Here is a 240,918-nt window from a genome sequence, read left to right as displayed (position 1 = left end):
TTTGAAATATTTCACAATTTTCAGACGCGTAGCCAAGGGGGGGGGGGCGAAGGGGGCAGCCGCCCCCCCCCCCCCTTGAGCATTTTTTTTAATTTTATTTTTTTAATGTTTTTATGATATCGCTAGTAATTTCAAAAGAGAAAATGCTAAGATGCAACTTACAAGGCCTGGGAAGTGCCATTTCCAGCGATCTGGGAGGCATTTTCGGCCAAAATTTTCTTGTACGCTTCGCGCCGAAATATGGTGGCGCTACGCTTAGATAGTTTGCAATGCCGTATTTACGGCTCTGATAGTTTTCCTACATTTTCGCCCCTCCCTTGTCAAATTCCTGGCCACGCGCCTGACAATTTTTACCTATAGGTGTTCAACCTACAGATAAAGGCCTAATGAGTTTCCTTATTATCGTACACCGTCTTGCGGTTGCTTTGCAATGTACATACACAAGTCCCCACCTTGCACATATAAGGACCTAGTTCTAATTAATTATTTATATAGCCTCAGTAAGAACATTTATACATTCATTCCATAGAAAATTGTGGAATGGAAATCAGAACTGAAATACCGTGTCTTATGAACGCCCCACCCCACCCCACCCCACCCCACCCCACCCCACCCCTCACCTCCCCTCCCCTTCTCATATATGCAGTGTATATTGGCCTTGGTGACATGTCATAGCCGTAAGGAATGCGTAAATGGAACATTAGGCCTACACTCGTATAGCTGATATTTGAAGTGGAATAGGAAGCTGCTAGTGACGTAAGTTGATGATGACGTCGGCATAGTGAATGTTTAATAATTTCATCTTAATAACTCTTTTTTTATAACAATTCTAGGAAAATGTTATAATAGTAAATATACAAAAGGTCAAAAGAGAAGAATACAATGGTAATAATAGCTGATTTAATAGTCATACACAGCATCGTGAATGTGTTATTTGAAATAAAAAAAGAAAAACAGCTAATCCAAACATTTGACACTGACGATTGGGTCATCAGTATATAACACGGTGGGTCTGAAGGGCATAACAGATATAGCGTTATATTGGATGTGTTAGCAGATTTAATTCGATATTTGATGATATCAACAATTAATTATTGATATCAGCAAATGAATTGCTAATATCAACAATTACAACAAATCACTAATTAATTGGTGATATGGGGTACCGAATTGTTGATATCAGCAAATGATTTTGATAATATCAGCAATTAGGTTGATGATATCAACAATTGAATTAGCGACATGTTGGAATTGCTGATATCAACAATTCATATGTTGATACCAATCATTCAAGCGTAACGACCAAACGTTTCTTGTTACTAATAAAGACGAGCGCCACTATAACAACACGCCGAGGGTATGTGCTGTACATAGGGCTACTGTTTGGCCTGCTGTACAAGGCATGTCTGTATGCATTATATATGTAAAGACCTATCTTACGCATTTGTCGCCGGAAGGTTTTATTGGCTGAGGGCTTATCGGTCTCAAGAGTGAAATGATACGCATTTCATCGATGGTGGAGCGATCGCTTGGAGAGATTCATGGGGAGGAGACGTCAGGGCCGTCTTAAGAGATCACCAGGCCCTGGGCCCGGCAATGGAGCGGGGCCCCTCAATCAAATGAGTTCGGGGTCAAATAAAATGTAAACAAAGTTTCGAGAAAAATAATTAACAATTTCTCCCCCCCCCCCCCCTAAAAACTATTTTAAATTGAAAGCCATGACTGTTCTCTTTCAAATAAGCCATGTTTCCCTTCAGGGTTGGGTTATGGAATTAAAAAAAAAATGATTTTTTTTTTTCTCCAATGTATGTCACACTCATATATTGGGACGTAAAGGGTTGTCTAGACATCGCGCATAGCATAGGAGCAGTTCACTTCTACTACTAGGACATCATGGACATGCCTATAAAGAGCTCACAAAGTAATTACAGTAGATAAGATTTAGGATCAATTCCACCTGATCATTGATGTACCGAAAGGCTCATTTATTTATGACCATATACAGTATGACGGTAATCGATGTTAAGTGATGGAAAATGAATATCAACTTACCGGATATATTCTCCTGGGTGAGAATTGCACTGAAAAAATGACTGGTGCTCGGACCGCGGACCCGAGTTGTCTGGTGTTGTAAGCCTTCGGGGCATTGTATATTCCAGGGTTGCCAACTCAGATTCGAATATTTAATGTCAAACTCTCAAGTGTTTCACCAACTCTCGTCACAAGTTGTCAAGTATCGAATTCAATCCGGCATAATGGCCTATTCAATAAGTTTTCCTCCCAGATTAAGACATGGGCTTAATACGATTGCGGGGCCCCTGATATCGCGGGGCCCTGGGCCAGGGCCCAGTGGGCCCATGCGTTAAGACGGCCCTGGGAGACGTCAGCACTTATAGTACCCAGCGACGGCTTGGCATTCTGGTATATATCCATCAAAATTATAGGGCCCCTGGTAGGATTCATGGACATATCCCTGATAAATGTCCACGGAAGTTCTGAGGGGATATACGAAATTTGGGACACTACATTGCAACTGCTAGCTGTTGAGTCTCCGCCCATTGACGCCGAAAGGACTTGTTGGAAGACCCGCTTTGCCGAAAACTTCTATCAACGTCTAGTCTTAATGCCGAAGACCTACTTTTGCAGGGGTGGGTCGAAAAGTATACATGATAACCAGAGTGCTGTGCGCTACCACTCGCGGCTCTCGTGAAAGATAGAGTGTCTATCTAACTTTAAAGGGCAAATGCAGCCACCTCGAGTTCGAAAATTGGCATACCCCCCCCCCATCCCAATGCTTATTCATGTATGGTTCTTTTTAATCATGTGACAATGTTTTGGTTCATGAATTGTTAAATTAGGGATGCACCGGATCCAAATTTTTGGATCCGGCCGGAACCGGATTTTGCCGGATAGTGCATGAAATTCGGCCGGATAAAATCCGGCCGGAACCGGATTTTTTCATTACACAAAAGAAAATCATTAATAAGAAGTACGAGTATGAAACAAGGAGCAAATCTTAGGTAAGGTATACGCAAACCATCAGACCATTGAGAAAATTAAATTAAACATGTTAAACCTAATTTTTCCTTACTTTGAATATTTTTTATTTTTATTAATTTTGGAAATAGTTTACATTGATTTAAGTTAATACCAACACCTTTTTAAGGAATAATTTAGGCCAGATTTTGAAAAAGATCCGGCCAGATTTTGAAAAAGATCCGGCCGGATTTTGAAAATAGCGGGCCGGAACCGGATAATTGATCACTATCCGGCCGGATAGTCCGGCCGGACCGGATATCCGGTGCATCCCTAAAATGTATGCAAGATAACTCCTAGGATTACTTATAATAACTGTGTAGTAAAGCATCATTTAACCAGAGGATTTAATAGATTGTCAATGAAGTGATATTCAAAGGTATTGTTGTAGTCACTGATAAAGCCCTTTACCCCCCCCCCACCCCCCCCCCCCCCCCTCCGCACCCCAATGCACCGGCACCTCGAGTCAGACCATGAGCATTCGTCGGTAATAGCTTTCAATGCCTGAATTCGAAGCCGAAGCACAAATCCTACTTTAACTGGAAGTTCCAGGGCATTTTCTTTAATTTACTATATGGGGCGGAGGCAGCCCTACAAGTTGCTTACAGTGATGACATTTGCTCCAAGGAAAATATCCCTAAAAAGTGATGATGTATGTTGTGAAAATTATATAAAGAATATTTAAATAAGATTGTTTTCTGGCACCCAATACCACTTGAAGACATTTGAAAGGACATTTTAATGTCAATAACTTTGTAAATATCATCTGGAATTATTATTCTCAAAGTTATCTTTAAAAGCCCCGGAATCCCGCAATAACTGAACTTCACTGTCCTAATCGCCGAGTCGTCGATACGATTTATTCATTAAAAACATGGCAAAAATTGCAACTTTGTTCCCCACTGAGCGCACACCTAGTGCTATGCGGACATTTAGAAGCTGCGTTTTAATGTCCAGAACGTGTCACTTGCAGCTATACTGCAGAGCTTACGGGGCTTCGCCATCTGGACCCAGATCAGGTCGTGGCCCCTACAGAGCCTTCACCCGACTAAGGCGGTCCCATGAACCTTGAATGCTTGGGCGCTGCTAAGTTCCACCTCCCGCGTGCGTACCCCCTGTTACATGTTGCGCCCCTTTCGATCGATCCTTTTGCATTCCCCTCCCGACCCCAACCCCACACCCTCCCCACTGATTTTTTTAACAAGGGCTATGGTGTTACATGCCCAGAGGTGTTAGGTGGGCCTGGGGTAATGAGGGGCCAGGCGGCTCATCCGGCTACAAAGGAGGGGAAGAGAAACAAGAAAGCTGATCATTATGATTGATCGGACAGCAACGAGTTGTAACGGAAACTGTCCTTGCGCCCTCTATACGACAATAAAATTTTGTGGGGGGGGGGGGGGTCTACTAAATAGTTCACCCATTACAATGGCCTATGCGGGTTACCAAGTGTATGGGCCGTACCTCGTCACTATTGCCGGCTTTGATTTAAATAATGAAAGTTATGATAACTGGTTCGATAATTTGTTTGTGCACCTCCTGGCAAGCCCCAAAGAAATATCAGACGAAATATTTTAAATGTGCAATACAAAACAGTCTGCTCACAAGCACTTAACAGAAAAATATGAAGAAAAAGCAAACAAAAAGCTGAATCGAATACTATGTAAGAATTGGAGGAAAAAATACATATTTAGTGCAGATTTTTTGGCAACAAGGAAAAAAAAGAAGAAAAAAAGTGTATATATAAACATTTTTACATTGTTTTACAAACTTGGTGTCTCCATAAAATTTCAACGTATATAATACCACCGATCTCTTTTCCGTTCCGTTACTTTTCCACCAACCCACGGATAGGGTAGGAGCCTTAACTAGACTTTTGAAATGTGTTCGTGCGTGTGTGTGTGGGGGGGGGGGGGTTGGGGGGTCTTCTTCCACATCTTCTTCTGACATATATTACAAAGTCACTAGAGTACATCGAAAGTTGCTCAATTTGAACATGAGAATGAACTTCATAAAGTGTCCTCAAACTGCAGTGAGTCATGCATGAGTGAGGGAGAAGGTAAATAGTCGCAATTTGACCTTCTGTAAAACTAATCAACCCCGTATTGTTGTTACGATTTAAACAAGGAAGAGACACAAGTAAGGCCCCTTGAGGAAATATTGGCTACTGATTTGGTCATTTTAGAGGTATAATTTCGTCAAAAAGGATATCACAAAAGCAATTTCTGTGCACGCTCTTGATTTCACTGTCGCACGGCAATTTAAGTAGAGCTTCATGCTTGGCTCTATATATTGAATGTCTTATTTATAATGATATAGCCTAACAAATAATATTAAGCCTTCAAACAATTGGCTGTTACATGGGACAGGGGTAAATACACCCTTCCCTTGAACTGCAATTCCATAATCCCGTAAAAATGTCTACTAGAAGTGACTCCTCCCACACTCAAACATGTGTCGGTGGCTCTTGAAAACGGAGTAGTAAGTTTCCTAACAGATCAGTTCTATTACTGCTGATGGCCGCGTTGATCCGTTGTCTATTTCCTCTAGCTTCAAGAAGATGTTTTGCCTCAGAGATGTTGCTATTTTCATTCTCCCCAAACCCGTGAAATCTGGTCAAGAAAGGTATGTGCTTCTTTCCTTACCGTCATTGGATTTACCAAATGAGGTAAGCTTATGTAAATTGCACTGAACTACGAGATTACCTTGTAAAACCAAGGAGGTTCTACAAGTTGTGGAGTGTGGAGTGTTATCCAGTGTTTAACGCCGGTTCCTTTCAATCATAAGGTCCCAAGATCGAGTCACTCCAAGATTAATGTATGTCGTCCAGTTACAGAGTTGTTGACAATTGACAGTTCATAATCATGGACGTTAAATATGAATCTAAGAGACTGACTTCGGTCAGCTTGCGGCTTTGATAAGCCAATGATGGCTTCTTCGCGAGTTCCTGCCTGCAGGAGGATTTAAAATACATACAATACATACAAGAAACCTCTTTAGTGAAACGGTTTAAAGGCCTATACTTGTAATTCGCGGTGTTGTTGTTATCGTGGTGGCGCTGGTCTTCAATAGTAACAAGAAACGTTCGGTCGTTACGGTTGAAGTACTGATATCATTAAATGAATTAGTTTAGTTTAGTAGAAAAAAAGGATCAGGAGGGACACTCAAGTTCCCATCAAACACTATAGGAGAGGAGAAAAAACTGAAGACACAAACACTCATACCCGATTACAATGCTTAAAGTGCTTGTCCAAAGCATTGTTAAACCCATTCACACTACTTGCAAGTACAACTTTCTCAGGCAAACCGTTCCACTCATTCATAACCCTATTAGAAAAAGGTTATGCCGAATATTAATCCTACTTTGTGACATTTGGAGTTTAAGACAATGACCTCTGGTACAACTACTATTAGCAAACATGAAAAAGTCAGTGACGGATAAATTGTCAAAACCATTCACAATCTTGAAAACCTGAATCAAGTCACCACGTAACCTCCTAAGCTCCAGTGTGGTGAGATTCGACAGTTGTAACCGCCTATAATAAGTAACACTCTTTAAGGAACTAATCATCCTATAGTAGCCCTCCTCTGGACCATTTCGAGTACTTCCTTATCCTTAGCAAAATATGGGTTCCAAGCCTGCACAGCATACTCCAGATGAGACCTATTGTTGATATCAGCAATAACATGTATTAGTGATATGTGTAGTTCATTTGTTGATATCATTAAATCAATTACTGATATCATCAATAGATTTGTTGATATCTGCAAAGGAATTAGTGATATGGCAAACTTGTTAATATCAGCATATAATTAATGATATAAACAATTACTTGCTGATTTCAGAAAATACGTGTTCATATCATTAAAACGATTTGCTGATATCAGCAAAGATTATTAGTTGATATCAGCATATGATATAGCAGCAATTGGATTGGTGATATATATCAGCAAATTAATTGCTGATATCAAGAAGTATTTGTTGGTATCATCAAATATCAAATAAATAAATGGAAAAGTGTATTTGATCACTAGGCCATAACTAATTCCTGCCAGGATTTAAACAAATAACATTATTGACACCATAGTTTAAATTCTTGACTACTGGTAAGGTTGGCAAACGGGGCTTTTTCAACTTTTTTGGCAAGATTCAAATCCTTCAACTGACGGTTGATTAAAAAGTTTAAAAAGTTGAGTAAAAGTTCTGCATTCTTCAGCATGGGTGATACACTAATTATATCACCATAGGCGTACGGGACCATTTCAGTTTGGGGGGGCAGAACTTTTTGTGCCCGAAAGTTCCCGTGACACTATCTAAGCGGAGCGCCACCATCGGTTGGCGCGTAGCGTACAAGAAAATTTTTGGCACACAATGCCTCTCAGATTGCCGGAAACGGCACTTCTGAGGCCTTGCAAGTTGTATCTAAACATTCTTTATTTTATAATCTCACGTTTAGAAATTTACACTTGCCAAAAAATTTGGTAAATTAGAAGAAGAAAAAATGGTAATATCACTTTGAAGGGGGAAAATGGGACAGTATATTTTTTAAGCTCCTATTTAGTTACCTTATTTATTATTTTAACACAGTACTCAGCTACCTCCAGAAAAAACATACATTGTTCAACGACACGTAGGCGGGATGATGTCGCTGTGTCGGGTGAGACTGCAATTTGTCTCACAAAAAAGTATAAAATATAACAAAGAATATGATAAACCTGTACTCTTAGGCTTGTAGGCACCCCCCCCCCCACCATCCATGAAAAAGAAAATGTTTCTTATATACACTCATGTTGGGGATGTGCAGGTCAAGGGCGGCGGAAGCACTTTTAATCTGGGGGGGGGGCACCGACATCAAAGGGCACTTTGCAGAAATTCGATTGGACTGATGCAGCCTTACATTTAGTACCCTTTATAACTCTTATTGTATTATCTTATTTGTGTATACACATCACTCCATCAACGCCCCCCCCCCCCAAGGAAAATATGCATACTAGCACTGCAATATCCAATGCGCAAATTGGGAAACAAGGAACAAGTTTTCTTTGAGACAAAATGAGGTGAAATCATGCTAGTTGCTAATGTAGGAATCTTCCGAATTAGAGTTTTTTTCTTGTTAATATCTTAACAATTTTTTTTCCATTCGAAATAGCTTTGAGTTTGACCCACAGAAATTCATTAAAAGTCAGGGGCTTAGACAGGATTTGCAAAGTTGTATATGCACGACTATCTGAGCGGAGCGCCACTATCGGTTGGCGCGGAGCGTACTAGAAAATTTTTGGTTTTACAAACCCCTCAGATGGCCGGAAACGGCCCTTCCCGAGTGTTCATTCTGGTTCCCTGGCCTCTTGCTAACTTGAGGCACCTCAATTTTTATGTAGAAAAAAGGCACATTTTTAACCTGAGGAAAAGTGGGGGGCACGTGCCCCCTGTGCCCCCCGGTTCCGCCGCCCTTGGTCCAGGTATACAATTAACTAGTTAGAAGAAAAAAATTGATCGTGCAAAAAGCGTGGTAGCCCAGATGAACTGCGCTTACGGTGGTGTTACACGGAAATATTCGGGCATCATGATGCTAAATAAAGAAAATCATGGAATTGTCGGGCAAAAATTTGAAAAAGATTCGGGCAAGCTACTGCATATTTAAATATATATATATATATATATATATATATATATATATATATATATATATATATATATATATATATATATATTTATATTGCCAGAGGACAAGAAATTCGGGCAGAAGTCCTGAAAAATTCGGGCAGCCTATAGGAGGAGAAAAAAAAAATATATATATATATATATTTTTTTTTTTTTCTCTCTTAGGCTGCCCGAATTTTTCAGGACTTTTGCCCGAATTTCTTGTCCTCTGGAAATTTGGGGGGGGGCAGTGTGCCCCCCTGCCCCCCCGCCTCGTACGCCTATGTATATCACACCATTGCATGGCCATCAACTAAAGTTTATGAACCAAAGTTTTGAGACTTCGACAAAAAGAAGGGTGGATGAAAGAACAATACATTTCAGAGATAAATAAGTGATAATAAATACTTTAAACAAAGTCTGTCTCAGAGGATCATATTATACCGTTATTGCATTGAAAATTTTCACTTCCACATATAACTAGTATTCTGTGAAAGATCACTTTTCAGAACATAAGTTACGTTCAAGAGCTGTTAACCTTTATTGCTGCTTATGAAGAGAGATAATTGAATGATGTTAAAAGACAAAATAAAAAGCAAACTCTAGAACTCTAGAAAACCTGTCAAGTCAAGTCAATGTAAATTAAAGTTGATTTGATTTGAAATTGGCTAACTGTACCAAAGATCAATAAAAGATCTCTCAGCAACTTCTTACATTCACATGGTAGCATTATATACCTTTAAACAGACATAATTATCCACTTCTAAATTGTAACTTAAGTGCTGAACCAACATTCTGTTAAATGGCATTACACTGTCAGTAAAATTTACTGTCAGCAAACATTAAGCCATGGTCACATCTGCGCGATTCAACACGCGATTCAACTCGCAATACAATTGAAGGTTGAATCGCGTAGTTAGACACGGGTATCAACTTGTTGCGCAATAAAAGTTGCGCCGTCGATTTGGGTTGATTTGCAATAGAGCAATGTCCTAATCAGCGCAACTTCTCAGAAGCAACTTTTCTGATTCGCGTGATTTTAGTTGCGAGTTGAATCGCGCAGATGTGACCCGGCCTTTAGGCTCATAAGATTGGTCAGGATATTGGATTTACTACGTAGTTAGTAATAGCATGGTCTCTATTGTATCCAGTTATGTTAGTGCTTCTGTTGTTTTCTTGACATATAAAACCAACTGATTTCATCAGAATATGGGCACTAGGTTGAGACTTTTTTTATTCCATGCTTTATGTTCCTATGTCTTACGGATACACTGGGTATCCATATCAGATATAGAATGAGGTTACGCTAACATTATTTTTCATTTGAAAACACGACAAGAATTTGATACACGTCTGAATATAAATATGAGTAAAAAATGAATAATGGAAATTTGAAGGCCAAATTTATACCTGGTATAGCCTATAGGACAACAAGGATGTATCAGTACATCCACTGTACTCACTTCTGGGTCAACGAGAGGCACGTTCGTGAATTTCAAGAGCGCTCTCTATATCAATAAATGTTCGCTATGCCAAAAACACTTCGCATCACAAATGAATGGAATCGGTGCCGTCACACTGTTCAGATCTTTTCCGTAAATGTTCGACATTTTCTACGTTTGGAAAGAAACTAAACTATACTGAAGGTATTGGCATACACTGTTATGTGACTTCAAAATAGCAAAACATGAAGAATGAAGAATACTCACAAAATCAACTCCAATAGCTGCTTTATAGGCAACTTAAATGTTTAATACTTTATCATATGTGACATCTTTTGGCGTTCCATACTGATGTACCGTATACCCATTTGTCAGAGGGACGTAGACTTGTTTAAGGAGGCGTGTTCAAGGAAGGGTGGCTGGTACTTATGAACAGATAATTTAAAGCCAAATCAAGAACTGCAAACTGAACTTATGGATCATTCAATATGTACCACAGGTGTACAAAATGTAACTCACGGGCAGCATGCGGCCGTCCGCAAAATTTTCTACAGTCCGCCAGACTTTTAACCCAATTAAGCAGCAATATAACATCGGCAATTTTGCTATGTTTTGGGGCGTTTTGGCATATTGTCTTGGACCTTAGGATATATTTCAACATAAACGATTGAAAATTTCACGAAAGTAAAGTTAAATCATGAAATGCTGTGGCCCCGCGGATTGTGAACAAAATTCACGGTTTGGTCCGCAAGAATCATATCGATCCCAAGCCTGTTCTATCTACATCAGTACGTAACCAGCTTTACAGTGAGGTAATCAGCTATACTCCCGGTTCTGGATATGCTAATTACGTTTCATTGTATTAACACTTGCCACACAGAGGTGTACTGCATGGGTATTTTCTACTTGGGGGAGGGGGGGGGCGGGGTCAAATCGATGCCAAAACGGTCTCAAACTTGGAGTAGAATTAAGGGTGGTCTTACACCCGTGGGAACGTTAGAGTAACGAAATTATAACGAAGAAAAATAGAAACAAATAATTGTTACCTGTTTCTCCCTTACGTCTACATTTCCTGGACTCGGATAGTATTATGCCAAAAAGTGCTACACCGGGGCTTGTGTACATTCTACTGAAATTGAACTTTCTCTCAATGATATATTTCTGAGCTTAGAAATCGCGTCAAGATGCTTAGAAGTAATATCTGAAAGCGCTGCAGCTGATGTCCTCAGAATACTCAACAGGGCTGAGAAACACATTCATGAGAAATTGAATTCTTCTTTATCTATTAATTTTTGTGCTTAAAACTTGCTTCCATAGAGTTTTAGAGTAAATCCCTTTTTTTGACATGTGCTCCCCCCCCCCCCCTTCCGCACCCGCCAAATACTGAAATTTCCGGGGACTTCGCCCCACCCCCTCACCCAGCCAATAACAGTGTTTGTAGCTTTAATTATCAAACAAATTGCCAATCACTGAAATCGATCTAGAAAAGGCTATAGTCAGTCTCCAAGTCTCGGAATCGTTCTACATACACCACCTTGGAAAATGGTGAATATAATCCCCACCCCTAGCCCTACCCCCACCTTGCCCCTACCCCTCCGCTGTTGACACCATGTAGTTTTCAGTGGACTCTCTAACTAACGCCAACTATAACGATGTCTAGGAAACTTTGCTGGGAAACGAACAAATATGCATGATACCATGGAGGTAAAACTGTTTTATCTCCATGATGATACGCACTTATATGCTGGACTAGCATTATAAGTAACGTCATGGAGATTGTACTCAACTATACACTGGAAGTGAGAATGCAGATTGTTCATGGACTGATTGGGAACTTATCATATGATTTCTTTTTTCTTTCCTTTTTCTTTCTTTTTTCTTTCCAGTTTTTAGTTACCCGACAAAAGGGTATTGTTTATCATTTCAGATAATTGATGAAAGATATATATTCGGAAAAAAATGTCTTTTTTATTGGAAGGTTTTGAATGAATGGAATTCTTTGGTTGCGGTGTTGAAATTGAAACGTGTTAACCGTGTTCGGGAAGGCTTTAGACAAATATATAGGCCTAAACATTGTAATAGGATTTGTGGTTTCTGTGCTAAGCTTTTTCCGCAGGGTCCTTAATAAGGACTTTTTGATCCACCCCCTTTTGGCCTTAACTAAATTGATCGTGAACTTCGAATATTCCTCGATATTGGTTATAGTTTTGACGGTCACAGAAAGGATTGAAAATTACGCGAAACTTACAGAATGAATTGATACGGGGTACTTTTGATTGCGATGGAGTGAAATGCGGCATAGAAATATCTTCTGGTTGAAACGGGGGGGGGGGGGGGTAACTCCTAAGAGTAAACAGAAGTACATCCCGGTGCCTTTTTAACACAGGACTTGCGTCCATCAGAAGACATTACTTTAGTTATACCTGCGCGCGAAAGGTTGCCTGCTTTCCACGGGTGACCTACAGCGAGGTTCATTGCCTCCATTTCTCACAGTTTTCTGAATTGCCTAAAGTAGCGGTCGGTGGCTGACAACATTATACTACCTCACTAGAGGAGGGGGTCAGTGGCTGACAACATTATCCTTCCTCACTAGAGGAGGGGGTCGGTGGCTGACAACATTATCCTTCCTCACTAGAGGAGGGGGTCGGTGGCTGACAACATTATCCTTCCTCACTAGAGGAGGGGGTCGGTGGCTGACAACATTATCCTTCCTCACTAGAGGAGGGGGTCGGTGGCTGACAACGTTATCTTTCCTCACTAGAGGAGGGGGTCGGTGGCTGACAACATTATCCTTCCTCACTAGAGGAGGGGGTTTGTGGACAACATTATCCTACCTCACTAGAGGAGGGGGTCAGTTCCTCAGACGCAGTAGAAAGATCAATGGAAAAACTTAAAACTTAACTGGCATCAAGTCAATTGGTGGGGGGGAAAGGGGGCAGGAAGGGCCACCCCAACCCCTCACACCTCTGATCGTCAGTCTAGTGGGGGAGGGGGAGGGGTAGGGGGAGAGGGAGAGGGAGGGGGAGGGAATGGTGCAGTCTTGGGATTTTTGCATTCAGTCGGGTAAGAACTGGATAATTACTACTTGCAGGGAGCTGCTACTCTCACGGGTATATACAGGTGGGTGTATAGATCTTAACTTAATCATTCGGGTGAATTTTGAATTTCTTATTATTTACGAACTATCCTTCCGTTTAGAACTATACTTCCGTTTAGAACTATACTTATAAACACCTAAATTATAATCTATAAATATATGCCTCAGAATACACAATTTGACGTCTATTTTTCTTTTCTCTTTTTCTGAGGGGAGGACTGGCGTAGTAGAGTTTGTGAAATCTATACTATATACATTTATAAGGATAAAACTGCTTTTTGATGGACACCAAAGACCATGGACAACAATATTTAATTATGCACTAGGAACCTTGGGGGGGGGGGGGGTAATTTGCACGCACCAGTAGAATCACTTTTGTCGAGTTGTACGGACTTCGGTGTGTGACACAGGGTCCGGGGTTCGATCCTACCGTCGCCCGATGAGTCCCCAAAGGCCAAAAGCGGTCGTGTAGTGGAATTTGCTTTTGGTGTGTTGATCTTTATTGATTTATTGCAATATATATATATATATATATGAAATAACAGTGAAATTGTAATGAACACCTTCCCCGTTGCTTTCCTGCGCGTATAGAGAAACTTTGCAATTAAATCCATGTGAGATTTTCAGGATTTCACTAAACCATAACTTGTACAATGTGTATGATTTTAATTCTGTTATCTTAAGTTGAACCAATAAAATAAGAGACATACATATTTCATGTGAAAGCAAACCGATGTGTGTAACTTCCGTCCTGTGGCCTTGTTTTAGTATGTGCCGTGGTTACTGTTGACCAATTTCTAGTAAGTGGGTCTCCATGCTCTTGTATAGTTCACCAATTCATTGCTAAACTCCGCCCTCGTTGCTATGGTCCATCGGCGTGCCATGACGACCGTCAAAATAGGGGCTCACAAATAAGGACCCTTCGTGGAAACTGATTGAACGTTACTACGGGTAACGATATCACCAGCTTTATAGAATGTAAGCCTACCATTAAATACGTATTGATCGACGTTAAGAAATCTCCTTCGAAAAGTTTGCAAGTTCAAAAGAGCGGCTCAATTGGTTCAGTTCCAATCAATGAACAATAGAAAATGTCAATGCTCAACCATGGTGAAATGTAAATTTAACTTGTACTTTTATAGATTGAAAAACTGGGACGAAGTTAGTAACAGTGACTTTAGAATGAAAGAGTTTCTCATATAGTCCTATGGCCTTTATAATGTTATTTAAATGCAGTGCATAACAATCCACAGATTTTCCTTAGCCTAGTGCAGAGATATATAAGAGCACCAAAACAAATTATGAATTTTCTTAACAGTCAAGATTCTAAACGTTTGTATTTCGAGAGTAATTCGGAGCGATATTTCTTAAGATCAATTGAGTTTAACGTTAAACTTTGCGTTGGATTCTAACTTGAGCATCATATCAACAAAAATTACCATTATATTTCAGGGTCGGAAACACGACTAAAAAGAAAAGAAAAAAGGTGTGGCCGTGAGATGTTAGAATACGACTCTAATGAAGGGAGGGGGAGGGGGGGTCTGGGGAATCCTTGCCCAGAAAAACCAATACAATTAAAGACGTGAACGGTTCGTTCTGAGGAAATATATGCTTGATCTATTATTGGGTACATAGGCGTAGGAGGCGGGGGGGGGGCTGGGGGGGCTGCAGCCCCCCAACCAAAATTTTTGGTGAAAATTCGGGCAATATGCTGAGAATTTTTCGGGCACCTACTGAAAGAAGAATAATTTGCAATGTGTTTTTTCAATGATTAAACTGATATTATGATTGTAACGACTTCCCCAATAATTATAACCAATATGGAAGGGTAATAACACGGAAAATATGACCAAAATTTTTCGCGCGCTTCGCGCGCGCGTTCAACATCTTAATGTGCATATAGGCATTTATCGGTTATTTGCATATGATTTCCGTAATAATCGATGAATGTCTATATGATATGCACATTACAATGTTGAGCGCGTGCGTAGCGCGCGAAAAAATTTGGTTATATTTTTCGGGCAAGTCGTTACAGCCCCCCAAATCAAATTAGGCTCCTACGCCTATGATTGGGTATACCTGCGAGCTTGTGCTATAATAACAGCCAGCTATATTAAAAACTAGTACTTATAGTTATTATAAAGTACAACCTATATAGATCCACTAATCAATTTTGTATTTTTGTTAATATTCACAACTATTTACAGAGGAGTATAGTGGGTACGTCAATTTTATTAAGAGATATGCTAAGTGATATGCGCATAAGTGTGCAGGGAATATTTGGAGATATTTCTTGTTCTCTTGTAACGATTATCAAGCACAACAGTACTATATGTCAGAGAGAGAAAGTACTATGTCAGAGAGAGAAAGCGCTATGTCAGAGAGAGAAAACACTATGTCAGAGAGAGAAAGTACTTTGTCAGAGAGAGAAAGTACTATGTCAGTGATAGAAAATAAAATGAAATTTCCTCGGAATGTGATTATTTTGTTCTTCTTTCTCACCTTATACATTTTTAACAAACAATGGGTATTGTTTCTATTTTAGGAGAGTGCGAGATATGGAAAAGGAGTAAATACACCTCCCAGCTCCTTTATGCCCCTGATATCAATAGGAAAATCCCATCACAATACAATTCATTAGCTAGAATATATTTGCTAATACTGAATTAAAAAAAATATATATATTCTGGGCACGAAAAACGCAAAAACGAACCGACTGATCCAACCCTCTCAACCCCATTCACTGTACCCGCACCCCCCCCCCCCTCCCCCACCCGGTCCCCACATCGAGACCGTGACTGTTTGATATCGTCAGGTGTGTATAACGATCCCCCTAGAAGGGGAATGCAACACATGACCTTAGCCAAAAGAGATGTCAATATGAGGAGGCGTTACTGGTGAGACAGTTGGAGTACTCCTAGTTAGGAGAAAGATCATGGAAAGGGGGTTGATGCAAGACCACATCCTAAATATTAAATCTCAAACATTGATCCGCGGTGACAAAGTATGTACTCTATATACCTCCAATAAGATGCACGAGCTAAATTTTTACCTGCCTCCACCCCCACCCCCCCCCCCATTTGAAGCATAATACTCCATTCATACATGGTCATGGCCCAGGATAGTACAGCTTCTCATAAATGTGTAGGGAATTGTTGTCAAATATAGATGAAATATATATTTCAATATAGGCCTATATGGAAAATTCCAACCATTTTTTCTCGATATATTTTATTTCGAAACAAAAAATCCTACTTTTGTCTTTTTATACATTTCCTCTTTCAAAATGTCGACTTTTCGTCGAAATTTCAACTGATTTGCTAAGGATGGTGATGGACGGTAAACCAGGATCGAGTTATGCAACAATATGCGAATCATACCAAACTCTACTTGTTACCCCACCCACATCCCAAACCCTTCACTATAGCATGGACTGGGCAGTAATTTTGTGCTCATGAATATTTTGTATACTTGTTTATAATATGCTGATAGATAGCCAGATACATGCCTTAGCAAGTTGTTGTATCAATCAGCCCTATCAATGAAGTTGCATTACCCCACAATGTAGCATACTAAAATAGAAAATATACTTTCCAGTCGGTATATAATATCACTCCGTATCATTTTCAAAAACTATGCCTGCTGAAGAAGAGCATTCGCCGTGAACATTAGTAATGTTTGTAGCATGTTTTGCTTCCTTTTATTCCCGTTAGCAATACAAGTTAACATTTACATGCACTATTTCCTTTCCGCCTAATGTTCGGCATCTAGTTACACTGTTATACTTTGCTTAAATTGTATGACTATGTACACAAACAATTAATGCAGCCAAGCCTATTCACTTTCTCCCCTTTCTCTCTCTCTCACTTTCTACACCAGGTTCCCTAATTGCTTGCTCAGAGGAACCATGGCGACCATGATACACCCCATACAAGCAAACAGTGATCACTAAACATGGTGGATTTGTCTTAGCGGATCTGGACAATGGGTTACCAAGAGAAACAATAGTTACAAAGTTATTCCGTATTGACCCACGGTAGCAAATCCCCATACGACTTTCTAAAGAAATACGCTTGCCGCCTCTGTTCGTGTTGCGTAATAGAGTTATTGGCTTCCCCCCTAGAAAATGGCATACCAATATCCCGGTTGTTATAGTGAACAAACATGAATGGCATACGTCACACATCGGCTATTGTACTCGGGTACGGTTGCTGAGGAACCGCTTGATAGCAACCAACCTCAGGTATCTATAGGAGGGATAGCTCCCAGCTCTCTAGCAGCATAACGCCGAACACGATCGAAAGAATCACCACGCATCTGAAAAACTCTCCGCTCATTTTATTGTAAAGTACCTGCAGAGCTTTGGCAAGAAGTCAACCTCCAGAAATAAATCAGCATCATCTCAATTATCATCTTAATAACAAGGTAAGAAAAAGTTTTTCATATTTGCTCTGTTCTTTTTAAAATACTTTCAATTTAATCGGGTATTAAATCTTAGAAATGTTAATAGCAATGTTGCATATGCCCCACATGGCTATCTACTATATGGCATGCTTTATTTTAAAACGAAATTGTTTTCATTTTAGGTCATCCGAATGTTTCCTCGCATTCAAATATCATTTAATATGAATCTTAAATGTTTTGCTTGCCTGCTTTGAGTTTGTTCTCCCCATTATCACAAAATTTTGCCTTTTAAGGTGTCAAAAATCAAAAACCCATGCAATATGTGGATCTCTCTATGAGAGAATATTGCATGACACTGAAGGAATAGTTGGTATTCAAAGAAGTGATATTTATACTAGCTCATTTCCCTTGAATTTCATTACTCTTTTCTATATCGATATATATGAACATGTAAACTCGTGAAGAATTATGGACTTCACTGATATGACATCTAGGCCCGCCAGTTCTCTAAACGAGTAAAGCGACACCGCCCAACTAAATTTATTCGATCGCTTCTGTAAGAAGTGATTAAATATATATATATTTTCGATATCCAGTGTAAGGATTTAACTAGAACTTGCACATGTAACTAAGGAACATAAAGAAATGAACAGTATACACACTTACGTTCAAGCATGACTATATATGGGACGCCATTCCTTACAGATTAATGTCTATATTCATGGTTTTATTATATACTTATAGATACATTACAAAATTACAGATATATGCCACCCTGATAAAGAATTTGTTTTTCATTGAAGAAAACTTTTCATTTGGGTTTAAGTATTTGAATGCATATCTGGAAAGGAAAGTTGTCATTGCGCATGCGTTAAGTCCTTAGTAACACCCATTGATGTCAAAACATGGTGGTCACTCTGAGCGATGAATGGCTTTTGTATCTTCAATTACTTCTTTATTTGTTGTCTAATCGATTGGTTTGCTAGTATTTTGTATTTTCTCTTTGCCGCCAAGTAACAAGATCTCTTCTTGTCAATGGGGTTCATTTGATCAAACGCTGCTCTTTGTTGTAAAATAAAACCTTTCCATGAATTTGTGATTTCTACAATTAATTTCGTTCTTATTCTGAACAAATAATTGGCTGATGCCGTGGGAAGTGTGTATCTACCCCTCCCCGTTTTATTAACATTATTATTATTTTTTATTAATTTTGATTAAATCAAAGGAATTTCATCTCGCTTAGTTTGATATTTATCACCTTACATATTACGGATTACAAATTACAGATATTTACTTATTGTTACTACATTCTTTTATTGAAATTTTCTTTTATAATTATTACTATTATTCAGACTTTCTTCATTATTTGCAATTGAAGTTTAATCTTCATTTGTACTTAAATATGGAAAAGCTTCATGTCTAGACGACGACAAAACACACATGTCCTCAATTAAAATCTTGTTTGTTGGTAATTTAATTCATACCAGCCGAGTAATATTTCTGTGCGTGTGTGTAAGCCTTTATGCAATGTTTAATCATTTCAAATCTGTTTTACAGACCAACTACCAACTTAAAATGACTACCACCATCATCACCACTCAACCATCAGCTGTTGTATCACCCTCACAGAAGGTAGGTTTTCCAATATTTGTTAAAGCTTTCATACTAAAAGCAACCATTGGGGTATCCATGAAGGACAATGAACCATGGTGGTAGGGGGGGGGGGGGGGGGATTTTGATTCCTTCACTCTTTTGCGTTTGCAACCGAAATCGTATAATTCTGAACTGTGTGGTTCGTTCTATGAACTTAACCGGGTTCCCCTTTGTCTTTTTCACACCTATCACCCCCCCCCCCCCCCTATGTTATTTGTTTAAACTGACCGCGTGTAACCGTTTTGAGCAATAATCCTTTTTAAGTCTTTTACTTGTCTTTGGATTCTGGAAGTTGTTTCTCATATATCAGCCGTTTTATGGCGTTGAGCTTTTACCTATAATTTCTAGTGTGCAGCGACATTTGTTATCGTGTTCGTGTATATGTTTATGAGGTTTTCATTTTAAGTTGAGAACATTTTTTAAACTACATTTAAATTAAAACAATGGTTTTAATTATTTCATGCTACAGGCCCCAGCTCGTGAATGGACCACTGGTCTTTGCAGTTGCTTCGACGATTTACCTTCATGTAAGTATACTACATTGTGAATTCTTTTCTTATTGTTTTATTGTTTTAAAATATTGGATGCTGTTTTCTTAAAATCTGCAATAAGCAGATAAGCGGTTTCAGTTCTACCATGGTATACTGAAAGTGTCAAAAGTCGATGATAATTAGTCGAAGATGCATTTTTGTCCATTCTTGTTCAAATGAAAAGAAAATGGGACAAAATAACTGTTAACGAACAAGTAAATATACATCAAAGTCAAACGATAATCACTATCATCTGTAGCAGGAGCTCATTCAGTCTTGTAAAAGTGTTAGCAGCGAAATCTACACCGAACAAAGTTTTATAACTTGGAAATCTCTCTAGGAAAGGATCCTGTTATAAGATCTGGAGTAAATTGCGGTCAGCTAAATGGTTACGTGGAATGACTCGGCCCTGGGTATGGGCTTGGATGAAGATCCTAGTTAACTTTATTCACAACTTTATAATTTTTAAATGTTCTTTCTTACACAATAGGTCTGCTCGCTTTCTTCTGTCCTAACTTCATGGAATGTTGGATCGCGCACACTGCCGATGAATGCGCACTTCTACCCATGTTCTACCCAGGCTCCACGGTCGCCATCCGTACCAAGGTCCGAACCGAGCATAATATTCGGGTAAGCATTTCACAATTGTTTGAAAATTTCAAATTAATATCCAATAATATCCAATCATCAATTCAGGCGGATATAGAAGTGTACAGAAATTGTTAACATTAAAATTAATAGGACGGTACAGTTTTCGGAGGTTAAATTTATTTGTGCCCCCCCCCTCCATTAGTCATATCATATATATCTATATTATTATATTATAAATATATATATAGGGTGTTCCGAAATTTCGTTTCGCTCTAGAGCCCATCTTCCCTTCAGCATCTCAGTCATACTACAATAGCCCCCTCAATTTCAAACCGTCCGTGATACTCGGTACGAATTGCCTACGGAACACACACTGTAACGAACCCAAAACGGACCCAAAACGCACACGTGGTGATTTGAATAGTTACACAAACCTCAACGCATAACAATATGGCACCTAAGGGAAACAACAGTGGCTTGGAAAAGGAGAGGGAACTTGCCAGGGAATAGCGGAACTTTCGAAACATTGATAAAAAATTCTTACGTAGGTGTTGTATAGGAGATTGATTGTTGTTGACGCCCTAAACAAATCTATGGTCGGTCTTCATAAAAATGTGTATGTGATAAAGTCAACTTTGGTCTTCTTCAAACATATTAAAAGCTCTGTGACGTATGTAGCCACGTGACACGGTGAACTTACCTGCAGGGTGCACTTATTGAGTTGTCCTTTAAAAAGTCAGTATAGATTACAATGTAGTTATTGTCTTTTCTTTTGTTCTTAACAGGGTACCATCTGTAACGATTGTCTGCTTTACGCTTGTTGTCCATGCTGCGTCATGGCCCAGACCAAGAGGGAAATGGATTACATCCGACAGGGACGTGCTTAAACGGAAATCCATTGACACCTCTGCCGAGGCACACCACCTAACGGCAAATAACACTTTTTTTACACATCAAATCAATGTGAAATAGTATTTATACTTCCTACACATTCCCACTTCAGGAATACGGCAAGTGTTATACCGCAAAGTAAGCATAATGTACATATGAAATTTAAGAAGTTTTGCTCTGAGATCTGTCACCGACGAGATCCATCTGTTCCTTTCACTAAACTAAATTCATTATATAGTCCCCAAATCATGAGCTAGACTGATTAATTAGTCACCCATGTTCTGACTCTGTGTTTGTAACAAGCCAATCACGTCAAGAGGTATTTATACTGTGTATAGGCCTACTACTATTCGCAGCCATTGGCGAAGTAGTAAGAAAAAAATACGGTTATCCTATAGCTATTGATAATCTTCCAATATGCCTCGAATATATCGAAGGTATTGATTCATTGAAAGGCTGAACAACAAATGAGGCTGATCAGTGTATATTAAGTGGAGGGTAGGGGAGGAGGAGGGAGGGGATGGGAAGGTTGTACAGGGAAAGGTTTTTTTTATTTTTTATTTTGCACTTATTTGACAATGGAAACATTGAAAAGCAAACGTTCGTATAGTTGTAGTGTTATTTTTGTAATCTATATACATAAATGTATCGTATTCTTCCATATGTTAGAACTATATCTACAACAGTTTCGCGATGTTGAAATATTGCAGTAGGTTTAGTACTACGAGTTTCTACAGCAAAGGAATCACGTGGACGATTTGGTCAATGGGACGGTCAACTTAGGCGTCATTACAAAAGTTTGGAATAATTGAAAAAATTCAAAATTGTTACGCTTAGATGGTGGTTTTCATTTTCATTAGCCTTAAAAGCTATGATTGGTTTAAAAAGCCAGCAATAAAATGATCATATCTCTCTAGCGTATAAAACTATAATACTCACTTTCATGCACCATGTAAATACCTTCTCTATTGATACGAAGTTATTTTTTCTTGATTAAGTCAAATACATTTTGGAAAAACTTGTATATTTCAGAATCATCGTCAATTAAATAACTATTGGCAATTTAATTTACTTCTCTCTTTAATTATTACGCCTTTCTTTGCTGTTTTCGATCCCCCCCCCCCCCCTCACGCCTATACTGAGGCTTGAAGCGCATAGTTTTGAGAATCTAACCACTATCACCCTATCGGCGACGGTCCGCAAACTTTGACCTGTAACGCCCCCCCCCCCGCAACACTGGGCGCAAGCATTTGTTTTCGGGGGTCACAGGATTTTTCAAGACACTTGCAAATGTATCTATTTCACTCGGGGTTTTATTGGACCTCCTATAGTGTAATTAGCTTTTAAAATGCAATGCCGGAAGAAGTGACTAAAAAAAAATCGTCCACGAAAACATTTCCTCCTGGATACCGTTGTAAGGGTAGATCCAGGAGGGGGAAGGACTTGGATTTAGGTTGACCCCAGTGCATCCCCCAGCCTTTTAGACGCAAATGACGGTGCATATAATTCGGTTTTTAACGCGAGATGGCGCTATAATAAAATCTTCATGGATGTTTTTGTGAGGTTGAGAAGGGGTGTCTATACACTTTCTCTTGCATCCGTGCTCGATATTTTACCAAGTGCACGAATATGAAGCAAAATCTTGCAACAGCTACGATATGGGACTATAACAGCTCTTCATTTGACTATATGCACCTTCCTCATCCTTTGCCTTCCCCCCCCCCCCACAAATTTCAGGGGACAAATTTCGGACAAAACTTTTTGAAAACTTCTTGGAGCCTCGGAGCAAGAAAATGAAATTCAAATTCAATTAAAAATATATATCTTAAAAAGCTTTCAATGCACGGTCGAATTTTATTCGATTCTTGCCCTAACTATTCCCGATTGATTCTTGAACAAATCGTTCCAAATTTACCCTCAGTGCCAAAGTGTCCTCATCCAGTTACTGCAAAATTTCTCTTTTTTACTTTAACTTGTTTTAGTGAGTTTTTTCATTTCACGGAAATCATTAAAACGATTCATTTTAATGGAAGCATTAAAAAGTTTTTTAACATTTAGCGTTCTAATAAAGGTTTCCTTCAATATTTGATTCACTACCAATTTCGGCGAATCTATCATATTGTGTGCTTTCGGACACAGTTGAGAACAATATGTTTCGAGTTTGCAGCACATAAATTAATACAATTTCTGTGGTTTGTAGCAGCAAATTATACTTTTAATCTCACCATTGTCCATCATCAAATTGGCTATTGCCTGTGCGAACTCATCGATTCTTGTTTGACTTTCTGTTACTTATTTTCTCTCTTTTCTCTCAGAAATTTCCCCAAACTTCCGAAAAAGTACTTTTTACTGAAGCGCACCCTCTATTTATACGCATGCGCAAATATTGACGTGATCCCGCAGACTACTTTCCCGCGAGGAACTTTTCCGCTATACAAGCCCACACCCAATTGCTGTGTGTATCTGTATGTAAATGCTACGCTTTCATTCATAACACACGGTGTGTATCACGAAAATATATTTGTGTGGTGTCTATGTGTAGTACATATATCATATATAAAGCTAAGCGGGACTACTCTATTAGAAAAGCCTCACCTCTCAACCGTCAGCAACCAACGGACATATTTTATCCTTCATTTTTTGAAACACAGAGAGGTAAGCATTCTGTAATTTGTTAGCTAAAATAACGTCGTAGCAAGAGTAGAACAAGACAAGTGAAGTGGAGAAGTTTTGAAAATGAAATTTTCCGTGGACATATGTTAATTTATGAGGGTGCCACTCCCTGATGGTACCGTTGATCAACAGCCTTCTGTACTATTCAGTTCTGTACTTACACAGTAGCACTAATATAAATACGTACAGGACTACTGTAGGGTTAACTTAAAAACACCATAGTATTACTATTAGTCAGTCTTAAGCTATATTCACGGAGCTATATCGAATAGCGTATAATACTTCTATTAGTCACCTGCCTCAATCCAAAGTGGTCTGTTGAAACTGTCATAGGCCTAGGTCTAATTTTAAAAACCCTTTTTTCATACTGGTCAGATATTTGTTTGACAGTATCAATTTTCTGGATGACATATGGCCTGGCCAGTAATATTTGGCAGGTACCTAGGACAGTGAATTAAATTATGTTTGATGGTAGATTGTATCCTGATATAATAAGTGCATGGTTCAATATTAACATAGTAAGCCTGTCATATTAAAATCATATATGGAAATGTGTTGCTAGAGTAGAGGGATTGTTTCATGTGGAATGCATGTTAATGAAGACAAAGATCTTGACCTCAATGGTGGTCTGTAACTGTATAAGATAAGGCCTTGAAAACTTAGCATTTGAAAAGACAGTGATTGTTCATTTGAAGTTCTAGGCCTAGCTGATTATCCTTATCAATGCTTAACTTACAAATGAAAAAAATATAATGAAGGATTTAAATTCAATCTTAAGGCAGCAATACATTGCAATGCTCTTGGTTAAGTTCTTTTCAGGCCCAGTACTTTGTCATTACCAAAGTTCCTCAAGGATCCTCAATGATCCTCAAGGATAATTAGGTTGATTAGCATTTATTCATTAGTTTCATTTCATCTAATGCAGAAAGAGGCCCAAAATTTGATCTCTGCATAATGTCTACTCAGGCACAGATACCCGGGGATCGCGTGTGAGATGTGGGAGTGGACCCTTTTCAACTCCACACAAATAATTTAAAGTTACTTAATAGCAGAACCTTGCATGCAGACCTTAATTATTATAGGCCTATTTTATAGTCTAAATATGCCTCAGAATACACCTTTTGACGTCCTTACATGGGAGACAGCTTCCACAACCACAGGAGCCACTCACTCCTCATCTTTTCAATCTACTTTTGAAACTCATGTAATCATTTAACAGGTTAACAGGCACATTGTGTAGAAACTATAATAAAAGTGTTTCTATTGTCTACGCCATTGAGTTTGGTTGACACTTGTATATATTCTGTTCGTATCAAAGCCGCCAAAATAATAGTACCAGTGAAAAAGTCCAATGCAACATAAAGTGTATTATGGAGCCAGCGCTTACCAGACACGAATGCATTCATTTTTGCCTTCACTTTGCATTCAGCATTGCATTCAGTTTGCATTCAAGACTACAAATCTGAATGCAATCATTGTGCATTTGCCTTGCATTCATTTTGCCCTCAATAGCGCCGAAATATTTAATTGAGCTTAGCCTTTGAATGCAAAAACAAATGTAAATATATTTAAATGAACTTTAGCCCTCCTCACATGAAAAAATTGTCCTCACTTTGAATGCAAATATTGCATTCACCAAGAATGCAAAGAATGCATTCAAAGCATTATGAATGCAATGTTTGAATTCACAATGAATGCAAATATGATATTCACTATGAATGGAAAAAAAATGTCAAATTGTTCAACCACTTTGGTGCTCAAGTTTTCAGCTTGAAACAGCTATCTAGACCAATAAATTTACATTATACCTACAAATACATGGCAACCAAATGAAAGGTTTCTACATTATAATTTAAGAGATGAAGTAGTAACATGCATACACACAGTGAGTTGCATCGGTCCCACCAGGAACTGGTTCAAGGTCATTCTAGGAGTCGATCAAGAATTAAAATGGTTCTGTGGCATGTTTGGTTAATATTGAAGATTGAATCTCCTGTTAAAGCCTTTGTCAAGTACACTCCCTTTTCATAATGCAAACAACAACTTGCTCCCAATTGTGAAGTTTATGCCTTGGTAATATATATTCACTTCTTCTTTCCTCCTAAAACATAACCAGGTTTTATTTGCAGGTAGCTGCAGTATGAATATCCAAGTATTTTACAACTTAATAAATTGAAAAAAAAGGCTTCTGGAAATCTAAGATTTAATTTCAACTCTTAAAGCTCTGATTTTGATTACTGCAACAGTAATGCAAAGCACAGAAATGGAACAGTAAACATCGAGGTACAAACTGCATGTGCATACAAGTTGACATAACAAACCTGATACCAGTAAACTTTGACAGTAGAAGTATGTTTTAGTCACCAATGGCTGACACACTAGCCCATTCATGTTCTAAAAGGTGACGCCTATGCGATTGCTAAACTGTAAAGAATTCACCGTAAACTCTTTTGACTGACACCTAAGTTTCTAAAGAATAGCTCTTTATTACTTGTGTACATACTGTAGTATGGACACCTAAAACGAACTGTCATTTCAGCAACAGTGCATGGTTTTGGTGTTTCACCTTGTGATTAATTGCACACTCAGAGAGGAATTGTTCAGTGTCTTCATAAACTAGCAATGGAAATCTCACATTTCAATAAATAGTTTGTTATGAATTGTCTGATTATGCATTCGTTTATAATGGTTTTAAACTAATTCATCTCTTCTGTGCTGGTCGGTACAGTAGCAAACAATCACACCTTCCCATCCGTGAACTTCTTCCAACAAAGTTTGGCTGTTTTGCACTGTATGTGTGTGTGTGTGGGGGGGGGGGGACTTACGAAAATTTGCAGCAGTCCTGATATACTCTGTAAGAGAGGTTAAAAAAATAGTGCACAAGAAGGTTAGAATACTGTACTCGAACTCCTTTGAATAATTTTTTTTCTATCCAGACGTCCATTAGGATGTTTTGATGTATCTTGGTTGTTTAGATCCATAAAGTCATAATTGCACCTGAAAGACTAATTTCAAACCACTGTGCCAAAGTTACTTTAATAGAGAATTAGAAGCAACCATCTCAGGTAAAGATGAGCCAGTCTGAATGCAATAAAGCCTTCAATAATGTTATGTTGCAAGTCTTCTTAATGTAATTATGCCTTCAAGATGCATTCAAGATTTGCCTTCAGATTTCTGAGTGCATAAAAAATACCTTTTGAATACAAAGTTTTGAATTCAGAAGGCAAAGTGAATGCATTCTGAATGCAAAAATTGCATTCGTGTCTGGTAAGGAAGGTTTTTTTTTATGTCCACCCACTGTATATATAGGCAAAGTAGTTTTGAAATATTTATTGCCAACCTGGTATTAACACCAGCATTCTAGCTTTGAAATATTTCAGTAATTCTATTGTGTATCGTAGTGTTAACCTTGGAACTTATTACATTTTTAGAGAGTTGAGACAACTTTCACACCAACGGTAGGTAGCCTGGAGGCTCAAAACAAATTCTGTTTCATATCAGTGTATATTGCACAGTAGTCTAGTCTTGTGTTACATGTACTAGTAACTTGGAAAATAACCTTGAATTAAAGCATGTCAGTGGGCACCTGCTTAGGTACTTGAACCATTTGTAAAAATTTGTACAGACCGTTTGGAGGCTGCACGGAAGATAGGTAATAAATTTTAAAGACCAATATTCTTCTCGTTTCATCTAATTTTAAGTTGAAGCTTAAGTAATGATATTAACCATTTTATTAGGTAGTTATGTGTCACCTTGCTATAAATTATTCTGTTTTTAATGTTTAAAGCTGTTTTAGATGTTCATTAATGTCTTTTGAGTATATATTTCATTTTCATTCACTCCGCTATGCTCTAATTTCTTTCTATCTTGTGTAACATTTTTTTTTTTCAAAGTCGACCACCAATTTCCGGTTTTAGAGATATGATAAAAGGTACTGCTTGATAGGTAACATAAACATACTCATGTGTTATGTGAACAACGTTGGCATTTGATTAGTTTTTGTTTGGGATTTTGCATTCTGAATCAAATTTACCATTTTACAGTCACCGTTGATCTAGCTGTAAGCATTATTATATATGATGTATTCTTGATGACTTCAAAATACATACATTCAATCCTAGTTAAAATCTTTATAATTCCCCCCCCCCACCCCTCCCCTCAGATTGGTGAATATCCCTTAGTGCTCATGAATGATTGTCATTGAATTGACTACACGCAGACAGTGAAGCGATTCAGTTTCGATAGGAGAGTGCCCTGCTGGCATTGAGAAGCTTTCATTTCATTTCGTCTTTTATCTCCATTCTCCCTGGGCAAGCTCTGCAAGGGGTGAATCTCAAGCTTGAAGCTTTGCTTATTAAAGTTTTATGGTGAGGGATCATCTCTTTATTTTATTTTATTTTTTTTATTTGCCATGGAAATTGGCTGTATCCTGTGATTGAGCCAAAGAGTGCACCAAAGTTGAGTTTTTGTAACTTAGCGACAAAGTTAATGCCGCATACAGTATTCATTGTTACTGGACATAATGGTGTGAAAAAAAAGACAAAAAATACAAGTCATTGCAAAAAAAAGAACCACAACTATTTCATTCACTTGTAGTTTCCATGAAAACAAGTGTTAATTCAAAAGAAAATGAGTTTCCATTGCCATAGATTCCATTGAATTGTCAAAACTCGTTGCAGCTTTTGTGGTTTTCTTTTATGACCACACCTCTCCAAATATGAGAGTACCAATCTGGTGACTATTAAATAATGATTGGTGTCACACCTACAGCACTGCAGGCAAATATGGTTTCTAACTCTAACTATTAAACTATAGCAGGAATATTTGCTTTAGTTTACATCCACCCTAGAAAGAATGAAGCATTTATGGCTGTGAGTAAATAGCAAAAGGTGAAATTCCTTTTATTCCTTGAAGGCAATATTTAAACAGCTCAAGATATTATCGTGTTTAAGTGTTTAAGTGGCGGAGTGTCTAGCCTAGTGGTTAACGCCGCGTCTCCCAGTCATGAGATCCCCGGTTCGATTCCCCGCCGACAGCAATGTGTGTCGTCTGGCAAGGGTGTTGTTCAATAACAACTTCCTGACATGGACGTTAAATGGATGTGTGCCGAGAGATTGGCTTCGGTCAGCTTGCGAGTCTACAAGCCTCCATGGCTTCTTTCGCGAGTTCCTGCTTGCGGGAAGATCACATATACATACATACATACATACATACATACATACATACAAGTTTGTTTAAAAATTCTTGTTCATTAGTTCTGAAATTGATCACAACTTTATAAATTCCACATCTTTTTCTTCTGTTAGTTATATTTGAAACAGGAACGGAATTCATTCCACTGTTTTAATAAGTGGCTATAAAAAAAAGAAGAAAATAACCGAAAATAGAAACTAACCTGACATATATATAACAGGTGGAGATAATAAGTTTCGGGAGGGGGGGGGGGTATGAGGGGATGAGAGAGGCCCACTGTTGGAATCTCCTGCAAGTACATCTGCCATGGTCCACCCACATAGACTTACTGTAACCTGTTCTTGTGGTTGATAAACAATTCTCGAACTGTGTGAATCGGATTTATATGCATCCTACCGTAGGTATAAATGTGTATTGCAGTGCATGTGATAAATATACAGATATATAGGCCTAGAATTACAAAATTCTAGCAGCTTGCTAGAAAATGCATGCACTTATAAAAAAAATATATATACCTGTATCTACTTGCTAACATTACGTCAAGTTCCCAATTCCAAATATCCATGGATACTGTATTGATTTAAATTATGTTAATTTTTTAATGTCTGAGGATACAGACAAAAAACAAAGTACTGTTAAATGACGAGTTCTACTTGCATCGATTTGACCAGTAAATACAGTAGCTGTGAATTTGGAGGCCTGATATATAAGCAGTGACATTTACTGTATGATGTGACATGGGAAATCAGACTGAACATTTATATAGTCAAAAGGTAGTGGATTTTACTGTCTGGGAATATGGTCAGAGAGGAATTGGGGAGGGGGGGGGTAGGTGTTGTCACATAACAAAAAGGCCTATGTAAGGAATGTTTGAAGTAATAATTGGATGTGCCACATTGTATTTTCTCTTAACAAAGACTTATATAATCAATTTCTTTCACTATTTGAAATTGCTAACATAAATGGCCTGTAGTACAGTAACTACGTTTGGGATCAGTTTTTTAGCAGGCCCAGTGCTTTTCTAGGGGATGGGGCAGACATGACCTACTTCTCAAAAAGAAAATATTTTCAATTTTTTTTTTTGTGAGGGGGGGGGGCAAGGGGGATGAAAAATATTTGGAGGACATTGGCCCTGGGTACCCCTTTGGCTACGCCACTGCTTGTGGTACATATGCACATATAGTACAGTTTCACCCATTTCATATCATTGGCCCTATGAGGGCAGGTATGGTAATATACTGTATTTAGTCATGTTAAACTTTCCCTTGTGTGAAATATATACAGTCTGCAACTTGGTGTGCATGAAATACAAAATAGTGCAACATCCCAATACATTACAGTTCATCCCTTTGACTACTGCATCTAGGTAATCCTCTACAGGTTTAAAATGCAGAGCTGGTGGTTTTTTGACATTCTCTAATCCGTTCAAATTTACGTTACATTGAATCTTTACACTTGTACCTTTCCATTGATGTTTGGCACATTGTATTATTTTCTTCTGGGACTCAGTAAAACTTGATCAAAACCTAGCACTTTTGGACAAGGAATTTGCTCTTTTTCCTAAAAATTTGCTCATGTGTCTGCAGGTCACCCTGTGAGGCTAAGGTAATTGTGCGGAGCCGGTTGAGGGAAACATCCGATCAAGCTATTTATTCAACACCAACACTAGGCTGATACGACACTCTGTCATACTGCTATTATCAAAATGCCAAGGAATCGTGTAGTAGGAGGTTACCAAAACACTACTGAAAAACGAAATTTAAGTTTCTTTTCGTTTACCAGTCATCAAACCAACAAAAAACGTAGCAGGCTTTGGATTAATTTTGTAAGGAGCACTTGCAAAGACTTTCTCGCTCCATGGGTTCCCATTGTGTGCAGTTGAAGATAGGTTCAGTGCACTTTGACACAAACACGTATTATAGACAGTATTGTCTACTCTAGAGGCCCTCTATAGGTAAAGTCTCCCTAATTTTAATATATATGCCTAAACTCATTAGCCACAATTGCCAGTTATTCTAATGCGCATACTCAATTGTTCATCTTCAGCCGTGATTTACCCCGTTGAATGAAATGAAGTATTTCATACACTATTATTTATTGATCTTGGATGAGGATGAAGTATTCAATTCAGATTTAGTGGAGTAGCTTTCAATTCATTTAGGGCAATTATTATTATCATTACTATGTATTTGATAGAGCGCTCTACAAAAGATCACAGCGCTTTACAGAAACAAATATAAACTACACAATAATAACAAACACCAATCCTAAACACAAGCAAAAATACAAACATTACTGCACAGTAAATAAATATGTTTTCATGAGACCTTTGAAGACCGAGACGGAAACAGCCACACGAATACCCACAGGCAGCTGGTTCCAGAGACGGGGGGACCAATAACTTGAAAAGATTTATCACCAGTTTAACGCTTTGAGCGTGGAATCATGAGTCTGGTGGTATTAGATGAGGAGCGGAGTCTACGTCTCAAACCATCAACATTACTTAGAGGAGCATTATACAAAGAAAGAAAATCAATCAGATAGCTGGGAGCCTCACCATGCAGAGATTTAAATACATACAAAAGGATTTTGTACCTAATCCTGTTCTTAACCGGCAGCCAGTGTGGAGTACACAGAAGCTGGAAAGAGCGCCGATCACGTCCGCAAGAAACCACCAAACGCGCAGCTTTATTTTGAAGGCTCTGAAATCGCCTAAGATCACTTTCCTTAGCACCATATAATAACGAATTGGCATAATCCATGCGCGACAGGACCAAGGCCCTCACTGCATGGTGACAAGCACCCTACGAAACGAACCTACAAAATTCTCTTTAAATTCCGAATAAGAAAATTAACATTTTTACAAACGATATTAATATGCTCAGACATGCTCATGGTGGAATTCAAAATGACACCCAGGTTCCTTACAGATGATGATCTATGAATAGAAGCATCACCAAGCATTAACTGAATAGTGGGCAGGGATCATATGTGTGGCGAGGCAATGACCATAAATTCAGTTGTCTTGATTTAATTGCAGCATATTAATATTAATTGCAACATAATAAATTTGGTTAGATACTTAGCCTTTTTGGAGTCTTAAATTGAGTCTTGTTTGTGAAGGCACACTAAAAGTGTGTTACTTCTCAAATGGAATGAGCCTTTCTTAGCTGTCCGGGGAAATTCTTCATCACTAACATCGCTGTCTTGTTGACCAATGATGATGGCTAGATTTGCTTTAATTAAAAGACACAAATATCCAAACAATTTTTATTAGGTCATATGATAGAGATATAACTGTCATGAAAAAAGTCTAAAATTAAATTATGACATCATTGAGCCACATATGCTTCCATTGCTTATATGTTTCTCTCTATTTATTACAATGCTTTATTTTCCCTTAGGACATTGGGCACTTGCAAATATTGAATCTGATATATTGAATCTATCAACTTAATAACAGCATTTGGTTTTATTGTCATCACTAATTAACATTCTACCTTGAATATATTAAAAGCAAACAAAGAGAAAGTCAAGTGGCGCTATTGTCACGGATAACCCCTGATTTGTCCGGATAACCCCTGGGACAATTTTGGGTCTGCTGAATTTTCGGAATACTAGGGTGTGTACGCCCAGACGATGCAAGATGCAACAATTTAACAAAAGACAAATATTAGTTATGACAATGGTGAATTTAATGACCAATAATAATAACATCGGGCTTAGACAATTATAACAGCATCATTATTTACATTACTTAATGATAAAATACTTGCGGGTTTAGGTTCAGTTAATAAGGTCATTTAATAGTCGTGACAAAGTAAATGCCCGCTTGGACAAGTTGCTATAGCGTAGTGTTGAAGACCCTAAAATCTGCCCAACCTCCAGAGACCATGAAAGACAAACCAGTCGGCTTATCAGACCAATCTCTTTAATTATACGGTATCCAGAAAACTTCTGGAGTGACCAGGATCCACACATGCTCAAGAGAGTGGCCTACGTGCTCGGTTCAGTGGGGATAACTGGACCTGACGTGGTGTGGATTTTGTCGTCGCATCGAAAACTCGCCCCAAACCGCCTGCCGCGCTCTGAAAAAGTTAACTTTCCAATGCTTGCAAATGACATTTTCTTCTTGTCGCTACAAAATGCAGACAGTATGAAACGTACTACCTTTTTATCTTTAGCTGGACCTGAGATGTCCATCGCTGTATCGTTTGTACACTGTGCTGTGGGTATTGACCGCAGCTGTATGTACTGACTGTACACTAGTATCTAATTACAGACGGTAGCAAGCTGTGTGTGCATTTTCTGCGATCGATGGTGGTGTCTAACACTTCTGTTACACCTCATTCAAAACTAGGTCAGATTACCGGCATTAGACGTTTCTTTTTGCGCAAGTCGTCACACCCTCTAAGTGTCCTACCAGGGACTGGATATAGGTTAGGAGCCTAATTGGTATGTGGGGTCAACTATCTAGGAGCCCTCACTGCTCTTGGGTCTCAATGGGCTAGGAACCCAGGCTGCTTGCCATTTCGAATATCCTCAGGAAACAGACAGTAGGACTTGCATAGAGGATGTACTGACAGCACTGCAGGTGTAAATTAACCTCCTTCTAGAACTTGTAACTTTTCCCATATTCAAAGACGCCACTTGCTCAATGACATAGCTTTGGAAGCATTAAGATAATAAGGTAGATAATAAACAACACACAGTCATGAAGTCTGCATGACAACTGTTGGCAACTAGATGTGGTTTGAGTCTTTTTAAATTTAACACCAAAAGTTATTCACTAAAATTGACACCTTGCCTCCCACATGTGTTTCTAAACAACTTATTCAACTTTGAAATTCAGATACAAGCAAGTTATTTCACCTACAAGCATGTCCCTATTGAAGTTATGTAATAGCTATGTGGCCCTATTTTGGTTACATAACATGTTGTAATACATTACCTTTTAACAATCTATAACTATGGAGAGCTTTACAAGCCATCAACTTTTAATAGTCAACCTATGGGAGATTTAAATTTCCATCCAACTTGTGACAACTATGACATCACAGATTTATAAAATGACAGCTCCCAGACCTTTTTGATCTTTTTTGACATTTGAGCTAAACATCTCCCAGACAGAACAAGACTTTTTCTTTAGCTGTTTGGGAGAGTTGTTCTTCACAAAGTTGTCAAAGATGATGGTTGGATTTGTGCCCTCCTCTTTCAACATCTTCCCTTCCTTTAGTAAGCTGTCTATAGTCAACATCTACTTGGTACTGGACAGGACAATGCTTAATATCTCTCTGGTCCACAAGTCAGTGGATCCTGTACAACTGTTAGAATCCATTGGACCAACTCAAGCACACATTAAATAGCGTAGTAAAGCACACAGTAAGGTTAATGGTGTTTGAGGCAAGTATTGCAAAATGGGAGATGTTATATATAGTAGGCAGGCCACAGAAACAGGTCAAGCATATATATGGCATCAAGGGCACAGTGAAACCAGGGAGTTTCCATAACAACTCCCTGGTGAAACTGGTGGTTATACTCTTTGCTAACTGTAGTAGTATTTCCTTGAAGGGACATCATTTGTGTATTGTCTGTGCTGCGCAGTATACATTACTTTTCAGTATGTGATACCTTTATGCTACCAGCTTTGTCTTACAGGCTTTCAAAAGAAATAATCTTAGAATGTAGTATCATGGAGGTAAAAACAGTTTTTACCTCCATGGTAGTATATATAGAGATCTGTGGACAGTGTGTATTCCAGCAAAGAAAAAAAAAAATTCAAACAAGTGCAGGGTAGAAGCTGAGACATTAATTTAAATGTGATAGAAATGTTGATGTGTTTTGTATGTTTTTGTTTTTTAGCCATGGTTACGATGGTTGTGTGTTACAAAGAAGCACAGAAGGAAAAAAAATTGTATTAATGACGGGGTATGCATACATGTAAAAGCCTGTAGGCGTGTGTGTACGCGTGTGTGGGTGTGTGTGTGTGACACCTTGCTTGTAAACACCATATCTCAAGAAGGGAAGCTTGAACGAAGCTCATATTTGGTGTGTAGGAGTACCACATTGAGTAGAAGAAGCCTAATGTTATCTGGGGATGTCAAATGTCATTTGGGGTCACCGGGGGTCAAATTGTGAAAACATTGTAACTAAGTTATCTCAATAAGTGAAGCTTGGAGCAATCTCATATTTAGTATGCAGTTGTGACACGTTATGTTCAAGAAGCCTGTTGTTTTTTGTGGAGGTCAAAGGTCATTTGGAGTCACTAGTGGTCAAATTGTGTGCAAAAAAGTGTACTCTCTTTACATACAGGGTTGCCATTGGATCGAACGATATCACTGAATCATAGGTATGATATATGCTTCCGTTGTTGAAATTTTCCGTGTTTTTCATAATTGTCGAGATTCAGTGCCAAATAAAAATTTCAGTTTGGATGTATGTTGGGGAAATGGATAGGCGCCTAGTTAGATTTTTATCAATGACCGATCTCAATGGGAATTAACTGTGTAAAATGGTTCGCTCTCTGCACATGCATTATGTATGGGAAGTTTTCATTTGCAGAGATTGTTTACAACCTCCATGGAGCATGTACAAACATACAGCGAAAGCATCATTTAAAATCCAAAATAACTATTTATTTGAGGGAACGGTTTGAGCTTACGAAGTACGTAATTTATAAAGGCATTTATAAATATGTTGCGTTCATATATTAATTTCTCAACCAATATAAAAATTATTAAATGTCGATATCACTACGGCTTGGTTCTGCGCAGGCAACCCCTGCACAGTAGAGTACAGTATATACAGGTAGACTACTAACAATAAGCATTGTTAAAAATGTTTCATGTCAGAATACCAATACACTTAAGGTGGCCAAACATCTCCTAAATGATTTCTTAAGGCATTTCCTACATGCCATCAGTCATAATTTGCAACATACAACAATTTTGAATTTTGAAACAAGTTTGTTGTTATTGCTGCTAGCATATTTTGCAAAGATTTTCACTCAACACTTGTTGCGGGTTGAAGATAGACACTCTATCAACCTTAGATTTTCATTGCGTAAAAGATCCCTTTGATTTAGGCAGTGTATAATGGAGTAATAGCGATATTTTTCAATCACCAATCCGCAGCTAAAAGACAATGTAAATAATTGGGAAACTGTACAAGGTTGGGCTAATCGACTGAGTAGCCGTTCAAATATTTGTCTAGGCTTGAGAAGAAGCCTGGTGTCTTTGATAGAGATTAATCTGTATTATGAATACAAGAAAAGTGTCCATCTTGGTTATCAGCTACCACTTTGAATATCTCAATGCTTTTTACTGGACTACTTTGAAGTATGTTGTTCATCCTGGCTACAGCTTAGTGTGTCACATTCATATTGGATCATTCATGTAGCATCATCGAAACCACATTGCAGTTTTGCTGTCTGTTTTTTTGTGTTTGTAATGATGCGATGTGGGTCAACCTTGTGTCACCCTCTTATGCCTGAAATGTGATGTGAAGATATTATGCACAAATTTAATTTTAATTTTCTTTTCCTCATACTTGTAGAAAAAACAGTGAACAAAATGACGACTACCACAGTAATCACAAACCAACCAATGACAGCTGGAGGCGTTGTCGTCAGACAGGCAAGTAGACAGGAGACCACACCCCCACCCCCGACCCCTCACTTCTCCAGGCTTCCTTATTGCTCCCTTCCCCCTTTTCCCAACTGAACATGTTTGCAGTACTATATATTATGTCCTGTGATGTAATTATGACAGTGGTAATTACATTTAAAGGTATTCTCTCAGCTGATCTTGGCTCAACGTATTCCCTGATTTAAATAATATAATCAATGCCGCACTCTGCTTGTAGCGGCAACAGATTCATTCCTTTAATGTGGCATTCTCATTCTTAGCTATAAACAGGATATGGATCTGGGTACTGTTACCGCAAAGTTCTCAAGGGTCCTAGATTCCAATCCGTATTTCAGTTATAGGCCTACTGTGTAATTGTACTGTGTGCTATGTGCGAGCAACGTTCCGCTTGTTCGTGATGGTGCTAGCTGTCTGCAATTTTTTGATTGGCTACGGAACAGTGCATTTGTAATGTTTATGTTGTCCTTGATTTTCTGCTTAAACAACCATGATAGCAAACTATCATGTGATAAATGCCTCAATACATGTAAACAGTATTCTTCACTAATTCAACATAGGAGCCTGTAGTGTAGAGCTATTGTAGCTTCTTTCTGAGGAGGCTGTTGAGTTTTGACTTCCATGCATTTGGAAAACTTACTTAATAACACGTTACACTACAGCTGGGGTGGGCAACCTAAGGCCCGCAGGCCACATGAGGCCGGCCAGTGATTATTTTGCGGCTGTGTGATGTCTCAAGAAAAAGGGAAAAAAAGCAAACTATTTTACATCATCACAAAAAATGAGCTAGCTGCTTAGAATTTATCGGCACTAATGATGCTGTCAGGTAGGCCTATTATCTCCATTAGTTATCAACTGTACTGTATTGACATTATGTATTTGTGAATACAGATTAAGTACACACATCAACTGCTTGAAAGTCCTCAGAATCAAAGGTTTGAAATTAACAGTAGGTCGTTGGTAAGGTGCGACCCAGTCAATTTTTCACTCCTTATATCTGACCCATTCATTCAAGAAGGTTGCCCACCACTGCAGGCTACAGTAACCAGGAACAATAAGGTAGCTGTCACCTTTTACTAATAAGTCACTACCAAATTGGGCGCCAATTGGAGGTATCAGGCAAAACTCTATTTGGAATAGAAAGAGTTTAATGCATACAATTAATTGGTACTTTAATTTTTCTTTTCAAGTGAAGAATTATATACAGCTAAAGTGGACATGCGCATTGACAAGCAGAGTAAAAAAACCCTAGCCTAGGCATGTTAGATTTTAAAAAGGAACCAAAATGTTTACTCAAGCACTGCCTCCTACAGTGAACAATCAATTGGCCTTAGATTGGTTTGAACACTGCGAAACGGTCGCTAATTGCTGTGGGAGAAATCTGATCTCACATGACACGCAATTTTGTAATAATAGATAATAATTATAATATGAATAAAGATTTTGTGGTTCGCATAAGTTCACGCCCCTCTTTGGAGAAATGTCCAAGACGTTTGAATCGGACAGATCATCGGGCAAGTAAAATACAGTGGGCAAGCACATTCGTGGTAGGCAGAAACGGACTCTGAGGCATGTGCAGTTTGCACGTGAGAAAAAGAGCATTCCAAACGACTTGGCCAAGACTAGCTCTGTGCTTTAAGCTGCCATGTCAGGTATTTATATACAGTAATCATACACAGCAATAATTAAAACAGAAGACTTGGTTGAAATAAAGTAAAACAACGATTGATCACCAGACGAGCCTGAATGCAACAGGCAAGGATAAATATTTTAGGCTTGTTTGACAAAGCTCTCGGTCAGTTAATTTATTGTACGTCACCGCTTTCCATTAGACCGCATTCTTTTGTTACAGGTGTCGATAAATACACATCATGTACCAGTTCTGCTCGCCTGACTGTTTACAGACTTGAATTTACAACTGTAGGGCGTTGATTACGTTATGAACAATTCAGTGGGTTTACCATGCCTTTATTGAAAATGTTCCGTGTAGCGTGCAATGTCACGCAGCTGCATTCATAAAAGGTGTCAAAAATAGTGGATGATTAAAGAACAATACAAAAAAAATTGTGTGCTCTTGATGTTATCAGACACCTGTAGGGTAAGAATTTATTTGGTATCGCATAGCAAAATTCTACAAAAATTTACGAATGACAAATTTATGCGTTTTTTGTTTTGTTTTTTGTTTGGAAAAAAGAAACAATTGCGTTTTACAAAAGAGACATTTCACATGTTACATTTTCACATTTTACAAGTTCAGAGCACTTCAAAACTGATATAGGAAAATTTGAACACTCAATTATTCACCGTCTCTGCATGAAACACCTTTAACTGCTCCTTCTATATAGCTTTAAAACAGTCACATTGTGGGTGACAAACAGTAATATAACAAGCTAATAAATAAATGCTATCATGTTTAGAACTTTGCACGCTATTAACATGATGGTACAAAACATACATGTAAGTACTGTAGCATTGATGAATGTGAAACTGTATTGTCGTACAATAAAAAGAATGTTAAATAAAATAGATGCTGGTATATAGACAGATTGCACTAACACTTAAACTTGTACCCACAAATCCACTGTTTGGTTACGATGCCAAAGGCTCAGTATTCCTTTGCAATTGTGCTGGGGTGTGCATATATATGTGATGGCTATAGCTTGTAGACACGATATCTCAACAACCACAAGTTAAATCAATGTGATTCTTTGGTAGATAGATGCCCCAGGATGAGTAGATGAAGTGCCTTCTAAATCTTGGTCCTCATCTGATGTATGTTAATGAGTGGACATTTTGGTTTGCACAAGTTAATGGATATTAACTTACATGGCTTAGCGCACTATGAATATATATGTTTAGGCATCAAAACCACTAAACGTTTTCGTTTTCTGGTTAAAATTAAGGTTTAATTTCGTACCATCAGGTCAGCATGACTGATTTTATATAAAACTATTGCTTGCTTTGTGTACTTCAAATTTATCACATTCCAAGCTCCCTTTGAGCAGAAGTTTTCAATTGACATGTTATCCCATTATCGCTGGTGGACACGGATACCATGGCACTGGTCAATTTTTGTCAATTTATTATGACCGATGAGATTTGAACTAAGATCAAGACCTGTAGAAGTCGTTTAGCATTTTACTCCCCAACTTGAGTATCAGTTCTTGTTGCATTTCATAAAGTAAAAAGCTATACATATCTTAAATCACTTTCAAATCTTCCAATTTTTTGCACTATCAGTAGTGTATTTTGATACTCGTCCAAGAGATTAAATGCTCGTAGAAAAATAAATATTTCTGGAACATACAAAGAAGGCACCTACTGTAAGTGGGCACTTTTCCTACGCACCAATGGTTTTTTGGGCAGTTTTGGTACATTTCTCAAATGGTGAGCTATATATGGTTCCTACACATTGCAGTTCTGGTCATTTGATAGTATGCAAATTTAAGCATTCAATGTGTTGCAACAGTTATCTTACAAGTACATGCTTTGTCAACATGGATCAATCATTTTAAAACAATAAGCTTATCTGTATATGAAGTTTGTGGAGTTTAGAATGCAGTTGTCTAGTTATGACATCCTGAAACACTGTATGCATACAGAGTTGTTTCAATATGATGACCTTTTTCTGTGAGCTAATACAGTATATAAAACATTGAACTGTGCAGACATTTTCTCTTACGAAAAATTGAAACCAACCCACCACAGTTTTCACGTTTGCCATCCATGGATCAAATACTGACAAATAGTAAAGAGCACTTCAATTTTTTTAGATGTACATACATGGAAAATAGTGGTCTGTTTATTCGCAGAACATTTTGGATGGATCTTGTATCCTTTTTTTTTCATTTTTTTTTTTTTCATGTTGACATGTGTTTAATAACTTACAGTAAAGTTTTTTTTTTTTGTCTTCTTTTAGTCTCGATATCTCACAGTCAAACAAACAAGAAACCTTGATTGTATGGTACAAGGTACTCAATCACTCAATGACTAGGGTATTAAAATTGATCATAATGTCATCTCCTCAGTTCAGGCGTTTTGTGATGTTTGATTGTAGGATCAATTTTTTGTCAATGATATGCCATGTGCAAAGCATTCTTTGAGGTTCATATATAAATAAGAAGGCATCCAGGTAGATAATTAACATCACCATTTTACCCAAGTATCACAAATTTGTGATGTTCTTGTGAACATCCAGCTACGTAGTAAACCAGTGAAAATGCCTGGTATTGAACTGGCTGATCTGGTGCAGAATTAGTGTCAGATATTTTAACCGCAAGCTGCCAACGGTCAGTCTAGCTGACCGGTCATCATCACGCAGCACTGGTATTAAGCGGTACGTGTGACTGTATGTCTATGCATGTAAAGTATGTACTATACACACGTACATGGACAGTTGTCGCAGTAAGAATTTAAAGCTATTACAGTAAGGATGCTAATATCGTGAGATGTTAACAGGATTTGCAGCTGCAAATTGTATGGCGGGACTAAAATGATCAACCAAACTGTGTTTGGTATCAACAGAAAAGATTTGCAAAGTTTGTTACAACCTCGCTGAGTTTACAAATTGACTCCCACTGCTTCTGACAAACACCTGGTCCCACCTTATATCCATTCAAATCCTCTCACACTTAAGTATAATTTCCCTCCAAAAACCACTATCCAAATCTATAAATCCAAAGTAAAACCAATTCTCAGTTGCGGGAGCATCTCCTTGCTTACCATTTCTAATCCCGATAAACAAATTTTAAACAGAATCCACACCACAGCTTATCGACTTGCACTAAAAATCCCTTCCTATATAACTACTGTACTTTTCACGTTCTCCGTGCAGGAAACACCAAATCTTTTTTCACCCTACTTGAAGAGTTTAACACCAAATTATATAAAAACAACCTCGAGAACGACCCATTGATTGAAGCACTGCTACTGAAATTTACAGTCGCAATAACTCACTTCCCAAATAACAAAAACCTTTCCGTATTTAAAACTGTTACTTAAAGTCTCATTCCAATAGAAAATCCTTTTCCTGAATGGTTCTAGCCTCGGCTCCAGGTATAAAGAACAAAACAAAACAATTCTGACAAAGTAGCAACCACTTCCTACCCAGACAATAGAAATGCCTCAATACTTAGAAATTCCTCCCCCTCAAAAATCCCTCCCTAATTGACTCTTTTACTCAGACCTCTGGTATATTTTATGGCTTCTATACAATGTGATTACATAAGACTTCACTTACCAGCAACTCCTTGACTGAACAATAGACAACTTTCCCAAGAAAAAAGAAAAGAAAAAAGTGTCTATTCTATTAAAACAATCTTTTTATCCCCCCCCCCCTTTCCCCGTAGGACCTCTCGCGTGGTCGCCCAGGGATTAAACTCCTTTTGATTTGATTGTGACAAACCAGAGTAAAATATACAAGAATGCAACTTTGCCACTCAGGTTTATTTACTGAGATGGTCAAGCAAAATTGTATTTGTGTTGTTTTCATGGGTGGCGCCAAAAATGCTAAAATTTTCAATAATTCAGAATAATTCCAAATAAAGTAAACCTGGATTTAGCAATAGGGGTTTAGATGGGCATTGCAACTTCTAGTATGGAATATTATTTCCTCCTCTTTACAATAATTTGGTTTCTACATGATCTGTCACTGGAGTACCATCCCTTTAATGAGATATTTGTTATAAGCTGTTACTCATTTTGAAATGCATAACCAGGAATGATAATTGTTGGTAAATTTAAAAGTCCACCACATTATGCGAAAGTTTTTTTGTATCCAAGTTGAAATCTTTTCTTTCGTTTGTTTAATCTTATGTTTTGCTTATATTGTTTGAATCTTAATTTTTTTTTTTTTTTACTTTTCAGGAGAGAGAATGGTCTACTGGCCTCTGCGGTTGCTTTGAGGACATAACCTCGTGTGAGTGCAGTACAGTTTACTATATTTTGGCTATTATAGATAAAGTGATAGGTCTGTAATGTGTAAGGGTAAAAATCAAAGAATGAAAGCTGTAACTAGCATCCAACAATGAAAGTACTATCGAATTCTGAAACGGGAAATTTTTCCGTAGACTAGTTACCACATATGCTGGCCTAGGCATCATGCAGTGCACACTTCTGTACGGGATATACAACTCCCTTGCATAGCATGTATGGAATTGTTATTGGCTATCAATACGCTTGGAATGTCAGAAACCAATGTAAAGTGAAACGAGTGTTTAGAGAGAAAATGCAAGAATAAATATACTGCACTTTTAACTGATTTAGAGGAGCTTTGAGGAAGTACAAAGTATCTAGTTTACACTCACAAATCTTTTTTAACTTAAGCAGGAGCTCAAAGGGAATTTTTGCAAGTTTGCCTTGAAGAAATTAGTGACCACCAGTGCATGACAGTGAAGCCTGCCTACAGAAATACAGTCCCCCTCAAATTCACTCGATTGTGATTTACCTGTTTTCAAACAATTCCAATCTTCTGTACAAAGGATTGGAAAAATTCTTGGTTTTCTTTTGAGAAGTAGTTTCGGTTTCTTTGAAAAAGAAAGAAAGGCAGATATTCATTCCAAAAAGTGTTTGTGTTGTTTTGCATAGGCCTAGCTGTGAGTGTGTGTACGTGGGGTTTGTTTAACCCCCCTGCCGGACGCAACCATATTGAATGTTTTGTGTCCCTGGCTATAGCATCCCAGACAAATCAGGTACACAAAAATAGAGACCAATATGTTATATGGAGGTTCAGATACAAACAAATAAAGACCAATATGTTATATGGAGGTTCAGATACATATAAATAGAGACCAATATGTTACATGGAGGTTCAGATACATACAAATAGAGACCAGTATGTTATATGGAGGTTCAGATACAAACAAATAAAGACCAGTATGTTATATGGAGTTTCAGATACATATAAATAGAGACCAATATGTTACATGGAGGTTCAGATACATACAAATAGAGACCAATATGTTATATGGAGGTTCAGATACAAATAAATAGAGACCAATGTGTTATATGGAGGTTCAGATACAAACAAATAGAATAAGTATTATACTGTTGCTGAGATGTGGTTAACTTAATAAAGGTTAATTTAACATATTTATCTGGCCACCTAACCACCCCTCCCCTACCACAAATACTTTAGTTATGTCCTTTCTCAATTATGACAATATTTGGTTCATGTCAACCTTGTTTCTCCTCATAGTTGAAGTATTGTATTTTTGATTGCTGCCTTCCCGTAGGTCTTTGCGCATTCTGCCTATTGCCGTGTATGGAATGCTGGCTGGCAAGCCATGCCGATGAGTTTGTCTGCCTGCCGCTCTGCGTCCCTGCCGCATCCATTGCTGTCAGGACCAAGATCCGTACCCTGTACGGCATCCGGGTGAGTAGCTTACTGTTATGTTATCATACAAACCCCAATCACCATCATTTATCTATGTGATGGAGTCAACTGTCATGAACAACTCCTATCTCCTCCTCGCCCCACCATCCTCTCCCCACCCTCCTTGCCCCACCCTACATAGCCAGGAGACTCCATCCTACCACCATCATACAGTAGGTCTATGGGATGGAGATAACTGTGTTGAACGACTACTGTCTCGTCCTGGCCCCGCCCTCCTCGCCCCACCCTCCTTGCCCCACCCTCCTAGCCCCACCCTCCTAGCCCCACCCTCCTAGCCCCACCCTACATAGCCAGGAGACTCAAAATCCTACCATCATCATACAGTAGGTCTATGTGATGGAGATAATGGTCTTGAACAACTCCTGTCTCCTCCTTGCCCCACCATCCTCGCCCCACCCTCCTAGCCCCACCCTACATAGCCAGGAGACTCCATCCTACCACCATCATACAGTAGGTCTATGGGATGGAGATAATTGTCTTGAACAACTTCTGTCTCCTCCTGGCCCCGCCCTCCTGGCCCCACCCTTCTTGCCCCACCCTACATAGCCAGGAGACTCAGAATCCTACCATCATCATACAGTAAGTCTATGTGATGGAGATAACTGTCTTGAACAACTTCTGTCTCCTCCTGGCCCCGCCCTCCTGGCCCCACCCTTCTTGCCCCACCCTACATAGCCAGGAGACTCAGAATCCTACCATCATCATACAGTAGGTCTATGTGATGGAGATAACTGTCTTGAACAACTTCTGTCTCCTCCTGGCCCCGCCCTCCTGGCCCCACCCTTCTTGCCCCACCCTACATAGCCAGGAGACTCAGAATCCTACCATCATCACACAGTAGGTCTATGTGATGGAGATAACTGTGTTGAGCGACTACTGTCTCGTCCTGGCCCCGCCCTCCTCACCCCACCTTCCTTGCCCCACCCTACATAGCCAGGAGACTCAGAATCCTACCATCATCACACAGTAGGTCTATGTGATGGAGATAACTGTGTTGAACGACTACTGTCTCCTCCTGGCCCCGCCCTCCTCTCCCCACCCTCCTAGCCCCACCCTACATAGCCAGGAGACTCAGAATCCTACCATCATCATACAGTAAGTCTATGTGATGGAGATAACTGTCTTGAACGACTACTGTCTCGTCCTGGCCCCGCCCTCCTCACCCCACCTTCCTTGCCCCACCCTACATAGCCAGGAGACTCAGAATCCTACCATCATCACACAGTAGGTCTATGTGATGGAGATAACTGTCTTGAACAACTTCCCCAAACAGCTAAGTATCTTTATACCAATTGGGAGATGTCACAGATTTACTGTTCCTTCACACACAAGGGCTAAGGACTTGATCAAGTCTAAATATGACATCATATATATAGTGCTTCAGTTTCTAATGTTCTTCTCTTGTTATTATTACAACCTTCAATTTTCTGTAATTAGAGTTGTGTATTGCTAATGCCGAATCTGAACTGGCAATCAGTCTGTTAATCACAAGGATGAAACCCGTCTTATCGTTTTCCAACTGAAGTGTCTGGTAGTGTCTCAGATATATGCTTATTCAGGTTCATTAGATGCACTTTTCGTAAGTTAGGTTAAGACGAGAGATAGTAGGGAAAATAAATGATTTCCTGCGATAGATCTGTGTCATGAAACAGTGAAATTAGTTGAATAAATTGTTGTGAGGTAGCGCAGTAAGAGTTAGAAAATAAAATTTTACTTTGAGCACGATAACTAGAATTTAAAATCAGTCTAATGGCTTTCTTCTGGAGAGTAAACAGGCGATTAAGGTAAGATGGATAGGTGTTTCCCCAAATTATGTTGCAGTAAGACAGCTGTGAATTAATGAGGGAATCGTACAGTGTTTTAAGTGTATGCGATGGTACAAAAATAGGGAATTTTATGAAGTATTCCAATAATCTTTGAGATATGGGAGCATAGACTGCTATTATGATACTTCCATTGGGTGAGATTTGAGTCAAGATGAATACCTAAAAATTTAACTTTTTCAACAAGAGTGATATCACCATTATCGATAAATACGTTAACTGTATCAACCCTTTTGCTGAACAGGACGAAATATAACGAAATTTGTTTTGCTTAAATTTAAAGACAACTTATTTGCTTTAAACCAGTTAGATACAGAAGATAGTTCAGAGTTAACGACACGAGCAGCACAGTGAATATTACTGTGCTTAGAAAGAATACTTGTGTCGTCTGCAAAGAGTGTAAAGTTAATGATATGAGAACAGTTACACTAGTCAACTCTGTGTTAACAGCAGATCATTGTTGGACTTTTACTTTTGACTGTGAAGTACAGTACCCTCATGTACTATCAGGAGTGCATATCATGTATCAGGAGTGACATGGAACATCTCATACCAGCAAACATGTTTGTTGGAAATCCAGCAAGTTCTTCTTGCCATGTTGTGACGATTCTTCAGAATATGTTTAATGATGCATGCATGCTAAAATCCTGCAGTATTCTAGTCTCTTTTATCACTAGGAACCAAGGTTACCAGCATTAGCATATGATATTTACACTAGATCTGGCATTTTGTTTCACTTTTCTAGGGTTCTAGCGTAGGTTTTTTTTTAACTTTTTTCAAATTTGAGGGAATCTAGTAACATTTTTCGTTCAAAATTGGTAATTCACATGATAAATAATATACTTGTTTTCTCACATTTCACATCTAACTGGCAAAGGTCGTGCCCACTGAATCACTATATATACTTTCTTTTTTGCTTTACAGGGAAGTATTTGTGAAGACTGCCTCTACGTGAGCCTGTGCGCTCCCTGCGCCCTTGCTCAGACAAAGAGAGAAATTGACAATGTTAAGATGGGTCGTGCCTAATCGGCGAATCACCAGGAGAGGATGGAATGTGATTCTTAGGTTTGCGATGCTAATTGTAACCAACATATGCTATTCCTGTAATCCTTCATTGTTTGTACTTTTCTTCTCATTTCATTCAATATTGAAAAACAAGGTTTTTTTTAATTCTCATTCAAGCAGTTTTCTGACGTTATCGACATAGCCTCACGTTACGGTCATCCAAATTAACTGCATACTTTCTCAGCGATTTAAGTGTGTGGAAACACATATTGTGGATCCACCAGTTTGGGTTAGCTGTCAAAGCAGACGTTTTGGTTACGTTTTGGCGAAGTTTGAAATACCATTTTTGAATATGTACATTGCAGTTCAGGTAACAGTGAGCAGTGATTATTTTCACCCGAGCTGCTTGAAACTTGATGGTGATTGTTTAGACCCCGGGTGGCCGAGTTTAATACTCTTATGTCCCCTAAAGTCAAACAAAGCAACCCTGCATTAACATACCTTATATGCTCCGATAACGTCAGAACATTGTAAAACACACGTAACTGCCGTGAATCTTTGCAGGTTTTCTTCAGCGTGTTCACAGCTGACATGTTTTCATCTTTCTATTACTTACGGTTATTCTTATTCACATTGTTATGATTGTTTTATTTCACGGTTCTGAATTCTGCTGTGCATGTATGATAAAAATGTTTTTATATTTTTCGGTGAATTAAGCTGTTCTTACAATGACATCTCTTTATTTTCGAAACGTTTCAAAAATGTTCAGAAGACGTAGAAAAGGAAGTAGAGGCTGGTTGAACAACAGGCTTTGAAAGAGGTTGAAATCTGACATAAATTCAATAAATATCCATAGAGACTGTCTTTTTTTTGCCTGTGCAAGGTGTTTTATAACCATGGAGTTTTTCTATATAGATGGAGGTTGTCGGTGACGGGATAGTGGCGTTGAGTTGTTGCCACAATACTTTTAATTTTTTTACCTAGTCCGTTGTGTCATTTACTACGAAGCTGCATATTTTATTTCTAACAAATGCGATGACTAGTCCTGTAGTGGTTCTTCTGCTGGTTCTTGTAGTGGGCCGAGGTAGTTATCAACAACTGTATGAAGTCTTCCAGAAATATTCCACGTGAGAACCAAATGAAAAAATAAAAAATTGTCCCTATGTAGACTGGTATCGTTCAGACCAAATGGATAATTTAACAATTTATATGTATTTTTATTTTACTTTTAAAACTGCCAAGGTTGGATATAGTAGTTCCTAAACTTGTCAACATGAGGTGTTAACAACAACAACAACAGCAAGACAGAAAAGTGTCTCATTTGCAAAAAATGGACAGTCAGAAAATGCAAAATTGATATGAAGTAGCTTAAGCTTACAATGCAAGTAGTGTGAGTATTAAATTTGGTAGCCTGATATGTTGTGCATTGACAGAACACTCTAGAGCTATCATGGCTTGAAAAGCCAAAACGAGAATAACTTCTAGAATGTTCACACAAAAGTGAAAAACTTTTGGTTCTGTTTAATCAGTATCTCCCAAACGTCCCCCTCCCCCACCCCCCCACCCCTCCCCCACCCCCCACCTCCGGAAACACATCAGATTGACTGGCATACTAAAAAGAATTCTGCTGTGAGATGCCATGACATTTTCTTTCTCTAAAAAGAATTGATCTTACCCAGAAGGGAATACACAATTTTTTAATCTAAGTTTTAAAGTGCGGTAAAAGTGCTCTTAATCGACGGTATCACTTTTTCTGGGTGAATTTCCACCTGTTGGGTGCCGACATGTTGAGTACCCCATCCAGGTTTCTAAGGTTAAGATGTGAGTACTGAAATTGTATTACTGTCTTGAGTACTAAAGTGTCATATTAAGTGACAATTGAGAAGGTACACGCCATTTTAAATTGATCCATAATTAAGTTTGAGCAACTCAAAGGAACCTACTTTTACTGGTTTCAGCAGGTTTTCAGCAGTACATTGAGAACATACATGTCTATTACTCAAGACTAGTTAACATGTTTAATATGTATCTCGTAGTATGAACACAGTAGCTTGTTATGTGTGTAGCCAAATATAGCATGAACAATATTGACTTAACTGTCCCCTACACTAATCGCCAAATACTTATCTGAATTCCGTGCCCGAGAATGACTTTGTTGAAGGTCATTTCTGGCGTACAGGATTCGTTTGACTTTAAGAGGGCCCAACCTTTTTTTCTTGCTCTCTTTTCTTATTTTTGTCTCTGTTAGCAATTCTGTCAAAAGAAAAGCTTTACAGTATTACATGTAGACAGTAAAATGATATTGAGCAGTAATCTATTTACTTTTTCAATTTTGATGTTAGCTTAACTGAAAGTCATTATTTTAATCCCAGTCACATTTATCAAATATCTGTTTCTGTTTGAAAAATATGCTCCTTCTTTCCTAAAGAAACTTGCAAAGTTTCAACTTGCTTCAGTACATAAGTGTTTTTTTATTTTTTTAAACTTTTGAATAATATAGGGGTGATTACCTGTAATGGGGTATGTAGAAAGTGCCTGACTTGTGGATTTGTGGATTGGGAGCAAAATTATGTGACCATTACAGAAAAGTTGGAGAAAACAATTTCTCCATGGTATTCAGTAGAAGTCCCGACAGAAACGTATTTTTAATTTTAAATCAGTACTACAGTATTGTATGATCGAACAATTTTTAAAACAACTCTTGCAGACTCTTTTAATTGGTTTTACTGTCAAACTTGCAACATTTTTGGCCTGCTTTATGAAATATATACTATATGCCATATTCATTTATTCTTCAATATATCAATGATCCTTTATAAAAGAGTTTATTTATTGTTTTCTTGTATTTATTTTTGTCTCATTTCATAATTTGGTATATAATCAAGTCATGTATAACTCACAGTGGGGTGAGGGATACTAGAGGTACAATCATTAAAAGCTGCCCCCACCCCCGGGACCCCCTCCCCATAGTCCACACTGTCTATAGGATCACTGATGAAAGTTGAGTGCACTATGCAAATGATTCTACCCTCCTCCCATCCCTTCCCCCTTAAGTTCAGTGTTCTTCATTTGTCACTTTTTTCAACTAAAATTTTCAAGATATAATAAAAAAAACCTGCAGAGGTGAGGGGGGGGGTTGGGTTGGGTTGGGTGAGAGGTGACCGAGTGGCAGGTGATGGTGGGACACCTTAATGCACCGAGAACATACATATGTCACATGTATCATGGACTGACACTGCTGTGTTGGTACCTTTTCTGTTCAACATCTTCGGAGGCAAAGGGGGAACCGATAAAAATAAGAAATGCCCAAAGACAGTAGTTAATCGAATTCCGCTTATATGTGCCAACCCTCATTTCGACAAGTGCTCAGTGGCAGACGAGGCATTGACATCATTTCTACTCCTGGGATCTCCACTTAACGTCCCCCCCCCCCATCTGACAGACGAGACTCAGCATAAGACCACACAAGACTGGTGAAGGCAACCCATTCATCTTCACTAAAGTGCAACCTGTGGCGAGTGAAGTTGTTTCGAAACTCGACAGCGCTGAAAGAAAACCAAGTTTGCAACACAGAAATACCAAATCTATGGAAGACTCCACTCATCAGTAGTGCACAGCAACACTTTTGGAATTGGTCCAGATAATTAAGAACAGAGAACCTTATGGTTGTGGTGCAGGTGCCCTTATCAACTACATCCCGCCTTCATCTATGCATTTATCTATGAATAGTCAAGACAGACATGAATGACGTTATATAGCTAACTCTATTATTATACGTCAGTGAAGATTCGATTAAAAATCCATTACAATTACAAAGGGTTCAACACAGGAAGGGATAGGCATGAGCACAACCGGAGCAGATGTACATAAATGTTGGGAATTGGGTGACTTTGAGTTTTATTAAAGATGTGCATCCCTGCTAAGTTTCTAATGAAAGGAAAAGGGAAACTCGGCTATTTTTTCACCAGTGAGGCAATTGTGACTTACTCCAAAGGCTCCCACGCAAGAAGCAACTCCCTGTGGATACCGGTAAAATAAAGTTAAACACACTCCTATGGCTCGCTGTTTTTATGTAGCCGTCCTAGAAACTTATGTTGCCGTCACAAGAAGTTAGGTTGTCGTCGCGGAAACTTAGGTTGCCATCGGGGAAGATCGTAAGTCTTTATCAAACTGCGTGGAGAAACCAGCACAGTACGTTGGTGTTTGATAATTAATTAGATTCAGTGTAGCATTCATTTATCGTCCCGGCACATGCAAAACATGAGAGCCAATAAAATTATCACGTTTACAAATATTTCAAGTTTTGACCCCTCATGACCTTAAATGAACTCTGACCTACACCAAATTGTGTAAAATCATTACACTACATACTGCGATCATACCACAAACATGAGCTACTTTGCTGATTATGTCCTGCAGATATAGCATTTATGCGATTTTTACATTTGCCCTCTGTTGACCCCCAATGACCTTTGACCTCCACCCAAAACAATAGCTCACATAAACACACGCCAGCTTGACTGCACAGGTTACTTGCCTGCCTATGGCAAGTTACCAATAAGAACAAACACCATTATTTTTATTTGTAACCACAATGCTACTATTTATTATACCTTGCAAAGATGATTATTAGCAAACAATTGTTGGAAAATTTCTACTCTTGGGTATATTCCATATTACAATAACATCAACAAATACTTGAAAAAATTACCAAGAAATCATAATAATAATAATATTAATAATAATTCACCATTGCATCATCAGAGGTCTGCAAGCAATTAACTTTTGAAAGTTGAAACAGATATAATCGGGAGGTTTTAAGTACACGTTATCAACCTTGTAGCAAAAAATTTCAGATTCCATAGAAGTCAAGAACACAACATTTGACAATGTTTTGCAACATTTTAACACACTCCAAGTTTGGACTACAACATATCAAATGTTTTTGTTTTTTTCTTGATTTAGTGTGAAAGCATATTTTTATTAAAGTATTACAAAAGTCATGCAAAACAGTAAGCACATTTAATGTCTTAAATTTTTTCTAATATAAAAAAAAGATCCAATTCCATTTTAATTTTTTTTTTTACAATTGACATTCCATTTCCATTCATATAATAAGAATACATAAGAATTCATAGACACCTCTCAAATCAACATTTCGAGATTTAACAAATTATTCATGTTCATGCAGGTGACTATTAATCACTTATATAAATATCATACATGTGCATAATTTAATGAATACACATTCAACAACTATTTCTTGTCTAATCCCAGCAGTCTCATTTTTATTCTTGACAGCGCTATGACTGCTCGATTGAATGAACCATTTAACAATTAAGCTATCAGAAAATCCACTTTCCCCACATAATTTTTTTTTTTTTTCTTGGGGGGGGGGGGGGAAGACATGTAACCAGGGCTTAGTCTTTCTTAAACTACCTGTCAAATTTTGCAACATTTCAAATAACATTTCACAAAGTCCTATAGGACAAGTTTCCATCGGGAATGATGGGTTGGGGGAGGGAGTGGGGGTGGAGGAACATACCAAACATAACACTTTTGGATAAAAATTGACATAATTGCAGGTGTTTTCAAGGTAATCTTGACAAATTTATTGCACTGGGGCAAGTTAAATGCTTAAATTGTTATATCTGACATACGACCGTGCAATTTAATGGCACAGAATTGGTAATGAGATGGCATGGTTGGCAAAAAGACAAGATTACGTTGAAAGCAGTTTTTATTGTCTAAGTGAGTGGAGGTAATGGTAGACTTGTTGAAGTGAAACATAAAACAGCTTGCCAAAGTTGATATTGTTGGCAAACATAATATTAGAAGAAAGGATGGAAATTTGTCCAGTAAAATACTCATAAAATATATTGGCATGTTTGTTTTTTAAGGGGTAGCACTGTCTTATTCCATACAGACAGTGCATTTTACCACACTATACCAGGCATAGCGATAGGCTATGCTATAACATGCATAGCATTCAACCACATTATAATACCAGGCACAGTAATAGGCAATGCTATAGCACGCAGAGCATTTTACAACACTATACTAGGCATAGCAATCTGCTATGCTATACCATGCATAGCATTCAACCATGTTACTGTATAATACCAGGCACAGCAATAGGCTATGCTATAGCACGCAGAGCATTTTACTACACTATACCAGGCATAGCAGTCTGCAATGCTATACTATGCATAGCATTCAACTACACTATAATACCAGGCATAGCAATAGGCAATCCTATAGCACGCAGAGCATTTTACAACACTACACCAGGCATAGCAATCTGCTATGCTATACCATGCATAGCATCATGTTGTGCCATACCTGATACACTATTATTTCTGATATCCCATTTCTTGTCAGCACAGTACAATTCTTTTATGACTGTGTGTGTTCAAAACGGTTAACTATTTTTTTAAGATCACTTAATACCAACTTTTGTTTAGTTTCCATCTTAGCTGATTTTTTCTGGTTTTCTAATTAGCACACTTCAAATTCTATTTCTTTATTAAGACATTTATCTCACTGCAATAGTATTAAGTAGAAAGATCCAACAAGCTTGGCAACGAACAATTGGCCATGAATAAGAAAGAGAGGAAGAAAAAAAAAACAGAAGATATCCTGGTGTCACTAATATAAAATCTTAGAGACAAATTAAGAAGTATAAATCCAGGTAGTAGTATTAACCTTGTAAAAAATACAAATAAACATTGCACTAGCTAAAGTACTAATAACATATTAATAAGCGAGACACAAAATTACAACAAAATTACACACAAGATCGTTAACGTGCAAAACTGCACTAAATTCCATTCCTAACCCTCAGTCAATTTAGTTCAAATTGTCAGGCAAATAAAATTTGAGTTGGAAACCTGAATGTTTATATTCTATCGGAAAGATGCTGAAACAAGACGTTTTCACTATCGATGAATGCTGCTTCGTCTCAATCAATTTTTGAGTTTAATAATGCCTGTCTGCATCACTTAAATTCATCACCTTTTTCTATGGTTTGAGAAGAGTGTCGAGAAGTTCGGACCACTTCATCCAATTAGGGTCGTGAAGGTCTTATCGTTAAAAGACATTTTGCTGCTCTTGATTACGTTTCTGATTCATTAAAAAAAAAAAATTCCTCATAATAAGCTATGACGTCTTTTAAAGTCAATTTTGAAAATAGGTGACTTTATGTATTTGGCTAAAAAGCATAAACAGAGCAACTCATCAAGTTTATTAACCACTGATGGAACCAAACAAAAACAAAAAGAACCTGTACAGAATAGTGAAATATTTCCACCCTGTTCTATAAACAGAGAGAACAAAACCCAAAAAAGAGCAGGTTTTGTATTCTTCATGCAATTTTGCTTTTAAATGTGTCATTTGAAAATGCTCTCAATATAATACTCGTTTCCTATGAATACACTGTGGCAAGTTTCAAGTCTTCAGTTGCACATAACAGGCCTTTAGGGGTTGACCTGGTATTTTTGACCTTTTTGGAACGGACTTGGACAAAGGGGTTACCAATGAGTTTGAAAATACTATGCTACAAAAGGACAAAACTTATTTTTACAAGGTATATTTTAAAAATAGTAAAACGAACAAAAGTTGAAGTGATTGCTTTAGCACGAATGACTCTGAAACTTATACAAAAGGCAACAATAACTTCTGCATCATAAGAGCATCAACATCTAGTCAAGAAAAGAAATGGAAATTAACATCTTTGTTTTCTTGTTTGTTTGACTTGGCTAATTAATTAGAGAAATATTTAAGGTTATTTATCTGGTGTACATAGCCACAACTTGTCATACCCGATCTTTCCTATTTCCCAATAGCTCCATACGGTTGTCAAAAACCTGGACCGTGAGTAAAATCGTCTTCTTCTGCATAGGTTAACTTTCCAGCTTCTAATTTGTTGGTTTTTGTTTTGGGAGTTTTTTTTGTTTCCACCTACCAGGGAAGGAACTGTTCACATAGTGGATATTAAAACACATCATGGATCATATCATCTGTCCACAGGAACTCTGACCTAGGACACTTGTGGTGGGAAAAAAACCCGATATCACAGCTACTTATACAGCAAAGATAAAAAAAGTGGCTACACATTTGAAAGCTCTTTACACAAGTACAGTTTTCAAACCCCTTTCTGTGTGACAAGCAACAAATATTGCCAAGCACTTCAAAGCTACTGGTATTTCTCTGTTACTATGTTTAGCGACAGGCAAGCACATTGCTATTTGTTTGTTTACTGCAACAAGCTATTTCGAGTACCTCTATCAAACAAACGGATGAACAACACTCCACTCCTTCATTTCCTCTTCTTGACCGTAATTGAATCCCGGTTTAACCCATTTAAACAACTGCTTACACATTTCTTAACAAATGGCTCCAAAGGTTGCACAAAATCTTTTTTTTTGCCCAAATTTGTACACTCAATATTAACTTTTTCTTTTCTTCACATGTTTGGTTGCTTATAACCTAGTTTTTGAGTAATCAATAAAAGCTTGTTTCATACACATACTTTGGTCTACACATTGCCAATGACACAAATATTTCACCAGTGCTTTGCATATCTTTGTACGTATGTTTAACTGACGATTACAAATAGTGTATCGAAAACACAAATGTGATAACATCGATTGATAATGAATGTGATGTAAACAATGAATGCATTTAAGAGTAACAATGAATTATTTCTGTGTCATTCCTATTCAACAGTTGATGCTTTTGTAACGATCTTACTCGCCAAAAAAAAATGAGCCATGGTGGAAAGTATCTTAAATCTGGTCATGAGCTCCTTGTTCAACAGGTGACAACGATAATCGACTACATGTTGTATGCTGATGTAACTATCACATAGTGCAAAGCTAGCCACACTCTTCAAAGATTTAACAAAACAGTTTAACTCTAAAGGAACTGCTTGCAGGTTCGACTCTTCACAAGGTTAATGTCAGGAAGAATCTCATAACACGGTGTTCGTCACTCTCAAATTGTCTAATGTTGTTTTTAAGCTCTGATAAAGGTTAAACACAGGAGTAATTTAGGAGAATTTGAGTGCTGGTTCAAAATTTCAAAGACATTAAAATCAATCAAATTTTCCTAAGAATTGCAAACCGGTGCTAAGTCCCAAAGAGATGGATACCAGTCTCTCTCTCTCTCTCAAAATGTTCGTCAAGAGTCTTAGACTCAAAAGTTAACACCGGTCCAATTCTCAAAGAGTTGATTAACTTGGATTAACTCTTAATGACAGTAATGAGTCAAACGCCAGTCTAACTCTGAAACAGTATAAATGATGGGCTCACTCTTGAAAGAAATTAAAATGCTGTTTCCACTGCCACGATGTTCAATGCCCTTCTTACTTTAAATGATGTCCTTACCCTCAAAAGAGTGAAACCACAGTCAAACTCCAAAAGATTGGTAATTAGGGTAGTAAAATGTTTTCTGTGAGTTGAAATCTTACTTAACTCTCTCACAGGTATACCACATTCCACTTTTGCATGCTGGATGGACTCTAACATAAATGCTGTCCTGATTCTCAAACTGTTCATCTCAAATTTAGGCAAGACACCCCCCAACTATTTGTAATAGAACAAAATTTAGACATTTTCACTTTCGATGAACAGGAATAGCAATTTTTAACTCTGATTGACCACAACCAAGAAAACACACCTAACCAACCGCAGTTTAATATTTCTGCTTACGTTCTTTTTTTCCCTTTCGGCCCAATACCAACCAATTTCCCATGAAAACCTTTCCACAGAATGACCACACCCTGCTCGATACTATTTCAGTTCTCTTTGTGTCCTCTCTATCTCACCTTTTTTTCCTTTGAAGAGAAATTTCTCCCATCACGTATTTCAAACTTTACTGCACGTTTGATTAAAAGAGAGGTTTACAAGTTCCTTCTAACACTTTGACTGTGGTTAATGCCACAGTCACCACTTCACCCAATTCATCTTATATCTTGTTGCCATGGTTACATCTAGAATCATACATGCTCACTGAAATTCTAATTTGTTTCTTGGCAATACTCATCTACTACTCCTGAACAACATCTGCCTGACTAGGTGTGCCTACTCCCGTTTTCATTTGAAATATACTCTTTCTCCTATATTAACACAAAATACACATAAACATCCCTTTCTCGGTACAATTCATTGCTGATATTTGCACAACAGCCATTCACATTGTATTAAAGCAAGATTTATCATTCAATTTTACATCGATTTTATGGTCAAATTTTCCATGCAGTCAAAAGATTATTTAGTTTGATATACAAACTTTTAAGATCTACTCCACTCAATGCACAAGATGACAATTACTTTTGCTCATGTAAATTTATAGGCTGATATCCAATTTTACAACATAAAAGAGTCTTTTTCAGGTACTAAATACAGGCCATATAGCTGATGGAAGAGGGAGATGTTAAACTGTGTTAAACTCTTAAGGTTAAAGCACCAAAAAGAGAAACAACTACACAACTAAACAATAGCAAGAAATTTTCTTTTTTTTTCTTGAATGCTTGTGAAAAGCTGGTCCAAGTAAGGAGTGGAAAAAAAAAAAAAAAAAAAAAATCTGTTTGAATAAGGCTGCAAGAAGCCCTGCTTGAGCCTTATTGTGATTACGGCTGACATTAGTGGAAGTAATTAAATTAATTTCTCTGCAACAAACATAAACACTTTGTTTCCTTTTCTTTCTCTTTAGTAGCAATTTTAGATTTCACAAGTACTTTTTTCTACCATGCTTTAATTTCAAATCACAAAAACTTCTCTACAAAGCTTTGAACAAGCCTTTCTGGTGTCAAACTGACTCTTTGAAGGGTCAAAGCTCATAGAAAAACAAAACTGAAAGATAAACCGATGCGAAGATCCTCCTAAGTTTGTGGGGTCTGTAATACAAACTTCTGCCTTGACTTTGGAGAATGTTACGAAGTGCCTTGGTTAGCTGACCGATTGAGAGCGGCATCCCACGGGCCAAAATTAGAGGGCGCTTTACGGTTTTAAGGAAACAGTTACGGTACAACAGAGATAGTTGCAGATGTAGGCGCAGGAAAACCATGAATATAATTCCTCAATTTATTCCTCCTTCTTCTTCAGCCAAGGCAGTTTCTCCTTGATTCTGGAAGTAAGAAGATAAATAGAAGTGAGACGATTTGATTCTGGAAGTAAGAAGATAGCGTTGAAGATTTCTTCGTTATTATTCGTTTCCAGGAGTGGCACGTTTATGTCAAATAAGCGTCACTTCTAAATCAGGATGCGAGATATCGTCGGGAGATATCATTAAAGATAGAAGAAACACAAAGGCAACAGAAATGGCAGAAATGACTTGGTCACGCAGGATGAGGCTTGACATTGCCATGTACGAGCATCTTGGGTAAACACATAGGCAAATGGATAAACACAAAGGATAAATGTGATTACACAGGCTACAAGGAGAAGAATATTGATTAAAGTATGATAACATCTGGTTTGCTGTTTATCATGCATAGCCCACTAAATAGTTTGACCCACCATTTACATCTATATGTCATCCTTATCGGCCCCCCCCCCACACCCCCAAAGATTTTAAACATATTTTTAACCAGGGCCATGCAGTTTAGCCAGTCGGCAAGCCTCAGAACTTTTACGACAGTTAGGAAATTATCGCCAATTCTCATATATTAATAAGGCTATGCCTAATATGGTACAACTGATGTAGAAGTGAGGCCATTCTCACTTTAATGTGTGTTTTGATGAGCAACAGAGTATTCAAGATTTTGAGCTTCTGTTTATATAAACTTAATGTAACAAGCAAATTTGTTTTCTCTTAAAACAAATGTGATGACCAGAGATGTTGTTTAAAAACTAACCAGTGGCTTGGATGAAAGAGGTAGGCCACCCCTGGCTGCTTGTGCATAATAAAGCTAACCATTGGCTTAAACATGGCGTCATGGGATGAAAGAGGTTGGTCACCCCGACTGCTTGTGTTTTATTAAGCTAACCAGTGGCTTAAACATGGCATCATGGGATGAAAGAGGTTGGTCACCCCTGACAGCTTGTGTTTTAATAAAGCTAACCAGTGGCTTAAACATGGCATCATGGGATGAAAAAGGTTGGTCACCCCTGACAGCTTGTGTTTAAATAAAGCTAACCAGTGGCTTAACCATGGCATCATGGGACGAAAAAGTTTGGTCACCCTTGACTGCTTGTGTATAATAAAGCTAACCAGTGGCTTAAACATGGCGTCATGGGATGAAAGAGGTTGGTCACCCCGACTGCTTGTGTTTTATTAAGCTAACCAGTGGCTTAAACATGGCATCATGGGATGAAAGAGGTTGGTCACCCCTGACAGCTTGTGTTTTAATAAAGCTAACCAGTGGCTTAAACATGGCATCATGGGACGAAAAAGTTTGGTCACCCTTGACTGCTTGTGTATAATAAAGCTAACCAGTGGCTTAAACATGGCGTCATGGGATGAAAGAGGTTGGTCACCCCGACTGCTTGTGTTTTATTAAGCTAACCAGTGGCTTAAACATGGCATCATGGGATGAAAGAGGTTGGTCACCCCTGACAGCTTGTGTTTTAATAAAGCTAACCAGTGGCTTAAACATGGCATCATGGGATGAAAGAGGTTGGTCACCCCGACTGCTTGTGTTTTATTAAGCTAACCAGTGGCTTAAACATGGCATCATGGGACGAAAAAGTTTGGTCACCCTTGACTGCTTGTGTATAATAAAGCTAACCAGTGGCTTAAACATGGCATCATGGGATGAAAGAGGTTGGTCACCCCTGACAGCTTGTGTTTTAATAAAGCTAACCAGTGGCTTAAACATGGCATCATGGGACGAAAAAGTTTGGTCACCCTTGACTGCTTGTGTATAATAAAGCTAACCAGTGGCTTAAACATGGCATCATGGGATGAAAGAGGTTGGTCACCCCTGACAGCTTGTGTTTTAATAAAGCTAACCAGTGGCTTGAACATGGCATCATGGGATGAAAGAGTTTGGTCACCCTTGACTGCTTGTGTATAATAAAGCTAACCAGTGGCTTGAACATGGCATCATGGGATGAAAGAGTTTGGTCACCCTTGACTGCTTGTGTATAATAAAGCTAACCAGTGGCTTAAACATGGCATCATGGGATGAAAGAGGTTGGTCACCCCTGACAGCTTGTGTTTTAATAAAGCTAACCAGTGGCTTAAACATGGCATCATGGGATGAAAGAGTTTGGTCACCCTTGACTGCTTGTGTATAATAAAGCTAACCAAGTGGCTTGAACATGGCATCATGGGATGAAAGAGTTTGGTCACCCTTGACTGCTTGTGTATAATAAAGCTAACCAGTGGCTTAAACATGGCATCATGGGATGAAAGAGGTTGGTCACCCCTGACAGCTTGTGTTTTAATAAAGCTAACCAGTGGCTTAAACATGGCGTCATGGGATGAAAGAGGTCGGTCACCCTTGACTCCTTGTGTATAATAAAGCTAACCAGTGGCTTAAACATGGCGTCATGGAATGAAAGAGGTTGGCCACCCCTGACTGCTTGTGTATAATAAAGCTAACCAGTGGCTTAAACATGGCATCATGGGATGAAAGAGTTTGGTCACCCTTGACTGCTTGTGTATAATAAAGCTAACCAGTGGCTTAAACATGGCATCATGGGATGAAAGAGGTTGGTCACCCCTGACAGCTTGTGTTTTAATAAAGCTAACCAGTGGCTTAAACATGGCATCATGGGATGAAAGAGTTTGGTCACCCTTGACTGCTTGTGTATAATAAAGCTAACCAGTGGCTTGAACATGGCATCATGGGATGAAAGAGTTTGGTCACCCTTGACTGCTTGTGTATAATAAAGCTAACCAGTGGCTTAAACATGGCATCATGGGATGAAAGAGGTTGGTCACCCCTGACAGCTTGTGTTTTAATAAAGCTAACCAGTGGCTTAAACATGGCGTCATGGGATGAAAGAGGTCGGTCACCCTTGACTCCTTGTGTATAATAAAGCTAACCAGTGGCTTAAACATGGCGTCATGGAATGAAAGAGGTTGGCCACCCCTGACTGCTTGTGTATAATAAAGCTAACCAGTGGACTAAACATGGCGTCATGACTGCTTGGTACTTACACTGCCAGCTGAGCTTCCACTTGCTTGTTGACTTTGTTGATGTTTTCATCAATCTGCATCTAATGTAATACAAAACAGAGTGGAAATTGTTCAACATGGGAGAAAATAGAAAAACAAATTCAACAGTTAGTCCATGCCTACCACACTGTAGTCTTTAGTAGTGCCCTTCGGGGGGGGGGGTGTGGGGAGGGATTGATATCAAGGGTACCCTTCCACTAGAGCATGACAGTGTGTTAATATCTAGTTCATTTCTGTGCTAGATTTTACCACCTTCAGCTTTGTTTACACTCAATTTCATCAGGTGCCATTTTAAATAATGAGCAAAAATAAGGATTAAATTTTGATATTCTAGGTTTGTGAAGCCGATTTTTCAGAATTTTGAATGTGATAAATATTTGTATTCTAGGTATTCTAGCATAGTTGCCTGTACTCTGCCTGATGGATTTGTGCTCCTGCTCTCAATCTGGGTATTTGGAATCTAGTACAGAGACTAGTTAAAATTAAAAAAATTGCAATCATGCTTAGAGTATATTCTGTTGCACTCACTACTACTCATACCAAGGGGAATTTTTTTTTAGTCATACTCATTCTGTTGTACTCATACTAGTACTAATACCAAGGGTAATTATTCTTGTAATCATACCCATTCTGTTGTACTCAAACCAAGGGTAATTCTTCTTGTAATCATACTCATTCTGTTGTACTCATACCAAGGGTAATTCTTCTTGTAATCATACCAAGGGTAATTCTTCTTGTAATCATACTCATTCTGTTGTACTCATACTGAGGGTAATTCTTTTTGTAATCATACTCATTCTGTTGTACTCATACCAAGGGTAATTCTTCTTGTAATCATACTCATTCTGCTGTACTCATACCAAGGGTAATTCTTCTTGTAATCATACTCATTCTGCTGTACTCATACCAAGGATAATTCTTCTTGTAATCATACTCATTCTATTGTACTCATACCAAGCGTAATTCTTCTTGCACTCATACTCATTCTGTTGTACTCATACCAAGGGTAATTATTCTTGTAATCATACTCATTCTGTTGAACTCATACCAAGGGTAATTCTTCTTGTAATCATACTCATTCTATTGTACTCATACCAAGCGTAATTCTTCTTGCACTCATACTCATTCTGTTGTACTCATACCAAGGGAAATTCTTCTTGTAGTCATACTCATTCTGTTGTACTCATACAAAGGGTCTTCTTGTACTCATACTCATTCTGTTGTACTCATACCAAGGGTAATTCTTCTTGTACTCATACTCATTCTGTTGTACTCATACCAAGGGTAATTATTCTTGTAATCATACTCATTCTGTTGTACTCATACCAAGGGGGAATTCTTCTTGTACTCATACTCATTCTGTTGTACTCATACCAAGGGTAATTATTCTTGTAATCATACTCATTCTGTTGTACTCATACCAAGGGTAATTATTCTTGTAATCATACTCATTCTGTTGTACTCAAACCAAGGGTAATTTCTTCTTGTAATCATACTCATTCTGTTGTACTCATACCAAGGGTAATTCTTCTTGTAATCATACCAAGGGTAATTCTTCTTGTAATCATACTCATTCTGTTGTACTCATACTGAGGGTAATTCTTTTTGTAATCATACTCATACTGTTGTACTCATACCAAGGGTAATTCTTCTTGTAATCATACTCATTCTGCTGTACTCATACCAAGGATAATTCTTCTTGTAATCATACTCATTCTATTGTACTCATACCAAGCGTAATTCTTCTTGCACTCATACTCATTCTGTTGTACTCATACCAAGGGTAATTATTCTTGTAATCATACTCATTCTGTTGAACTCATACCAAGGGTAATTCTTCTTGTAATCATACTCATTCTATTGTACTCATACCAAGCGTAATTCTTCTTGCACTCATACTCATTCTGTTGTACTCATACCAAGGGAAATTCTTCTTGTAGTCATACTCATTCTGTTGTACTCATACAAAGGGTCTTCTTGTACTCATACTCATTCTGTTGTACTCATACCAAGGGTAATTCTTCTTGTACTCATACTCATTCTGTTGTACTCATACCAAGGGTAATTATTCTTGTAATCATACTCATTCTGTTGTACTCATACCAAGGGGGAATTCTTCTTGTACTCATACTCATTCTGTTGTACTCATACCAAGGGTAATTATTCTTGTAATCATACTCATTCTGTTGTACTCATACCAAGGGTAATTATTCTTGTAATCATACTCATTCTGTTGTACTCAAACCAAGGGTAATTTCTTCTTGTAATCATACTCATTCTGTTGTACTCATACCAAGGGTAATTCTTCTTGTAATCATACCAAGGGTAATTCTTCTTGTAATCATACTCATTCTGTTGTACTCATACTGAGGGTAATTCTTTTTGTAATCATACTCATACTGTTGTACTCATACCAAGGGTAATTCTTCTTGTAATCATACTCATTCTGCTGTACTCATACCAAGGATAATTCTTCTTGTAATCATACTCATTCTATTGTACTCATACCAAGCGTAATTCTTCTTGCACTCATACTCATTCTGTTGTACTCATACCAAGGGTAATTATTCTTGTAATCATACTCATTCTGTTGAACTCATACCAAGGGTAATTCTTCTTGTAATCATACTCATTCTATTGTACTCATACCAAGCGTAATTCTTCTTGCACTCATACTCATTCTGTTGTACTCATACCAAGGGAAATTCTTCTTGTAGTCATACTCATTCTGTTGTACTCATACAAAGGGTAATTCTTCTTGTACTCATACTCATTCTGTTGTACTCATACCAAGGGTAATTCTTCTTGTACTCATACTCATTCTGTTGTACTCATACCAAGGGTAATTATTCTTGTAATCATACTCATTCTGTTGTACTCATACCAAGGGGGAATTCTTCTTGTAATCATACTCATTCTGTTGTACTCATATTCAAGCTGTGGTACTTGTACTGCAAGTCTTGAGTCACCCACAATTTCACTTGAGCATCAGACGTCTGAATGATGGCAACTGATTTCTAAATATTATCTATCATATTATGGGCAACACCAAATATGATGAAAATTTTGAAAAATTGGCAAAAAGAACCTGAATCAAAGGGAAAAATAAGTTACACGACGGTGAATAACTCTTTACCTGGTACTTCTCATATACAACTGGCGCTGCAAAAATCAGGATGTAGGCTGCGGGGAAAAGAGAGATGGAAATGTATTAGAACAACAACTTATAGACAGTAACTTAATTCAGCAAACAGCAGTGAGACACTGTCGAAAGTAAAAAAAAATCATGGGCTTTAAAGGTAGTCAGTTATAGGCCCCAAATTATAGCATGCTATAATTTGCTAGAAGTTTTCAAAAAGTACTTTCCTGGAGGTCTTGACTCTCCAATTGTTCTCAGACATTTATAAGGAACACACAAGATGACTGAATGCCCCAGTGAGGAAAATTTTCTTGAAGGTTGTAATAAAACAGTTTACAAATTTTGACCAAAGGTAACCATATTTGAATATCTAGCATATTTGGGGCCAAAACAGCATACCTTTAACAAAACTTGGCAATCACCTATTTGATATCTACACCAAAATAGATAAATGATGTAAAAATACTAATTACCTTTGATGATAATAAAAGGGGGGGGGGTCCAATGGTGCCCCTTTACCTTATTATTATTTTGAATCACCAACAAAGGTTTGGTTAATTATATCAATTCATTTTATCATAATATCATTTTATTAGAAAGCAAGACAGATAAAATGTGCTTTGTGGGAAGTAGATCCCTCAAAGTAAAGAAGCTATAACCGTTCTAAAAATGTTGAGTTTTTCAAATGTACATGGTGAATTCCGATTGGTTCTCCGAGTAGCAGGCACACTATTAATGTCAAAAACATTTTACCTATTTCTTTTTATTTTTATGGAATGACTCTTTTTAAGCAGACAATGAAACATAGCCAATTGATATTATTCCTGAAATTAAGCTAATAAACTGCAGGTCCAAAGAGGTGATTTTGTGTTTTTGGAAGTTTTTCAAATATACATCGTGAATTCTGATTGGTTCTCTGAGTATCAGGCACACTATTAATGTCAATGTGTTATCATGCAGACCTATACTGTAACCTACAGTGTGTCATCATGTAGACCTGTACTGTAGTGTTCAAGTTGACATGTTATGAACAGCCATACATGTGACTGGCTCAAAATACCTATTAGCACTCATCACCGGCTTGCAATTTGAAGAAGTGTCACCCACATCACGTCACAAACAACATAAATACTTCAAAGTAAATTTCAAAATAGTCCATCCTAACGACACGACACGGATGAAACCGACATTACCGACCATGAACATTCCAGCAGAAATTATTCCAGCTCTTGGATATGTTTATCCTGGTGAGTTATTTTTAGGCCAAGGACACATGCTACAACATTTAGTTATTGATGTAGTGTGATCGTAACCGAGTCTCTCTGAGCTAACAAACCAGCAAAGACCAATCTAAGAGGTACCAAAATGAACAACACACTGACAGTCACTTTATCAAAATCTTCTATAGCTGCAAAAGGATCTCGCATCTTCCTGAATCTTGAATGAAAATAAATTAGAATTCAGGACAGGAAATTTAAACAAAACCCCAAATGATTGGTATAGAGAGTTCAGTTTTATGAAAAAAGGTTCACATCACTTGACTACCGTACAATGTACACTACACTGAGTTACAGTTAGTATTTTTAACTTTATCCTATACTTACACTTTATTACTTAAGTACACTTAGTATTAGAACATGTTATTCTATACTAACTTACACTGTATTACTTAAGTACACTTGGTATTAGAAAATGCTATACTATACTAACTCACACTTCATTACTTAAGTACACTTAGTATTAGAACACTTTCTATTATACTAACTCACACTTTATTAATTAAGTACACTTAGTATTAGAACACTTTATACTATACTAACTCACACTCTATTACTTAAGTACACTTGGTATAAGAACAGGTTATTCTGTGCTAACTCACACTTTATTACTTAAGTGCACTTGGTATTAAAACATGTTATTCTATACTTACTCACACTTTATTACTTAAGTACACTTTATTCGATACTACTCACACTTTAATACGTAAGTTTTATGCTGTACTGATTTACACTTGACTACTTTAGTATTAAAAATATAAATTTTCAATTTAATAATTTACACAATACCAGTTTTAGGGGTATACCAATACACTTTGACACTTTAAAGAACTAGCTGAACTTTATAGCTAGGGTCACGTTAGGAAGATTTTAAATATCAAGTTCCTACTAGGGAAGGAAGGAGGGAACATTCTATTTGATATATTTAATTTGGATTACACACCTAATACTCAAAACTGCTTGTTCGTCTGTCTGTCATATCTCGGTTTCATTTGTTTTTGTCTTTCTCATTTCCTCTTGACAAATAAATTGTCACCCCTCAGAATTTAGATATGGGCCAATAAAGCGGAAGTGATACCATCAGTACAAAGAGCTACTGTAACTAAACAATTTTCATCTTTCTCAATGATTCTTTTATAACAGGGAACCTGACAACTGAACATAGAAGACATACAAATTCCAGAGTGTTATCAGAACATCTACTGTGATAAAGACAATTAGCATCATGACTTGAATCGGCATCCCTCAGAGGCTCTCCACCTGCCAGTAGTCATAACACTAGTAACATTACATGGTGTCAGCCACTCGGGCTGAGGAATTTACTGTGTTCACAAGATACCAGCATAGGGGCACATGTAGGTAGTAAGGGTGCACTACTGGTAGTGGAGATGAGGAACAAGGGATTGCTGTATATGTTAAAGTACTAAGATCTGTACATGGGGTCAGTCACATGGTTGAGGAATTGACTGTTTTCACAGGATATACCAGATTTAGGGGAACACATAGGGTTAGTAGTAAGGGTACAATAACATTAACGGAGGTGGGCAACTAGGACTGCTGTCCGTTAAAGTACTAAGAGCTGCTCATGGGGTCAGCCAATTGGGAGGAATTGACTGTTTTCACAGGATATACCAGATTTAGGGGCACATAGGGTTAGTAGTAAGGGTACAATAATGTTAACGGAGGTGGGCAACTAGGACTGCTGTCCGTCAAAGTACTAAGAGCTGTTCATGGTGTCAGCCACTTGGCTGAGGAATTGACTGTTTTCACAGGAAATACCAGATTTAGGGGGAACACATAGGGTTAGTAGTAAGGGTACAATAACGTTAACGGAGGTGGGCAACTAGGACTGCTGTCCGTTAAAGTACTAAGAGCTGCTCATGGGGTTAGCCACTTGGCTGAGGAATTGACTGTTTCACAGGATATACCAGATTAAAGGGCACACATAGGGTTAGTAGTAAGGGTACAATAACATTAACGGAGGTGGGCAACTAGGACTGCTGTCCGTTAAAGTACTAAGAGCTGCTCATGGGGTCAGCCAATTGGGAGGAATTGACTGTTTTCACAGGATATACCAGATTTAGGGGGAACACATAGGGTTAGTAGTAAGGGTACAATAACGTTAACGGAGGTGGGCAACTAGGACTGCTGTCCGTCAAAGTACTAAGAGCTGTTCATGGTGTCAGCCACTTGGCTGAGGAATTGACTGTTTTCACAGGAAATACCAGATTTAGGGGGAACACATAGGGTTAGTAGTAAGGGTACAATAACGTTAACGGAGGTGGGCAACTAGGACTGCTGTCCGTTAAAGTACTAAGAGCTGCTCATGGGGTTAGCCACTTGGCTGAGGAATTGACTGTTTCACAGGATATACCAGATTAAAGGGCACACATAGGGTTAGTAGTAAGGGTACATTAATGTTAACAAAGGTGGGAAACTAGGACTGCTGTCCCTTATTGTACTGAGATCTGTTCATGGTGTCAGCCACTTGGCTGAGGAATTGACTGTTTTCACAGGAAATACCAGATTTAGGGGAACACATAGGGTTAGTAGTAAGGGTACAATAACGTTAACGGAGGTGGGCAACTAGGACTGCTGTCCGTCAAAGTACTAAGAGCTGCTCATGGGGTAAGCCACTTGGCTGAGGAATTGACTGTTTTCACAGGATATACCAGATTGAAGGGCATACATAGGGTTAGTAGTAAGGGTACATTAATGTTAACAAAGGTGGGAAACTAGGACTGCTGTCCCTTATTGTACTGAGATCTGTTCATGCGGTCAACCACTTGGCAAAGAATTAACTGTTTCCACAGGATTTACTAGAATAGGTACTACAACTACCAAGATACTTACCAAGCATAACAAGGGTAGGTCCATTGAACCAACTACCAAGATATATATATATACTTACCAAGCATAACAAGAGGAGTAAGTCCATTGAACCAACTACCAAGATACTTACCAAGCATAACAAGAGTAAGTCCATTGAACCAACTACCAAGATACGTCAGCAGGTACAGGAACACTGCAAACTGTGGCAAGAATAACAAAACCAAACATTTACTCCGGATTCGCAAGGCTCCCCTCAGTTATATAGAACCGAGTTCTCCTTCCTACCTTACAACCGGCAGAATCCCGGCAATCAAACCAAATGGAACAAATCTTCTATAAGCAGCATACAGTTGCCATAAAACAATTTGATGACAGGTCCAGAACCATCGTAAACATGTTGCTTATAGTAAGTTCCAGCATTCGGTTTGCTTCTTTCTGGCAACTCTTTTGTATTTTTAAGGAAACAGAAGAATTATTAAGAAGCAATTAACAATGACATTTAATTCTGTAACATTTTGTGAAACCCAGAGAGTTCTGCAGAAATTATTATTATTAATATAGCGCTAACTTATACAGAACAACGTAGTATCCAGTGGCGCGGTACAACCTAACACTACTGCAAATTACACATGAAAAACGGCAGAGAACAGGTGTGTCTTTATCTTCTTTAAAACACATTCAAACTATTGGGGTTTTTAACCTTAGTTGGTAGTAGTTATTGATTATTATTAATCAAGAGTTTCAAATGTATAAGTGTGCTTACGTGTATATTTATATGTACATATTTTCCAGTGCTTGCCAGTGAACCATTCTGTACATATCTGTTTATTTAATTTGTCATTCCTTACATCAATACTACAGTATGTATTACTTAACATAGTCTTGTTTATATTGTTATATGTTACAATGGTTGAAATAACATTGAATTGAAATAATAAAATGTATCAAAGTTTTATAATTTATAATTTTTTAACCGGGAGCCTATTTTTTTTGGTGGCGCCTAATGTTTGTGGGGTGGAGCCTAATCTTGGTAGGTGGAGCCTAATGTTTGTGGGTAGAGCCTGTTTGTTGGGTGGAGCATCATGGTTGTGGGGTGGACACTATCAGCTACAACATACCTTCCTCCATCACGGTAACATCAAACATACCTTGTCAAACTTCTTACCTTGATAGAATCCACAAGATCCTCAACCAGGAGATAATGACGCAGCTTCATAATGTGGTTGTTGAAATGCTCCACTCCCATCTTGCTGTAGTCGGCAACCTGATCCTGTGACAGAGTCAAATCTGCTTCCATGAAGGGTCTTTAAAACAAAACAAAAAGATAAATAAAGGATGATTTCAGGCAATAGAAATTAAATTTTGATACGCTCTAGACCTTAAAGAATACACTGCTAACAGTCCAGGCTGTATTTTCATTACCACTTTTAAGAGAGGAGGAATGATCCTTTAATCACATGAGGTTAATCAATTGAAGTGGCTGGAATACTTAGTCTAACACACAACCATATAATTTAGTTCCTTAGCAACATCATAAACTCAAAAGGAAGACAGGACATTTATGGAATCCAGTAACATGTTTACAGTGAAACTTGTCCATATGCAAAATGGGATTGAATGTCATCCAAGGGTACTCTGAAAATTAAAGAAAACATGTTTTGATTGAGTTAACAAAAGTTGTAAAAGAATGGATTAACATTAATATTTGGTCCCGCACCAAGAAGCCGTCATCATCATAAAGTAAGCCTTAAAGGAGCATTCCAAAAATGTAATATATTTTAAAGCTGAACGTCTTGAAAACTGGAATAGCTTAAACAAACATTATAAGATTATTATTGTTTTTTGTTGGACTATTACATATCATGACCAATTTAGTGGCTAAAGTCATCCTTGAAGTTTGATTGTTATGTCTTCTTTTAGCATGGCCTCTTTTATATATATCACACACTTTTTTTGATCCACCAACGTCCTTTAATCGGTGTAAACTTACAAGTTTTTTTTCTTTCATTTTATTTGTGCCTACTAATCTCAGATTGAAATTGTAGAATGGATGATCATAATATATTGTATTAAGGGAAACAATTATTGGCTAGAATAGAATTCAAAGCAGGGATCTCAGAAAACTCTTATTTTTCAATATAAATTCAATACCCATTTAATAGCCAACAATTTTTGAGAGCTATCAAATTTGCTTACATTTTCTTTATCCCAATAATGTTTTGCTTGTTGATTTTCATGTCAAGTGTAAAATTGCCATATTATCTATGATATCTTTCACTTTCCCTGTATGAACCTGCAAACACATTGGATTCATTGTGTTCCCAACAGCAAAATATCCTCAACCCTCAAGCCTGATGTGTTTTTCAACCTGAATGAAGTACACAGTATTACTTGCAATACAGTGTTGCAGTGTCTTTAAGGGGTGCCCTCTCTACAAAGCTATCTTTACAACTTTCAAGTAAACTGTTCCTTCTTACTAATGTAAAGAAGTACTTGATATGTGGGTTATCCAATAAATTAAGAGGTCCAATCTGTGACAACTTTGGTGTTACCATTACACTGTTTGTCACAGATAAGAAATATATGCATAAAACTGGCCCCCTGTCTTACTAAGCAACTAAATGCCTAATGTGCAGCATTGTAGGTTATATGTCGGATATTTTGGTCACATAGTCCGTGTCTATTACACCTCTTCAATATTTAGCATGCATACATGCATTAAGTTTGTGATTGTAGATTGGGTTACAAGTAACAGCCACCAATACAAAGCTTGCTCAATCTACAACAAAATTATCTCAAATTAGACAAATTTTTAAATAGCTGTTAAAATGTCAGAAATATTTTCGGAAACAGAGATTTAGATAATTAATTTTCAAACTGGAAATATTAAGTTTAGCATATTTACATAAATTTTGTTTTAGTTCCCAACAACCTTTTCCAGATTTTTTTTCTTTCTTGCACTCATAGAGTATAGCTCAAACTAAAAAAAAAAACTAAAAAATACGGAAAAACAGTTCCCTTATTCTGGCTACGATTTTTCATACTGCCTGAATGGTACCTAATTCTGGACATTGTCTCGACGCTGCCTTTTATCAGCTAACTGTTTTGAAAACATTATTCTTGTTCCTGAAAGATTCACTAAGTGTTCTGTAATGACTTTTTGGAGGATTTTCCTTTCATACCAAAAAGTGTACTTAAGCTGTCCATTAGCTTAAAAGTAATTAATTCCAATTCTCATGCCAAGTAGGCTAGGCTACATACACATGCTATGATAGTGTGGTAGGTTTACACTTATCATGTATACTGAAGACTGCTTGGAAAAAAATAACACCTGTGAAACAAAGCTATCAATTTAAATGTTTCTATCAAAGCAAAGTGATGGCAAGAGACGTTTAAATACACCGCAAACACAAGGAAAGGTTTTCAGATGTGGCAACGGTTCAAAATATTTACTTGAATGGATTGCTCTCGTCGCTCTTCTGAACTGCTGCCATGACAGTTTTGTAGACTCGGAAACCGATGGTTACCGTCAGGAGCGCCAAGAGAAAGTATGCAACCACGCTGATAATGGAAAAGATGCTGAGGGCCAGGAGAATCAGCAGACCAATCCCGAACACCACCCCGCTCTTCTTGACATCTCGCCAGTAGACCAACTCCACAACTGTTGAAGAGGAAAGCAGGAGAGGATTTTCAGTGGAGAAATTCATGTCATTGACACGTTGTGATAAAAATGAAGTTACACCTGTAGGTAGACCTAAAGTCCACCGCACACTGTACGACAGATCCCAAAATGACTCGACCATTACTACGTTGAAAAATCTTTCATCGTTAAAACTAATAGTCCTACTGTACAATGGACTGCCCTCAATGACCAACTGATCAGTGCTGACAAAGATGTTTTTGTTATTAACCACCAGAGTTCGTTTAGGTTCCATGCAATTTTATTCGCCCATGGTATATTCGTTAAATCTGTACAGTTTCAGTCGTAAAGCCCCGAACACTGCAGAACTGCCAGTCGGTAAGTTTTCCCAACTGAAGCTGACGTGATGTAAAGCTGGCAAATGGCCATCAGTCTTATTCTTAAACCCACGCTTACTTCCTGACAATCCACATTTATCTATGTTACGATAGTTGAGTTGTTGTCTCTGGTTGTGACCAGTTGTGTAGTTTTCTGAGAGCTTAAGTCACAGGTAGACCTAATGAATTCTCATCCAGGTCCACAGATCTGCCAACTCCCTCGTTTCACATGCAGTCTCTGACTATTGATAGGTAATCTCACAGTCTCTCAATTTAATCTCCTGGCAAGATTCATTCAAAGTTTATTCTACAAGTTTTGTAAAAGACAGGTTTGCACCAGTCTAGGTTTGCATTACATTGCATTGATTACTGAGACGGAGCAATAATCCAATAATTAGCATAATGACTTGTTGAAAATAACAACAATTGCTCCAAGTCTCCACGGAGCTTGAACAAATTGCATTATAGATTCTTAAGTCTGAGCTCATTGCCAAGCCCCTGGGATCCAAGTCCAGTACTGCAAAGTAATGGCACACTTAGAGATGGGAGGCACAGCTGGAGGACAGTAATAGATGACAATAACACACATAGGCTGATACTCAGATCTCTCTTACTGTAATAACTGATGTACTTTGTATCATACGTCCATGCATTTTACTGTGTTAGGATAAACATAGTGTTGTAACTATGACCATACAGTCCTCAACTATGTAAAGTTCTACAAATATGTCAAATTATCATCTCTGACAATATAACCACCAAAATGATGACGTTCTGAAATAAGCATATATGAATAAATTAACAATTTCACATATATACATGAATATTGAACAACACAAAGGCATCTACTACTTTAACCAGCACTGTTACTGTGTGTTTTAAATACAAACAACATAATAGGTCGCCTATGATAGACGATTTTAATCAGAACTAAAAATCTACCAAAAAGACCAAGTATTGACACTTTTTTTTTCATCAGTCTTTTATCACAAACCTTACCATTAAGCAGAGGCTAAATAAAAATCAAAACGGTTGTAAAAATTCATAATATTACTACAAATTTCATGCATCCAAAGTTCAGCATGAGAGAAGATGAAAGCAGTTAAGTCGTGAATCACCATCAACTGTAGCTGTCTCATCAAAATGTTCAGCAAAACTTCTTGAGGCCCAGAAAAAGGCTTCTAACACATTCATCTTTATTAGTAACTACAAACACCTATAGCGAAGAAATAGCTTCTCATGAATTTAGTTTTTGACACAATGACAAGCCTAACGGTGAGCTATTGAATACTGACAGTATGATATCTGCATTCGTAGAATCCAGGAATTACAACACTGGATTTTGAAAACATATTACATATGTTGCAAATAACTCTTTATACTCCAGGAATGCCATTTCAAAGAGGTCATGCAGTCGTAATGAGCTGCATCTTAGCAGATTAAAGTATCTTTCTAGCAATTTTGGTAAATTCCCTAACTTTATTGGGGCTTGAGATCGGGGAAGATGTGGGAAGGGACAATTTTTCAACCATTTTTTTTTTAAATGTGTACAATTTCAGGCAATTATGTCCAAGTTGAGGGGTATGGGAAATGAAGGTGACAACTTTTCACAACTCTCTCAATTCTGTTTTTTGTAAAACAAATTGTACACAACAAATCAAAAGACATTACTGCCTGATTTGGTATGTGGGGGGGGGCGGGAGAAACTTGGAAGCAACAACTTTTCACCACTCTTCCATTCAAATGTTTTTGACAAAAGGTTTACAAATTCAGGCAATGACATCCACATTGGAGGATGTGCAGGTACACATTGTTACAATTTTTCGTTGGGATGGGGGGGGGGGGGGTGGCAGTGTTATACTTGTTACAATAAGTAACTTAACTATCATAAAAGGCTACCAAACATTATTCATGTACTTAAATGCATTCATGTGCTTAAGCTTTGAAGAATTTTAAATATAATTAACTTTCAAGCCTTTTAATTTTATGTATCCACAGGCCACAGGGGGATAAGTCCCAATTTTCCACAAACTAAAATTTTAAAGGTAATGTCCACAAAGCTCTGGCATAGAATGACCAATATAACAGATCATGTTTTTGCTTTTCCGGTTTTTGTTCTTGATAAGGTGAACACTAACAGTAAGCATGCAACCCTCCCCCTCCCCCTCTTCTCATCCTCAACACCTTCCCCTCCCCTCCCCCTCCCATCCCATCCCCATCTTCACCCCATCATTTCAGCATGATCAAGAATGATAATACTTCTTTCTACCTCTCTACATTGTGCCTTTATGAAGAGATGAAATAATTAAGTTTGACACATCAATATTTCAAATGTCATTGTGAGCTCATAAACAATGCAGATCAGATTTCCTGCGTTAAAGATGCACACATGTTCGGTTGTGCCTTAGGAAATCCAGAAATGCATCCTGTCAATAGGTCGGTCGTCCAGCACAGTTCCCACAGGCAAATCAAACTCACAGCGTTTGGATATGACTATATAAAGTCACACATGATTAAAGACACATCAATCAAAACATGAAACTTCAAAAACCCGAAACGAACAAACTCACTGGAAATTGTCTGTTCCAATAAATCTTACTACTTTATCCAACATATTTTTGTATTATTTTTTTATTTATATACCAACAGTGAAGAGTTATCTAAAATACTGCACTACTTTACTCACTCAGTTCAGTTTCTTATTATTCATTCACATATATCATATCATAAATAAACACAGTAAAGTAGGAATTAGTGAAGTGTACCAGTGACAGAACGTGAACTTAAAAAAAAATATTAAAGAAAATAATTTAAAAAAGTAATAAAAAAGTTAAAAACCTTGTGGGCTTGACAAGTATATAACTCTTGAGTAAGAAAGAGACAATAAACAGTAAGTTGAGCAGTAATAATAATAATAAACATAACAAGTACTATAATAAACATTGTGGTTTAATACAATAAAGTTCAGGTAGAGGGTACCTTGCAGATCAAAGAAACTGAGTACAGTCTAGTAACAGCTTCAGGGAGTAAGATAGATCTACAGACTTAATAAAGATTTGATAAAACATATCCATATCTTCAACGATAACGTAATGTCTCTACAGAGCAAGTCGGCAAAACACTTGCATCAATTCTTGCTTTCTGCTTCCCTTACCCATCCCCCTGAAGTTCAATTCTAGCTTACAATAATGGAATGTTGTTCTGGGGATAAAGTCACTCCATTGAGCTTGCCTATACAGTATAACAAATACAACATTTCACACACACACACATCTGTTCTCCAATGTCTGTAAGCTTGCATTAGCATGAAGTAATAACATTATCTTCTTGACACACACAGACAACTGCAAGGACTAGACTACGCTAGACGATTCTGTTCCATCTCTCATTCCAACACACTGACTACTTTCATCACATATTTTCCACTGCCTCATGTATCCACTTATGCGCTGCTCCATGAGTCATGTTTCCATGGTAACTGTCTCTTCTCCTTGCATAATGAAGAAGCAGAGAGTGTTGTTCAATTCCTATGCTATTCTAAGAACAAGATTAGATACCTTGGAATGGGGGGCACCATAGTTTCTTCAGACAGAGAATAAAAAATAATACTCTGCAAAAGATGTCAATTCTCACATAGTGTTTTGTAGCTAATCATATAATCTTGCCATTCCAAAGCACACCGTGCGTTTTCTAATCAATGGTGTGTATGTACCTTTGTTACTAATATGATTCGCAGGTTTGAATTCAAAAGGTTTTATTCAGTGGTCTCATTTTACACGTAGGGACCTCAGGACTGCTTCTCCGATCAGAAATTGAGAAGACAAAAAAGGGGTTTCCTCTATATTGCAAACAAAAGACACATTTAATTTTTCTACCACCCAAAGTACATCTACTGTGCACAGAGAGTTAGATGCCATTATTGAATATCATGTTCATTTGAATTTAAATTTTAGGAGAAATTGTAAGTGTTTTTGCCAAATAAATTAATTTGAATCTCCAAATGATAATGACATTTACAGATCTATGCATAAAGACGTTAAAATACTAATCCGCTCTTGCGTAGACCAAGCCCTTTGATTTTAGCATCTTAAGGTTTTCTTTACTATAAATGATTCATATTATCCGACGTGATTTTAATAATTGATTTTCTTCTACCAAACGTTCAAATTTGAACACAATAAAGCCTAAGAACGCAGTGTCATTTCTTGTTGTTGTAGTTCTTGCACCTTTGCCTAACATGCAGTATAGAGTGAAGGCTGATAGATGTGCACATTAGTAACCTGAGGTACTGTACTTCACAATAGTTTCCCACATTAATATTTCCATTCCACAGACTATTAGTCTCCAGAGGGAAGAGAGAATAGCTAGTATGAAGTTCTTAAGGTCCTTAGAAGGGTAAGTTTAATTTTGATATTAACGATAACATAACATCATAGCTGTTGGCCTTTGACAGATCAAATAGAGTCAAAGAGCAGCAGCCATGACTGTAAGGTACAAGTAAGTTACCACAATATAAGCATGCACAGACTATGAAAGAAGAAGAAGAACAATGAAAGGAGGTACTCAAGAAGAAAAACAAGAATACAAACATTGTTTGATATCCAATCTGCTAAAATTTCCAGGCAGTTTGAAAACCTGATCTATTCAGAACTAATTCTCTTTGTGACAGATTACAGATGAATGTTTTTTAACTCCCAATCCCCTCCCTTCTCATTTGAAACTCCCACCATTCTCCACCCCTCCCCCATCCTGCTTACCCTCCCTTCTCACTTGCATCATAATTTATGGTAATGGGTGATGTTGCCATAAACAATATAGTTTCCATGATATTTGCAGACAAATGCATTGGCTGACTGACAATATTGACTTGCGACAGAAAATATCCCCATTTGCAATTTTGTCACTAAAACGTTTGAATGCAGTATGGGGGCCTTCACTCATTCTGAAATTGACCACTTCTGTCAATAACAGAATCTGAGACCGACATTTGTGCACTCTATCATGAATTATATCTTCAGCATTTTCAGTTTACCTAGAAACAGGCTCTTCTCCTAACAGGAAGTCTTTGGCCTCCATTAGCAGGAGTTGGGTTTAACTGGCGAACAGGTTTACGGTTCATGCAGAGTTCATATACAGTATATGCTGTGTAACACAATTATCATAAGCTATACTCCCAGGTGTGGTGCTTTCTTTTTGAAAACTTCCGTACATTATGTTAAAAGATTATCCTGAGTGCATTTCAACTCACCATTCACCATGCCTGACAAATAAGCAATGAAGTACACATGATAATAAACAGGTCGGGAGAGGGTTGGTGCAAATTCTATATTCTCCCAACTGGTTAATGTAGAAGCATGGACCTCTATGGAAATGCCAGAGGTAGTAGATCCAGGATTTTATAAAAGGAGGGGAGAGGTTGAAAAGGGAAGACAGTTCACCTAATTCCCCAGGCCGTGATCTGTTCCTCAGGGGCAGCATCCCTTAGGCCCAGATAAAGTGGTCTAATTCTTTCCCAACTGAATTTTGAAAAATTCCTAGACCGAAATTATTTCCCCAGAGTGACAATGTAAGATTGGGAACCCTACCAGTATACTGCCCAGTTTCCATAGCATAATTTGCTATGTGAAACCAGACAGTTCCCAGCTTTACGGATCCCAGCCCTCCCACCACCACCTAAACTATGTAAATATCTACAGCTAGGCATGTTACTCTTTGCTGTTGAAGTTCTACCAGTATCTTACCTCTCCCCTCCCCCTCACCCACCTAAAACTCTCCAGTCACAAACACATATTTTCTGGTAATGATGACAAGGAACAGACCAGACCCCTAAAGGGTAAATGCACTCTTTGTCTACACTGATACCTCCTCTCACTTATTAAGTTACTCTTATTAATTAAATGATATTTTACTGAGTTACAGACTGTTGTTAACTTCCAGCACACTTTACAAAATGAACTATGATGTGTTGACATCTTCCAACAATACAGGAAGACATTTGATCTGACTTCATCCAAGAATTAGGTGACCTAGTAGAAATATTCACAAAGAGTTTGTTTCATCACAGAATTCTGCAAAAACAGGTCAAAAAAGACTTAGTGTGGCAACTTATTCATAGGTTCTGATATATGGCAAAGTCCAATACTTTACCTCAAATTAAAATTCCTATGGGTCTTACTTTCAGAAAGTGGATGTAGAGAGATGTGAAGAAAAGGGGGGACAGAACATGGTCTTGGGGATTTAGGGAGGGGATGTGGGCATGATATGTGAGGTGGAAAAATGGGTTATAACCTTATGGAAAACAAAACAAAGAAATGACAATTTGAAATGGGGAAATGCAAATTCTATCTTTCTTCCACAAGTTCCACTAAGAAGTATGTATGTCCAAAAAATGCTACATTTAAATCCTATAGATAAGTTTAAACTTGCTTCAAGTCCTCTCCCTCAACTACCCCCCCCCATCCCTGCCCCATCTCTCCCTATCCACAATTCCAACAATATCATATAAAATAAAGACAAAATACATTCATCTCTTCAAGAAGAAATACATTTTAATCCTCCAGTGATTTTCCTACTTATTTTTCTTTCTTTTTCCAGTATTTTTTTGAACATCCCATATGATCAAGTACATCTCTCAACCAATAAATCAATAGGGTCTGGCAGTATCTAACATTCTCCAATAAGCACAACTGACTGTAATGTTTATGTAGATGTTTAATAGTGTACTTGAGTAAAAGGTCACAACATCATCTCGTCTGACTAACAAATTGGATATCTTCAGTTGATGAGTTTCACAGCTCAATGTTAGTATCATCTACCGCAGGCACATGATGTCTACTACTGTACTGTAGGTGTATAACATGACTTGGTGGCCTTCAACACAGTGTAGAATTTCAATACAGTGTATAAACCAGTTCAGGTAGAGGACATACACATGCACACTCACAGAATGGTTGATTAGGTTAATAGCTAAACGCATACATGTAACTATTGCAACTGGCAATCACCACAGAGAGCATATGAATTCAAATTTGTATGGTGTCTTCTCTCCTGCGACGTTTTATCTTTAACGATATGTGAAAACGAGTACATCTAAACTATACGGAAGAACAAAATAAATAAATACAATGTTTAGAAAGAAAAAAATGGCAATCAAGCCCAGCGAATGTGAAAGTTAGCAATCATTATCAGAAGAGGGAATGATAGTTTCCTTCTGGTTCTTAGTACGTCATAATCAGGTCATTGTCAGGTCATTGGTTTAAAGGTTTTCCGTGACAGTTCTGGTTTAAATATTAACAGTTCTAGAGGCTCCTACCTCTGTCTTCATTCTGTGCCATTGTAGACCTAATCACTTCAGAAGCAGTTTTCATATGAATGCATAATAGTCAGGTAATAACAGGGTTGGTAAATGTTGTCAGGCATGGCCCATTAATTTAATTTTTCAACTTGTTTTGGCATTGATACCTGTGGCAGGTTTATGTTTTATCTTCATCTAGTTTCACCCTGGCACGATATCCTTAAAGGTCATCAGTACTGACCCCAATCTCACCATATCCTTAAAGGTCATCAGTATTGACCCCAATCTCATCATATGCTTAAAGGTCATTAGTATTGACCCCGATCCTACCATAACATTAAGGTCATCATCAGTATTGACCCTGATCTCACCATACCCTTAAAGGTCATTAGTATCCCAATCTCACCAAATGCTTAAGGTCATTAGTGTTGACCCCAATCTCACCATATGCTGAAAGGTCATTAGTATTGACCCCAATCTCACCATATCCTTAAAGGTCATCAGTATTGACCCCAATCTCACCATATGCTTCAAGAACATCAGCATTGACCCCAATCTCACCATATCCTTAAAGGTCATTAGTATTGACCCCAATCTCACCCTATTCTTAAATTTCATCAGTATTGACCCCAATCTCACCCTATTCTTAAATTTCATCAGTATTGACCCCAATCTCACCATATCCTTAAAGGTCATCAGTATTGACCCCAATCTCACCATATCCTTAAAGGTCATCAGTATTGACCCCAATCTCACCATATCCTTAAAGGTCATCAGTATTGACCCCAATCTCACCATATCCTTAAAGGTCATCAGTATTGACCCCAATCTCACCATATCCTTAAAGGTCATCAGTATTGACCCCAATCTCACCATATCCTTAAAGGTCATCAGTATTGACCCCAATCTCACCATATTCTTAAAGGTCATCAGTATTGACCCCAATCTCACCATATCCTTAAAGGTCATCAGTATTGACCCCAATCTCACCATATCCTTAAAGGTCATCAGTATTGACCCCAATCTGTATCTGGAAATCATTTGGAGATCTATTAGGAACCACCAGGAAAGTACTTTCAAAGCTCTCAGCAAATTTTAGCATGCTAAAGTCTGTGACCAATACTGATGACCTTTAAATGGTCTTTGCCCTCAAAAGTTTAATAATCCAATCAATAATTCCACGGGAACACAAACCCTTTTCACTATATGGGGACATAATAATGTAGTTGTTTTCACAACAAGCTTTATCTTTCCTTTCTTTTCGACACCCACAATCACCATGACGGTGAACACTGCTCTGTGCACATACCTGGATAATGAATACCACTGAAATTGTCTATGGTTCTACGGTCTATACAACCTTAACTGTCCTCATAGCTCCACGGCAGGATGAGTCTAAGTACATAATGACTCTACAAACTACCTGCTTTTAATCATGTTCAGTGAGATACTGAGGCTTGCACAATGCTTTCCTTATACTCGTTAAATAAATAAGCATCTGATACTTAATGAACCGCTCGCTCACTAATGACACTGCATTACTCAATGTACATGCCACAATAGACAATGACTCACAGAGTAAATACATGCACCTTGTGCATTCTATTATAAACATGAACAATGGGTTAACACTATGACTATCTCAACCATTTTTTATTTTGCACTAATATGTAGTATACAATCCCAGGATCTATTCAATATTTCTGTGATTGGGACACATAGCATATATTCTAGTTTATACTGACATTGCTGTGTATATGCTCTTTAAGACTTTAACATGATTATTGAAGCTGACCTACTTCAAACAATGATTCCAACATTAACATAGCAAACTCTATAAACAATAGGCACCCTTTGGAACGTTGTATCAAATACCAAAGCTAAATGAATAAAAAAAATGACTTAATGTATCACATAGTCTTTGAACACGCACAATACTTGTAGAAAAACATGAAAAATAGGTACAGCTCTACATCTGAAGTTCAAAATACTAGAAAAGAAAGACATTTTCCATGCAGTGGATTTAAATACTTCAGTTGAGATAATCAAGAGGAGAATGGGATAATCAAACAAATTTCAATATCTTTCGGGGCTGAATATCATATTTTGTAAAGTTATGAACAAAATAAGTTAAGTCACTGGATCAGGATATTCCAGGTTGATACAAATAATGCAACCCTCCAAACTGACCAATGAGAGAGCATTTACAATGGCAGTTAAAGTCACATTCGCTTACAAATTTGTTGACTTCTGTCACAAGATATTAAGTACTATTAACATGGAGTTAACCTTTCTATTTATCATTAACTTAAGCTCAAAAGGTTGCTTTTATAGTGAAGTCAGATAGGAGTGTTAGCTCAGTGGTTAACGCCGGTGCCTTCCAATCATAAGGTCCTGGTTCGAGTCACTGCAAGATTAATGTATGTCGTCCAGTTACAGAGTTGTTGACAATTCATAAATCATGGACGTTAAATATGAATGTCAGAGACCGACTTCGGTCAGCTTGCGGCTTTGATAAGCCAATGAGGATGCTTCGCAAGTTCCTGCTTACAGTAGGTTCTAAAATACATACAAGATTTCAGTGGGCATTGCTTGAACTGCTTGTCAATCATTCCCAGACAGATCTCCACTTGACATACTACTAATGGCCAGCCACTAATAGACCAGGGTTGCTGTCATTTAAAGAGCTACTGTATACACAGAATTGAACAAAGTTAAGTTTGTTTATAATGATCTTGATGTGAGTTAATATTAATGAAAATTAACAGTGTCATCTAGATGAAGGTCATACAACATATTATAATTAATTAGTGAGTGAAGTTATCAGGAAATGAGAGCAGAAAGGGAGTTGGGTGTAAAAACTGTCATCCAAACATCATCACTTTACTCAAATAATAGCATAATCTGGTAATCTCTCTTTCTAACCCTGCTTCCTCCCAAATCACATAAAATACAAACACAATGATGGAAATTCCTGCATCAAAATGTGTTCCTTTTGGCAAGATATATGTATCTTTCAAGTTTCCTAATTTATCAGGGCTCTGGGAGTATGTCAATTTGTCTTTGTGTGATATGACAATGCCACCAGGGGTTGAATACTTTAGTCTTGCTGTTATCTTAATATTGACATTCAAACATGAGATTTTGCAGATAACATTTACTGGAATCAATGTCAGACTTCCTTCTAAGGTGATGTTTTCAAAATATTATATCAGTACGTGGATCATACTCGATATTTTAACAGCGACTAGAGGAACAGGCAATTCTATCAAACAGAGAGACCAACAGGAGTGGAAACCATAAGTCTGAATTTCACATTGAATTGTAACTTTCATTCTTTAACACCAAGACATACATATAGTAATCAGGCATAATTGGACCCTCCATCAGTCTAAGAGATCTATACATAAAAGGCACTTGATTACAGTTATTTAGCAAGGTATTGACTGCTCATCCAACACAAAGAATTTTTGTTTTTTTGGGGGCCTTTTTTGCCTTTTCTGTCTTTGAAGCAGTTTGCTAAATGTCATCATTGCTGGTGAAATTTCAGTGAACAAGTAACGACTATTGGTTCAACATACCAGACATACTGCATGAACAATATTAAAATTGAAGTGTGTCAATGGGGTGCTATGCTGTTAAAAGAAAAAAAAAACAGGTTTGCACTAATTCATAGGCTACTGTAGGTAGATGACAGAGTGCAACGATAGAGTCAAGACAAGTAAGAGAGGAGTGTAATTAATACAAAGATGTCAAAAATAGATTCTAATTTTTAGGTCTCTGGTATGAAATCATACCAGATCAAAAGTTTACAGTATACAGAGGATAAAATTTTGGGTTGAATTTTGTCATCATTGGTGATGCTAAAAATTTGACAGAAACAATTCGGTCCCTGAACAAATTCTCTGTATAATTTTAGTTCACTTAAATCACACCAGGAACGATAAAATTAGATCCAAACTTCCACCCTTTCCACACAAGAAGAAAAAATTACTTTGAAGCTTGTGGGACACTTCCACATGAGAGAATTAAATTTCAACATATGAGATCATTTAGCTAGAATGAGTGATATCCAAATTTAAGTTAATAATTACGTGGCTTAGTAAAAGTAAACTCATCACACAAATCGAAATACAACTTTAAGTACCATCACTACAGAGGAATACGCCCGTTCTCTCAATGAACAAATATAAACAGCTGAAGTTGATCTAGGTAAATAATTTAGAACGGAAAATACTCAGACATCAAACTCAGCATTGTAACACCGATAAGAGAATCAGAACTGAGCAATCGCAATAATAAAACAAGATATTATTAATACAATAAATAATATATATAATATATAATTAATATAGTATATAATATATTGAGATGTAGTCATAAACAAGAAGAGAGCACAAGGGAGAAAAAGCTGCAAAATTGTGAGTAAAGTAAGTCACACATGGTTACTAAAGTTTTCAGTAAAACTACACTATTCAATATAAATCTTACAAGCGACCATCTTTGTTCACCGATAGGGTGCTGCTGCGTTGATCCTTTCACTGTAAGGTAATTTCAATGGCTTGTACACAGTAGTGTCCAGGAGAGATTGACCGACAAAACTCAGGAAAGAGAATCACTCACTGAGCCAAAACATTTCACTGCTGTGTGTTTAATTTGGTAAGGGCTTTGACTACGATTGGTTAAAGAATTAACAATGAGTTCTAATGTGCCAAGTTGAAGATCCTACACCCTCTAGGTACTGTATGCAACAAGACTAACTTTAAAGCATATACGGTAGAAGAATGCATAGATACTTCCAGCCAATCATAATACAGTACATATTGGTCACAAGATAAGGCAGACCAATCAGTCTGCAGCAACAACATTTATACTCTTCTTAGCAAACAAGGCAAGTTAAAAATTCCGATCTGCATGATACATAATCATCATGGTCAAATCTGAGCAATGATTCCATCAAAACCATTTAACAGATGAAATTCTGAATAAAAAAACACTTGCAACTTGCAAGAACTTTGGGCGGTAGAAAGAGAAGGAGGATCATTGACCACCAGTGACCGGTCACTGAAGACATGCAGTGCTAAATACTGTAGGGTAACCAGTTCACTCTAGGCAGGGTAGAACAAGATTGCTTGGATTATGAGGAGACAGGTAAGAGAGGAAAGAAAGATAATCCAGTGTTTCAGTTTTTGCTGGCATCTGACTTTTCATCAAATTATTTCACAATCGTTTTGATCACATTCGGTGTTTCAATTTCTCATCAATCTTAAGGAACACTTTCTGTTAAAAGTTGTCGATTACAAATGTGCCTCATTCTTGGAATGAAGACCGCAGCACTAGGCTGGTCTGGGTATTGATGAGTGAGAAGACTGTACTCGTCTACATTCAATACGTATAATGGAATAGGTACGACAAGAGCGAAGTTAATCAATGGAATAACAAAGTTCCATTATGTGGTTTACCATTTGGGAATTAGAGAGATCACCTTCCCTGCCTCTGACTGTGCAAACACTACCAGTACCTCAAGTAGCTATGAACAACCCATAGAGGAACCCGAACAGGTGTGCTGGGTTTCTATAGCTACTGCACACAGTATCAGTCTACAGTTGGCAACAATTCCATTCTAAAAGTCTCAAGTTTATAATTTGTAAATGAATGTCACTAAACCACGAAAACATGGATCATGAAACAGACTGTTGTAGAAGGTCACCATCAGTGGGCGTATCCAATTTTAGAATGCAAAAAAATTGCTAGAATCATTTCAAAAGTACCTTCCTACAGATTCTGAAACACGACAACTTATTCCGAGCTATGATCTTTTACCATTGTCAGATTATTAGATGGAAGATATGGCCAACCACCCACAGTTAAATCTTTGCTACCAAAATTCCTTCTAATAGACTAACCAGTTGTCCAGGGTGAAGTTCAAGAGTGGTTGTGAATGTTCAAGAAGGCCAAGACAACTTATCTGACAGTAAAACCTGACCGTTTGAGATGTCAGAAAAGACAATGAACTATTGTTTAGAGTGATACCAATATGTCAGACCTTCCAATACGGACATCCACCTTGTTGGAAGTCCAATCCGGACTCCCAAAGGTAAACCCATGTTGTCCTAGCAACAGGCTTTAAACTTTCTTGATAGAAAGCACAGTGTAGACACTGTTGGTGGTTGCATAGGCGTAGGAGGCGGCCCCCAACCAATATTTTGAAAATTCATATGCTGAAAATATTTTGGGCACCTACTGAAAGAAAAATAAATTGCAATGTGTTTTTCAATGGTTAAACTTATATTATTATCATCATTTTTATTGTTACGACTCCCCAAAAGTTATAACCAATATGGAACGGTAATAACACAGCATATGATTGTATGTATTTGGCATGTGACCCCCCAAATTGGGCTCCTACGCCTATGGGTGGTTGGCACGTATGCAGCAGGAAGCCGGGATTCAGAGTCTGTTGGAGGTTTTTTTGTTTCTTTTTTTGTTAGCAGTTTCTAACTTAAATGACTTTTAAAATAGCCTAACGATACAAAAACACAGATAGAATTTACCACACTGGAGTTTAACCGACAGCAAACTGCCATGTACATCAGGCACATTGAACCATACACAAAGTGAACATGAATGAACACAAATAACATCAATCAATTGTTGGCTGTCACTATAGGGATATTTTGTAGAAGAATTGTTAAAGTTTTCTACATCATTAGATCAAAATTACACTTTGCAGGCTAGTTTATACAGCAGTTTGTATCATGGAGATTAAACTTTTAAAGTTCGGTGAAAGTTGATGATTGCATCTGGCAACAGTAGAATTAGTGAAGCTATCATCGCAATTGAGCTGAAAATATATTGTTTCTTTACAATCGTTATCAGCCGAGGAAACGATTTTCTAATTAAAAAATTGCAGCGATGAAATTCTAATTGAAGAGAACACCGACAACTGAGCAAAATATTCCAAATGTATAACATTTCAAGGATAAATTAACAGCAATATTCTGATAGGAATGTAAAAGTTATTGACATCATACAGACACTCTAATGTGATCCTCTTCCTGTATTAAGGAAGGGTTAATATCTGGCAAAAATAATATCCAATCAAACAGCCATATTTTCCACTTCCATTTATTAAAGTGTCACATTCTCCTTCAGGAGAATTTCGCATTAATGATGCTGCCCGGATCAGACATGTGATGAATCTGATGTATCAGAGAACAGCAGACTAATGTTTGACAACCTGATGGTCTGATAAACAAATAGTACACATTTTCAGGATTGGGTAGATTTATTCAAATATTTTGTTTGAAGATTAGAGCTGTTTTAATACGGCACGATGCGGTGGTCCTTTCCACTCTTTGTTCGGACACAAGACATATACTGTACGGACTACAATGTGAATTACAATTGACTCAAAGTACTCTGGTAAGAAATACTTCACCCACAGGTTAACGATAAAACAAATACGCCCTTATGAAAGTTATCATCTACATCGCAATAACAGGGGATTTGTAGAAAAATTGCAACCTGTGGGAACTGGAAGATATGCATTAAATTACAGAACAGATCAAACTATGTTTCAAACATTTTTGATACATTACCTTTGTATTTTTTTAATTATAGGGAGGTTAAATGGGGAGGGAAAGTCACATGATAGATAAATTCAGATAATTTTATGACAAAAGTCACTGTTTACAATAGACACATATAAACTTTGTGTTTGAAATTTCAAAGCCTACATTTATGCCACATTGTAACTCCATATATAACACACGCACACACACATGAAATATAAAACATGTACAAAAACATATATATATATATATATATATATATATAGAAAGGGCCTGGAAAAATTGGTACAATGTAACATTTTGAACAGTTGGGTAATAAAGAGAGGGTTGAGGGGGCAGGGGGAAAATATGATGTAAGGACACTTTACTACCTTAAGGAAAGTAAATGGGTTTACAATATAAATAAAGAAAAGACAGGGAGAGGGGGTGGGGGGAGGGGGGAGAAGTGAACACTTGAAAAGTTTCAACTCAAATGAGGAAAGGGATATATAACAAATAGGATTTCTTAAACTAAAGTGACAATAAATATAAACACAATGTGGTAAAATTAGAAGTGGAATGTAAGATGTATACATATTCATGAATCTGTCTTCTATGATGAAATTTTCCAAGGACGACTCACATTTCCACACAGTATCTGTAGAAATGTGTTTTCCTCTTAATACAACAGTTGGTCGAGATTCGGAAGATGCACTAAATCTTACGAGTGCAAGACTCCATGAAAAAGCCTTTGAAGTTTTTCATCTCAGTCAGAGATATGCAATTAGCAGAATGTTAAAACCTTGGCAGAGTAAAATGATGATGATAATTGCTATCTGAAGTCATTTATAATAATATTCACCATCTGCTATTAAAGAAATTGTTGTACGCCTGCAGTTACATGTTTGCTTTGCAAAAGTGAACTGTTCTTCTCAAGGTTTTGAAATACCTGTGATGACTTTGACCAGTCAAACAAAATTAACCTAAAACCTAAAATGTCTTATTGAAATTTGAAAAATATATGATACAATAAATGTCAAAAATGTGGAATTGTATGATTTCAATACATTCCATTTTCTGTCAACTTCATATCCCAAACAGGAGGCAGACTCATATTTTCAAACTCCTGATGGTTCGTTAAAGAAGGCAGTGTGACACATATGAATGTTTTATTAAGTGAATGAACTTTATAATGTAGTGGGTTTTTTGTTACATGTGAAGTGGTATGAAAAGAGGATATACCAGTGGTGAGTGATCTTTCAACTTGAAGGTGAGATGAACCAAAAGCCCTGACTACATGTGGATCTCAAACTAAGAACATGGATACGGCGAGCCCTAATACCTTGAACAAGGCTAAACCAGCTAATGTTAAATGTTAATGTTAAATGTGACCTTGAACAAGGCTAAACCAGCTAATGTTAAAACTCCTCATAAGGCTCTAGTCAATGAACCTTGTTGACAAAAGAGGTGTGAATAGAAAGTTGCATTTCAAAATACCATTCTAACTTCTCCCTTTCCCATTAATACATCCCTACAGTCTTGCCACCACACTATTCCTATAGAAACAAACACTGACTCATACTTTGTATTAGTGTGCAGTATTGCTTTGCACTTCACTATAATGTAATGCACTATAAATGTTCTGTAATATGTGTTGTATTGCATTGCATTGTAGTGAATTGCATGTATAGCTTTGTATTGCATTGCAGCTAGTGCATTGTATTGTACTGTCTTGTTATGCAGTGTGCTGTACTGCATTGCATCACATTGCATCCTTTGAATTGCAGTATACTTCACTGTATCACATTGTCCATCCATATAGTCCTGCCACCACACTATTCCAACAGATACATACACTGACTCATACTGTATATTAGTGTGCAGTATTGCTTTACGCTACACTATTGTACTGCACTATAAATGTTCTGTAATGTGTTGTATTGCATTGCATTGTACTGTAGTGAATTGAATAGTAAAGAATTGCATTGCATTGCAGCTAGTGCATTGTATTATATAGCATTGTATCACATTGCATTGTAGTGAATTGTATAGCTTAACATTGTATTGTATTGCATTGCAGGCTGTAGCTAGTGCATTGTATTGTATAGCACTGTACTACATTGCATCTAGTGCATTGTATTGTATAGCATTGTACTACATTGCATCTAGTTCATTGCATTGTATAGATTTTGTACTGTATTGCATAGCATTGTATTGTATATATATATTGTACTGTATTGCATACATTGTAGCATTGTATTGCAATGCACCTAGTACATTATATTTAGTACATTGTATTGTACTGTACTGAGCTGAACTGTTCTGTATTATATAACACTGTACTGTATTGTTATGTACTGTGCTGTACTGCATTGCATCACATTGCATCCTTTGTATTGCAGTATACTTCACTGTATCACATTGTCCATCCCTACAGATACATACACTGACTAATACTGTGTATTAGTTGCACTGACTACACTATATACTGCACTATATGTTTTGTAATGTTTTATTACATTGCATTGAAGTGAATTGTATAGTAATGTATAGCATTGCATTGCAGCTAGTGCATTGTATTGTATAGCATTGCATTGCGACTAGTGCATTGTATTGTATAGGATTTTATTGTATTGTATCTAGTGCAATGCATAGCAATGTATTGTATAGCATTGTATTGTATTGCAGTACATTGTATTGTATAGCATTTTAATGCATTCCATCTAGTGCATTGCATTGTATAGCATTGTATTGTATCTTGTGCATTGCATAGCAATGTATTGTATTGCATCTAGTGCATTGTATTGTAGTACAATATTGTACTGTACTGAGCTGTTCTGTATTGTACTGTAATATATAGCACTGTACTGTATTGTTATGTACTGTACTGTACTGCATTGCATTACATCACACTGCATCCTTTGTATTGCATTATACTTCACTGTAATTGTCTTGAATTGAACTGCATGGTTACTGTACTACACTATTGACCAATGCAAATTGTACATGCTCTTCTGTTGTTCGATTTTCTATTGCATTGTACTACTTTGCATTTGCACTGTGTTGCATGGTACCCTAAAATTTGTCTTGTATTGTACCATTTACTGTATGCTCCTTTTTTACAACCTCTTTATCTATAATGAATTTAGGTCTACCGGCAAAAATAGTAAAAGCTAAAAATATCTGACAAATAACCTATTTTTCCTTTGACTGTATTTCAGTTAAATTTTGAGTCTTTTTGAAGTTGGGAAAATGCAAAATAATTCCTTTTTGTATGACCATTACTACCACATTATTTTTTTAATTCCCTTTGAGTCCTTCAACTGAAATAAACTGCAAGCTCAGGCTGCTCAACAAACAAAGAGTAATATGAATGTTGGAAAAAACAACAACAAATCAACATTGTGAGTGAAATGTTACAATGATTCAAAAAGTTGAGAAAGCAAAATGAAAGAAAAAGAACTGAATTAACATTTAACACTGTCAACAAAACACACTGGACTTGAACAATCACGAAACACATAAATGGTCAGAGATGTAATGTAATAAAATATATAACACATACAGATATGCAGAATAACATTCAGAACAAAGCCAAATGTTGTATGAAAACCACCAAATCATACCTCGTGGATCAAGATTTTTCAGGTTTAGCAATTCTTCTGGAGGAGAAATAAAAGTAAACATGCTCTCAGGATGGATGAAGATGACTGCAACAAGCATAGTCCATAAATTATGAAATACCATTAAAAAAGACAAAAATTTCCGACCCCTACATGCAGACATATATATATGGCTTATATGCCCTTTACAACTTGCATGATACGTGATGACATTCTAGCAAAAAAACTCCAAAGCTTATTAGTTGCGGTATTTATAAACAGTTCTTTCCGGATAAATTTTTGATGATGTATGGAATTATAAGAAAATAAACATCACATCTATGAGACAGGATTATTCCAAGATATTATAACAGTCATGTATTGTTGTAAGTGAACAATACCTGGGGACCAATTAAGGAAGTTCAAGCTGGTGAGGGATTCCAAAACTTACTGGATTGGATATTTACGAGTGACAAGCTTACCTGTATCCCCACAACCTTAGCACTCTTGTTTTACTGTGCCTAGAATGAACTGGTAACCTTTTAACACTGTGCGCCCTCTATGACTAGCCCCTACGGTCAATGCCCTTCCTACAGTACTTATGAGAAGTACCCAAAGTGCCTATATCCTTTGTGTTTTGTTTGGATTATTTTTTGACTTAATTCCAAGATATTATAAGTCATGTACTGAGGTGTCGCGCAACCGGTACCTGAACAAACAAACATACAACAGAGAAGTGGACAACACACACAGAGGGAGAGAAAATGCAATCTGAAATTGTATGAAAATAAAAGGATACTTATGAGTGCTTCTTGGAACAGCGAAGAAAGAAGGTTTCAGCAGTCGAATTATCCAAAGATGAATTCCAAAAACGCAAAATACAGTTGTATAAACTACAAGCCAAAAATTTGCGGAATAAATGTGTAGTAACTTCCGGGGTGGTAGATACAGAAGGAGGAGTTAGTGGGCATTGGCCAGGGAGCGAAGGCGCAGGGCTAAAACGTTTCCAATTATGTAGTTAGGTAGATAGGAAAGTGCAATTGTGGAGTGGGAGACAAGTAAGAGCGGAACGAAGTAAATCCCGATGTCACTTACCTCCCCTAAGATGCACTTTTGTACAGCAGTGTAACTAGCCTAGCCTTACAGAGGGTCATTGGGGATACAGTACACAATTGTGGATAGGGTAAGAAAGGAGTGACGTAAATATAGCATATGTTTATTGTAGAGTATTTAGTTCTATTTTAATCAATTATCCCTCATGTAATTTTCTATAATAAAGCTAACACCACAGATAATCTTCCAGGGGAGGCAGAAAGAGGGTTTATAACTCCAACTTATGACTATCTAAGATTTATCATCTTCTCCATGCTTTCAAACTATCCGATCCGTTAGGTTGAACTACAGCAGGTCACTAAACAAAGTATGTACAAAAGGCTGGATCTCTACAATACATTTAATGGTATCCTTAAGAATTGATTTTAGCAAGTCAGGACATCAACACTTGTACGTTTAGCAAATGCCTAAATCTGGTTATTTTAAAGTTTCATCTTGCCACCTGGAGATAATGGCTTTAGACTCTGCAAAACACAAGTCTAATGGTTCCTATATCAATTCCCAGAATGAACCTAACCACACAAACCTACAATTTTAGACTTGAACACCATGCTTGAACGATTCAACTCTTTTCAAATTTATCAAGGCCAACACACCCTGATGCTATCAGTATGATCTGATATAACAGTATTAATAGTAGTGTGGGTACCATTAATACTCAGTACACATTTTATACATGTCACATAATTAGTATTGGTCTGCTGCTACTACTGCACTCCCCTCAATACAGTTTAAGTTCAACTACGATGGTGGTCATATTACCCGAGCTGCAAAATGACTCATCAAGTAAAGTCTTGTATTTAACCTGGAGCAATTTCATCATGCCTAGGATGAGACAGTGTGGACTGCATGGGCTAGTGGCACGGCTCTATATATGAACTGTCTGTGCACTTAACTCTTCCTTGACGACCATTAAGAGATGATAATAGATACCTTGGTATGTCTCTAGGGATATATATCCCTCACCAGATCCAACTACAGTAACCGCATCGCAATTTATCATTTGTGCGAGAGGTACTGTACGGACTCTATCCATGTGACAGATCTGATGACATTTGAAATGACTGCCAGAGACTGGTCAAGATGTATTAAAAATTTCTAGACCAAGACCAGATGTTGGTTACATTACACTGTGTAACGATGATATGTTCGCATATGTACAAGTCTTAGCCAGCAACAGAGTGAACATGTCTAGACAATTCAGATGACGATATGCAAATACTACAGGTATATTAGAATTACATCAAAGGGAAAGTGTTGATCAATGTTTCCTTGACAGGCAATAATTTAATGTTTATATTTTGAGCAGCCTTGGGATGCATGCATTTCCCAGCTGATTGAACAAACTCGTCTACATGAAAATATATTATCTTAGCTTTAATGCTTTTTGACTGGCCGTATTAGTCACTTTTCTAGCATTTTGCTGTGCAACTCCATACACAATTATTCCCTGTAATGAATGGTGTCATCTTAACTCTACAAAATGATTCTTATACCTGTACATTATACGAGTAATATTGTCAAAGAAAAAGTGATTTACTATTTTTCCTGCCCTCTCATTTTGCTTTTTCTTAGCTTCACAATCTATCTATCACTGTACACTAGTTACAGATGATGGTTGAGTTGGACAGTTTGTAGCTCCTTCATGATCAAATCAAATATGAAATCTTTCAACTAACTCTGATTACCATCTCATCGGAATGAACTGACCGTATTGTAGACAAGTGCATTATGGGAATTATGTCTTATATTACATATACAGTATAAGTAGTTGTTGGTTTAACAGGAAATGATTTCATGTTTTTAACTTCCAATTTGAGAAGCAGTCTTAACAGCTCTAATTTTTTCTCTTATAAAATACAACATGGTTCCTGTGAGCAAAAACTGCTATGTACACGTTTGCATTTGTTTAGCAATTTGACCATTTTTGCAAAGCATTTTGCTGTGCAATATACCAGATAAATTATTCCATGCTGCAAAGGAAATATGCTTCATAAATTTGAGTGCATCATTTCTTGAAGGAAGGGCTAACTATGAGTTTCTGTAAATGATGATGCAGTCACTGCATGGTTGTATGCAGTTGAACCAGACGGGAAGCTATCATAAAACCAGCTCCTTGAAGCATTTAAAATGATGGAGTCACGGCATGGTTGTATGCAGTTGACCCAGACGGGAAGCTATCATAAAACCAGCTCCTTGAAGCATTTAAATGATGATGCAGTCACTGCATGGTTGTATGACAGTTGAACCAGACGGGAAGCTATCATAAAACCAGCTCCTTGAAGCATTTAAATGATGATGCAGTCACTACATGGTTGTATGCAGTTGAACCAGACGGGAAGCTATCATAAAACCAGCTCCTTGAAGCATTTAAATGATGATGCAGTCACTCACTACATGGTTGTATGCAGTTGAACCAAGTAGGAAGCTATCATAGATGCAGCTCCTTTAAGCGTTCAGCAATAAATTGGTCCTCACCTGGTAGAGGAAGCTGATGATCTGAATAGAATCACTGCTACAGTAAGTACCCGAGGCAGAGTACTATTGATACCAAATCTCTGACCTACCAATTAGACCTTCATGAGAGATCTGAGGATATGATGGGTTAATACAGAGTAATGTTGTCAAATACATATTAGGAAGCACTGTACATAGCTGATTGCTAATTGAACAAGTGTACCCAACACTGGCATAATGCTTGTAGAACTAATTTAATCATGAAAATTATGTAATGTAAGTCCCAATAATTTGATAGGTTTGGCTGTTTACATAATGATAATACTGTGCTAATGTATGTGACATTTTAGCATTGGGGACCCATAGTTCACCTTTTCTGAACAAAAACCAATTCCAAATAATGATCACTTTCTTTGATTCCAAATCTAAGACCATTCTCAAGGTCCTGGAGAACTGTGAATTTGTATCCATTCAAATCTGCTTAATAACTTTGTATTGAAGTAGCATTTTGTGTTTGCTTTCTGGTTTACAGTAATTTTCACAAAATAGAGTTCATTTTTACAACGTGAGTGGAATATTGATTAACCAGAATGCAAAATGCATTGAGGTTTCGATGACTTTAATGCACTAGACTTCTGCTTGTTAGTATAACCAGAACTAGCTGTTACAATAACACTATGACATGCTAACACAGGTCAGTCTACTGTACGTGGTTATACACACCTCCATCAAAAGCAATAGGGTTCTTGTACTCAATGTTATGAATCCACACACCAAGTATTACAAAACCAAACCAAATCTCTTAATAACTTCGCACATTAGGGTTGCAGAGGAGTCCACTTATGGACAAGTTAGATTGGAATATGCCCACGAAACTTCAAAGAATCAACTTGAAAGAAGCTGATACAGGTCACTGGAGGTCAACCTGAGGTCAAAGTCACCCAAATGCAGTTCGACCATTGTATTACAATAGCGTAACTCTCAACCCTGTCAGTGGTAGTTTCACAAGTTATCGGGAAAAAACACATTTTGACCCATAAATGACCTTTGGTGACCTTGGATCACATCACGGTTATTTTGGAAAATGTGTCCCTACTTCATTCACAACTTGTCCTAATATACCAGCCATGTCAGACTTTGTGACTAGAAGTTGTTGCAAAAATTAGCAAAGTTGGGAGTTTTTGACACATAATCAACCTTGAATGACCTTGGATGACCTAATGGTTTTTATCAAAAATGTTCCTCTTGATGATGTGCACTCTGTCCTAAAATCCCAACCTTGATGGACATTTAGTTCTCACGTTATTGCAAAAATACTAGTTTTTGACCCCTAATTGACCTTTGTTGACCTTGGACCATATTACCGTTATGTTTTGAAATGATCCCTTACCCCATTCACAACTAGTCCCAAAATATCAACCATGTCGGACCCGTCAATGGTAGTTTCACAAGTTATTGAGAAAAAAACACATTTTGACCCATAAATGACCTTTGGTGACCTTGGATCACATCACGGTTATTTTTGAAAATGTGTCCCTACTCCATTCACAACTTGTCCTAATATACCAGCCATGTCAGACTTCGTGACTAGAAGTTGTTGCAAAAATTAGCATAAGTTGGGAGTTTTTTGCACATACTCAACCTTGAATGACCTTGAATGACCTAATGTTTTTATCAAAAATTTTCCCCTTGATGATGTGCACTCTGTCCTAAAATCCCAACCTTGAGGGACATTTGGTTCTCACGTTATTGCAAAAATACTAGTTTTAACCCCTAATTGACCTTTGCTGACCTTGGATCATATTACCGTTATGTTTTGAAATGATCCCTTACCCCATTCACAACTAGTCCCAAAATATCAACCATGTCGGACCCTGTCAGTGGTAGTTTCACAAGTTATTGAGGGAAAAAAACACATTTTGACCCATAAATGACCTTTGGTGACCTTGGATCACATCACGGTTATTTTGGAAAATGTGTCTCTACTCCATTCACAACTTGTCCTAATTTACCAGCCATGTCAGACTTCGTGACTAGAAGTTGTTGCAAAAATTAGCATAAGTTGGGAGTTTTTGGCACATAATCAACCTTGAATGACCTTGGATGACCTGATGGTTTTTATCAAAAATGTTTCTCTTGATAAGGTGCACTATGTCCTAAAATTTGTTTGGCCTACAATGTACACACATAATGTTATTGCTAGAAATGTATCAAAACCAACCTTTGGCCCCTCATAACTTGAGAACTGGGTGTCCGATTGAAGCGGGAGTTGGTTTCCTATATTCAGCACAAAAAGCTCTATCATATGTCAGCAATTTTTTAAACTTATCTTTGTTCCATTTTGTTTTGCCCCGTATCTCCTAAAATGAGCATATTTTTTTAAGATTTGACCTTTGACCTTTTGACCTCGCAGTCAGATGTAGTTTGACACGCTGATTCCAAAAAGCAACATGACAAGTCTGTGCGACCATCCTAACTGTACTTATTAAAAAACAAAAACATTGACCTCTGATAACTTCGCACACGAAGGTCGCACAGGGGTCAACTATGGACCATTTTGATCGGAAGGTACCTTTGAGATCCGATTATGGCCACGAAAATTCAAATAACCCAAAAAACTGATAAAGGTCACCGGAGGTCAACCTGAGGTCAAAGGTCACCTAGATGCGGGTCGACTCCCTGATTACAATAGCGCAACTCCCAACCTTCACGGACATTTGGTTCTCAAGTTATTGCAAAAATACTAGTTTTTGACCCCTGATTGACCTTTGTTGACCTTGGATTACATGACCGTTATGTTTTGAAATGATCCCTTACCCCATTCACAACTGGTCCCAAAATATCAACCATGTCGGATTCTGTCAATGGGAGTTATTGCTTGTTTTAATATTTTGGTTTTTGGCCTCTAACTGACCTTTGGTGACCTTCACAGGCAACACAAAAAATAGGGCACATCTACTCAATGTGGTACTCATATACACCAAATATTAGATTGGTCCAAGCTTCCCTTCTTGAGATACCGTGTTTACAAGCCAGGCGTCACACACACACACACACACATACATACATACATACATACACACATACACACACTCTCCGCCTGCATGAATGCATAGGTTACGATTTCATCGAAACCAAAAATTACTGTTAGACACTGAACCATACACATCCTAGCTTTTTATTCATTCGAGGATCTCTAGTTCATTGATTATTCACTGATTTCCATTAAATTCTGATAAATCTGTCATCCCAACTCTTTTCATGTACAAATAGGTACAAATATTTAGTTTTAATCACATACATACACACACACACCACTCCAATGAATACACTGATTCCATTTACCAATGTATTGACTACAGTATTTGGAATAAATTTAATCAGTTTAAATGCTTAAGCACAGCTCTTTAATACGGGATTTGTATTTTTAAACGATCCATTCTTTGACGTGATGAATCGAAGTCACGACACTGTGCATACAGTATTACATCATGTATTACTGTACGGCATTAACGTCAGCAATTTTAATTACCTCATCAAACTGAATGATGAATAAATTTACATACATGATAGTGCAGCAACGGGTACAAGTAAGACCGCAAATCTGCTCTAAACGTAACGTTTAAATTAACTACGGTATGTGTACTGCAGCAAAGTAGTACATACAGTAGCTGAGGTATTTAATGTAGTAACTGCTCAGTAACAAGTCCAGAGGAACTTTCTATGAATGGATCAATCATTTACATAGAAAGCCAATAATTCTCTTTCCTGCTACATCCTCTTATAGTTAATCCCCCATGTTTAACTCCTTCAATATTTTTCTCTTTAAATAATAGATTTCTTGATATAAGACTCTCTGCCAACCAACTACTGTACATCATCATGTACACAAACTACTGCTGTGTCTCGAGAAAGACGATACACATATATATGCATTTGTCTTTCAGATTCCTTATTATGAGCCTGACTCTTTTTTTCTTACTAACAAGCATTCTAAATCAAATTTGTCCGACCTTTGGGTTTGTTTCCAGAACGCAAACCAACATACCCCGAGGTGTACTGTACATATTAAGCTGAAACATTGTTAGCCAAACTACACAGCTTCGTCATCGAACGTACGCGAGATGCACGCCTTGCACCAGTGTGACCTCTTCCTAACAGAACTGGCGAATAGACCTGGGATTACAGATGCAGTTCCAGAGGAGAGATTGTAGATAGATAATTAATCAACAACATCCCGATAGAAGCCGAGGTGATGGAGTGGACAATGCCAGATGAGCATGCATTAGTGTATGTACAATAATATTGTACAAGTCACCTTTGAGACTTGAATGGAACGTCATTTATAGCGGTTTCTTGTGTGCGTGGTGATGTGTCCCAGTGATATTTTTGACAGTTTGATTTAGTGCATGCTGTAATTAATGGTGTGTCCTACTAGCTAGTAAATTACACAGCAAGCCAGCATTTGCGTTTTGTGACTTTTAGGCCGGCTTTTTTGAGAGGAAAAGAAAAAAACTAGTTCTGGAAATTGATGTACTGTCTATATAGAAGGATTCCGTTTGAAGATTAAATGCTTGTAAAACAAGAATTGTCGAATTTGACCACAAATACAAAATCTTATGGTGGTCTTTTCTTTCCTAAAGGCAAACAACTCAAGCATATATTAATATTTTCTGTGTCACATTTTTAATGCTAATAGCTTTTCTGAGACAATCAGGATTATATATGGGAATGCAAAAATAATCAGCCTACCATTAAGTATTCCATATTTATTACCGAAATTCACAATCAATCATTCAGCTTTGGCATCACTTGAAACACATTTAACTCTCACTTCACGAAAGATCATTCACTCATCCTGTCAGCCAGTCACATGACACAAGCTAGCACTCTGAATAAGACATGGAAAAAAACTGCGCTAATGATAACGGGCAAATAAATAATTCATGATTAATGATCAAATTTGCAAACAGATCAGAGACTAGAATTACTCAACCACAAGAGGCAGATCAAGATTGTTGCTCTTACCCTGGTTAAAATTCCCTATCCCTCCTTCCCATATCCCCTCCCTCCCCACCCCCTACTGTATATGGGGAGGAATAGATCTTACTTGTCACAATTTCAACCAGGTAGAGAGGGGATCACTCCACCAGGCGCGTAGCCAGGAATTTGCCAAGGGAGGGGCGAAACTGTAGATTCGGCATTGCAAACTTTCTAAGCGTAGCGCCACCATGGTTGGCGCAAAGCGTACAAGAACATTTTGGCTGAAAATGCCTCCCAGATCGCTGGAAATGGCACTTCCCAGGCCTTGTAAGTTGCATCTTAGCATTTTCTCTTTTGAAAATACTAGCGATATCATAAAAACATTAAAGAAATTTTAAAAAAATATGCTCAAGGGGGGGGGCGGCTGCCCCCTTGGCCCCCCCCCTTTGGCTACGTGCCTGCACTCCACCTACTGTTGTAGATTATGTACAGGCATTTAAAAGTCTGGCTTTTGAATTTTCCTTTTTCCCATTACAAACAAAAAGAAGGCACTGGCAATTTTCTGCCAATAGACATTAACAACCTAAGCTTATAATGGTAACTCGGTTAACAATCGTCAGTTGGATACCTGACACAAGCCTTGTGTAAAGTTCTGCATATTTATAATCAGCAACTATTATTAGCCAGCTATCAATAATAGCATACAATAACTGATGTATGTGATGTAATTCAGGAAAAAGGAGTCCTGGCATTCTTTAGCAAATGGCTAACACTTATACTCCAGGGTCTGATGTACATCTGCATCAGATGAACATACTTTTAAAGTCTTGTTGGGAATAGGCCAATATATATAGCAACACTTGTTATGTTTAATGTAATACACTAATGACTTGAACCTTACAACAATACCTGCTTCTTACACCTAAATATGGAAGGCAAGGATGTATCCTTGACAATTCTTACAAAAGGAAACTTTTCATCAATTTAATTTATATATATATTAATGAAGTGACAATCTGGATGCCTTAATTCCTTAGAGAACTGCCTTGAAACAGATTTTACCAACTGTGAGTGCTAAAGATGAAGAAGCTGTGGAAGGAGACCACTGTACAATACAAGCTTTGTTATGCAAATGAGGCAAGGATTGGTGGTCTTGTGTGCCAATATTTGCTTAAATTTAGCTCCTAATGTTATGTAACTTTGTGCGATATTTTTCTTCTGCCTGCAAAGTTCTGAATAAACTTGACACACAAAAAAGGGGGAATTACATATCAGCTTTTGCATCATCGCAAAATTGCTATGCAAAATTGGAAAGATGCATAGCAGGTTTTTTATTATTTTTTACACAGGTACCATAATATTTTATAAGAGACAAATTTCAGAGCCTTCAAAATTCAAAACACTAAAGTATCCTGTTAAATGTCCCTGATTTATTGTAGGCATTACCTTACATTGTTTCTTAATGCCATGTGGCAATGATTCAATGATAAACCACTGACATAATTTACAAACATCATTGAAACAAAACCTTGTCAACATTGTGGGTCTTCCTCACCTCCACCCTTGCCCACTCCATCCCCCTCCTCTTATCACTGACTTTTTCTTTGCGACATCCAATATGATAATTTCTGACCTTTCCTATACAACATACGATGTATTTGCCTCAAAATTCATCTGATTTTACAAAGCTAGGTTTTTATCATGCTTTTGAGGGCTAGCATCAATAAATTACTAGAATCTGAAATACTGACAAATCAGACAATGCACCAAATTTCAACCGAAAACACTTTCCATGTTTCAAACTTTTAAGAAATCAATAGTTCCAAAACATAACCTATATTTCATGGCCTAGTTAGCTGATATCTGCGTCCTTCTTGAGTGTTGGACTTTATTTTCGAGATCGAAAACTTCTCAGAACAGTGTAAATACAGCCAAGAGGCAGAGGATGCCAGGGCTCTCTGTTGAAGGCTACAGTAAATGTATTCAAATAGGAAACAAGGTTTATAGAGTTCTCTGTGTATCTACTGTAAATAATGGGCACAGTACAGTATGCATTTAGCTGTTCAGTTTGTAGGACCGACTACAGTGTATATAGCAAGACGTTTTTTTTTTTACTTACATTTTGCTACATCTTTGTTTGCCAGAGACTATAGCACTTGACAGATAACTGGCATCTTACTATACAAGGTGACCTCATTATATCTGTTTTGGAATATTGTTCAACTTCATATTTCATATAAATGGATTAACATTTTAGCATTATACGAGGGATATATCAGCCTACAGGACAACACTGAATTAGCACAATTTTAATAACTGTTCTTCCAAAAATGAATAATGCTCTAAAACTAGAAAATCACACAAAGAAAAGTGGGAAAATTTGTTAAAGGTCATTTGGTCGTCTGACAAGACCAAATTTCCGTTGGGAGTGGGACGACCAAAATTGGCATATGACTACTTGTTTACATTAAAATTCAGAATATGGTAAGAAAATGATAAATTGGTATCCTCCCAAATTTGGTATTCTATTTCCAAACCTACACATCTCTCCCAATGTACATATTGTTCACTTGTTAATTTTGAGCTATGTACATCTTTTGCAGACAACCAAGTTCACTGTTCCGACAGCCAAAAAAGTCCAAACAGCGAAAAAGTACGGCCTTCAAAATTTGCCCTGCAAAGGATAACAAGTCCAGGTGTACAAATCTTAGTTTGACCTCAGATGTGTCTGTTTTGTCCATTAATGTCCATTCAGTGATCCGGCTAAATCCACACCACTATATAACTGAAGAATGACCAATAAACCATCTGGTAGTCAATGTGCCAATTCTTGATACAGTAGGACAGAGATACTGTAAGTACAGCGAATAACTTCCGAGGCATTGTATCAAAAAATTCTATGCAAAATGTAGGGAAATTTGCTATATGAGTACAAAGATGTAGTATTGTAGTGCTCAGATTTATGTACACACAGCATGCAGGAACCATACAGTAGTATTTTGTGAGAGAAAATTCACATACTTCAAAACTGCAACACCAATTTTGAACCCTAATTTACTTGAAATACCCAAATATCTGTCGGAGCAACTACTGTACTCAGACTGAGACACTGTCTGTGGGAATTTCTGGGTATAATTTTAGTGTTCACATATGCACAACTGTTCACACATGACTTGTGAAATGGGATAGGTCAAAAGGTATTTTGGAGGGGTTAAACTTACTGGTTTGGGTAATGAGAGAAGATACTTAGGTATGTATGTTAGATGTGGAAAGTGCATCAGTAAACTGAAGACAGGTAAGCGAGGAGCAAAATCAATTACAACTTTCAATGATACTTTTGTCAGCATATTAATGTTGAATTACTTTCTCTCCAACTTTTGCTGTCTCTTCATGACGACATGTAGGACAACTCTCATTTCTTTTAAGGTATCCAGCAACCATTCACAGACTCACAGCCAGCTGTCACATTTCCATAATTTAAAACCTGCTGCACTGTCCCAAGTCAATAACAGTAACACCAACAGTGTTATCATTTTCACGTTTACCATACTAGGATACTGGTTGTTACGACATGGTGTGTGTCTGCGGTAATGCCATTCATAGTTCATATGTATGCAAGAGAGTGCACATTCAGTACATGCACTGTAAGCATTCAAGCAAGATTTAGAAACTTGATGATTACTGGTGAAAATAACATGTGACGAGTTGTAACAGGTGGAAATATTAACAGACTCATTATAACTTAAGAAATATGAAAGCAAATATATGGAACTGTGAAAGATTCATGCTATAGACTATTCAATGAAGTAATTGGGGGAATTGCTGTTTATCACACTGTTACAGCTACTGTACTTACCATCCCTACTACCACACCCCACCCTATTTCATCCCCACCCCATCTCCCATTCCACCTACTTCCTCCCGAAATATTAAAAAAAGGAAAAAATGGTAAATCTTCTGAGCGCTGCATCTCAAAGTCTGTTATATCACTAGAGATTCATACTGTAACTAGTACAGTTAGTACACTGTACTCACTGTACACAGTGAATTTGACAGCTACACTGACCCTGTTCAACCAATCTCGTTTCTACCAGGCTGCTAAACAAGAACTTATCCCAATCAAACCCAACCAGTAAAAGGCTTAAGCAACAATGTATGCAATGAAGGCCCTCACTCAATTGTCTTCCTTGGGTACCTATCTCCCACCCCCCCATCCCCCACACCCATCCCCACCACAGAAACATGATCAAGTTCTCTTCAAAGGCAGCAGTATGTTCCCCCACACTACTTAGTACAACTGCATGCAAAGTGAGAGTGGACTCAAATCTAAAGTGTGTAATATACATGCTGCACAATGAACCTAGAAACAGAACACTGTTGTCCACACTCGATCCACAGTGAATCTTGCCTTACTGTTGTACATATTCCTGTTCAATTATACATAATTGCCACCCTACTGAAGACGAGGCTTCAAAATTAATCCAATCAGCTCAATGTCTTTGTGCTGCAACGTAATTGGAGGTGACAACCATGAGGGAGAACTAGACTAGAGGCAACACTGGCAAATACGACATTGAGAAGCCCCAGACTTGGCATTATCACAATATGGCTAACCTACAGTATGGTACTGTAATGTATAAAGAGAATCTTGGCAGGCCAAAATTAATCCACTGAATGAGAGAGACAAATATCAACAATTTATAGATCTGAATGCATATTACTGCAAACACACTACACAGCCAAGGGGTACATCAACATTTGCAAGATTCGGGGTTTGCGCAATGGTAGATGACAGTGTAGAGTTTTGTTTCATTAGGAAACAGCTTACACAGGTACGCTGAAATGTAAAAATTTCTCCAACAATCAAGTACTGGCACTAACTAGAAGAAGCATTGTCAAAGATGTTTTTCCATTTTACTTGGATAACAAGTGAAACTTTCAATTGAAACTGCGATGCCTGTGAGCTAAGAAAGCTAATTCGCTAAATTGTTTCCTGACACAATCCAGCAATCAGCACGCTTTCCATATTTCATAGCCGTAGGTGCATTAACGTACTGCGACTAAGGACAGTAAACAAAGTACTGTAGTTTTAATTGTTTAATTAAAAGAAAATTTGATCTTAATATTCTGATTGCAGTTAAGCAGATTGGGTAAAGTTAGCAAACTTGAAACTGCTCATATTTCATAAAGAGTGTAAGAATACTTTTGGTTACTACAACCAATGTGCATCACCTTGCATTTATCAATATTGAAGAAGCATTTGCCATCCCTGAGAACAGGAGAAAACCACATCCAAATCCATTTGAAATTTATCAAAATCACTTTTGGAAGAGACCTCAGAGTACAGTTTGGTGTCATCAGCAAATTTCTTGGCTGTACACAAAATAACTCCATCAATGCCAATTTTATAGGCAACAAACAACAAGGGACCCAACACAGACCCCTGTGGGACCCCACTAGTATTGTCCAGCCAAGAAGAAGTGCTCACAGCCTTTAACTACCACCATCTGTTTCGTACTACCGGGCCAATTCTCGATCCAAGACAGTAACTTCCCATTGACACCCATACTCTTCAGCCGTACAGTAAAATATGCTAGTGGGGAACTTTATCAAAGGCCCTCTGGAAATCCAGGAAAAGAACCAATAACTACAGACTTCTGCCTATTCAGTGAGCTTGTTACATCTTCCATAGACTCAGGAATATTAGCGAGACAAGACCTTTTTTGACGAAAGCCATGTTGAGACTCTCTGATCAAAGTCTGACTACTGAATAACTAACCATAGACATTTTAACAATAGACTCCATGACCTTACAAACAACACTAGTGACACTAACGAGCCTGTAATTACAGGGCTTAGACTTATCACCCTTCTTGACAATTGGGGTAATATTAGCACATCTCCAGTCTGATCGAGTCCTGAAAATAACCTTCATTCATAAATTTACTAAAACCCAATGACAGTGGAAAGCAGAACTGGGGTGCAAAAGTCTTCAACAAATACGGACAGATTGCATCAGGCCCAGGAGCTTAGAAACATTTCAACAAAGCAGCTCCTTTAAGACAACCTCATCTGAAAATAAGACTGTTTCCAGTTTAGAACCATCACTTCCCCCCTAAAAATCTGGAATACTACTCATACCTTCCCTTGTAAATACTGACACAAAATACTTGTGGTGACCTTAGAGGAACAACTGCATCTCTAACTTTCTGCTCTGACCTGACATAAGAAAAGAAGGCCTTTGGGTTATCTTTAATAAAACTTTGACAATGATATTTTCTAATTTCAATTTTGCTTCAGAGACTTAAATGTTCTACCTTCAGTTGACGAATTTAAACTTGGCTGAAAGAGATTCAGAATTTGTCCTCCTAAACAACTTCCACATTCTACATTTTTGCTTAATTGCACATCTAACTTTCTTATTCATCCAGGAAGGCATGTACTGCTTTAACGACGATGATTCTTCAAGGGAACATGATTTTCTATGATAACCTTATACTTATCAGCTAAACAGATCCAAGTCTGAGAAGAACTCATGTCTCTTAACAAATTAATCCAATCTGTTTCCTTTAGTAAAGTTTCAATTTCCACTGTATCTGATCTCGAGAAAACGGGACCTTTGCCTTGCAAAAAAAATTATGACCTTGCATACAACATCAAAAGCTAGTATATCATGATCACTAGTTCCTAGTTTTCCTAGATCCGTCAATCAACAACATCACTTGGATCAGAAATCAAGACAAGATCCAGGATGTTATCCCCCGTTCATGTCATTCAGATTGTGAATTACAAGAGAAATCAAGTTATGCATTGAATTTATTGAAATTCTGGAAATCATTTTATCTTTCATCAGTCTTCAAACTGGAACTTTGAAGTTGCTGGTAAACTTTACTGTACAGGCAATTGGTTTTTATATTTCATTCATCCACAGTTCTATAGTTAGTCAAGAAATTAGACATGCTGCATTGTAATGTGATTGTATTTGTAAAACTAGTTATACACAAACTTAGGCCTAGGCTCCACACAAAGATTAATGGTAAGTACTACTACTAGCTACATTTAGGCAAAATTACCTAATGACTTCCCAGGAGTTGGTGAAGCAGCTTTTTCTGTATCAACAGTGGATGTTGGTTCTGCTGGCTGTTCTTGCAGCAGAGAGCCCTCTGAAGGGCTCGTATCTTCCTCTTTCTCCGTCTGTAGTAAGTCGCCAGCAGATGACTCAGGCTCTGTACTTGCCGCAGGAGCAAATCCGCCAAGAAGATCCTCATCAATGTTATGTCCATGGGCGGGGTCATCAGGCGGCGATGTTTCATCTTCTGGTTCACCTTGCTCATCTCCTCCCCCTCCAAACGAAAGAAGATCTGCAGTGGGGATTGTAGAAGATGGTTCTTCTGTCGGAAACTGTGAGGATTCTGGCTGATCATCAGGGTCGTAACTATCTTCCTCTGGATACTCATTGCCAAATGGCCTATTTTCGTCTGCGTCTACCCTTTCGAAATCGTGGTCGTAATCTGCGTTACCAGTCGTATCTGGCTCTGGTTGATCTAAATCAGCCATTTCTGACACTATTTCTGATTGAAAATGCGAACAAAATTATGCTGATTTGCTGTGAATGCGATGTGTAGTTGCTTCCAACTCGGCTTAGGCAAGAGATGTTGCACGTAATTTCAGTCAGAGACTAACATATATACACACATGTCGTGAGAAAGACTCGTAATTCCGTCGTGCGGTACAGTTTTCGTAGTTTTGTCCTTCGAAAGTTTCGTATGTGCAATGCAGGTACTATACATGCATAGTATTGTACGACTAAACACTATTACAGTTGTGGATATTGACCACTTTTGTACACACAAAATAGCTACTTGGCGGGCATTGCAATACTCACACCCCGAAAATGGCGAAATAACCGATGACGCAATCTAGGTGATAGGTCAAAAGGGATTCCCCAACGTGTGGCGTACTAGCAAAGAACAAGTTTTCAGAATAAATTGCCGACCGACATCGAACGAAACTTCGCGAAGTCTGGTCGCAGGCTTGCAGTGATAACAAGTTGATTTTTTTATAAGCATGAACATGTCGCTGGATGTATAACAAATTGACTTGATAAACTGAACTTGAATGGCAACTTGAATGTAACACAAAGGCCTATACTTTCAGATGCTTGGAGTAATATCAGAGAAGGTATGCTCTCGCCTATGGTAGTGACAGACATGTGAACAAGAAAGCCAGGAGAACGTCTACATGACACGGCAGCATCCGATTCTCTGAATACACAAGAGAAAGCTTAATATATGATGGTGTTTATCCAAGGGAGCCAATTTATGATTTCCATACCGAAGTCATAATAAAATTGCTATATGATGTTAACGAAGTCCCGAGGGTAGTCAAAATTCGTCTGAGTTACAGATTTATCATACTGCACTTTGAGCAGGGTGTCCGAATCTCACCTCACCACTGCCGTAAACTAAAAACACTTTTAAATACATTGTTGTGTAAATTAACTAATTGACTCGAATTCAGGTCGACTCGCATTTTCTGGTGACTTGATTTGACTATAGACACTTTTTCGAAAATGAGCTAATTGGGGCCGTACTGCTGAAATGATTTGTATGGCGGGGAGGGGGAGGGGCCAAAATATGCACCCTGCATTGAAGATAGAAAGTTAGGTCATGCCTGCACGTCAATTAAGGATTCGGGTGAAAAGGATGATCTTCTTATTAAAGCCTCGTATAAACATTGTAATTATGTTTGCATTCCAAACAAGTTACTACACTGAGGATCGTACTCAGGATGCAAATCTAGCATATTTGCTAACCCTAAGCGACTGACGGCAATAGCTTGAATAATGAGTTATACAATGAGTTGTGCCGATATCTCCAATTTCGGTTCTGGCCAGTATCCGATGTTACAACCCGATCAGTCCGATAATGATACCGATATTTTTAAACAGCCAGAGTGAAGGTCAAATCGCACATTAAGTCATGAAATAATACATTAATACATAATCGGCTATCGTAAAGTTATTCGTTTGCACCAGTGGCGTAGGAAGGTACCTTGGAGTGGGGGGGGGGGGCTGAAGACTGATGGCCGGCCTGGGGGAGGGGTCTAAGGGGAGGGGGTGTCCCCCTCCCATTTGGAATTTTTGTTGCATTTCCAGATGGCCTCAGATGCAATTTGGTGCAATATAGCACACTTCAACACCCACTCCATTTTGTAAATATTTTTGCATTTTCACCTGGCCTTAGATGCAATTTGGTGCTCCAAATTTTCTCATTTGGAAATGAAAAAGGGGTTTTCTGACTTGCGGAGCGGGGGGCTGAATGAAAGTTCCGCCCCCCGTATTTTTCACTGGGGGGCTGGCGCCCCAGCCCCCGGTTCCTACGCCCTTGGTTTGCACAACTCACAAACAGTAACCACTTGTACAATTCTTACTGCGGAGGTCCGTTGGTAAATGTGCGCATATACTATAACACAACTCTCTTAACCTCTAACCTCTTTCTAAATGAACGATCATATTCCCCAAAAAATTGATATGCATGAAACTGTGTGCTAGCATAAGGTGACCATATTTGCCTGACTGGAATCAGGGACATTTATTGCGTGACTGATATGGGGGAGGGGTCAGGCGCGGCGGAACGGGAAAATTATTGGGGGGCTAATGTGTGGAGACTATCTAAGCGGAGCGCCACCATCGGTTGGCGCGGAGCGTACAAGAAAATTTTGGGTTTTTTCAAACCCCCAGAAGGCCGGAAATGGCACTTCCCGAGTGTTTTATGCTGCGAGTACCTCGCCCTAGAATATGGGTCTCAAGCCTGCAATTTCTCAGATTGAACGTAAAAGTCTGTAAAAACATTGTAATTTGTATATTCGATGGTGTTTCAAGAGAGTAGCTATTACTCGTAGTGTACTCGCAAAGACGTTTTTAAGTGTAGTAAAGGCAGTGGCGGAGCTAGGGGTATTGGTCGGGGGGGGGCAAGAATAGTCTGTAGGGGCGCTTTCGACACTATCTAAGCGGAGCGCCACCACAGGTTGGCGCGGAGCGGTCAGAAAATTTTTGAGTAAAGACACTCCCTAGATTGCAGGAAATCACCCTTTCCGGGCCTTACTAATTTTCAGATAAACGGAGAATAAATAGGTGTCGTCGCCATTTTGTCGGAAAATTACACCAACAGAATATGACAAATGTCAATAGGTATATGAGAGCGCAATAAAATAGTCAATAATCGCGAATAAGTGAAAAGCTGAAAAGGGCGCCAGCAGTCCATTTGAGTCCGTCAAGGGGGGGGGGGGGGCATCCGCCCCTGACTGTATATGGACGCTCCGCCACTAAGTAAGGGGATGTCGGAGAACTGGCTGAAATGAGGCAAGTCATTGGCCTAAGACGAAGTTGTGTTACGCTTACCGGTACTCACACTAACTTCTTCCACTTTTCACGGGGCGTGAAGACGCGGTTGGGGTGACAATGTGGTCTATAGCCAGGGGACGGGCCGAGGGTCCCCCAGCAATTACTAAAATTATTACACCTATATAGTATACGTGTGCATCGGACAGATCGACAAGTATGCATTGAAAAATGGGCAGATGCACGTTTCGGAGCCTTGGTAAATATTGGGGGGGGGGGGCTTATCATGCATTTGCCCCCTCAACTTTTTCATTGGGGGGCTGAGCCCCCCCAAGCCCCCCCGGTTCCGCCGCCACTGGGAGGGGTCTAAGGGGTCAAGTGCCTAATTAGCTTAGATGTAAAATGGTGATACTTAGAAGCACTTTTAAATCAATTTTATTTTAAAATATGTAGCTTTTTCTTAGATGAAATGGACTTACTTTACGAAAGAGTGCTAGGCTAGATCGATCTAGCATATTCCACTTTACACTGGCCCACCTGAAATATTGGTTAGTTCCGTTCTGCGACTGCACACTTGACTAAATTTTGTTTTAACAATTATTTCAATAATAATGTGGGATATTTTCGAAATTCCTGAACATTTTGACGAATCGGGGACATTTTCGGGGACACTTGTTCATCGGGGACAGCACACTGTAATCGGGGACTGTCCCCGAATTGATCGGGGACGTCTGGTCACCTTATGCTAGCATTTTTGTTGTTGAAAACTACAAGCCTATCCATGCCGTTACTTCTGTTGTATGATTCGTTTCTCTGTTTGACCAACTTACGTTCAACACTAAGGGTTAGGCTGCAAGTCTTATACAAGCGGTCGTCAAATGGAGCCACGGATTTCTTAGCACAAATGTTAAAAGATGACATCATTTTACGATGAATAAAACTGTTATACGTGTAGAAAAGACATAGTGTATCCTGGCTAAGAATTTTTACCACCCTTTGTGCTGTTACCAGATAAACACGGTCACATTTTCTTCAATTTACTTTTCCGTAAAAAAGTGATTTCCAACAATTAGCCGGCTATATATACTGACAACTAAACCTAGCAAAATGACCAAGTGTTTCGTGTTGAAATATTCCGTAAACCAATCGGTAACGAATTGTGATACGTAAACTTGATCCTCAAAATACAATCTTTTCATCAGTCATTGAGGATTTACTGAACAAACTGCATCCATGATACACTTTGCAGTTTTGGTGGGGGGGGGGGGTGATTTAGTATTGGTTTTCCACGTGTTATAAAACGGAGCCTCAGAAACACTGTGGAATATGTGATCGGTTAATAGTTATATACTTAGTTTATCAAATGATTTTCACGGTCACATAAGTTATTTCTTACGTTGTGCTTGACAGCGGTGCATCATTTGTAGGTCTGAATATGCCATGTTTACAAACTTTGTGCAAAACTTTAATTGGATTCTTAATAATATTAATAATAATATTGAGGATTTATAAGGCGTAGACATATCCACCGATAACGGTGCTCAATGCGCATCACAATATTACCCTGGTCAATGATAACTTGTCAAACATAGAGACAATCCCTCCACTCATTCTTGCAAAGAATAATTGCAAGAGCAAACCAGGTTTAGTTTAGTAGAAAAAATGATCAGGAGGGACACTCAAGGTGTCCGAGCTAGTGGTATGTTCAGGTTTAATTATGTTGTGTTCACCTGTATAATGCAGCGGCCAGATTGGTGAATCTGCTATGTACGTTACGTTAAGTGGCCTGACTGGTCTGTTACAGATCGCAATCGGTAAATATTTTTCAGAACTTGCGTCATGTTTCTTTGACCAGCAAATGGGCATATTGACCTCTGGCTATTAATCGAAATCGAAACTGAGGCTAAAGAAATTTGTTGTTTAGGATAGATTAATAAATCATCACAATTAACAAGAATTGGCATTGTATGTGAAAAAAAGTTCAATATCGGTTTCTCGTTATCGGCAATGAGGCTAGAGTTTACCGATATGTCGCCGTCGATATTGCAAATATCAGCCGATAACGATATCGCAAACCATTATCGGCGCAACACTAGCTATATGCAGCAAAATAACGATTGGAGAGGTTTGTCCCAAGCGGCGATGTATCTTGGACAATATAAGTGTTGATTAATTAGAAAATCTCCTAAAATCTCATATGGCGTGGCTTACAATGTCATATCATGATATTTTAGCGTTTTATCTCATTATGAGAATATGAGACAATTTGGAGTTGCTATTGCCACGGATGACCAGAGCCTAATATACGGCTCTGGGATGACTTGTTACCGCACGTTAGATGTTGCCAAGTTAATGTTCTATTTCGCGTTCCATAGTTATGGCACGACTGCCAAATTAAAGTGTATTAATATACGACTCTGGGTTCTCATGACATTTTACATGTGAACAACGTAGGCCTAGCCTACTGTGAAACAACAAACTACGTTAGACGACCAATTATTCACTCAAAATGTCGTCCAAAAGCCGCAAACCAGTGTCTTTTAAGATAAAGACAACTGATGGAAAAGAAAAAGAAAAACCAAAGTCCGTTGCTTCACAGTTTTTTGAAGAAGCGGATACCGCAGGGGAAATGGATGGGCAAAATTTAGCTGAAACGGTATTACGTTAGGCTATATAATGCAATCCAAAAATGTACTGTGCACATACGATAGTGTTTTGCGCCTAAGCTTTTGAGGAGCACTGTAGACTATCATTATCAATCATAACATAACCAATGAAGATGAATGAAGTAACCTAAGCAACAACTTATTTTCACACAAATTGAACTAAAGTGCAATTTTCGAAAGATTTACTAGCCTAAATTATAGGTTAAGTGGTTTGTGGCATAGGCTATTCGACCATATTCAGACAAGCTGGAGTCGGTTCAGAAACTGAGTGTAGGCTATAGGCTAAATAATATAAGATTATACAAATTGTGGACAGCTTTGATTCATAAAGTGCATTTATATGAGTTGTGCAGCAAGGCAGACAAGCGTCTCAAATATGAGGTGAAGAAAGTAACTGCTTCCAGGCAATCATAATACTAGATTTGTTTACCAGTAGAAAAGGACCAATCGCTATAAAGCAAGGTAACTTCACCAAGATATCAAATAAGTCAAAGTTAAGATAACTTATATAAATAATTCATAATCATAACATTGAAGATCAACTCGTATGCAGTTTTGGTAGAAATAGTAGGTTATGTAAGGTTTTTAATCAACAGATTTTCTACTGTGTTAATGATCTTTCACATTTTCTTTCTTCAGGTGGTGGATCTCATCAACCAGGCTCAACTCTACACAAAGGATAATCTGAAAATAGAAAATTTGAAGAAGGTTCAAGAATTAGTCATCTACAAAGAACCAGCCCTTCTGGATAACTTTTTGGATGTGAGTTTATACCCAGGCTTTGTCTTTTTTATTGTTTTAACATTTTATAATGTTATAAAAAACAATGTTATAAATAGATAAGATAAAACAAAGAATTTTGCTAACATGACAATAAAAACATGTGTTGCTTGTAGTTGAGAATATTAAGTAATTTAATCTTCTTATCTTAAAATAAATTATTATGTTTGTTCTTTTCATTCTCTCTCTCTTTCACTTTTATCCATTTTTTAACAGGAAGTTATTCAGTTTCAGCAAGACAGATCCACAGATGTCAGGAAGTTTGTTCTAGGTTTCATTGATGAAGCTTGGTAGGTGTTTGTATCCCTCCCTCCTATCCCTCATTCCCCCCTCCCTACCCCACCATCCTTTGCCCTCACCTCTCCTGTACTTTTTCCTATACAGTCTTCATTCCAATGTTACAACATTTATGGGATGAATTACCTAATTAAGTAAGTGCTTTATTCAACAGTCTATTGACTGCAAAGACCATAATAATGAATTTTTGTAACTAGAGATTAATAAATAGAAGCAAAGTTTTCTGGCGTGTATGTATTATTTTTCAGATCATGTGTTCAGGTTGCAGATTAAACTAACTGCCTGCATAGTCTTTTTGGTTACACATAAGTTTTCATATGAACTGTAATGACATTGTGACATATTATGAGGAAACCATTAGTGTATCTTTTCTGCTTTGCAGTATTCATGATCCGCAATTGATTCCCAGTGTGGTCCCTCACGTCAGCATGGTGGTTGGAAATCCATCTGAGCATGTAGCTGTCATCAAGAAAGCTATCCTCTGTACCTCTCAGCTGACAAGAACCGCCCTCAAGGTAATAGAAGGTTTGACCAAGTACCCTATGAACAACACATGTTGATACAGAAACCCTATTGCAATGGCTAAAGAATGTCCTAACCCATTGACACATTGCAATCACACAAACATCTCAGGCTAACCATTCCTTTCATTTAGCGCTGTTTGAAAAGAAAAGTTCTTCTTGATGTGATTTAATTTGAGCTATCTTCAGCCATTAGAAAAGTTGAAGATAGAATCACCGTGTGACAAGTTATGAATGCCATGGACAAGGAACCAGGACTATTTCCTCTTCTCTTCCAACATCATCTTCTCAGTTCTCATAATGCATTCAATAATGCACTGTTGTAATAATCTCATAGATTGTTACTTGGAGAAAAACAATTACCTGAGTGTGCGATGTCTAGTTTACTTGTTGACTTTTAAAATGTCACGTTGTGTCCATAATCAAATAGAGTTCAGAGTTCACTGTTATAGACTTCAGTCATTACACTTAACCTTTTACAAACTTGATAAATGATACATTGTTGTTTTTTCGCACTTTGTGAATTCTGTAAGCTCTATTCTTGCATTTTACAGTTAATAAGTAACAAGATGGTTTGTCCATGGGGAGGACACATTTGTGTTGTTTTTAAAGGCTTAATCAAGTTGTTATTAGACAGAAATTACCCTTATATTGCACACTTCATCCTCATCATGCATTTTGATAAAACTTTGTAAATTTCGACAGTGGTTGGCTCCAATAAAGACAATTACCGATGAGATGGAGGGCTGTTGGATGACTTTAGTGGACATGAGAGAGAGGATAAAAATAATGCTGGATTCAGAAAATGATGGGTGAGTATCTGCATCTGATGGTTTTATTATGAAAGCTGCTGCGAGGTATTGTTAGTTTATATCTAAATGCTCGACGGTGAAGGCGTAGTGTAACGGTGTAACAGTGTCAGTCATGCAACCGTTAGGTTCCCTATGCAAAAGAAGATTGTCTTGACCTATTCAAAATTGTTGCTATGCAGTGGTTTTGAGTTGAGTCTTATGTGGATTTGGTATTTCTGGTTTTTGAATTGGGAATTGGTGATTAGTTCTGTTCTTTCAGTGCTTTGGAAGCAATTTTGTTCACCATAGCTGCACTGATGATGCTGGGGTACACAGTGATGATGCTGGGGTACACAGTGATGATACTGTGGTACACAGTGATGATGCTGGGGTACACAGTGATGATACTGTGGTACACAGTGATGATGCTGGGGTACACAGTGATGATGCTAGTGTACACAGTGATGATGCTGGGGTACACAGTGATGATGCTGGGGTACACAGTGATGATACTGTGGTACACAGTGATGATGCTGGGGTACACAGTGATGATACTGTGGTACACAGTGATGATGCTGGGGTACACAGTGATGATGCTAGTGTACACAGTGATGATGCTGAGGTACACAGTGATGATGCTGGGGTACACAGTGATGATACTGTGGTACACAGTGATGATGCTGGGGTACACAGTGATGATGCTAGTGTACACAGTGATGATGCTGGGGTACACAGTGATGATGCTAGTGTACACAGTGATGATGCTGAGGTACACAGTGATGATGCTGGGGTACACAGTGATGATACTGTGGTACACAGTGATGATGCTGGGGTACACAGTGATGATACTGTGGTACACAGGGATGATGCTGGGGTACATCTTGGATGGGGATGTTGTGTGGCAGTTCCAGGAGCAGATGGTTGTGACAATGTCACACCTCTTAATTATCTGAACACTCAATGAACAGAAAAGTCTTTGAATAAGCCAGTTTTCTTATATTCCTTACCTGTGGGAAGTACTAAACTAAAAGGAATAGTACCCTAGCAGCAGCATTCAATACTTAAAGTGAGTTTAATATAGCAACAGAATGCACTGAAGATTTATGGTCATTAAAAATATCCAGGTAATTCTCCTTATTTGGTCTGAATGAATAACAACAGCTCAAAAAGACTATGTATTGTGATGTGAATTGTTTTAATGGACGGCCACTTCTCATGGATTATGTACCTTCCTCTCTTTTCTCTTTGCGACAGAATTCGTACTCACGCTATCAAATTTGCAGAATCACTGGTCATAGCCTTTTCAGAGAAGACGTCGGACTCTGAAGTCAGCAAAAGAAATGAGAATGACTTTTCGTTAGATCAGGTAAACTATTATATATAACATAATATTGAGGATTTATAAAGTGCAGACATATCCACCCATAACGATGCCCAAGGTGCATAACAATATTACCCTGGTAAATGATAACCTGTCAGACATAGAGACAATCCCTCCACAAGGCACCTAAACAGCGCCCAACTGACAGTTTATCTCACAGGTCCCCATTTACACACCTGGCTGAAGAGAGGCAATGAAGATAAAGTGCCTTGCCCAAGGACACAACGCAATGATATAGACAGGACTTGAACCTGCAATCATTAGATCACAAGTCCACTGTCTTAACAACTTGACCATAACGCTCTCTCAATAATATATATATATATATATATGAATTTTTTATATATTTTTTATTCATTTGTGGATTAACATATCAAACAATATTTCATAAAAGCAGGAGAAAGAGGAAACTGTTTTCGAATAATATGTCACAAACTGTAATTTAAAAAAAAAATTTTTGTAAAAATAATTCTTACAGCCATCATTTAATGTGACCATTTCATATTGGGAAACTGGAAAAGATGTGCCATATGATGCTGAAAGTTGTTAATAGGTTTATGTTTTCTTTTATTTCATTTTTCTTGAACCCATCATTTATGAGGAGAGATCATATTTTGAAAAAGAGAAAGTTTATGTCTTGATTCAGTAACCTCAACAAAGTCCTCAGATCCACAAAGTTATACAGCATCATGCTAACATCCTGCAGTCATGATAAACAGCCAATTTCCTTGTCAATATTCCAGTTATCCCTTGATATTAAAATAAAAGTTGTCTATTACATAACATAATTTTTAAGCTAATGATAACCAAAGACTTGTTGTAATAATTGTGTATTTTGTACTTTTTTAAGGTGAGCGACGACCACCCATTGATCAAGAAAGGTGAAGTGCAATCCGAGAGCAAAGTGCTGTGTGAAGCTCTGAGAAGCCTCCTTATTACACCTAGTATAACAAGGTGAGAAAAACTACAATAATATTAATATTAATATTAATAATGGATAAGATAAATTATTTTTATGAGCCATGAGCTTGAATGCACAAAGAAATCCCCTAGCTCCATGGACGAGAAATAAAATGAAGTTAGTTATAGTTGGCCCTCTAACTTTTATATGTTGCCTACACAGGCTTGTTACAGTAGATATACAGTTTATTATTTCTCTCAATATATAATGAACACATGAGGGTGGCATTCAACTGCAAGAATTACAAAAAACACAACAACATATGCAACAATCATAGTATGAAGTGTGAGAACATATTCTTTGTCCCTTTAACAGACATTTGGTGACGTACTTAAAAATAAATCAAAGCAAATGTAGTTGAGAGGTTTCATTAGTTTGCTGCTTTTATAAATTCATAGCATGGGCAAATTAAATCTCAAACAAGGTTTAGTTCCTCCCATTTTACACATAAAATAAGACCTTTGATGTATAAATGATCCTCATTATGCTTGTTTATTAAATTACATCTTTGAAAAATGCAAGCAACTGTCTCGTCTCTGGGAATTTGTAATTGGACCCTTTAGTCCTCTGTGATGTTCATCAGCTGAAAACATTTCCCACCAGATTTAACACTTGCTTTATGTTAAGTCTCAGTAATCTATCTTGAGTGATACCATTGTGTGTATGTGTGTGTGTGTGTGTTGAACATCTGTCGGTCAGTCTGCTCTGCTGTTAATGTTCAATGCCTTCCTTTTCCATTTCCCGTTTGGCAGTGTTAACCTGATGGCCTGTCTTGGATCGTTGTCCAACATAGCTCGACAGAGACCAGGCTATATGCCAAAGGTGATACAATCATTTGAGACCCTCCATGGTGAGTATCGAACCTGAATTCAAGTAGCAAGCAAACCAAGAATTTGTGTTTCATTTGTCATTTATTTATAGAAAAGATGTTCCAACCTCCTCCCTTCTCCCCACCTCCAAAAAAGAAAAGAAAGTGTGGTAAAACAAAGGTCAAACTGTTCTTATCTTTTCTCATTTCAATTCCAGTCAATCTACCTCCTACTCTTGCCAAATCTCAAGTCAGCAGTGTCAGGAAGCATATGAAGGTGAGTCAAGAAATTTGATTGGATATGAAATAAGTTCTCAAACAGTATGTTACCAAGCTAAATACATTTTATGCGTAACAATCTTATGTGCGGAGAGTTGTGGCTGTTCACAAAGGCAAAAGCAAATGTCCACTACCTGCTGTGTAAACTTGTCTTTTAACTACTGACTTTTAATTACAAAATACAATTAGCGACTTGAGCGAGTTTGTGTGTCAGACTATCATAGCATCACATAACAGTATGTTTGCATTCTCTTGCCCAACAGATGCAGTTACTGATCCTCTTGAAACATCCCGGGGCCTTGGAAGTTGTATCCAATGTCTCCACTCTCTTAGCTGACCTTGGAACTCCCGACGCTGAGGTTTGTGTTGTTATAAATGATAAAAATTTTCTCTGGAAGGAAAATAATTATCAATATCAATACCAGTCAATTACCAATCAATACCAGTCAATACTTCAGGAACCAGATCCCATTTGAATGAAATTGTTCCTTTAGATCATAAAATCTAGAAGAAATCTTAGTTACATGTGGTAAACCTCTGATGGGTTCTTTCTTAAAACTTGAGGGTTGCGACGAACGCCGACAGAGATTGAACCGTAAAGCACACTTTGAATAGAGCATAAACTAATTAAAGAAAATAAGTGGCCATTTGTGCAGTACTCCCATCTTGAGGTCTCAGGCAATGGACCAAGTTTGCAGGGTTTGATTAAAGGGTAAATCCCATTTGTATGTATGTATCTATATATTTTAGATCCTCCTGCAAGCAGGAACTCGCAAAGAAGCCTCATTGGCTTATCAAAGCCACAAGCTGACCGATGTCAGTCTCTTACATTCATATTTAACATCCATGATTATGAATTGTTAATTATCAACAACTCTGTAACTGGACGACATACATTAATCTTGGAGTGACTCGAACTCGGGACCTTATGATTGGAAGGCACAGGCGTTAACCACTGAGCTATCACTCCACAGTTTGAGTTTAGAAGTGGTCAAAACCTGGAAAGAGAACTTGTAAACCTATATATCTGGAGTGGAGGAATGGTGACAAATGTCACGTTCGATGTACAACTTTCCCATAGTGATTACAAGACCCATAATATTTTTATGGTGTCAAAGGTCAGCAGAAGTCAAAATATGGATATCTCGATAAGCTTTCAATCTCAGAACACCTATGTTTGTATTACCATAGAGCATTGATTTGATGCAACTAGTCACAATAGTTAGCTTATTAAGCTGATAAAACTGCAGAGTTAGACTCTGACAAAGATCCTGCTAGCATCACATGGTTAGGCCTCTAACTTTAACACTTTAACATTTACCCACACAGGCATTTTGGAGTAGATAAGCAATTTTGCTAACAGTTTTTTCTCTCTTTGAAACTGCATTGTTATGAAATATTAATAGCCAAGAAAGAGACAAAATTCGAAGGCTTCCAAACTGCTACACAAATTTTGAACTTTATATTATTCCCCGTAATGTCATCTGAAAATCCTGATTAGGATGGTCGATTGTCAAGTCTTACGCGACAGTGTCAGGAACACTTCCTTAAATTAAAAGTCTTTGTTACCTCTACGAACAGATTAAGAAGCATCTACCGAAGGCAGCAGAGAACTTGAAAAGATCTCGACCAGATGAAGAGGATAAGAACGACAGAGGAAAGAAGAAACAGAAGAAGGTCAGTCTTGTTTTGTTGATGAAAGTTGAAATGTTGAGATCATGAATCATAGAACCCTGCTGATATGAAGTTAGCTATATTCTGGAGATTTTGTTTAAAATTTGGCATCTCATTGTATACTCAAGTGATTCTGTTTTGAAGTTTAAATGGACAAAAAAGGCTAACAATTTTGGTACAGTTCACTGTTATAATAATGCTGACAGAAGGTGTTCATTGCAGATTTGCAAGGAAGAAGTTGTGATAAAAAAAAAGTTAGTCACAGTATTGTTCTATTCAGTGCAGTGAAAATATTGCAAAATAATGACAAAAGCCAACAATATCTCAAAGTTCTTTAAAAGTTTATGTTGCTATGAGGAAGTTCAATGGAATTATAGTTAGAAGAAAAGTAATACTGATATTAAGAGATAAATTTGACAATGTGACCACGGTGAATTATTCAAGCAGGAGAAGCAACTATTGCCGGAGGAGGATGACGAAGGCGCAGATAACAAAGCGGATAAGTCGACCAGCGTCAAGAGAACTGTGAAAACGACGGCAGTTGATTTACTGGCAGAGGAACTGAGGCCGCTGCTGGAGAATGGAGAAAATGTAGCCAACCTGGTACTCATTAGTATGGTATGTAGAACATTGTTTTGACTGCACCATTGGAATGAGCAGGCATGAGCTTTTTCCGCGAATTCGCGGAATATCCGTGATTTCTTTTCTACCTTGGGGACAAAAACTATTATCCTAATACACTGTGGCATACGCAAACTGGAGCCTATACCGCATTTTTTGCAAAGTTCTGTGATATTTTTTTTACCCCAGGCTCATCCCTGAATTGGGGGTGATGAGAATCGGTAGGAAGGGGAAGGATTGGGATAATTCAAAAAGAGGCTATTAATGCTTGCTCTTTTTTATTTTTTATTATTTAGTTTCTCAGTTCTATATCAGACATTCAGTTTTACTGTATTCATTATGTGCCTCTGGTACGCCTCGCCATTTTCGTTCACTATACTTCAACCCTAATGTGAGATATCAGACATTCCATGTGTCTCTATTTAAATATCTGTCACTAGTTCTCCTCCAGTAACACTCTCTCTCTCTCCTTCTCAACCCTACATTGATACATCAACATTCATGTCACTGTTTCTGCTACCTGCCTGCCTCTTCTATCACTCCATGTTTTACATTTCACCCATCTCAACCGCTCTTTGAAATCATCGGTGTTTTGTTCTTCATCCAGGTTTCTCTACCGGATATGATGCCCCCTCAGTTCCAGTCAGCTTACACACCGATAGCAGCCGCGGGGACAGACAGCCAAGTCAAGCATCTAGCTCGGATGATGGCGAATCAGTTTTCAGCTGTGGGAATCAAACCAAAGAACGAAGAGGTATGGTGACTTTTGTCGAGATTGTTACAGGAAGAAAAGCATGTTAAAGGATTGATACATCCTGTCATTGACAGTATTTCTAAGAAATTCTTTGATATAAAGTTTGAGAATGTGATCCTAGCATGATCATCCTCTTCGGTGGACGGATGGTTGGACAGAAGGGCAGAAGTTAAGAACAAATACAAAATGAAGAAAAGGTCACATAGTTTCTTAAATGAACATAAGGAATAAAAATTTAGGGTTGCCCCTGTCATCTGCATGCATTGTTGTTTCCTTTCCTTTTCTTACCATACCTTAGGGTGGGTACTTAGATAGGTTGAGGCAGGGAAAGAAAGGAAAGAAAAGGTACTGAGGTAGGAAAAGGAAAGGGAAAATAACAAGGTAGGGTAAGGAAACGGAAGGTACAAAGGTAGGGTAAGGAAAGGTACTAAGGTAGGGTAAGGAAAGGGAAGGTACTACCCTACCTCAGTATCTTCCCTTTCCATACCTCTGCCTCTTTTCACTTTGCTGTTACCTTCCTAAACATAGACAAAGCAAGACAATGTGTTTGTTCTGTCATTGGCTTACCAAGCACTAAACGTGATAAATTTGAGAAGACTATACCTTCTGAAGTATTATATTGTGCAGTGTTCATCGTTATGTCTAAAAATGGATTTGCAATCATCCTCAAATAGTTTCACTCCCTCCCTCCCCCCACCCCACCCCCACTTCCCCAACAAAGTTGCAAACAAAGTTTCTTTTTAATTCTTAGGCCCTGAAGGTGCTAGAGCAGGAGGAAGAAGAAGACAAAGCAGTCCCTGCTGCTTCTGTGGAACCTGAGAGCAGCACCGTCAAAGGAGGAATACCAGTGGTAGGAGGTGAGTACAATCCATCTCTTTTTTTGATTCCTTGCCGAAGGCTCAAGGAATCTATGCGATGGTGATTGCGTGTATATGTGTGTGTGTCTGTGATGCCCTTGGCTCCTAAACACGATAACTCAACAATGGCAAGTTGGATTGAAGTCATACTTGGTACATAGATGCGCCACACCGAGTAGAAGAACAATATTGATTTTGGGTTTTTAGGTCCACAGTCAGTGAAAGAACCTTGCTGATCAATTTAATCAACAATGAAGAAAGCTTGGGATTATAATCTCAATTGGCAAGGAATCACAATAAGCCCACTGGCTTTCTGGTTTGCTAAATTACATCATATCTAAGTTGAAGTAATACAAAACAGTTTGTCCTCAGCATGCAACTATTACATCACACCTGTTTGCTTCAAGTTGACTGATGGTACACACTGTTACAATTTCAAGTATCAATATCTCAAGATCTTTATGTAGGAATTGCTTTTAAAGCTCCATTTATAACAAATACAGTATCTTTAGGTATTGAAGTCACCTTCTGGACAGCTTTTTCCAATACTGTGTTTCACATTACAAAAGTGGTAAGGCCTAGGGAATGTTATAATTCCGTTTCTGTTCACATCTGGACGTGCAGAAAATAATCCAGGTCTTACAATTGCAGTAATTTTGTTTAGTTAGTTATCTGTGTATCTTTGTCAGTTAAATTTGGAAAATGTCGTCTGTGTTGCTATTTTTGCCAAAAAGGCTGTCCTTGTTTGTAAGTATAATAACTTTTGACCAGAAATTGTGAAAGTGGTTTATTTAAGTTAACAATCACATGCAGTAAAAATAAAAAAGAGTTACATTTATGAGTGAATATTAAAATTCTTCCTATCACCAGCAGGCCATGCTATATTAATCATGTGACTGGTGTCAGCGAATCAGATTCGATAAACCAAGAATAAGTTGACATCCAGTTCGCAATAGGGAATTTTTAATAGTAGTTAGAACCAGGGACAATGTTGTTGGAGCACTCCATCTCAGCAAGGTATTGGGTATTTAAAAAAAAAAAAAATCCAACTCTTGTCCAATAAAATAGAAATCATTTCTGTTTATTTATCAATCTTTGCAGGGCAACAAGCATCAGAAGTATCGACGACCAGAAAGCCCTTGCGTCAGACGCCAGTTATCATACCTACCGGACCGAGAAGAATCACAAAATTCAAGCTCACGGACGTAACTCTACCTTTAGAAACTTCAGTCAGTGATGCGGCATTCCTGTCTTGTATCAACAGGATCATCAAGTCTAAAAGTAAGTCAAACCTGAGATTTTATCGTGTCACCAAGTTGACCCTTTGAACAGAATCCTTTTTCTTTTTAGGATCGCCAGACTGACAAAAAACACAAGACTTATTTATGTAACCATAGGTAGCTATTAAAGGACAACCTCAATATTAAGTATTTACATTTCTCTAGACTGACAAACCATTCATAATTTGTAGAGGAGAGGAAACGTTAAAATGCAGTATTCAAAATTTTTTGTTATTCGGTTTTCAGAATATGCTCAGAGTGGAGGAGCCGCTGCCAAGAGAATCAAAATATTGTCCGGTCTGGCCGCACAGTTTGGGGGAAACAGCGTCCAAGGTATGTGAGAAATGGAGATAAATTTGGAGGAAAGAGAATCTGGTGTCAGGGGAGGAGGGGGGTGGGTGGGAGTTGATCAAGGAGAAGTGAATCCAAGAATCCAGCGTTGATGATGTTTGGTTGGGTGTGATAGAGGGAAGATAGAGGTAATGGGGGTACAAGGAGATGGATCAAAAGTTACTCAACTGGTGTATAGTTTGCCTCTATTTTTCTGCAAGGTGCTAGATACCTTTACTATATTTCCCTGAAATTTTGTCTTACTGAATAGTTTGGTTCATTTTCAGAAAAAAATGAAGATAATTTGTGCCAATTTACCGTATATATCTTTAGTCGCCTTTACATTGAGATGTAACCAGTGTAAGGTTCTTTGCCTTTGTAATTAGTGTAAGGTAGTATTAAATGTATTTTTCATGTTTCTGTGTATGCTTGTGTGTGAATGTTTGTGTGTATGTATTTTGTATGAAGCCTTTTGTACTACCTTATATCATTCAGTGGGACGATTGATTGGTGACCATATCACTGTATGGGAACTCATTGGCTTCCTTTAAAGTTAGTTGAACATACATATTTAATGCATGATGATATTTCAACAGTTTAACTGATATAGGATCACCATGCCAACCAAGGATCAGCATGTCTGTTTGTATGGATCTGTTATGAATATTTCAAATACAAGAGGTCATATTTATTGCTTTTTCCACTCCTTTTGGCCATCAAGTGTGGTGCCCATATGTGTAAACGGTCAAAACTTCAAAAGTACAAAACCTAGGCTTATTGAAAGTGGGAAATGTGTCACTACTGTGGGTGAGAAGGTCATCCCACCCACCCACTCTTTTTACACTGTGACACATTTCTGTGTGTTTTCTGCCCCTGCAGCTTTGATGCAGTATCTAATGGAGGATCTCCGTGGCAACATAGATTTAGCTGTATCGTGGCTTTACCAGGAGTACAGTAAGAGTCAAGGTTACATGCTACAGATTCAAGATATGGAGGAAAACTGTTACAACGATCTACTGTGTTCATTTCTCGGTAGTCTGCAGAAGAGAGCGGATCAAAGAGATGGGTAAGTGCTGTCAAAGGCCTATTTATGGGTTGGGTTGTTGGTGTAGTAGTGGACCATCTGGATATAATTATGGCAACTCCTGTCAACTTTTTTCCCGGATAATTTTTTTTGGTGGTGGTGGTGGGGAGAGGGTGGGAGAGGTGGGAGAAGGAGGAGAAACAATAAATATCAGACTGTTCATTAACAGATAGCTCTATGTAAATGCAGCATACTTAAAAAAATATTTGGATAATTTTTTTCATAAATGGTCCTCCGTCCAACCCCCTGAGAGCCAATTTGAAAGGATTCAATATATTTGGAATCCTTCTATAGCCATGGACCCTCATACAGTATCAAATTAATAGATAACATCTGTGATGTTTGCCTTTCAAGCCGGGCCGAACCGCATCCAATTAATCCTCATCTTTTCTGATTTTTTGTTCATAGCCTCTTCTACCGGCTGGTTATGGAGTCGCCTGTTCATACTCCAGAATCCATCAAAGTCATTCGATCATTTTGTGAGGATGAAGTGAGTATGAATCAGAAGATCATGTGTGTTCTGCATCGACTTCATAAATTGATATGTTATGTAGGTCAAGTGAAAGTTACAAGATGAGTTTGAAAAGCAGGGCCAGTGGAGTTACCTGCTGTGGTCCTTCATCCATCCTCTTATTGAAAGTTATCGGTGTCCTTGCCAAAATGCTAGAAATTCCAAAATTGGTCGCCAACAGTGACACTTCTATACTTCCTCTTCTGTTGTTCTCAGAGCAGGCTTACTCATTATGAATCATAATTTTCTTAGTTTTTACCCATCCTCAACTTTTGGAAATAGGTGGAGGATATTGAACCTGCAGTACAGCATTTTCAGAAGTTTCTAGCTATATTGTAGCTATAGCCACAAGCTCAAGTTTGAAGCAAGTGCAAATGATTTCTTTAGGGGGTAATTTGTTATACTTCAGTTAAAAAAGTTAAAAATAATGCTTAAGAGTTAATTTTTGCTTTGGCTTGCGGGGAGAGATTTACAATAAATCAGAGACGTATTGCAATTGAAAGTTGTTAATATCAACTGTTGACAAATGCATTTTTGAAAATTGTCAAACTATTTGTAATAGTCCTAGCCTTCCCTTACTAGACCCATCTACTAATTGTATTCAAGGTACTGATGAAAACATGACAAGGATTGACCCGTTTCTGATAGCCTGGCACAACCTTACGTTTGATTACGAGCGGCTTCTGTCTGACTAAAATGCAATATCACTCCTTTCAAAATTCAAGAAGAATTATCATTTTGTATTTTGCTTATTTCATGTTTGACCTTTGCATTTTCTCACCATCCCACCATCCCAGGTTCATTTCTATGCTGGAATGCATGCATTGAGAGAGTTGATACTGAAGCGGCCATCCATGATCATACGATACCTCCAGGAACTGTTGGAGCTCACGTATCACGAGAGAACCGAGGTCCGTTCCCAGGCTATTCAGTACGTCAAGAGACTTTACGAGAGAGAAGACCTCAAGGAAGTCATACAGGTGAGGAAAGTTTGATTGTTTTAAAGGAATTGAAGCTACTTCTGGATTACCTGTTTTGATTGGTCAAATTTTGGAAGATGCGCATCTTTCTAAACCAATAGCATGCTTTGTTCTGCTGGTGATTTTGTATAAGCAAATCATCAACAGAAAGACACAAATAGATTAGATGATTTGACAGAACTTTGTGATGAGTTTCTGCCTGAGGTATTAAATCTTCATTTTAATCTCTGTGAAGAATGAAGTGTCAAGCCTTGGGAAGAAACAAAATTGTTAGAAGGCTAAAAAGAAAAGATATTGAAGGTTGACTTAAAGTGCTTTCCAGTAATGAATCATGGAGTGAAATAATCTGAAAGTTACTTGAGCATATATTCTTGACGATGATATGATTCAAATCTTGTTCTTCCATTTGATTGGTTGACAGTGCTCTATGGAGACTGAAAGATTTCACCTTATGAGAGCATCAGTTGCTGTTTGGATGTACATTTTGAAATGACCTTTGACATCATACGTTATTACATATATTCAGGGAGTTCACGGAATGACTTACTTAAAGAAAATACAATCTTCCCTTCGCAATGTTATCATTTGTCTTTAATCTTCGCTGTTTATTTATTATTTTTTTTTTCATCAGGATTTTGCTAAGCAGAGTCTTGGTTACCTGTTGAATGAGAAGCCACCGTTGGCCGTTATTCAGCAGCTGAGTTTGGACCTCAAGGCCAAAGCCGCTCAGGAAGGATGGTTTGAAGACTTAATCAAACTCTGTCTCTATCTCTTCCTGGCACTCCTCCCCGTCAATCATAAACTTATTCATGAGTGAGTCACCACAATGTGGAATACATTTTCATGAGTTCTCATTAACATAAAAGTTTATTTTCATATCGCCATGTTCTTTTATGCTACCGTGACATAGTTAGACAAATGCACAACCAGTGGGATGGGAACGGTTCTTCAAAATATTTGATTTATAAATTCTCAATCTGCTTTAAATTGTATTTGCCATGAATGCTTCTTCTCAGCGGATAGATCTTGTATTTCATTTTTGAGTCCTGTAACTTAATATGTGTACGCTGCATATCGTTGTATATATGGTTATACCGATTTCAAGTTTTGTATTTTCTGTCTGTATGCTTGTGCATTGCAGTACCTGTATATTTTGTGTGTGTAATAAGTTTGTTTTCTTTGACCATCAGGCTTGGAGTTGTCTATGTCGGTGCTCCTGCTACATCAAAGAGAACCGTACTCAGGGTCTTGGAAACCCCAGTAAGTACTTTTGATCACCTTCCTAACTCAATTTCTTTCTTTTTTTTAACAGAAATATTTTTTACGATACTTGTTCATATTCACATGATGTATTTACTTCATTCAGTAGTATCACAATTAATTGAGAAACAAGGATATCAAATGATGAAGTATCATCCTTAATAATTGAACTAGAATTTTGTAGGTCATTGTTTTCGTACAGACCAGTCAAGCAGGTAAGAGTTTAACAAGGCCAATTTTTTTTTTACAATCCGTAGTCATGTGGAAGTTAAGTCATGTGACCATCCTATTTTGACCATTTTTCTGCAGGTTAGGGGGATGGGAATGGACTCCCCTGAACTTCTTCTTCTGGTGGAGAACTGTCCGAAAGGAGCGGAGACCTTGGTCACCAGAATGTTGCACATACTCACAGATAAAGGTAACAATGGGTTTCCCATTCTTTATTCTACCCTGAGATTTTCAAATTTAAGTTGTAAGTTTTCAACGCATTTTTATTGATGTTGTATTAATAGTTTAAGTAACATTTTACCCATTCAAGGAGTGTTTTGTTAATTGTCCTCCACAGCACCTCCAACACCAGAATTAGTCAAGAGAGTACGAGATCTCTACCAAAAGAGGGTTTCAGATGTTCGCTTCCTGATACCGGTACTCATTGGTCTAGACAAGGTGTGTTAATATGTCTTCTTTTAGTTCGTGTAATGGAGTGTTTACTCCAGTCATTGACAAATATACCTGGTCACACATAGCTAACTTGGTTGGTTTGTGAGCAGAAGGAAAACAATGGGACAGTGTCCACATTGGATGTAGAATGCTTATGGTTGGACGCAGGGGTGGATCTAGGATAATTGTAGAACATACCCCCCCCAACCCCCTTGTATCTGCACCTGAGATTGTGGAAGATAATTCTACCCTCAATTACTGGTTCTGTTCAGGAATATAAAGTGTTCTTGTTGATCAGTAGAGGATGAACTGAAAAGGTTGTCAAGGATAAATAGGTTGTTGTAGCAGTTGAGTTACTTTAATTAATTATTTATTAATTACATTAAACAATTTCCTTGAAAGATAAAAATGCATTGTTAAATGATTGGGAACATCTTATAAGGAAGAATGAATATTTCCAACAAGTGTAGACTGAAGTTGTGGATTTGTTTAAGTCTGGATGCTCTTGCTGTCCATCAAACAGATCAGTATTCTGTACCTTGAAGAGTTGTATACTTTCTTGTATTGCCCAGGCGTCTCTTTCCGAAGCCCTATTTTCTCTTTGCCGCTGTTATTTAATACAACCCCCATTCTCCTCATCAACAGACATCCTAATTCATATAAATATATTTTTGTTCTTACAAAAATTACAGAAAGAAGTCGTAGCTGCCTTACCTAAGTTAATCAAACTGAATCCAATTGTAGTCAAGGAAGTCTTCCATAGGTTGTTGTTGAGTCATCAAGGAGACAACAGCGTCGGCCAGAGCCCTCTCAGCCCTGCAGAACTCCTGATAGCTTTACATAACATCGACCACACTAAATGTGACATGAAGTCTATCATCAAAGGTACGTGAAACCATAACTACTGGATTCTGCTCTTAGTCTTTGTCAGAGCTGTTAATGGATTAGGATTAGGATGTTAATGGATTAATGGATTAGGTCCTGATAGCTTTACATAACATCGACCACACTAAATGTGACATGAAGTCTATCATCAAAGGTACGTGAAACCATAACTACTGGATTCTGCTCTTAGTCTTTGTCAGAGCTGTTAATGGATTAGGATTAGGATGTTAATGGATTAGGTCCTGATAGCTTTACATAACATCGACCACTCTAAATGTGACATGAAGTCCATTATCAAAGGTACGTGAAAGCAGAATGACTGGATTTTGCTCGTAGTCTTTGTCAGAGCTGTTAATGGATTAGGATTAGGATGTTAATGGATTAATGGATTAGGTTCTGATAGCTTTACATAACATCGACCACTCTAAATGTGACATGAAGTCCATTATCAAAGGTACGTGAAAGCAGAATGACTGGATTTTGCTCGTAGTCTTTGTCAGAGATGTTAATGGATTAGGATTAGGATGTTAATGGATTAATGGATTAGGTCTCCAGTACTGACCTCAAATATGCTAGACAATCAATCAATGGTCACCCTTGTTCAAACTTCAACAACAAATCACATTTTACAGTCACCTTGAAAGCATTTGACTTAACTGAGATAGTCACTTGATGTCTAATTTGATCCTCTTTTAAATGGTCTGGGAATAGTTTGGGGATTCTTTTTTCCTCCAGTAAATTACTTTGAAACTTTTAGTATGTTCTAGTATTTTGAATTTGTAGTCAACACTGATGAGTTTTTTTCCCAACCATTCTGCTTTTTCTAGCATCTTGTAAGAAAGATTGCCCACTGCATATTACTTTATATGAAAATGTTTTCCCTACGATGACAATAGAGCCATGCACGTACATTCTCATAACTCAGAATGTGTCATTCACAATGAACCTTCCTTTATCATCCTCAACTTCTAATGTTTCATGAGACATATTTCAGTTTTCCATGATTGATTTCTGGATAAATCTTTATCATTTGTAACATATTTTTGTAATGCATTAGACCTTCCAGAATGAAATCGGTTCACACCTTTTATTCATATTTTTTTTCTTCATATATTCACACCTTTCTTCTCATCTTTCTCTGTGTATATCTAGTCATATCGATAGTGTATTCAAATGTTCTTACAGCTCTGTTGTATAGTTCCATTTGTGTGCCTGCTAATTTGTTTACCTTTGCCGGTCGATCTTGGCTAAAACTGCTTCATAAAAAGGCAGAGAAGTGGTTACCTCTGTTCTGTTATCGCTTTCTATTGATCTCATTTTGCCTCAGGGAAGAGAACTGATTTTATCTGTTTTTATCTCTTTCAGCTACCTCACTCTGCTTCAATGAAAAGAATATTTATACTCAGGAGGTCTTGGCCGTCGTGATTCAGAAACTAATGGAACAGACACCCCTCCCGACCCTCCTCATGAGGACCGTGATCCAGTCTCTGGCCATGTACCCTCGCCTCAGCGGCTTTGTCATGAATATCCTACAGAGACTGATCGTGAAACAGGTCTGGAAGCAACCCAAAGTCTGGGAAGGCTTCGTCAAGTGCTGCGAGGTGAGGGCGAGACTTTCAAATTTATGATAACAGAAAAGGGAAACACAATATAAACTGACATCGAAGGATGTTATCATTAAGTAAAACAAATGCATCATTCCATTTGAAGGGATTCAAGAGCTGGGATGTATTAAGAGCTTTCTGCTTTCATGCCTAGTATTTTCATTCTGGTATATATCGAAACAACCCCATTGTACTAGCTATTTTATGTCTGTTAGGGGGTGGGGGGGGGTGGTTTGTAAACAATTCTCAGGTAGTTTTGCCATGGCATTTGAGGCAATTATAAAGTGGATATGATTAAAGTAGCCATTGATATTGTGGCAGTGACACAGGCTAGTCCAATAGAAACAATACTTTTTATCATTGTTTATGGTAATATCTTGTTATCTAGGTGGTGGGAGCTGGAATACACAATAGCACTTTGCAAACCCTGGATTTTGGAAGGTATAATGTATTTGTTTTCCAGCTCTTATTTATTCTATGCTTGACTCCACTACGTTGGTAAAAATACTGATGTTTGGGGACAAACCGTCAGGTCTTCTGACTGCGAATGTTGATTCTTACAATTGTGACAAGATTTATGTGTGGCTATGTTCTTAATAAAAATGTCCAATGGTATCGGCGGTGTTAAGGGAATCCTGTGACTTTTGTTAACAGAAACAATGTTGTGGAAGTGTGCAAACATTCATTGTGCTACAAGTACAGTGTGTCATATATTGAAGATGTATTGGTATGCTGATATTGGGTATGCTGGTATAAGTATGCTGGGGTAGGGCGTTGGGCCCCGTGGTCCCCCTTCTCTTCACCTCTGACACCTCAAAGCCTACATCTGGCTATATTTCCTTCTAATCATTATATCCATCTCATCCACAGAGAACCAAACCGCAGTCATTCAATGTATTGATTCAGCTACCTCCAGTTCACCTCAATGCAGTCTTTGACATGAGTCAGGGGATGAGGGAAGAACTCCTAGAACATGTCAAGTCATTCACCCCTCACCAGGTCAGCTGTTTACTATGTATTTGGCTTCGCAGTCTAATTTCTCAGAGCGTGCACCTCTAGTTGTGGTTTTCTCAGAGTCTGCACATCTAGTTGTGGTTTTCTCAGAGCCTGCACCTCTAGTAGTGGTTTTCTCAGAGCTTGCACCTCTAGTTGTGGTTTTCTCAGAGCCTGCACCTCTAGTTGTGGTTTTCTCAGAGCCTGCAACTCTAGTTGTGGTTTTCTCAGAGCCTGCACCTCTAGTTGTGGTTTTCTTAGAGCCTACACCTCTAGTTGTGGTTTTCTCAGAGCCTGCACCTTTAGTTGTGGTTTTCTCAGAGCTTGCACCTCTAGTTGTAGTTTTAGAGATTGATAAATCCTCTACTGTGATGTGGTACCCTTAGGGAACCTTGTTGAAAGTGACTTCAGGGAGTATTAGGTTACCAATTCCTTGCCAAATGTAGAATGATGTTGATGGGGTGTGTGTATATATATATGACCCCTTGGCTAGTAAACATGATAACTATTGCCTATTGTTTTTCAAAGAGGTCATCAGAGGTCAAAGAGTGAAATTTCGTAAACAGGATAACAGCCTAACTAATGCTTGTATGAACTTCATGCTTAGTATGTAGGTCCACTTTAGTGACCAAAACCAGTTTTTTAGTTTCCATGGTGGTCAAAGGGCATTTGAGGTCAACGGATTAGTAAATCTGAAAACCCCGAAAGCTTGAATGAAATGTTTGTTGATCCACTTTAGTAAATGCAAGAACACTGCATTTGTTTATTGAGGTAAAAATTGGTTTTGTCAACAGTGGTCAGTCTTCAAAAAATGATAACATTAAAAGTAAAGCATAGATGAATTTCATAATTGTCTGGCAGATCCTTCTCAACATTAACCACATTGTCTTCTGTAGAGTTGAATGTTCATTTTGAAGTCACAATAGGTCTAAAATACCAAAACCTTGTTAACATGACAACTCCAGAGGTAATACATGGATACACTCAAGGTGTAGCATGATGGACGACAAGAAATGTGCTGATTGCTGGAAGTCAACAATGGTCAAAAATTGGAAATATTTTTATGCTCAATATTCCCATATGAAATGTGGCAAGGAATCCAACATTTTTTCTTTCTGCTGTTTCATTGTTGGGGCCTTCATCAATGTAAAATAAGCTTATTGTGGGTTGTACCATGAAACCCCCAATTACATTGAATTTACATTTTGTAATTTTGCCAACAGCAAGCACACATTCCGAGAGCCACCATGAAACTGCTGGAGACCGATCCAGTCGTGGAGGCAGCCGAGAGGCAGAGGCTGGAGAGGATACGGGCGGAGGAAGCGACCCGGAAGGCTCTGGAGGAAAAATGGCTGGGAGAAGAGCAAGAAGCGAAGAAGAAATTAAGGGAAGCAGAGAGTCTCAAGAGGAAAGAGGAGGAGGAGAAACGAAAACTTGAAGAGGAGAAGTTAATCGCCAAACGGGATATAGAAAAAGAACTGCAAATAATAGAGAAAATGAAAGAAGAGACCAAGCCCATAATTTCTGTAGATTCTGCAAGTGTTTCACAGATAGGGGTGGTTGGGGGCGGAGGTGCCCCCACCTCCAGCAGTCCTCCACCAGTGGAGGCCACCGAATCAGAAACAACCACAAACATTACACCAGAAAAGACAGAATCGACAGAGCAAGGTGGAAGGGTGACTAGATCAAGCTCTCGGTTACAAGCTAAGAACAAATGAAACTTGGAAGTGATGAAACTGTCATAGGTTGAAGAGGCTTCATTCTGTCCGAAGGGGGGTTGACCCCTGATATGCTCACCATCTTCCAAAGTGGACGCAAGTTTGCTAGAAATGTTCAAATATGGGAAGGCAACATTCATCGCTATAAAACCACACGATGACTCTTCTATGTGCCCATGTGTAAATTGTGTTTGAAAGAATTCCACATTGAGCTTTCTTCTTTTCACTGATATGTTAGGAAGCATTGGTAAAGGTTAATGAGAACACTGGACTGCAATTTACAATGCTAAACATATGGGAAGAGTGTCCCCAATTAAAGTATCATTTTTTTATTTGGTTGGCAATTTTTTCCACACATAACAGACTATGACTCAAAGAAGGACTGCCATAGATCACATATCTTAGATGTGTTCATTTTTCCAGCAAGTGAATGTTCATAAATGAGCAAATAGTGAACTTCAATCCTCAGCAGTTTGCATAGAAATCCAGTTTAAAACTACATCAAAGTTTCAAATTTTTGGACTTTAACTCCTCTATTAAAAAAAATCTTGGTTAGTCATGCATATTTAAGTAGTCATGCCAACAAGATCTATTGATATGAGACTTAATTTTAAAATAGCAGCAAAAGATTTATCGAAATCTACTTGAAAATCTGCTTTTCAAATGACCAATTTGCACTCTTATATATGTATATATATATAAAAACATATATATATATATTTATAAAAACAGGAGATGGAAGTTATAATTACATGATCATAACAACAGATGACTATGGCATGGAGGGTAATGCCTATTATGATACTTGAGAAGGAAAATTTGAAATTTCACTGCCTCAAAATTATAACGAATATCATATCAGGTTTACTGTAATAAGATGCACAGTTCCTACACTCCTGGAAATGATCAAATCCACTTGTCACTGAGCAGTAAAGAATGTGTGTATGTATTTTATATCCTCCTGCAAGCAGGAACTCACAAAGAAGCCTCATTGGCTTATCAAAGCCGCAAGCTGACCGAAGTCAGTCTCTTACATTCATATTTAAAGTCCATGATTATGAATTGTCAACAACTCTGTGACTGGACAACATACATTAATCTTGGAGTGACTCAAACCGAGGACCTTATGATTGAAAGGCATGCAAAGGCTTTATTCATGTTTCTCCACTTAATTGATATCAGAGGAAAATGGGAGAATTGGTGAATAGTTTCAGAAAAAACTTGAGCTTTAAAGTGGAGAGCACTGAAATTAGGAATTATATAATTTTTCTATTAGCTTCTGGAAATATGTTGATACTGAGGTCTGTTGTACTGTTTTAATTTCTGGTCGTATGAGAGATTGCTATAGGTTTTTATGGCATTATGAAGGTCTATTGAGATGGCCTTTAACCTGTACTAACTGAAAATTTGATGCAAGAATAAGGAGCCCTCGCCTTAATTTGGCTTTGAGTGCTCTGGTCCATATGTGCATTGAGTCAACACCTGTTCTGTTTGTTACTGATATTGTACACTGAGGGTTGCTGTTAGCAGTGCTAAAGAACAGTATTTGTATTTTATTTGTGTGTGCTATGCAGTGATTTCAAGGCACATACACTGTAGATAAGATAGTAACTCATGCAAGAAAAAAATTCAAGTTGTATCTGATCACTTTTGTACAAAAAGGTAAAATATCTGAAGGAAAAGAGAGCTAAAGAATTCTTTGTCATTATTTTGAACCTTTAAAGATAATGTCTGGTTGAATAACAGCGATGTTGCAAGCTGGTTATACCGGCGCTGTGGCCGAGTGGATAAAGGCCGTGGCATTTGAAGCAATGAGGCTTAGCAATCGGGAGGCTCCGGGTTAAAAACCTGGCAGGGTCAAAGCTAGGTGTGTTTTTTTTCATCCAAGAGCAATCTACGGTTTTCCCATCTGAACTGGCTTTCTAAATTGAAAAGATTCCTTATCAAAAGATGGTCAATGGTTTTACAGTTAGGGGTATCCCCCTCTTAGGGAAGGGGTATCCCCCTCACCAAGGATGAGGGGTCCCACTTATCAAAAGTTGGTAGATTTCATATAGGTCAAAGTCTAGAAACCTTATACACAGTAACTACAACAGTAAACCTTGACCGATCTTCCTACTTGGGTGTAGTTCCACCTAAGTAGCGATTACAAGAACCCTTTTGATTGCTTTTGTCAATAAAAAAGTTTAATATTTGCTGTACAAGCAACATGACTACCTCGAGTACAACAAACTACCAATATAAATTTGGCAGTGTTTTAACGAGTCGAGAATCAGGTCACAAATTAAAAATGAAGGGAAGCCTAGAGTTACCAAGCCCCCTCCCCCTTCAAAATAGAGGGGGTACCCACCCAACACTGCCAAATTTATATTGGTAGTTTGTTGTACTCGAGGTAGTCATGTTGCTTGTACAGCAAATATTAAACTTTTTTATTGACAAAAGCGATCAAAAGGGTTCTTGTAATCGCCCCCACCCTTTCAGGTCTAAGGGAAGGGGTATTCCTCCCTCCTTCACACCAAGGATGAGGGGTCTCACTTTTTCAACCAAAGAAGTATGGTAACCTTTATTGTGAATCTGCAAGTTTGTAATGTTTTCTCCAAAAACAAGTATACAGTTACGTGGGTCAAATATGACTTGAGAAAATCACTAGCAATGACTCAACCTAAACATGAAGCTACTCATACAACTCTGATGTCATGATGTCCCATATCTGCATGGACAGAGTCCTTAGATTTCAAACACAAACATTTTAATATAAAACAGAAAACAACACAGGAAAATAAGAAAAGGAATCAATTAAAAAAGATGATGTTGATGACGTAAATGTAATTCTTTCTCCCTGGAACATCACCTTAAAATACGAATGTACTTCAAAAAGTTACTTTGTACATTTGTGTATTTACAGTGTATTGCAAGAGAACCAGATTATCTTTAATACAGTTATATAGCTATTCCACAGTGAAATGCAAAACATCAGCCTTCGTTGGAATGTGTCCCATTGAACTAAAAGTAAGAAATGAAAATGGGGTAATTTAAATATTTACTCGGACACGGATATTAACTCTCAACGGTTTGTGTAAATCTTCAGCAGTTATCATGTATTGTGTGTCTTTCAAATGATGAGAAGTCGTCATAGAAAAAAAAAGATTCCTTAGATGAAACTGGCTGGACAGTTGACTTGTTGAAGAAAGAAGCGAGAAATGTGACTGGCATATTTCACCAACAGTTATATTCCAGACAGCCTAGTTAAAACTTTGATGACCCCTGGCAGTCTTATTCCTACTAATTCTGTAGAGAACATGGAAGTATTAGGCACGGTAAACCAATAACTTCAGCAGAATATTAATTCCTCTCAGGATAGGTATTCAATCGACGGTCTGACTATATACAGGTTACCATAGTAACTCTTCAGGGTTATGCAAGTTCATTTACATCTACTCTGATGAAAGAACAAGCTAGAAGCCACATCCTGCAATTACCACAGTTTATTGTAGGACAACCAACAATATGATAATCATATCACTTCAACTTGCTCCAAAACTGGCCAAGAAGAACATTCAAATCTTGAGAGTTTCATAAAATGCAAGTATGCTTTTATAATTTATTTATTTATTAATTCATGGACTCCTGATATTATTGTTTGTCAAAGACTAAAACCATTATGGATTCATTTTAATGGCTGTCTACCACCTTGTAAGTTGAAAAAAGTTGACAAAAAATTTGGAGAAAGAATAAACAGAACTAAAAACAGATTTCATTTACACTGAATTAAGTAAATTGTGCTAATGCTATTCTTAGCACCATATTTACTCAGCAAAACAGTAATATCCCAAGTATTGTCGTAATTGTTGGTGATAAAGTGAGCGCTTGAATGAAATTAACTTTCTGCTATTAATTAGCTAAGAGAAATGTCCTAACCATTAAAAATTGTAGAAATAAGATGGAACTCTCCACTATGTAAGACAAGAATTGTCATGGTGTGATAGACATGTCCAAAACAGACAGTAATGCACAGAGACCACCCATTCAAAATTGTTGTAAAGTTGAAATGCTTCTGAAAGAATACCTTGTTCTAAGATCTATTGGGAACTGGTCCGAGTCGGAAGATATCTTAATGTATAAAGTACCTTCTAACATCCTTATTAACATAACATCAGTCCAGTAATTATGCTATTTCTACGTCTCAGAAACATTTCTCTGGCTTTCCTTTAAACCCTTGTTACCCATGACAAGATACTGTAGAAGATATGTACCAGCAGATAACACTGCATAGATTTCATTTACAGAGTTGGAGGGTTGGCATTCCTACACATTTTCAGTACACAGCAGTTCCAGAAATCCACACAGAGATGGTGTAATTGTACACAGGGATGAAAAATGGGAAAGCACAAAATAACTGTATGTCGATGTTTATCCTCAGTTAACTCTTGCTTTCAAATTGGTCTTTGTTCTTTAGCAGATAGGCGGCCAAGTATTCGATTGGATTTGGAGGTCTGGAAGAGAAAACGATAATGAACTATTTAATGATTTGTGTATTTTATAAAAATGCAGCTGGAGAGGTATTAATTAACCAAACTTAAGAAGTCAGTTGGGTTGCTTACAGCTAAAAACCATGAAAACAATGTACAGCACAAACAGAAACCATGGAAACAATATACAAAACACAGATAGAAAGGGTTCAAACCTGACACTTGAGTACAGACTCCAAAACTTGGGTAATTGTATACAGTTTTCCAAAATACTGGACTTCTCCTATACAATTTACATAGCATGTTGGAAAATTTATAAATATGTGGGATTTGAAATATGCATTAAACTATGGTTGTCTACAAAAACTGTTTTTGTACATATATATTCACTTTTGTGTTGCAACTTTACAGGTATCATTCCCTTTAATGTTAAAATGCTGGACTTGAATTGTGGGATATGTTCAAGTAATCACACTTACAAAATTCTGATTCAATGTTGATAAGAAATACAAATACTAGATGATTCTAACTCCACCTTGCCATGGGAGCATTTTTACAAGTAGAGCCAGCTTGGCTTTGATTCACCCATCGACTCGCTGAAATTCTCCAAACAACCATTTACTGCTTCACAGACAAACCTTAAAAATGACACATATCAACATGTCCAACAAGGCCAAATTAAAATTTTGGTATGACTTTGACTGTAATCTGCTAAATATGTTTAGAAAAGCTCTTTTCTTTTGCAAGATATAAACATTTGAAGTTTTGATAAATCTGGGGACACTCATTCTTATTTTAGCCCTTAATAAGTTAACCCATAAAAAACAAGCTGACATATATCTTTTGAATAAAGTCCTCCATTCATAGAAGACAATAAAATATTTCAAACCAGAATCCATAAGTGCATTGTGGTTTGGATGACATAAAATGAGCAGTTTTCTTCATGAATCTGACGTAATGTATAGAGGGTGTACAAAATACTTGATCTTAGTATTGCAGTGTGATGTGACAAATCATAAATTCAAAATGACACAGTCTGTCCTGACATGACCATTAACCTCAACAACAGGCTTCTTGTACTAAATTTAACATACTAAATATGAAATCTCTCTTTTTGACCACGCTTGGATACAATTTGACTTAAGGTTGCAGAGTTATTGCAATGTAAAGATTTTCATGTTTGCCCCATAACCTGATTAATATTAATAAGGCCCGCGCCAAAAACGAAAAGGACACTTTCTCACTTCATTGTTGAGTTATCATGGACCCAAGCAAATGTCACAGACGCACACACACACCAGTCTGACTGCATAGGTTCCTTTGCTTCCAGCAAGGAACCAAAAAATGGTTTCAAAAAGAGTTCATTACCTTTCTTTAGCCAGAGCGGACATTGCTTGGAGGAGAATAGGAACTACTGTGTTATCAAGATACTGTCGAGTGGGCAGTGACTGTAACTCCACTTTTGGCTTTGGATCACTGTCGACTTGGGCTTTCTCTGTGCTGACTATTTTCTGTATGTTGTCTGTGAGGCCATGTTCTGCGTGTGGATTTTGAGGTGTCTCTGCTTCTTGAACAACAGCTTGAGGCTAAAATAAAAATGGAAATAATCAGTAGAACAAATAAGATATCATTTCCTCCATGTAGCTCTGCAGTTGAGAAATAAATTTAGTTACCTAGAACATAGGATTGGAGAAAATCAGGCTTTTCATTTGAATTTTACAATATGAACTGATCATAAAAATTATTCCATAAAGGTATCATTATACACAATATTTTTTTTCCTTCCTTTTATTGGCCTCAAAATATGACAAACTTATATTCAATAGGTGTTGATTGCACAAACTAACTAATGGCATAGCTGTAAATAATTTTAGAGCTGTTGATACAGAACTAGTCTTTGTACTTTCTTTTGAAATTGAAACTTTTTAAAACACAATACAAAATTGAGTGTCATAAACTGAGATATACATATTGATGCTTTAAAGGTGGTACTTACTTGTGGCTCAGAAGCTGGAGCTGCTGGTGCTGCTGGGGCTGCTGGAGGCTCAGTTGGTTGGGCAGGTTGTTCTGCAGAAGAAGAAGAAAACATTCATGTTTCTGTTTATCATGGACGAAATTGTATATATATATAAATTACATAAGGGTTGAGGAAGAGAGAAACACAACTTCACCCAGTGCCTGGCTTGTGGGTCTCTGACTTTGTTCTTTTCATAGCATACATTATACATAGTGCATCATACAATACAACAGAAATGTACAGTTGCACCCATGCATCTGTATACATTCTACACATATCAACAGTGACAAAAGGAAAGGATAAAGGAATAGGCCTACAGAAACAAGACAGAGGCAAGATTTGTTGAAAATGTTATTCAGTTTGTAAAAAGTTGATGAGCAGGGCAAAAGGCATCATTTGCCATGATCAGTGTGAAGTATTTTGAAGTATTTTCTTGTGACACCTTTGAGAGGCAGGCAGTATCAAATTGTAACTTCTTAAAAATTAGATCATGATAGCACAATGTTAATTGTTGTCAAGTCACCACCATCATATGTCCACAATCTCTCTTTAGATCCTTATATGAAGTTATATTTCTTCTCAGATACATGTCTGGCAAGGAAATTTAGCCCACAACAACAAAGCATAAGCTGAGCTATATATTGGCAGTGTTAAGTCATGAGGTAGAGATTTCCAATTATTTGTTTACACTAAGGAATTTGAAAAAAAAATCCACTCAGCCAACTATTCCAAGCTTTTTCAAATATGAGTTCACTACTTTAGTTGGATAACACTGGGATTTCACGCTTTTTTAAATAGTTGGATAATAGGGCCTAGCTTACTAAGATTTTCCTTAGTCATTTCAGGCTACAGTAATTTTAAATCTATTCTAAGTAAGCTAAGGCCAGCGAAGTTACTTTGATGGGATGATTTTGACGGACATTTGCAATTTTACATCATCGTTTGGCTTCACTTTTGTGAAAAACATATTGGGACTGGGAGACATCCTATCACATTTTCAAGTTTGGATTAATTCCTTAGTTAGGTCATGAAATTCTCACGTTTCAATGAGTTTTTGATCTAAAACTTATAGCAATTTCACTGAACTTGTACTCTGGCGCACCCATGCACGCACTGCAGCCTACGTTGTATTTCCTAAATGTTGCGTTACTGCTACAATGCTAGGCTAGTTTGATCATGTTACTAACTTAACAGAAGGTCAAGCCTAGGCTAAGGTTAGGCTACCAGTAGTACCAATCTGATGTTTAGACATTTGCCTAGCCTAGTTTAGGTTCGCTCTGTCTTATGATTTGATGAACAACATGAAGAAGAAACTCGAGATTACCTTCTGACATCGTTGAAAGAATGATTTGTGCTAAGCTTGCGCTGAAACGATTGACTTTGAAACGTCTAAATTGGTCCTCGCAGTAATATACGTATGTTGTATGGGTTGTCAAGCTCGCCTAACCAGAACAGTAATGTAATGAGCGGTATACAGAGCGCTAGGCTATGCTGCAATGTGCACATAAATACTACGATACGTACCGGTTATAATATTCTCATTCTTAGTTTAAACTTTTGTGATCAGTCGTTTGTATTATGTTCAGTACAATATGTTTGTCGTCTGCTATACAATAGCCAGACAGGTGTCGGGAGCCTTGCTATTATAAGAAGCAGAGAGTGGAAAAACGTAGGGTTGTTGAGAGAGAGAAAAAAGGGGGAGGATAGGGAGGAATTTTCCAAACAATGAATGGGGACCTTTTCAGCCTTAAGGTTTCTGTCGGTAAATTTGATTACAACTGGTCGATTGTCAAATACTTTACATACCTTCATATCTTCCTCCCATCAAAATTACAACTAGGGTGATACTCAGGGGCGTATCCAGGATTTTCTAACCCGGGGGGCGCGAATTACCATCTAAGCGGAGCGCCACCATCGGTTGGCGCGCAGCGTACAAGAAAATTTCTGGTTTTGATATCCCCCAGATCACCGGAAATGGCACTTCTCGGGCTTGAAAATGACCAACTAGATGTACACTTTTGCCTGAGAACCAAGTATTTCCCAATAGTTTTTTCCCCATCCATAACCTTTTTGAAGATTGTCACCAGTCACACATCATGTTCGACCTCAACGCATGTCCTGTGGATCATTGCTTTTGTAGGTGATTCTAAGTCGCGGCCCACAATACCCGACAGCCCCACTTTTCAAGGTTTTAAGCCCATTTTTTGTTCAGAATTTGAAAATACACATTTCTCGTGATTAAACTCACTCAAAACATACCCATAATGTTGCAAAAAATTTCATCTATGGACAACCAATATAGAAACACCTCCTTGAACCCCTAACAGACCGGTCAAAAGTGCACGAGTAGAGGGAAGTATGATGAAGAATGTTGGTCAGGGAATTTTCGAAAATTCAGACACAGTAATTTATTGGTGTACAAATATTGAAACGCTTATAACGGCTATTATAAAACTTCGTTGAAGGAAATGAAAAAAATACCAGATAGTTCCGAAACCGAACACTACACATATAGGCGTAGGAGGTGGGGGTTGCAGCCCCCCCCCCCCAAACCAAATATGTTTTTCTGAAAATTCGGGCAATATGCCGAGAATTTTTCGGGCTATGATGTAGCTAAAGGAAATGAATAGTTTAAAATTATCTCCTTGGTAAGACTAATTCGCCATTACTAATGTAAAAGAGAGTTTTGACATAATTGGACCTCCATGCTTTTGCTCCATCTACATAAGACATTTCGTTGTTTACATTAGCATCCCGCGGTATACTGCGCAACTTTCACGGACCGTACGGTACACGATGACATGCGATGTAATAACCGATTCTTGCTTATATGATATTGACATTAACATGTCGAACTCGCGCGGATCGCGCCAAAAATGTTGGTTACATTTTTCGGGCAAGTCGTTACAGCTCCCCAAATCAAATTGGGCTCCTTCGCCTTTGACTACACACATAGACAGTTTTGAGGCTGTTCATCCTGGAACGCCATTTTCATGCTCACTGATATGATGTGATATCTGCTGTTTGCTTTAGAAATTCGAACAGGCGCGTAGCGAGGAATTTGCCAAGGGAGGGGCGAAGCCTGTAGGCAAACTATCTAAGCGGAGCGCCACCATGAGTTGGCGCGAAGCGTAGAAGAAATTTTGGCCGAAAATGCCTCTCATATCGCTGGAAATGACACTTCCCATGCCTTGTTAGTTGCATCTTAGCATTTTCTATTTTGAAATTACTAGCGATATCATATACAAAAAAAATATGCTCGGGGGGGGGGGGGGGCGGTCGCTCCTTCCTGAAATGCGTCATGTTACCCGACGACTCGGTCGAGTTCGAGACCAGCCACAGTTGGTTTCATAGCACAATTGTACAATTGTTTAAGGCGTCCATACACACACACGCTTTATGATAGACCATACATAGTATATGTATAGATACATTAGTGAGAGAGGAAAAATGGAAACGTCGAAATTGGAGTTGTCGGTGTAAGTGGTAGGGTGAGGCGCACGCCCCTTCCGAAATCCTCGATCCGTCACTAGCTACCGCTTGTGTCTATAATAGGGATCAGCGCTACAATGATGCCACTGTTCCTCTTTCTCTTCCCGGTGTCTTGGCGTTTCTCTTTTACTCCCTCCTTTTCTCCTTTTTCTCTCTTTCTTTTTTTCTTTTCCCTTCCTTCCTCTCCTCCTCCCCTTTTTTTCTCCTCTTTTTTCCCCTTTTTCTTCTCTTTTTTTTCTCCTCTTTTTCTTACCCGGGGGCGCGCGCCCCCAACGCCCCCCCTGGATACGCGCCTGATACTGATTCTTTAAAAAAAAAAAAAAGACTAAGTCTGTGGGTCTGAGAAAAGCCGAATATCATTGCCTAGGCAAGAGGATAGGAATATCAATTCGTACTTCTGTAGACAAACGTCTGTTTTCACCCCGGCGCGTGTGATCCTTTGTCAGTGCCGTATTAATGTAGCATACGCTTATTCAAAGCCCCATAGACTTGAACACTAAATCACAAGAGTTATGTGGTCTCCAAGTCTAGTAAGAAGTTCTCACTAGCTAAACGCTACCCATCAATGCATATCTAACAAGTTGGCCATTCATGGCAATATCAATTTTCCGTATCATGACCATGCAGATTTTTTTGCTACGAGAGCCTGAAGTTTTCGTCACTTGTAAACAAACCTCTTTACTCATTAGTAAACAATTTTCCTACACTGCTCCTGGGAGGGCAAAAGTGGTCTAAACTTGCCTCAATTGACACAATTTTGCCACACATATGCTTCCATTCATGCCCTCAACATCCGAGCCACAAAAAACAGACCCTAATTTATAACATCTCATAAAATTTGTTCTCCTGCTGCTTTTTGGCACTTGGAGCGGATTGATATAGACGCTAACAGGAGTATGCCACCTTATTGCACCTTACTACCGAAGCAGAGTTTCACTTTCAGTATGAATTGAAAAAAAATTATAATTAGAAAAAATGTGACTACGAAGTAAGAGATTGAAATATTCATACATTGTGTTCACGTCGTCCTGTTTGCCTGATCCTTTTTCTCTCTAATAATACTAAATAAATAGACTCATAAACTATGTTCAACCTCACATACGTACACGATGGCTACGCGCCGTTGATACAATTTCGGACCTGTTCGCGTTCCATAGCTATATTGTATTTACACATCATTTCACTAGCACTGCCTTGCTTTTTTGAAGCAACGTAAACAAGTTTATGCTATGTCGAAAGTCAGGGTTTCTTCGGTACCCATACGGTAATTGCACATGTATGCTGACAAGTGCCAGTGACAGATCACAACCCACAAGCTACCAGGTAATATCAAATAATGTTAGCAATACAGCCCGTTTAGGGTGATCATTGACTCTTATCACAAACGGTGCCTTAGGATATTAACACTTCTGGTTCAAACCTCAAGGTTAGTAAGAAAACTAAGAACTGAAGCCGAAAATACCAAAGTTAAGAAATGTTCGTTACCCTCATTTAACTAGTTTTATCACCAAGTTAATAGTACGTAGCATAACTACACAGGGAGCGCCTCCGTTTCGAGAACGGGCGAGAATACTACCACCGCCTTCTGTAGTTTTACATGACAATGTACAGTAGATAGATTTTGGCTACCAACATGCCTAAGAGTCTAAAGAACTATGAATTGTTCTTAAAATACGGTGTCGACCAAATTCTGCAGCACCTTACAAAGGCTAATTGTAAACCTAGCCTACACTAACATAGTTTGTAACTCTATTTTCTATTGTAACGCGATAGTATTTGTAACTCTATTTTCTATTTCAGATTGGCCCTCACCTAGGCTTGGCCAAACTTAGGTTTTTTAATAATAACTCAAGGAAACTAACATAAACAAGGACATAGGTTAGAACAAAAAGACACAAGGTCAGTCATTAAAATACATGAATAAGAAAAGATAAAAATAGTTGGTACTTTAAACAATCAAAACTGGGCAATAGTAACAGACAAGTGTTTTTGTGGCAGGGCATTGCGTAGACCTGGTGCCAGTGTTTGTTCCTGCGATATCAGCAATGTTATCAGGGAGTCTGGGTTTATCCCAAGTGGGGGTCCAAGGGAATTCCCCAGGTCGGGATGTAAGGGAAGGCCCCCTTAGAAAGTTTCAGCATTTTGGCGCTCATTTTAGTGATATGAAAGCTACTTAACGTACATAACTCTATAATGCCAAGGAAGAAAAAAGTGCCACTCACCCGACTAAAGCTTCCAATTAGTTCTAGCTGACTCAATGAGAGGAAGCGGTAAGGCATGTGCAAGATAAAGGCTACAGTGTAAGGCCTATATTGATATCACTACTGATCCCTATTTCATTCAATTAGGCCGATATCCATATCGCAAATTTTCCTATGAGCATTGAAAAATGTTTCCGCCTCCACTTTTGTAAAGTACAGCAAATGTCATTTATCATCAACAACCTATAAACAGACTGAATAAGTCAGCTTCAACGATCATTAGAGGTTAGGTTAGTGTTTATAGAATATATGCACATATGCATGTGGTTCATTGCGGACCACTACAACACCATGTCAAACGTTCACTCAAGTAGGTTAGCGCCTTGCCCTGCAGGATGTTAAAAACAAAGCATAAGAATGATGATAAAAATCCCAGTTGATTACTTCTCTCCTTTTGTCAATTTTGTAGGATTCTCGATTAAAAATGATAATGTCAATTGATTGTAATATACATTGAATCACACATAGAAATTAAATTGCGCTGGCAAGTAATATATAATTATAATCAAAACCCTTCTGAATTGAATGGTTATCAAATCTTAGAAAGTTGCCTTTAAACAGCAGAAACAAGACTACTTTGATAGGATATGGTACATAAACTGCTGATTGATTGAAAATATGCAAACCCCTAAACATATTTACTTGCACCTTGCTCCAAAGATCCTAACATACAGTAGGTAAAGCCAAGAAATATCCAAGTCATCTCTGCCCCATTGTTCTGGAAGGATTAAATGTAGGTCACATGACAGAATCAATTACTACACTTTTTTCTTGATATATTGGAGCGTGGTTTACCCAGAATAAAACTTTCCAGGATACATTAAAATCAAGAGGGGCTTAAAGGAGCTTACAGAATAAGTACAGAATAAGTACAGAATAAGTACATAAGTACTTAAGATATATTCTATACCATTACATATAAGTCACAGCCAATCTTTTCCGGAGACCAACCACTTAACGTCCTTATCATGGACGAGAGTTTACTTCAGCATCTGACAATTTTCTCAAATACTCTAGGAATGTGAAGGCACCCCATTAATCATGGTGATGGTTATTGCTTTGAAGATATTGCAAAGCAGAGTCAAATGCCATTATTCAATTTGCAATAACCAGATTACCAATGTCCATTGGAGACAAGGCTCAACAACACTTCAAAGCAAACAAATTTTTTAATACTGTGGGTCAAGAGAATTTGGTTACTGGTGAGGATCTGTGAATTGTGAGGCAGGCTCTCTCATCCATATAAAGGGAAGGTCTAATGTTTGATATTTCTGTGTTATTCAGTTTGCTAGGAATTCCTATCTAGGATTCTACTGTACTGTAGATATATAACCAGTCCTATTTTGCTAATTAAAGTAAACATTTTTGTGCTTCTTTAAAATGCTAAGTAGGTGTCATAAAAATCAAAATCAATGATAGTGCATACTTTTACTGTAGAAATATAATGCAAGATCTATTAAGGATATTCCTACAGTGAAAATAAGTGCAATAGTACAGTGTCGCTCTGTGTATACATATAGAGCATGTGAGCTCCTTTTGAAGTTAAATGTCCAAATGTTAAATAGTGCAATGTTCAGGAATTTTCAAGAAGGAAACTGCTTTGAGGGAAGACAGATAGGGATGAGTGGCTATATGGGAGTGGGTAGCTATGAAATTCTAGTTAAAATGCGTAGACATGACTGACACTTAGCCTTTCCAGCATATTTGAGGACAATACTAACAACCTTAGAGATGGGACAAACACAACAAGTAGGAAATTTAGGTCCTCTCATTAAATGTTAATATCTGCTCTTGGAAACACCTTGAAATTATCTCAAGTTCATCAACATCACAGAGATAACTGGGAGAATGGGTGAAGGTGATGGGGGAGAAATGAAACTTCACTGGGTTATAAGTAGTTTTGTGGTTACTGCACGGTTGCTATTAATATTCCTAAATGTACTGTAAATATTAGTGACTTAGTTTGGATTTTGGATAGAAATTGCACAACTGTTTCATGTGATTTCCCCATCTATGATCAATTTTAAGAGAGGAAATTGCTATTGATTTTTTACTTAGATAGTTTTATAATTGCAGAATTGTATTGTTTATACCAGGGAATAATTTAGTGTTCAAATTTTGCATAAGCATTTTAAAAAAGCTCTCAAGTTTGTCTCTTCTAAATCTACTATGGTTCCTATGTGGAAAAACTGCTACAGTATGTACATCCTTGGACTTGTATAGCAATTTGACCACCGTTCTGCGATGGGATACCTTATAAATGATTCCCTGCATGCAGTATGTATCATTATTGGTTGCAAATTATACCTTTCTCTTCATATCAGTTGATTTTCAAGAACTAATCACTTCCATGTCTCTACCATTACTGTACATGTACAGTGAATATCATATTACTACAGTCACTGTGATGATGCAAGTGAGACATAATTTATGCTAATTGTTGCTAACAACTGTACTTGCTGGGAACCATCATTGTTATTCTGCCCACTTGTGTATCATTCCAAACTATAGTCACATAGACCCTCAGTAGTACCCTCCTTCTGTTTGTCCGTTGGATTCTACCTATTGTCCCTCAGTTGTACTAATGGACTTCTGATCGGTTCTTGCCTCTGTGTAATTTGCCTTGATTGGTTGACATGTACATATAGTAAACCTGTGTCAAACCTTAAAGGGAGCATACTTAGGAATGTCAGAAATAATTTATGCAAAGACAAATATTATACTGCACGGATGACGTGACATGTGAATATATAGCTCAGATTACAATACTTTGCTGACTGTTGTCAATCTTGGTCTTAGGTACAGTATATATACTGAAGATGTAATAGACAGAGTTCTCCCTCTTATTATTTCAGCACCAAATAGTATTCATTAGAGTACTGGCCATCAGCATGAAATTGTACAGCACACTACTGTACCCTCACAATCATATATGTATCTGTCTATATTTGGGAGAATGCTTTGCATACAGTATATGGCTTTATGAGTGTGATATGCATCTTACGCACAGCCGTTTGAGTATCAGTCTGTGCAGTGATAGGTCTAACTTATGTCTCCTTTTTATGATCGTTTTTGCAGGTACTCTCGATGCACGAGACTGTCAGCAAACAACATGGTTTAAAATATAGCGTCAGATCCGGAGCGGGATGACAATAAAGTCGAAAGTCGATATCTGACGACTCCAGAACTGCAGAGACGACCGGTTCGTCAGAAAGATTCGCCACAAAGCATACATGTTGAAAATGGTTCAAATTTCACGCCCCAAGCAGCGGATGTGTTTCTTCACGATCCTACTGGGTATTTCCTGCGTCCTATACATGAACTATCAGGTGGGACCGTCGGAGAAGAAAGCTTGGAGGGACAGGTCTAGGCCCGGTCTCAGCAGGGTGCAAGATGTTAAGGAGATACTCTTATTTGAAAATTTGGAATCATCCTTCTCATCCAGTCAAGTTTCTACCGAGGATCCTGAAAAGGGCTTTGTAATACCTAACGACGGAGGAGATCCCGATTTCTATGGTGTGATGTTCGATGCCGGTAGCACAGGCTCCAGGGTCCACGTCTTTCACTTTGTGGCCGCTGATGGTAAGAAGGATTGTTGTGAATTTTGTGGACCTTGTTTAATTGTACACTGCTTACTGTATTCCTCACTTACACAAGTACCTTCCTCTGCATGTAATTCTGCGTACTTTAAAAGCTAGTTCAGTCTGCTATGATTTGACAATTAATATCCTATCCTCCTTGCTTCCATCCCCCATTCCCATTTTTTGGGGCGAGGGATGGGGGGGGTATCATTTTGAAGAAAGTTTGCTAACTTTTCCTTGAAAACATTAGCTTTGAGTTTCTTTTACAGTAAGTTGATAAGACCACTACTTTCAGAAATGAAATTTAAGTAAACATATTACATGCGGAAGGAGAAGCAGTTGGAATTATGTAGGTGCCACAAGAAATGACTCTGTATATGGAATTATAAACACATATAATGCCCCATCTTGGTAACTTGGTTCTGGTGATGTGAAATGTTGAATTTGCTTTAATACCTATCATTGTACATGATTTGTGATACCATAGATGGTCAACACATTAAATTGTCTTTGTTTTACATTTTTCTCTCTCATGCAATAAAGATTTCTTCACCAGTAAATTAAATCACAGTTTCATTTAGACGCAGACACTTCACAGACCTGGAGTCACATCTGAATACAAAATTGTCGTTTAAGTTGCAGGTTCCTCACATAACCAAGACAAGGGTTCATTTTACTGCCATACATCCATCACTATCGTACACTATGCATATATATATACTTCCAAACCTACTGTTGTACCATGACTAAACCATCATGGTGTTTAATTTGTTGCTTATACCACACAATCTATCCTGCCTCCTTACAGTAAGTAGACCTTTTCACCCACCTCCTAAAGTGCTTGTGATAGCCATGTTTTAGTGGCAGACTGGCAGAAAGGAAATGATTAGGGATGTACTTGAGATACTGTAAGTTCTTTTAAAGATCAGGCTGATAAGGCTTGTCTAATCTAGTAAACTTCAGTTTAGTTGATAACAGTAACGTGTAACCTTTGACCTATCCTGCATTAGATTATAGCCATGGAAGAGATATGCAGACTTTATTATTAATTTTCTAGTTCAACCAGGGCTATCTTTCACACACAAGTAAGAATCACCAAATCCTGTCTATCACCACCAAATCCTGTCACACCAAATCCTGTCTAACATAAGTTCCCAGTAGTTATTAACACAATGTTGATTCTTGTTTAGTGTTGCATAATGCATATCAAGCTAATTTGTAGTACTAGCATGTCTGCATACCAAAATACAGAGAGCTGAACTGGACAAATGACAAAACTCTTTGCTGGCCCCTGTGTTTGCCAAGTTTAAACTTGTCAATGAAATCTTGCTTTATTTTACAGCGCCAAACAGTGACGATTAAACTGTGGAAGCTAGCCGCATAGCAAGCATCTTAAGTGCTTCATGTCTGGTGGCTATCCAATGTATATTTCAGTTTTTTGCTCAGTTTTTGGGTTGTTTAAAATTTGGAAGACCTTTCAGTTGGGAAAGCAGTTAATATTTGATGTAAAACCCACCTTACTTTGGCCGCCCACCAGGGAGTTGCAGCCTCAACCTCCCAGATGCTAGGTTTCATTGCTCCTAATGCTGCTAACTGTTATCCACTCCAACAGTCATAGATATTTTGAGGCCAAACTGAATTATGTACAGGGAATAAATTATTATTCAGATTTGGTGTAGTAGTTTTGACGTGGCTGAATTTTGTCTCTTTCTAAAATATTATGGTCTCATGGTTGAAAAACCGTGATACATTTTCGCAATCGTGTAGCAACTTGATCATTTTGCATAGCAATTTGCGATGCGAGAGTTGATCAATTATACCCGGATGTACGTAGGTCAATAGATCTATGGCGCTATTATTTGCTGCTTTTTTGTCCAGTTACTATGTTGTATCTCTGTCTCAGTAGAGCCAGCCATAGGCTAGGCCACAAATTTGTCACCGTGGCTGTGAAAGTGGTGACTCCCTATCTGTTATTTCTGGCTAAAGATCTGTTTATTAATTGTGAAGAATTAGAAGACTTGTCTCTTCTGCATTAAGGCTTGCTTGTTCCCACCCTGTTCAAAGGTAACACTGTTGTGGCCTTTTAACATGTCATGCAGTGCAGTACATTCAATAAGCAGCTTCCTCATGGCACAAATTAATCACTGAGGTAATTAAATTAGCAGCATCTGCTGATTTCTCTCTTTCTCTGTACCAGCAACATTTGACAAACATTTAGCAGGCATCCTTAGTAATTGTGTTCCATAGGTGCAAAGAATTTGGCAAGGCTCATAATTTGATTTTTAAAGCCTTCCAGCAATTCTGTACACATATCATAAGGTAATGTACTTTTACCAGTACAGTAAAACTATATGATATGATTATTCTGTCAGCAATGTGCTGTATTGTAATGTATTATGCACATTAATCAGCTAATATTACTCTGCAAATAATAATTAAAAATCAGACAAAATGAAAGCAAATTAACCAGTAGAGCCATTTGATCAACTTTAACTTGAAGGAAGTGTGCACTGTTGTGTACAGTAGTACAGACCTATAATGCTTGTAGCAAGAGATCCAACCCCATTGTCAGTGTGCATTGTGCAGCATGGCAAGAAATTATATAAATATGTGGCAAGGTCATTCTAGCCTTACAATTATCTAGTTGACTAAGTCTGTGGTTTTAATAAGTACTGTTAGTGCGGTATGATGTCAACTTTTCAAACAAGGTTATAAAGCCCAGTGTCAGACTTGTAGTTAGTGGCTGGGGAAGTGGTGGAGGGAGGGGGGGGGGGGGTTGGAGCATGGCCCTCACCTTTATGGTCATTGGGGCATATATATGTTCAGTTGTGGGATTTTCTCAAAATCAATTTAAGTACTTGACATACCAAAGGGAATAAATATTCATACTCGCCTTCATGAATTTCTGTGAATACTTACAGTCCTGACATTTTTAAAACCTAACTTCTTTAATGTAGTACTTACATGGTAGATAATAAGTTTAGATTATTAGTACTGATGCTCATACCAAGGCAAATTCTATAAATACTCATGATGTTTCACTTGTCTGGTATTACAAACTGTGTTGCTCAGTGTTATGAAGAGACAAATTGTTAATCGTACATGACTTGTTAGGCTACAGACCACCCGACCACTGAACAGTACAGTACCTTTGACATGCTTGACAATCTGCCTTGTATGTATCTGGCTGTTAATCAGTAACAACTGTTTCCTTACAGTAAATTAATTCCTTTGTGAATACCACATCAACTGATCAATATATTATAACCCTGATTGTTGCCATTTTTGTCTAGTTACTCCAGGCTGCTTTTATGAACCTTTGGCTTTATCAAGGCTCTTTGTTATGGAATTTGTATGAATCACTTATTTTTTTTTTTTTTTAAAGTTGCTTTCTTAGGTTTGTCGCCAAGGTTTTCCAAACCTAAATATGTTACTTAGAATAATACTCAAAATATAATGCAATTGATCATACTAAGACACAAAGTTAATGAGAAAACTTAATGAATCACTTTGGTTCAGTCCGTCACATTTAGGTTGTCCGGATGCTTTTCATAGTTTAGTCAATTTGGAAGATTTATCGAAAATGTTTGACTGACACTTTGCTATTTAAATGAAACTTACAATCTGAAAGCTAATGATGTTTTCTATAAGGGCCTCTTTCCATCAAACATTACACATCAAATATTTTATTCAAAATCAACTCGAAAGCTGCTTTACAAAAATTAATTTAGTTTACTTGTGTTTGGATTCATGTCTATCATTTTTCCCACAATTAAACAATATTTTTAAACTTTAAACTCATGGGATTATAAAATTACTTTTATGCTTGGATCATAATCTAGAGTCATAAAAAATGTTTAATTATAAATGTTGCTTTGAGACTCAAAGAAGATTTTTAAATAGTGTTTACAAAGTATTCATCAGCCTTAAGAGTAAGTGCAATAATACTATAGATGGTGTAACAAGTTCATAGGTAACCTATAACTGTTGTATTACAGCAGGTTGGTAATTAACAGTGTCGCAGAAGCAAGAATAATTTCAGTGACGTTAAAGGACAGCTTAAGGCAAAAAATTACATTCCATATGTCGTAGACCATTCAAACATACTAATTGTTAGTCCAGGTTATATTCCTAGATATACTGTATATAACCCATTTATTTTTCAAGAAATGACCATTAAAACAAAAGTGATGTTTATAAATTAGTGCCTGGACTATTTTGTCTAATATACACTTGTAGACCATAAGGTCACTTCCTCAGATATTCCACAAAACTCAATGGGGCAAGCATTTATAAGGCTTCTGTGGTTTGAAATGTCATGGTTTTTAAATTTATACACAATTTTGTTTGTCAAAGGCAAATGGTGTTGAATGTCACCTATTAAAGGGTGATCTGATGTTTATACAGTGTACAGTTCCATTAACATTTAGGCCTGAGGGGATTCAACAGCTCTGGAACCTTAAAGGAGCATTCCAGAATTTTAGCTAATTTAAAGGTGAATATTATGAAAACCTCGATAGCTATAAGGAACATTTCTTTTCGCTCTCCAGGACTATAAAATGTCAAGCATAAACTTCTGCCTAGAAGGTCTCCCTTTAAATATCTGATTCAGATGGATTTTGAGCATATCAGCTCTCAAGCACTCTCTCACCTTAAGTGTCTTCCTTATAAAAGCTCAAACCAGTAACACCTTCTTAGCAAACAAGCTAGACCAGTCTTTAACAACATGAGTCCATGTCCAGACCTCTTATTCCTTACAGTATGTTTCTTATCCGTTTGACAAATAACGATCTTCCAGTCATGTCACTGAGTCTTGTTGGGGGACACCACTGTTTGTTTTACTAAACACACAGAATCATCCCTCATTTTCCTCATTTTCTTTCTCATGTAGGTAGCCCACCAACCCTTCTAGCAGAACTGTACAACTATACCAAAGTTGGTCTTTCAAAATTTGCCAAGAAACCAGAGGAGGTAAGTTGTGGCGAATTACTATTATAATTTTGCCATTTCTTATCAGTTATGAGTGTTAATATTACAATGAGGCTTTCTTATTCCCATAAAAGAAAAATCTTGTCACTGTCCTTATCATGTAAGATCCATCAGTGGTGATATGACTTCCCCTTTAAGTTTGATGTAAAGAAAGAAAATTGATATTATAGACTGCTTCTGTGTAAGCAAAGATAAGAAATTACTGTGACCATTTTTCATATTTATTCAATCTGCCAACAGGGTGCATCTAGCCTGAAGCCACTGCTGGATGCTGCATTAAATTTCATCCCAGCAGAAAAATGGTCTTCTTCACCCGTTGCTCTCAAAGCAACAGCTGGTCTGAGGCTGCTCCCCGAGGAGGAGGCGGATGCTCTATTAGAAGCTGTAAGTGTATATATGTGTCTGTATGTCTGTTACTCTGTTTCTTTCCGTGTTCCGATTTGTCTCCCGAAAGAAATTGCAATCTGATTTTTGCCTGTTCATGAGCTAACCTTCTTCTAAACCAGGGGTGGGCAACCTTTTTGAACCTGAATGAATGGGCCAGATAAAAGGAGTGAACAATTCACTGGGCGGCACCAAACCAACCACCTGCTGTTGATTTCAAGCCTTTGATTCCGAGGACTTTCAAGAAATAGGTGTGTGTACTTAATCGGTATTCACAAAAACATAATGTCAATACAGTACAGTTGATAATTAATTGGGATAATAGGCCTACCTGACAGCCTCATTAGTGCCGATAAATTCTAAGCAGCTAGCTCGTTTTTTGTGATGATGTAAAATATATCGATTTTTTTTCTTTTTCTTGAGACATCTCACGGGCCGCCAAAATTTCACTGGCAGGCCGCATGTGGCCCGCGGGCTGTAGGTTGCCTATCCCAGTTCTAAACTCTCTCCACTCAAAACAAGTACAGTTAAACTATATGATATGATTATTCTGTCAGCAATGTGTTGTGTTGTAATGTATGTGCATTAATCAGCTCCTATCTGCCCAATTTGCTAAATTTGGTTAAATACATTTTTTGTTGTGCGGCTTCTCAGTCACATTCCATTTGTTCTTCCTCTGTCAAAGCCCACCATTCTGCAATAAGTACCCTGTGTTTGACGATCAAATTTTCATCATGAAAGATTGACTAGGTTTCAAGCATTTTTTAGAATCAGTCTGGTTTTGCTGTGTCCTAAATCAAGTTTTTCTTCACTACCTACTGATGCAGATTTGATATCCTTGATTTTATTGATGGCTTTTCATGTCTGTAACAGTTTCTTTAGCTGGTGCCCCCATTTCTGGTATGACCCTTGTCTCTGGTTCGGATATTGAAAATTACATAAAATTCCAGTTTGTTAACCTCACTTTTCAAGAGTGGACTGCAACTAAATGGAGAAATAGACCAAATTTTGAAGAAAAAAAATACTTGCTTCATTTTGTGTATGTGACTAGTAGTACTCTAACATGATAAATTGTTGGTGTGAGAAAAAAACCCAGACATAAATATAATTATTATTTGTCCCATCATTTTGCATTCTCTGGGTATAAAATTTCTCAAGGAGGATTGTTATTGTTTGATCAATTACAATGTAATTAAACTGAGTGATAGTAACAAAATTATGGTAAATTTGCCTGGAATTTGGTCACCATATGACTTAAGCATTACATATTTTTGTCATTCAATGTTGGTTACTTCAGTTTTCACTGATGGAGAAATATAATTTATGGATCCGAATGGGCGCCTACAAGCAATATAAAGTGATCTTGATTAACATGAGTTACAAATCCTGACATGTTTATGACACCTTGCTGCCGTTTAATGGCGGCGGGGAGGAAATAGCGTTCCCCTCGGCTTGTCATTTTTTGTTCAAATACTCAATAAGAACTGTGCAACGTGAGAACCTGCCAAACTTCCTAATTGTGTATTACAGCATGCAAACACATCTGACACAGTATCATTTACTACCAGCATAGTGTGTCAACAGATGTCTGTTGACATTTGTATTCATGAATATGGTGTGTGCAAAATAGAGCTGCATTGAATTCCATGCTAATTAAGTTTAACAGGTATAATTTATTTGTACACCACATGTAGGCGTTGGCTGCCTAGTCATAAAGACAGTGGTACCTACTGTGACACCTTTTATAATTTTGTTGTAATCTGTGAGGTCATCAAGTGTTCACACCTTTCATGGTGATTCTAAATAATTCTTTAATCACTCTATAATTATTCTCAGACTTCGAGAAGTTAAAGATGAAACAACTACATGTCTCCTTGAGGAATGTATCCTTGTGTCTGGTAGCAAGTTTGACCAACTTAGCTGAGTGACCAATATCTGATTTCTAGCATAATTGTGGGCAATACTGATAATTTTTTATCTATTTTGTTTGAAATAATAGAACTTTATGTAGGTAGCGGCAGGCCACAAATAGGTTTAGGAAATGCCAGGAATCTGGAGTGTTTATTTATAATTTTAATCATGTAATATAGGAAGGAGGAGAGTTGGTTACATAACATATAGGTCGGAGGAGAATTGGTCAGGAGAATGTACTAGGTTGGAGGAGAAGTGGCCATGTAATATAGGGAGGAGTAAGTCTAGGTAGGATGAGAAATGGTCAAGTAATATATTAGTAAGGGGAGAAGTGGTCAAGAGTATGTACCTGTAGGTTGGAGGAGAAGTGGTCATGTAATATAAAGGGAGTAGTAAGTTGGTAGGATGAGAAATGGTCATGTTATATACATTATAAGTAGGAGGAGAATTGGTCAGGAGTATTTAGGAGGAGAATTGGTCATGTATATATAATATTAGTAGGAGGAGAATTGGTCATGTAATATACATAGGAAGGAGGAAAATTGGTCATGTAATATGAGAAGGAGAGTTGGTCATGTAATATTAGAAGGAGGAGAATTGGTCATATAATATTAGAAGGAGAGTTGGTCATGTAATATTAGAAGGTGGAGGAGAAGTGGTCATTTATTAGGAGGAGAATTGGTCATGTTATATGTAGGAAAGGAGGAGAATTGGTCATGTAATATTAGGAGGAGAATTGGTCATGTAATATGTAGGAAGGAGGAGAATTGGTCATTTTATATTAGAAGGAGGAGAATTGGTCATGTAACCTTGAAGGTTTTCCTTTTTGCTTTTGTTTAGTGTTTTCTCGTTTCCAATTGCTCTCTTGAACTGTCGTCAGCCAAACTTTTGTCAACCTGGAAATAACATGACCTTGGCTATTTCTAGCAAAGTGTTAATTCCACATGTATTCATAATCCATTTAATAGCATGACCTTGGCTATTTTTAGCTTAGTGCAAATTCCATGTATTCATGTGGAAGTCGCAAATATTCAAGAGGTTGACATAGTTTTCTGTCTTCCTAAGAACTTCTTCAGTTAAATTTAGCTATATCTCCAGTTGTCACTAAATATTTCATTACGTCCTATATACTTTCAGGTTTACCAGTTGTTTTGTGATTCACCTCTCCATGTCGAAGTCAAGGAGAAAAGCATAACTATTCTAGAAGGGAACATGGAAGGCATTTACATTTGGTTTACTCTTAACTTTCTTTTGGGTAAGTATTGAATCATGTTGTAAAGGGATCCCTGTAGTTTTCCAGTTGGTTGCAACACCTTCAATATTCCATGCCTCCCTCCCCCTTCTCAACTCCTCCTGCTGCCTCCCACCTCCGCCCCTCCTCCTGCCTTCTCCCATAGACCCATCACCTCTCACGCCTACCATCCCTTTTCCATTTGCTCCCACCCCCCCCCCCCCCCCCGTCAAATTTGTTGTACAAAATATTGTGTAAATATTTCCATTCCTGTGTTATTTAGACCTGTGAACAAGCTCCTTGAATGTATTTAAACCCAGTTGAAAGTTCAAGAGGAAAACTCAAATAGAACAAACGTTGTTTAACCCAAGAAATGCTTCAAGAAGTTTGGAATGTGCAGTACGTGTGTTTAAGGTACAGTAGGTGTGTTTAACCCAAGTGAAGTATTTTACCAAGCAAATTTAATTTAATTTAATTTAATTCAAAGATCGAGAGTCCACAGCCACTTCAACCCATCAAATAAAATGAACATTGGTGTTATGAAGGTTAGAGTGATGGCCCTAATTGCAATTTGATTCATGAATGATTTATTTTCATCAAGCTATCTCTGGTTGAGTTTATCATCGATTGCGTTTGTATTTTGAAATGCGATAAATTAACTCTTAATTTAACTTGAGTGTATTAATGCAAAGTTCTAACCTACTGTAAGTGTGGTCACTGTAGAAGGCTCTGGGAACTCTAATTTGTATTTCAAAATCGGGATGCAATTATACCGGTGCTGTGGCCGAGTGGATAAAGGCGGTGGCAATTGAAGCAATGAAGCTTAGCAATCGGGAGGTTGGGGGTTCGAAATCCGGCCGAGTCATCGAGTCATAGTACGATGGGATTTTGTTTTTCATACAAGAGCAATCTAGGGCTTTCCCATCTGAAATGACTTTCTAAATTTGATATAAAATTGTTGAATTGAAAGCCACCGGACGTGTAAGTTGTAATCCATAAGCTCTGACGTGTTTCTCCCACATTTGTGGTCGCTTAAGCATTGCAAGAATCATATTACCTTATCATTATCATTTACAAAGTGAGATTATTAAATTTAAATTTGGTCAAGCTAAATACCAGCAAATAATAATCGCCACCTTATTGCTACAAATTGCTGCCAGCAGCATTCTGACAGGCCATAGGGCTAACACAGCTAAATCCCTGGTAAATGCTGGACTCTATATTTATCCACTGAAGTGTGTGTAACTTTTTGCTCGCCGAAACTCTGACTATCATGAACAGAGCATACAAGTGATTTAAACTAGTTTTGCCAAAAATTATTTTGAGAGACTAATGAAGATCAACGGATACAACTAAACATTGAGAGAAAAATCTAGATAGAAATAAGTCCCTGGGTATTTGGAAATTTGTTTACTAGAAGAGAAAAAACAAGATGTTCATGAAATGGTGGAAATCTTTAGGTTTAATTTGCATTAGAAACAACAAGTACTTAATTTAATCATATGTTTCAAATGATAGTATTCTAGTGAGGGGGGGGGGGGTCCACGGTTCCCTAATCTTCCTATTAAAGTAGTGTATTGCCTCTTGGAGTGTGATAGATAAGGGGTAAAATGCAAGCTATTATATTTATCATAACATGTACAGATATTCATAGAATGTCTCCTATGCAATCTGTTTAAAGTTCACCATGAAGGGGCAAGTTTGTCACTTGTTTCCTCACTACATGTTACAAAAATTGGAAAAACAAGAAATCATTACAAACGGCCCTTTAGCACCATCGCTAATGAATACAGTATACCAGACCAAACGATACGATGTTCACTATACCAACGGGGTGGTTTCTTTCAAGTTATGCAGTTTCCCCTTCCGTGGATGATACAGCCACACAGCATATTGGCTATAATTATCGATTACATTTCCATTTCAGGTGTACTAGGATCTTCAGATAAATCAACAGTTGGGGCCTTGGACCTAGGAGGAGGATCAACACAGATCACCTTCGTTCCAAACTCTCCCGACACTTTAAGGGAAGGGGAGAAACTGAACTACATTGACACGTTTCGATTCCTGCACAAAACATTTAAAGTTTATACCCATAGGTGAGTGCTGAATTTAATTATCCCCCCTACCCCCCTTCCCCCTCCTCTCCTTTTTTTTTTTGGTTTCTGATCTTCACACACTAAATATTGACTTTAGTTGTGCCTTCACATATTAAAATCATATTAATAAATCAGATATATGGGAACTTGATGCATTAATCTAGAGCTTTATTTTTCTTTATATTGGCTGGAATTGTTGTGACAGTCTGAATCTCTGACTAAGCCTTGTGATATCTACACATAATTGGGTACCTTCAATTTGACAATCAAATGGAGAAGACAAAATATACCACAACAGTAGTTGCAATTTCCATCTCAATAGCTTGGACCTCTAGCTGGAGAGATGGGTTGTTTGATTGACAGGTCTACTTTGTCTGGCTAAACCATTGATTCTATCCTGGAGTGGCCCATAGTTCATGTTCTGTGATGTCATAATGCCATATGTTCTTCAAAAAGCTTTACTTTCTTATTCTAACCTTCCTGTTAATTTATCCTTGAGACCTGATACATTTCCAATGTTTGCATAGCTGTGAATGTTCTCTGTATTAAGAAATTTGATTAAAATATTATTTCTTGGCGTAGAAAAACTGCTTTCCTATGTCAATAAGTGATCCAAAGATTATAGAGAAGAACCCCAAAACATTTCCAGCTGAATTTCCACGGTGACATCATTCACTCTGCTGCTGTTGCCAGGTGCATTCACATTGTACCACTAAATTTAAAAAAAAATCAATTCATGTCTTTGCCACACAAAATGGGACACGAATGTGATTTCCACCTAAAGATGCAGACAATTTTCAGTATGTCTCTTAAGCAGTCAACTTCACAGCCACTGGAGTATTCCTTAAAACATTTGTGTGGTTGCCATGGGTTGGATGGTAGTGAGTTTATAAACCATTTCATCTTATACAGAAAACTCTCTGTTCCACAGAGTTAGAGTATTAAGTTGCTTGTTTCTTTTGCATTTTCATTTGGCCTAAATTTATCATGACTTGTGCAATTTTGGTGAACTAATGTAACAAACATGTCATGTTTATAAGCGTGATATGATCTAGTAAAAGAAAGAGTGGGTACCAGCATTAGATAATTATTAAGTAAATATCTCTTCAGCTATCTCGTTCAAAAGTCTGTTTTGTAGCTGACGAATTGTTATTTAATATCTTATCGGTCATCTGGGTCTAGAGTCTATTCATTACTGATAAATATCCGTAGATTTGATTTGATTCTAAATTCGTTTCTTTTCAGTTATCTTGGTCTAGGATTAAAGGAGGCGAGGCTTCAGACCATGAAGCTGGATCATAATATCATATCAAAGAAATTACAACCAACTACTTCAAAAGGTTAGTAAGACAAACCCGAGATAATATACAGGGATGCCAGAATTCTGGCAATAGCCAGAATTCTGGCTTTTTCCCGATTTTGAAATTTGGTTCCGGCTCCACACAAGCTTTACCTTCCAGTTGAAACACACATGAGCTTTTTCCGCAAATTTCTAACTATTATCCTAACACACTGTAGCATACGCAAATTGGAGCCTATACCGTAATTTTTTCTCTGAATTTTCATAAAGTTCCGATAATTAGCTTAGATAGTCTTTGGGACATCCAAGTCCTCACAGCTTTCAGGCCCTAGGGGCAACCCTGTTGGCATCCCTGTTATATAGCTCCATACCAAGGCAACTTCCTTTGTAGACGGTGCTAACTGTGTAGATTATCGTCACGCTTAGGAGTTCCATATGATTACTCCTCACTTACCTGTCTCCTCACAACTAATGCACCTTGCAGTAATGCTGCTGTTGTTAGCTGGGGCAGAAACCGCCGTTATTTGTACTGGCTGTGCTTAAAAAGTTATATCATCCATGTGTCTAAGAGAGATGGCTGGACCCCTCCACTGGCCCCTCCCCTTTGAAAGTTGAAGAAAGTTGGGTAAAATGAAGGTGCTTAGATGCAATGGGGTGCTATATTGTGCAACTTTTGAAAGAATGTTGAAGAAATTTTTGGATTGTTTAGGTTGTACTGCACAGATGTTTGTTATGTACATATGTACTGTACACTATGATGTTTTTTCTTACTCTTCTTTCTGCCTGTGGGAGAGGGGGCAATGACCAACTAATGATCTCCCCTCCCTAGAAATGATACCTGTTTTTGTGCCCTTGGGTTGTGAGGAGACAGATAAGTTTGTCGCTCAAAAATATCCAAAGCAGGTTAGTTTCCCAAATGTTGGCAGTTTGAACAACATATAAAAGATGGCTACAGTCTGTTGAGTCTGTTAAACTTTGCAATGTAAAGACACCGATGTTGTTTATCTTTGAAAACTGTTCTGCTTTTTCTCCCGTGATTACAGGAAATGTTTTTTACTCATCATGTTTACCACCAAATACAACTCACTCGTGGGAATTCAACGGATTAACATATACGGCGCTGTCCGTCAGCACCGATATAGGAGCAGTCTACGACGAATGTCGAAGCATCACCAAACGATACATCAACGACATGAACGTTCATTCGCCACCAGAAGTTTACTCCATGAAGTTCTACGCCATGTCCTACTTTTGGACGAGAGGGTCAGAAGTTCATCTCATCGGTGAGAGATTGTTTGTTTCACTATCCGGTTAGGCTGCAGAACAGTTGTGTCGTGTTGAGTTGTGTTGTGTTGTGACAGTGTAATGAAACGAGTCAATCAATTTCAAAAATGAAAAGATTTCAAATTTGAGTTAAAATGTTGAATTGGAAGCCACCCGACGTGAAAGTTGTAATCTATAAGCCCTTGCAGGCTTTTCCCACATAGGTGGTTGTTTGAGTGTTTTAAAAAGAACTGCCTGATATTACAACTCCCTATAAAGATATATTACAACCACCATAGTAATATACACCAAATAAACCAACCACCTGACCGCTTTTGTGTTATGTCCCTCTTCCAAATATGAAATATTTGCATTTTACAAGAAATCATAACTTAACCACATGGTAGGTAAGTCACTGTAGCTTAAATTACAAGACAATATCTGTTTACAAAATTTACCTCCCAACTAACTAATCTATAAAGTGAAAAAGATGATGATTTAGCCTCCTAATAAGACTTTCAGTAAATTTCTGCCAAAGTCAGTGTTTGCATTCAGTATTCAACAATCTTTGCTACTGTACGATCTTTTTCATCAAATTATTGTAAGCAACAGCAAAAAGGCAATTTTCAGTGGCATCGACAGCTACCAAAATGTGGTTGGGATGGGGGGGGAGGGGCAGGGGTATAAGACTTGTTGGGTCTGTTGTCTTCACCAGAAGAATTTTAAGTTTCTAGATGCTACAGTGGCCCCAATGGACATGAGTACAAGTTCTAGTCCAATTCCTCTTAGTGTGGGCACCAGTACAGGGTACAATGCTGTAATATGGGTACAGATACAGCCCCCTGCTTGCCTGAAGGATTCTATGTTATTTCATGCATATAGCTCACTATTCACATGAAAACGCACTGCTTTCATGTTATGGTAAAAATTCCGTTGAGTGGTTTTTTGTTTGCACCATTTCTATGAAAAACATCTGTTTAAACTTGTTGTGCTACAACCGGACCATTTGTAATAAATGATCTGTTTGAATTCCCTGGAACACACACTACATGAGTTGTTACTCTCGTGGTATTAGAACTTAACTCCTAATCGTGGTTATGTTATTTCTATGGGCTTGTTGCAGCCGACTGCAGCAGGGAAATTGATTTTTTGGTTGTTGCAATTTTAATAAATACAGCTGTATTTGTAATAAATACATCTGAACAAACTTGACTTTGGACACCTGGAAGATAGATTTTATCTGAGAAAGCACACAACCATTAGCTTTTAGTTTATGTGTTGTAAAGGTTTTCCTTACTCTTCCAACAGTCATTTTCAAGAGACATTTCAGGGGTAAATCTATTTTTCACTGATGAAATAGAAACATAATGTAAACACTTTTGATTTAATTTACATTAAGTTCTTACATTACGTTTTCAAAATATTTATAAGTTTCACAGCTGGCATCATTATTGAACTTAAAGCAAACAGGTTTGATGTCATAATTGTACAAAAATACCAGTCAGTTTTTTTGCTTTTTTTGCCTTATTTTCAGTTTATAGTGTTGACCTTGCATTAGATATGGTTTCAGCTTTACATAGAAGAATGCTTATTTAGCAATATATCAATGAAAGTAGTACCTTCCTAATGAGTCACATCCCAATTCTGAAGTAGAAGTTTGGATGGAAATTTGGCAAAAAATAATAAAACAGATTTGTCGTTGAGCTTGTATGCAATCTCTCCTGTTTGCTTTAAGCTCACTTTTGGCACAATACATGTCCACTTCAAATGAAGAATCTTCTTTCAAAATTACACCAAGCCAGTAAGTTTTGCAGTAGTTTTAGTGTGAGGTACCTCTCTCTGTTTTCTTCATTTCCCCCTGCCCCCCCCTACCCCTTTATCAATTTTTCCATTAACAGTACTTTGAATCCTATCAGCCATTTTTCAGTGAATTTATTAAAGTATCTCTTTGACTTGGTATTTGTTTTTCTACAGATGACAAGGTCGGAGGTACAGCCACTATGAATGATATCAAACACACAGCTCAGAAAGGTAATTACAAAGAAATAGAATGGAAACTTCCTTTGTCTATATTCAAATATGTTTTATCTTCTTTTGAATTGATTAACTTTACTTCTAATAAATTCTATGACCTTTAACTACGTCTCCTCAAAACTGTCGTCAGTTAACTGCATTTGGTGAACTTTTGGGAATCTGATCTTGAGTTTTACATAGAGATCAGATTAAAACAAAAATGTAAATGTTATGCATTTATTACATTTAGATCAGAGGTCCACAGCCTTTAAGGCTCAACAAGCTCACCTGACCCCCCCCCCCACCTATCAAGATCGACGCTAAGGATGTATGAAAGCTTAGACTACGAACTTGATGCTAAAGAGGCTAACCTAGTCGATCTCTGTCGTTAATTTATAATGAAATGTAGATTAAGAATTGGATCCACCAAAAAGAGAAATGAAGGAACCACTTTTGGGTCGTGCATCGTAGCATCCAGACCAATATATCAGACTAGAATCATTCTTTAAAATCTTCTCCTGTTCTTTGGCATGATTGGTGGTTTCATATTTTTTTTTTACGATTTATTATGTCTACTTGCAGAATATTGTTTCTATTATTTTACAGTTTGCAATAATGTACAGGAGAAACCGTTTCTATGTATGGACATGGTCTTCATCAGCACTCTTCTCACTAAGGGTTATGGTTTTGAACACGATGCCGTTGTAGAGGTAAAATTGCTCAAAGTTGAGGCATAAGGAAAGGTTTTGTGTAGAGGGGGAGGGAGGGGGGTGGGAGAAGTGGTGATTTGATCTGAAATGGGATGGTATAGTACAAAGAAGGGAGCCAACAATTTTTGAAGTGAGTGCTTCCCGCTATTGTGAATGCACCCTCTTCTCTGTGCGGTCCTGGCAAGAGGTGCGTATCAGTGTGTTATTTGTAACAACCAATCAGAGACAGGTATATGGGTATATCATCGCATGTCAGACTGTACCAGGAGACTGCCAGTGTGTGTGTGTTAAGGTTTGCAGCCAATCAGATACAGGCATCTGGGTAGTCTATGTTATGTCAGAATGCACTAGGAGACTGTCATATTGTTTGACTAAGCCAATCAGGAGCATGTATGTGTCTACTCTATGTTTATGTTATGTCAGACTGTACTAGCAGGCTCTCACAATGTATGTGTTATGGCTCATAGCCAATCAGAGACAGGCCTTTCGGTGTTCTCTTTCCGATCCAGCTTTATCCTTATCGTTAATTGATGTAACTTAACATTGTTACTCTTGATAACTTCTGATAGTTTCTCAAGAGGAGTTGTCACTCACATGATAATGTTTTGTTTTTGTTTTGTAGATCTGCCCCAAAATTGGAAAATTTGAAGTCAGCTGGGCGCTTGGAGCTACAATAGATCTACTTCACACCCACTGGGACCACTTAGCGAAGGAAACCTGATCTCGAGCAGACTCATATGGTTCATATCGTTGCAGATATTGCCTGAAATCGGAGATTCTTTACATGAGTCCTTCTTATGTGTTCTAAGCCCTGGATGCAGTTATTAACGAACATAAATGGAAATCAATTATTTCATTGAAGGGGTTTTCTTTTCTCAGTGCTATCATCTTGAAGTACCCCTCGTTAGTTCAGCCCAGCCCCTCCAGAGCCATTCATTAATGGAAACCCATCTGGAAGGGTGAGTGTCTGATTGGCAAGCATGAATTGTTTGGCTTGGGTTATAACCTTTGTGGAGTCTTTCAAATGGGCGAAGGAATTAAAAGAGTAAGGAGGGAAGGGAGGGGGGGGGGTGGTTTTAGGATAACATTTTTATGAAAACAGGATTGTGATTGGCATGCCTTTCCTCTTTTGTAGATCCACTATTTTGTATCGATTGCAAGTTTTTTTTTGGTGCTTAGTATTTAAGAAGACCATATTTACAGTCCCAGCAGTCCTCTTTTCTAAATCCCACCTATTCGTGAGTTTTAATCAGAGATGCTATCAGTCAATGCTGTGACTGGGTGTAGTTGCTGTAAATGCATGTTTGAGTGCTCGGTAGGATCAAAATTGCAAAATAATTAAAAACTTTTTTTCTTTCTTTTTTCTTCAACTTTTTACACTGTTATTCAGGTCACTACTGGTAGGAAGTCTTTGGTTTTAGTTTTAGTTTTGGGTGATTTCAAAGCTAGACTGCAAACTTGCAATAGCATTCTTGAAGCTATAGATACTTGGTTTTAAGTTTTGGGTGATTTCAAAGCTAGGCAGTCAGCACCTCATGTTACTTCCCCAAATCCTTGGTTTTCTTTCTCAGGTGTAAGCAATGTTCTCTCTTTGTGTTTCCTCCTCTTCTTTCATGTCATTAGTTTTCTTCTGTTGGGTTTAAATGAAAACGTGTAATGAGGTATGTGTCTCATAACGTTTTGGGTGAATGCGCTGTGAAGATGGTTAACTAATATTTCCAAGACTTTTTTTTTGCTCCATTAGATAATTGTGTAATTAAGGTAAGGCAGCACTTTTCCATTGTTTTTCATGCTTTATTGTTATCCACTTTCTTTTCTGGGGAGGGTAAGGGGGGGGGCGGTGAGGGAAAGTGACTGGTGTGGTGGAAGGTTAATAAGTCTTCAATAAAAAAGAAGTTATAGAAGCCCTACATTTACACCAGACTAGAGATCACTTGATTGGGCTCTCGACTAGGGGCGGAAGAAAGAATTGTAGACGCTATCGCTATAGTAGTGTTGTAATATTTATGAACAGAGGTTATGCAAGAGTGTGTGAGTGTTGCGTGAATTTGATGAAAAGGTCAAAGGTTATTGACACCATTTTCTGAATTGATAGCTTCCTGAAAGCTTTTATACCTAAAGTTTGGAAAAGGACAAACACAATCCAAGTGGTAGACCTGCCCCCTCCCCCATCTTTCTTTTTCTCCATCTCTTATTGCCCTCTCATCTCCTGTCTTTGCCCCTCTTCCCCCCCCCCCCCTGTTCCCCCTCTCTTCCCCTCTGTCCCCCTCTCTTCCCGTCATATCTCTTTTCAGCAAATACTGTCATTCTCAAGATTATACAATTAAAAGAGTCAGCAATTACCGCCAGTATTCACCTCTCTCGTTCCTTGGTCTGTAAATAGAAACAAATTTGAAAGTTTGTTACTTTTGTTTCACTTTTAATTAAGTCATGGACATTATCCATGCAGGCTTGAAAGGGGAATGAAAAGACTTATGTTGGTCTTTGGAAAATGTTAGTTTGGATTGGTGAGGTGTTCCTCCACGGTTTATGCAATTTTTTTCATTTCAATACTGGTCAATATCGATATTATTAATTATGTTTTGTATCTCCTTGCAAAATCGTCCATCGATGGTGATAGTTTGTTTTATAATTAGCAAGATGTACAGAAAAAACAGAGATTTTGGAGACATTGGTGATAGAAGTCTTGTTAAACCAACAGTATCATACGTATGTAATTATCTATGCAATTTGCACCTTTTTGTGTCAGTAAGGGAAGGGGGTGGCAGGGAGGGGACAAGTTGGGGAGGGCAAAAGGTTGATGTTGAGATTACCAATGTTGAATTCATGAATAAGACTTGCTTGTTTTCATCATTGAGCAATTGTCTGTTTCTTGTAACATCGATTGCTGATCGATTGAAGAAGAAGATGTTAAACATTATGTTTGAACAACAAAAAATTTCCTAAATTTGTTAGATGGTTTCAAAGGTTGACTTCAGGAAAATGAGATTTTTTTTCCATGGAAACAAAGGATGATAAAATTTCAGCCATAAAGGATACCTTATCTTGAAACCACCACCACTCCCTCCCTCGGCTACAATGTTTCAACATGATTTTAAAAGCAGGGGTATTTCTTCATCTGGCATAGTTCCCTTTGTTCCGAATGACTTCTAATGGCTTGAACGTCATTTTTCCATTAGCCTTTTTTGAATAGTTTCATATTAGGTTTTGTGTACATCTCTTGGTCTCTCTTCTATGGTGATACTTTGTGTCTCACTATTGTTGGGTAGTTTTTCCTTTTTGTTGAATTATTTTACCCCTTCACAAGTGAAGATGGGTTTACTTAATTCACAGAATTTCTGTTAATTATAGTACTTGGAAGCATTTGAAATGCTTTCAATATGTAATTGATTTTGTAAGTATGGTTCAGTGTATAGACAGGCCCAAACTAGTTTGTTTCAGTGTATTGTCAGGCACTAACTAGCAGTTGTTTCAGTAAAACCATATAGATAGCAAATGAAGGTAGCTTAATGCACTTTCAAGATGTAGGATGGCATTTAATTTAAGTATGAGTTCAGAATGTTTCGTCCAGGCGCATAGCGGGGAATTTGCCAAGGGAGGGGCGAAACTGTGGATTTGCAAACTATCTAAGCGTAGCGCCACCATGTGTTGGCGCGAAGCGTACAAGAAAATTTTGGCTGAAAATGCCCCCCAGATCGCTGGAAAGGGCACTTCTCAGGCCTTGTAAGTTGCATCTTAGCATTTTCTCCCTTTGAAAATACTAGCGATTTCATAAAAACATTAAAAAAAATATATAAAAAATATGCTCAAGGGGGGGCAGCTGCCCCCTTCGCCCCCCCCCCTGGCTACGCGCCTGGTTTTGTCTGTCCTGAGTTGGTCCGGATGAAACAATTTGGTGTCGCTAAACACTGGCTTTATTTTGATGTTGTATTGTTTCATCTGTTGCCTATCCTGTGCTTCTTTTACAATGAATATCTGTGTTTTATTTAAATCAGGTGTATTTTTTTAAGACTTTTAGAGCCTGGTTACTACTTGTTGCAATATGTTCTGTGAGTCTCACAGCACTGAGATATAGCTATGCTTTGTTTACAGGTATAAGATTTCAAACTGACATGTTATATTTCTGCTATTTATTATATAATCGAAATTACTATTGTTTCTCATTGAGTACTCTTTGTATTTAAGTTATCTGTAACTCAAGTTTTCTTTTCAATGAAAACTAACTTTGTAATAAAATGTCAAAAACACAATTTCTCAGTTTTCCTTTTTGTTTTGTCTTCATCACATATACCAATGACAACAGCTTTTATGACATATCCATCAATTGTATTTGAATGAAGGAGGAAGAGTTTCATAGTTACAACCATCCATAGGCGTAGGAGGCCGGGGGGCTGCAGCCCCCCCAACCAAAAATTTTTGTGAAAATTCGGGCAATATGCTGAGAATTTTCTGGCACCTACTAAAAGAAGAAAAATTTGCAGTTGTGTGTTTCAATTTTGTGGTGAAAATTTGGGCAATATGCTGAGAATTTTTCGGGCGCCTACTGAAAGAAGAAAAATGTGCAGTGCGTTTTTCAATTTTTTGGGTGAAAATTCGGGCAATGTGCTGAGATTTTTTCAGGCACCTACTGAAAGAAGAATAATTTGCAGTGTTTTTTCATTTTTTGTGTGAATATTCAGGCAATATGCTGAGAATTTTTGGGCACCTACTGAAAGAAGAATAATTTGCAATGTTTTTTTCAATGGTTAAACTGATATTAGTATTATCGTTTATTTTTGTAATGACTTCCCCAATAATTTGAAACCAATATGGAAGGGTAATAACACCGAAAATATAACCAAATTTTTTCGCGCGCTCGGTGCGCGTTCAACATCTTAATGTGCATACCATATAGGCATTCATCGGCTAGTGGTATGTGATGTAATAACCGATGAATGCCTATATCAGGCGCGTATCCAGGATTTTCTAACCCGGGGGGCGCGAATTACTATCTAAGCGGAGCGCCACCATCGGTTGGCGCGCAGCGTACAAGAAAATTTTTGGTTTTGATACCCCCCAGATCACCGGAAATAGCACTTCTCGGGCTTGAAAATGAGCAACCAGATGTACACTTTTGCCTGAGAACCAAGTATTGCCCAAAATTTTTTTCCATCCATAACCCTTTTGAAGATTGTCACCAGTCACACATCATGTTCGACCTGATTGCATGTCCTATGGATGATTGCTTTTGTAGGTGATTCTACGTCACGGCCCAGAATATCCGAAAGCCCCACTTTTGAAGGTTTTAAGCCCATTATTTGTTGAGAATTTGAAAATTCACATTTCCCGTGAATAAAATCACTTGAAAACATACCCATAATGTTGCATAAAATTCAATCTATGGACAAGCAATATAGAAAAACCTCCTTGAACCCCTAACAGACAGGTCAAAGTTGCACGAGTAGAGGAAAGTATGATGAAGAATGTTGGTGAGGAAATTTTGGAAAATTCCCACACAGTTAATTTATTGGTGTATAAATATTGCAACCTCTTATAATGGCTATTATAAAACTTGGTTGAAGGAAATGAAAAATAGCAGATATTTCCTCCGATATGAGGTATATCGAAACCGAAAAACTACACACATAGGCGTAGGTCCCGTAGGAGGCGGTGGCTGCAGCCCCCCTCCCCCCCCCCCGCAACCAAAGTTTTCCCCATCTTTTTCGGGCACCTACTGAAAGAGAAATAAATAGCAATGAATAGCTTAAAAATGATCTCCTTGGTAATTAAAATAAAGTTGTAAGCTTGGCCGACATTACTACAGTACTGTAAAAGAGAGTTTTGAGATAAATGGATCTGTATGATTTTTCTCCATCTACATAAGACATTTGGTTGTTTACATAGCATCCAGCGGTATACTGTGCAACTTTGACGGACCGTAAGGTACACGATGCCATGCACTGTAATGACCGATGCTTGCTTATACGATATTGGCATTGATATGTTGAACGCGCGCTTAGCGCGCGAAAAATTTTGGCTTTTTTTTTTCGGGCAAGTCATTACAGCCGCCAAATCCAATTGGGCTCCTACGCCTTTAATTACACACATAGACAGTTTTTGAGGCTGTTCATCCTGGAACATGCATTTCAATGCTCACTGATATGATGTTATATCTGCTCTTTGCTTTACAAATTCGAACAGGCGTGTAGCGAGTAATTGCCAAGGAAGGGGCGAAGCCTGTAGGCAAACTATCTAAGCGAAGCGCCACCACGAGTTGGCGCGAAGCGTACAAGAAAAATTTTGGCCGAAAATGCCTCCCAGATCGCTGGAAATGACACTTCCCAGGCCTTGTAAGTTGCATCTAAGCATTGTCTATTTTGAAATTACTAGCGATGTCATAAAGAAAATTTGCTCGGGTGGGGGGCGGTCGCCCCCTTCCCGAAATGCGTCATGTACCCCGACGACTCGGTCGAGTTCAAGACCAGCCACAGTTGGTTCCATATAGCACAATTGTACAATTGTTTAAGGCGTCCATACACACACACGCGTTTTGATAGACCATATATAGTATTTATATAGCTACATTAGTGAGAGAGGAAAAATGGAAACGTCAAAAATGGAGTTGTCGGTGTAAGGGGTAGGGTGAGGCGCACACCCCCTCCGTAATCCTTGATCTGTCACTGGCTACCCTGTGTATATTATAGGGATCAGCGCTTTAACTATGACTGTTCCTCTTTCTCTTCCCGAGGTCTTGGCTATCTTCTACTCCCTCCTTTTTTCCTTTTTCTCTCTTTTTTCTTTTTCTTTTCCCTTCCTTCCTCTCCTCCTTTTCTTTTTTCCCCCTCCTTTTCCCTTTTTTCTTCTCTTTTTTTCTCTCCTCTTTTCCTTACCCGGGGGGCGCGCGCCCCCAACGCCCCCCCCCTGGATACGCACCTGTATATGATATGCAAATTAATACGAATGCGCGCGCAGCGCGCGAAATATTTTGGTTATATTATTCGGGCAAGTCGTTACAGCCCCCCCCCCCCCAAATCAAATTAGGCTCCTACGCCTATGCAACCATCAATCGATCCAGTTATTCATTCATCCATCCATCCATATGATTGCCACTTTGGCTCTCCATCCAATCGGGGGAGGGGTATGGCGGGAGGGGTGCACGTTGGGGGGTGCACGTTGGGGGGGGGGAGGAGAGTGTTACACTTTTATATACCACTGACCACTGCGAAATCTAACTGACACCACATAAAATAGCCATAGTGAACAGTGATTGAATATTTCAGTTTGCAGAGCTCAGTGTTGGATTCTTGTGTCTTTGTTCGAACCACATTTTCATTCAATTAACTAAAAGGGGAAAAATGGCAAAAAAATGGCAAAAAAAAGCATGAGCTGTCGAGTCGCGTTTTGTACCCGTGCAAACAGACCGGGGGAGAATATACCAGTGAGTTGATCATCGACACAGTGGATGGTCGGTTCAGGGCCTAAAACTGCCCCCCCCCCCAATGAATTGTCCCACCCCAGTGAAATTCAAGAGTCTGTCTCAAATCAATGCCAAACCGGTCCCGAAATTGGAGTAGACTTCAGCGTGGCTTTACACCCAGTGAAATAACAGTAAAAAATGAAGACATAAAAAGTGTTATATATATTGAGAGTTTAGTGACATGTGCAAATAAAATAATTTCGTGTGCAATATGTAGATATTGTGCACACCACAAACGGCCGTGCATACCTACATACCTTATGGAAAGGCCATGCATACCAATGTATTGTGTTTAATGATGTAATGAAACTTATGTACTGGGACACACTCTGGCTGTTGCCAATAAAGACCGTCTCCTGCATGAGTACTCTACATTGTCTACAACATGTCTTTCTTGGAACCTCCCGTCGGTCTCTTTACACCTATTCCAAGATATAAAAAAGTAATATCTTTCTCTCTCCTTTCTCCTTCTACATTTCACAAATTTGGAAAATATTAGGCTTACAAAAATTGCTACAACTTTCTGAGACATCGCTCCCGGACCCCATAGCAGGACTGGGCTTTGTAATACTTTCCGTTGAAATTGAATTTCTCTCAGAAATATATATAGGCCTACTTTTGTGCTTACTATCGCTTCAAGAAAGCATGGCGAGAATTATCTATCTATATGAACTTCAGCCACCGGTATATACTCCCTTAAATGATTGGAACTCATACATAGCATCTCCCTTTTAAGTAAGATACAATGAAAACTACTTTCTATTTTGTGTTATACTCGAAACAGCATAATGATCCTTGAAATGAAAACGGATGGATGTTTGTGTCTAGCTGTTAGTATATGATGTATTGATGTAGCTCTACTCCCTCCCTTCTTGAACCATAAATCATATGATAACATGGATATGGGCTGCTCAATTTTGCAACACCCCACGCGCGTGGAATCATGAGAATTATTGCGGTCATGGCCCTACCACCTCCCCCCCCCCCCCCCCTCTTGGCACACAATGTGTCAAGGACCATGTTTGTGTAATTTTGCTTACAGATTGGCTTTAACGCAAGATATACCAAAATACACTTACAGGGATCGCGGCCAAAATCGATTAGACTGCGCATGCGGGACTGTATTGCAGCCATTAATGAAAAGTAGATAGTCTACAATGTGACTCAAAATACCGCTTTTGTCATTTGGTGGCATGTAAAATATTGAATTCCACACAAACTTTTGAGAAATGTTTCGATATATGTTCCAAGTTATATGGTATTTAGAAAGCTCCATCATTGATAAATGAAATTAAAGTTCTTGCGAAGTATCTACTTAGTCAATAATACCCACGCGCAATTTTGATCGTTGTAGGTACGGTACCGGTACGGCAAAACCTCTGTATAAAGTACACGTTATTCTGTTCTTATGTACAGTACGCAATCATAGTAAAGTGATCGGTTCTGCTTTCGCCAGCGTTATATGTTGCAACTTCATACACGAGAACAGGCAGAATAACTGAAACCAAAATCTTGTGCTTTTTCTCTCATTTACTTGAAGTGCGTACTTGACAAACTTTTTGGGAGCTTTGCAATATTTTGCAGCCAAGATGGCCGATTTAGACGTTTCGAAGATGAAAGTCGCGGAGTTGCGTGCAGCATTACTGGAACGTGGTCTCGATACAAAAGGTGTAAAAGCAATTTTACAAGAACGATTGATTACTGCAATGAGCGAGGACGCGGAATCACCTGCTCCAGCGAGTATTGAAGAAGATGGAGCAGAACAGGAAGAACAAGAGCAAGATGAAGAGCAGGATGAAGAAGAAGAAGATGCTGAGCAGCTGGACGAAGTCGCACAAGAAGCAACCGAGTCATTTGACCAACTAGTGAGTCGGAAGCGTCTCTTCGCAATGCGTGTTTATAGTGTGTTAGGCTAGCAAAGTCATGGTTAAATTGTCAGCCTAATGTTAACATTATAACTTGTACCTGTATAGCCACTGTACCTACTAAACCTAGTATTAGTAACAAGTAACATTAAGACTGACCTAGCAAGGATCAATTTCGGAGGTAAAGAGTACTTAATCCTGTTTGTTGTGTTAAGTCTTCAATCTCATAATAAGAATGAAGACTAGAGCTACCTAGTACCTGTAACCGTTCTAGACTAGAAATGGAATTGCAAGTTTGTGAGATCTTCCTTGAACTTTGGGAAACAAACACAACTATAGTGTACTGTTACTACTAGTGTTCAGTGTTCACTCGAAAGCTGGTCACTTTGCCCAACAAACATTTCGACCAACGTTCCCATTTCGCCCAACCTTGTTGGTCATTTCGCCCAGCCAGCATGATCAATTTGAATTTGCCCAACCAGCATGGTCGTTTTCGCCCAACCATGCTGGTTATTTCGACCAACATTGATTAAATATTATACTTCAATATAACTGAGGGGGATACTTCTATGGGTTTGGTCAATTTAAATAGAAAAAGTGATATTATTCTGACTGAATATGAGTAAAAAAATTGGGCGAAATGGCAGTTTGACGAAATGGTTGTTGGGCAAAGTGACCCACTAGGCACATAAAAGGCACCGATACTTTGGCCTAAATTTTGGTAGTCATATTTTAGTAAAAGCATTGTCCTGGTCATAACTAAAAGACTGAGGGAATAGTAGTTAACGCCAAAGAAATGATAGTAACCTACTACTACTATTAATACTAGAGCAAACAGTAACACAGAGCTGCATTGTTTTTTATTTATTTGTCATGTCTTAAATCTTAACTGCCACCTTTTGCCCAAAGGATCCAGGAGATCGTGGCAAAGGAAATGAGGCCTATGTCTTACATAAGTGCAATGTTTTGGGTCTCTTTGATTATTACAGGATAGTGAACAGAACACTGAACCAGAAGCAGACCAACAACCTGAAGGGGATGATTCAGAGGAGCCTAGTGAGGAACAAGCACAAGAAGATGAAATGCCTGCAGAAGTGATGGAAGAAGATGCTGCTGAGCCAGCAAATGGTAAGGCATATTTCAAATCACCAACCACTGTCAAGAAGGAAAGCCCTTGATATAAGAGCATAGAAAGCCATTTATCAATATTTTCATAAGTACCATGGTTTCCGTAGCTTGATCCATACTGTATATGATTTACCTCTTTGTTTGATAGTTTACTTTCATTGGAGCTTATCCATAAACAATCTATTTTATGAGCTTGGGTTGAGATATCTGTTTGATGTGTATGTTGGGCAGGAACATGTAGTTGCACCTGCTATTTTGTATTGCATTGTAAGATATATAATAGGTGCAACACTATGGCAGAAAACAAGCTAATAGTAAGACACAGAAATAGTGAAGTTGAAGAAGCAAGTCATGTCAGTTACTCAGTTGACAATGATCAAGTTTTAAGTTTTCAAGTGGAATTTGGATCTACTAAACAGCAAATGCTTTTGTTTCATTCATTAGACGTTGAAGAAGCAGCTGAAGAGGATGAAGTCAAACCAGAAGAGCAAGAAGTAAAGCAAGAAGAGCAAGAGGTAAAACAAGAAGAGCAAGAGGAAACTATGCAGGCAGAGGCTGAGGAGGAGGAAGAAGCAATGCAGACAGAGGTGAAACAAGAGACACCGGAGGAGGTGACAGAGGTCAAGGATGATGATAGTGAAGTCACAGAAGTGAAGGAAGAAGTGAAAGAGGAGGTCAAAGAGGAGGTCAAAGAGGAGGTCAAAGAGGAAGTCAAAGAAGAGGACAAGAAAGAAGATGACAAGAAAGAAGATGACAAGAAAGAAGAAGAGAATGGTGAGGTTAAAGGCATTAATAGCTCTGAAGTTTTGGAAAAAAGATTTCCCTAGGATATGTTAAAGCAGCATTTTGCATTTTGTCGCCGTTTTCCCACCTTTTTGATAAGTCCATCGAGTTTTGTTACATATATCTCTCACAAAACAGCAAACTAAGATAATAAGCGAAGTTTTTCCCTTGCCAAAAGCGTTAATTGGCAAGTAATTAAGGACATTTGCAGATAATGAGAAAAGTGTCCACCAACAAATTCCACATTTTATATTAATCACATACAGTTCCCCCAACCCACTAGTTTGAATCCAACCAATCAGGGATCCAGGTTTAGTTATGAGCCGTTGCTAAAAATAGATTCAAACGTCGAGTTGGTAACGTGGTACAACCAGCGAGCTGGACTCTAACAGCTCCCTGGTACAACTGCCATAGACAATCTACACAAATCAAGCATGGTGTTGTATTAGTTAGTGGCCAATGACGTTTGTAGCTTTTAAATATTCATATTATGGGCAAGGTTATTTGGATCCCAACGGAAAATAACTTTGAGAAAAACAAAGTTGAAAGTTGTAAATTTTTCGACTTTTATGCCACCATTTGAAGTAAGATTTGAATAGATAAGCTAGTTATGAATGTCGTTATGGCATCGTGGAATCAGTGAGGTTGAGAAAAACCATAGAAAAGAACGCAAAATTCTGCTTTAAAACTTCTGAACTGGAGTTGTTATTAACAACCAGTATTTAGGTCACAAAAGGTTGTGGTATAGAAAGGGACCAGTGTTATGCCATGATTTTTATAAATAATGAAAGGTGTTAATGATAGTGAACTACACAATTCAAATTAAGATATAGTAAGCTCATGCCATTTGGGTCTTCATTTTTGCTCTCTTCAGGCAAAAAGGCAGATGGCAAACAGGGAGAGGAGGAAAGAGATAGAGACAGGAGGGAAGATCGAGACAGGAGTCATAAAGATCGCCGAGACAGATCTCCAAGGAGAAGGTTTGTAACTTCCTCTATCCATCCTATTCAAAGCTAACATGGAGCAAACGCATCACCCCCACAGAAGGGATGGATTAAACATATTATTGCCATTTTTCTTGTAAGACAACCTAGTTTTTCCTTCCCCATGAGTGCCTTTATATAGTGGTAAGTAGAAGGCAAGAAAGAAAAGTAGATATGTGCTTTGATAAACCTGGAGAGATTGAACCAGGTATTGTAATTTCTCAGAGGTGAAATGTAATTTTTGTGTTTACAATGTCAGTGGGCATCTTTGATATGATGCACTAAGGTAGTCACATAGAAATGACATTGCCCTGTCGATACTGTAGCGTAACCTTTATGGGAGCATGACCTTTGACCTTGTTAGTCTTCATTATCATGGTCCATATCCCATCCTCAGTCATTATTGTCCTATAAGCACCATTGACCCAGAATCCTTGATTAACTAAGTATCCTCCTCTGGGTCAAACTCTGAAGTTGATGTTTTGTTGTGTTTTTGACATTTAATGATCAAATTTTTTTTTTCCTTTTTATTGTAGATCTCCTTCACCTCCACAAATGGAGGAAGATGACGGTATTCCAGAGAATCAATGTGTGCTCAGCAAATGTAGGTTTAAACAACATTATTGCCATGAAACCAAACAACCGTAGACATGCCCTCTTTGAATAGTAGTTATTTAATTAGAGTAAAAGAGTATCAAACACTACTTGCTTCTGTACCTCGTATGATAGAGAAGCTTTTTGTACAAAAAAAAAGAAGTAATTGTGCACCATCCCTTACTCTTCCTACTTCTCTTCTAGAAACTCTGAAACATCATTTCTCATATGGGAGATGTGTATCATTTGGTCTTTTTTCTATAAAAGTGGTGTTGTTAGAATTGCAGAAGTAGAATGTTATCATGGAATAATAAGGCAGTAAGAAATGTTTGAACAAGTCTTGGGAAAGACCTATTTTATACCTGCTGTAAAATGTGAAGTTAAAAACAGTTGAAGTTGCAGAAATGAAAAAAGAATGCATGGTGACAAGATTTTTTGAGTATTTTGGAAGAATGTTCCTCAGGTAGGTGTAGCATTATGTATTTGTTAACTCCTCTAACTTTAAAGCAGCATTTTGCGTTGGGTCGTTTTTTTCCACCTTTTTAACATGTGCATCGAATTTTTTACATGTATCAATCATAAAACAGCAAACTAAGATACCATCCAAGTTTCACCCTACCAAGAGCGTTAATTAGCGAGTAATTAACGATTTATATCGATAACGAGTAAAAGTGTCCTCGACAAAGTTTTCATATCTCCAAATCCACTAGTTTGAATTCCACCAATCAGTGAATAGTATGTTTATTCATGAGCATTTTGCGTTTGGTCGCCGTTTTCTACTTTTTTGACATGTCCATCGAGTTTTTTACATACATCAAATCACAAAATAGCAAATTAAGATATTAGCCAAGTTTTTCCCTGCCAAAAACGTTAATTAGCGAGTATTCCACATACAAAATTAAATCGCATTCAAACCCACTAGTTTGAATTCAACCAATCAGAGATGCAGGTTTAGTTATGAGCCGTTGCTAAAAATAGATTCAAGACTTTGCGTTGGTACAACTCCCTGGTACAACTGCCATATAGACTGTACACAAATCAAGCGTGGTGTTATATTACGTATCTGTCAATGACGTTCGTAGTGTTTAAATATTCATATTATGGGCGAGGTTTATTGGGTTCCCAACGGAAAATATCTTGGAGAACAACACAGTTGAAAGTTGCAATTTTTTTCGACTTTTATGCCACCATTTGAAGTAAAATATAAATAGATAAGCTAGTTATGTATGTCGTTATGGCATAGTGGAGTCAGTGAGGTTGAGAAATACCATAGTCGAGGACGCAAAATGCTGCTTTAAGGAGTGAACAGAAAATGATCTTTACACTAGCTTCTCTGCAAGTCTGCTGTGATATTAACACTGCCAACATTTACTGGCTTTTCACAGATATTTCAGATTTGAACTTGAAAGTAGCCAAAGATGGATATTCTGCCATTCCGTTAACAATGGATGGTTTTGGCTTCCTGTGGTCTGGTGTGAAACTTACCCACGGAGTAAGCAAAGGCAAAATCTGCTACCAAGTCAAGGTAAGTCAATTGCTACTTGATTTCCATGTGCGGGTTAATTTGTTCCACATTGTTAGTGAAGACGCTATGTCTTTGCTGTTAGCGGTTTAAGAAAGTAACCATCATTGATGCATTCTGGGATAGAAGAGAGGGGTGACCATAGTTTCCTGTATGACATCATTTATTTATTTCATCAGTAAAGCGATAACGAAGGCAGAAATTAAAAAATATATAAATAATCAATGCAGAGCACCCGATTCACTCACAGCTTCAATTGCTTGATCTGGTTTTGTTGTTGGGATGTAAAAGATGACCATTTATTCATATTGGTATGAGTGTGTTTTGCAATCTGTGATGTCATACAGGGATAGGCCAACAGATGTTAAACAATGAAACACAAAAACCAGTTGTCATGAGTAAACCCCCTCTCCCCCCTTTTTTTTAAAGTTTTTTTTAAGTTTCATCTATAGAACAAGCTGTTAGGATGGAAAAACTTTTTGTTTATTTTTATTTTGTTATTAGTTCTTCTGTAGATTTGATATATACATCAGTTGCAACTATCATTTTGCTTTGCACTCTATATCGGTGGTCATCGGTACTTTTAGTAGTCCAACATGAAATGGACACCAAACATCTTGTGTCTGTAAGGAAATGGAAGGTCACATTTAAGATTAGAGTTGAATCTAATTTCATGATCCATAACCCATGGGTGGTGACAGTGCTTGAGTCACAAACGATTTTTGCAGAAAATCACAGCAAATGTGTTTACTCATATTAATCTGAAACATGGTAATTCTGGACACTGTTGCATTGTCGCTTCTCCAAACCAAGATCGTTGAAAAAGTACAGCAGCCACAAATCAAAATTAGCTGCCACATGCCAGTAAGAATGTTTTGCGATGAGTGAGAGGGGGGGGGGGTGATGTCGGGGGCTGATTAATGTGTTGTGGCCGATTTCCAATAGTTTGGCTGGGTCATAGCATAAAATGATTGCGGAACAACCAATCTAATGTGTCATATTTGACAACAGATGAAGGAGAAATTACAAATCAAAATGCTTTATTCTATTACAGCTTCAGGAGCACCTGAATGTCAAGCACTTGCCATCAGAGGAGAAGACACCTCATGTGATCCGTGTCGGCTGGTCCCTTGAGAAGACATCGCTGCAACTCGGTATGTGGTGCTCTGCTTAATTATGTTACATCCACTCTGGAGTAAAACATAGTTGGAACTTCATGTCCATTAGAAATTGAATGGTGGTAAAAACGATTAAGGAGATGTCATTTTCATTATCTAATCTTTAGAATGACATGACAAGACTAACATATAGCCTAAAGACATCTTTGCCACGAGTCATCTCATGGTATTTCCTTGTTGTGTTTGTGTATGTATGTTGTAATTGAGGCATGCTTACATTTACAGTTGTTGGTAATTGGATAGGAGACATAATAGCAAGAAACCTGCTCTTCATTAGCATTTCCTGTCTCTTAATTTTGTGGCTTAGACTGTTGTGCTACATAGTGCATGACTAAATAGCTGTTTGCTATGTGACTATGTATCAGTATATGTACATGACTATTTTATTTGACTATAGATGTGTGCAGATGGGTTATGACAATATATGAGTTGACTTTATGACTATATATGTGTGTGTGGAATTGTATATTACTACATATTAGTTGACTATATGTCTATATATGTGTGTGTAGATCGGTATATTACTACATATAAGTTGACTACCCTGACTATTAGATATAAATTATATGTCTCTATATCTAATTGTTTTGTATCTGTAGGTGAGGAAAAGTTCTCTTATGGGTATGGCGGCACAGCTAAGTTTTCTACAAACTGCAAGTTTGAAGATTTTGGTGAAAAGTTTGGAGAGGGAGATGTCATCACTACATATCTGGTAAGAGAAAACTAAGACTTTTAACTCTCAACAGGAAGTGTTACAGCTCTGCTCCTAATACACACATTTATAACACTTGATACCATATCAGTGTGGTATCCAGGAAGTAAAAACTAAGACTTGAACTCAACAGGAAGTGTTACAGCTCTGCTCCTAATACACACATTTATAACACTTGATACCATATCAGTGTGGTATCCAGGAAGTAAAAACTAAGACTTGAACTCAACAGGAAGTGTTACAGCTCTGCTCCTAATACACACATTTATAACACTTGATACCATATCAGTGTGGTATCCAGGAAGTAAAAACTAAGACTTGAACTCAACAGGAAGTGTTACAGCTCTGCTCCTAATACACACATTTATAACACTTGATACCATATCAGTGTGGTATCCAGGAAGTAAAAACTAAGACTTGAACTCAACAGGAAGTGTTACAGCTCTGCTCCTAATACACACATTTATAACACTTGATACCATATCAGTGTGGTATCCAGGAAGTAAAAACTAAGACTTGAACTCAACAGGAAGTGTTACAGCTCTGCTCCTAATACACACATTTATAGTATTAGGAGGATTTGAATATATCTAACTGGTGACAAGCTACCTTACAAAGTCAGTGAGCACCTCTTTTATTATAATCTTGTTACTTCTACCACCATAAAAAATATGTTTGAAAATAAACTGACCAGCTTTACGAGTCTCAAAGTTCTGTGTATAACTATAGCACTGATACCACATCAGTATGGTATCCAAGTTTGCTCGATGGAATGCCAGACTTTTACTAGTACCTATCAACAATAACTGTTGTTATCTTCGTTGACAGGATTTCGAGGGGGAGAAACCAACAATATCCTACGCCAAGAATGACAAGGACCTCGGTGTGGCTTGTACCATTGAGGAGGACCTGGAAGGGAACGCTCTCTTCCCTCACCTGCTGTTGAAGAACACCTCAGTTGAGATCAATGTGGGACAAATGGTGAGTCTATGAACCTTGTGGTAGTTGGAATGACTAGAGCATATATAGCCGACAATAGAACTGTTGGCTAGATATAATGATGCCTTATAGTTTAAAGTCAGACACTATCACAACTTCCTTGTATGATGGACCTGGCCATGAACTACTGTTTCACTGGTATGTAGTGCTTGAGGTTAGTTGAGTTGAGAAAATCCTTGGATGGACCTGGCCATCAGCTACTGTTTCAGTTGTATATAGTACTTGAGGTTAGTTGATTTGAGAAAATCTTGTCAACAAAGATGTTCTTTGAATTAGACTAATCGGTTATTTAACTTTCTAGTTAGAATGAGGGGTCTCAAATTATGTTGGAAATTTTATGAGGAATACAGCATTATATCTTCGATCCCAGAGAAGTTAGTTGTTTTGGGGGATGGTCAAACAGCCTTGAAGTAGGCAAAAGTCAACACAGAAAACTTACCAACTCTGTGTCTGGAGAGGGAAAGCTTTTAATTGCAAAGTATGGAATGAATCTGACTTAGATTTGAGTTCTTCTCTTGTTTTATCCCATATAGGAAGAACCTTTCTTTCCTATCGCTGAAGGATTCACTCTGATTGGTGACTTACCAGAAGAAGATAAGGTCAGAGGTCCACTACCACCTGCTGAAAAGAAAGACTGTGAGGTAAGTCAAACACCCCCCTTCCCTCCCTCCCCCTCTCCACCAGCCCTAAAATTTTGGGAAACTAGCACTACCAAATTAAGCACGAAATTGATTTCAGTTGGTCTATGTTTGAGATGGTTTGCAAAATATGCAACGCAATTTATATTTTACAGCATTCTAATATTTTTTGTAATCATTGTTCTGTCCCTTGGTTGATGTGGTGTTTATCTTAATGAGGAAGGTAGAAGATGTGATAAATAGTGTTTTGTAGACAAAACTTGATTTCGTTTCGGCATGTCAGAATGGAAGAAAGCTTGTCTGAACGTGTTATATCTTTAGAGAGAGTTCTCATTGACAATTTCCTGAATAACAATGCACGTCAGTTACAGTTAAGGCTTATGAAAGCCAACAAATAATATTTGCTGATAACAAGCAGTAATACAGGCCGTTTATGTATGGGTTCAATTATCATGCTGATTCTTTGACTGACGATTTTCAACCGAATTGCCATGTGTTATATGTTCTTAATGTCAAACGGCACGAAGATACCAGTGCCTATTTATTTTCTACTGGCAAACGATGAAATTAAGTGGCATTAAGCCAGTAACTAGCCCAAAGTTGAGGCCTGAATTTGAAGGGACACATAGGGTACCTTGAATAAAGAGCAAAGGTATAACGGGTCATGAAGGGGGAAGGAGGGGGGGGGAGGTTGGGAGGTCAGCTGAATGGTAGTGGAGAGGAGGAGTAGCTACTCTGTAAAGAGCAGCGATTAATGTTTTAACAATTGTTTTATTCTTTCATAATGAAGATAATCATGATGGTAGGGCTACCTGGCTCTGGCAAAACTACCTGGGCCGAAAAATTCTGTGCAGAGCACCCCGAAAAGAAATATTATATTCTTGGGACTAACTTGATCATGGAGAAAATGAAGGTATGATTTCGAAACCTTGCACTACTGTATCATATGTCAATTTTTATGATTAACTTATTGTAGAACTTATTTAGTAGGAGGTCCAAATGTTTGTGATTTTTCAGTGTTTCTTAGCTTGTCTAGTTTAAGATTTAATCAATATGTTGTCTGATCTGATACATAATTGTAACTGTGGCTGCTCTTCTATTTGTGTGGTATTTAAAGTGGGATACAAATCATTTCTGTATTGCTTTGTTATGCCTGTTTAAAACTTTCTTGAACTAGGGTACATATGGCCTTGTTTCAGTCTGTCTGACCATGTTTGCAACACAAGAAGTGTAGTACCAAGCCCCTTGGTTTTCCCTTGTTATGGTCCAATGTATTTTGCATTTAAAGTGATTGGTTTGATGGATAGTTAACCGGAGGATGGGAAAGGACAGGATCATCAAGGAAAGGACGAAAGTAATCCCAAATTGCTTTGCATTTAATCCTGGTTGACGATACAAAAGCTTTGTCTGCGTTTTATGAAGGCGTAAACTGTAGGCATGTGGGTTTTGGAAAAGGGATTGACTGTTAACTCAGTTTGGTGGAAATGTGCTAGATGCCATGTAATCAAAGTTAAGAAACTTGCTTTCTCTGGGCAAATTTGAGTTCTCTATGGGTAGGGAATGGACAATGACTGTTCTCCTGTTATGAGTCTCATATAGTGGGTCTAGTTGATATTATGACATCATACCTGCATTGATGAGGTTATTAAATAAAGTCCGTTCTGGTGAGCTTTGCACATAGTTTTGTGGTATTTGAAATGCATCATGGTAGTTGAAGCATAGAAGCATATTAGAAATATTTCCCAGTGTTTGGTACCATTTTAAATTGAGTTATATTTCATTTATTGTGCTTTTAGGTATAGTTTTTTATCCCAAGAGAAATCTGAAGGACTTATATCACAACTGTTGTTTACTTTTGATTATTGCTCTAGGATATCAAGCATTTGTTTAAAGGTCAATCCCAAGCACCTGTTATACAAATCTAATTTTAATTACAAAGTGAAGAGATTAATTAACCCATTTCATGGCAGCTGCTTTCTTTTCTTCTTTTTTTTTTCTTCTCTTTTTTTTTACCATTATTTTTTTATTTTTTTTATAATATCTTATTAGATCAGGTAAGTTTTAGGAGGTTTTCTGGGCTCTGTATATCTGTACCTTCTTGTCCACAAAAGTTATGACTTTTGTATAAATAATTTCTCGATATGTATTCGATTGCCATGTACGATGATGCAATAATTATCATAACATGTGAAAGGAGAAAAATAGACTGGTAGAACTAAACAAGCACCATTCTTAAAGCTCTTTCCCCATACAGCCTGTAACAGTGCCGCATACAATTGTAATCATGGAGAAATCTGTGCTGTGGGACGGGCTTTATGCCTGTAAGAGGGAACTACCGATGTGATGGCTGCAAGGCCAAGCACAAGAGCCACAAGACCTACACACTGTGACGATGTAACGTATAAAAATGTGTGGCTGCAACACCACGGAACCTTCTTAAGTACCCTTTGTATCACGTAATTTAAAACTTAGTTAACTTATAGAGTAGTAGATCACTAGGGACTAAGAGATAACACTTCTACATGGATAGAGAGAGATTAACGGTGACCCGTGTGACTTTATTCCGCAGGTGATGGGACTCCGTCGTCAAAGGAATTACTCTGGGCGATTTGACTCTTTGATCGAGAAGAGTACCAAATGCCTTAACAGGTTCTTTGAGATGGCCCCTCGTAAAAAGAGGAACTACATTCTGGATCAGGTAATGTGAACTGAAAAAAAGAAAGTTTAATGCAGGAATTTAGGGCTGTGCGTGGTAAACGTCCTGCCTGCCTGCACCTAAAAGACAAAACAAAGAAAAAGAGAGAGTGAAAACTAAATAAACCAAGTCCACCAGGCACTATCAATTAACAGTGTTTAAGTTAAGAACTATATTTTAATAAATAAGCTTATGTTTATTATCCTTATTTATTATTCAGTAAATCAATCTGGTTCCTCTTATGACTAGTTTTAAGTTGATATATGTTTATCTCAGGAGCCATATATAGTGGAATTAATACAAATATGGATATAGTTTTTGAGATATCTTATAAGCTATTTAGACGTTAAAAATTAAATCTTTGACCTTATAGATTGCTAGAGTTAACTTTTCTGTTTTCTATGGAGTGCATCAGTGCAGTTTAATGCATGACTTATATATGTTTACTCTATTATGGATAGAAATCATGGCTTATTTGTAAGAAATATACAGAGTACCTATGTATATATTCATTTTCCTGTTTGTCAATGCAAATGGTTATTAAAACTGTTCGTGACTTTTGCAGAAATTTAAAATATATATGTGTCCAAGTTCTTTAAGGTGGTTATGGAATCAACTTTGTTTTAAATGTATAGAACATTCACTGCTGTAGTTTATCTTTGGATAAGAATGTTTTTAGACCGGACTGCTGATAATGGCAAACATTTAAACTGGATTCTGTATTTTCATGTGTCATCCAAGAGGTTGAAGAGACGATCTTTGTGACCTAATTGATTGGTCTCAATTGCAAGCATACAATTTTAAGTTAAGTTACACTTAAAACGCACGCATCTGCAGAACTGTTGGATGTTATCGTTTTTAGTTTTGAATAGTCGTTATATAGATGTAAAGTTAAGGAATGTCATGTTGTGAATGATATGGATTTGAGAATAAAGTCTACATCCAGGGACTGGTTGAGGTTGGTTGCTAATGATTATGAGTGTTTCCTTTGGACTTGTTGTCATACATTGAACTTTGTGGTTTTCCCACCATATAGCTTCTTGTCAAGTTGTGAATGATATGGATTTGCAAACAGTCTACATTAAGGGACTGGTTGAGGTTGGTTGCTAACAATTATGAGTGTGTTTCCTTGGACTTGTTGTCATACAGTGAACTCTGTGGTTTTCCCACCATATAGCTTCTTGTCAAGTTGTGAATGATATGGATTTGAGAATAAAGTCTACATCTAGGGACTGGTTGAGGTTGGTTGCTAACAATTATGAGTGTGTTTCCTTGGACTTGTTGTCATACAGTGAACTCTGTGGTTTTCCCACCATATAGCTTCTTGTCAAGTTGTGAATGATATGGATTTGAGAATAAAGTCTACATCTAGGGACTGGTTGAGGTTGGTTGCTAACAATTATGAGTGTGTTTCCTTGGACTTGTTGTCATACAGTGAACTCTGTGGTTTTCCCACCATATAGCTTCTTGTCATGTTGTGAATGATATGGATTTGAGAATAAAGTCTACATCTAGGGACTGGTTGAGGTTGGTTGCTAACAATTATGAGTGTGTTTCCTTGGACTTGTTGTCATACAGTGAACTCTGTGGTTTTCCCACCATATAGCTTCTTGTCATGTTGTGAATGATATGGATTTGAGAATAAAGTCTACATCCAGGGACTTGTTGAGGTTGGTTGCTAATGATTATGAGTGTGTTTCCTCTGGACTTGTTGTCATACAGTGAACTTTGTGGTTTTCCCACCATATAGCTTCTTGTCATGTTGTGAATGATATGGATTTGAGAATAAAGTCTACATCCAGGGACTGGTTGAGGTTGGTTGCTAATGATTATGAGTGTGTTTCCTCTGGACTTGTTGTCATACAGTGAACTTTGTGGTTTTCCCACCATATAGCTTCATGTCATGTTGTGAATGATATGGATTTGAGAATAAAGTCTACATCCAGGGACTTGTTGAGGTTGGTTGCTAATGATTATGAGTGTGTTTCCTTTGGACTTGTTGTCATACAGTGAACTTTGTGGTTTTCCCACCATATAGCTTCTTGTCATGTTGTGAATGATATGGATTTGAGAATAAAGTCTACATCCAGGGACTGGTTGAGGTTGGTTGCTAACAATTATGAGTGTGTTTCTTTGGACTTGTTGTCATACAGTGAACTTTGTGGTTTTCCCACCATATAGCTTCTTGTCATGTTGTGAATGATATGGATTTGAGAATAAAGTCTACATCCAGGGACTGGTTGAGGTTGGTTGCTAATGATTATGAGTGTGTTTCCTTGGACTTGTTGTCATACATTGAACTTAGTGGTTTTCCCACCATATAGCTTCTTGTCATGTTGTGAATGGATTTGAAAATAAAGTCTACATCCAGGGACTGGTTGAGGTTGGTTGCTAATGATTATGAGTGTGTTTCCTTGGACTTGTTGTCATACATTGAACTTAGTGGTTTTCCCACCATATAGCTTCCAGTCATGTAGTGAAGTTGTGTACATTTAACGCAGGTTATAGTCATTTAATGTGAGAATGCTCTAATGTATCCATAGAATAGTCATATGAATGTGGTGGTGAATTACTGTAATCTCCAAGGAATGATCTCCAAGGAAGCGAATCTTCGATTCTCACAATTGAGAAATTGCAAGAATGCAAGTTCTTAGATTAAAGGCAATTTTGGTTATGTATATGTTGGGGTGGGGGTGGGGACAGACCAGAAATATATTTACTTTGAAGACTTGTGATGATAATGTTTGAAAGTGAGATCACAGCAGCATTCACATGTTAGTTCTGTTTTCTATAAGAGCTCAGATACAGACAGGAGTAGGTATTTACTTAAAAGTACAGTGTGACATTTGTTAACAACCTTAGGAGAAGATTACATGGCAGATAATATCAGTGACTGGAATGTTGTTGATGGGGAAAAAGGACGGGGGGGGGGAAGGAGGGGTGTCATTTCAGGCTGCCAAAGGGGTGACCTTGGTGGTGATATTGTCTCCTGGTATCACTTATTTGGTCTACAATATCCTTACTTTGTTCTGAAGAAGCGATCCTCATTGCAATCCAAGATGACATCTTTTGGATGTATAGTCAATAGATAATGATTTGTGATATATATATGACAAGTTTCAACTTTTTCTGGCATGACATTGTGTATATATGTGTGTCACTTTGCTTGTTAAAATGATATCTTAAGTAAGGAAGCTTTGACTTTTATTATGCCACACTTAAGATATGTGTGGCTAGTATATTTGTATTGGAGAGTAACATACATTGCACTCATTAATCTTGGAATGGAGCACTTTCTTGTAACTTTGTATGAACTTAAGCCATAAAGATTTAAGCCAGCACAAGACAGTATTTCTAATAAGAAAATGATGTTTACACAATATTGTGTAAATGTATGAAATATGGGATTCTGCATAGAAACTTACATCTTTTTTCAAATTTTCATTCATTTCATGTCCTCAAGTGTTTATGTAAGTACTGTAATATAATTAGAAAGTGTAAAATTGATAGTGCCTGGTGTCGAAAATGGTCTGTTGGTTCCTTGAGACTTTGGATTGTAATTAACCTCGTTATGATATGCTCTTCTTGTTTACAGGTGCAGTACAGGTAAGTTAGGATGGCTCTGAGCTTCAGTTGAGTGGAGTCCCGTTCTCCCTCACAAATGCCCCCCTTATTTAGAGATACGGCAAGAGCCTTAGATTCGATGCATTAATAGAAGTCTTGTTTATTTTTCCTTTGCACACACTTTTGTGATGAACCTACAGACAAATGTCTATCCTTCTGCACGGAGACGCAAAATGCGCCCTTTCGAGGGTTTCAGCAGCAAAGCAATCGTTTTAGTTCCTACTGATGAGGAATTTAAGAAGAGAATTGAAAAAAGAACCAAGGAGGAAGGGAAAGATGTACCTGACCATGCTGTTCTTGAGATGAAAGGTAGGGGAACTCAAGAGCACGGCTTGATGCCGCTGGCAACATGTTTCACAATGTACTTTGCTGTGCTATAAGTATTTAAAAGCAAGTAGGTGTAGAGGGGTTCCGTAAGTAGCTTAGAAGTTAAGTCGACCTTCTCGAATGAATTTTAACATTTTCCCCAAATCTCTTTGGGATATCTTTTTTGTTAAATATTCAGCCAACTTTGAACTCCCGGTGAAGGGCGTGCTCTTCGACGAGGTGGACTTTGTGGAGTTGGAGCTCGACGAGGCCAAACCGCTCGTGGAGAAGTACCGCAAGGAAGGCGTCGATAAACTGGGGCCCAACTACAGACGGAACAACAGGGACCGTAACCGTGGAGGAGGACAGGGCAACCGTGACAACCGATCGAGATACGACAACCGATCGCCTCGTGGGGGCTACAGCAACCAGTACAGTGGAGGCTACAGAGGTGGCTACCAGAGCCGTGGTGGAAGAGGAGGAGGGTATGGGGGCAACTACGGTGGAGGCTATAGCAGTGGTGGCGGCTACAGAGATAACCGTGATCGAGGTATGACTTCTCAGGCAGTTTAATGTTAAAGAACTATATAGTGTAATACTTTATCTGCCGGCGCACATAAAACTGCCTGCCAAGGTGGGAAACTTTTCAAATTGCCGAGCAAGGTGGGAAACTTTTCAAACTGCCGGGCAAGGTGGGAAACTTTTCAAACTGCCGGGCAATGTGGGAAACTTGCTACACAAATGAAAACATGTATCAAAAGGTTTTGTCTAATGGAACCGTACGTAGTATTATGATGTATGTTAGGAGGTAAAATCTCATAACTTGCTCCATGCTTTGTACATACAATGTGAACATTGCTACATACAATGTGAACAATGAATTATTGGCTGATGTGGCATGCAGATATATCATGCTTGGCATGTCCTGGAAAAGTGCTGTCCATACTCTGCATATGTTTCTATACCAAAGATCGTTTTGATTTTGAACGTTGTCCATCTCACTTGCGAATAAAGGTGTCCTAACAGTTAAAGTCTGGAAAAGTTTAATCCTCTGTCTATTTGCATTATCATGTGCTCTTGGGAAGGAGACATTGGATTCAAATACATAAGTCACTCTAAAAGAATAACATAAATCTGTTTTGGTTTCTTTCAGGAGCTCGAGGTGGTTATGGCAACAAGAATTACAGCAGCTCAGGCAACTATGGCGGCAGTAACTATGGTGGCAGCAGTTATGGCGGTAGCAGCGGTGGGGGTTATGGAAGCAGGCACAACTATGGAAGTTATGGTTCACAGGTGAGTCAAGTGCAAAAAGTCACAGAGAGACTTCAGTGCAGCTATATAAAATACAGCACTTTGGGCTTTTGCTGGGTAAGATCTCATTATTGTCCTAATTTTTCCCAAAACCCAGTCATGAAGGTGATAAGTAGGGTACAGACAGAAGAGGGGGCTTTGATCAGTTTGATCAGGAAGGAATCAATGTTGAGGATGATTTACATCATAAAAAAGAAACTAGTAGGCAAATGTTCTGGTTACTGAAACTGGTATTTGACTGACAAGAATCTTACAAGCTAACTTTAAGCTGCTTGACTGGACAGCGGAGTCAGTCTTAATATTCCATTGCATATGAGGAGTAGATTTTACAAGAAAGACTATCTAATCATCTGCCCTGTATCAGCATCAGTCTGAATCTGAATCAAGAATCTTAAAAGCTAACTTTAAGCTGCTTGACTGGACAGCGGAGTGAGTTTTTAATAATGTTCTGGTTACTGAAACTGGTATTTGACTGACAAGAATCTTACAAGCTAGCTTTAAGCTGCTTGACTGGGCAGCAGAGTGATGTTTTAATAATGTTCTGGTTACTGAAACTTATATTTGACTGACAAGAATCTTACAAGCTAACTTTAAGCTGCTTGACTGGGCAGGGGAGTGACTTTTTAATATTCTGTTGCATATGAGGAGTATATTTTACAAGGAAGGCTATCTAATCATTTGCCCTGTATTAGCATCAGTCTGTGGAACAGTTGACAGTTCCAAAAGTGATGGGAATGATAAGAACTATATGCTACAAGTCCACAAAGAAAGTGCCACCAACAGTTATTCTATCTGAAAAGTATTTTTTGACTTGCAATCATTGGTCTGTAATTTTACTGTGATACAGCTATGGTCATGAATGTAATTATTGCCCCCAAAATGCTGTTCAAATGATGACACGCGCCTCTCTTCTTGATCCTTTTTTCCCTGTAGGGATCCGGATATAACCAGAACCGTAACAGTAGCAGCTATGGCCAATCAGGTAGCGGCAACTACAATAGCGGAGGGTACAGTTCCAGCAACCAGGCCGCCAACACCGGTACCTACGGTTCCCAGGGTTACTCGGGTAACTATGACTACGGCAACCAGTATGGCACCAGCGGTCAGCAGAACCAATACTCACAACAGCAGTATCAGCAGCAGCAGTACCAACAGTACTACCAGCAACAGCAGCAGGCGTCCAACCAATCCTACAACCCATACGCCAACTACTACAACAGCTACAACAGCGGTAGCAGTAACACCGGCAGTTACAGTCAGGGACGGTAGAGCGCCCTCTACATTCATCACTCTGCCTCCTAACAGGTGGTCTTGTACAGTTTAGTAGACATAGCTTTGCATTATCCTTACTTTTATACAAATTTTGAAGGACAAAAAAAAAAGAGATGAGAAATTTTGGATTGAGCGAGCAAAGGATTCGTGGGTGTTGTAGGCCACAGTGAGTTTGTTGTGGGATCTCTTACTGACAGTAAAAATTATTGTAAAAGATTTATCATTGGTGATGTCAACCAGGTGTCTTGCTTTTATAGTTTGATGTGTATCGTAAAATTACTAGATTTAGTTCTGTGTTCTGTGATTGGTTGACCTTTGGCTTATGGGTCAGAAAATTTTGCATCTCAAGAGTATCTTCTGTGGAATTGTCTTCTTTATCTCTTTTTACAAAGGGGGTTTGCTTGAAGGAAACATCACAGATATATCTATCTGCACAGGGCTTTCATATCGGCACACCAGGTAGACAAATTTCATGGATATGGCTTAGCATGATTCTAAGGAAGCAATGAAACTGCTGTATAGTATTAGATATCTTGCTCCACTGATGTGAACTCTTGTAAAGTTAATAAGAACACCACACCGTAGTACTTGCTTATTTTCCTGCATTGTACATTTGTTATAAATTCTCATGATCCTATGATTGAAGTCTCACTGTAAAAGGGACTGAGAGTGGATTAAGTAGTTTGGTTCTTGTGCCAGGATCTCTACCGTGGGTGACTTTTCTTATAAGTACAAACATCACAGTCAACTGATTTAGATTTGAGACTGTCTCTTATGATATTGCAGTGTCGTAAGCCATTAGTGCTGCAAAGTAACCATCATACATTTTACAAATGCCTCGACTTCCTGCTGAGTGATACTTTTATTTCTTTGCAACTTGAATTTTTGTTCAACTCTTTCTCCATTTGCCCAAAATATTCTTTTAAGTAAGTTACTGTTGACCATGTCAGTTCATTTTTTCACTTTTACTTTGAGAAATAAAATTGCCAAAGATTATTATGGTTTCAGGTTTTGGAAAGAAAATTGTTCCTTATAAATCAATGGTATTCTGAATATTAATGAGGAAACTGTCGTTGGGTAAAATGCTTCAAATTTCTATGGGAAAAAATCTGTAATGTCTCCTTCCGTACAAGACTGCAAGTTGTAAAGAAAATGTTTTGTTTTAACTTTCGTTGCAAAATCTTCAAGTATATTTTGAAGTTTTCCTGATGCCCTTCACACTTTTTGTATTTTTAGTTCACTTTTTTTGGTACATGTATGTCACAACTTAAAAATGTAACATATCTGTCATCAAACATTGGAGATGGGCTGCACTACTTTGTTACTTATATCTACCCATGGGTTGCCTTTAAAAATGGTAGGGTGTCATGTATGTTTAATCCATTTGATTTTCTTCTAAGGCAATACCTCATTTGACGTATCATGTCTACACTATGTAAATATTTATCAATCTTAAAGCAACATGATGTTTTTAAATCCCTAAGAAGTTTCTGTTTTTCCCCATAAGCATATGATTTTAAAAAACGAGAGGGAATAGTGTGAATAAAAAAGCATGGAGGAAAGAGGGTGTGGAATTGATGGATCAATTATGGGTGAAACAGTAATGGTCAGTTTTTTTGTAAGTAATGTTATTTGGGAGTTATTTGGTAATGTTAATTATATTCAACGATCAGGCGGGTTTTGAAGTATATGTTGCATGTTTTCTCTCTCAGCCAACTGAATTGAACACAGGTATGGAGACTCCCGATACAACCAGAGTTATATCACTGTTGTTACGATTATTAAGGAGACTGATAACCTCTGAATGGATTCGTCTTTTATATCTTGTTTGATATTTGGAAGAGAGGAAGAGTGACCTTTATGTCATCTCTTTGTACATTCCCTCTTTTAAATCAGATATTTTGATTAAAGTTGTGACTCATTACCAAGTCAATTGTTTCCTCTCTGGTTGTATTTTGCCTTTATTGATTCCTTGCTGGAGGCAGAAGGAAATCTTTTCGATGGTGATGTTGTGTATGTGTGTGTTTCTGTTTGTGCTTGTGACACTTTGCTTGTAATCACCGTAACTGAAAAAGTCTATGGTGGGTCAACTTCGTACTTGGCATGTGAATCCGTTTTATCGAGTACAAGTACCCAATGTTTTTTCTGTGAAGATCAATGGTCATTTGGGGTCAACATCCCAAGTCAAAGTCTGAAAACTTTGAAAGCAGCATAACTTGAAAAGTATATCTTTGTTGAACTTTATACATGGTATGCAGATCCAGCTTGGTGAGTACAAGAACCCTTTTGAAATTGGTGGTCAAAGGTCAATGCTGTCAACATTTAACTCAAAAATGTGGAAAACACAACTCAAGAAGTGCATCTGTGTTTAAATATCATACTTTGTATGTAGCTTGGTGAGTGCAAGAACCCTATGAATTGGTAGAGGTCAACAGGTGTTAAAAGTATGAACCCTTTCAAACATGATAACTCCAAAATTAAAGCTACAATTAATCTGTGAATTCTCCAATGCAATGATTGGATTGGACAATGACCGGATTAATCAAGTTCTGTTTAGTTTGTGAATTGGCTCTTTAGGTCTTCAACAAAACACAGTATTCCAGGAAAGTCTTGCTTAAAACACACTCGGGCTCAGGGCCTTCCACTTGCGAGCTTCGAGGGGTCGACAGGTTATCTCAAGTGGTGGAAAAGAAGAAAAGGTGGCTCAAGGGGTCCTAAATGGTCATAAAGTTGGCCTTTTTCTCTGTGATTAATTCTAGATGACTTTTACTTTGGCAGTAGTGACAATATTTTACGATGTATAAACAATGTCATGTAGAGCTCTCATTCATTAATGACAATTATTAAAGGGTGACAGCTGATTTGCTGGCAGGGTTAACACGTTCGTTAGCCCTTTTTTCAATAGAGATACTTAAGTAACTCAACACATTCACAGACGTTTAATCGAGACGACTTAAATTGGAGGTGACCCCAAATCTCTGCACAAATCTGCGCGATACTTGGGTCAAAACCTTGTTCTAAAAAGTGGCATTGTTTCTGGGGATGGAATGCTGCCGGTGAGTGATGACGCACCGTCCATAACGCCAGTTAAACTGACAAAAATGACCTTAACCATCACTGCCATATGTAACGGTGGCAGTTTTTATGTTCACCATAGACGTGTTCGTCGTTTTCTAACAAAGCTGGCTATCGTCATTCCGCATACATTCTCATTTTTGCCGCTTATCGTTCGGCAGAGATGAACCAATTATTACGAAGAATTCCGATTAAGCAGATCACCATATAATATTCAGGGTATACTCGTTACTTAAGACAGCATCAAACTACAATTCTTGTGTAATTGTCATAACACATTTTGGCGTAATCGACATTATTTTGTTATAACATGAATAGTAGTTAAATGCTTGAATCACAAAACTCTCAAACTAGAAAATTGGTTCGTTTGAGCTAGTAAGCTGCCCTAGGCTCCTAGCTATGGTAACTATCAGTTTCTGGAAAGCATTTGTGTCAGAAGAGTTTAGTTTGAGAAATGTTCGCCAAAACAGTGCGATCTATTTGCCATGACTGGAGTTATTGCTGTATCGCTGATCTCGAAAGTTTACCAGGATTGGAGTACACTCCTGTTTTTCGTATGGAGGAACGGCTGGCATTCCGTCTCCAATTTTCATCATCATCTGAAACAACAGAGGATATTGCTACTCCTAGAGCCCCATGGACACTGCCAAGTTTAGATGCTTCAGTGACATCATCCTTATCAGTAACATCTTGTTGATTGCTCACCCGTGAAGGTGATTCATCGGAATTTACAGTACCATCTGAACTGAAAATGTTATCTATGTCATCGTCCTCGTCTTTTCCCCACATTCTGTGGTCCGTATAAGATGGTTGACAGGTGACCACCAGTCAGCACCCAGAACATCATTGTCGTTAGATTTGTGACTTTCTGTACCACTTCAGTCTGGTTCAGGGATTGACTGTGAACCAGAAACGAGGTCTCTACTCACGATTTAGAGTCGATCAAGTCTCTTCCATGCAATGTCTTTGTGCTGCCATCATCTATGAGAAGCTCAACTACATACACGTCACCTTCCGGATAAGGACGCCCAAAAACTCCATATGGAGTACCATCCCAAAATATTGTAATTTATTTCGGCCTCTTAGTTTTCTTTCTTGGTGTAAACTCGTGACCCGATGGCTAAGCCATCGGTTGACGTCTCATGTTCACGCTTACGTCGTTCTACTCCTTCTGAACTTTGGCTGCCGCAATATCTGTCCTGAAGTTCTCATGGTGGTTCTCCATTCATGTCTCCAACTGACGATTCAATAAGAAACATAAGCAAACTTCTACTTTTGATAAAATGCATTACAAATTCACAGAAATGTTCACCATTGTGAAGATATAAGATTCTGTTAACAGACTTGATTTACTGATTTTGAGAAAATGTAGGACACACTTAAAAATTTGCAAAAGACAGACGGGTCCAACTTCTGTGAAAATATCGAGCAACCCAACCAGGAGCCATCCATCACATATCTGAACTTTTGCCCTAGAAGCACCATTAAGGGAACATGGAATCAAATCTCCGATTTAGGTCTTACTCTCGGAGATTATTAAATTAAATCAGTTAAAATAGAGGGAGCCCTAACAAAGACCTGATAAATTCTGTTGTTGAGAAAACAACAATATGTTATGTGTAAACGTAAGTTGGACTGACGTTTCGATCCTACCAGGATCTTCTTCAGAGGCTGAATGACAAGTAACATAGGTGAAAAATACACGCACAGAATACAGACAGGCTAATGAGCAGGGTGAACACAAGGAGTTAGATGTAAGAGGATTAGTAGACAGGGGATGGAGAGAAGAAAGAAACCAACATGGGGAAGAGGAGAGGTCGGAGATAAACTGTAGGGGGACAAGGAGAGGGTAAAGGGAAGAGGGTAGGGAATTAACTAGAGAAGGACAAAAACAGAAAGTTTTGGAGGGGGGGGGGAGGGGTGGAAGAGAGCTATGAGAAGAGGGGTGGCAGGGGGTATAAGAAGAGATTTAAGGGGGAGCAGAAGAAAGATTTGCCATGTCCTTCCTGAATGATGAGCCCATGAGGTTGAATGGTGCGAAGGCGTTGCATCCAGAGTCTCTCTCTACTGATTGGTGCTAGGTCAGGACGGCTACTTAAGGATTTAATCCCCTGTAGGTACATGTCATTAATGGTATGGTTGGGAAGGTTAAAGTGTTCTCCAAGGTCTCAGTCTTCATGGTATTGACTGTGGACCTGTGACCATGTAACCGCTTCTTAAGAATGGTTTTGGTTTCACCAACATACTAGATGCCACAAACTCTACAAGAAATGAGGTATATGACAAAAGAGGTTGTGCAAGTGATGTGACCCTTAGTCTTGTGTGTGAGTTGGGTGCTGTGGCTGGTGATGGAATTGGATTCCATAATGTGGTGGCTGCAGACGATGCATCTTTTTGTCCTTCACTGCCAATGTAGATGATCTGGATAGGGAGCGAACTCTTTGAATGGCTTCACGCACTCTTCTGGCACTATGGCCCCTGGCAGTAAGGTGTTTTTCCTAAACATCTGTATGACGAATGAAATAGGAATTGTTAGAACATATGCGAAGAAGACGAAGTGCTTGACTGTACGGCAATTCCAGACTTGCAGTGGCGGGGATAGTAGCTAGAAGAATGGAGATACTGGTGGGTGTCTGTGGGCTTGGTGTATATGTCAATAGAGAGAGAACCGTGCTCCTTGCGAACAGTCACATCGAGGAAGTTAAAATGTTGGTGAGAGTAATCAGAGGTGAATTTAATGGTGCTGTGGATGTTGATGAGACGGATGGAGGTGCTGTGTAGTCGCAGTGGCGGACTGGCCACACGGGCACTTGGGCAATGCCCGGTGGGCCGGTGGCCCGATGGGCCGGTGGGATGGGGAGCCTGGTACAATTTACAGCCCATTTTCAGAGTAGTTAATAGAATATACAGACGGGCTGTGTAGAAATACATTTTTAAGTGTGGGAATTAGTCATGTACAGACTGTCCTCGATCTCTGCTGCTACAAGGTGCTCCTCAAGTTGAACCTTTTCACCGATGCTTACAAGAGCATTGGGCTTGCCTACAATCTGCTGGTAACGCTACCTGTGTCACAAGTGGCATGTGAACGTTCTTTCTCTGCCTTGAAGAGAATATAATACCGTTGAGAAGTAAAATGACACAAGAACATCTGGAGGCGTTCATATTGATGTCTGTGGAAAAAAAGGATCTTGGTCAAACTTGACATTAACATTATTATTGATGGTGTGGCTGTCAGAAGCAGCGAACTGCGTAGGCTCCTACTCTCGTAGACATGACATTATACTCGTGTTATTAAACATATATGTTTTAGTGGATTTTATTTAGGTGTTTCTCAATTTTATGAAGCACGTTGTCACAAAAATGCTTGATAAACTAATTAAAATCCAGTCTAAAACATAATTTTTTTCGCCTATTTTTGTTAACGTTTTAAACTTTCCTCAGTTTAATCGAGTGTTGCTTCTGGAATTATGTTTGGGTCTTTTTTTAAAGTATTATTGTATAACCTACAAAATTTAGAAATATAGCACCATTTTGAATCTAGGCATGCCTTAACTTCAAAAAAAATCTCCCTCCCCTTGGACCCCTCCCCCAGGACGGCGATCACTAGTACTTAGTAACATATCAATGAATAATGGGCCGGTCTAGGTGAAAAATGCCCGGGCCGGTTTTAAGACCCAGTTCCCCCCTGTGTGTAGGACTCGGTTCCACACTCTCTGGAGTCCTGGAGGGAGTATTCCTAGTGCTGGTTGGTGTTTAACTATTGTTAAAACAGTATGACAGCGCAAGGTGGAACAGAAGACCTACTGTTGCATGTTCAAGTGTTGATTAATTTATGTCGAGTAATTTGGTTGCTTCGGCACATTATGTAGTCAGCACAACGGATCACCATTCAAGTACCGATCATTCATTGTGGAAGCTGTTCTAGCAGACTTTGTGTCTAGATTTAGTGAGTGTACGAGAAGCCTACTGTTAGAGTAAGAAGGCCTGGATAGGGCCATGGTCGAGTGATTACATGATTCATGTAACCCGAGTAACTCCGAGCTACTGTTCCATTGGATGTTAGTAGGGTGAAGCATGCGTGGGTTACTAATTATTATTTATTTCTGGAAATATGAATTCAGTGGCTGATTTTCTCGAAAGTTGGTCGAATTTTGTCTTTTTCAATGACCTATAGTTGTATCGCCATTTTTTGGAACTCATAACAGCCACCACCATCCCACCTCATGAGTCCACCTTTTTTTCCAGCGTTTTCCTCCGCTGGATGTTCCTGACGCAATTCCTTTCATTATACCTGGGTGAAGAATATGTTTCTATTTTGACAAATTAAACAAGGTTGTTGCTTTCTTGAACTTTGCTCAATGATCAAAGTGCATCAGATGAAACACTGATGTGTAACTTAAGTGTTTTATGAAGTTAAATTGATACCATGTACATATGTATCGGCTGATTAGTCACGGTTGACTAACAGCTAAATACGTGCGTCATTGGTTCTTTCATTCTCTAGGTAGCAAAGTCCAAAGAGAAGACCAGGACAGCAGTGTCAGTCCTTATTGTGAACTATCACGAATGAGAAAACAGCTGCCTGTATATCTGGGTAGTAAATTAACATGGCTCAGGTTGACGGAGCATCAGCTTCGACCGATGTTGATAAAGCACAACTCCTTGATTCATTTCAAACATTGAAGTCAACTTTACAAGATGGGAGCCAACGAAATAGAGAAGATAAAGAAATGGGTATGGAGCGTGCCGTCAGTATACGTTTTTAGCCTCTTTATTAATACCGATTATTTCCAATGACCTAGGCATAGGTCTAAGGTTTGACCGTATTCACTGTAGGCCTAAGATTAATATTTCTTACAACTCGTAGTCCTACCCAGTCGTCATCAATTTCCAGTAATATAATATTTGCACTTCTCTGCCCAGTAGTTCAACTACAGGCCTAAGCTACTTTCTTTGGATGGCATCATTAATTGGTTTCGATGACAAAAGAACGCCGCAATTGTTTTTTGGTGGAGATCAAGGTCATCTGAGGTCACCAGAGGTAAACATTTTGAAAACTTTGTAAACACAATATGTCAAGTTAGGAAGCATGGATATTTTTTATACTTGGAATGCGGATTCGTTACATTGAATAGATAAACTCAATTGTTTTTGATGTAGGTCAAATATCATCTGGGTCACCAGCAGTCAAACTCTGAAAACCTTTTAAACATGATATCTCATAACAGAAATCAGCACATTATTACAAGAGCTATTTCGGGTGAACAAGCAGAAGTACATTTGATAAAAGAAGTCTTGGAAACCACTGTTATTTTTCTTTTTGCTGTCTGGTTAATATAATATAAATACATTTTTGGTAAGCCTGCCACAGTACAGCATTGTAAACACGCTTCAATTAGCTTGCCTCATATTACGTTTATCTCTGTGGAAAATGCTGTTTTATCTATTGGCTTATCTATTGGCTATTGACTAAGCGCACGTTGGAATGAACTTTACTTAAGATGTATATAGTTGTAACTGTTGCGCATACAGCAAATATACATTTTGAATAGGGCAGTCACAGAGGTGTGTCTAATTTCATTATTAATATTTATTACCACAGTACAGCATTGCATATATTCTTCAATGACTTGCAAAATTTAGCTTGCCACATATTACATTTATCTCGGTGGAGAGTGCTGTTTTATCTATTGGCTTATTTATTGGCTATTGACTTAGTGTACGCTGGAATGAAATTTACTCTAGATGTAAATGTAACTACATGTTACGCCTACAGTAAATATAACTTTTGAAAAGGCAATCACAGAGCTGTGTCTAAATTAAATATTAATATTTATGTTTAAATAAATATGAGTTATGTATCCAGTACAATTACCTGAAACTGCAAATAGAATTGTCTTAAAACAATGATGTTTTACACTTTCAATTATTTGGCCCGAATTTTTGACGTGGGGGGGGGGGGGGGGGAGGATTTTAAGATTACCATACATATCAATCACAAGAAGAATTTGGGAAGATTCTTGGTTTTTATGAAACATTGGAAATTTGTAATTATTTTAAAGGCACATGCATACCATTCTTTTAGCTACAATGCATCTAGTGATAGTTCAGTGATCTTGCCTGTTGTACAGTGCCAAAATCTGAAACTCGTGCAGTTGTATAGAAGGGTCACTTTACCTCTGCAAAATACTAGTAAACCTGAGATTTCTAATCTATATATCCTTTAGCCCTATCCCACTCTACACATGAGACCTTCCGCTTCCAGGTTTGCCAGTCCCTGGACAGGAATGTAACCCTGTGACCAATATAACTATATATATAATATATAGTTATATTAATATATATATATATAGCTGTATATATATAGCTGTATATATATATATATATATATCTGATTTGTTAAGGTACTGTAACCCTGTATCATGCATGATCTGTTTGTGTCCTAACTACTGTATCTATCTCTTACAGATTTCAATGACCTCCTTGGTTCCACCGGTGGTCCACTAATCAGGGCATATGCAACTGCCTTCAGGGAGTGAGTTTAATTGCCATAGAAGGAGGATATTGCTTGGGGTGATGGGAGGGCAAAGCTTATTTCCACCTCAAAGGCACTTTGGGACACACTTTTTCGGCCCATGTTTTGTGGGACCCAATATTTTTGGGATCATTTGGGTCTACATTTTGTAGGGTTTAATCTGTAGGGGAGGGGGGGGGGGCCTAAATGTATTTGAGCCACTTTGTTTGGGCTGGATATTTTTCGGACCATTTAGGCGCAAAAGGTTATTTTGGGGAAGGACCAACATTTTTAATTTGCAATACCGCCACAGATAATATCCAAACTTGGTATACAGTTGTTGGTTTATTATTATTATTATTATTACCCCGTTATTTATATAGCGCATAATCCAGAAGTTCTATGCGCTTTGTACTTAACCCAGGTCATTGGTAACTTGTCACACCTACACTCCAAAGTGTGCACAATTCAAACAATATCTCCTGGGGCACCACAGCCACGTGTCCTCTGGGGGACTTCCCATAGGGTGCAGCCACAAACCGGCGCACGCAACTATATTATTTACAAGTCACCTCGCATTTCCCCATTTATACACCTGGGTGAAGGACACAACGCAATAATCTGGCCAGGGCTCGCACCTGTTATCCTTAGATCACAAGTCCACTGCCCTAACCACTTGACCATAACTGTTACTTGTGGGCATAAATATTATGATATTGTGTGATAACATACAACACTTTAATATTTCACTATGTAAGAAAATATAGTATTCGTTGTATTTTCTTTGGAGGGGAGGGGGAGGGGTGTAACAGTTGTGTACCACTACCAGAATTTGGTAATTTACCAAATATCAGAATTAAGCTCTCTCATGATAGTAATTCATTAAGTTTCTCTTTATTTCAGTTTGAAAGTTGGGACCAGAAGTGCTTTTGAATCATTGTTTGAAAAGTTCTTTCATGATCCCGATGTACGAGATTGCTTTGACGAACTGCTAGAGTTGGAGGTAAAGTACTTTCTTCAATAAGGTGTAAGGTGTACCTTGTATTGTGTATTAAATGTAATAGAAAGGGTATTTTATTCCAAATACTTTATTGACATACTAAGAGAAAGAAAATACCACACAAGGAAACCCTCACCATGAGTCCAATATAGTTGTATCAGTTTGCTTAGAGAATAATATAAACATTAATGAGTGGAATTAACATGGCAAACCAAGAATACTGTTTCTTAGAAATTGTATGCACAATTCATAAAACAAAAAGGAAAAGGGAATAGTTTCTGTTGTAGGTTCTCAAGAGATGGCATGTGGGCCAAGTGTGGCCTACAATATATTTCAACCCAGATTCTTGCACTAATCAGGTGGACAGACCCTCCAGGTCGTAGGCCTGGGCAACCTACTGCCCTAGCCTGCTCATTGTTCAATCTAGATATGGTGAGATCTTAGTACTCTTTCCCTCTTTGCTACCACCAATGTTCTCTCTGGCCCTCGTATAAATTTAATCGAAACCCCTGGTATATTAAGGTATTGTAGGGCAGAACATTGCAGCTAGGACAGCAAAGAAACATACATAACATAATACTGTGGGTGGAATAGGACACCTACAGGGTCAGAAAGTAAAGGCAATTGTTACTCAGAGCTGAACCTTGGTGGGTAGCACAGCACAAGGCAGTGTATAGGTTAGGCAGTATAGTGCAGGATAGGTTTATTCCCCGAAGAGCAGGGACATTACAAAGCATTGTCATTACTTGATACATACTTAGCTTACATGCTGTTGGTTACATGTTGCTTTTAAGACCACTAGCAACTACTGTACTGACGTGAACTTGTTCAGGGAAATTCAGTGAAGCGCATTGCATTAAAACGCATGGTCGGTGAGTTGAAGAACATTGACAGGGTAGTTCAAAACAATGCAGAATAGTGTGAGACATGACGTGTAGTGAATGCGCACTGGAAGTCGCAGTACATCGCAGATCATTACACTACATAAGGTGCAGAACATTTTGCAGAATGATTCAGAACAGTGCATAAATGTTTGAGACTATACAATCCAGAGACCATACCCCAGTAGTGCAGTATCGTGTATGGTATAGTGTGTCTCAAATCAGAACAGTTGGATGATTGCAAAGTAAAGTAGTGGAAGTTAATACAGGGAAGTTCAGCATAGAGTAACACAGCAATAGTGCAAAATATGATAGGCTTCTTGTCACTCAGCACAGGACTATAACATTAAAGAAATACGAAAAAATAAATTATTGTCATCTGCAATTTGCGAATTTCCGTCGCAGCCTTCATTGTAGAGATGGCAAAGGTAAGAATATGGCATGCCATGTTGGGCTTCATGGCTTTTTCGACATCCTCCGACCAAAGGTCAATGGGGCAGCATTCATTTCGCAAGAGTGGCAGCCTAAACATTAGGTCCTCAAAAGTTTGTAGGTCCTGTAGGGAAAAAAATCGTAAAACATGCTTTGGTCTCAAACAAATCTGGAATTTCATTTGTTTAGAAGCGTGACAACTATGACTAATGGTTACTGATCACTTTAATTTGCATCCTAAAGAAGAAAAACAGCCTCATTCTGTGTCAATGTTTCTTTAACATGCATTTATCACACTATGTAAATATGAGTTATAATTATCTTTACAACTAAAATCATTTTTTTTTTCAGGATGAATGGGATGAATCATTGCTAAAATGTGATCAGAGAATGGTGAAAAGTACGGTAACTGAGGCAAAAGTTGGTTCCAGAGGCCCAGTCGATGTGACCCTTGTTGATGGTCGAACAGAAAAGTAATTCATTTCACACATTTGGAATAGGTTGGTTTATGGGGGACAGGACGTAATTAAATAAAGAATGAATTTCGTCGTGGTCAGTTATGGTTTGTCATCTAGTCTGACATGCAGCATGCATACTTGTTATTTATGGTTAAGCTCAAACGTAATACCAAGTGGCAAGTCTCACAGTACTGATAGAGTATATACTTGTCAAAGTTAGTCTTACAGATGTTCAGTTTGTAAGATTCATACATCCAGCGGCATAGCCAGAGGAAGCATTGGGGTGGGTTTGCACGGTGAGCAGAAGGCAAAGTACCCTCAACACGAAGTTTCGAGTTCAAAGCGGGGACAGTACCTCTCACCCTTAGAACCCCTCCCCAAATTGATATCAGTCAAATTGTGTGATCCCCACCTCTAACATCTGAAGGCATAACAGAGGGTACAGCCTACATGTTGTAATGAATTGTCATACCCATTCAAGCGTTAAGTAAACTTAAATTCTCTTATTAAAAAGTGTATAGATAATTGGCTTTGCCACCTCATATGAACAAGGCTGGCTACGTACCTGACTTTAATGCCTTTGAAGTTAGTCCTGGGTGATGAATGCAATTTGTAAAGCTGTTTCCAAAGTGTGGAGTGTTATAGACAAATGCATTTGTCAAGATTGAATTTAATACTATTTATGATAGAAAAATAGAATTTCATGAATATGTGTGCTCACAAATTCACATTCTAATTTGTAATCACGAAACAGTTATGTTTCATTTAAGCTAAATATGAAACAAAATTTGAAAGTGCTGATCTGTTCATATGCTTTTATAAATGTGTTGCATAATATATGTAAAGTATCTAGGCTTCAAAATGTTGTGGATCGAACTGAAGTCATATATTACTGCCGCTATCGTTTCATTTCGTTACGAACTCTAGGAAAGTTAGTTAGTTCTTTCAATTGCAAATAACATTACATTAAATAAAGTTCTTGTTAGGTTTGGAAAACTTGTCGAGCAGATTCAGTCGGCCACTATAAAATTGCATGTTCAGCTCAAAATGAAAGCTGAAATAAATTGGAAAATGAATCTGAAACGAGCGAGGCATGGCGCAGAAAGGAGTGTTTAACTGGGAATAACTATCTCTTGTTCCAGACAAACCACTCTGTCCGACTTCCTGACAGGGGAGAATAGCATCCTCTTGGTCCTTCTCCGGCATTCTCAATGACCCCCGTGACGTCAGCACCTGTCTGCTCTACAGGAGCAGGCAGATGTGCTCAAAGGACTCAACTGTAAGGTAATCTTCATATCCTTTGGTCCACCTGATGGAGTCAGACAGTGGATCGACGCAACAGGTTGTCAATTTGATGTACTTAGCGACAAAAAACGAGAGGTGAGTTAATTAAGAGAACTTGATTCTTCCTTGAGTATTGTTTTTCAAGCAAACTAACAGCCTGCTGATATATCCGTCCACCCGTCCCTGAGCATCTCCTGCACGCCCCCCCCCCGGCCAACAAGAAAAAAATATTTAAAATTTGCCCCGCCACCCTATAACTGATGATTACATAGTATATACCTGCTGAATGCTTGCCTATAACTGGCCCTTTTATCCAACTGCTTACAGTACATATGTTAAAGAGAAGCTTTCCCATATCGTATAGTAACATTATTTAAGCCTGTTATAAACTATTCATGATTCATGGCAGTTCAAAAATCAAACAATCTGCAAAACAACATGAATTATAGCAAATAATTTATCTTTGTTTTGATCTGTTTCTAAATTTAACAAAAAAAAAACTTCACACAAAACTTGACATATTTCTGATGAAAATTTCTATATTCTGTTGTTTCGATTGTTGAATATTTGTTCTTTCTCTCGCAAATGTCACCGTGCTATACTCATTAAAAGTCTTTCATCGGAAAATACTAGCAATCTATCAATTTTCAAATTTGAGAAAAAAAAACGAAACGTCGAATATGGCTCTAAGCCGACTGAAAATATGCACAGAGAAATTGAGGAAAGCCGTAGTTGTAATTAAAAAAAATCTTTTGTATCAGAATTAACAGAATATCATTTAATAGGAACCAAAGACAATAATAGTAATTAATTAAGAGTTAATTCAATATTCTTCGTCTCAATTTTTATATACATTTTCTTAATTATTACTTGGGGGGGGGGGGGAGACTGACATAGGGGATTATTGTTAATATTGTTCCATAAATTTACAACACTGGAAATAATTTATACTATTCAATGATGAAAATGGAATGGAATGGAAAATGGGATTGATGGAGACAGTTCGTCTCCAGGCAGGGAAAATTATCGCGTTAATTGGTTAGGAAAAAAATCCTTTTTGTTTCATGAATGATACAATATTTTTTTCGTGGTGAAAGACAACATTTTGTTTGGATAAGAATTGTACTGGAAAATTTCATCAATTTGCTTTTCTTTAAGGGTTGACATGAAGCAAAAAACAAGAAAACCTCACTTCCTTTCAGAAATCATTCAGTTGGAGTTTTTCATATGCAATACCCTCAGCTTGGGCAACAAACTTTATTGGAATTATTTAATTTCAATCTATGAATTATTTATGGGACATTAATTTGTACTTTAATGGTTGCTTCCCTCGATCCTCTTTCACTGGGACCACACGGAAAAAAAAAGTTTAAAACGTTTAAAAAAAAAATTATAAAAAAAAACGTTTTGGAAATATTTTGTGTTTTTGTTCAATCATTCATGTATCCATTTCATAATATTTTCCTTTGTTTTCAGATTTACTACTCAGTCGGGCTTCAAGAATCAGCTTCGAGTTCATGGAATTCAAAGGCCATCTTTCCCCATGCTAACTCAGTGGCCACAGTTCCGAAGACTCATCCTATTTACCATGTCGATGATCTGTTACAGGTAAACGAGAGTGGAACAGCTTAGTAGCGTTATATATACTGACCCTCTTGTGTAACTATAACGGGGTAATTATATTTGTTAAAGAGAATGCAAACAGAAAACATTGTCGTACCATGTTTGATAGCAGGTGATGGGGTTGAAGTTTTGAGCAGTTATTAAGGAATTGTTTTGTCCATTCTTGGAGATACCATGTACAAGTCTAAACATTACATCCCCAAATAGCCCTCGGTGATGCAATTTGACTTCTATTTCATTAATTACATTATTTCCTGTTGTTAGTAGAGGCCGTGTTTGCAAATATTACAGGTAGAAACATCATGGGTGTTAATGAATCTATGTACAGTTGGTGTTGCTTTAACAACTGTTATATATATCATCTCCACCAAAACAGAAAAAGCCCCCCCCCCCCCAACCAAAAAAAAAAGCTAAACAAAAACCTCCAAGTGTAAATAGGATGTCACACATGGTGGGAGATGGATGTTGATCGCCTGACGTGACTGTTTGAACATGATTTCTAACAATAGACTTGTTTGATTTGTTTGAGGCAATTAGGTTCCCTCACCTCTGTTTCATAAGGTAGAAAAGACCGGCTAGGCTCCCTTCTCCTCTAAGTGACGCAGATTTGAAATCTTATCATGCATGTGCATTGGTTTTCATAGTGATGACTACGATTACATACGAAAACATGGATCTGCTAAATCACGCAAATATAAATCTTAAGCAATTTCTTCCTTTGATAAAAAATGTGTATTAAACTTGCAAAATAAAGTAAAAACATCCAATCAAAAAGCCTTAAGTTCTTTGACAGATGTATGGAGGGGGAGGGGGTTGGGAGGTTGGGGGGGGGGAGGTTGGGGAGGAGTTGTCTATTGGCATGCAATAGTAACACTGTTCAAGGGTATGAAATGGTAAGCTAAGGTAACCAATAACAAGTTTCTACGTGTGCAACAACGTGTAGCAATCTGTATCTCATATACTTCCTAAGTTTCCTTGAAATAATGGCACTGATGTAATCTTTACCAGCTCAAGGCAGTCTAAATATGTTCAATACAAATACAAATGTTTTCATTAATTTAATTCATAACAAGGCGCCTCAAGTTCTTTGACAGATATATGGAAGGGGGGGGGGGAGGAGATTTGTCTATTGGCATGCAATAGTAACATTGTTTTTAACAAGGGTATTAAATGGTAAGCTAAGGTAACCAATAACAAGTTTCTACGTGTGCAACAACGTGTAACAAACTGTATCTCATATACTTACTAAGTTTCCTTGAAATAGAGATATCGATGTAATCTTTACCAGCTCAAGGCAGTCTAAATATGCTCATTGACGAAAGTTGCTCTGTGAGGAGAGGAGGGCGAAGGGGGGGGGGGGAGGAGGAGGGTAGACTTACTTTAGGTAAATATAATAACTTTTTTTGCTGATGATCCTCCTGGAGGCTCACTACGCGTACAACAGAAAAGTTTGGCCTAAGCGTATCATCGGAAAAGGAAACTCATATGGTTTTACTATCTTCCCACGGACCGGTATACTACATTTGTCAAGAAAGATTTTGCAAGCTCGACCAACTCCACTCAAATGTGGGAATACTATAACTGGTTGCAACTAGTTACAGCAGGAAACTTACTATCACTCTTAATGGAATCACTGTAAAAGGAACACAGGGATGCCCACTGACAGTAATGTTTAGTCACACGTTTCCACGCCGAAAACTTTCTAAAACAGTGAAAGTTTATATTTCATGTGAGATATCACATTTACATAGTTAGTTATTGTTATTATTAAACAAAAGTTCAAATAAATGTGGCCCTTGTGTTGGACTATTTTGAAAATGTATCCACGTTGCTCATAGTAAGCCCCTTTTGAATGAACTAAAAGACACCAATTGTTTTATTACTAGCCGGAGGAAAAACTAATCTATGCGATGGTGATGGCACTCAAAAGTTAATAGAAGATTAATTTCATACTTGGAATGTGGATCCGTCCTATTGAGTACAAGACGCCCATTGTTTTCTGTGAAGTTTAAATGGTCATTTGGGTTCAATGAGGTCAACAAAAATTGTGACCGCGATAACTCAAAAAGTACATCTTTGTTGAATTTCATACATTATATGTAGATCCAGCTTGGTGAGTGCAAGAATCCTGTGGAAACTAGTAGAGGTCAAAGATCACATAAGGTCGACAGGCATCAAAAACTGATAAGCCTTTTAAACATAATAAATTCAAAATATGGATATTGAAACATTTTGGTTTAAATTCTATGATGTAAAATCTTTATGAGTGAATGACATGGTTGATGCTCACAACGGATTTCTACAATCTTTTCTGGTTCTCACTTAATTCTTGGACGAATTCAACTCACTTGCTCTATTAGTCAGATAGTTACAGAACTTTGAATTTTGAGCAAATTGTATGACAAGGAATCCAAAAGGTTTTCTTGCTTTGATATTTCAGATTTTATGAATACTGCAGAAAAGCTGCCATACCATCTCAAACTGAGAATAAAACCATGATTCCTGCTTTGAGCTAAACTCTCACTTGTGAACATTTTGAAAAGTGATTCAAGACTGAATTTGTCAACTTTGTATAAAACTTTTCTTCTAATGTTTGTCTTCACAGAATGGGGGAGACATCATTTTGGACAAAGATGGAAACTTTGTATTCGTTCATTGCGGCATTACGCCCATGGATCGTTCACCTGTAGACCAACTCATTGAAACTTTGAAGGTGAGTTGAATCTTGTTCTACAGTAAATATTCACCTGAGGTGAATGCAGTTGATTAGCTTGAGTGCCAGGGGCCCCGGTTCAAGATTCAGAGCTGTTGACCAACTGTGAACCAACTGTGCACTCTCACTTCATCTCGACCTGCACTCGACACCGAGCCCTTAGTCGTGCAGAGCTGGAATATTTTGTTGGGTGGGAGCGCAAATGCTTGATACTGTCTGCCTTGCATGGGGAGGGGGCGGGTTTCCCATTGTCCTGTCCCCTATTAGAAAGTTTGCATGTTAGCACTTGTCAAGTGGCCTTTATCCTGACGAATGAGAACCAATTAAGGCCTGTGATGAGTTTGATAGTATTACCTCGTGTGTTTAAGTGTACCAGTTCATAGTCCAAGGGATTGACCCTGGTACTCTGAACCATTAAAACTCGAGAGTACATCACACTTGGGCACTGGTACTGGAAAATAGTAGTTACATAGTACACCAAAGATTGTACATGGCCAAAAAGTTTAGTGAAATGCAGTATCAAAAATAGTTACGAAGAAAAGTTGAGCCATATATGTGATGCACATATTGTGATATAAAAGCTGGAGAAGTTATTCAGAAAATAATAGTTACATATAATAACAAGGATTGGAGCGTCTGATTTTGTTTACTTAAAATTATCTTTATTTAAATTAAATTAAGGTTTATCAATTTAAATTAAGGTTTTATTTTGTTTTGTTTTGTTTTTTTCTTTCTTTTCTTTCACAGACATTATAAATTGTTTTCAAATGGAAATCTAAGTAACTACAGGAACTAACTTTTGCAAGTCTAAAAATGCATAAAATAACATACAACACTGCATAAATTTATCAAAATTAATTTTACTGTTTCATAATTGAAGGAGTTTCCGCAGGAAAAGGCAGGAGAGAGGAAAAGTGTAAATTGTTAAACAGGTTTCCCGGGAGGATTTTATGAAGGCTAGATTCTAAATCGTTAAAACGTATGAATCTTGTTGGAACTTTACTCGATCTGCGAGGGGTATTTGTTTAACAACGCAACTTTACAAATGTAATTAGGTTATTTAAGTATTTCAGAATATGTCACGTTTATTATAATTTAGTAGCAGTGTCACAGCATATTTTATAACAAATTTGTATAAGTTTTTTTCTTTTTAGTCAAAACATTTCATTTTGAGGAATGACTTTCTTATAGCTTGAAGAAAATTTATATTGTTAAACAGGTTTCCCGGAAGGATTTTATGAAGATTAGGTTCAAAATCGGTAAAACATGTGAATCTTGTTGGAACTTAGCTCATTCTTAGTGGGGTACCTGTTTAATACCAAAAAAAAAAAAAAACATTTCGAATATCTCCTGTTAGAAACCTGATAAAGATCCTATATGAAGTAGAAAGGGGGAAATGGAATTGTTAAGCTTGTTCCCATAGAGATTTTATGAAAGCATTTTTCTAAATCATCGCATGTGAATGTAGCTGGAAGTGACAAACAAATCTTTATGGGTACTCTCTTAACGGAATGCTGTCCATTTTTGCCTTTTACACGTTAAGATAGGGGAAGTTACACACATGCACCCACACACGCACACACACCCACACACACATATATATATATATATATATATATTACCATGCAATTTGAAAAAAAAGAGCTGCTGTACCAATGAGATACCAAAATCTGAGGCAAATTACACCAGGGTAGTTTTATGTAGAAGTCTCTGGTTATGATAAATGTGTAAACTTTTTGAGTATTTGGTCACAGTCCGAGCGTAAAAAGCATTTCAAGATTGTTAACGATTTCGTATCTATTAAACGCAACATTGTGTGATACCAAAGGTTTTGATGGCTTCATTAGGTAGTAAGCTCAATTTGGGGTTGGCTGGATATTGTCAAATAATCTTCAGTTTGAGTCGAATGAGAAATTAGAAAGAAGGTTGTACAGTTTGAATGTCATCTTCTCTGCGGTTGTAATGGACTCTACTAAACTGACATGACAAATGAAAGTATTCATCATGTAAAAACCACTTATATTAAAGTTGAAAATACAACCAATAATTGTATTCTCTCATTCTTCTTTCTCTCATTATTTAATAACAATTATTAAAGTGATGGTTGGTGACGGAGCTGATTTACTAGCTGAATTGAACAAGTTCGTCAATTTTCTTCAATAGAGAGGTAACTCGAGACTAAGATTTGACTCAAGACATGCACAGACATTTAATCGAGACGACTTAAATAGGAAGTGACCCCCTAAATTCTACTCTGATAGCAAGTTCAACCGAAGGTTGGCCAAATTTGCGCGATACACGTGTCAAAACCTTGTTCTAAACCGTAGACCCGGTGGCCTTTGGCATGAAATGCTGCCACTCCGCCGGTGGTTGATTAAGTACAGTCCATAACGCGAGTCAGAATTTCAAAAAGGAACCAAAACCATCACTGCCATAAGTAACGGTGGCAGTTTCTACGTTCATAGTTACGTACACCATAGACAAATGTGTTTTTTGTTTTCTAACATAGTTGGATAGTGCAATCTATTATTCATTCCGCGTACATTCTCATTTTGGCCGCTTATTGTTCGGCAGAAATGAACCATTTATAACAGAGAAATACGATTAAGCAGACCACCATTTAATATTCAGTGTTTATTCGTTACTGAAAACAGAGCATCAAACTTCAATTTTTGTGTAATTGTCATACCATATTTTGGCGTAATTGGCATTGTAACTTTGTTATAAACATGAGCAGTAGTTACATGTTTAAATCACAAACTCTCAAACTAGAAAATTGGTTTGTTTGAGCTAGTAAGCTGCCCTAGGCTCCTAGCTATGGAAACTATCAGTATCTGGCAAGCATTTGTGTCAGAAGAGTTTAGTTTGTGAAATGTTCGCCAAAACAGTGGGATCTATTTGCCATGACTGGAGTTATTGCTGTATCGCTGATCTCGAAAGTTTACCAGGACTGGAGTACACTCCTGTATTTCGTATGGAGGAACGGCTGGCAGTCCGTCTCCAATTTTCATCATCATCATCTGAAACAACTTAGAGGATATTACTACTCCTGCTATTCCTAGAGCCCCATGGACTCTGCCAAGTTTAGATGTTTCAGTGACATCATCCTTATCAGTAACATCTTGTTGATTGCTCACCCGTGAAGGTGATACATCGGAATTTACAGTACCATCTGAACTGAAAATGTTATCTAAATCATCGTCCTCGTCTTTTCCCAACATTCTGTGGTCTGTATAAGATGGTTTACAGGTGACCACCAGTCAGCATCCAGAACATCATTGTCGTTAGATTTGTGACTTTCTGTACCACTTTAATCTGGTTCAGGTATTGACTGTGAACCAGAAACGACATAGGTCTCTACTCACGATTTAGAGTCGATCTTCCGGATAAGGACGCCCAAAAACTCCATATGGAGTAACATCCCAAACTATTGTAATTAATTTCGGCATCCTAGTTTTCTTTCTTGGTGTAAACTCGTGACCCGATGGCTAAGCCATCGGTTGACGTCTCATGTTCACGCTTACGTCGTTCTACTCCTTCTGAACATTGGCTGCCGCAATATCAAGGGCTGTTCTGAAGTTCTCATGGTGGTTCTCCATTCATGTCTCCAACTGACGATTCAATAAGAAACATAAGCAAACTTCTTCTTTTGATAAAATGCATAACAAATTCACAGAAATGTTCACCATTGTGAAGATATAAGATTCTGTTAACAGACTTGATTTACTGATTTTGAGAAAATGTAGGACACACTTAACAAATTACAAAAGACAGACGGGTCCAACTTCTGTGAAAATATCGAACAATCCAACCAGGAGCCATCCATCACATATCTTAACTTTAACCCTAGTAGCACCATTAAGGGAACATGGAATCAAATCTCCGAGTTAGGTCTTACTCTCGGAGATTATTAAATTAAAGCAGTTAAAAATAGAGGGAGCCCTAACAAAGACACGATACATTCTGTTGTTGAGAAAACAACAATTTGTTATGTGTAAACGTAAGTTGGACTGACGTTTCGATCCTACCAGGATCTTCTTCAGAGGCTGAATGACAAGTAACATAGGTGACAAATACATGGACAGAATACAGACAGGCTAATGAGCAGGGTGCATACAAAGAGTTAGATGTAAGAGGATTAGTAGACAGGGGATGGAGAGAAGAAAGAAACCAACATGGGGAAGAGGAAAGGTCGGAGATAAACTGTAGGGGGACAAGGAGAGGATTAAGGGAAGAGGGTAGGGAATAAACTAGAGAAGGACAAAAACAGAAAGTTTTGGAGGGGGGAAAAGGGGGAGGGGTGGAAGAGAGCTATGAGAAGAGGGGTGGCAGGGGGAATAAGAGGAGATTTAGGGGGGAGCAGAAGAAAGGTTTGCCATGTCCTTCCTGAATGATGAGCCCATGAGGTTGAATGGTGCGAAGGCGTTGCATCCAGAGTCTCTCTCTACTGATTGGTGCTAGGTCAGGACGGCTACCTAAGGATTCAATCCCCTGTAGGTACATGTCATTAATGATATGGTTGGGAAGGTTAAAGTGTTCTCCAAGGTCTCAGTCTTCATGGTATTGACTGTGGACCTGTGACCACGTAACCACTTCTTAAGAATGGTTTTGGTTTCACCAACATACTAGATGCCACAAACTCTACAAGAAATGAGGTATATGACAAAAGAGGTTGTGCAAGTGATGTGACCCTTAGTCTTGTGTGTGAGTTGGGTGCTGTGGCTGGTGATGGAATTGGATTCCATAATGTGGTGGCTGCAGACGATGCATCTTTTTGTCCTTCACTGCCAATGTAGATGATCTGGATAGGGAGCGAACTCTTTGAATGGCTTCACGCACTCTTCTGGCACTATGGCCCCTGGCAGTAAGGTGTTTTTCCTAAACATCTGTATGGCGAATGAAATAGGAATTGTTAGAGCAGATGCGAAGAAGACGAAGTGCTTGACTGTACGGCAATCCCAGACTTGCAGTGGCGGGGATGGCAGCTAGAAGAATGGAGATACTGGTGGGTGTCTGTGGGCTTGGTGTATATGTCAATAGAGAGAGAACCGTGCTCCTTGCGAACAGTCACATCGAGGAAGTTAAAATGTTGGTGAGAGTACTCAGAGGTGAATTTAATGGTGCTGTAGATGTTGATGAGACGGATGGAGGTGCTGTGTAGCCGCAGTGGCGGACTCGCCACACGGGCACTTGGGCAATGCCCGGTGGCCCGTTGGGCTGGGGAGCCTGGTAAAATTGACAGCCCATTTTCACAGTAGTTAATAGAACACAGACGGGCTGTGTAGAAATACATTTTTAACTGTGGGAATTAGTCATGTACAGACTGTCCTCGATCTCTGCTGCTACAAGGTGCTCCTCAAGTTGAACCTTTTCACCGATGCTTACAAGAGCATTGGGCTTGCCTTCAATCTGCTGGTAACGCTACCGGTGTCACAAGTGGCATGTGAACGTTCTTTCTCTGCCTTGAAGAGAATAAAACACCGTTGAGAAGTACAATGACACAAGAACATCTTGAGGCGTTCATGTTGATGTCTGTGGAATAAAAAGGATCTTGGCCAACCTTGACACTAACATTATTATTGATGGTGTGGCTGCCAGAAGCAGTCTACTCTCGTAGACATGACATGTGCTCGTGTTATTAAGCATATATGTTTTAGTGGATTTTATTTAGGTGTTTTTCAATTTTTTCAAGCAAGTTGTCACAAAATGCTTGTTTTAAACTTTCCTCAGTTTAATCGAGTGTTGCTTCTGGAATTATGTTTGGGTCTTTTTTAAAGGATAATTGTATAACCTAAAAAATTGAGAAATATAGCACCATTTTGAATCTAGGTATGCCTTAACTTCAAAACAATCTCAATGGGGAAGGGGCACCCCTCCCCTTAGACCCCTCCCCCAGGACGGAGGTCACTAGTAATTAGTAACATATCAATGAATAATGGGCCGGTCGAGGTGAAAAATGCCCGGGCCGGTTTTAAGACCCAGTCCGCCCCTGTGTGTAGGACTCGGTTCCACTCTCTCTGGAGTCCTGGAGGGAGCGTTCCTAGTGCTGGTTGGTGTTTAACTATTGTTAAAACAGTATGACAGCGCAAGGTGGAACAGAAGACCTACTGTTGCATGTTCAAGTGTTGATTAATTCATGTCGAATAATTTGGTTGCTTCGGCACATTATGTAGTCAGCACAACGGATCACCATTCAAGTACCGATCATTCATTGTGGAAGCTGTTCTAGCAGACGTTGTGTCTAGGTTTAGTGAGTGTACGAGAAGCCTACTGTTAGAGTAAGAAGGCATGCATAGGGCCATGGTCGAGTGATTGCATGATTCATGTAACCCGAGTAACTCCGAGCTACTGTTCCATTGGATATTAGTGGGGTGAAGTGTGCGTGGGTTACTTATTATTATTTATTTCTGGAAATATGAATTCAGTGGCTGTTTTTGTCAGAATTAGGCCGAATTTTGTCTCTTTCAATGACCTATAGTTGTGTCGCCATATTTGGGACTAATAACAGCCAACCCCATCCCACCTCCCAAGTCCACCTTTCTCCCAGCGTTTTCCTCCGCTGGATGTTCCTGACTCAATTCGTTTCTTTATACCTGGGTTAAGAATATGTTTCAATTTCGAAAAATTAAACGAGGTTTTTGGTTTCTTGAACTTTGTTCAGGGCAATGATCACAGTGCATCAGATATGTGTAACTTAAGTGTTTTATGAAGTTAAGTTGATACCATGTACATGTATCGGCTGATTAGTCACGGTTGACTAACATCTAAATACGTGAGTCATTGGTTCTTTCATTCTCTAGGTAGCAACGTACAAACAGAAAACCAGGACAGCAGTGTCAGTCCTTATTGTGAACTATCACGAATGAGAAAACAGCTGCCTGTATCTGGGTAGTAAATTAACATGGCTCAGGTTGACGGAGCATCAGCTTCGACCGATGTTGATAAAGCACAACTCCTTGATTCATTTCAAACATTGAAGTCAACTTTACAAGATGGGAGCCAACGAAATAAAGAAGAAAAAGAAAAGGGTATGGAGAGTGCCGTCAGTATACTTTTTTACCCTTTTTATTAATACCGATTATTACCAATGACCTAGGCATAGGTCAAATGTTTGACCGTATTCACTATAGGCGTAAGATTAATATTTCCTACAACTCGTAGTCCTACCCAGTCGTCATCACTTTTCATTAATAGAATATTTGCACTTCTCTGCCCAGTAGTTCAACCACAGGCCTAAGCTACTTTCTTTGGATATCACCATTTATTGGTTTCGATGACAAAAGAACGACCGATTGTTTTTTTGGAGATCAAAGGTCATCTGAGGTCGCCAGAGGTAAAAAAATGAAAACAATGTAAACACAATATGTCAAGTTAGGAAGCATGGATATTTTTTATACTTGGAATGCGGATTCGTGACATTGAATAGAAAAACTGAATTGTTTTTTGATGGAGGTCAAATATCATCTTGGTCACTAGCAGTCAAACTCTGAACACCTTTCAAACATGTTATCTCATGATAGGAAGCAGAACACTTATATTACAAGAGCTATTTCGGGTGAACAAGCAGAAGTACATTTGTAAAAAAGTCTTGGAAATTACTGATATTTTTTCCTTTTTGCCGCCTGGTTAATATTATATAAATATATTTTTGGTTGGACTTCCACAGTACAGCATTGCAAACACTCTTCAATGACTTGCAAAATTTAGCTTGCCACATATTACGTTTATCTCGGTGGAAAATGCTGTTTATCTATTGGCTTGTCTATTGGCTATTGACTAAGCGTTCGCTGGAATGAACTTTACTTAAGATGTATACAGTTGTAACTGTTGCGCCTACAATAAGTATACCTTTTGAAAAGGCAATCACAGAGGTGTGTCTAAATTAATTATTAATATTTATTACCACATTACAGCAATGCAAACATTCTTAAATGACTTGCAAAATTTAACTTGCCCACATATTACATTTATCTCGGTGGAAATTGGTGCTTTATTTATTGGCTACGTATTGGCTATTGACTAAGTGTACGCTAGAATGAAATTTACTCAAGATGTAAATGTAACTGTTACGCCTAAATGTGTCTAAATTAATTATTAATGTTAATGTTTCAATAAATATAAGTTATGTATCCAGTACAATTACCTGACTCTTCAAATATAATTGTGTTAAAACAATGTTGTTTTACACTTTCTCCTATTTGCGCCCGGGGTTGGGGGGGATTTGAAAATGACTATACATATCTATCACAAGAAAGATTTGGGGAGATTCTTGGTTTTTATGTAACCTTGGAAATCTTTATAAAAGGGTCACCTTACCTCTGAAAAATCCTGCTAAACCGGATATTTCTAATCTATATATCCTTTAGCCCTACCCCACTCTACTCCTGAGACCTCCCACTTCCAGGAGGTCTGTCAGTCCCTGGACAGGAATGTTACCTTGTGACCTATATAACTATATATATAACTATATATAGCTATATATATAACTATATATAGCTATATATTAGATATATATTAGATATATATATATATATATGTATATGTATATATATATATATATATATATATATATAAATAAGTAACTATATTACTATAACTGTATATATAACTATGACTAAAACTCTCTACACATGATTTGTAGAGGTACTGTAACCCTGTATCGGTTTTATCATGCGTGATCTGTTTGTGACCTAACTACTGTATCTATCTCTTACAGATTTCAATGACCTCATCGGTTCCACTGGTGGTCCACTAATCAGGGCATATGCAACTGTCTTCAGGGAGTGAGTTTCATTGTCAAAGGAGGAGGATATTGCTTGGGTTGATGGGAGGGCAAAGTTTATTTCACCTCAAATGCACTTTGGGACACACTGTTTCGGCCCGAATTTGTGGGACCCAATATTTTTGGGATCATTTGGGTTGACATTTTTTGGGTTCAATCTGTAGGGGGGGGGGGGGATATAGGTATTTGAACCTACTTTTGTTTGGGCTGAATATTTTTGGGACCATTTAGGCGAAAAAAGGTTATTTTTATATATTTATATTTGTAAAAACTCCACAGATAATATCCAAACGTGGAATACAGTTGTTACATGTGGGCATAAATATAATGATATTGTGTGATGACAAACAACACTTTAATATTTCACTATGTAAGAAACTATAGTGCCCCTTGTACTTTCTTTGGAGGGGCAGGGGCGTAACAGTTGTGTACCACTACCGGAATTTGGTAATTTACCAAATATCAGAATTAAGCTCTCCCATGATAGTAATTCATTAAGTTTCTCTTTATTCCAGTTTGAAAGTTGGAACCAGAAGTGCCTATGAATCATTGTTTGAGAAGTTTTCTCGTGATCCCGATGTACGAGATTGCTTTGATGAACTGCTAGAGTTGGAGGTAAAGTACTTTCATCAAGAATGTGTAAGGTTTACCATGTATGGTGTATTAAATGTTATAGAAAGGGTATTATATTCCAAGTACTTTATTAACATATTAAAAGAACAGAAACTAACCACACAAGGACACACTCACCATGAGACCAATATAATTGTATCAGTTTGCTTAAAGAATAATCATGAATGATGAGTGGAATCAACATGGCAAACCAAGATACTGTTTCTTAGAAATTTTTGCAAAAGGCACAACACAAAAAGGGAAAGGAAAGGGTATCTGGTGTGGGTTCTCAAGAGATGGCATGTGGGCCAAGTGTAGCCTACAATAGATTTCAACCAAGAATCTTGCCCTAATCAGATGGACAGGCCCTCAAGATCATAGGCCTAGGGAACCTACTGGCCTAGTCTGCTCATTGTTCAATCTAGATATAGTGAGATCTTAGTACTCTTTCCCTCTTTGCTACCACCAATGTTCTCTCCGGCTCTCGTATAAATTGAATCGAAAACCCCTGGTATATTAAGGTATTGCAGGGCAGAACATTGCAGCTAGGACAGCAAAGAAACATACATAACAGAATACTACGGGTGGAATAGGACACCTACAGGGTCAGAAAGTAAATTCAGTTACTCAGAGGCAGTGTAGGGTTAGGCAGTATAGTGCAGGATAGGTTTATTCCCCGAAGAGCAGGGATATTACAAAGCATTGTCATTACTTGATACATACTTAGCTTACATGCTGTTGGTTACATGTTGCTTTTAACACCACTAGCAACTACTGTACTGACGTGAACTTGTTCATGGAAATTCAGTGAAGCGCATTGCATTAAAACGCATGGTCGGTGAGTTGAAGAACATTGGCAGGGTAGTTCAAAACAGTGCAGAATAGTGTGAGAAACCGCAGTACATCGCAGATCATTATACTGCATAAGGTGCAGACCATTTTGCAGAATGGTTCAGAACAGTACATAAATGTTTGAGACTATACAATCCAGAGACCATGCCCCAGTAGTGCAGTATCGGGTATGGTATAGTGTGTCTCAAATCAGAACAATTGGATGATTGCAAGGTAAAGTAGTGGAAGTTAATACAGGGAAGTTCAGCATAGAGTAACACAGCAATAGTGCAAAATATGATAGGCTCCTTGTCACTCAGCGCAGGGCTATAACATCAAAGAAATACGGAAAAAAATAATTTATTGTCATCTGCAAGTTGCAAATTTCCGTCGCAGCCTTCATTTTAGAGATGGCAAAGGTAAGAATATGGCATGCCATGTTGGGCTTCGTGGCTTTTTCAACATCCTCCGACCAAAAGTCAGTGGGGCAGCATTCATTTCGCAAGAGCTGCAATCGTTAGGATTATTACACATGGCAGCCTAAACTTAAGGTCCTCAAAAGTTTGTAGGTCATGAAGGAAAAAATCGTAAAACATGCTTTGGTCTCAAACAAATCTGGAATTTCCTTTGTTTAGAAGCGTGGTAACCATGACTAATGGTTACTGATCCCTTTCATTTGCATCCTAAAGAAGAAAAACAGCCTTATTCTGTGCCGATGTTTCTTTAACATGCTTTCATCACACTATGTAAATATTATTTATAATTATCTTTACAAGGCAACTAAAAATCATCTTCTTTTCAGGATGAATGGGATGAATCATTGCTAAACTGTGATCAGAGGATGGTGAGAAATCCTTCAGCGGTAACTGAGCCGAAAGTGGGCTCCAGAGCCCCAGTTGATGTGATCCTTGTTGATGGTCGGACAGAAAAGTAATTCATTTCATACTTTTGGGATATTTTGGTTTATGGAGGACAGGATCTAATTGAAAACGGAATGAATTTCGTCGTGGTCAGTTATTGTTTGTCACCTAGTCTGACATGCAGCAGGCATACATGTTATTTATGGTTAATCTCAAACGTAATACCAAGTGGCAAGTCTCACAGTACTGATAGAGTACATACTTGTCAAAGGTAGTCTTACAGATGTTCAGTCTGTAAGAGTCATGAGAGAGCGTGGTGGCCAATTGGCTAAGGCGTCGGACTCGTGATCCAAGGATTGCTGGTTCGATTCCTGTCTAGTTCATTACGTTGTGTCCTTGGGCAAGATGCTTTATCTCATTTGCCTCTCTCCACCCAGGGGTTAAATGGGTACCTGTAAGGTAACTTGTCATTGGGCGCAGTATATAACTGCTGCCGACTGGCGGGATTGTCTCTGGACAGGTTATCATTGACCAGGGGTGATATAACGTCTGTAAAGCGCTTTGAGACCTATCGCTGGTATAAAGCGCTATATAAAAAGCAAATATTATGATAATATTAAAACGTGTATAGACAATTGGCTTTGTCACCTCACATGAACAAGGCTGGCTACGTACCTGACTTTAATGCCTTGAAGTAAGTCCTGGATGATGAATGCAATTTGTAAAGCTGTTTCCAAAGTGTGGAGTGTTTATAGACAAATGCATTTGTCAAGATTGATTTGAATACTATTTAAGATAGAAAATAGAATTTCATGAATTTGTATGCTCACAAATTCACATTCTAATTTGTAATCACATACATGACAGTACATCACTGTATATATTATGGATTGATGTATTAAGTTAATGGCAGGCGCTTCATTTATAGTTAAATGTCCTTTTAATAATGAGACCAAGTATTTATCATTCAGACCAGCTCTAGTCAGAACAATGCAATTGGCTTAAAAATTCAGCAACTTAGCCAATATTTGCTTGTCTTACCACGAGGGGCCTGGTCAGTCAATTCTTAAAGGAGCTTTATGAGCTGATTTCATAGAAAACAATCAATATTTTCTTATGAAAAGATTCTATAACAGTATTGGACATTGATTTAAAAAAGTCAAGTTTCATTTTAAAGTTAAATATGAAATAAAAGTTGAAAGAACTGATTTTTTCATATGCTTTTATAAATGTGTTGAATAATATATGTAAAGTATCTAGGCTTGAAAATGTTGTGGATCGAATTGAAGTCATATATTACTCACCGCTATCTTTTCATTTCGTGAAGAAAACCTAGGAAAGTTAGTTAGTTCTTTTATTGCAAATAACATTACATTAAATAAAGTTCTTAGTAGGTTTGGAAAACTTGTCGAGCAGATTCAATCGGCCACTTTAAAATTGCATGTTCAGCTCAAAATGAAAAATAAATTGGAAAATGAAAACTTAATCTGAAACGAGCGAGGCATGGCGCAGAAAGGAGTGTTTAACTGGGAATAACTATCTCTTGTTCCAGACAAACCACTCTGTCCGACTTCCTGACAGGGGAGAATAGCATCCTCTTAGTCCTTCTCCGGCATTCTCAATGACCCTCGTGACGTCAGCACCTGTCTGCTCTACAGGAGCAGGCAGATGTGCTCAAAGGACTCAACTGTAAGGTAATCTTCATATCCTTTGGTACACCTGATGGAGTCAGACAGTGGATCGACGCAACAGGTTGTCAATTTGATGTACTTAGCGACAAAAAACGAGAGGTGAGTTAATTAAGAGAACTTGATTCTTCCTTGAGTATTGTTTTTCAAGCAAACTAACAGCCTGCTGATATATCCGTCCACCCGTCCCTGAGCATCTCCTGCACGCCCCCCCCCCCCCGGCCAACAAGAAAAAAATATTTAAAATTTGCCCCGCCACCCTATAACTGATGATTACATAGTATATACCTGCTGAATGCTTGCCTATAACTGGCCCTTTTATCCAACTGCTTACAGTACATATGTTAAAGAGAAGCTTTCCCATATCGTATAGTAACATTATTTAAGCCTGTTATAAACTATTCATGATTCATGGCAGTTCAAAAATCAAACAATCTGCAAAACAACATGAATTATAGCAAATAATTTATCTTTGTTTTGATCTGTTTCTAAATTTAATTAAAAAAACTTTACACAAAACTTGACATATTTCTAATGAAAATTTCTATATTCTGTTGTTTCGATTGTTGAATATTTGTTCTTTCTCTCGCAAATGTCACCGTGCTACTCATTAAAAGTCTTTCATCGGAAAATACTAGCAATCTATCAATTTTCAAATTTGAGAAAAAAACGAAACGTCAAATATGGCTCTAAGCCGACTGAAAATATGCACAGAGAAATTGAGGAAAGCCTTAGTTGTAATTAAAAAAATCCTTTGTATCAGAATTAACAGAATATAATTTAATAGGAACCAAAGACAATAATAGCAATTAATTAAGAGTTAATTCAATATTCTTCGTCTCATTTTTTTATATACATTTTCTTACTTATTATTTGGGGGGGGGGGAGACTGACATAAGGGATTATTGTTAATATTGTTTCATAAAATTTACAACACTGGAAATAATTTATGACTATTCAATGATGAAAATGGAATGGAATGGAAAATGGGGCTGATGGAGACAGTTCGTGTCCAGGCAGGGAAAATTATCGCGTTAATTGGTTAGGAAAAAATTCCTTTTTTGTTTTATGAATGATGCAATATTTTCTTCTTGGTGAAAGACAACATTTTGTTTGGATAAGAATTGTACTGGAAAACTTCATCAATTTGCTTTTCTTTAAGAGTTGACATGAAGCAAAAAAACAAGAAAATCTCACTTCCTTTCAGAAATCATTCAGTTGGAGTTTTTCATATGCAATACCCTCAGCTTGGGCAACAAACTTTATTGGAATTATTTAATTTCAATCTATGAATTATTTATGGGACATTAATTTGTACTTTAATGGTTGCTTCCCTCGATCCTCTTTCACTGGGAAAAAAAAGTTTAAAACGTTTTTTACTGACATCAAATCTGGGCGAACATGACAATGCATCCCCATGTATAATAAGTTATCTGCACTATGAATATGGAAATATTTTGTGTTTTTGTTTCAATCATTCATGTATCTATTTCATAATATTTTCCTTTGTTTTCAGATTTACTACTCAGTCGGGCTTCAAAAATCAGCTTCGAGTTCATGGAATTCAAAGGCCATCTTTCCCTTTGCTAACTCAGTGGCCAGAGTTCCGAAGACTCATCCTATTTACCATGTCGATGATCTGTTACAGGTAAGCGAGAGTGGAGCAGTTTAGTAGCGTTATATACTGACCCTCTTGTGTCACTATAACGGGGAAATTATATTTGTTAAAGAGATTGCAAACAGAAAACATTGTCGTACCATGTTTGATAGCAGGTGATGGGAGGTTGAAGTTTTGAGCAGTTATTAAGGAATTGTTTTGTCCATTCTTGGAGATACCATGTACAAGTCTAAACATTACATCCCCAATAGCCCTCGGTGATGCAATTGTTAATGTTTGCCTTCTATTTGATTAATTACATTATTTCCTGTTGTTAGTAGAGGTCGTGTTTGCAAATATTACAGGTAGAAACATCATGGGTGTTAATGAATCTATGTAAAGTTGGTGTTGCTTTAACAACTGTTATATATATCATCACCACCAAGACAGAAAAAGCCCCCCCCCAAAAAAAAAAAAAAAAAAAACTAAACAAACTAAAAAAAAAAAAAAAACTCCAAGTGTAAATAGGATGTCACACATGGTGTGCCTGTTAATCGCCTGACGTGACTGTTTAAACATGTTTTCTAACAATTGGACTATGATTAGGTTTAGGCAATTAGGTTACCTCACCTCTGTTTCATAAGGTAGAAAAGACCGGCTAGGCTTGCTTCTCCTCTAAGTTATGCATTTTTTAAATCTTACCATGTGCATTGGTTTCCATAGTGATGACTAAGATTACTGATGAAAACAAGGATGTGCTAAATCACGCAAATACAAATCTTAAGCTATTTCGTCCTTTGATAAAAAATGTGTATTAAACTTGCAAAATAAAGTACCAAACAAGAAGCCTTAAGTTCTTTGACAGACGTATTGGGAGGGGGGAGGGGGTGTGAGAGGTTTGTGTATTGGCATGCAATAGTAACATTGTTCAAGTGGTATTAACTGGTAAGTTAAGGTAACCTATAACATGTTTCCACGTGTGTAACAATGTGTAACAAACTGTATCTCATATACTTCCCAAGTTTCCTTGAAATAATGGTACCGATGCAATCTTTACCAGCTCAAGGCAGTCTAAATATGTTCATTGACGAGAGCTTCTCTATAAGGAGAGGGGCGACTGGGGGTTAAACTAGGTAAAACAAAATTTTAGCTGATGATCCTCCTGGAGGCTCACTACGCGTAAGAATGTAAATAGAAGTTTGGTCTGCCTCAATACCGCACAAAGTTTGGCATAAGCTTATCATCGGAAAAGGAAACTCATTGGGTTTTACTATCTTCCCACGGACCGGTATACTACATTTGTCAAGAAAGATTTCGCAAGCTCGACCAACTCCACTCAAATGTAAGAAAATTATAACTGGTTGCAACAAGTTACAGCAGGAAACTTACTTTCACTCTGAATTGAATCGCTGTAAAAGGAACACAGGAGTGATGGCCACTGACAGTAATGATTGCGTCATACGATTCCACGCCGAAAAGTTTCTAAAACAGTGAAAGTTTAGATTTCATGTGAGATATCACATTTATATAGTTAGTTATTGTTATTATTAAACAAAAGTTCATATAAATGTGGCCCTTGTGCTGGACCATTTTGAAAATGTATCCACGTTGCTCATAGAAATCCCCTTTTGAATGAACTGATAGACACCAATTGTTTTATTCCTAGCCGGAGGCAAAATTAATCTATGCAATGGTGATGGTACACAAAAAGTTATTAGTGGATTAACTTCACACTTGGAATGTGGATTCCCCTTATTGAGTACAATTAAGACGCCCATTGTTTTCTGTGAAGTTTAAAGGTCATTTGGGTTCAATGAGGTCAACAAATTTTGTGAACGCGATAACTCAAAAAATACATCTTTGTTGAATTTCATACATGGTATGTAGATCCAGCTTGGTGAGTGCAAGAATCCTGTGGTAACTAGTAGAGGTCAAAGATCACATAAGGTCGACAGGCATCAAAGTCTGATAAACCTTTTAAACATGATAACTTCAAAATATGGATATTGAAACATTTTGGTTTAAATTCTATGATGTAAAATCTTTATGAGTGAATGACATGGTTGATGCCCACAACGGATTTCTACAATCTTGTCTTGTTCTCACTTAATTCTTGGAAAAATTCAACTCACTTGCTCTATATCAGTCAGATAGTTACAGTACTTTGAATTTTGAGCAAATTGTATGACAAGGAATCCCAAAGGTTTTCTTGCTTTGATATTTCAGATTTTATGAATGATGCAGAAAAGCTGCCATACCATCTCAAACTGAGAATAAAACCATGAGTCCTGCTTTGAGCTAAAACTGTAATTTGTGAACATTTTGAAAAGTGATTCAAGACTGAATTTGTCAACTTTGTATAAAACTTTTCTTCTAATGTTTGTCCTCACAGAATGGGGGAGACTTCATTTTGGACAAAGATGGAAACTTTGTATTCGTTCATTGTGGCATCACGCCCAGGGATCGTTCACATGTAGACCAACTCATTAAAACTTTGAAGGTGAGTTGAATCTTGTTTCACAGTAAACATTCACCTGAGGTGAATGCAGTTGATTAGCTTGAGTGTCAGAGCCCCGGTTCAAGATTCAGAGCTGTGGACCAACTGTGAACCAACTGTGCACCCTCACTTCATCTCGACCTGCACTCGACATCGAGCCCTTAGTCGTGCAGAGCTGGAATATTTTGTTGGGTGGGAACGCAAATGCTTGATACTGTCTGCCTTGCATGGGGAGGGGGCGGGTTTCCCATTGTCCTGTCCCCTATTAGAAAGTTTGCATGTTAGCACTTGTCAAGTGGCCTTTATCCTGACGAATGAGAACCAATAAAGGCCTGTGATGAGTTTGATAGTATTACCTCGTGTGTTTAAGTGTACCAGTTCATAGTCCACGAGATTGACCCTGGTACTCTGAACCATTAAAACTCAGAGTACATCACACTTGGGCACCGGTACTGGAAAATAGTAGTTACATAGTACACCAAAGATTGTACATGGCCAAAAAGTTTAGTGAAATGCAGTATCAAAAATAGTAACGAAGAAAAGTTGAGCCATAGTGATGCACATATTGTAATATAAAAGCTGGAGAAGTCATTCAGAAAATAATAGTTACATATAATAACAAGGATTGGAGCGTCTGAATTTGTTTACTTAAAATTATCTTTATTTAAATTAAATTAAGGTTTATTAATTTAAATTAAGGTTTTATTTTGTTTTTCTTTTCTTTTCTTTCGCAGACATTATAAATTGTTTTCAAATGGAAATCTAAATAACTACAGGAACTAACTTTTGCAAGACTAAAAATACATAAAATAACATACAACACTGCATAAATTTATCAAAATTAATTTTACTGTTTCATAATTGAAGGAGTTTCCGCTGGAAAAGGCAGGAAAGAGGAAAGTGTAAATTGTTAAACAGGTTTCCCGGAAGGATTTTATGAAGGCTAGATTCTAAATCGTTAAAACGTATGAATCTTGTTGGAACTTTACTCGATTTGAGAGGGGTATTTGTTTAACAACGCAACTTTACAAATGTAATTAGGTTATTTAAGTATTTCAGAATATGTAACGTTAATTGTAAATTAGTAGCAGTGTTACAGCATATTTTATAAGAAAATTGCATAAGTTTTTTTTTTTTAGTCAAACCACTTCATTTTGAGGATTGACTTTCTTATAAGTTGAAGAAAAGTTATAATGTTAAACAGGTTTCCCGGAAGGATTTTATGAAGATTAGGTTCAAAATCGTTAAAACATGTGAATCTTGTTGGAACTTAGCTCATTCTTAGTGGGGTACCTGTTTAATATACACAAAAAGCATTTCGAATATCTCCTATTAGAAACTTGATAAAGATCATATATAAAGTAGAAAGGGGAAAATGGAATTGTTAAGCTTGTTCCCATAGAGATTTTATGAAGGCTTTATTTCTAAATCATGATCGCATGTGAATGTAGCTGGAAGTGACAACAAATCTTTATGGGTACTCTCTTAACGATATGCTGTCCATTTTTGCCTTTTACACGTTGAGATAGGGGAAGCTACATATATATATATTATCATGCAACTTGTTAAAAAGTTACTGTAACAATGAGGTACCAAAATCTGAGGCAAAGTACATCAGGGTAGTTTTATGCCGAAGTCTTTGGTTATGATAAATGTGTAAACTTTTGAGTATTTGGTCACAGTCCGAGCGTAAAAAGCCTTTCAAGATTGTAAAAGATATCGCATCTATTAAACGAAATATTGCGTGACACCAAAGGTTTTGATGACTTCATTAGGACGTGAGCTCAATTAGGGGTTGGCTGGATATTGTCAAATAAGCTCCAGTTTGAGTCGAATGAGAAATTAGAAAGAAGGTTGTATAGTTTGAATTTCATCTTCTCTGCGGTTTTAATGGACTTTACTAGACTGGGTTCGACACTGACATGGTAAATGAAGGTATTCATCATGTAAAAACCACTTATATTAAAGTTTAAAATGCAATTAATAAATTTATTCTCTCATTCATCTTTCTCTCATTCATTAATAACAACTATTAAAGTGGTGGTTGGTGACGGAGCTGAGTCAAACAAGCGCGTCAAATGTCTTCAATAGAGATACCAAAGTAACTCGAGACTATGATTTGACTCAAGACATGCACAGACATTTAATCGAGCGTATTAGTCGAATTTCGTCTCTTTCAATGATCTATGGTTGTGTCCACTGTTTTTTAAACCCACCCGACCCCCACCTCCCGAGTCCACCTTTCTCCCATCGTTTCCCTCCCCCGAGTGTTCTCGACTCAATTCCTTTCATTATACTCTGATCAAGAATATGTTTCAAATTCGAAAAATGTAACAAAGTTGTTGGTTTCTTGAACTTTGTTCAAGACAATGATCACAGTGCATCAGATATGTGTAACTTAAGTTTGCTATAAAGTTTAGTTGATATCATCTACATGTACCAGCTGATCAGTCACGGTTGACTAACAGCTAAATATGTGCGTCATTGGTTATTTCATTCGCGGAATTCTTTACGTAGCAACGTGCAAACAGAAAACCAGGACAGCAGTGTCAGCCCTTGTTTTGAACTATCACGAAATAACAAAACAGCGGCCGGTATCTGGGTAGTACCAGAGCCGTATATAAATATAAAATATACGGCTCTGGTAGTACGTTAAAATGGCTCAGGTCGACGGAGCATCAGCTTCGACCGACGTTGATAAAGCACTATGGCGGGCCATCAGTCTCAAAGTCATGGGAGATCGACTTATACCAGTTTCATTCTAAATATCATCGATTTAAATCGACATATACCAGTTTCATTCGACATATCATCGATTTAAATTGACATATACCGATTTATTTTACTTATCATCGATTTATATTGGCATATGTCGATTTAAATCGACATACTCCAGTTTCCTTCGACTTATACCAGTTTCCAGCAGCTGAAATTGACTTCTACCGATTTAAATCGACATATACCAGTTTAATTCGACATATCGTCGATTTAAATCGACATATACCAATTTAAATCGATGATAAGTAAAATAAATCGGTATATGTCAATTTAAATCGATGATATGTCGAATGAAACTGGTATATGTCGATTTAAATCGATGATATGTAGAATGAAACTGGTATATGTCAATTTAAATCATAAATCGATTTATTTTACATATCATCGATTTAAATTGGTATATGTCGATTTAAACTGGTATAAGTCGAATTTAACTGGTATATTTCGATTTAAATTGACATATACCAGTTTCATTCTACATATCGTCGATTTAAATCGACATATACCAGTTTCATTCGACATATCATCGATTTAAATTGACATATACCGATTTATTTTACTTATCATCAATTTAAATTGGTATATGTCGATTTAAATCGATGATATGTCGAATTAAACTGGTATATGTCGATTTAAATCGATGATATGTAGAATGAAACTGGTATATGTCGATTTAAATCGGTAGAAGTCAATTTCAGCTGCTGGAAACTGGTATAAGTCGAAGGAAACTGGTATATATCGATTTAAATCGGTATAAGTCGATCTCCCATGATTTGAGACTGATGGCCCGCCATAGAAGTCAACGTTACATGATGGGAGCCGACGAAATAGAGAAGTTAAAGAAAATGGTATGGAGGGTGCCGTTGGCATACAATTTTTATCCTAGATTTGTTACACAGATTCTTTCCAATTCATTGCGTTATACCTGGGTAACTGAGTGTGAAGTGCCTCATTAAGAATATGTTTCAATTCCTGAAATAGTCTTGCTGGTTTTTCAGGGCAATGATCACAGTGCATCAGATGATAAACTGATGTGTAAGTTTGTTATAAAGTTTAGTTGATATCATGTACATGTACCAGCTGATCAGTCACGGTTGACTAACAGCTAAATACGTGGGTCGGTCGTCGTTTTTAATGGCACGTACTTCTCTGCATAAGCAACATGCAAAGAGAAATCCAGAACGGCAGTGTCAATATCCTTATTGTGAACCATCATACATGAGAAAACAGCTGATGTATACATGTGATAGCTAGCTACTTGGATCGGTGCAGTAGCATAAATTGACCGGACTGAACCTGGCCGACAGAGCTAACAAACAGCATATTATACTCTGAAGTAGGTATAATGCGATCACCTGGCAGTAACGTGACAAACCGTGTGAATGATGAAGGCAAAGTGGGTAATATAGGATAGTATACAGTAACACTTGGAAGAGTCCACGTTAACGTGTTTTCTATTTATGCAAGTGCGTTGATTGTCCAAACAATTCAAATTACAATTCTCAATACTGGCGTACACAGGATTGACACGGTGGAGAAGGGGTGGGGAGGGGACTTTTTCACGAATGATTCAATACAAACCTTAATACTACCCGAATCAAGCAGAACAGCAAAAACTGTGGACTTCCAATAATTGCTAAGAAAATTTAACAATGTCACAATTTTGTTTAATTAAATGACCATCATTTATGTATGTAAGGCACATTTTCTTTAGTTTTGTTGACATTGCATGACAATCGAAGTGGGTCTACTACCAGCGGCAGGCAGAAGTCCCGTAACCCCCTGATCCGCTCAATGCAAAAGTAGGACTATAATTAACAATAACAAAAATGACAACAACATTAAATTGCTCAATTTCATAATTTTTGTGTCATCAAATGACAATCTTAAATGACTGTAAGGGCCATTATTCTTTCGTGTTCATGACTCTTCATGAATATCGAAGGGGGTCTACTATCAGCAGCAGGCGGATTCCGACAGCGCCCTCATATTCAATTAAAAAATGCTACACTAAAGAACGAAAACAGACAAAACGACAGCCCCCATTAATTGCTCAATTTAACCCCGTGATAATTGTTGTGCCATCAAATGACCATTCTCAATGCATTTAAAGGACATCATTCTTTCGTTTTCATTACATTTCATGACAATCGAAGGGGTCTAGTATCAGCAGCAGGCGGATTCCGGCAGCGTCCTCATCGGCTAGTTGTAAAAATGATACAATAAACAGCGAAAACAGCCAAAATGACAACCCATTAATTGCTCAATTTAACCCCGTGATAATATTTGTGACGTCAAATGACCATTATAAATGAATATAAAGTACATTATTCTTCGTTGTTCATGACTTTTCATGACAATCGAAGGGGGTCTTCTATCAGCAGAGGGCGGATTCCGGCAGCGCCCTCATCGGCTAGTTGCAAAAATACTACACTAAACAGCGAAAACAGAAAAAATGACAACCCCATTAATTGCTCAATTTAACCCCGTGATAATTTTTGTGCCATCAAATGACCATTCTCAATGCATTTAAGGGACAATATTCTCTCGTTTTCATGACATTTCATAACAATCGAAGGGGGTTTACTATCAGCAGCAGACGGATTCCGGCAGCGTCCTCATCAGCTAGTTGCAATAATGCTACACTACAGAACGAAAACATTAACAATGACAGCCCCCATAATTGCTGTGAGACTTAATTATGTTGTTTGAAGATAAATTATTCGAAACGAGTTAAGAAATTGCTATCACGAACCGTTGTGGAGTTATCAGCGTTTAACCGAAATTTGTTAATTGGAACCGTTCACTTGCGGCCTGAAAACTAGAGCTGTGGATTTGAAAATTGCCCCAATTGTCTTTGTTGTTTATTGATCAACGAATTTATATTTGAATACTTTTCCTCTAAGTGAGGGCGCTATTTCATACAGCATTTCCTATTTAATGAAATCATTAGAAATTTACGCAGGATATGTAGAATGTTTTTCCGTATCTGATGAGTGTATTTTAAAGTAAATTAAGACTCAGAATAATTTGTTATTAAGTGCACTTTATATTAAAGTAAAGTAACTACTAATTTAACGTACTTTCTTTAGAGATGCATTGGCACAAAGTAATTCATGACACCATTAATACAAAATGTATGCGGTGAAAGTGTTGTGAAAACTTTCATAACATGAACTACTCCGGTCTTCTACATAATCTGCATACACCATCCTATGGGCAGCCGTCGGGGAAAAGAAGACAACACTGTGAAAATTAGTTTTCAAACATGCTTTCGGAGGTGGGGGATGTTGAGCCCATTCCATTTTAAAGTAGGTGTCTAGAAGTGCATGAGTGTCGTAGTTGATTACATTTGTCATTTTTCTTCTGTAAATTTAAAAAGATATGGGAGGGGGGGGGGGGGGGTTGCACAATACATCCCTAAACCAACGACCAAATTCCTCAATAAAGGTGACTTTTCAAAACCTTCCAAAAGAAAGAGATTCTGTAGTAAGTTTGTAATAGACAGAAAATGAAATGAAAAAGACATACTCACATACACTCAAGAAAGTTACAGTCGACGAAATAATAAGCTTGCTACAGTTGCATTTATGTATAACTACTTGAATTAGCTCCTGCCGCATACGCCATGCACGTTTCTGGCTTTATGTACATTACACAAAATGTAACTCGTTTCAACTTCTAGGTGCTGTTTTTTCTGCATTATTTACAGTAGCACACCTTGTGAGGATACTCACATCATAACATCAAGGCACAAACTATCCAGTATACTTATTTAAACCACATCTCGAGAGCATGCTGGATGAGGAAGAAGAAAAATTATTAAACATATTCATTTCACGGCAGTGCATTGCATGATGGGAAATATTCGTTTCACATATTTGTTAATCAAAGCGTTTGTTTTTCTGTATTATCTAGACACACACGTAAATGGCACGTGTAAACACTTGGGTGTCTGGGTTTTTTTAAGTTTACTAAATCTAACCTGACACGGGGTATTGTAAAATTCCGATGTCAAATAATGCATAACATTTAAGAAAAAGCAAACATTTTGGTTGTATTTTTGTGATATTATACCATGTAATAACCGTGCAGAAAGATGAATGAGGATGGAGGGCCCAAAGCAGTCCAAAAATGAAAAAAATGCATAATGTAAACCACCTCCATAAATTCTACGATCTTCTTTTTTCCATCGTTATTATTCTTCGCAAAGAACTATAGTCTTTGAAGATAGTTAAGATAGATACTTTGTGAAAAGAGAAAAGCAAATTACCATAAACATTATACTAGCATGAAGAAAACCTTCTTAAACATATTTTCCTACCCACCCTGCAGGTTAGACCAGTAAACTGGTCTTAACTGAAGTCCTGCCTGTAAGACAGCTGATATTTGATGACCTCATTGTAGCTTTTAATACGGTACCTCTTAGTGTAATTTTCGATCTTAAGAATAAAGTTAATTTTAGAGTAGAAATACATAGGAATTCGGCGTGTCTACATGTACGATGCTTTTTGCAAACTTGACATCAGAGTAAACAAGGTACTATATAGGCCAAATAAGGTTAAACAATTTTGCCATTAAATTACCGTCATAATCGAATGTAAGGGATATTATTGTTTTATTTTAGTTACATTTGGGATAATCAAATCGGTTGTTTTTCTTTCGGTTAAAAACGCTGGCCACACATACAACACACTACAAGGGGTAGCTCCCTATACATAGCGCAGATGCTTAGTTTATATTTTGACTTCTTATGTATGTTTATTGATCATGGAAGCTCCTAAGTACGGGAAAGTATTTTTGACGCTATTGTGGGCCGAAGTAGGAAAAGTGATCTAAAAATTAACTTTCGTTGCACCGTCCCGGGGTCTACATGAAACCCGTTATAATTGATTAGCAATATGTATTATTTTCCAAAATCAGTTGTTCTTAAGCGTCAATGTTGCACATTAATGTTTTTTAGGCCAAAATGGCGGCAATTTCCCCATACATATCCTGCACAAAATAGAATAGGCCACAAATACCATAAAATTGATCAGAAGGAGAATCTACCTTCATGTTGAGGTTCCGCCGGCTATTTTGAACATATGTGGAATGATAATTTGTTTAGTGTGTGGGGGGGGGGGCTACTAAAAGGTCATAAAGCACTAAAAACAAAATAGAGGGCGCTGTCCATTTCAGTATATCAGAGCATTGCATTGTGCTATGTATATATATATATATATATATATATATATATATATATATATATGTGTGTAGATATAGCAGCAGTAACTATTCGTTAATTTAAAGTAAAATAAGACCAATATATATATATATATATAGAACAACGACATTTCAGATGAATTATAATTAGTACAACTTTTGCGATTGAGCGCTCCCAATCTAGGAAAAGCATGTATCTCCTATAAAACCAGTAAACTTTAAACATTCCTTACTAAGACAAATTAAAGGCAAAAACTAGCTACCAAGTGATATCAGGTTAGTAAATGCATTTCTCTGCTCATTCCGTATGGGATTTTTCACGTAATGATATAGACATGATAAAGTAAGAAGATGGAAGCCACGATTTGCTCTGATTACTTATGAAAATGTCGGAGGTTAGTTTTTCTTCCTGTTGCTTGATAAGTCATTCCATCATACCTCTACATCCTCGTCATCTGGCGTTTGGTATCGCACTTTCGTTAACATTGGATTTATTCATTAACGGCATGTGTCTAAAATTTCGAGTAGAAACGGCTTTGCTCCTCTAGGGGAAAGTGCTTACCTATTACTGAACACATCTGTTTTAATTATTTAGTGTAGCACTATCTTTGCATTGAGCCGATGAGGGCGCTGCCGGAATACGCCTAAGGTGGTTATTTGATGGCACAAAAATTATCACGGGGTTAAATTGAGCAATTAATTGGGGTTGTCATTTCTGCTGTTTCCGCTCTTAAAAAGGCAAAACCTTCTGCTCGAATTGAGCGATGGGTCCTGAGGTTACAGTCATATGACTTCCAAGTAGTCTATATTCCTGGCCCAAGGAACATAGCTGATTGTCTCTCAAGGTTAATTTCCAAAAAGGGGGCAAAATCGAGTGGTCAAAACATAGGGGAGGAACATATTCGGTTTATTGCTAATCATGCAACTCCAGTGGCGATACCAATCCAACAGGTAGAAAAAGAATCATCAGTGGATCCAGAAATATCATTGTTAAGAAAATGTGTCATAAATGAAAATTGGACTGACATTCCAAAAGGGTACAAAAGTGTAAGGTTCGAATTGGCAGTGTTGGGACAACTAGTTTTAAGGGGCACCCGCATTGTTATTCCACAATCTCTTCGTGCTCAAGTGATAAATTTAGCACACGAAGGCCATCAAGGTATAGTTAAAAGCATGCAAAGGTTGCGTACAAAGGTATGGTGGCCTGGAGCCGACAAGGATATAGAACGAAAATGTAAATCATGTCACGGCTGTCAGGTGGTTGGTAAGGCAAATTTCCCTGAACCAATAAAGTCGACACCATTACCGACAGAACCTTGGCAACATTTGGCAACTGATATTCTTGGCCCATTACCTGATGGATCATATTTGTTAGTAACAGTTGATTACTACAGTAGATTTTTCGAAGTAGACATCCTGAAATCCATAACTACTGAAAAGGTTATTAAATGTTTGGAACGCATATTTTGTAGATTTGGCCTACCAGAGAGTCTCAAAACTGACAATGCTTCTTACTTCACTTCAATTGAATTTGAAAACTTCTTGAGTACCTCAGGAATTGAACATAGGAAGAGTACACCGTTATGGCCTCAGGCCAACGGGGAAGTTGAAAGGCAAATAGGACGATTTTAAAAGTACTCAAAATCGCACAGATTCAAAAGTCTGACTGGAACTTGTTAAATAACTTTCTGCTGGCTTATCGTTCCACCCCACACTCTACAACAGGTGTGAGCCCTGCAGAGAGTCTTTTCAAAAGGTCACTCAGGACAAAATTACCTGATGTGAAATTTCCCAAAGTCAGGAAGAAGACATGAAAGACAGGGATACTGAAATGAAACAAAAAGCAAAGGATTATGCTGATGTAAAACGACATGCTAAAACTAGTGACATACAAATATGCAATCATGTACTGTACTTGTAAAACAAAAGGAGCAAAACAAGTTGACTGCACCATTTTGTGAAGTACCGTTTGAAGTGGTTGACAGAATAAATAGTCAAGTAACTGTTGAATCCCCAGAAGGAGTTCAATTCAAAAGGAATTCCGCTCACCTCAAAAAGTATCAAACTGATGAAACTCATTCGGATAGGAGTGCAACTCCACTACAAACTGAGAGTATACACCTACCCGACCAACTCGTATCAGAAAAGTTCCCAAAAGATTTGAAGACTTTGTTACCGAGTTGAAACCATAGACTAGCTAAATAGTTAGTTATGGAATAGTTGTGTTTAGCAACAATCAAAATTGTTATCGTTTTCAAAAGGTATTTCACACGTTTTAAGTTTAAGTCTAAAAGGGGGAAGGGATGTAATGTATTGATATTGCGATCATATTGTAATTCATGTAAAGTAAAGAGCGATCTCTTTCAGATCAGCAATTAACATGGCGACCTCCGAAAAGTTCTGACTCTATTTATATCTACGTAAATAAGACATATACGTAAACATCAAACGTTACAACACACCACTGTGAAGTTGCCTCGCATCTCGATAAGGTAACCATAGTTCGAAAATTCAGACAGTTAATTTATTGGTGCACAAATATTATAACCTCTTATAACGGCTATTATAAAACTTCGTTGAAGGAAATGAAAAATAACAGATATTTCCGAAACCGAACGTAGCGTACATAGGCGTAGGAGGCGGGAGGGGGGGGGGGCTGCAGCCCCTAATTCGCCATTACTAATGTAAAAGAGAGTTTTGACATAATTGGACCTCCATGCTTTTTCTCTATCTACATAAGACATTTCGTTGTTTACATTAGCATCCCGCGGTATACTGCGCAACTTTCACGGACCGTACGGTATACGATGACATGCGATGTAATAACCGATGCTTGCTTATATGATATCGACATTAACATATTGAAAGCGCGCGGAGCTCGCGAAATTTTTGGTTATTTCTTCGGGCAAGTCGGACAGTTTTGAGGCTGTTCATCCTGGAACGCCATTTTCATGCTCACTGATGTGATATCTGCTGTTTGCTTTACAAATTCGAACAGGCGCGTAGCGAGGAATTTGCCAAAGGAGGGGCGAAGCCTGTAGGCAAATTATCTAAGCATAGCGCCACCATAATTTGGCGCGAAGCGTACAAGAAAACTTTGGCCGAAAATGCCTCCCAGATCGCTGGAAATGACACTTCCCAGGCCCTGTAAGTTGCATCTTAGCACTTTCCATTTTGAAATTACTAGCAATATCATATAAAAAAATATGCTGAAGGGGGGGCGGTCGCCCCCTTCCCGAAATGCGTCATGTTCCCCGACGACATGGTCGAGTTCGAGACCAGCCACAGTTGGTTTCATAGCACAATTCTACAATTGTGTAAGGCGTATATACACACACCCGCGTTATGGTAGACCATATATAGTATATATATATAGATCATGAGAGAGAGAGGTAAATGAAACTTCAAAAATGGAGTTTTCGGTGTAAGGGGTAGGGTGAGGCACACGCCCCTTCCGAAATCCTTGATCCGTCACTGGCTACCCTGTGTATATAATAGGGATCAGCGCTGTAATGATGTCACTGTTCCTCTTTCTCTTCCCGGTGTCTTGGGGATTTTCTTTTACTCCCTCCTTTTCTCCTTTTACTCTCTTTCTTCTTTTTCTTTTCCCTTCCTTCCTCTCCTCCTCCTCTTTTCCCCCTCTTTTTTCCTTTTTTCTTCTCTTTTTTTTCCTCTCCTCTTTTTCTTACCCTGGGCGCGCGCCCCCAACGCCCCCCTCTGGATACGCGCCTGTATACTATAGGATGTCATACTAGACTTACCGTCCATCCTCCTCCGTCAGTCATATTATACATTTACAATATATCTTCTATACTATAGGATGTCACACTAGACTTACCGTCCATCCTCCTCCGTCAGTCATGTTACAGAAGACATCAAATGACGCCCCATTCCAGTTAGTTGGATTGATGGTACAGATGCCATTGGTATTAAAACCAGCATTGAAGACATCCGAGCAGTCTTTCATCTAATAATAACATTGAAATAATCAAGTTACTTAATAGCAAGCAAGCAATCCATGAAGTGACATATCTTTTCCAATTTTGGATAATATATAACTTTTGTACACAATCATTCAGCTTAATCTTTCCAGTAGGCTAACACAAGGTCTTCCGGTTCCAAAAAAATCCGTCGACCATTTTCTTTTTTGTCGATACTTTGACGAAGGATTTCGCCCTAACATGTCACAGTTTCATGAACAGCAGAAATTAAAAAAAAAAAACTGATATTTAATGATGAAAAGTCGATAACTAACGAAGCGACGGAAGGAAAAATTAAATACTTCAAAAGGCAACGTTTCGAGATAAATCATCTCCAAATTTTTACATAAAACACATACAATTTCTATTAAATATCTAATAAACAATCGACATTTAGAAGGAAGCCTAATTCTAATCGTCAGGAAAAGTTTACATTTTGAAATAAACTATTAGGAACTTATAGTTAAAATAGTGGGATGTTCGAAAATAAATGTCGAAATTTCCACTTGTTCCTATACTTATTCGAGTTTTAATATCATAAAAGTGGGATAAAATGCAAAATAAAAATGATATTTTGGGGTTAGTAGTTGCAAGTTTGCTACCAAATGGTCGAAATGTAAGACAAGAACTTAAAATTTAATAAATAACAAAAACATATAACCGTAAGAAGGTAAACTTTTCATAAAATAGTCGAAATTGTCAAAAACGAATTAGAAATTCGAATAAATATTAAATGTAAATTTGTTTAGATTTTTAACCAATATTTGCTTTGTTTTTTAGAAAAGCTGGACCTCATATTCATAAAATCAAAGAAGAGTCGTATACAGACTGGTTAGTAAATATGAAGATATGAATGAGGGAAAGAGCAGGGACAAATGAAAATATAGAGAGAAATAGAGCGGAAGTGGATGCTATCCCGTAGATCTCTGACGAGTATTGGACATATGTTTCTGTTTTTATATTCAAATATGTTCAAAACGCATTCATACACAGGATGAAAATAAATTTGTATTTCAATTGCCACAATTTCGAGAACCATTGCAATATTGAGTAAAATCATAATGTAACAAATCCAATGAGCCATTATAGCTTTGTTATTACGTACGATCTAGAGGTTTTTATATCTGCTCTGAATTATGAGAAGTAGTAGAAGTATGTTCTACCTGACCTTTAGAAAAACATGCTTCACCCACCCCCCCCCCCAATTCCTTTTTATATCTGCTCGAAATAATTTGTCAGTTTTGTTCATCTCCGCCACCAAAAATATACTTTTGTCTTAACCCTACCCATCCCAACCCCCCCCCCCCTCCAGGGCAAACATTGTAAAAAGTAGGGTTTTCTGTTAAAAAAGATGTTCTGCATGACCTGCTCCACCCCCACCCCCACCCCCGGCCTCTTCTCCCACCCCATAAGAAAAAGTCCAGCTACTCCTCTACACGAATCGCTGAAAGGTAAACCTACATTAGAGCCAGAGGTAGTAGTGGTCGTCTGAATCTGATTAGTGCACGTGTTAGATGGTGTCACCATATTAGTTGTGCTCTCAACAGGTGGCACAGAAGAATGTTGTTCGCGGGCTGCAAACAATCATGTAAAAATTGTAACGTGAACTTTTAACAACAAAATTATTTGTGACCAAATCAATTAAACTATTCTTTTATATTTCGAATCAAACCAAATTTGAAGCAAGTCTATCTAGACGTACCCAAGCTAGACCTTTGTAACGTAAAATAATTGAATGGGCAATAATCTGTGATGTCACATATGGACCAAGTTGACTTATGTTTTTATTTCCGGTGTAACTGGTACCAATCTGTGCAAAGCCTTATTATTTTAATGAAAATCATATATGATCACAACTTTTCCACAGTCAAAATTAAAG

At 37.9% G+C, this 240,918-nt stretch overlaps 8 protein-coding genes across 12 annotated transcripts; 6 read left to right on the top strand and 2 right to left on the bottom strand.

The window, feature by feature from the left end:
* Nucleotides 1-17,477: 17,477 nt before the first annotated feature.
* LOC139971852 (placenta-specific gene 8 protein-like) lies at nucleotides 17,478-22,349 on the top strand. Its single transcript, XM_071978627.1, has 5 exons — nucleotides 17,478-17,638; nucleotides 19,175-19,249; nucleotides 19,740-19,797; nucleotides 20,291-20,430; nucleotides 21,177-22,349. The coding sequence occupies exons 2-5, from the start codon at nucleotides 19,193-19,195 to the stop codon at nucleotides 21,276-21,278; spliced, it is 357 nt and encodes a 118-aa protein (XP_071834728.1). The 5' UTR covers nucleotides 17,478-17,638; nucleotides 19,175-19,192; the 3' UTR covers nucleotides 21,279-22,349.
* Nucleotides 22,350-23,719: 1,370 nt separating this feature from the next.
* LOC139971851 (placenta-specific gene 8 protein-like) lies at nucleotides 23,720-49,840 on the top strand. The gene is made up of 5 exons (XM_071978626.1): nucleotides 23,720-23,937; nucleotides 36,703-36,782; nucleotides 42,657-42,708; nucleotides 44,024-44,163; nucleotides 46,932-49,840. Exons 1-5 carry the CDS (start codon nucleotides 23,817-23,819, stop codon nucleotides 47,031-47,033), a joined length of 495 nt encoding a protein of 164 aa, XP_071834727.1. The 5' UTR covers nucleotides 23,720-23,816; the 3' UTR covers nucleotides 47,034-49,840.
* A 2,563-nt stretch (nucleotides 49,841-52,403) lies between these two features.
* LOC139971850 (reticulon-3-A-like) lies at nucleotides 52,404-107,277 on the bottom strand. 2 transcript variants are annotated; one of them, XM_071978623.1, is made up of 8 exons: nucleotides 106,480-107,277; nucleotides 90,878-90,913; nucleotides 71,841-72,048; nucleotides 69,553-69,691; nucleotides 68,518-68,587; nucleotides 64,276-64,322; nucleotides 61,122-61,180; nucleotides 52,404-58,139 (listed from the first exon to the last, which is right to left on the bottom strand). In XM_071978623.1, the coding sequence occupies exons 1-8, from the start codon at nucleotides 106,961-106,963 to the stop codon at nucleotides 58,097-58,099; spliced, it is 1,086 nt and encodes a 361-aa protein (XP_071834724.1). In that variant the 5' UTR covers nucleotides 106,964-107,277; the 3' UTR covers nucleotides 52,404-58,096. The 2 variants fall into 2 exon arrangements, with proteins under 2 accessions (XP_071834724.1, XP_071834726.1); XM_071978625.1 differs by lacking the exon at nucleotides 90,878-90,913 and having other exon boundaries at nucleotides 106,480-107,273.
* A 4,872-nt stretch (nucleotides 107,278-112,149) lies between these two features.
* LOC139971848 (symplekin-like) lies at nucleotides 112,150-137,195 on the top strand. Its single transcript, XM_071978621.1, has 27 exons — nucleotides 112,150-112,404; nucleotides 113,054-113,176; nucleotides 113,411-113,484; nucleotides 113,874-114,006; nucleotides 114,718-114,824; nucleotides 116,058-116,169; nucleotides 117,035-117,138; nucleotides 117,898-117,995; nucleotides 118,172-118,230; nucleotides 118,496-118,591; nucleotides 119,814-119,909; nucleotides 120,354-120,524; nucleotides 121,135-121,281; nucleotides 122,033-122,138; nucleotides 123,240-123,419; nucleotides 123,665-123,751; nucleotides 124,628-124,814; nucleotides 125,241-125,322; nucleotides 126,141-126,323; nucleotides 126,955-127,136; nucleotides 127,514-127,583; nucleotides 127,893-128,001; nucleotides 128,149-128,249; nucleotides 128,936-129,128; nucleotides 130,494-130,729; nucleotides 131,603-131,731; nucleotides 132,949-137,195. Exons 1-27 carry the CDS (start codon nucleotides 112,258-112,260, stop codon nucleotides 133,441-133,443), a joined length of 3,807 nt encoding a protein of 1,268 aa, XP_071834722.1. The 5' UTR covers nucleotides 112,150-112,257; the 3' UTR covers nucleotides 133,444-137,195.
* LOC139971849 (protein dpy-30 homolog) lies at nucleotides 136,249-141,428 on the bottom strand. The gene is made up of 4 exons (XM_071978622.1): nucleotides 141,254-141,428; nucleotides 139,909-139,979; nucleotides 139,281-139,498; nucleotides 136,249-137,936 (listed from the first exon to the last, which is right to left on the bottom strand). The coding sequence occupies exons 1-4, from the start codon at nucleotides 141,261-141,263 to the stop codon at nucleotides 137,864-137,866; spliced, it is 372 nt and encodes a 123-aa protein (XP_071834723.1). The 5' UTR covers nucleotides 141,264-141,428; the 3' UTR covers nucleotides 136,249-137,863.
* A 3,180-nt stretch (nucleotides 141,429-144,608) lies between these two features.
* Nucleotides 144,609-169,413, top strand: LOC139971846 (ectonucleoside triphosphate diphosphohydrolase 5-like). Of its 2 annotated transcripts, none has more exons than XM_071978620.1 (11): nucleotides 144,609-144,744; nucleotides 148,761-149,264; nucleotides 154,155-154,234; nucleotides 154,493-154,636; nucleotides 157,685-157,802; nucleotides 159,706-159,877; nucleotides 161,123-161,217; nucleotides 162,221-162,460; nucleotides 164,415-164,471; nucleotides 165,060-165,163; nucleotides 165,786-169,413. In XM_071978620.1, the coding sequence occupies exons 2-11, from the start codon at nucleotides 148,916-148,918 to the stop codon at nucleotides 165,882-165,884; spliced, it is 1,458 nt and encodes a 485-aa protein (XP_071834721.1). In that variant the 5' UTR covers nucleotides 144,609-144,744; nucleotides 148,761-148,915; the 3' UTR covers nucleotides 165,885-169,413. The 2 variants fall into 2 exon arrangements, with proteins under 2 accessions (XP_071834721.1, XP_071834720.1); XM_071978619.1 differs by having other exon boundaries at nucleotides 144,682-144,847.
* A 4,576-nt stretch (nucleotides 169,414-173,989) lies between these two features.
* Nucleotides 173,990-194,153, top strand: LOC139971845 (uncharacterized). Its single transcript, XM_071978618.1, has 16 exons — nucleotides 173,990-174,484; nucleotides 175,474-175,612; nucleotides 176,057-176,386; nucleotides 177,270-177,375; nucleotides 177,915-177,982; nucleotides 179,358-179,497; nucleotides 180,549-180,648; nucleotides 181,272-181,384; nucleotides 182,213-182,365; nucleotides 182,917-183,024; nucleotides 183,812-183,934; nucleotides 185,591-185,719; nucleotides 189,481-189,649; nucleotides 189,846-190,196; nucleotides 190,800-190,939; nucleotides 191,891-194,153. The coding sequence occupies exons 1-16, from the start codon at nucleotides 174,209-174,211 to the stop codon at nucleotides 192,224-192,226; spliced, it is 2,781 nt and encodes a 926-aa protein (XP_071834719.1). The 5' UTR covers nucleotides 173,990-174,208; the 3' UTR covers nucleotides 192,227-194,153.
* A 5,595-nt stretch (nucleotides 194,154-199,748) lies between these two features.
* Nucleotides 199,749-229,076, top strand: LOC139971844 (uncharacterized). Of its 3 annotated transcripts, none has more exons than XM_071978617.1 (8): nucleotides 199,749-200,038; nucleotides 201,773-201,839; nucleotides 202,722-202,821; nucleotides 204,483-204,604; nucleotides 205,732-205,969; nucleotides 207,350-207,481; nucleotides 210,102-210,209; nucleotides 210,957-212,248. In XM_071978617.1, the coding sequence occupies exons 1-5, from the start codon at nucleotides 199,912-199,914 to the stop codon at nucleotides 205,802-205,804; spliced, it is 489 nt and encodes a 162-aa protein (XP_071834718.1). In that variant the 5' UTR covers nucleotides 199,749-199,911; the 3' UTR covers nucleotides 205,805-205,969; nucleotides 207,350-207,481; nucleotides 210,102-210,209; nucleotides 210,957-212,248. The 3 variants fall into 3 exon arrangements, with proteins under 3 accessions (XP_071834718.1, XP_071834717.1, XP_071834716.1); XM_071978616.1 differs by lacking the exons at nucleotides 201,773-201,839; nucleotides 202,722-202,821; nucleotides 204,483-204,604; ... (2 more) ...; nucleotides 210,102-210,209; nucleotides 210,957-212,248 and adding exons at nucleotides 218,926-218,992; nucleotides 219,507-219,606; nucleotides 221,237-221,364; ... (2 more) ...; nucleotides 226,972-227,079; nucleotides 227,811-229,076 and having other exon boundaries at nucleotides 199,767-200,038; XM_071978615.1 differs by lacking the exons at nucleotides 199,749-200,038; nucleotides 201,773-201,839; nucleotides 202,722-202,821; ... (3 more) ...; nucleotides 210,102-210,209; nucleotides 210,957-212,248 and adding exons at nucleotides 216,939-217,237; nucleotides 218,926-218,992; nucleotides 219,507-219,606; ... (3 more) ...; nucleotides 226,972-227,079; nucleotides 227,811-229,076.
* Nucleotides 229,077-240,918: the final 11,842 nt, after the last annotated feature.

The sequence above is a fragment of the Apostichopus japonicus genome, chromosome 8 (assembly GCF_037975245.1).
Source record: "Apostichopus japonicus isolate 1M-3 chromosome 8, ASM3797524v1, whole genome shotgun sequence".
In the NCBI taxonomy this organism is placed as follows: domain Eukaryota; kingdom Metazoa; phylum Echinodermata; class Holothuroidea; order Aspidochirotida; family Stichopodidae; genus Apostichopus; species Apostichopus japonicus.
The sequence above is the reverse complement of the archived record's forward strand: the minus strand, read 5'-3'. Positions and strand labels throughout refer to the sequence as shown.

Bases quoted from the DNA above. Each gene is read 5' to 3' on its own strand.
- LOC139971850 (XM_071978623.1), bottom strand. From the start codon at position 106,963: ATGGCTGATTTAGATCAACCAGAGCCAGATACGACTGGTAACGCAGAT. The intron at 90,914-106,479 runs GTAATTTTGCCT...TTTCTCCTCCAG, and splicing joins AACTCCTGGGAAGTCATTAG to AAGAATTGCTAAACCTGAAA. The intron at 68,588-69,552 runs GTAAGAAGTTTG...TTCTTGCCACAG, and splicing joins ATCTTGTGGATTCTATCAAG to TTTGCAGTGTTCCTGTACCT.
- LOC139971846 (XM_071978620.1), top strand. From the start codon at position 148,916: ATGTTGAAAATGGTTCAAATTTCACGCCCCAAGCAGCGGATGTGTTTC. The intron at 149,265-154,154 runs GTAAGAAGGATT...TTTCTCATGTAG, and splicing joins TCACTTTGTGGCCGCTGATG to GTAGCCCACCAACCCTTCTA. The intron at 154,637-157,684 runs GTAAGTGTATAT...ATATACTTTCAG, and splicing joins CGGATGCTCTATTAGAAGCT to GTTTACCAGTTGTTTTGTGA.
- LOC139971844 (XM_071978616.1), top strand. From the start codon at position 199,912: ATGGCTCAGGTTGACGGAGCATCAGCTTCGACCGATGTTGATAAAGCA. The intron at 200,039-218,925 runs GTATGGAGCGTG...TATCTCTTACAG, and splicing joins TAGAGAAGATAAAGAAATGG to ATTTCAATGACCTCATCGGT. The intron at 218,993-219,506 runs GTGAGTTTCATT...TCTTTATTCCAG, and splicing joins TATGCAACTGTCTTCAGGGA to TTTGAAAGTTGGAACCAGAA.
- LOC139971849 (XM_071978622.1), bottom strand. The intron at 139,499-139,908 runs GTAAGTACCACC...TTTTTATTTTAG, and splicing joins CTCCAGCTTCTGAGCCACAA to CCTCAAGCTGTTGTTCAAGA. The intron at 137,937-139,280 runs GTAATGAACTCT...TTTCTCTTCCAG, and splicing joins TCCGCTCTGGCTAAAGAAAG to ACCTCCAAATCCAATCGAAT.
- LOC139971848 (XM_071978621.1), top strand. From the start codon at position 112,258: ATGTCGTCCAAAAGCCGCAAACCAGTGTCTTTTAAGATAAAGACAACT. The intron at 116,170-117,034 runs GTAAACTATTAT...TACTTTTTTAAG, and splicing joins ATGACTTTTCGTTAGATCAG to GTGAGCGACGACCACCCATT. The intron at 128,002-128,148 runs GTAACAATGGGT...TGTCCTCCACAG, and splicing joins GCACATACTCACAGATAAAG to CACCTCCAACACCAGAATTA.
- LOC139971852 (XM_071978627.1), top strand. From the start codon at position 19,193: ATGACTACCACCATCATCACCACTCAACCATCAGCTGTTGTATCACCC. The intron at 19,250-19,739 runs GTAGGTTTTCCA...TTCATGCTACAG, and splicing joins TTGTATCACCCTCACAGAAG to GCCCCAGCTCGTGAATGGAC. The intron at 19,798-20,290 runs GTAAGTATACTA...CTTACACAATAG, and splicing joins CTTCGACGATTTACCTTCAT to GTCTGCTCGCTTTCTTCTGT.
- LOC139971845 (XM_071978618.1), top strand. From the start codon at position 174,209: ATGGCCGATTTAGACGTTTCGAAGATGAAAGTCGCGGAGTTGCGTGCA. The intron at 177,983-179,357 runs GTAGGTTTAAAC...GGCTTTTCACAG, and splicing joins TCAATGTGTGCTCAGCAAAT to ATATTTCAGATTTGAACTTG. The intron at 183,025-183,811 runs GTAAGTCAAACA...TTCATAATGAAG, and splicing joins CTGAAAAGAAAGACTGTGAG to ATAATCATGATGGTAGGGCT.
- LOC139971851 (XM_071978626.1), top strand. From the start codon at position 23,817: ATGTGTAGTACATATATCATATATAAAGCTAAGCGGGACTACTCTATT. The intron at 36,783-42,656 runs GCAAGTAGACAG...TTTACTTTTCAG, and splicing joins GAGGCGTTGTCGTCAGACAG to GAGAGAGAATGGTCTACTGG. The intron at 42,709-44,023 runs GTGAGTGCAGTA...GCCTTCCCGTAG, and splicing joins CTTTGAGGACATAACCTCGT to GTCTTTGCGCATTCTGCCTA.